Source organism: Tachyglossus aculeatus, chromosome 2 (genome assembly GCF_015852505.1).
Source record: "Tachyglossus aculeatus isolate mTacAcu1 chromosome 2, mTacAcu1.pri, whole genome shotgun sequence".
In the NCBI taxonomy this organism is placed as follows: Eukaryota; Metazoa; Chordata; class Mammalia; order Monotremata; family Tachyglossidae; genus Tachyglossus; species Tachyglossus aculeatus.
Window position 1 is genome coordinate 3,331,963 of NC_052067.1, and position 288,358 is coordinate 3,620,320.

Below are 288,358 nucleotides of genomic sequence, written 5' to 3' on the forward strand. Positions count from 1 at the left end.
GACCTCACCCACTCCAGAGGAGACCCCTGGTCGCCCCCTCCCCTCCCGGGCCTCTGGCGCCGGGGTTGGGGTGCGGGGGGGCGGGGGTACGTTCTGACCCGTTTGGGGAGGGGGCAGAGGGTCCCCATCCGCCCCCCACCAATGCCCTCCTGCCAATTCCTCCCGGGCCAGGAGACCCCCGAAGTTAGTCTGAGACACCGCGGCCTCAAAGTGGGGAGCCCACATGGGGGCTCTCTCTGTGTGTGTGTGTGTGTGTGTGACCGGGGGGACGGGGGGGGCGCGTTTGTGTAGATGTGTGTGTGTGTGTGTATACATGCGTGTGCCCAGCAGCTCTGGGTGAGTTAGTGCTTCGCACATAGTAAGCACTTAAACCAATGCTATTATAATTATTATTGTTATTATTCTACCTCTGTCCCTTTCCTTTACGCAAAACCTCCAGCCTTCCCTCCTCCAGCCCCCCAAGACTCCCCCCCCCCCAAATCCTGGCTCCCTCCTAACCCTTCCCCCTCCCGTCCTCCTCCAGCCTGTCCCTCCTCCTCCCTCCTCCCCTCCCTCCTCCCTCCCTCTCCCCTCCCTCTCCCTGGTTCTCTCTCTCCGTCCCTCTCTCTCTCTCTCCTCTCTCTCGGGGTGGTTCGGTTGTCCTGGAAGCCCGTGCCGGGCGAGGGGAGCCAACCATCCTCCTCCTCTCCCTCCTCCTCCTCCTCCTCCTCCTCCTCCACCGCCTCCCGGAGCCGAGCCCAGGAAGGAGGTCGATCCATCCATCCATCCATCCTTCCGTCCTGCGTCCCAGGCTCCAGCGACCCCCCTGCTCCCGCCCCAGGGGGAGGGAGGAAGGGGAGCCGGCCCGGCGGCCAACGCACCGCGCAGAGTGCCAGCAGCGCCCGGAGGAGAGAGCGAGCGGCGCAGAGCAGAGGACCAGCGCAGCGCCCAGGCCACCCCCTCCTCCTCCTCCTCACCGGACCCGGCGCCCCTGGATTAACTCCATTTTTTCCTGCTTTTCACCCCCCCCCCCAAAAAAAAACCCCTTCTTCCCCTCGAAACGATCCGCCCCCTCCTCTTTCTCCCCATCCTTCCCCTTCTCCAAGTGGCACTGTGGTCATGGGATCTATAATTTCATTTTTGTCTAGGCTGGAGAGGAGTCCGCTGGCTCTGTAAGGTGGATGTGGATGCCCGGGGGGCTTCTATGGTCCTGGGGGGACAGAGACTGAGCGGATCCCGGCGGGGAGGAAGTTTTTCCTGAGCGGGAGGATGCGGAGCGTCAGCTGCTGGCTTTTCCTGCTCTTCCTGCAGCCCGCCGCTGACCCGGTAGGTGACCGTCGGACCTGGGGCAGGTCCTGGGGCAGGGGGCTGCCACGGATCCCCCCTCCTCCATCCCGGAGGAGCCTCCCCCCTTCCTTGCAGCAACTTTGGGAAAAGGGGAAGGGGCTGCGGAGGGCCCCCCCCCCCGCGCCAACCCTCAGCTGGCAGTTGTGTGCGTTTCTGCGGGCGGTCAGCGCCTGCCCGGACTCGGCTTGGTTTTGGGGGAGGGGGGCGGTCCCGGGACTGTGGACCGGCCGATGGGGAGGGGGTCCTTCCACATCCCAGAAGGGCGGGAAGAGTTCTCCGTCCGGGAAATTGGGAGGGTGGGGAGGAGAAAGAAGGGGGAGCCCTCGCCCCTTGATTTTGATTTTGCAAGCGAGGGTTTTTTTGGGGGGGGGGAGTGGGTGGGTCCTGAGTGGTGGTGGGGGACAAGAGGATGGAGGGGGTAACTTTATCCCAATCGGATGGAGGCAGGGTCCCGGGATTCGGTGGAGGGGGGGCGGATTTTCTGTGGGGTCAGAGGACATCCGGGTGACCCCCACCCCCGGCTTTGTCCGTGATGCTTGACCGCCCCCCCCCCCACCACCCATCTCCCGGGGACCCAGGATTCCTGGTGGGGAGATCGGGGGTCCCTCAGTGCGGGCCGGGGGGGGATCCCCTTAGCCCGCCCCCGGCCCCCCGCCGCCTGGGGTCAGCCCCAGCCGCCCCCTCGGCCCGCGGCCCGAGCTGACCAGAGGCCAAGGATGGAAGCCAGCAGGGACCCGGTGGAGACCCCCCCCCCGCCCCCCAGGGAAGGAGCGGCAGATGGGGAGGAGAGAGGGGCTTCTCCCCCGTCCCCAGGTTGGCATGTGTGCGGTTGTGGGGTGGAGGGTCGGGCAGCAGAGGGCGCCCGGAGCCAGCCTGGCCTGCCCTGGACTCCCCTGGCATCCCCTGGCCTGGCCTGGACTCCCTTAGCCTGGCCTGGCCTCCCCTGGCCTCCACCGACTTCCCCTGGCTTTCCCTGGCCTGTCCTGGCCTCCCCTGGCTTTCCCTGGCCTGTCCTGGCCTCCCCTGACTTTCCCTGGCCTGTCCTGGCCTCCCCTGACTTTCTCTGGCCTGTCCTGGCCTCCCCTGACTTTCCCTGGCCTCCCTTGACCTCCCCTGGCCTCCACCGACTTCCCCTGGCTTCCCCTGGCCTGTCCTGGCCTCCCCTGGCTTTCCCTGGCCTGTCCTGGCCTCCCCTGACTTTCCCTGGCCTGTCCTGGCCTCCCCTGACTTTCTCTGGCCTGTCCTGGCCTCCCCTGACTTTCCCTGGCCTCCCTTGACCTCCCCTGGCCTCCCCTGACTTCTCCTGGCCTCCCCTGACTTCCCCTGGCCTCCCCTGACCTGTCCTGGCCTCCCCTGGCTTGACCTGACCTCCCCTGGCCCCGGGACGCCCTTCCCAGGCCAAGAGAGGCCAGTCCCGGTGCTCCGGCCCGGGGCCCGCCCTGCCGCCCGCCCTGCCTGTCTGTGAATGTCACACCCTGCCCCCCTGGTGCCCCCCGGTGCCCCCTCAGGTGCCCCCTCCGTGCCCCCCGCTCCCCCCGGTCCTCCTGCCAGAGAGACATCCACGGCCCAAGGTGTCTCTTCTCTCTCTCAATTGTCTCTTCCCTCTCCCCCCTCTCTCCCCCTGCCAACACACAGGCACACACACACACTCACACATCCTCAAGCACACTCAGGCGCACACACGCAGACGCACACACCCAAACACACACACACAGGCGCGCCCACACAGACTCACACACGCTCAAACACACAGAGACGCACACACTCAAGCGCACAAAGGCGCCCACCCAGCCTCACACACACTCAAAAATGGGGATGAAGACTGTGAGCCCCACGTGGGACAACCTGATCACCTTGTATTCCCCCCCTCCAGCGCTTAGAACAGTGCTTTGCACATAGTAAGCGCTTAACAAATGCCATCATCATCAAACACACACAGACGCACACCCTCAAGCGCACAAAGGCGGGCACACATCCACGCCCACAGACTCACACCCAGCGACACACAGGCACACTCACCCCCCGACACACACACAAATACACACCCTCCCCCGCTCCCCCACGTCCCCCCACACCCCTCGGGCCTCGGCTAACGCCCGGAGCGGACCGACTGGGGTCCAAAAGCGTGCGAGAATGGGTGGGTGTGTTGTGTGTCCGTCGCCTTCACCCCAGCGCTTAGCACAGTGCTCGGCACCTACTCGACGCTTTAACCAATACGTTATTGTTCTGGGAGGAGGGAGGGAGATGGACGGGACCGAAAGAGGAGAGTCCAAGGGGACGAAACCCTTGAAGGCCTAGAGTTTAGCTCCAAGACCCTTATAACGCCGCCGGGCATCTCCGATAACGCGACGGTCCAGGCTTTCCCCCCACGGCGCGGGACCCGGGGAGGGATTTCGATAGCGCGAAAAATCATCCGTCCCAAGCCGAAGTGGAGTCGATAGGTCTGGGGAAATCGTATAAGCGTTTGTTGGGTTCCCCCGTTTATTCCGGCGAGGGCACTGGATTTATTGTAAGGCACCGTTTTCCGAACAACAGGCGCATTAATTCTCCTTTAATTGTAAACTGGGAGCATTTGGAAACCGTTCCGTGGGCAAATTATGCCGATTCAATTACCGTTTAGTTACAGACTTCATTACCTGGCTGCCTCTTAGCCGGCACGGGGAAAGAGACAATTTTCCCCATTTCTCTTCCGACAATCCGGAATTGGAACAAAGCGAAGCTTTCCCCCGAGGCCACTTGGGAAGGGGCTGTTTGATTCGGGACCGTCTCTCTATGTTGCCGATTTGCACTTCCCAAGCGCTTAGTCCAGTGCTCTGCACACAGGAAGCGCCCAATAAATACGATTGAATGGATGAAGGAATGAATTCCGCGACCCCCGCAGCCCCCCATCATAAATTGTGTTGTTTGGGGGAATTTTCTTCAAAATTCTGGGGTTAGTGGAGAGAACCCGGTTTTGGGAGTCAGAGGTCGTGGGTTCTAATCCCGGCTCCGCCGCTGGTCAGCTGGGTGACTTTGGGCAAGTCCCTTCACTTCTCTGGGCCTCAGTTCCCTCCTCTGGAAAATGGGGATGAAGACTGTGAGCCCCGCGTGGGACAAACTCATCACCTTGTATCTACCTCAGCGCTTAGAGCAGTGCCCGGCACATAGTAAACGCTTAACAAATGCCATCATCATTATGATTTTACTTGTTTGATGTTTGGAAACTTCAAATCCCTCCGTTGTCTCCCGCGCAGTCCTGGCCCTCACCAGGGCCAAATCCTCGCCCCTTTTCCTAGCCCGGGACCGCGTTTTCCAGGGTTATTTTTTAAAAAAATTAATTTATTTTTAAGAAGTTGGAGCCGCACGTCGCGCAGTACTCGAGTGGGACCGATTTGTACTTCCCAAGCGCTTAGTACAGTGTTCTGCACCCAGGAAGCGCTCAATAAATACGATTGAAGGAATGAATGAGCGAAGAGGTGGGGGAAGAGGTCCCGAGCTCAGGGGATGGAGAAGAGAGGTGGGAAAATCTCGTTGGGGGACGGAAGAGAGCGGTGGAAAAATCTCGTTTGGGGATGGAGCAGAGCGGAGGAAAAATCTATTTTGGGGTGCAGACCGCCTCCTCTCCGGCCTCTCTCTCCCCCTTTTCGGGGGACCGACCCCCCGAATCGTTCCTGTGCCTTTGGGAGATGCCAGCCTGGGGTTCGGGCGGTCAGGAGCCTGGGTTCAGGTCCGGAGAGGGGATGAGACCTCTCCTTAGAGAAGCAGCGGGGCTCAGTAGAAAGATCCCAGGCTTGGGAGTCAGAGGTCATGGGTTCTAATCCCGACTCCGTCGCTTGTAAGCTGTGTGACCTTGGGCAGGTGACTTCACTTCTCTGGGCCTCATCTGCAAAATGGGGATGAAGGCTGGGAGACAACCTGATGACCTGGTATCTACCCCAGCGCTTAGAACGGTGCTTGGCACATACTAAGCGCTTAACAAATATTATAAGAAGCATTATTATTATTATGAATAGGAGAAAATGACTCGTTCAACCCGGAAGGTCCGGGGAAATTGCGGGCGAGGGGGTCTCCCCGACTCAGTTGCAAGGTCGCGCGGGTATTTGGTCGAAATCCACGCGAATGGGTAACCCCCTGCCCCTTCTCCACGCCGAAGCCTTAAGACCCCCGCCCACCTCCCACTGGGGAATGAATTGGTCGTGGGAATTTAGAGCTGGCTCTGCTTTCTTGCCCCCTCCCAAACCCCGGCTAAGACCCCTGGCTTGGCTCCGAACGACGCCGGCCTTTTCATTTCTTCATTCAGTCGTATTTACTGGAGCTCTTACTGTGTGCGGAGCACTGGACTAAGCGCTTGGGAGAGGCCAATACAGCAAGAAGGAGTGACCACAGAGAGCTCACAGACTTTTTGGGGCTAAAGACTTCTTGAGCCCGCCGGCCCAGCTGTTGGGATGAGGATTTTAGGGGGTCCTCTTCCCTGGGGAAGGATGAGGATTTAGGGGGTCGGGAGCCCCTCTTCTCTGGGGAGTCAGGCGGGACGAAGCGGTCCACGTCGAAGGGACCGTCTCTCTGGTGGAGGCCGGGGACGCCTGGGTCCCTCGGCCCCAGCCTCTTCCCCCTCTTCTTTCAACCCAGGAGGAGCGGGGCCTTTCTGGGGGGCCAAGGGGGGCGGGGAGGAGGCCTGACGTGGGTCCGAGCCCCCCACCCGGACCCCGCACTGCCCAGGACGCCGTTCTGGGGCTTGGTTTGGGGGGCGATCCGAGGACTCGTGTTCTTCCACACGGGAGGCGGATATTCGGCCGGCGCCGCTCTTCACCGGGGATTCAGCAAGGGCTTGCCTTGACAGACAGAGAGAAAGAGAGAGGGAGAAAGGGGGAGAAGAAGAGAGAGGGGGGAGGGAGAAAGAGAGATAAAGAGAGGGAGAAACAAAGGGAGAGAGCGAAAGAAAGAAAGAAAGGGAGAGAGAGAGAAAGAAAGGGAGAGAGAAAGAGAGGGGGGAAGAGGGAAAGAGGAGAAAGAAAGGAAAAGAGAGGGGGAAAGAGGGAGAAAGAGAGAGGGAGAAAGAGGGAAAGGGAGAAAGAAAGGGAGAGAGAGGGAAAGGGGGAAAAGATGGGGGAAAGAGGGAGAGAAAGAGAGAGGGAGAAAGAAAGGGAGAGAAAGAAAGGAGAGAAAGAGGGAGAGGGAAAAGAGGGAAAGAGAAAGGGACAGAAAGAAAGAGGAAAAGAGGAGATATAGAGAGGGAAAAAGAGAGACAAAGAAAGGGAGAGAGAGGGAAAGAGGGCGAAGAGGGAAAGAGAAAGAGAGGGAAAAGAGGGAAAGAGAAAGGGACAGAAAGAAAGAGGAAAAGAGGAGATATAGGGAGGGAAAAAGAGAGACAAAGAAAGGGAGAGAGAGGGAAAGGGGGAAGAGGGAAAGAGAGAGAGAAAGAGAGGGAGAAAGAAAGGGAGAGAGAAAGGGAAAGAGGGAAAGGGAGAGAAAGAGAGAGGGAGAAAGAAAGGGAGAGAGAAATAGGGAGAGGAAAAAGAGGGAAAGAGAAAGGGACAGAAAGAAAGAGAGGAAAAGAGAAGGAGATATAGAGAGGGAAAAAGAGAGACAAAAAGAGGGAGAAAGAGAGAAAGGTAGAGAGAGAGAGGGAGAGAGAGGGAGAAAGAGCGAGCGAGCGAGAGAGCCCATCGTGTGGTTGGAATTATCTAACAAGTAGTGGTAGTAATAGTATTTATTGAGCGTCCGCTGACTCTAAGGGCTTCTCTGGCCTCTCGTGGAAAGTTTCCCTGCTCTCTGGCCTCCCTGTAGCCCCCACGGAGATGGAGAGCCACGGGGAAGGAAACCCCGAAGGGAGAGGCAGGGGGCTGCCCGGGAAGGCCGGCCGCCGCCCCAGGGATGGGCACCCTCTCCTCCTGCAACTGGACAGTCTCCCCGTTTGGTGCTGGGGGGGGGGGGGGGGAACACGCCCCCAGACCCTTTAGGCCGTGACATCCATCCCGGCTCGGCCGGTTTCCCTTTACCGGGAGAGTTGAGGGCTGGGAAATAGGTTGGCTATTCTATTTTATTTTTATTTGTGTGTGTGTGTGTGTGTGTGTGTGTGATAGATGTCCTAGCTTTGCACGTGACGGGAGCTTTTGCTCTGCAGTCTGGAAATTGGACGGCATTGTCCGGTAATGACAACTGTCTACAATATTTTCAGAAGGGCGTTTGGGCGATGAAAGCATTTGGGTATGGCTTTTTTTTTCACGTAAGCGATTTTTCTGCTTCTGGTTCCTCTTGATTTCACCCCCTCCCCCTTTCCCGCACGCACACATACACACACACACACACACACACATAACACACAAACACACACACACCCCTCATTTTCCTTAAGAATGGGGAAAAGGGAGAGAGAGGGAGAGATTGGTGAAGGAGTTCATGAGAATGCGGATGGGCGAGTCTGGACAAACGGGTGTGAGCGAGTGTATAAAGGCGGTGACTTTGGGGAGTGGGGGAGACTCATTCGATCCTATTTATTGAGCGCTTACTGTGTGCAGAGCACTGGACTAAGCGCTTGGGAGAGGCCACTGCAACAGTCAACGGACACATTCCCGGCCCACAGCGAGCTCCCCAGTCTAGAGAAGGGGGAGACAGACGTCGATATAAATAAAAAGGCGTTAAGATAAATCAATAAAGGACAGCTCTGCGTGGCTTAGTGGCAAGAGCCCGGACTTGGGAGTCAGAGGACGTGGGTTCTAATCCCGGCTCCGCCACTTGTCTGCTGTGTGACCTTGGACAAGTCACTTCACTTCTCTATGCCTGTTACCTCAACTGTAAAATGGGGATTAAGAGTGTGAGCCCCAAGTGGCACAACGCGATAATATTGTATCTCCCCCAGCGCTTAGAGTAGTGCTTGGCACATAGTAAGGGCTTAACAAATGCCATCGTTATGGTTATTATCATTAATTATTTTTCTCTGGGCCTCAGTGACCTCATCTGTAAAATGGGGATGACGATTGTGAGCCCCATGTGGGACAACCTGATGACCTTGTAAAAATAATAATGATGGTATTTGTTAAGCGTTTGCTATGTGCGAAGCACTGTTCTAAGCGTTGACACTGTTCTAAGCGCTGAGAACAGGGCTTGGCACATAGTAAGTGCTTAACAAATACTATTATTATTATTATTACTGTCCCAGCGCAGTAACCTGATCACCTTGTTACCTCCCCAGCGCTTAGTACAGTGCTCTGCACACAGTAAGCTCTCAATAAATACGATTGAATTGAATGGTGGCATTTATTAAGCGCTTACTGTGTGCAAAGCACTGTTCAAAGCGCTGGAGAGGTAACAAGGTGATCAGGTTGTCCTACGGGGGGCTCACAGTCTTCGTCCCCATTTTCCAGACGAGGTAACTGAGGCCCAGAGAAGTGAAGTGACTTGCCCAAAGTCACACAGCTGTCAAGTGGCAGAGCCGGGATTAGAACCCAGGACCTCTGACTCCAAAGCCCGGGCTCTTTCCACTGAGCCACGCTGCTTCTCTGTGTTGCCGACTTGTACTTCCCGAGCGCTTAGTACAGTGCTCTGCACACAGGAAACGCTCAATAAATACGATTGAAAGAAATGAATGAATAGTAAGTAATAGTAATACGATTGAATGACTGGGAGAGTCAGGGGAGCTCAGGGTTTGGGTGGGAAGATAAGGAGCTCTGTTTTGGACGTGTTAAGTTCGAGGTGACCGGAGGACATCCAAGTAAGCCCGTTGTTGGGTAGGGACCGTCTCTATATGTTGCCGATTTGTACTTCCCAAGCGCTTAGTCCAGTACTCTGCACACAGTAAGCACTCAATAAATACGATCGAACGTGGCTCAGTGGAGAGAGCCCGGGCTTTGCAGTCAGAGGTCATGGGTTCAAATCCCAGCTCTTCCAATTGTCAGCTGTGTGACTTTGGGCAAGTCACTTCACTTCTATGTGCCTTAGTTACCTCAACTGTAAAATGGGGATTAATACTGTGGGCCTCCTGTGGGACAACCTGATCACCTTGTAACCTCTCCAGAGCTTAGAACAGTGCTTTGCACATAGCAAGCACTTAATAAATGCCATCATTATTATTATTATTAATAATGAATGAATACCGACGGTTGGAATGAACCCAAAGCATGAGAATGCCCATTCTCAATCAATCAATCAATCAATCGTATTTATTGAGCGCTTACTGTGTGCAGAGCACTGTACCAAGCGCTTGGGAAGTACAAGATGGCAACACATAGAGACAGTCACTACCCAACAGCGGGCTCACAATCTAAACGGGGGAGACAGAGGACAAAACCAAACATACTAACAAAATAAAATAAATAGAATAGATATGTACAAGTAAAATAAATAAATAAATAAATAGAGTAATAAATATGTACAGACATATATACATATATACAGGTGCTGTGGGGAAGGGAAGGAGGTAAGATGGGGGGGATGGAGAGGGGGACGAAGGGGAGAGGAAGGAAGGGGCTCAGTCTGGGAAGGCCTCCTGGAGGAGGTGAGCTCTCAGTGCTCGGGGGGGTCGCGTAACTAGTTAGCATGCCAGGGTCTCGTTCATTATCGGAATTAACCAGACAAATCGCTCCACCAACTAAGAACGGCCCGGGACCCTGCCCCCAAGGCCCTCTGTGACCCTCCCCCTCAGCCTGAGGTCACCCCCAAATAATAATAATAATAATGATGGCATTTATTAAGCGCTTACTATGTGCACAGCACTGTTCTAAGCGCTGGGGAGGTTACAAGGTGATCAGGTTGTCCCACGGAGGGCTCACAGTCTTCATCCCCATTTTACAGATGAAGTCACTGAGGCACAGCGAAGAAAGTAACGTGGCTCCGTGGAAAGAGCCCGGGCTTGGGAGTCAGAGGTCATGGATTCTAATCCCAGCTCTGCCACTTGTCAGCTGTGTGACTTTGGGCAAGTCACTTCACTTCTCTGTGCCTCAGTGACCTCATCTGTAAAAAGGGGATGAAGACTGTGAGCCCCATGTGGGACAACCTGATGACCTTGTATCTCCCCAAGCGCTTAGAACAGTGCTTGGCACATAGTAAGCGCTAAACAAATACCAACATTATTATTATTATTAAGTGACTTGCCCGAAGTCACACAGCTGACGATTTGAACCCATGACCTCTGACTCCAAAGCCCGGGCTCTTTCCACTGAGCCACACCCAAAGTCCTCTGTGAACCTGTCCCCATCCCGAAGTCACCCCCCCCCCCCACCCAAGGCTTTTAATAATAATAATAATAATGATGATGATGGCATTTATTAAGCGCTTACTATGTGCAAAGCACTGTTCTAAGCACTGGAGAGGTTACAGGGTGATCAGGTTGTCCCTCATGGGGCTCACAGTCTTAATCCCATTTTCCAGATGAGGTAACTGAGGCCCAGAGAAGTGAAGTGACTTGCCCAAGGTCACGCAGCTGACAAGTGGCGGAGCCGGGATTCGAACCCATGACCTCTGACTCCAAAGCCCGGGCTCTTTCAGCCTTCTCAGCCCCCACTGTGCCCCCCATCCCATCCTCTGGCCTCACCCCTCACCCCCTCTCTGACCCCTCCCCCGACGCCCCTTGACCCCCTGCCACCCCCCAGGCTGCTTCAAACCAGTTTTTGGATTTTTATTTATCCGCTCTGACTTGTCGTCGACTCCTCTGGCGGGCGAAACGCCAAGGCCTGGCCGGCCCTTCATCAAGAATAAAAAGGTTCCGCTTGTCGGGATGTCACTCCATTTATTGTGAAAAGTCGAATGAATTAGGTCTAATGAAAGCGCTCCCCAGATGACTATTACTAGCAATTTCCCCATTTGGCTCTGACAGGCCGATAGGAGATGGAGAAAAGTGGGGAGGGGGGCAGAAAAAGGGAACAAATTCTTCACCGCTGTCTCTTCTGTCGTCCTCTCCCAGGCGCTTAGTACAGTCCTTTGCACATAGTAAGCGCTCAATAAATGCGATTGAATAATGATAATAATAATGATGGTTGTTAAACGATTACTCTGTGCCAGGTGCTGTTCTAAGCATTGGGGGGGGGGGGGGATACAAACAAATCATCATCATCATCAATCGTATTTATTGAGCGCTTACTGTGTGCAGAGCAATGTACTAAGCGCTTGGGAAGTACAAGTTGGCAACATATAGAGACAGTCCTTACCCAACAGTGGGCTCACAGTCGGGGTGGACACAGTCCCTGTCCCACGTGGGGCTCACGGTCTCCATCCCCATTTGACAGATGAGGGAACTGAGGCCCAGAGAATAATAATACTAATAATTATGATGGCATTTGTTAAGCGCTTACTATGTGCAGAGCACTGTTCTAAGCGCTGGGGGGGGATACAAGGTGATCAGGTTGGCCCACGTGGGGCTCACAGTCTTAATCCCCATTTTACAGATGAGGTAACTGAGGCTCAGAGAAGTGAAGTGACTTGCCCAAAGCCACACAACAGACATGTGGCGGAGCAGGGATTCGAACCCATGACCTCTGACTCCAAAGCCCGTGCTCCTTCCACTGAGCCACGCTGCTTCTCTAAGGCCACCCAGCAGACGAGTGATGGAGTCGGTATTAGAACCCATGACCTTCTGATTCCCAGGCTCGGACTCTAGCCACGACGCCATACTGCTTCTTCAATAATGGCATTTGTTAAGCGCTTGCTCTGTGTCAAGCACTGTTCTAAGGACTGGGGTAGATATAAGGTAATCAGGTGGTATCACATGGGGCTCACAGTCTTAATCCCCATTTTGCAGATGAGGTTACTGAGGTACAGAGAAGCTAATAGGCTTGCCCAAGGTCACACAGCAGACAAGTGGTGGATCCGGGATTAGAACCCACGTCCTCTGACTCCCAAGTCCAGGCTTTTTCATTCATTCAATCGTATTTATTGAGCACTTACTGTGTGCAGAGCACTGTACTAAGCGCTTACAAGTTGGCAACATATAGAGAAGATTCCTACCCAACAGCGGGCCCACAGTCTAGAAGCTACTAAGCCATGAATGGAGACTCTTGGCAATGTTGGGGTGTGTAATAATAAAATAACAATAATAATAATAATAATAATAATAATAATATTTGTTAAGCGTTTATTATGTGCCAATCACTGTTCTAAGCACTGAGCACTGTTCGCCAGGGAGAAGTCTGAACCCCGAATAGATCTGTCTTTTTATTTATTTACACTGATGTCTGTTTATTTGTATCGATGCCTGTGTCCCCCTCCTTTAGATGGTGAGCTCGCTGTGGGCAGGGATTGTCACTCTTTGTTGTTGTATTGTCATTTCCCAAGCGCTTAGTACAGTGCTCTGCAAACAGTAATAATAATAATAACAATAACAATGGTATTTGTTAAGCGCTTACTATGTGCCAAGCATTCATTCATTCATTCATTCATTCAATCGTATTTATTGAGCGCTTACTGTATGCAGAGCACTGTACTAAGCGCTTGGGAAGTACAAGTTGGCAACACGTAGAGACGGTTCCTACCCAACAACGGGATCACAGTCTAGAGGGGGGAGACAGGCAACAAAACGAAACATGTGGACGGGTGTCAAGTCATCAGAATAAATAGAAGTAAAGCTAGATGAACAGCATTAACAAAATAAAATAAATAGAATAGTAAATATGTACAAGTAAAATAGAGTAATGAATCTGTACAAACAAATATGCAGGTGCTGTGGGGAAGGGAAGGAGGTAGGGTGGGGGGGGGGGTCTCTATATGTTGCCAATTTGTACTTCCCAAGCGCTTAGTACAGTGCTCTGCACATAGTAAGCGCTCAATAAATATGATTGATGATGATGATGATGGGGAGGGGGTAAGCGCTGGGGAATGAGGGAACTGAGGCCCAGAGAATAATAATAATAATAATTATGATGGCATTTGTACACAGTACAAATTGTGTACACAGTAAGCGCTCAATAAATACGATTGAATGAACGAAAGAGCCCGGACTTGGGTGTCAGCGGATGTGGGTTCTAATCCCGGATCCACCACTTGTCTGCTGTGTGACCTTGGGCAAGCCTATTAGCTTCTCTGTGCCTCAGTAACCTCATCTGCAGGTTATCAGGTTGTCCCACCTGGGGCTCACAGTCTTCACCCCCATTTTACAGATGAGGCAACTGAGGCCCAGAGAAGTGAAGTGACTTGCCTAAAGTCACTTAGCTGACAAGTGACGGAGTCGGGATTAGAACCCATGACCTCTGACTCCCAAACCCGGCCTCTTTCCACTGAGCCAGGCTGCTTCCCTAAGCACTCAGTAAATACGATTGAATGAGTGAATCCTCTTTGGAAAGTTGCTTCGGTGCTGGAGGAGGAGGAGGAGGAGGAGGGACGAAGAGAGGGGGGAATAGGGCCTTGGTTGATGAAGGAAGAGGGGTCAATCAATCAATCAATCAATCGTATTTATTGAGCACTTACTGTGTGCAGAGCACTGTACTAAGTGCTTGGGAAGTACAAGTTGGCAACATATCGAGATGGTCCCTACCCAACAGTGGGCTCACAGTCTAGAAGGTGATCAGGTTGTCCCACGGTGGCTCACAGTTTGAATCCCCATTTTCCAGATGAGGGAACTGAGGCCCAGAGAAGTGAAGCGACTTGCCCAAAGTCACACAGCCGATAATTGGCGGAGCTGGGGTTTGAACCCATGACCTCTGACTCCAAAGCCCAGGCTCTTTCCACTGAGCCACGTCGAGGTATTGGGCATTGGAGGAGGAAGGACAGGGGGGATGGGTGTTGGGAGGAAGGGGGGGTCTGATTCTTGCCGGTCGTTGCATCCACTCCCACCCCCAGGGAAAGCTAAAGCATAGCCCCCTAATAATAATAATAATAACAATGGCATTTATTAAGCACTTACTATGTGCAAAGCACTGTTCTAAGCCCTGGGGAGGTTACAAGGTGATCAGGTTGTCCCACGGGGGGCTCGCAGTCTTCATCCCCATTTTCCAGATGAGGTCACTGAGGCCCAGAGAAGTGAAGTGACTTGCCCAAATAATAATAATAATGATGGCATTGATTAAGCGCTTACTATGTGCAAAGCACTGTTCTAAGCGCTGGGGGAGATACAAGGTGATCAGGTTGTCCCACATGGGGCTCACAGTCTTCATCCCCATTTTCCAGATGAGGGAACTGAGGTCCAGAGAAGTGAAGTGACTTGCCCAAAGTCACACAGCTGACAATTGGCAGAGCCGGGATTTGAACCCATGACCTCTGCCTCCAAAGCCCGGGCTTTTTCCACTGAGCCATGCTACTTCGAGCATCCTTATGACGCTCGAAACCCGCCTTTTCCATCCTCACCCCCTCTCCATTCTCCCGTGAACAGATTCATTCATTCAATCGTATTTATTGAGCGCTTCCTGTGTGCAGAGCACTGGACTAAGCGCTTGGAGAGTACAATTCGGCCACAGATAGAGACAATCCCTACCCAACAACGGGCTCTCAGTCTAGAAGGGGGAGACAGACAACAAAACAAAACAAGTAGGCAGGCAGCAATAGCATCCTTTTTCAAAAAAAATAGCATTTATTAAGCGCTTACTATGTGTAAAGCACTGGTGTGGGACATCCTGATCACCTTGTAACCTCCCCAGCGCTTAGAACAGTGCTTTGCACATAGTAAGCGCTTAATAAATGCTATCATTATTATTATTATAAGCGCTGGGAAGGTTACAAGGTGATCAGGTTGTCCCACAGGGGGCTCACAGTCTTAATCCCCATTTTTCAGATGAGGTCACTGAGGCCCAGAGAAGTGAAGTGACTTGCTCAAAGTCACACAGCTGACAATTGGCAGAGCCGGGATTTGAACCCGTGACCTCTGACTCCAAAGCCCGGGCTCTTTCCTCTGAGCCACGCTGCTCCTCTAACCTGGATGATAATCATTCATTCATTCAATCAATCATATTTCTTGGGCGCTTATTGTGTGCAGAGCACTGTACTAAGCGCTTGGAATATACAATTCAGCAACAGAGACAATCCCGGCCCACAACAGGCTCACAATCTAGACGGGGGGGAGGGAGACACCAAAACAAGTCAACAGGCATCAATAGCACCAATAGGGTTTTCGTTAAGTGCTTACTAGGTGCCAGGCACTGTTTTAAGCGCCGGGGTAGACACAAGATAATCAGGTTGGACACACAGTCCCTGTTCCATGCGGGGCTCACAGCCTTCACCCCCAATTTCCAGATGAGGAAACTGAGGCCCAGAGAAGTGAAGCGACTTGGGTCAGGTCACCCCGCAGGCCAAAGTGGCAGAGTCGGGTTTAGAACCCATGACCTACTGACTCTCAGGCCCGGGCTCCTCTAGAGCCACGCTGCTTCTCCGGAGGAATTGCTTTCCAAGCGCTTAGTACAGTGCTCTGCACAAACAGTAGGCGCTGTAGCCCCCCAATCTAGTTAAATCTTCTGCTTCTTTTGAGAGTGAGCGTTTTCCCGCGTGAGCGGCTTTTCCGTTTTCCCCAGGGGAAGACAGGGGAAACAGAGAAGCAGCGTGGCTCAGTGGAAAGAGCCCGGGCTTTGGAGTCAGAGGTCATGGGTTCAAATCCCGGCTCTGCCAACTGTCAGCTGGGTGACTGGGGGCAAGTCACTTCGCTTCTCTGGGCCTCAGTTCCCCCCTTCTCGACTGTGAGCCCACTGTTGGGTAGGGACCATCTCTATATGTTGCCAACTTGTACTTCCCAAGTGCTTAGTACAGCGCTCTGCACACAGTAAGTGCTCAATAAATACGATTGATTGATTCTCTGTGCCTCAGTGATCTCATCTGTATATATGTTTGTACATATTTATTACTCTATTTATTTATTTATTTATTTTACTTGTACGTATCTATTCTATTTATTTTATTTTGTTAGTATGTTTGGTTTTGTTCTCTGTTTCCCCCTTTTAGACTGTGAGCCCACTGTTGGGTAGGGACTGTCTCTATATGTTGCCAACTTGTATTTCCCAAGCGCTTAGTATAGCGCTCTGCACTCAGTAAGCGCTCAATAAATACGATTGATTGATTCTCTGTGCCTCAGTGATCTCATCTGTATATATGTTTGTACATATTTATTACTCTATTTTACTTGTACATATCTATTCTATTTATTTTATTTTGTTAGTATGTTTGGTTTTGTTCTCTGTCTCCCCCTTTTAGATTGTGAGCCCACTGTTGGGTAGGGACCGTCTCTATATGTTGCCAACTTGTACTTCCCAAGCGCTTAGTACAGCACTCTGCACTCAGTAAGCGCTCAATAAATATGATTGATTGATTCTCTGTGCCTCAGTGATCTCATCTGTATATATGTTTGTACATATTTGTTACTCTATTTTACTTGTACATATCTATTCTATTTATTTTATTTTGTTAGTATGTTTGGTTTTGTTCTCTGTCTCCCCCTTTTAGACTGTGAGCCCACTGTTGGGTAGGGACCATCTCTACATGTTGCCAACTTGTATTTCCCAAGCGCTTAGTACAGCGCTTTGCACACAGGAAGCGCTCAATAAATAAGATTGATTGATTGATTCTCTGTGCCTCAGTGATCTCATCTGTATATATGTTTGTACATATTTATTACTCTATTTATTTATTTATTTTACTTGTACATATCTATTCTATTTATTTTATTTTGTTAGTATGTTTGGTTTTGTTCTCTGTCTCCCCCTTCTAGACTGTGAGCCCACTGTTGGGTAGGGACCGTCTCTATATGTTGCCAACTTGTACTTCCCAAGTGCTTAGTACAGTGCTCTGCACACAGTAAGCACTCAATAAATATGATTGATTGATTGATTGATCTGTAAAATAGGGATGGAGACTGTGAGCCCCGCGTGGGACAACCTGATCACCCTGTAACCTCCCCAGTGCTTTGCACATAGTAAGCGCTTAATAAATGCCATTATTACTATTACTATTATTAGAGAGGGTTTCCTTAGAAACAGGCGCACAGGGCCTCCCCTGGGGAGCCGATGGTCTCCCCCTCCCCACATAGTTCTTTCCTTTCCCCCTTCTCGACCCTCCCTCGTCTGAATCCCTTCGTGGCTAAGTGGGAAAAGCCCGGGCTTTGGAGTCAGAGGTCATGGGTTCAAATCCCGGCTTCGCCACTTGTCAGCTGGGTGACTTTGGACGAGTCACTTCTCTGGGCCTCAGTTACCTCATCTGGAAAATGAGGATTAAGACTGTGAGCCGCCCCCGTAGAACAACTGGATCACCTTGTAACCTCCCCAGTGTTTAGAACAGTGCTCTGCACATAGTAAGCGCTTAATAAATGCCATTATTATTATTATTATTATTATTATTATTCCACGCTGACCTGTCCGAGACCCCGGCGGTCAGCACGGAGGGGATGTCACCTCTACCGAGAAGTCACCTCGCTGCAAGGATGCGACTGTCTGGGGGTTTTGGGGAGAGGGGCACGCAGAGAAAAAGGGGAAGAAAAGAAAATCCACCCCTCGTCCTCATCCCCTTTGACCCTCCAGTCTATTTTCAGAACATAAGGCCCGGGTAAGGTCAGCGGTGTGGGCAAGCGAAGGCCTTAACCCATAAATAAAATCGTATTTATTGAGCGCTTACTGTGTGCAGAGCACTGTACTAAGCGCTTGGAAAGTACAATTCGGCAACAGATACAGTCCCTACCCAACAACGGGCTTACAGTCTAGAATTGGGGAGACGGACAGCAAAACAATAATAAAATCAATCAATCGTATTTATTGAGCGCTTACCGCGTGCAGAGCACTGTACTAAGCGCTTGGGAAGTACAAGTCGGCAACACATAGAGACAGTCCCTACCCAACAGCGGGCTCACAGTCTAGAAGATAATGAAGATAGATCTTCGTAGATCTATCAAGATCGAGATAGATCTAGAAGATAATGATGATGTATTTGTCGAGCGCTTACTATGTGCTAAGCGCTGTTCTAAGCGCTGGGGGATACAGGGTGATCAGGCTGTCCCACGTGGGGCTCACAGTCTTCATCCCCATTTTCCAGATGAGGGAACTGAGGCCCAGAGAAGCGAAGTGACTTGCCCAAAGTCACACAGCTTATTGGCGGAGTCGGGATTTGAACCCACGACCTCTGACTCCAAAGCCCGGGCTCTTTCCACTGCGCCACGCTGCTCCCCCAAAACAAAACAAGTAGCCACTTGTCAGCTGTGTGACCTTGGGCAAGTCACTTAACTTCTCTGTGCCTCAGTTATCTCATCTGTAAAATGGGGATTAAGACTGTGAGCCCCCCATGGGACAACCTGATTACCTTGTAACTTCCCCAGCGCTTAGAACAGTGCTTTGCACATAGTAAGCACTTAATAAATGCCATCATTATTATTATTATTAAATACCATTGACTGATCGATCATCCTTAGGCAGTGAGAGCATACAGAAGTCATTAAGTGCTTAATAAATGCTATCATTATTATTATTATTAAGTAGACAGGCAATCAGGGAGCCAACCCTGATTCTCTGTCAGTGGGAATAATAATAATAATAATAATAATAATGATAATGCTGGTGGTATTTGTTAAGCGCTTACTAGGTGCCAGGCACACACACACACACCTGGGCGAGGGCTATGTATGTGTGTGTTGGTAGGCGTATTCATTCATTCATTCAATCATATTTATTGAACGCTTACTGTGTGCAGAGCACTGTGCTAAGCGCTTGGGAAATGCAAATCGGCAACACATAGAGACGGTCCCTACCCAACAACGGGCATTACACACACACACACACACACACACACAAATTTGGGCGAGGGCCGTGTGTGTGTGTAGGTAGGAGTAATGCACACAACAAACACACACACACATCTGGGCGAGGGCTGTGTGTGTGTGTGTTTATGTAGGCATATTACACACACACCTGGGCGAGGGCCATGTGTGTGTGTGTGTGTATGTACGTAGGAGTATTACACACACACACACACACACACGTGGGCGAGAGCTATGTATGTCTGTAGGTAGGCGTATTGCGCGCACACACACACACACACCTGGGCGAGGGCCATGTGTGAGTGCAGCTAGGAGTATTACACACACACACACACCTGGTCGAGGACCGTGTGTGTGTGTGTGTGTGCGTGTGTAGGTAAGAGTATTACACACACACCTGGGTGAGAACCGTGTGTGTGTGTGTGTGTGTGTGTAGGTAAGAGTATTACACACACACACCTGGGCGAGACCATGTGTGTGTGTAGGTAGGAGTATTGCACACACAACACACACCTGGGCGAGAACCGTGTGTGTGTGTGTGTGTGTGTGTGTGTGTATAGGTAGGAGTAACACCCACACCCCCCTCCACACACACACAGACGACGCACACACACAGACACACAGACAGCCACACAGACACAGACACAGACACACACACACACACACACACACACGGACGGACGGACGGACGGACAGCGCCCCCTCCCGGGGGGCTTCTGCAACACCGCACACAGCGCCCCCTCGCGGCGGACTTCTGCAGCACCGCACACAGCGCCCCCTCGCGGCGGGCTTCTGCAGCACCGCACACAGCGCCCTCGCCCTCCCCAGAATAGCGCGGACAGCGCCCCCTGGGGGACTCCTGCGGCACCGCACACAGCGCCCTCGCCCTCCCCAGAATAGCGCGGACAGCGCCCCCCGGGGGACACCTGCAGTACCGCACACAGCGCCCTCCCCTCTCCCTCCCCACAGTACCTGTCGATTGGTACAGATGTATTTATTACTCTATTTGTTTTACTTGTACATATTCTATTTCTTTTATTTTGTTAATATGTTTGGTTTTGTTCTCTGTCTCCCCCTTCTAGACTGTGAGCCCGCTGTTGGGTGGGGACCGTCTCTATAGGTTGCCAACTTGGACTTCCCAAGCGCTTAGTACAGTGCTCTGCACACAGTAAGCGCTCAATAAAGACGATTGATTGATTGATTGATTATGGTCTAGAGGAGGAGACGGACATTATGGAAAATTACAGATATATACACAAATGTTGTGTTCCAATAAGATTATAAATTCCTTGTGGGCAGAAACAGACTGAGCCCCTCCCCACCCCGCCTTACCTCCTTCCCCTCCCCACAGCACCTGTATATATGTTTGGACAGATTTATTACTCTATTTATTTTACTTGTACCTATTTACTATTCTATTTATTTTATTTTGTTACTATGTTTTGTTGTCTGTCTCCCCCTTCTAGACTGTGAGCCCGCTGTTGGGTAGGGACCGTCTCTAGATGTTGCCAATTTGTACTTATTTATTTTAATTTGTTAATATGTTTTGTTTTGTTCTCTGTCTCCCCCTTCTAGACTGTGAGCCCACTGCTGGGTAGGGTTTGTACTATTTATTTTATTTTGTTAATATGTTTTGTTTTGTTCTCTGTCTCCCCCTTCTAGACTGTGAGACCACTGTTGGGTAGGGACCATCTCTCTAGGTTGCCAACTTGGACTTCCCAAGCGCTTAGTACAGTGCTCTGCACACAGTAAGCGCTCAATAAAGACGATTGAATGAATGAATGAATGAAATACTTCCCAAGCGCTTAGTCCAGTGCTCTGCACACAGTAAGCGCTCAATAAATACGATTGAATGAATGAATGAATGAATGTCTGTCTCCCCCTTCTAGACTGTGAGCCCACTGTTGGGTAGGGACCGTCTCTATATGTTGCCAACTTGGATTTCCCAAGCGCTTAGTACAGTGCTCTGCCCACAGTAAGCGCTCAATAAATACGATTGAATACGATGAATGAGAAGCAGCATGGCTCAGTGGAAAGAGCCCGGGCTTTGGAGTCAGAGGTCATGGGTTCAAATCGCAGCTCCACCGCTTGTCAGCTGTGTGACTTATATGTATATATGTATATACATACGCATATATATATATATATATACTTATATGTATATATGTTTGTACGTATTTATTACTCTATTTTACTTGTACATATTTATTCTACTTATTTTATTTTGTTAATATGTTTTGTTTTGTTGTTTGCCTCCCCCTTCTAGACTGTGAGCCCACTGTTGGGTAGGGACCGTCTCTAGATGTTGCCAACTTGGACTTCCCAAGCTCTTAGTCCAGTGTTCTGCACACAGTAAGTGCTCAATAAATACGATTGAATGAATGAATGACTTTGGGCAAGTCACCTAACTTCTCTGTGCCTCAATTCCCTCATCTGTAAAATGGGGATTAAGACTGTGAGCCCCACGTGGGACAACCTGATCACCTTGTAACCTCCCCAGTGCTTAGGACAGTGCTTTGCACATAGTAAGTGCTTAATAAATGCCATTATTATTATTATTATGATTCATTTCTATTCGTGTCTGTCTCCCCCCTCCCCCGGCTGTCAACTCCTTGTGGGCAGGGAAGGTGAATGTGTCTGTCACCCTAGTGTACTATCCCAAGCGTTTAGTACAGTGTTTCAGCATGGTTTAGAGGTTAGTGCATAGGCCTGAAAGTCAGAAGGTTGTGGGTTCTAATTCCAGCTCCATCACTTGTCTGCTGTGTGACCTTGGACAAGTTACTTCACTTCTCTGGGTCTCAGTTACCTCATCTGGAAAATGGGGATGGAGAATGTGAGCCCCGTGTGGGACAGGGACTGTGCCCAACCCATTTGCTGGTATAATAATCATGGTATTTGTTAAGCTTTTACTAGGTGCCAAGCGCTGTTCTAAGCGCTGAGGGAGGTACTAGGTAATCAGGTTGTCCCACGGGGGGCTCGCAGTCTTAATCCCCATTTGACAGATGAGGGAACTGAAATGACAGCGAAATCTATCTATCTATCTATCTATCTATCTATCTATCTATCTATCTCTATTTATCATCTATCATCTATCATCTATCTATCTATCATCTATCTATCTATCTATCTATCATCTATCTATCTAAATAATTAAATAGATAAATATAAATAAATAAATGTGCATGTTTACATACAAATACATAAAATGACAGATAATATATCTATCTATCTATCTATCTAAATAAACAGATAAATATAAATAAATAAATTGGCATATTTACATACAAATGCATAAAATGACAGATAAATATATCTATCTAAATATAAATAAATAAATATGCCAATTTATTTATTTATAATTATCTATTTATTTAGATAGATAGATATATTTATCTGTCATTCTATTTATTTGTATTGCTATTTATTTATATTGATGTCAGTCTCCCCGCTTCTAGACTGCGAGGTCGTTGTGGGTAGGGATTGTCACTCTTTTTTTGTTGTAGTGTAATAATAATAATAATAATAATAATAATGGTGTTTGTTAAGCGCTTACTATGTGCAAAGCACTGTTCTAAGCGCTGGGGAGGTTACAAGGTGATCAGGTTGTCCCATGGGGGGCTCACAGTTTTAATCCCCATTTTCCAGATGAGGTAACTGAGGCCCAGAGAAGTGAAGTGACTTGCCCAAAGTCACACAGCTGACAGTTGGTGGAGCAGGGATTTGAACCCATGACCTCTGACTCCAAAGCCCGGGCTCTTTCTACTGAGCCACGCTGCTTCTCCCCAGCACTTAGTACAGTGCTCTGCACACAGTGAGCGCTCAATAAATATGATTGAATGAATGAATATATATTTCTCTATATTTATTTATTTTATTTATCTATTTATTTAGATATATATATATATATACATATTTATCTGTCATTTTATTTATTTGTGTTGCTATTTATTTATATTGATGTCGGTCTCCCCGCCTCTAGACTGCGAGGTTGTTGTGGATAGGGATTGTCACTCTTTTTTTGTTGTATTGTACTTTGTTGTATTGTACTTTCCCAAGCACTTAGTACAGTGCTCTGCACACAGAGAACGCTCAATAAATACAATTGAATGGATATATATTTCTCTATATTCATTTATTTATATTTATCTATTTATTTATATATATATATTTATCTGTCATTTTATTTATTTGTATTGCCATTTATTTATATTGATGTCTGTCTCCCTGCCTCTAGACTGTGAGGTCATTGTGGATAGGGATTGTCACTATTTTTTTTGTTATATTGTACTTTCCCAAACAGTACAGTGCTCTGCACACAGTGAGTGCTCAGTAAATGCAATTGAATGAATGAATGAATGAATGAATATATATTTCTCTATATTTATTTATATTTATCTATTTAGAGATATATATGTATATATACATTTATCTGTCATTTTATTTATTTGTATTGCTATTTATTTATACTGATGTCTGTCTCCCCAACTCTAGACTGCGAGGTCATTGTGGGTAGGGATTGTCGCTCTTTTTTGTTATATTGTACTTTCCCAAGCACTTAGTACAGTGCTCTGCACACAGTGAGCACTCAATAAATTCGAATGAATGAATGAATGCGTGACGGCCTACTGTTTTCTGACAGGCTGGGCGAGGGCCCAGAGGCGTCTCTTCTTGTTAAAGTCTCAGGAAGTTTCCATTCTGTGCCCGAGAAACCCCTCAATTTGCCCTCACCATTCAAGGGCTCACCCAGCACATTGCAATCTCCTTGTTTTCCCCCTTAATTTAATTTTAATGATGGTATTTGTTAAGCGCTTACCATGTGCCAAGCACTGTTCTACGTGCTGGGGTAGGTACAGGGTAATCAGGTTGTCCCACATGGGGCTCACAGTCTTCATCCCCATTTTCCAGATGAGGGAACTGAGGCACAGAGAAGTTACGTGACTCGCCCAAAGTCACACAGCTAAGTGGTGGAGCCGGGATTAGAACCCACGACCTCTGACTCCCAAACCTGTGCTCTTTCCATTGAACCAGGCTGCTTCTCGAAACATTTTCTCCGCATCTGAGTCCTCTAGCCCGTCGGCCCATCTTGGGCAGTGAATGTGTCCATTTATTTCTCTGTTGTCCTCACCCAAGCGCTTAGGACAGTGCCCTGCACTCAGTAAGGGCTCGATAAATATGATCAAATGAATGGATGGGTGAACTGAATGAGCCAGAGGGCCCCTTAGCAACTTGGTCCAGGTTAGGGACCTTCAGATATTGGACCAGAAACTGAGGCGATCTATCAGCCGGGATTGGCAGGGGGTATTGGGTCAGTGCCACCGTCCACCCGGCTTAAGGTTCTGTTTCTGATAAGGACGCCCAATATGCTTGGAGGAAGTAGCTGCCCTCCCGGACAGCTACACGCATGGTTAGGGATGGACCGGACAATACACTTACCTTTCCCCCTTCCATCTTGGCCAGTTCCTCTCCATCTCGGACAATTCGCTCCTGATTCCCCTCCATCTCGGACAATTCGCTCCTGATTCCCCTCCACCTTGGACAATTCGCTCCTGATTCCCCTCCATCTCTGACTCCGGCATGGAATATCCAACACCCCTGACTGTCCCCCAGTGACCCAGCACTGACTCTCCCCTCTCCTTCCCTGACTCTCCCCAGTGACCCAACATGGGATATCCAACACCCCTGGCTCTCCCCCCATCATCATCATCATCATCATCATCAATCGTATTTATTGAGCGCTTACTGTGTGCAGAGCACTGTACTAAGCGCTTGGGAAGTCCAAGTTGGCAACATATAGAGACAGTCCCTACCCAACAGTGGGCTCACAGTCTAAAAGGGGGAGACAGAGAACAAAACCAAACATACTAACAAAATAAAATAAATAGAATAGATATGTACAAGTAAAATAAATAAATAAATAGAGTAACAAATATGTACAAACATATATACATATATACAGGTGCTGTGGGGAAGGGAAGGAGGTAAGATGGGGGGGATGGAGAGGGGCAGGAGGGAGAGAGGAAGGAAGGGGCTCAGTCTGGGAAGGCCTCCTGGAGACCTAGACCTAGCATGGACTACCCAACTCCCTCCGACTCTCCCCTCTCCCACCCTGACTCTCCCCCCGTGACCCAGCACGGACCGTTCAACTCCCCCCGACTCTCCCCTCTCCCACCCTGACTCTCTCCCAGTGACCATCCACCATCCCTGTCATGTCTCACAATCTTCTCCAGACCTCTCCCCCTTGAATAATAATAATAATAATACTTGTATTTGTTAAGTGCTTACTATGTGCGAATCACCGTTCTAAGCGCTGAGGGGATACAAGGTGATCAGGCTGGCCCCCATGGGGCTCACAATCTTAACCCCCATTTTACAGATGAGGTAATGAGGCCCAGAGAAGTGAAGTGACTTGCCCAAAGTCACGCAGCCGATAAGTGGCAGAGCCGGGATTTGAACCCATGACCTCTGACTCCCAAACCCGGGCTCTTTCCACTGAGCCATGCTGCTTCTCCATCTTTGGATCTCTCCAAATGCTCCTCAAGCCTTTTAATACTACTACTACTACTACTACTAATGGTATTTATTGAGCGCTTACTACGTGCAAAGCACTGTTCTAAGCGCTGAGGAGGTTACAAGGTGATCAGGTTGTCCCACGGGGGGCTCACAGTCTTAATCCCCATTTTCCAGATGAGGTAACTGAGGCCCAGAGAGGCGAAGTGACTTTCCCAGAGTCACACAGCTGACAATTGGCGGAGCCGGGATTTTGATTCCGCGACCTCTGACTGCAGATCCCGGGCTCTTTCCACTGAGCCATGCTGCTTCTCTTAAATAGAATCATAGGTTCATCCATTTGATCGTATTTATTCATAATAATGGTTTTTAACATCCCTTCCACACGCCTAGCTTTTCCTCTTGTGTTTTGGGGAGCTAAGATACCCGTCTCCATGATCCCATCCCGTGGAATTATGCTGTCTCTCCAAATGCCCTATTGGGATCCTGTCTGGGGCCTAAACAATCCAGCCAGCCCCTCTCCTTTTCTGCTTGTTATAGAATATTCAGACTGCTCTGCTCTGAAATTTCTTCCCCACTGGAGCTCTAATTACCCGCAAGAGGAAGAACCATGGCTTGATTTAGGAGCCTTCCGCAGCCGTACGAGAAGAACCGCAAAGCCACGCACCTTCGGTAGCCCGGACGGAAAGCCTGAAAGCTGGGCACGGATTGCGGGTTTGTTCATTCACTCGTTCGTTCCTTCAGTTGTATTTATTGAGTGCCTACTGTATGTAAAGCAGTGGAAAGAGCACGGGCTTTGGAGTCAGAGGTCATGGGTTCAAATCCTCTCCCCCTCGTCCCCCTCTCCATCCCCCCCATCTTACCTCCTTCCCTTCCCCACAGCACCTGTATATATGTATAGATGTTTGTACATATTTATTACTCTATTTATTTTACTTGTACATATCTATTCTATTTATTTTATTTTGTTAGTATGTTTGGTTTTGTTCTCTGTCTCCCCCTTTTAGACTGTGAGCCCACTGTTGGGTAGGGACTGTCTCTATATGTTGCCAATTTGTACTTCCCAAGCGCTTAGTACAGTGCTCTGCACATAGTCAGCGCTCAATAAATATGATTGATGATGACGATGATGTTGACCCCGCCAGCTGTCAGCTGTGTGACCTTGGGCAAGTCACTTAGCTTCTCAGAGCCTCAGTTACCTCATCTGTAAAATGGGGATGATGACTGTGAGCCCCGTGCGGGACAACCTGATCGCCTTGTATCCCCCCAGCGCTTAGAACAGTGCTTTGCACATAGTAAGCGCTTAACAAATGGCATTATTATTATTATTAACAAATACCATGATGATGATGATGATGATGAAGGGTCCCTGGGCCTCAGTTACCTCATCTGTAAAATGGGGGTTAAGATTGCGAGCCCCACGGGGGACAGCCTGATCACCTTGTATCCCTTCAGTGCTCAGAACGGTGGTTTGCACATAGTAAGCGCTTAACAAATACTATCATTATCATTATTATTATTATTATTCAAGGGGGAGAGGTCTGGGGAAGATTGTGAGACATGACAGGGACGGCGGATGGTCACTGGGAGAGAGTCAGGGTTGGAGAGGGGAGAGTCGGGGGGAGTTGAACGGTCCGTGCTGGATCACGGGGGGGGAGTCAGGAATAGTATATGTCATGACCCGGCTTGCCCTCCGAGTCCCCCCCGTCTCCTCACTGTGACCCCACTCCCTCCTCTGCATCTGAAGATTAGAGCAGACATTATAGACATTATAGCATTATAGACATTATAGCAGACATTATAGATTATAGCACGGCGTAGTAGCGGGACCCCTGTCTTGGGAGTCAGAAGGTCATGGGTTCTAATCCCTGCTCCGCCACTTGTCTTCTGTGTGACCTCGTGCAGGTCACTTCGCATCTCTGTGCCTCAGTTACTCATCTGGAAAATGGGGGTGGAAACAGCCTCATGCGGGACAGGAACCGTGTCCAACTCGATTATCTTGTATCCACCCCAGCACTTAGTACAGTGCCTGGCACGTAGTAAGCACTTAACAAATACCACTATTATTATTATTATTATTATTATTCTTGCATGTATATATGTTTGTGCATATTTATTACTCTATTTATTTTACTTGTTACATATCTATTCTATTTATTTTATTTTGTTAATATGTTGGGTTTTGTTCTCTGTCTCCCCCTTCTAGACTGTGAGCCCACTGTTGGGTAGGGACTGTCTCTATGTGTTGCCAACTTGTACTTGCCAAGCGCTTAGTACAGTGCTCTGCACACAGTAAGCGCTCAATAAATATGATTGATTGATTGATTATTATTGTTATTATTATTATTATATAGTACCAGCTGTGGAGTAATGCTGAAAACTATTCCAGCTCACTGTGGGCAGGGAATGTCACTGTATTGTACTTTCCCAAGTGCTTAGTATAGTGCTCTGCACACAGTAAGCGCTCAATAAAGTCAGTTGACTGACTGACTGACTGACTGTAAGCTCTTTGAAAGCAGGGATCATAGCGACAAATTCTGTTGTACTCTTTTTTTTTATGATGGTGTCTGTTAAGCATCTTCCGTGTGCCAGGCACTTTACTAAGCAGTGGGGTAGAGACAAGCTAATCAGGTTGGACGCATACCCGGTCCCACAGGGGGCTCACAGTCTTCATCCCCATTTTCCAGATGAGTAACTGAGGCCCAGAGAAGTGAAGTGACTTACAAGAGGTCACATAGCGGGCAAGTGGTAGAGCCAGGATTAGACCTCAGGTTCCTCTGATTCTCAGGCCCAGGCTCTTTCTGCTAGAACATACTGCTACTAGGGCAAGCGCTTAGTACAGTGCTCTTTACATAGACTGTCAGCTCCTGGAGGGGAAGGAACTGTGTCAACTTACTGTATTGTTCTCTCCCAAGCACTTAATACAGTGTTCTGCACAATGTAGACCATAAATTCCTTGAAGGCAGGGATCGTATCAACTCACGCTATTGGATTTTCCCAAGGGCTAAGGCACAGCGCTCTGCCCAAAGTAGATTGTAAACTCCTTGATGACAGGAACTATATTCACTAACTTTCTTTCTTTCTTTCTTTCTTTTTCTTTCTTTCTTTCTTTCTTTCTTTCTTTCTTTCTCTCTCTCTTTCTCTCTCTTTCTCTCTTTCTCTCTCTCTTTCTCTCTTTCTCTCTCTCTCTCTTTCTTTCTCTTTCTTTCTCTCTCTTTCTTTCTTTCTCTTTTCCTTCCTTCCTTCCTTCCTTCCTTCCTTCTTCCTTCCTCTTTTTTCCTTCCTTCCTCTTTCTTCCTTCCTTCCTTCCTTCCTTCCTTCCTTCCTTCCTTCCTTCCTTCCTTCCTTCCTTCCTTCCTTCTTCCTTCCTCTTTTTTCCTTCCTTCCTCTTTCTTCCTTCCTTCCTTCCTTCCTCTTTCTTTCTTTCTTTCTTTCTTTCTTTCTTTCTTTCTTTCCTTCTTTCCTTCTTTCTTTCCTTCTTTCCTTCTTTCCTTCTTTCCTTCTTTCTTTCCTTCTTTCCTTCTTTCCTTCTTTCCTTCTTTCTTTCTTTCTTTCTTCCTTTCTTCCTTTCTTCCTTTCTTCCTTTCTTCCTTTCTTTCTCTCTCTCTCTCTCTTCCTTCCTTCCTTCCTTCCTTCCTTCCTTCCTTCCTTCCTTCCTTCCTTCCTTCCTTCCTTCCCCTCTCTCTCTTTCTTTCTCTCCCCTATTTCTTCCTATTTTTCCTTCTCTCCCTTCTTTCTTCCTATTTTTCCTTCTCTACATTCTTTCTTTCTTCCTTTCTTTCTTTCTTTCTTTCTTTCTTCCTTTCTTTCTTTCTTTCTTTCTTTCTTTCTTTCTTTCTTTCTTTCTTTCTTTCTCTCTTTCTTTCTTTCTTTCTTTCTTTCTTTCTTTCTTTCTTTCTTTCTTTCTTTCTTTCTTTCTTTCCTTCTTTCCTTCCTTCTTTCTTTCCTTCTTTCCTTCTTTCCTTCTTTCTTTCTTTCTTTCTTTCTTCCTTTCTTCCTTTCTTCCTTTCTTTCTGTCTCTCCCTTCCTTCCTTCCTTCCTTCCTTCCTTCCTTCCTTCCTTCCTTCCTTCCTTCCTTCCTTCCTTCCTTCCTTCCTTCCCCTCTCTCTCTTTCTTTCTCTCCCCTATTTCTTCCTATTTTTCCTTCTCTCCCTTCTTTCTTCCTATTTTTCCTTCTCTACATTCTTTCTTTCTTCCTTTCTTCCTTTCTTTCTTTCTTTCTTCCTTTCTTTCTTTCTTTCTTTCTTCCTTTCTTTCTTTCTTTCTTTCTTCCTTTCTTTCTTTCTTTCTTTCTTTCTTCCTTCCTTTCTTTCTTTCTTTCTTTCTTTCTTTCTTTCTTTCTTTCTTTCTTTCTTTCTTCCTTTCTTTCTTTCTTTTCTTTCTTTCTTTCTTCTTTCATGACAATTTAATAATTATTTAATATTAATAATATTTAATATTATTGTTTATTATAAATTATTAAAGGCTCGTGAGACCAAAGGTCTCTTCTTGAGACCCAAAGAGGAGCTTGGCTTGCAAGAGAACACCCGTGAAGACTGATTAACTGATGATACACATGAATTATAATCCTATTTTCCAAGTGTTTACTCCCTGGCCAAGTGCTGCGGTCTACGCTGGTATAGGTACGATCAACCAATGAGTGGTATTTATTGAGTGCTTACTGGGTGTGGAGCATTAAATACTTGGTAGACACGTTCCCTGCCTACAGTGAGCTTACGATCTAGAGGGGAACGACAGACAAGAAGAGAAATAAGTGATGGATATGGACATCAGTGCTGTGGGGCTGAGGGAGGTGGTTAAAGGAAGCAAATCCAAGTACAAAGGTGACACAGAAGGGAGTGGGAGAATAGGAAATGAGGACTTAGGGGAGGCCTCTTGGAGGAGATGTGATTTTAATATTTATTGCTGAATTGTAGTTTCCAAGCGCTTAGTACAGCACTCTGCATACAGGAAGTGAATACAATTGAATGAATCGATGAATATGGCTTTGAAAGTGGGGAGAATGATTGTCTGAAGAAAATGAGGGCAGAGGGATGACGTGCGTTAGGTGTTGGTGGTGAGATAGATGAGACTGAGTTACAATGAGCAGATTGGCATTAGAGGAGCAAAATGTGTGGGCTGGGTTGGAATAGGAGAGCAGCGAGGTGAGGTAGGAGGGGGCAACCTGATGGACGGCTTTAAAGCCAACGGCGAGGAGTTTCTGTTTGATAAGGAGGTGGCTGAGCAGCCACTGGAGGGTCTTGAGGAGGTGGGAAACACCGACTGAACATTTTTTGAGAGAAATGATCTGGCTGCAGAGCGAAGTTTGGAGCGACGTGGGGAGAGACAGGAGGCTGGTAGGTCAGCAAGAAGGTTGATGCAGTAATCGAGGCAGGATAGGATAAATGCTTGGATTAAGGGGATAGAAGTTTGAATGGGGAAGACGAGGGGATTTTAGCGACGTTGTGGAAGTGGGACGGACAGGATATGGTGATGGATTTAATATGTGGGTTGAATGAGAAAGATGAGAAAGTTCTTATGAAAATAATAATAATGGTATTTGTTAAATGCTTACTATGTGCAAAGCACTGTTCTAAGCACTGGGGGTATACAGGGTGATCAGGTTGTCCCACGTGGGGCTCACAATTTTAAACCCCATTTTACTGATGAGGTAACAGAGGCACAGAGAAGTTAAGTGACTTGCCCAATGTCATACAGCTGACAAGCAGCGGAACCGGAATTTGAACCCATGACCTCTGACTTCAAAGCCCGGGCTCTTTCCACTGAGCCCCGCTGGTTCTCTAATAATGCCAAGGGAGTGGGTTTGTGAGGCAGGGAGGATGATAGTGCTGTCTACAGTGATGGGAAAGTCAGGGAGAGGACAGGGTTTGGGTGGGAAGATGAGGAATTCTGTTTTAGACATGTTAAGTTTGAGGTGACGGCGGGACATCCAAGTAGAGATGTTCTGAAGGCAGGAGGAGATGCGGATTGCTGAGAGAGATCTGGGGCTGGAGATGGAGAGTTGAGTGTCATCTGCAAAGAGGTGGGAGTTGGAGCCATGGGAGTGAATGAGTTCCCCATCATCATCATCATCATCATCAATCGTATTTATTGAGCGCTTACTATGTGCAGAGCACTGTACTAAGCACTTGGGAAGTACAAATTGGCAACATATAGAGACAGTCCCTACCCAACAGTGGGCTCAGAGTCTAAAAGGGGGAGACAGAGAACAAAACCAAACATACTAACAAAATAAAATAAATAGAATAGATATGTACAAGTAAAATAAATAAATAAATAGAGTAATAAATATGTACAAACATCTATACATATATACAATCAATCAATCAATCAATCAATCAATCATATTTATTGAGCGCTTACTATGTGCAGAGCACTGTACTAAGCGCTTGGGAAGTACAAATTGGCATCACATAGAGACAGTCCCTACCCAACAGTGGGCTCACAGTCTAAAAGGGGGAGACCGAGAACAGAACCAAACATACCAACAAAATAAAATAAGTAGGATAGAAATGTACAAGTAAAATAAATAAATAAATAAATAAATAAATAGAGTAATAAATATATACAGGTGCTGTGGGGAAGGGAAGGAGGTAAGATGGGGGGGATGGAGAGGGGGACGAGGGGGAGAGGAAGGAAGGGGCTCAGTCTGGGCCCCAAGGGAGTGGGGGGAGATAGAGAAGAGAAGGGGACCCAGAATTGAACCTTGAGGGACCCCCACAGTTAGGGGGTGGGAGGCAGAGGAGGAGCCCGCGAAAGAGACCGAGAATGAGGTGCAAAATAATCAGAACATATCCTGTCTCTGTCTCACTATCTAAGAGGGAGGGATGAGGAAACTGAGGCTCAGAGAGGTGAAGTGATTTGTCCAAGGGCACACAGCAGACCAGTGGCCGAGCCAGGACTAGAAGTCGACTCCTGTCTCATGCTCTTTGAACTAGGTCATCCTGCACTGTTGGTGTAAACCACTCTGTCTTTAAATGATGGTACATTTTTATGTCACATTTAGTTTTTTTTTCTCTTCTGTTGGCTTGTAATAGCATATTGGAACCTCTGCTTCTTCACTGAGTTCATCTCTTCTGTCTCACTGATCTTTAAAAGGCAGCATGGCATGGTGGATACACCACAGGCCTGGCAGTTAGAAGGTCATGGGTTCTAATCCTGGCTCTGCCACTTTTCTGGTATGTGGCTTTGGGCAAGTCACTTCACTTCTCTGGGCCTCAGTTACCTAACCTGTAAAGTGAGAAGCAGCGTGGCTTAGTGGAAAGAGCCCGGGCTTGGGAGTCAGAGGTCATGGGTTCTAATCTCGGCTCTTCCACTTGTCAGATGGCTGAGTTTGGGTAAATCACTTCACTTCTCTGTGCCTCTCTTCCCTCATCTGTAAAATGGGGATTAAGACTGTGAGCTCCCCGTGGGACAAACTGATTACCTTGTATCTACCTCAGTACATGGAAAAGTGCTTGGCACATTGTAAGCGCTTAACAAATACCATCATTATTAAAATGTGGATGGAGACTGTTAGCCTCACATGGGACACCCCAGCGCTCAATACAGTGCCTGGCTCATAGTAAGGGTTTAACATGTACCATCATAGCTAATAGTTGGGAACGTTCTTCCCCGTGCGTCAATCTGTTTAGGCAGAGCGTGAGGTTTTACTGTTCAAAGGACCTCAGGCTGGTTTTTGAGAGATGGTTAAGGACATAATAATAATAATAATAATAATGATGGCATTTGTTAAGCGTTTCCTAATGTGCCGAGCACTGTTCTAAGCACTGGGGTAGATACAAGGGAATCAGGTTGTCCCACGTGGGGCTCAGTCGTAATCCCAATTTTACAGATGAGGTAACTGAGGCACAGGGAAGTCAGGTGACTTGCTCAAAGTCACCCAGTTGATCAGTGGCGGAGCCGGGATTAGAACCCATAACCTCCGACTCCAAGCCTGGGCTCTTTCCACTATGCCACACACTGCATAGACCACAGCATGAGCTCCTTCCCTTAGCACGAGTCTGTCGGGGACACCAAAGATTTGAAAAATGTCTCTCTTTCACTTCATCCGGGCATCCAAACTCCTTGAAGGGGTTGTTTACTCCAGCTTCCTACACTTTCCCTCTTCCAACTTCCACCTTCCAACTGTCATCAGAGAAGCAGCGTGGTTCAGTGGAAAGAGCCCGGGCTTTGGAGTCAGAGGTCATGGGTTCAAATCCCAGCTCCGCCAAATGTCAGCCGTGTGACTTTGGGCAAGTCACTTAACTTCTCTGCGCCTCAGTTACCTCATCTGAAATTTGGAGATTAAAAACTGTGAGCCCCCAGTGGGACAACCTGATCACCTTGTAACCTTCCCAGTGCTTAGAACAGTGCTTTGCACATAGTAAGTGCTTAACAAATGCCACGATTATTATTATTAGCAGAGGTCTAGCCAGTCCCCAGCTAGCTTTCCACAGGCATCAGCCTCGACCGCCGTCTTCTCAGTTGTTGAAATCGCCGCGTAGCTTGCTTCCCATCTGGCCCTCGGGGCCCTGGGATTCTCTTTTTGCTCTAGAGAAGCAGTGTGGTCTAGTGGCTAGAGCCGGGGAGTCAGAAGGACCTGGGTTCTAATGCTGACCCTACCATTCGTCTGCTGTGTGACCCTGGGAGAGTCACTTCACTTCTTGGGCCCTCAGTTCCCTCATCTGGAAAATGGGGATTAAGAGTGCGAGCCCCATGTGGGACAAAGACTGGGTCCAACCTAATTAACTTGTATCTCCCCCAGTGCTTAGAACAGTGCTTGGCACATAGTAAGCACTTAACGAATACCGTAATGATGATCATCTACCCCAGCACTTAGAATGGTGCTTGACACATAGTGAGCGCTTAACAAATGCCATTATTATTATTATTATTATTATTACTATATAAGCAGTGTGGCGTAGTGAATACAGCACAGGTCTGGGAGTTAGAAGTTCATGGGTTCTAATCCCGGCTCTGCCACTTGTCTGCTGGGTGACCTTGGGCAAGTCACTTCACATCTCAAGTCACTTAACGTCTCTGTGCCTCAGTTACCTCATCTGTAAAATGGGGATGAAGACTGTGAGCCCCGCGTGGGACAACCTGATCACCTTGTAACCTCCCCAACGCTTAGAACAGTGCATTGCAATCAATCAATCAATCAGTCGTATTTATTGAGCGCTTACTGTGTGCAGAGCACTGTACTAAGTGCTTGGGAAGTACAAGTTGACAGCATATAGAGACAGTCCCTACCCAACAGTGGGCTCACAGTCTAGAAAGTAAGGGCTTAATAAATGCCATTATTATTATTATTATTAACTCGTGCCTCAGGCCCCTCATCTGTAAAATGGGGATTGAGACTGTGAACCTCACGTGGGACAGGGACTGTGTCCAACCTGATTTGCTTGTGTCCACCCCAGTGCTTAGTACAGTGCTTGGCATATAAGAAATGCTTAACAAATACCACAATTATTATTATTATTATTATTATGTTGCCAACTTGTACTTCCCAAGCGCTTAGTACAGTGCTGTGCACACAGTAAGCACTCAATAAATATGATTGAATGAATGAATATTAGGGGAGAGAGAGAGAGTCTCCCGGCTCTGTGGGATGCTGGGGATGGAGACAGCCCGGTTTCCTGGCTGCCTCATCCTTCACTTGACCTTGAGAGGGTTCAGTTTTGCCTCCAGGCAGAAGGATGAAGCGTGCCATCTTTCACCTTTACAGGATTTCAAAATGTAAATACAATGGCTCTGCGAGAATGTCAAGGCGAAGGTCGAAGAGCCGCCTTCTCCGCAAGAATTCCAAGGGCTCCCGACCGCCAACCGCTCCAGTGGGGTCCCTTTCCGGGCTAGTGATGTGGCTGGGGCTTTTATGGCCCGATATTTTGTTGTGCCTCATTCCTGGAAAGGAGGAATGGAAATGAAGCCTTAGCACGTCGGTGGAGGTTACATATGGGGTGCTCACTTGGGCAGAACCACCGTTAAACTTTCCGAAATGCGTCTTCGGCCTTGGAGAAATGGTTTGGGGGAGAATTTGCTCTGGAAAGATATTAGAGAGAGAGAGAGAGAGAGAGAGAGAGAGGGAGAGAGAGAGAGAGAGAGAGAGAGAGAGAGAGAGAGAGAGAGTGTGTGTGTGTGTGTGTGCGCGCTTATCTCTGCATATAATATATATATATATATATATATATATATATATTTTTTTTTAGACTATGAGCTCACTGTTGGGTAGGGACTGTCTCTATATGTTGCCAGTTTGTACTTCCCAAGCACTTAGTACAGTGCTCTGCACATAGTAAGCGCTCAACAAATACGATTCATGATGATGATACAGAGAGAGAGAGAGAGAGAGACTTTCAAATATTGAGACTTGAAGTAATGTGGCCTAGTGGAGAATGCCTGGGAGTCAGAAGGACCTGGGTTCTAATCCTGCCTCTGCCACTTGTCGGCTGGGTGACCTTGGGCAAGTCACTTCACTTCTCTTTTCCTCAGTTACCCCATCTGTAAAATGGGGATTAAAACTGTGAACCCAATGTGGTTCACAGGGACTGTGTCCAGTCTGATTTGCTTGTTTCCCCCCCAGTGCTTAGAACAGGGCCTCGTTCAGAGTAAGCTCTTAACAAATGCCACAATCATTATTATTATTCCTTTCTGCCGTCTCTTTTTGATCCTCGGACACCTCAGTCTTAATGAATTTCCACTTGAAACGATTGATGGCTATATAGTAGGGCACAAGTGAATATTTAGAACCTCTTTCCCTGCCTACCTCACCCCAATTAAGCATACTGTGTCATTAGGATAGAGTCCCAAGAACTCAGAACATTGCTTTGCGCACAATAAGTGCTCAATAAGTAGAGAAGCAGCATGGCTCAGTGGAAAGAACATGGGCTTTGGAGTCAGAGGTCATGGGTTCAAATCCCGGCTCCGCCAATTGTCAGCTATGTGACTTTGGGCAAGTCACTTAACTTCTCTGTGCCCCAGTGACCTCATCTGGAAAATGGGGATTAAGACTGTGATCAAGTGGGACAACCTGATCACCTTGTAACCTTCCCAGCGCTTAGAACAGTGCTTTGCACATAGTAAGCGCTTAATAAATGCCATTATTATTATTACCCCTGATTCTTTGACTGAAAGCAGGCACCCATTAGAGTACTCTGAACCCGATTGGTGCTCAGCACACTGGAGACATCCACTACAGTGTTCTGAATCTAGTGCATGCTCATTACAGTGCTCTGCATAGGTAGGTGCCCCTTAGGAGTTCAGAATCAATTGGTTAATAGTATTTTAATGTATGTATAGTATTCAGCAATATCATTAATAACATTATTGAGTGTCCACTAAGTGCGGTACACTGTATTAGGCGCTGGAGAATCAATCGATTAACTTGATTTAGTGCTTACTGTGTGCGGAGCACAGCACTGAATACTCTTTTAGGGTATTCGTTAAGTGCTTACTATATACCAGGCACTGTACTAAGCACTGGGGTAGATTCAAGCTCATCAGGTCAGACACAGTCCATGTCCCACATCAATCGATCAATCTTATTTAATGAGCGCTTACTGTGTGCAGAGCACTGTACTAAGCTTTTGGGAGAGTAGAATATAGCAATATAACAGACACAGTCCCTTCCCCAAGTGACAATGGGGCTCACAGTCTTCATCTCCATTTTTCAGTTGAGGTACTTGGAAGAGACCAGTACAGTAGGATTAGTAGACATGATTCATTCATTTAATCATATTTATTGAGCGCTTACTGTGTGCAGAGCACTGTATCTAGGAGTGTATAGTGTAAGGAGAAAGACAAATGGAAAAATACTTATAACTCTGTCAAAATAAATGGATAAATAAGTGGACAGAGCAGACACCCCATGAAATCCTCTGTCACTGAGTTTGCACTTGGGTCTGTCCTCTTCATTCACCCCTCCTTCAGCTCTGCAGCATTTATATCCATATCCAGAATTTATTTTAATGTCTGCCTTGCCCCCTAGACTGTAAGCTCCTTGTGGGCAGGGAATGTGTCTACCAACCCTGTTGTAGTCTCCCCGAGAAGCATCGTGGCCAAAAGGATAGAGCCCGGGCCTGGGAGTTAGAAGGACTTGAGTTCTAATTCTGTTTCTGCCACATATCTGATGTGTGATCTTGGGCAGTGGAAAGAGCCCAGGCCGGGAGTCAAAGGATCATGGGATCTAATCCCAGCTCCACCATTTGTCTATTGTGTGGCCTAGGACAAGTCACTTAACTTCCCTCTGCCTCAGTTACTTCATCTGGAAAATGGTGATTAAGACTGGGGGCCCAATGTCTGAAGGTCATAGGTTCTAAGCCTGGCTCCGCCACTTATAATAATAATAATAGTGATGACATTTATTAAGTGCTTACTATGTGCAAAGCGTTGTTCTAAGCACTGGGGAGGTTACAAGGTGATCAGGTTGTCCCATGGGGAGCTCACAGTCTTAATCCCTATTTTACAGATGAGGTAACTGAGGCACAGAGAAGTTAAGTGACTTGCCCAAAGTCACACAGCTGACAGTTGGTGGAGCTGGGATTTGAACTTATGGCCTCTGACTCCAAAGCCCGGGCTCTTTCCACTGAGCCACACTGCTCCTCTATACACTATATTATACACTTATCTATAGTGTAGACTTGGGCAAGTCACTTAACATCCCTGTGCCTCAGTGATCTCATCTGTAAAATGGGAATTAAGACTGTGAGCCCCATGTGGGACATGGACTGGGTCCAACCTGATTTGGTTATATCCACCCCAAGGTCACACAGCAGACAAGCAGCAGAGCTGGGATTAGAACCCACGTCCTCTGACTCGCAAGCCCATGTCCTTGCCATCGGCACTAAAACCCTCTCCGGGCAGAAGACTACGACCGAACATTTTCCAGTTTCTTGTTTTAGAATTCGGGTGGCGGGGAAGAGATCCCCTTCCTGGCTCCCTCCTTTAAAAACCGTGATTACAAGGAGAATATTTCCCCCTTCACTGAGCAGGGTAATTGACAGGAGCTTCTGTCTTCTCGGTTTAGTCACTGCTAGCTGCGGTTGTTTCCCGGGGATGAGCTCAGCTGGGGAATGTGGAGATTTCCGAAAGGAAGTGGGCTCCAGGAGAGTCTTTCAAAGCCCTACTCCCTTCAAAGCCCTACCTGAGAGCTTCCCTCCTCCAAGAGGCCTTCCCAGACTGAGCCTCCTTTTCCCTCTCCTCCTCCCCATCCCCTCTTCCTTCCCCTCCCCACAGCACATGTATATATATTTGTACAGATTTATTACTCTAATGATTTTACTTGTACGTATTTACTATTCTATTTATTTTGTTAATGATGTGCATCTAGCTTTAATTCTATTTGTTCTGACGATTTTGACACCTCCCTTCTGACTCCCAGGCTGCTTCTGCTGCTACTTCATTCATTCAATCAAATTTATTGAGCACTTACTGTGTGCAGAGCACTGTGCTAAGCGCTTCATACTATTCCTTTTGGGTCTGTGACCTTTGGCACTAGGTATTCACCTCACCCTGAGCCCCACAGCTCTTACGTACATATCCATCATTTATTTAATCGTCTATCTCCCCCTCTGTAAGCTCCTTGTGGACAGGGAACATATCTACCAGCTCTGTTGCATTGTACTCTCCCAAATGCTTAGTATAGTGCTCTGCACTTAGTAGGTGCTCAGTAAATATTATGGATTAATTGAATTGTTGCTGGTTGCCTAGACAACAGTGCCTAGATTGTCCCGCATTCCTGACCCTCCCCCTGTGATCCAGCATGGACCATCCAACACCCCTAACTCTCCCCCAGTGATTCATCACCACACCCCCTGACTCTCCCCCAGTGACCCAGCCTGGGTCAGCCAACCTCTCTGCCTCTGCCCTCTCCATCCCTGACTCTCCCTAGTGATCTAGCACGGACCATCCCACACTCTTGCTGTGCAAATGGATTAGCCCAGGACAGGGCAGTTGTTTTGGACCCTTACGGTAGAACAAACTTCTGGTTGAAATGTTGTGTATTGGAGTTCATTGTCCTCAGCAATCTCTAATATCCAAGACAGCTTGCCCCATTTTCTTCTCCTTTACTTTACCTCCCCTTGCATCTCCTCCTCCTTTTCCTCTTTGCCTCCATCCTCTTTCTTCTTCTCCTCCTCCTCCTCCTTCTCCTCCTCTCTTCTCCTTCTCCTTTCTTCTTCTCCTCCTTCTCTCTTCTTCTTCTCCTTCTCCGTTCTTCTTCTCCTCCTTCTCTCTTCTTCTTCTCCTTCTCTCTTCTTCTTCTTCTCCTTTCTTCTTCTCCTCCTCTCTTCTTCTCCTTTCTTCTTCTTCTCCTCCTTCTCTCTTCTTCTTCTCCTCCTTCTCTCTTCTTCTTCATCTTCTCCTTTCTTCTCCTCCATCTCTCTTCTACTTCTTCTTCTCTGTCTCTCTTCTTCTTCTTCTTCTTCTTCTTCTTCTTCTCCCTCTCTCTTCTTCTCCTTTCCCCTCCTCCTCATCCTCCTCCTCGTCCTCCTCGTCTTCGTCCTCCTCATCCCCCTCCTTACTTTACTTTACCTCCCCTTGCATCTCCTCCTCCTTTTCCTCTTCTCCTCCATCCTCTTTCTTCTTCTCCTCCTCCTCCTTCTCCTTCTCTCTTCTCCTTCTCCTTTCTTCTCCTCCTCCTTCTCTCTTCTTCTCCTTCTCTCTTCTTCTTCTTCTCCCTTCTTCTTCTCTTCCTCTCTTCTTCTTCTCCTTTCTTCTTCTTCTCCTCCTCTCTTCTTCTTCTCCTTTCTTCTTCTCCTCCTCCTTCTCTCTTCTTCTTCTCGTTTCTTCTTTCTTCTTCTCCTACTCCTTCTCTCTTCTTCTTCATCTTCTCCTTTCTTCTCCTCCATCTCTCTTCTACTTCTTCTTCTTCTTCTCCGTCTCTCTTCTTCTTCTTCTTCTCCATCTCTCTTCTTCTCCTTTCCCCTCCTCCTCATCCTCCTCCTCGTCCTCCTCCTCGTCCTCGTCCTCCTCCTCCTCATCCTTATCCTCCTTGTCCTCCTCGTCGTCATTGACGTCGTCGTCGTCGTTGTCGTCGTCGTCGTCGTCGTCGTCGTCGTCGTCGTCCTCCTCCTCCTCCTCCTCCTCCTCCTCCTCCTCCTTCTTCTTCTTCTTCTTCTTCTTCTTCTTCTTCTTCTTCTTCTTCTTCTTCTTCTTCTTCTTCTTCTTCTTCTTCTTCTTCTTTTTCTCCTCCTCCTCCTCCTTTTTCTTCTTCTCCCCTCCTTCTTCTTTTTCTTCTCCTCCCCTCCTTCTTCTTTTTCTCCTCCTCCTTCTTCTTTTTCTTCTCCTCCTCCTCCTTCTTTTTCTTCTCCTCCTTCTCCTCCTTATCCCCTTCCCTTCTTCATCCTCCTCCTCCTCTACCTCCTTCTTCTCCTTTCTTCTCCTTCTTCCTTCTTTCTTCTTCTTCTCTCCAGCTCGTCCTTTCTCCCTTTATTTCTCTCCCTTTTATCCCTCTCTTCTTCTTTCTCTCCTTCTCTGTCCCTCTTTCTGGCTCTCCCCCTCCCCTTTCCATTTTTCCTTTATCCCTTTCTTCTTCTCTGCTCCTATTTCCTGTCCTCTCCCCTCCACTCAGCTCTGTTTTAAAGCAAATTATAGACATAATGCCACGTATCCTCAAAACATTGCTAATAACAATAGCAGCAGTATTTGTATCAGCACTATGTGCTTACTATGTGCCAAACACCGTGCTAAGTGCTGGGGTAGATTATAAAATAATCAGGTTGGGTATGGTCCCAATCTCAAATTGGGGGGGGTCACAGTCTAAGGGGGAGGGAGGACAGATATTTAATCCCCATTTTACATGTGAGGAAACTGAGGCACAGAAAAGTTAAGTCACTTGCCTAAGGTCTCATAGCTGGCCAGTAGCAGAGCTGAGATCAGAACCTAGGTCTCCTGATTCCCCTCACTAGGCCCACTGTGAAGTGGAGACCGATATTATTATCCCCATTTCCCAGACCAGAATAATGGGTGTCAAGAGGTTATAACTATCATTCCCAAAGTCACAGGTTTTTTTTTAATGGTATTTGTTAGCACTTACTTTGTTCCAAGCACTTGTACTAAGCACTGGGGTAGTTACCAGACAGGTTGGACACAATAATTTATTTCTATTAATGCCTGTCTTTCCCTCTAGACTGTAAGCTCATTGTGGGCAGGGAATGTGTCTGCTTATTGTTGTAGTGCCCTCTCCCAAGTGCTTAGGACAGTGCTCTGCACGCGGGAAGCGCTCAGTAAATATGATTGAATGAATCACATTCTAAGAGAGCCCCAGAGTTACCGGTAGGAATGGGACAAGGACCCAGGAGATCTGCCACCCAGAGCATTGCTCTTTGAACAAATTCCCACCCAGCCCGCCTGCCCTAACAAAAAATTCCAAGTGCCCTTCGGAGCCCCTCCAGATTTTGTGTTGTTTTGTTGTCTTTCTCCCCACTTCTAGATTGTGAGCCCGTTCTTGGATAGGGATTGTTTTTATCTGTTGCCAAAGTGTACTTTCCAAGCGCTTAGTACAGTGCTCTGCACACAGTCGCTGCTCAATAAATACAATTGAATGAATGAATGAATTTGGAGCCCACTGCTGCTCTCCGGAATAACTAGTGGGGGGAATCAGGAGACCTGGGTTCTAATCTCAGGTCTGCCACTGGCCAGCTATGAGACCTTAGGCAAGTGACTTAACTTTCCTGCGCCTCAGTTTCCTCACCTGTAAAATGGGGATTAAATTCCTGTCTTCCCTCCCCCTTAGGGACTGTTACCCTGACCTGAGACTGAGACCATGTCCAACCTGATCTTGTTTCTAAGATTTTCGAGGCCCAAGCAAAGAAAGTCATCAAGTCTTTTCTGTATATATGTTTGTACATATTTATTACTCTATTTATTTATTTATTTTACTTGTACATATCTATTCTATTTATTTTATTTTGTTAGTATGTTTGGTTTTGTTCTCTGTCTCCCCCTTTTAGACTGTGAGCCCACTGTTGGGTAGGGACTGTCTCTATATGTTGCCAACTTGCACTTCCCAAGTGCTTAGTACAGTGCTCTGCACACAGTAAGCGCTCAATAAATACGATTGATTGATTGATTTTCTCTTCAGTAGATGTGGGCCTTTTCATCATCCCTGGATGCTCAGATGGTTGCTCAGATAGGGAAGCAGCGTGGCTCAGTGGAAAGAGCCCGGGCTTTGGAGTCAGAGTTCATGGGCTCAAATCCCGGCTCTGCCAATTGTCAGCTGTGTGACTTTGGGCAAGTCACTTCACTTCTCTGTGCCTCAGCTACCTCATCTGTAAAATGGGGATTAAGATTATGAGCCCCCTGTAGGACAACCTGATCACCTTGTAACCTCCCCAGAACTTGGAACAGTGCTTTGCACATAGTAAGCACTTAATAAATGCCGTCATTATTATTTTTACTATGGTTGACCTAGTGGCCCCCAGCCCTGGGTTCTAATCTCAGCCCCATCGCTGGCATGCTGTGTGTCCTCAGGCCGGTCACGCCACCTCTCTGGGCCCTGTTTTCCAGGCTAAAATTGGCGGAGGCGGATAGTAGCTGCCTTCCTCTACTATGTGGCGGGGATGGGAGGGCAAAACAAACCCTAAATGTTTTGCAGCGCCGTGGTGTTTTTAGTAGCAACGAGCGAGGCGAGGAAGCGGTTTTCCGGAGTGGATGTTCTGGAGGCGGATTTGTCTCGAGGCAGTGAGCCAACTCTCTGGAATCAAACAGAGGGTGTCGGGAACTTAGGTCTTGGCCGAGCTGGTATTTGCTCAGCGTGGGATAAAATGTGTGGAATAGATACCTAAGTTTCAGGGAAACAGAGATCTCATCGGGAAGGCAGTTGCTTCCTCTGTTTCCCCACTTCTCCCCCTGCCTTTCTCCAGATCTGGACATCAATACATCCTCTGACAGAGGACTTGGATGGACGTGACCGGCTGAACTTTCTCTGGCCGGTTTGAGGTTCCTCAGCATAGCCGCATGGCCTAGTGGTTAGAGCCCAGGCCTGGCAGTAAGGAGGTCGTGGGTTCTAATCCCGACTCCACCACTTATCAGCTGTGTGACTTTGGGCAAGTCACATAACTCTTCTGTGCCTCATCTGTAAAAGGGGGATTAAGTCTGTGAGCCCCACGTGGGACAGCCTGATTACCTTGTATCTACCCCAGCGCTTAGAACAGTGCCTGGCTCATCGTAAGTGCTTAACAAATGTCATTATTATTAATAATAAATAACATACTTTTATCATTATTATTATGATTATTACCAATAATCACATTTTAGACTGGGAGCCCACTGTTGGGTAGGGACTGTCTCTATATGTTGCCAATTTGTACTTCCCATGCGCTTAGTACAGTGCTCTGCACATAGTAAGCGCTCAATAAATGCGATTGATGATGATTACCAATGAGCGAGGAGAGGAAGCGGTTTTCCAGAGTGGGTGATTATTATTAATAATAAATAACATACTTTTATCATTATTATTATGATTATTACCAATAATCACATTTTAGACTGGGAGCCCACTGTTGGGTAGGGACTGTCTCTATATGTTGCCAATTTGTACTTCCCAAGCGCTTAGTACAGTGCTCTGCACATAGTAAGCGCTCAATAAATGCGATTGATGATGATTACCAATGAGCGAGGAGAGGAAGCGGTTTTCCAGAGTGGGTGATTATTATTAATAATAAATAACATACTTTTATCATTATTATTATGATTATTACCAATAATCACATTTTAGACTGGGAGCCCACTGTTGGGTAGGGACTGTCTCTATATGTTGCCAATTTGTACTTCCCAAGCGCTTAGTACAGTGCTCTGCACATAGTAAGCGCTCAATAAATGCGATTGATGATGATTACCAACGAGCGAGGAGAGGAAGCGGTTTTCCAGAGTGGGTGATCTGGAGTTGGATTTTTCTTGAGTTTGTTGTGGGCAGGAATGTGTCTGTTTGTGGTTCTATTGTACTCTCCCAAGTGCTTAGTACAGTGCTCTGCAGACAGGAAGCACTCAATAAATACGATCGAATGAGCCAGCTCTCTGGAATTAATCAGAGGGTTTTGGGCCTTTAGGTCCGGCCCAAGCTGATGTTTACTCAGTGTGGGATAAAATGGGTGGAATAGATTTTTGTGGTTCAGGAAAACAGAGTTCTTTAATGGAGAGACTGCTGCTTCCTCTGTTTCCCCACCCCTCCCCCTGCTCCCTCTTCTTCCCTGTCCAATGGCAAAGGACAGTGTGGCTTAGTGGATAGAGCCCGGGCCTGGGAGACAAGAGGACCTGGGTTCTAATTCCGTCTCCATCACATGTCTGCTGTGTGACGTTGGGCAAGTCACTTCCCTTCTCCGTGCCTCAGTTACCTCATCTGTAAAATGGGGATTAAGAACCCCATGTAGGACAGGGACTGTGTCCAACCCGATTTGCTTGTATCCATCCCAGCGCTTAGTACAGTGTTTGGCGCAGAGTAAGTACCTAACAAGTACCATAATTATTATTTATTGTATTTTGGATGTCACCAACTGAACTTTGGCTGGTTTGAAGTTCCTTAGAGAAGCAGCAAGGCCTAGTGGATAGACCCCAGGCCTGGAATCAATCAACCAATCAATCAATCAATCGTATTTATTGAGCGCTTACTGTGTGCAGAGCGCTGTACTAAGCGCTTGGGAAGTACAAGTTGGCAACACATAGAGACGGTCCCTACCCAACAGTGGGCTCAGTGGGAAGAGCATGGGCTTTGGAGTCAGAGGTCATGGGTTCAAATCCCGGCTCTGCCAACTGTCAGCTGTGTGACTTTGGGCAAGTCACTTAACTTCTCTGTGCCTGTTACCTCATCTGGAAAATGGGGATTAAAACTGTGTGCCCCCCGTGGGACAACCTGATCACCTTGTAACCTCCCCAGTGCTTAGCACAGTGCTTTGCACACAGTAAGCGCTTAACAAATACCATCATTATAGAGAAGCAGCGTGGCTCAGTGGAAAGAGCACGGGCTTTGGAGTCAGAGGTTTTGGGTTCAAATCCCGGCTCCGCCACTTGTCAGCTGTGTGACTTTGGGCAAGTCACTTCACTTCTCTGTGCCTCAGTTACCTCATCTGGAAATTGGGGATAAAGACTGTGAGCCCCATGTGGGACAACCTGATCACCTTGTATGATGATGGCTTAACAAATGCCATCATTATTTAATTTGAGAAGGAGTGTGGCTCAGTGGAAAGAGCACGGGCTTTGGAGTCAGAGGTCATGGGTTCAAATCCCAGCTCCGCCATTTGGTCATCTGTGTGACTTTGGGCAAGTCACTTCACTTCTCTGTGCCTCAGTTACCTCATCTGTAAAATGGGGATTAAAACTGTGAGCCCCCCATGGGACAACCTGATCACCTTGTAACCTCCCCAGCGCTTAGAACAGTGCTTTGCACATAGTAAGCACTTAATAAATGCCGTTATTATTATTATTGTTATTATTGACTAAGCCCTACTTTCCTCTTTTCCCACTCCCTTCTGCATCACCCGGACTTGCTCCCTTTATTCCTCCCCCCTCTCAGCCCCACACCGCCTAAGTCTACATCTGTCATTTTATTTATTTCTATTCATGTCTGTCCCCCCCGTCTAGGCTGTAAGCTCCTTGTGGGCAGGAAATGTGTCCATTTATTGTTATACTGTCCTCTCCCAAGCACTTAGTATAGTGCTCTGCCCACAGTAAGCACTCAATAAATATGATTGAGTGACATAATAATCAATTCACCGCTAGTGAATTATTATGTCATTTCATTCATTCATTCATTCATTCAATTGTATTTTTTGAGTGTTTACTGTGTGCAGAGCACTGTACTAAGCGCTTGGAAAGTATAATTCAGCAACAGATATAGACAATCCCTACCCAACAACAGGCTCATTTGTTCAGAGCTCCTCCATTCCTCCATTCATATGCAAACACCACAGACAGCTGTTGTTGGTGAATTCCAGGCATTAGGGCCTAGAAGTCAGAAGGATCTGGGTTCTAATCCCGACTTTACCTCCTGTCTCCTGTGTGATCTTGGGCAAATCACTTCTCTGGGCCTCAGTTCTCTCAGCTGGAAAACGGGGATTAAGACCGTGCGCCCCACGTGGGACAGGGACTGCATCCGTCCTGATAAGCTTGTGTCTACCCAGTGCTTAGTACAGCACCTGGCACATTGTAAGCGCTGCACAACTACCACACAAAACAAAAACCACATTCATATCGAATCCAGCTTCTAGATGGTAAACTCGTTCAGCTAGATTGTCAAATCCTCCTCTAGACTTGCACGGGAGAGAATGGGGAAGGAGCCGATTCCAGGACATCTGGCAGACAGATGGGATGGAGGCCGTGACATGGCCAGGCTGCTCGCTGACTTTCTAACTTGCTTCATTAATTCTCCGAAGAGCAGCAGGCCGCTGACGGAGCTGGCGGATGAAATCCCCCTAGTTGGTCTTCACGCGGAACTTGCCCGCCCGCTCTGCAAACTCAACTCTAGATCGTAAACTCCTTGTGGGCAGGGAATGTGTCTGTTTAATAATAATAATAGTAATAATAGCATTTATTAAGCGCTTGTTATTTGCAAAGCACTGTTCTAAGCGCTGGGGAGATTACAAGGTAATCAGGGTGTCCCACGGCGGGGGCTCACAGTCTTAATCCCCATTTTACAGGTGAGGCAACTGCAGCACAGAGAAGTTAAGTGACTTGCCCAAAGTCACACAGTTGACAGTTGGTGGAGCTGGGATTTGAACCCGTGACCTATAGTGTACTCTCCCCAGGGCTTAGCACAGCGTTTTGCACACAGTTAGTGCTCAATAAATACGATGGAATGAATGAGAGAATGAACCAGATGATCAGAGCCATCTAGTAGTTAGTAGACTAGACTGTCAGGTCCTTAATGGGTCTGATGGGCAAAGCCCAGGGTTGGGCATCAGAAGGACCTGTATTCTAATTCCAGCTCCACCACTTGTCTGCTGTGAGACCTTGGGCAAGTCACCTTACTTCTCTGGGCCTCGGTTGCTTCATCTGAAAAATGGGGATTGAGACTGTGAGCCCCATGTGGGACAGGGACTGGGTCCAATCCAATTTTCCTGTGCTTAGTACAGTCTCTGGCACATAGTAAGTGCTTAACAAATACCATTATTATTATTATTAATTAAGGACACGTTCTGTATCCTATTCATTCATTCATTCATTCAATCGTATTTATTGAGCACTTACTGTGTGCAGAGCACTGTACTAAGCACTTGGGAAGTACAAGTTGGTAACATACAGAGACAGTCCCTACCCAACAGCAGGCTCACAGTCTAGAAGGGGGAGACAGACAACAAAACAAAACATATTAACAAAACAAAATAAATAGAATAAATATGTACAATATGTATGTACTATTCTTTAAGGGTAACATAAGGAAAAGCAAACCAGGGGATCTTATCAGCTGAGGAGGTCAGAACAAGTGTTTTTAAAGAATCAGAATACAGAAAGTCAGAAGAACGCTTAGTATTCAATTATAAGGCAAAAAGGCAGAGAGGAGATTTGCATGTAGTTGACATTTTGGAAATTTAGGTGGATCAAAGTAAGGGCACATCTGTCATAACAAGCCCTGAAACTAGACAGATTTTTCCTAGAAAGGAGGAAAAAAAAATCCAGTTTTTATCAAAAGTTTGGGTGAATTCCATATGCTTTTTGGGGATGCTGCAGTGAGCTCCAGTGCAGCATGGAAAACTCCAAAGTTTGGGCTTGGCGAGTTTTCTCATGCTAGAGGCTGCCTTTGGCTTTAGGAAGATGCAGTCTATTACACAATTAATGGCTCTTTATTGGACTCCAACTGAATGCTAAACACGGGGAGGACTACACTAGGAGGGAAACACTTGTTCCTTGCAGGGAGTTCACCCCTCTCTGCCCCTCTAGACTGTAAGCTCGTCGCGGGAAGGGAGTGTGTCTGTTTATTTTTCTGTTGTACTCTCCCAGTACTAATTGTATCTGTTAGGTGCTTACTATGTGCCAGGCACTGTACTAAGCATTGGCAGGGGGTGAGGGGAATACAAGAAATCGGGTTGGGCACAGTCCCTGTCCCACATAATAATAATAATAATGATGATGATGGCATTTGTTAAGCGCTTACTAGAAGCAGCTTGGCTCAGTGGAAAGAGCCCAGGCTTTGGAGTCAGAGGTCATGGGTTCGAATCCCGGCTCCACCACACGTCTGCTGTGTGACCTTGGGCAAGTCACTTAACTTCTCTGAGCCTCACTTACCTCATCTGTAAAACGGGGATTAAGACTGTGAGCCCCACGTGGGACAACCTGATCACTTTGTATCCCCCAAGTGCTTAGAACAGTGCTTTGCACATAGTAAGCGCTTAACAAATGCCAACATTATTATTATTCTTATTCTTATTATTATTACGTACAAAGCACTGTTCTAAGCGCTGGGGAGGAGACAAGGTAACCAGGTTGTCCCACGTGGGGTTCACAGTCTTAATCCCCACTTTACAGATGAGGGATCTGAGGCACAGAGAAGTGAAGTGACTTGCCCAAAGTCACACAGCTGACAAGTGGCAGAGCCGGAATTCGAACCCATGACCAAGGCTCTACCCACTAGGCCACGGTCCTCCTATGAACACTTCTAGGCTGTGAGCCCGTCGTTGGGTAGGGACCGTCTCTATCTGTTGCCGAATTGTACTTTCCAAGCGCTCAGTACAGTGCTCTGCACACAGTAAGTGCTCAATAAATGATTGAATGAATGAACACTGGAGGGATGACCGGGATAAATGGGCATGATAACGTTCACTGTGGTCTTTGTTAAGGGCTTACTATATGCCAAGCACTGTACTAAGTATCACCATGATATTTATTCATTGAGCACCTACTATGTACCAAACACTATGCTAAGCCCTGGGATACATGCCAGGGAATCAGATCAGACACTGTCCCTGGCCCCCATGAAGCTCACAGTTTGAATAGGAGGGGGAACAAGAATTGAATCCCCATTTTACAGATGAGGTAACTGAGGCACGGAGAAGTGAAGTCACTTGCCCAAGGTCACACTGCAGAAAAGGGGCAGAGCCGGGTTTCGAACCCAGGTCCTCGGACTCCCAAACCGGTGTTCTTTCCATTAGGCCACGCTGCTTAAATCTGGGAGGTCGGGGTGGGGAGGGCGGGGGGAACTGGGAGTGGAAGGAACCAGTTAGGCTTGTAAACTGGACTCTATGGGACCAGTGGGGACACGGCTCACATTTATCCATTGATGGTGTGTTTAGTGAGCACCTCCTGGGAACCCGATGTGTGCAGAGTGCTGTACTGGATGCCTACTGTCTGGAGAGTGCTGTATTGGATGCCTGCTATGTGCAGAGCACTGCAGTGGATGCTGGCTGTGCGTAGAACTCTGTACTGGACACCTGCTACGTCGAACTCTGTACAGGATGCTTGCTGTATGTAGAACTCTGGAGTGAACACCTGCGGTATGTAGAACTCTTTACTGGATGCCTGCCGTGGGCAGAGTGCTGTAATAATAGTAATAATGATAATTAGGGTATTAAGCGCTCACTCTGTGCCTTTAGACCGTGAGCCCACTGTTGGGTAAGGACTGTCTCTATATGTTGCCAACTTGTACTTCCCAAGCGCTTAGTACAGTGCTCTGCACACAGTAAGCGCTCAATAAATACGATTGATGATGATGCCTAATGCTGTTCTAAGTGCTGGGGTAGATAACAAGTTAATCAGGTTGGACACAGTCCCCGTCCCACATGGCGCTCACAGTCTTCATCCTCGTGTTCAAGATGAGGGAACTGAGGCCCAGAGAAGTGAAGTGATTTTTTCCCAAGGTTTTGTCGTCTGTCTCCCCCTTCTACACCGTGAACTTGTTGTTGGGTAGGGACCGTCTCTATATGTTGCCAACCTGTACTTCCCAAGCGCTTAGCACAGTGCAGTAAGCGCTCAATAAATACGATCGATTGAATGAATGAATGAATTCGACAAACGAGTGGTAGTGCAGGGATTAGAACTCGTGACCTCCTGACTCTCAAGCCCATGTTAACCATTATCATCATCATCATCATCGATCGCATTTATTGAGCGCTTACTATGTGCAGAGCACTGTACTAAGCGCTTGGGAAGTACAAATTGGCAACATATAGAGACAGTCCCTACCCAACAGTGGGCTCACAGTCTGAACCAGCTCCTGCGCTCTCTCCCCCGGAGCCCCATCGCACCTCCACCCCGCAAGTGTTCAGTACAGCGCCCTGCAGAGACAAAGCGCTCAGTCCCTGCCCCTGCTCCATCGGTCAGCAGCAGGGCTTCTCCCCCGTTGGCTTTGGCGGTCAAACTCACCGGCCTTGGCCTCCGGCCAGCCGTCGCTCTCACGGCGCTTGGCCACGCCACGCTGCGGACCGTCTTCTCTGAGTCGCGGACAGATGGCTTCGGCTCTTCCCGGCCCGCGTTTCTGACTGGATTGCAAAACCGGCCTCGGAAAAAGGGGAAAGAGGCGTTCTTCCTCATCGCCGGCCTGCCCAAATGGTTGGCCGTGAAGGGCGTGGAGGAATGAGGGGAGGCAGGAGCACGAGACTGGAAAAAAAATCTGCTGCGGAGAGTTAGGAATGTTAGCTACCCACTGCCTTGACCCAAAGCCCGTCTCCCACTCAATCAATCGATCAATCGTACTTATTGAGCGCTTACTGTTTGCAGAGCACTGTACTAAGTGCTTGGAAAGTACAAGTTGGCAACATATAGAGACAGTCCCTACCCAACAGTGGGCTCACAGTCTGAAAGGGGGAGACAGAGAACAATACCAAACATACTAACAAAATAAAATAAATAGAATAGATATGTACAGGTAAAATAAATAAATAAATAGAGTAATAAATATGTACAAATATATATACATATATACACTCGACTACGTTTCCACCATCGATCCCCGGAAACAAATTAAATGGGGGAAACGGCCTCCTCCTTCCCCCAACTACTGGGTTACCTGAATGCCCAAGCCTTTCAGATGCCTCCTCCCCCTCCCCACAGCACCTGCATATATGTATATATGTTTGTATGTATTTATTACTCTATTTATTTATTTTATTTGTACATATTTATTCTATTTATTTTATTTTGTTAATATGTTTTGTTTTGTTCTCTGTCTCCCCCCCTTCTAGACTGTGAGCCCACTGTTGGGTAGGGACCGTCTCTATATGTTGCCAACTTGGACTTCCCAAGCGCTTAGTACAGTGCTCTGCACACAATAAACGCTCAATAAATACGATTGAATGAATGAATGAGATGGTTCTAGAATCAGGATGGGCTAAAGAAGCAGCATAGCCTAGTGGGTAGAGCTCGGGCCTGGGAGCCAGAAGGACCTGGGTTCTAATCCTGGCTCTGCCAGCTGTCTGCTGGGTGACCTTGGGCAACTCGCTTCACTTCTCTGGGCCTCATCTGTAAAATGGGGATTGAGACTGTGAGCCCCAGATGGGACAGGGACCTTGTCCAACCTGATTATCTTGCATCATCAATCATCATCATCAATCGTATTTATTGAGCGCTTACTGTGTGCAGAGCACTGTACTAAGCGCTTGGGAAGTACAAGTTGGCAACATATAGAGACAGTCCCTACCCAACAGTGGGCTCACAGTCTAAAACATCTACCTCAGTGCTTAGTACAGTGCTTGGCACATAGTAAGCCCTTAACGAATACCTTTTTTAAAAATGGCCTAATGACTAGGATAATTTTGGCATTTGTTAAGCCCTTAATAAGTGCCAAGCACTGTACTAAACACTGGGGTAAACACAAAATTGTCAGTTCGGACACAGAGCCCTGTACTACGTGGGCTCACAGCCTAAGGCTGGGGAGAACAGATGAGTAGCATCTTAACATAGTAAGTGCTTAATAATAATAATAGTAATAATACTTGTTAAGCACTTATTATATACTAAGCACCTTTCTAAGCACTAGGGTAGATACAAGCACTGCCCAACATGGGGCTCACAGTCTTATCCCCATTTTTTACAGATAAGGTAACTGAAGCCCAGAGAAGCGAAGTGACTTGCCCAAGGTCACTCAGCAGACATGTGGCAGAGCCAGAATTAGAACTCAGATCCTTAGGACTCCCGGGCCCGGGTTCTAGCTATGCCACGCTGTTTAACAAATACCACAAAGAAAAAAGAAAGAGGGAGAACAGGTACTGAACCTCCACGGTACAGATGAGGAAAACAAAGGCCTGGAGAAGTGAAGTGACTCGACCAAGGCCCTACAGCGGGCGGAGCAGGGATTAGAACCCAGGTCCTTCTGACTGCTCTTTCCACTGTCAGGCTGCTTTTCTGTTTTCCAGGGCTTCTCACCCAATGAAGCTCTGATTTTCCACCAGTCCCGGGCTCGGAACGGAAGCCATCCAATATCCCCCCCGTATAGAGAAGCAGCGTGGCTCAATGGAAAGAGCTCGGGCTTTGGAGTCAGAGGTCATGGGTTCAAATTCCGGCTCCGCCACTTCATCATCATCATCAATCGTATTTACTGAGCGCTTTCTGTGTGCAGAGCACTGTACTAAGCGCTTGGGAAGTACAAGTTGGCAACATACAGAGACAGTCCCTACCCAACAGTGGGCTCACAGTCTAAAAGGGGGAGACAGAGAACAAAACCAAACATACTAACAAAATAAAATAAATAGAATAGATATGTACAAGTAAAATAAATAGAGTAACAAATATGTACAAACATATATACAGATATACAGGTGCTGTGGGGAAGGGAAGGAGGTAAGATGGGGGGGATGGAGAGGGGTTGTCAGCTGTGTGACTCTGGGCAAGTCACTTCACTTCTCTGGGCCTCGGTGACCTCATCTGGAAAACAGATTAAGACTGTGAGCCCCACGTGGCACAACCTGATCACCTTGTAGCCTCCCCAGTGCTTAGAACAGTGCTTTGCACATAGTAAGCGCTTAAGAAATGCCATTATTACTATCCCCATTTGTTTTCCCAGGAGCGCGTCCCGATCCCATTCGGCGGGCCAAATTTTCCTCGGCTTCAGTGGCTCCGACCGGATAAAGTACTGTTCTTTCTTCCTGTCCCCTTTTAGTTTACGATAGGAATCAATGAGGACCGAAGCGCTCCACAACCATCTATAAAATGCAATTACTGAATACAACACACACAGTAAAACTCGGGTGGTGGATAGATGTTGGGACATAATTTATGCCACTTACCTCCAGAAAGGTATCGATCCTTGCTCCTCGGTAAACGCCTCCTCCACCTCTCCGGCTGGAGAAAATCGAACCACCGGGGTTGATCTATAATCGGATTAATAGCAACCCCTTTCTTCAACTTCCCGCCTTCCTCCCCTGCTCGAGGTGTTAGAATAGTTTCCCTTCCGCCTCCCGCCTTCTAGACTGTGAGCCCCTTGTGGGCAGGGATTGTCGAATTGTCCTTTCCAAGCGCTTAGCACAGCGCTCCGCACACAGTACGTGCTCAATAAATAAGATCGAATGATAGAATAGCTAGGCCTAGTCTAGGCTGGAAGCTCGCCGTCGTGGGCGGGGAACGTGACCCGGTTGTACTGGGCTCTCGCAAGCGCTTAGTACAGTGCTCTGCACCTGGTAAGCGCTCGGTAAATTGAAGCGGCCCAGCATCGTGGACAGAGCCCCAGCCTGGGAGTCGGAAGGAAGCTGAGTTCTAATGCCGATGCCGTCGCTTGTCTGCTGTGTGACCTTGGGCAAGGCGCTTGACTTCTCTGGGCCTCAGTTCCCTCATCTGGAAAATGGAGATGAAGACTGTGAGCCCCATGTGGGACAGGGACTGTGTCCAATACAATCTGCTTGTACCTACCTCCAGAGTTTAGTACAGTGCCTTGCTCATGGTAAGAGCTTAAAAAATACCACAATTATTATTATTATTATTATTAATAAATACAATTGAAGCAATTAGTACAGTGCCTGGCATCTGGGCCTCAGTTACTGCATTTGTAAAATGGGGATTAAGACTGTGAGCCCCCCCATGGGACAACCTGATCACCTTGTAACCTCCCCAGTGCTTAGTACAGTGCTTTGCACATAGTAATTGCTTAATAAATACCACAATTATTATTATTATTAATAATAAATACAATTCGGCACTTAGAACAGTGCTTTGCACATAGTGAATGCTTAACAAATACCATTATTATTATTATTATTATTATTCTTAATTGAAGCACTTAGTAGGTGCCTGGCACGTAGTAAGCACTTAACAAATACCACAATTATTATTATTATTATTAATAATAATAAATACAAGTGAAGCACTTAGTACAGTGCCTGGCACGTAGTAAGCACTTAATAAATACCACAATTATTATTATTAATAATAATAAATACAAGTGAAGCACTTAGTACAGTGCCTGGCATGTAGTAAGCACTTAACAAATGCCACAATTATTATTATTAATAATAAATGCAATTGAAGCACTTAGTTCAGTGCCTGGCACATAGTAAGCGCTTAACAAATACCACAATTATTATTATTATTATTAATAATAAATGCAATTGAAGCACTTAGTTCAGTGCCTGGCACATAGTAAGCACTTAACAAGTACCACAGTTATTATTATTATTATTAATACATACAACAGATTGATTGATTAGTGTGCTTGCTCTGGTTTTAGCTGCCCCTGGGAGTTGCCAGAGGGAAAGAGCCCTGGGCGGGGAGACAAGAGAACTGGGTTCTAGTTCCAGCTTTGCTCTGTGCCAACTGGGTGACCTTGGGTGAGTCATTTCCTCTCTCTGGGCCTCTGTTTCCTCATGTGTAAAATGAGGAAAAGATCCTTGCTCTCTTTCCCTCTTAGAGGGAGTCCCTTGGGGGTTACCTTGTCTTTGCAGAGAAGGAGAGTGTCCTAATGGGTGGAGCACAGACCTGGGTTTTAATCCTTGCTCTGCCACTTCTCTGCTGTGTGACCTTGAGCAAGTCATTTCACTTCTCTGGGCCTCAGTTACCTCATCTGGAAAATGGGGATTAAGACTGTGAGCCCCAGGTGGGACAGGGACTGAGTCCAACCTGATGATCTCGTATTGGTGCAGTGCCTCCTCCCCCTCCCCATGCCCCTGCCTTACCTCCTTCCCCTCCCCACAGCACCTGTATATATGTATATATGTTTGTAAGTATTTATTACTCTATTTATTTTATTTGTACATATTTATTCTATTTTATTTTGTTAATATATTTGGTTTTGTTCCCTGTCTCCCCCTTCGAGACTGTGAGCCCACTGTTGGGTAGGGACCGTCTCTATATGTTGCCAACTTGTACTTCCCAAGCGCTTAGTACAGTGCTCTGCACACAGTAAGCGCTCAATAAATACGATTGAATGAATGAATGAATGAAAGTCACTTTACTTCTCTGGGTCTCGATTCCCCCTCTGTAAAATGGGGATTAAGAGAGTGAGCCCCACGTGGAACAGGGACTGTGTCCAACCTGATCAACTTGAATCTATCCCAGTGCTTAAAACAGTGCTTTGCTCATATCTGGGCTTAACAAATACAATGATAATAACAATAATGATAATGATACTACTTATCATCATCATTAGTATTATGGTACTTGTTACTGGTAGTATTTATAACTACTACCAATAATAATACTTATAGAAGCAGTGTGGCCTAATGAAAAGAGCGCGGGCCTGGGAATCAGAAGGACCAGGGTTCTAATTCTGGTTTTGCCACTTTTTTTGCTGTGTGAACTTGGGAAATTTGCTTCACTTTTCTGGGCCTCAGTAATTCATTTGTATAGTGCGGATAGTGAGCCCTGTGTGGGACAGGGACTGTGTCCAACCTAATTAGCTTGGATCTACCTCAATGCTTAGAAGAGTGCATGGCACATAGTAAGACAATGACTCTCCCCCCCTTCAAAGCCTTATTGAAGGCCCATCTCCTCCAAGAGGCCTTCCCTGACTAAGCTCTCCTTTCCTTGTCTCCCTTCTGCATCACCCTGACTTACTCCCTTTCTTCATCCCCCATCCCAGCCCCACAACACTTATGTCCATATTGGTCATTTATTGACTTCTAGACTCTAGATTGTAAACTTGTTGTGGGGAAGGAATGTGTCTATTATATTGTTCTATTGTAATAATAATAGTGACTGTTCTAAGCACAGGGGTAGATACAAGTTAATCAGGGCGACCCCGGGCAAGTCACTTCACTTTTCTGGGCCTCAGTTCCCTCATCTGGAAAATGGGGATTCATTCAGTCGTATTTATTGAGAGCTTACTGTCTGCAGAGCAATGAACCAAGCCCTTGGGAAAATAAAACACAACAATAAACAGTGACATTCCCTGCCCACAATGAGCTCACAGTCTAGAGAGGGGGAGACAGGTGTAAATATAAGCAAATACAATGACAACTATGGTCATAAGTGGTGTGGGGCTGGGAGGGGGGAAGAGCAAAGGGAGCAAGTGACGCAGAAGGGAGGGGGAGAAGAGGAAAAGCGGGGTTTAGTCTGGGAAGGCCTCTTGGAGGTGATGGGCCTTCAGTAAGGCTTTGAATGGGGGGAAAGTCATTGTCCGTGGGATTTGAGGAGGGAGGGCCGGGCCAGAAGCAGGACGGGGGTCAGGGGTCGGTGGTGACACAGGCAAGCTGGATGAAGGCCCAGTGAGAAGGTTAACCTCACCAGATGAGCACATTTTGCAGGCTGGATTGGAGAAGGAGAGAAGCGAGATGAAGTAGGAGGGGGCAAGGTGGTGGACTGCCTTAAAGCCCCTGGCGAGGAATTTTTGTTCAACACGGAGATGGATTGGCAACCGCTGGAGTTTTTTGAGGAGGGGGGGTGACATGTCCTGAACATTTTACTGTGTGCCGAACCCTGGACTAAACGCTTGAGCATTGGAATCTGTGCCAGGATTTTCCGCATCTGACAAGCCAACACCGGCTTCAGAGAACCCATACCGATTTCACAGGAGACATGAGCAGATGTCTGTCCAGGCGCCAGCCGGATTTAGTCTCCCTGCTTTAAGACTCTATCTCATGCGAGATCTCATTTGCATTTGAAGAGCTGTGTTCCTTTTAAACATATGTCCTGCTTTCGTGTTTTCAGAGGGAAGGAGCAAGTGTTTCAAAATAAAGAAGCGTAGGGTTTTTTTTTTTTCGGGAGATGAGATGGAAAATAAGAACCTGGAGAGCAGGGATGGCATCTTTTCCAACTATGATCGTTTTCCACGTGATCAGGGCAGTGATCTGCGCTCAGGAGGAGCTCAGTACGTGGTCTGTGCTCAAGAGGAGCTCAGTACGTGCTCTGCATCTGGTAGTGTATGTGGCTATAATTCTATTTATATTGATGCTACTGATGCCTTTTTACTTGTTTTGATGTCTGGCTCCCCCCTTCTAGACTGTGAGCCCGTTGTTGGGTAGGGATTGTCTTTATTTGCGCTGAATTGTAATAATAATATGGTATTTGCTCAATCATATAGCACTGTGCTAAGCGCTTGGAAAGTACAGTTCAGGGACAAATAGGGACAATCCCTACAGCAAATGTATGGCAAACCCAGATTGTGAGTACTTACTTATCTGTTAGGCGTTTACTATGTGCCAAGCATTGTTCTAAATGCTGTGGTAGATACAAAGTAATCAGGTTGTACCACGTGGGGCTCGCAGTCTCAATCCCCATTTTACAAATGAGGTAACTGAGGCCCAGAGAAGGGAAGTGACTTGCCCAGAGTCACTTAGCTGACAAGTGGCGGAGCCAGGATTAGAACCCACGACCTCTGACTCCCAAGCCCGGGTTCTTTCCACTAAACCACGCTGCTTCCGCTTAGTACAGTGCTCCGCACACAGTAAGCACTCAATAGATTTGATTGAATGAATGAAATCGGGGTTGTTTCTACTAATTCTATTGAACTCTTTAGACTTCTATTCTAGTGCTCTGCACATGGTAGACTGTCAGTTCCTCCAGGGCAGGGATTGTGTCTGCTACCTCAGTTGTCCTCCCCCAAGCACTTAGTACAGTGGCCTGTATACGGTAGACTGTAAACTTCTTGAGAGCAGCGAACACGTCTTCGGTAGACTGTAAGCTTCTTAAGGTCCGGGAATCATGTGTATTAATTCTATTGTACTCTCCAAACTTCTACTCCAGTGCTCTGAACATAGTAGAATGTCAGCTCTTTGAGGGCAGGGATCATTTCTAAATAATAATAATAATAATAATAATAATGATGGTATTTGTTAAGCACTTACTATGTGCCAGGCACTGTTTTAAGCACTGGGGTAGATACAAGACAATTGATTCAGACAGAGTCCCTTTTCCAGATGGGGCTCACAGTTTTAATCCCCATTTTGAAGGTGAGGGAACTGAAAGCCCAGAGAAGTGAAGTGATTTGCTCAAGGTCGCAAAGCAGCATTCATTCATTCATTCAATCATATTTACTGAGTGCTTACTGTGTGCGGAGCACTGCACTGAGCGCTTGGAAAGTACAATTCAACAACAAACATCCAACATTTGGGAGTCAGAGGATGTGGGTTCTAATCCTGGCTCCGCTACTTATCTGCTGTGTGACCTTAGGCAAGTCATTTAACTTCTCTGTGCTTCAGTTTGCTCAACTTTAAAATGGGGATTAAGATTGTGAGCTCCAAGTGGGACAATCTGATTACCTTGTATCTACCTCAGTGCTTAGAACAGTGCTTGGCACAAAGTAAGCGCTTAACAAATACCATAATCATTATTATTATTATTATTGTCCTTCCCTCTTTCCCATTTCTATCCCTCTCCCTATCTCTTTCTCTCTGTCTCCTTCTCCCATCTCCTCTCCCTCTCTCTCCTCTTCTCATCTCTCTCTTTCTCTTCTCTCTTCTTTCCTCTCTTTCTCTACTTCTCCCTCTCCCATCTCTCTCTTTTCTATCCTTTCCCTTTCCCTCTCTCCTTTCTTCTCCCCCTCTCTCTCTTTTCCTCTCCCTCTCCCTTTTTAAATTTTTTTAAGCAGTTACTATGTGCCAGGAACTGTACTAAACTCTGGAGTAGATACAAGATACAAACCCTGTGTCTGACTTTATTAACTTGTTGGGTAGGGACCGTCTATATATGTTGCCGACTTGTACTTCCCAAGTGCTTAGTACAGTGCTTTGCACACAGTAAGCGCTCAATAAATACGATTGAATATATGAATGAATGAATCTACCGCAGTGCCTAAAAGGGCACTTGACACATAGCAAATGCTTAACAACTACCATAATAATAATAATGACAAAAATGATTACCGCATAGCTTTTTGAATGGAAGTCAAGTTGCCACTTACATTTTGATTGAGTATAGTTACGTGGGTCTAAAGGGAATTGATCTTCCTGAATTTGGGAAAGACCATAAATCCTTTATAGTATGCAATTAAGACGCATGTCCAATTAACTAAAAGAGTGAGCCCCTGGCACATGCAGAATCTTCACCTTGTCCTCTTTGTCCTCTTTGCAGACTTGCATCTATTATGGCCTCTAGGAATTTCATGCATCGGAAGTTGCATTTTTTAGGAAAAAAAATTAGCCCTGTTAGAGGCTCAGGTTAATGGAATACCCTTCAGGAGAGCTTCTGATGAAGGAGTGGTCTGGAAACTGGATCCCGACAGAAAGCCTCACCTCTCTACTCTCCTACTCCAACCCAGTCTGCACACTGTGCTCCTCTAATGTTAAACCTCTCACTGGGCCTCCAACTCTTAATAATAATAATTATAATAATGGCATTTATTAAGTGCTTACTAGGTGCAAAGCACTGTTCTAAGCTCTGGGGAGGTTACAAGGTGACCAGGTTGTCCCACGGGGGGCTCACAGTCTTCATCCCCATTTTACAGATGAGGTAACTGAGGCCCAGAGAAGTTAAGTGATTTGCCTGAAGTCACACAGCTGAGAATTGGCGGAGTGGGATTTGAACCCATGACCTCTGACTCCAAAGCCCTGTCTCTTTCCACTGAGCCACGCTGCTTCTCTATCTCACCGCCGGCCTCTCACCCATGTCTTGCCTCTGGCCTGAAATGCCTTCCCTCCTGACAGACAATCACTCACACCCTTTTCAATTCAATTCAATTCAATCATATTTATTGAGCGCTTACTGTGTGCAGAGCACTGTACTAAGTGCTTGGGAAGTGCAAGTTGGCAACATATAGAGACGGTCCCTACCCAACAGTGGGCTCTAGAAGGGGGAGACAGAGAACAAAACAAAACATATTAACAAAATAAAATAAATAGAATAAATATGTACAAGTAAAATAAATAGAGTAATAAATCCATACAAACATATATACATATATACAGGTGCTGTGGGGAAGGGAAGGAGGTAAGGTGGGGGGATGGAGAGGAGGAGGAGGGGGAGAGGAAGGAGGGTGCTCAGTCTGGGAAGGCCTCCTAAGCTTTATGGGAGGCCCACCTCCTCCAAGAAGCCTTCCCTGACTGCGCCCTCCTTTCCTCTTCTCCCACTCCCTTCTGCTTCGCCTTGACTTGCTCTCTTTATTCATCCCCTCTCCCAGCCCCACAGTACTTATGTCCAGATCTGGAATTTTGTTCATTTTTATTAATGTCTGTGTCCCCCTCTAGACTGTAAGCTCACATGAGGTAATAAATCTGTTTATTTTTCTATTGTCCTCTCCCAGGTGCTTGTACAGTGCTTTGCACACAGTAAGCGCTCAATAAATACCATTGAATGAATGAATGAAGCATTCTAGTGGACACACTTCAGGAGTAAATGTAAGGAAGGAACTTGGTCGAAAATTGAAACTTTGCCCATACAGTTAGGAATGACTGTAAGTTCCCTGAGGGCAGGGAACTTGTCTATTGTATTGTGCTCTCCCAATTTTTTAGTGCAGTGCTCTGCACACAGTAAGTGCTCAATAAATGTGATTGATTGAGTGATTAGTAGGGGTCACCTCTGCCGAGAAGCAGCGTAGCTTAGTGGAAAGAGCTCGGGCTTGGGAGTCAGAGGTCATGAGTTCTAATCCCCACTCCATCACTTATCAGTTGTGTGATTTTGGGCAAGTCTCGTAGGTTCTCTGTGCCTCAGTTACCTCATCTGTAAAATGGGGATTAAGACTGTGAGCCCCATGTGGGACAACCTGATTACCTTTTATCTACCCCAGCGCTTAGAACAGTGGTTGGCACATAGTAAGTGCTTAACAAATACCACTTAAAAAAAAAACTCTATTGTACTGCACTCTCCCAAGCACTCGTTCATTCATTCAGTCATATTTATTGAGCGCTTACTGGGTGCAGAGCACTGTACAAAGCGCTCAGTACATTGCCCTACACACATTGAACTTTAAGTTCCTTGAAGGCTGGGATCATGTCTACCAAGACCGCAGCACAGTGCTCTGAACATGGTGAGCTGTAAACTCATAGAGGGCAGGAATCGTGTCTGCCAACTGTATTGTATTGTGCTCTGGGGCAGCAGCAGGGCTAGGGAACAGAGCCCGGGCCTCGGAGTCAGAAGGACCTGGGTTCTAATCCCAGCCCCTCCACTTGTCTGCTGGGTGACCTTGGGCAAGTCACTTCACTTCTCGGTGCCTCAGTTACCTCATCTGTAAAATGGGAATTGAGACTGTGAGCCTCATGGGGGACAGGGACTGTGTCTACTGTGTCTAACCAGAGAAGCAGCCTGGCTCAGTGGGAAGAGCCTGCGCTTGGGAGTCAGAGGTCATGGGTTCGAATCCCTGCTCAGCCACTTGTCAGCTGTGTGACCTTGGGCAAGTCACTTCACTTCTCGGTGCCTCAGTTACCTCATCTGGAAAATGGGGATTAAGACTGAGAGCCCCACATGGGACAACCTGATCACCTTGTATCCCCCCAGTGCTTAGAACAGTGCTTTGTACATCATTATTATTATTATTATTTGCTTTTATCCATCATTATTATTTGCTTTTATCCATCCCAGTGCCTAGTAAAGTGCCCGGCACACAATAAGTGCTTAATAAATACTGTAATTGTTAGTTATTATTATTACTAGACAGTTAATACTAGACTGTAAGCTTGTTGTGGGCAGGGAATGTGTCTGCTTATTATCGTCTTGTATTCTCCCCAGCACTTAGGACAGTGCTCTGCACACAGTAAGCACTCAATAAATACGATTGAATGAATGAATGAATGAATACTACTACTAATACTATCATTCCTGTTGCTAATACTACTACTTTTATTATCACTGCTACTACTGCTGTTGCTAATAATGCTACTACTACTACCACTAATCAACCAATCAATTAATCAATGGTATTTATTCAGCACATACTATGTGCAGAGCACTCTACTAGGCACTTAGGAGAGTAAAATAGAACAGAATTAGCAGACGTTCTCTGCCCCAACGAGCTTACAGTCTAGAGGTAGAAAGATATTAATATGAATCAATAAGCAATAATCGATACTACTATTCATTCAATCATATTTATTGAGCGCTTACTGTGTGCAGAGCACTGTACTAAGTGCTTGGGAAGTACAAGTTGGCAACATATAGAGAATGTCCCTACCCAACAATCAATCAATCAATCAATCAATCAATCAATTGTATTTATTGAGCACTTATTGTGTGCAGAGCACTGTACTAAGTGCTTGGGAAGTACAAGTTGGCAACATATAGAGACAGTCCCTACCCAACAGTGGGCTTAGAGTCTAGAAGACTACTACTACCACTAATAATAATCGGTAAACAATAATACTGCTACTCAGATGCTTCTAAGCTTTAGCAAACTGATCGTAGGTTGGAATTTCCTTTCTGGCAAGGGCCTGTGACTCTCAACTTCCACATTTGTATTTGTTTGCTGATTTCAGCAGATTTATTTTTTGAAAATCTTGTACTGGTGTGCAGCCATCTATACAGGGCATGACAAGCCTCTCGCTGCTCTCCTACTCCAACACGGCCCTATCACTTCTAATGCCAACATTCTCGCCATACCTCCGTTTCATCTCTCTCGCCGCCAACATCCTGCCTCTGGATGCCCTCCCTCCTCATTTTCGATGGACAATGATTCTCCCCCCATTCGAAGCCTTGTTGCAAGCCATCTCCTCCAAGAGGCCTTCCCTGACTAAGCCCCCCTTTCCTCTTCTCCCACTTCTTTCTGCATCACCCTGACTTGCTCCCTTCATTCATCCCCCCGTCCCAGCCCCGCACCACTTATGTCCGTAGCTGTCATGTATTTATTTCTACTTAGGTCTGTCTCCCCCTCTAGTCTGTGAACTCCTTAATAATGACAATAATGTTGGTATTTGTTAAGTGCTTGCTATGTGCCAAGCACTGTTCTAATCACTGGGGTATATACAGTGTAATCAGGTTGTCCCACATGGGGCTTACGGTCTTAATTCCCATTTTACAGATGAGGTAACTGAGACACAGAGAAGTGAAGTGACTTGTCCAAGGTCACACAGCTGACAAGTGGCAGAGCCGGGATTAGAACCCACGACCTCTGACTCCCAAGCCCGGGCTCTTTCCACTAAGGCACGCTGCTTCTCCTTATGGGCAGAGAACATATCAACTGACTCTAGTCTATTGTCCCCTCCCAAGCACATAGGATAGTGCTCTGCACACAGTAGGACTCAATAAATAGGATTGATTTATTGATGGATTGATGAAAAACCCAGCAGCAGACTCAAATCTCTCCATAGAATCCCAAGCAGGCTTGGCTTTAGTTCTTCTGCACAATTGGCTCAGCTGCTGCAGCTATTACATGCACGGTGGCATCCTTCCTAAGCCGCTGTCAAACCTCGAGGAATGATGCATTATTTCAAGAAAGTGATCCGCTTTGGGGAAGACTCTGGACTTCATTCATTCATTCATTCATACAATCGTATTTATTGAGCACTTACTGTATGCAGAGCACCGTACTAAGCGCTTGGAAGAGTACGGAACAACAATAAACAGACATATTCTCTGCCCACAGTGAGATTACAGTCTAGAGTGGGGGAAACAGACGTGACTAGAAATCAAGAAATGACAAATGCAGACATAAGTGGTGTGGAGCTGGGAGCTGGAGAAGAGGAAAGGAGAGCTTAATCAGGGAAGGCTTCTTGGGGGAGATGGGCCTTCAATAGGGCTTTGAAGCGGGGAGAGTCATTGCCTGTTGGAGTTTACAGTTTAGAGGCAGTGTGGCCTGGTGGAAACAGCATGGGTCTGGGGGCTGGGGAGTTTGGGTTCTAGCCCCAGCTGGGTGACCTTGGACAAGTCACTTCCCTTCTCTGGGCTTCAGTTACCTCCTCTGTAAAACGGAGATACGATATCACCTCTCTTCTTCGATTGTGAGCCCTGTGTGGGACAGAAATCAATCAGTCAATCAATCGGTGGTATTTATTGAGCGCTTACTGTTTGCAGAGCACCGGACTAAGTGCTTGGTAGAGAACAATCAATCAATCAATCGTATTTATTGAGCACTTACTGCGTGCAGAGCACTGTACTAAGAGCTTGGGAAGTACAAGTTGGCAACATATAGAGACGGTCCCTACCCAACAATATAACAATGTAATTATCTAGTAGTCATCTCAACGTCGAGCATCTAGCAGACACTTTATAAATGCCGTTATTATCCTTCAGAAACTGAAAGTGGGTACGTTCTTTGAAAACAAAAGAGTAGAGTGGGGAAAAGGGTTTAAGAAGTTAGGGTCTCTTTTGTCCTTCTGTCCTGCATATTATAAAGCAGTAGAGACTTGAATGATTTAGTTTCGATGGACCGGTCTGGAGTTTGAATCCGTATCAGTTCCTGTTGTGGCTACTTTGTTCTCTCAGCTTTGCTCTGTCTTGTATTTCTTAAAAAGGCGGGAGTTGTTTTCCTCGGGGTAAACAAATCAGTGTATTTTCAAGGCAAGGAGTGTTCATTAATATTGCAACTTCCCCTGAAGTTAATCATCTCCCCTGATGTTAATCAGAATTACAGTCCTTGTGGAGAGGCAAGGAGGGGGAACTAGTAGAAAGAGCCCAGGGCTGGGTGTTGGGAGACCTGGGTTCTAGTCTCAGCTCTGTCCCTGGTCTGCTGAGTGACCTTGGGCTAATCACTCAACCTCTCTGGGCTTCAGTTGTATGTGCCTCAGTGCTTGGCACCATGACACAGTGGCTAGAGCCCGGGCCTGGGACTCAGAAGGTCATGGGTTCTAATCTGGGCTCCTCCACTTGTCTGCTGTGTGGCCTTGGGCAAGGCACTTCACTTCTCTGGGCCTCAGTTATCTCATCTGTAAAATGGGGATGGAGACTGTGAGCCCCATGTGGGACAGGGACTTGGTCCAACCCGATTTGCTTGTATCCGCCCCGGCGCTTAGTACGGTGCCTGGCACTTGGTTAACAAATGCCATAATAATAAATATTATTATATTATTAAGCGCCTGGGAAAGTCCAGTAGAGCAATATAACGGACACATTCCCTGCCCTCAACGAGCTAAGAATCTCAGGACACCAGATGCCAGGGTTCCCAGCCTGAGGCGGATGAAAGGAGACCTCACCACCGCTAATTGGTTTGAGCTTGAAAAGGAAGTTGGCTTTCCTGACATAGGATAGATACGGCCTGAAAACCCAAAGGGCCACTGCTGAGTTTGTTTGAGACATAATAATAATAATAATAATAATGATAATAACTGTGGCATTTGTTCCATGCCTACTGTGTGCCAAGCACCGATCTAAGCTCTGAGGTAGACACAAGGTAATCAGGTTGGACACGGTCCCTGTCCCCCATGGGGCTCACAGTCTTCATCCCCATTTCACAGATGAGGGAATGGAGGCCTAGAGAAGGGAAGTGACTTGCCTAAGGTCACCCAGCAGACAGGTGGCAGAACCGGGTTTAGAACCCAGGTCTTCTGACTTTCAGGCTTGTGCTCTTTAATAATAATAATGATGGCATTTATTAAGCGCTTACTATGTGCAAAGCACTCTTTCCGTTAGGCCTCGCTGCTTCTCTGAGAGCTGGAGGTTAAAGTTCAGAGCTAATGCCAACGCTGATGGACTAGAGTGAGAAGCTCTGGGGGAGCTTCATTTTTGGCTTCTGAATGTTCTGATTTTTCATCTCCCATTGCCCGTAGGCTTGAAGAATCAGGATGGAAACACTAGAGCTACAGGCTCCTCAATCTAGTAGAGTCAGTCAGTCAGTCAATTGTACTTATTGAGCGCCTACTGTGTGCAGAGCACTGTACTAAGCCCTTGGGAGAGCACAAGAGAACAACAGAACAGACATTTCCCGCCCACAGGGAGCTCATGCATATTGAGAAGCAGCGTGGCTCAGTGGAAAGAACACGGGCTTTGGCGTCAGAGGTCATGGGTTCAAATTCTGGCTCTGCCACTTGTTAGCTGTGTGACTTTGGGCCAGTTACTAAACTTCTCTGTGCCTCAGTTACCTCATCTGTAAAATGGGGATGAAGACTGTGAGTCCCCCGTGGGACAACCTGATCACCTTGTAACCTCCCCAGCACTTAGAACAGTGCTTTGCTCATAGTAAGTGATTAATAAATGCCATTATTATTATTATTATAGTCTAGAGGGGGAGAGACATGAATAGAAATAAATAAAATGACAGATCTATACATAAATGGTGTGGGGCTTGGGGGGGGATGAAGAAAGGGAGCAAGTCGGGGAGACACAGAAGGGAATGGGAGAAGAGGAAAAGGGGGCTTAGTCAGGGAAGACTTCTTGGAGGAGATGGGCCTTTGCTAGGCTTTGAAGTGGGGGAGAAGGCTTTGAAGGTGAGGAGACCTAGTGACTCCCAGTGGGCAGAGAACGAGGCTCTCCCAAGTGCTTAGTATAGTGTTCTGCACACAATAAGCCCTCAATAAATACCACTGATTGATTGTGGGCTGGGAATATGTCTACCAACTCTGTCGTATTGGACTCTAGTGTTAGTGATGATTCCTGCTGGGTTCATCGGGGAGAAGTTTGGGATGGAGAGGGGAGAATCAGGTGGGTGGGATGGTTCATGCTGGGTCACTGGAGGAGAGTCAGGGATGGAGAGGGGAGAGCCGGGGGGTTGGATGGTCTGTGCTGGATCACTGGGGGAGAATCAGGAATGAAGAAAGTGCCTCTGTTTGATATGATCCAACCCCTGTCTCCTCCCACCATTTTTCTGGTCTTGTCAACATGCTTTAACTTCTCCCTCTGGGGACCCTTGGGGTGAAGCAAATGTGTTTTGTGTGACCATTCCGATTCAAAGGAAGCAAACCCACCCACCAGTGGGAATTATAATAATAATAATAATTATGGAATTTATTAAGTGCTTACTACGTGCCAGGCACTCTACTGTTCACACAAGCAAATCAGGTTGGATGCAGTCCCTGTCCCACGTGGGGCTCACGGTCCCAATCTCCATTTTACAGACGAGGGAACTGAGGCACAGGGAAGTGAAGTGACTTACCCAAGGTCACCCAGCAGACAAGTGTCAGGGTCAGGATTAGAAACCATGATCTTCTGACATACAGGCCCAGGCTCTAGTGTCCAGGAGTAGTAATGGCCCATTCCATAGATTTTAATCCCCCACCTCCACCACTCCGTGTCACCTCAACTTGCTCCCTCTGCTCTTCCCCATCCCAGTCCCACAGCACTTATGTATATATCTATAATTCTATTTATTTATATCGAGGCCCACCTTGTTTTGCTGTCTGTCTGTCGCCCCCACCCCCATTCATTCATTCATTCAATGGAATTTATTGAGTGCTTACTGGGTGCAGAGCACTGTACTAAGCACTTAACCATTGTGGGCAGGGATTGTCTGTATTTATTGCTGCATTGTACTTTCCAAGCACTTAGTACAGTGCTCTGGACACAGTAAGCACTAACCGCCGACCTCTTGCCCACATCCTGCGTCTGGCCTGGAACGCCTTCCCTCCTCATATCTGAAAGATAATTGCTCTCCCCTGCTTCAAAACCTTTTCGAAGGCCCATCTCCTCCAAGAAGCCTTCTCTGACTATGCCCTTATCTCCTCTCCTCCCCTCCTTTCTGTGCCATTCTTACTTGCTCCTTCATTCATCTTCCCTCCCAGTCTCACAGCCCTTATGTATATATCTGTATATATTCGTCATCTATTTATTTATTTATGCATTTATTTATATATTGATTTATTTATATTGATGTCTGTCTCCCCCGCTGGGCTGTGAGCTCATTATGTATAGATTGTATTTGTTTGTTGTTATGTCATCCTCTCCCAAGCACTTAGTACAGTGTTTTGCACACAGTAAGTGCTCAGTAAATATGATTGAATGAATGAACGAATGCCAACGTGACCTTAGTCTTTTTCCAACACCCCCCTAACCAAAGAGGAGGTGAATAGACTAGTCCCATTTTATAGAGGATGGTCCAGTGAACTGCACAGAATGGACACCCCATCAATGGTTATTCACTCCATTGCATTTATTGAGCGCTTATTGTGTGCAAAGCACTGTACTATCAATCAATCAATCAATCAATCGTATTTATTGAGCGCTTACTATGTGCAGAGCACTGTACTAAGAGCTTGGGAAGTACAAATTGGCATCACATAGAGACAGTCCCTACCCAACAGTGGGCTCACAGTCTAAAAGGGGGAGACAGAGAACAGAACCAAACATACCAACAAAATAAAATAAGTAGGATAGAAATGTACAAGTAAAATAAATAAATAAATAAATAAATAGAGTAATAAATATGTACAACCATATATACATATATACAGGTGCTGTGGGGAAGGGAAGGAGGTAAGACGGTACTAAGTGCTAAGTGCTTGGGAGAGTATAACATACAATACAGTACTTAGAATACAACAACAATGGGAGGATGATGCTGATGACATTGGAACCTTAATAATTCATAATAATTAACTCAATTCCTATTTATTGAGTGCTTACTGTGTGCAGAGCACTGTACTAAGTGCTTGGAAGAGTATGATATAGCAATAAACATATATGTTCCGTGTCCACAATGAGCTTAGAGTCTAGAGGTAAATGAATGATGATAATAATAATTAGGGTTTCTGTTAAAAGTGCTTACTATGTGCTGAGCCCTGAACTAAATGTTGGAATAGATACAAGGTCATCAGATCCTACACAGAGCTCACATTCTAAGCAGGCGGGAGAACAGGGATTGAATCCTCATTCCACAGTTGAGGGAACTGAGGTACAGAGAGGTTAGGTGACTTGCCCAAGGTCACACTGTGGACAAGCAGCAGAGCCAGGATTCGAATGCAGCTCCTCTGACTCCCAAGCTTTTGCTCTGTCCACTGGGCACCTTCCCCCTTCTCATAACTCCAGAGCTGAAAATAATCCTATTTCTTCTTTCCTCCCTCTCTCTGTCCCCCTTCATTTCCCCCTCCATCTCTTCTGCCACCCTCATTCATTCCATCATATTTATTGAGGTCTCTCCCCACTTCACTCTATACTTCACGCTGCTGCCCGAATCATCTTTGTGCAGAAACGCTCTGGGCATGTTACTCCCCTCCTCAAAAATCTCCAATGGCTAACAGTCAACCTATGCATCAAGCAAAAACTCCTTACTCTCAGCGTCAAGGCTGTCCATCCCCTCGCCCCCTCCTACCACACCTCCCTTTTGTCCTTCTCCAGCCCAGCCCACACCCTCCGCTCCTCTGCCACTGCTAACCTCCTCACTGGGCCTCGTTCTCGCCTGTCCCGCCATCGACCCCCGGCCCACGTCCTCCCCCTGGCCTGGAATGCCCTCCCTCCGCACAGCCGCCAAGCTAGCTCTCTTCCTCCCTTCAAAGCCCTACTGAAAGATCACCTCCTCCAGGAGGCCTTCCCAGATTGAGCCCCCTTTATCCTCTCCTCCTCCCCATCGCCCCCCTGCCCATCCTCCTTCTCCTTCCCACACCACTTGTATGTATTTGTACAGGTTTATTACTCTATGTATTTTACTTGTACATATTTGCTATTCTATTTATTTTGTCAATGATGTGCATATAGCTATATAATTCCATTTGTTCTGATGATTTTGACACCTGTTTTGTTTTGTTGTCTTTCTCCCCTTTCTAGACTGTGAGCCCATTGTTGGGTAGGGACCGTCCCTATATGTTGCCAACTTGCACTTCCCAAGCTCTTGGTACAGTGCTCTGCACACAGTAAGTGCTCCATTAATACGATTGAATGAATGAATGAATTGAGCACTTACTGTGTGCAGAGCATTGTACTAAGCGCTTGGGAATGTATAATACAACAATAAACAGTGACATTCCCTGCCCATAATAAGCTCGCAGTCTAGAGGCAGGGAGACAGGCATATATATAAATAAAGAAAATTACAGATCTGGACATAAGTGGAGTGGGGCTGGGAGTGGGGAAGAGCAAAAAAGCAAATCAGGGTGACGCAGAAGGGAGCAGGAGATGAAGAAAGTGGGGCTTGGTCTGGGAAGGCCTCTTGGAGGAGTTGGGCCTTCAATAAGGCTTTATCCTCGCCTCATTACTGCGCGCTCTCTCTCTCCCTTACTAAAAACTTCCTAACAGTCTCCCTCTAGACTGGAAGCTCTTTGTGGGCAGGGAATGTGTCTGTTTCATTGTTATGTTGTACTCTCCCAAGGGTCCAGTGCTCTGTGCACAGTAAGCACTCAATAAATACGACTGAGTGACTCTGGAGCCTGGATAATGGGGTTATTAATGGGATCCCTCCTCTCTTTGCCGTGAACCTTCTCTCCAAGTGGCTGAGACCCTCCCTCCCACAACGGAGGGGCAGGTATCCAAGCCCAGGCCCGGTGATGGAGAGTACCCCCCAACCCTACCCCCAGCCCCCAAAATTGCCAAGTGATTGCCAAGGCAACAGAGAATGTGCCCCCCGCTCCCCGCCCTTCCCCACATAATCTCCAGTCAAACGGGCCTGAATTAATTGCAAAACAAGAAGTAAATATTTTTTAACCAGTGTAGCAATAAATTAATTTCATGCCTCCCCTAAGTGGGCATGATTGGTGACAGCAGACATCCCTGCGTCTCCAGGGATTGATTTTTCATTTTCCCGACTCCCTCGGAGTCTGAATGGACGACGCGGGGGTGGGGGCGGGGGTCCATCCTTGAATCAGCAGTCTCACGCCAGGTTCTTCTGTGCCTGGAAAGTCCGAGTTTCCACCTTCAGAACAACCCATCGTCCGTGAACTTTGCGGTGGGACCCAGATCCAGGGTTGATTCATTAATAATAATAATAATAATAATAATAATAATAATGGCATTTGTTAAGTGCTTACTATGTGCAAAGCACTGTTCTAAGCGCTGTGGGATGCAGGGTGATCAGGTTGCCATGTGGGGCTCACAGACTTCATCCCCATTTTACAGATGAGGTAACTGAGGTACAGAGAAGTTAAGTGGCTTGCCCAAGGTCACACAAAAGACAAGTGGTGGAGCCGGGATTTGAACCCTTAACCTTTGACTCCCAAGCCCATGCTCTTTCCACTGAGCCACGCTGCTTCTCTAATGCCGGGCCCGGGAGTCAGAAGGTCATGGGTTCTAATCCCGGCTCTGCCGCTTGTCTGCTGGATGACCTTGGGGAAGTCCTGTCACTTCTCTGGGCCTCGGTTGCTTCATCTGTAAAAAAGGGATTGAGACTGTGAGCCCCACGTGGGGCAGGGACTGTATCCAAACTGATTTGCTTGTATTCACCCCAGCACTTAGTACAGTGCCTGGCACATAGTAAGCGCTTAACAAATACCGCGATTATTATTCATTCATTTGGTGGTATTTGTGGAGCGCTTACTGTGTGCACAGCACTGTTCTAAGAGTTCGGAAGAGTAAAATAGCACAGTAATACAGCAGCACAACCCAGAGATCATTATCATCATCAATCGTATTTATTGAGCGCTTACTATGTGCAGAGCACTGTACTAAGTGCTTGGGAAGTACAAATTGGCAACATATAGAGACAGTCCCTACCCAACAGTGGGCTCACAGTCTAAAAGGGGGAGACAGAGAACAAAAACAAAACCAAACATACTAACAAAATAAAATAAATAGAATAGATATGTACAAGTAAAATAAATAAATAAATAAATAGAGTAATAAATATGTACAAACATATATACAGAGATGACCATCAGGGTTGAAAATATTTCCAGGTCTTCTATGGTCTGCGCTTCGAATTCCCCGAGACCATCCCTGACCCCTTCACTTTTGGGAGAAGTGCAATGCAGAATCCATCGAGTCAATGGAAATTAATGGCCTTAAGTGGTTCAAAGATTCATCATGGAGGGAATTTCTCAATACAAGTTTCCTGTGTGGTTGTAATCTTGATGAAACAGCGTAATTTAGTGGCTAGAGTCCGGGCCTGGAGTCAGAAGGACCTGAGTCCTAATTCCGGCTCTGCCCCATGTCTGCTGTGGGGCCTTGGGTAAGTCACTGAACTCCTCTGTGCCACACGGGGCTCACAGTCTTAATCCCCATTTTACAGATGAGGAAACTGAGGCCCAGAGAAGTGGAGTGACTCACCCAAAGTCACACAGCGGACAAGTGGCAGAGCTGGGATTAGAACCCACGACCTTCTGAATCCCAGGCCCGGGCTCTATCCATAGTCCACGCTGCTTCCCCCCTCTAGATTATCAGCTTGTTGTGAGCAGGGAATGTCTATTGTTGTATTGTCCTCTCCCAAGCGCTTAATACAGTGCTCTGCACACAGTAAGCACTCACTAAATACGATTGACTGACTGACTTCCCATCTGGTGTTACCGTAATGTCATTTTCAGACTCGAAAGATAAAAAAAACCTCCTTGAATAAGTCTTCTGTAGCAGGCAGAAATGTTAAGTGTTAATGAATCAGAAACTGATCATTGGGTTTTACTTGAAGGAGACAAAATTACCATAAGGGAAAATTCGACTGCGAGCTTCATCCATCCCTTCAGGTGCTTTGTTAGCATTGATGTGGGTGGGGGATGCGTCTAATAATAATAACTGTGACATTTGTTAAGCGTTTACTCTGTGCCAAGCACTGTACAAAGCACTGGGGTGGATATAAGCAAATCAGGTTGGACACGGTCTACCATATTTGTTGTATTATACTCTCCCAAGCGCTTAGTACAGTGCTCTGCACACAGTGAGTGCTCAAGAAATACCATGAATTGATTGACTGAGTCCCAGAGGTGAGTCAAGTTTGTGAGAGGCAGGGTAAACAGTAGCGATAGTTGGAGAAATTTTACTAGACTGAAAGTCAAATGGATTTTCCCATTTATATTGTCCGGGTTTCTGATATTAAAGCCATATGCTTTCTACATTGAGGATGCTGTATCTGTTTTTGATCTTCTAATTTGGCCATAAAACATATTCCCACGATGACTTTTTACTCAATATCCCAACCTTCCAATACATTTCTCTTTTGCCCAGTTTAACACAAATAAATCACAGTGGTTCTCTTTCTTTTTAGTGACACAGGGGGAAAAAAACCCAACAAAAACCAAAACAAAGCTAGAAGATATCCTCCTTGAGATTCTTCCATTTTTACACTTCTGTAACAAAAACGTCTTTTCTCTACTTTAAATAAAAGATGTCAGGTCATTAATCTTTAATGCAGATTAGTACCTCCGGGTATTTTGGGAGAAAGCTCATTAAAATTATTTTGTTTTATATGGAACTATTCTAGTAGAATGTTGGAGTTCACGTTGGAATTTGTCAACATTAATACAAAGCCAGAACACTCCTTTGAAGTGAATTTAAGGTATTGATTTGGACTAACTCACTTTTTAACAATGTCTGTCCATTCTTAATGGCTACTTACCTCCGTATCTCCTCCTGAGAGTGAACAATTCAGTTCAACCCAATGAGTTTCACCTGAACTGGATTTTCTAACTAAAAATGAAATTCAGAGGATCAATTTGCTCTTCCCTATGCTCTTCCCTATTCTCCAAGGCCCAGGGAAGTGAAGTGACTTACCCAAGGTCACACAGCAGACAAGAGGGGTAGCTGGAATTAGAACCCAGGTCTTTCTGACTCATTCATTCATTCATTCAATCGTATTTATTGAGTGCTTCCTGTGTGCAGAGCATTGTACTAAGCACTTGGGGAGTCAGAAGGTCAAAGATTCTAATTTTGGCTCCATCGCTGGACTATTGTGTGACCTTGGGCAAGTCACTTCACTTCTCTGGGCCTCAGTTATTTCATCTGTAAAATGGGGATGGAGATTGTGAGCCCCACTTGGGACAGGGACCGTGTCCAACCCAGTTAGCTTGTATCCACCCCAGCGCTTAGTACGGTGCCTGGCACAGAGTAAGTGCTTAACAAATACCACAATTATTATTATATGAACTAATCAGATGAGACAAAGTCCAGGTCCCACGTGGGACTCAGTCTTAATCCCCATTTTACAGATGAGGTCACTGCAGCACAGAGAAGTGAAGTGACTTGCCCAAGGTCACCCAGCAGACAAGTGGTGGAGGAGGAGATCAGAAGACAAGAGTGAAAGCAGAGAGAGGGAGAGAGGAGAAAAGAAGGGAAGGAGAGAAGAGGGAGAAAAGAAAAGCAGCATTCCACAGTGGCTAGAGCTCAGGCCTGGGAGTAAGAATGACCTGGGTTCTAATCCCGGCTTCACCACTTAATAATAATGGTATTTATTAAGCGCTTACTCTGTGCAAAGCACTGTTCTAAGCACTGAGGAGGTTACAAGCTGATCAGGTTGTCCCATGTGGGGCTCACAGTCTTAATCCGCATTTTCCAGATGAGGTAACCGAGGCACAGAGAAGTGAAGTGACTTGCCCAAAGTCACACAGCTGGCAATTGGCGGAGCCGGGATTTGAACCCGTGACCTCTGACTCCAAAGCCCGGGCTCTTTCCACTGAGCCACGCTGCTTCTCTTGTCTGCTGAGTGACCATGGGCAGGTCACTTTGCTCCTCTGGGCCTCAGTTACTTCATCTGTAAAATGGGCATTAAGATTTTTAACCCTGTGGGGGACAGGGATTGTGTCTAACCTGATCAGCTTGTATCAATCCCGGCTCGTAGTAAATGCTTTATGAAAACCATAGAGGAGAAAAAAAAAGAGCAAAATAGGGAGGGAGAAAAGCAGAGGCAGAAAGAATGAGCCAAAGACAAGAAAGAAGAAGTGGGGGAAGGGGGAGAAAACAGGGAGCGAGTTTATCTGGGACTTAGCTTTGAACTGATATTCTTTGCAAACTTTTTTCCTCAGAACTTTGGGACTCAGAATAATAAATGGAGCTTGACACAGTTATTCCTGCATTCAGAGGTCCTAGTGGGGGAGGAGAGAAACCCACAATCCCCTGGAAATTGAAAACAGCTACAGATTCGCCCAAGGATCATGAGATTTTTTTTTTTTTTAGTTTTTACTGTTGTTTTTCTTTATGGAAGTACATCAGAAGAAAGGAGATGCCATGGCATCTGCCCAGAAAGACTCTTCGTAGTCTAGAAGTCGGTCAATCCGCCCTGAGATAGAGAGGGAAGCAGAGTAAGAAGCAGCGTACCGTTATTATTATTATTATTAGTGGAAAAATTATTGGGCCTGGAAGGAAGAGGACATGGGTTCTAATTCTGGCTTTGCCACGTGTCTGCTGTGTGACCTCGGGCAAGTCAATCAATCAATCAATCAATCATATTTATTGAGCGCTTACTGTGTGCAGAGCACTGTATTAAGCGCTTGGGAAGTACAAGTTGGCAACATATAGAGACGGTCCCTATCCAACAGTGGGCTCACAATCTAGAAGGGGGAGACAGAGAACAAAACAAAACATATTAACAAAATAAAATAAATAGAATATGTACAAGTAAAATAAATAAATAGAGTAATAAATACGTACAAACATATATACATATATACAGGTGCTGTGGGGAAGGGAAGGAGGTAAGGCGAAGGGAATGGAGAGGGGGATGAGGGGGAGAGAAAAGAGGGGGCTCAATCTGGGAAGGCCTCCTGGAGGAGGTGAGCTCGCAGTAGGGCCTTGAAGGGAGGAAGAGAGCTCTCCAGGTCTCTGTTACCTCATCTGGAAAATGGGAGTAAAGACTGTGAGCCCCACATGGGACAGGGACTGCGTCCAACCTGATTAGCTCGTATCTACCCCAGTGCTTAAAACAGTGCTTGGCACAGAGAAGCAGCGTGGCTTAGTGGAAAGAGCAAGGGCTTGGGAGTCAGAGGACGTGGGTTCCAATCCCAGCTCCGCCACTTGTCTGCTGTATGGCCTTGGGCAAGTCATTTTACTTCTCCGTGCCTCAGTTCCCGCATCTGTAAAAGGGGAATTAAAACTGTGAGCCCCACGTGGGACGACCTGATTACCCTGTACCTACCCCAGTGCTTAGAACAGTGCTTGGCACATTGAAAGTGCTTAGCAAATACCAGAATCATTATAACCGTAATAATAATTATTATAAGCAGAAAGAGCAGAGGTCAGGGCGTCAGAGGACTTGGGTTCTAATCCAGACATGGCTCTGCCCCTTGCCTGCGGTGTGCGCTGTGTCTCCGTTTCCTCATCTGTCAAATGGGGATTCATTCATTCAATCGTATTTATTGAGTGCTTACTGTGTGCAGAGCACTGTACTAAGCACTTACAAGGCGATCAGGTTGTCTCATGTGGGGCTCACAGTCATAATCCCCATTTTACAGATGAGGTCACTGAGGCTCAGAGAAGTTAAGTGACTTGCCCAAAGTTACACAGCAGACATGTAGCAGAGCTGGGATTCGAACCCATGACCTCTGACTCCAAAGCCCGTGCTCTTTCCACTGAGCCACGCTGCTCCTGTGATTCAATACTCATTCTCCCTCTTCCTTAGACTAGGAACCCCTTATGGGACAGGGACTATCCAACCTGACTACTGATTTTTGGCTGGTAGGGAGCACTTAATAATTACCTCAGTTACCATTATGAATGATTATAGAGGTGCTCAACAATTGAATGAATGAATGAACCACTTCTTCTCTTCTTAGACAAGCCGTGTGGCTCAGTGGAAAGAGCCTGGGCTTGGGAGTCAGAAGTCATGGGTTCTAATCCACTTTTCAGCTGTATGACTTTTGGCAAGCCACTTAACTTCTCTTTGCCTCAGTTACCTCATCTGGAAACTGGGGATTAAGACTGTGAGCCCCATGTGGGACAATCTGATTACCTTGTATCCCCCCAGCACTTAGAACAGTGCTTTGCACATAGTAAGTGCTTAATAAATGCCATTATTATTGTTATTATTCTCAAGAAGCAGCATGGCATAGTGGACAGAGCCCGGATCTGGGTGTTAGAAGATCAAGGTTCCTAATCCTGGCTCCGCCACTTGTCTGCTCTGTGTCCTTGGGCAAGTCACTTCACTTCTCTGGGCCTCAGTTCCCTCATCTGGAAAATGGGTAAGGAGACTGTGAGCCCCACGTGGGACAGAGACTATATCCAACCCGATTTGCTTGTATCCACCCCAGAGCTTAGTATGGTGCCCGGCACATAGTAAGCACCTAACAAATACCATAATTATTATTATTACGCTCTCCACCCAAGTTGCTTTCTGCTTCTTCTTCGGTCCCTTTTTTAATTTATTCTTTATTTTCTTTTTAGAATAAGGAGGAAAGAGACAAGTTATGTCTATGACTCGGCTTCCTGGGGCCAAGTCCTGCTAATTAAATTCTTTCCAAAGTGTTTACTGTCTCCCTGCCAGGTAAGGTAAAATGGTCTAATGTCTGACTCTTGGCAGGCGAACTGGACATGATTAAATTTTTTGGATTGGTATCACTTTGTCAGCACATCCTGCTATTCGGTCACTAGACAACCATTTTCCCTCTAGACTAGAAGCTCGTCCTGGGTAGGGAGAATTCTAATTCTGTTGCCTTGTCCTCTCCTAGGCGATTCTGGGGAAAGAGACTGTGAGCCCACGTGGGACAGGGACTGTGACCAACCTGGTTTATTTGTAATAATGATAATAATAATAATGATGGTATTTATTAAGCACTTATTATGTGCCAAGCACTGTTCCAAGTGCTGGGGGGGATACAAGGTATGGGGACCATCTCTATATGTTGCCAACTTGTACTTCCCAAGCGTTTAGTACAGTGCTCTGCACACAGTAAGCGCTCAATAAATACGATTGATTAAATACGATTGATTGGTTGTCCCACGTGGGGCTCAGTCAACCCCCATTTTACAGATGAGGCAACTGAGGCACAGAGAAGTGAAGTGGTTTGCCCAAAGTCACACAGCTGACAAGTGGGCGGAGCCAGGATTAGAACCCACGACCTCTGACTCTCAAGCCCTGGCTCTTGCCACTAAGCCACGCTGCTTCTGTATCCACCCAGCCCTTAGTACAGTGCCTGGCACACAGTAAGGGCTTAACAAATAACACAGTCAATTCATTCGATCCTATTCATTGTGCATACTATGTGCAGGGCACTGTATTAAGCGCTTAGACTGTAAGATCATTGCAGACAGGGAACACATCTGCTAATTCTCTTATATTGGACTCTCCCAAGTGAAGAACAGTGCTCTGCACATAGTGAGCACTCAATCGATACCATCGATTGGCTGATTGCTCCTCACTTAATTAGCCCTCAATAAATACCAGCGATTGTTCGATAGGATGTCTGCCAAACTCACTGCTCAGGGATTTGTCAAAATGGGCCGTCTAATGGTGTTACTTATTGAATGGTTGGGGGATGTTGAAATCTCTTCATTTTTCTCCACTCTCAGCCCCACAGAACTTATGTCCACATCTGTCATTTATTAATTTCTATTCCTGTCTCCACCCTATAGACTGTAAACCCATTGTGGACAGGGAATGTGTCGCTTATTGTTCTACTGTACTCTCAATCAATCAATCCATCAATCAATCATATTTATTGAGCACTTACTGTGTGCAGAGCACTGTACTAAGCGCTTGGGAAGTACAAGTTGGCAACATATAGAGACAGTCCCTACCCAACAGTGGGCTCACAGTCTAGAAGGGGGAGACAGAGAAAAAACCAAACATACTAACAAAATAAAATAAATAGAATTGATATGTACAAGTAAAATAAATAAATAAATAGAGTAATAAATATGTACAAACATACATACAGGTGCTGTGGGGAAGGGAAGGAGGTAAGATGGGGGGATGGAGGGGGGGCGAGGGGGAGAGGAAGGAAGCGCTTAGTACAGTGCTCAGCACACAGTAAGCGCTCAATAAATACGATGGAAGGAATGAACTGATGGTCCCATCAGCTCCTCGCTTGGATGATTTCCCATGGGTCTTGCTCTCGAGTTTTCTGTTTGAGAGGCTGCTGCTTCATCACCAAATTTTCTTTTTTTCTTTTTTTAGTGTTTTTTTTATGGTATTTGTTCAGTGTTTGCTACATGTCAGGCACTATACTAAGCATTGGAGTAGATACAAGGTCATCAGGTTGGACACAGTCCCTGTCCTCATGGGGCTCACAGTCTTCATCCCCATTTTATAGTTTTCATCACATTGTCTTCTTTTCTTTTAATGGTATTTTGTTTTCTGGTATTTGTTCGGTGCTGATTTTGTGCTAGGCACGGTACTAAGTGCTGGGGTAGATACTAGGTCATCACTGTCCCATGCCAAGCTCACAGTCTCCAGCCCCATTTTACAGATGAAGAAACTGAGGCCCAGAGAAGTGAAGTGAGTTGCCCAAGGTCTCAAAGGAGGCAAGTGGCGGAGCCGGGATGAGAACCCAGGTCCTCTGACTCCCGGCTTGTGCTCTTTCCATTAGGCAACTCTGCTTCCATCCTGGGGGCAGAGCACTGTACTAAGTGCTTGAGAGTTTCCTCCCCTCCACCATGTCTGGTTCTTTGCCAGTGGCCCTTGACTTGGTGGGTAGAGCCCGAGCCTGGGAATCAGAAAGTCATGGGTTCTAATCCCCACTCTGCCACTTGTCAGCTGTGTGACCTTGTGCAAGCGCTTAGTCCAGTGCTCTGCACACAGTAAGCGCTCAATTAATACAATTGAAAGAATGAATGAATGAAGTCACTTCCCTTCTCAATACCTCAGTTCCCTCATCTGTAAAATGGGGATGAAGACTGTGAGCCCCATGTGGGACAGGGACTGCGTCCAACTCAGTGAGCTTGCATCCACCCCAGGGCCTGGCACATAGTAAGCGCTTAAGCAATACCACAATTATTATTATTGTCATTTCAGGCACCTGCAACCTTTTCCCTCTCCAGCCACCAAAGATTTACCCACTTGACAGATTCCTTCTTCCCGGTCTGCCTTTGAAGGGCAAAACTCCACCCTCACCGGACGCTCTGCTGTCGCTTCTTCTCTTACCACCCCAAACTCCTTTTCTGTGCTTATGAAAGACGGTGTGGGCACCTCAAATCAAGCACACAGGAGCTCTGGCAATTATTTTTAGTTGATGTCAATCTCGGAGCGTTCTGGGAGATCCAGGCAGACTGCCAATGCCGACAGTTCCTAAGACTCTCTTTGGCAACTCCACATTTTTTATCTGCGACCAACGATCCCCCTGAGGAAACTATCTATTATCCTTTTACATTTTCCTGGTCAGAAGCTGGAATGGGCAGTTGACTTATGCCTCTCTCTCTCTCCAGTCCGACTGTAAGTCCCTTGAGGGGCTGTTTCTGTTGTTCTATCCTACTCTCCTAAGTGCTCAGTACAGCATTCTTTCTCACGCACAAGGGGCGTTCAATAAACCCAAACAATCAGTTGGTGGATCAAAGCTTTTTCACACTTTGCACACTTGACTTTAAAGCCCTTGTTCTTGCACAGTCGTAATTTAATTTATTTATTTCTGTTAATGTCTTTCTCCCCTCTAGACCGTAAGTTCACCGTGGGCAGGGAATGTGTCTAACAATTCTATTCTATTGTACTCTCCTAAGCGCTTAATACAGTGCTCTGTAGAGAAGCAGCGTGGCTCAGTGGAAAGAGCCCGGACTTTGGAGTCAGAGGTCATGGGTTCAAATCCCTGCTCCGCCAACTGTCAGCTGTGTGACTTTGGGCAAGTCACTTAACTTCTCTGTGCCTCAGTTACCTCATCTGTAAAATTGGGATTAAAACTGTGAGCCCCCCCGGGACAACCTGATCACCTTGTAACCTCCCCAGTGCTTAGAACAGTGCTTTGCACATAGTAAGCGCTTAACAAATACCATCATTAATATTATTATTATGGTAAGAGCTCAGTAAACAATCGATTCATTGATTTATGAGTGGCAACAGAGGTTGGCAGAATTGCATCTTGGTTGGAACGAGGAAATAGCTCTTGCCGTCATGTTTTTCCTGAAAATATCTGCATCATGGCCTTGTGTCTCCATTGTGACCTTTACTCTAAGTAAGTCAGGTCACTTCATGGCTGGTCAAATACTGAATAGTTTTCCAGATCGAAAGCAGGGGAATGGAGGGTATTGGTCAGGTTAGTAATAATAATAATTATGATATTTGTTAAGCAGTTGCTGTGTGTCCGGCATTGTACTCAGCACTGGGGTGGATGCAAGCATATTGGGTAGGACCCAATCTGTGTCCCCTATGGGGCTCACAGTCTCAATCCCCATTTTCCAGGTGAGGTAACCGAGGCCTAGAGAAGTGAAGTGACTTGCCCAGGGTCACACAGCAGACAAATGATGGAGCGGGGATTAGAACCCATGACCTTCTGATTCCCAGGCTCTATCCACTAGGCCATAGCAATCAATCCAGCCAACCACGGTATTTATTGAGTGCTTTCTGTGTGCAGAGCCCTGTTCTAAGCACTTGGGAGAGGACGATGCAGGATACTTGGTAGATACCTTCCTTGCCCACAAAGAGCTTACAGTCTAGTGGGTAGACCACAAGCCTGGGAGTCAGAAGATCATGGGTTCTAATCCTGCCTCTGCCACTTGTCTCCTGTGTGACCTTTCGCAAGTCACTTCACTTCTCTGTGCCTCAGTTACCTCATCTGTAAATGGGGATTGCGACCGTGAGCCCCACGTGGGACAGGGACTGTGTCCAATTTGATTTGCTTGGATCCACCCCAGTGGGGCAGGTACAGTGCCTGTCTACCATTATTATTATTATTAGACATAGTATTCATTCATTCATTCAATCATATTTATTGAGCGCTTACTGTGTGCAGAGCACTGTACTAAGCACTTGGGAAGTACAAGTTGGCAACATATAGAGACGGTCCCTACCCAACAACGGGCTCACAGTCTAGAAAGGGGAGACAGACAACAAAACAAAACATGTGGTCAGGTGTCAAATCATCAGAATAAATAGAAGTAAAACTAGATGCACATCATTGACAAAATAAATGGAATAGTAAATACTTACAAGTAAAACAAATAGAGTAATAAATCTGTACAAACATATATACAGGTGCTGTGGGGAGGGGTAGGTGGTAGGATGGGGGGGATGGGGAGGGGGAGTGGAAAAAGGGGGCTCAGTTTGCTAAATGTAAGCTCTCTGGGAGAGCAAGAATCTTGAATGCTATTGAATGCTCCCAAATGCTCAGTATAGTGCTTTGTAATCAGTAATAGTACAGTGCTCTGCACATAGTAAGCGCTCAGTAGATACAATTGAGTGAAAGTAATAGTAATAATAACGATGGTATTTGTTAAGCACTTACTATGTGCCAGGCTCTGTTCTAAGTGCTGGGGTTGTTGTTGTTGTTTTATGCTGTCGAGCCGTGTCCGACCCATAGCAACGCCATAGACACATCTCTCCCAGGATGTCCCGCTTCCACCTGCAGTCGTTCTGGTATTCGATCCAGAGAGTTTTCTTGGTAAAAATACAAAAGTGGTTGATCATTGTCCCCTTTCGAAGTGCTGGGGTAGTTACAAGGGTTGTCCCATGTGGGGCTCCCAGTTTTAATCCCCATTTTACCTCCCCCATCTTACCTCCTTCCCTTCCCCACAGCACCTATATATATGTATATATGGTTGTACATATTTATTACTCTATTTATTTATTTATTTATTTATTTTACTTGTACATTTCTATCCTATTTATTTTATTTTGTTGGTATGTTTGGTTCTGTTCTCTGTCTCCCCCTTTTAGACTGTGAGCCCACTGTTGGGTAGGGACTGTCTCTATGTGTTGCCAGTTTGTACTTCCCAAGCGCTTAGTACAGTGCTCTGCACATAGTAAGCGCTCAATAAATACGATTGATTGATTGATTGATTGATTTTACAGATGAGGTAACTGAGTCACAGAGAAATTGAAGTGACTTGCCCAAAGACACACAGCTGATAGGTGGAGAAGCCGGGATTAGAACCCGTGGCCTCCGACTCCCAAGCTCGGGCTCTTTCCACGGAGCCGTGCTGTTGAGATGGTAAGCTCCTTTAGGGCAGGGATTGTGTCTACTAACTCCGTTGAACAGTGCTCTCGGGACAGTGCTCTGCATTCAGTAGACTGAGAGCTCCTTGAGGAGCTTAGCATATGAAGCTTAGTATCAAGCGCTTAGCACAGTACTCTGCCCACAATCGGCTCTCAATCCATATCATTGCTCGATTGGTGGTTGCATGGACACAACTTGGAAATGAATCCGGGAAGTCTTCCTGGAGGAAGTGTGATTTCAGTGCTTTCAATGTGATTTCACGGGAAGCAGCATGGCTCAGTGGAAAGATCACGGGCTTTGGAGTCAGAGGTCAGGGGTTCAAGTCCCGGCTCCACCAATTGTCAGCTGTGTGACTTTGGGCAAGTCATTTAACTTCTCTGTGCCTCAGTTACCTCATCTGTAAAATGGGGGTTAAGACTGTGAGCCCCACATGGGACAACCCGATCACCTTGAATCCACCCCCAGAACTTAGAACAGTGCTTCACACATAGTAAGCACTTAGCAAATGCCATCATTATTATTATTATTAATGTGACTGTCGATGGGAAGGGCGGATTTGAGTGGCTGGGAATCAGGGGAAAAATAATTCTCCGGATTGCCCAAGGACCGAGAGCATTGTAGTAGAGGGGTCGGGAAGGGAAAGAAAATATTCCACGATTCCACGATTCCATCGCAATCCTCCCAGAGTCTGTGGGGGGAACTTTTCAATGGATCAGTTGTACTGATTGAGCACTCATTGTGTGGAGAGCACTGTACTAAGCGCTTGGGAAGAGTACGAAAAAACGATAGACACGTTCCCTGCCCATAAGGAGCTTACAGTCTGGAGGGGGAGACAGACATTTATATAAGTAAATAAATAATAAATAATGAGACAATAAATGACTGTTATGTAGACAGGGCACGTATCCACCACCTGTGCTGTATTGGACTCTCCCAAGCGCTTGGTATAGCGCTCTGCACACTGTAAGCACTCCATAAATAAGATCGATTGCTGGATTGGATATTTAAATTCAAGGCTGAAATAGAGATTCTGGGAGGGAAAGGAAAACACCAATTAGAGCTTAAAGGGCAAAGACTCCTCCTATTATGGAATTCTTATCAGATTCAGGAATCTCAGAGGAATGGTTGTGGGCAGGGAACGTGTCTTCCAGCTCTGTACTCTCTCAAGTGCTTAGTCCAGTGTTCTGCACACAGGACGTGCTCCAAAAGTATGACTGATTGATCGATTGAATATTAAAATTCAAGGCTGAAATAGAGAATCTGGAAGGGAAAGGAAAACACTAGTTAGAGTTTAAAGGGCAAAGCGTTGTCTCAGTCGGAAGCCAGGGACTTATGAAAAATGTTGATTCTCTCAGAGGCCCTAAGCAGCTTGGCTCAGTGGAAAGAGCCCAGGCTTGGGAGCCAGAGGTCATGGGTTCTAATCCCGGCTCTGCCACTTGTCAGCTGTGTGACTTTGGGCAAGTCACTTCACTTCTCTGGGCCTCAGTTACTTCATCTGTAAAATGAGGATTAAGACTGTGAGCCCCATGTGGGACAACCTGATCACGTTGTATACCCCCAGCACTTAGAACAGTGCTTGGAACATAGTAAGTGCTTAACAAATGCTATTAATATTATTATTATTATTATTATTATTATTATTATCTGGAACAGGAGAAGTGATTTTTACTTCCTAAGTAATTACTGTTAAGGCTTAGTCTTTGTGGAATAGCTTTGGACTCTGGGGCCAATCACTTAGAAACAGCAGCAGACAGCGTAGTGGGTAGATCCCGGGCCTGGATTTCAGAAGGTTGTGGGTTCTAATCCCAGCTCTGCCACGTCCGCTGTGTGGCCTTGGGCAAATCACTTCATTTCTCTGGGCCTCCGTTACCTCATCTGGAAAATGGGGATTAAGGCTGTGAGCCCCATGTGGGACGGGGACTGTGTCCAACCCGATTTGCTTCTATCCACCCACGTGCTTAGAACAGTGCCTGCCTCGTCGTAAGTGCTTAACAAATACCATCATCATTATTATTGTTATTATTATTAGAATTCCCCAACTTTCCATCTACACGTTTTCGATCGTCCCCCTTAATGTTGTATTTATTTGGTGAAGGTGGGGATTTGTCAAGATGAAAGTCTTTCATTCATTGTCGCATTTACTGAGCACTTACTGTGTGCAGAGAACTGTACTAAGCGTTTGGAAGAGTACAACACAACAATAAACAGACACATGCCCTGCCCACAACGAGCTTACAGTCTAGAGGAGCTTATAGTTTAGCCCTTCCTCTCAGTCCGTGATAATCTTGTACCTACCCCAGCATTTAGAACAGTGTTTGGCACATAAGCGCTCAACCAATATCATTCTTCTTATTATTGTTGTTATCTTTTGGGCACCCCCTCTAGACTGCAAGCTCGTCGTGGGCAGGGAATGTGTCTGTTATATTGCTACGCTGTAATCTCCCAAGTGTTTAGTACAGTGACCTGCACACATAAACGCTCAATAAATATGAATGATCTGTCCGTAAGCGCTCAATAAATACGATCTATGAGACCGTAAGCTCCTCAAGTGCAGGGATTGTGCTTCTTACCTTTACTACATACTCCTGAGCACTTAATACAGTGCTCCCCCAACAGCAAATGGAACAGACTGGTTAATCTTCCAGGAACCACACCCGGAAGTTCTTGTTTCCCCAATTTTTCTGCTCCTCTATTTCCCAGAGCCCAACTCTGGAATTTTAAAAGTCAGACGCGGTTGACGTCATCGGGGCAGAAAGAAGGATGGAGAGCGAGTTTGGGGCGGGATGAAGCTTGCTCTCTTTCATACCTAAATAATTCCGTCGTCAATAGGAGACTTCTTCTTCTGAATCATCTTTGCCTTCGGGCTGGAGAAAGAGGGCCGAGATAATGAATAATCCAAGCCCAGGGTGTTTGGGAAAGTTAGTCGAAAGAGGAGAGAGGATGCAGAGATCTCAGGGGGGGCTCTCTGGGGGCCAGCTGGTTCACTCCTTGCCGTCAGATTGCACTTAAGGTTGCCGAGGAAGTGACCCTTTGTTTTATTTTTAAAAAACCTCCAGCGAAGGAGATTCTGCATCTTCCAGAGAAGGAACAGCTTGGCCTAGTGGAAAGAGCCTAGGAAATCCCAAAATTTGGGCAAGTCACTTAACTTTTCTGGGCCACAGTTCCCTCAACTGCCAAATGGGGATTAAATAATAATAATGATGGTCTCTGCTCTCAAAGGGCTTGTGGTCTAGTGACTGTACTCATCTGTATGTTTTAATACGTAAATTACGTGCATATCTGTAATTTTATTTATTTGTTTTGATGTCTATCTCCCCCCGCTCCAGACTGTGAGCTCATTGTGGGCAGGGGATGTCACTGTTTATTGTTGTGTTGTAATAATAACAATAATAATAATAATAATGATAATAATAATAATAATAGCATTTATTAAGCGCTTACTATGTGCAAAGCACTGCTCTAAGCGCTGGGAAGGTTACAAGGTGATCAGGTTGTCCCACGAGGGGCTCACAGTCAATCCCCATTTTACAGATGTGGGAACTGAGGCACAGAGAAGTTAAGTGACTTGCCCAAAGTCACACAGCTGACAGGCGGTGGAGCCTGTCCCATTTGAACCCATGACCTCTGACTCCAAAGCCCAGGCTCTTTCCACTGAGCCACGCTGCTGTACTTTCCCAAGTGCTTAGTGCAGTGCTCGGCACATAATAAGCACTCAATAAATGCAATTGAATAAATGAATGGTATTTATTGAGCACTTACTATGTGCCAGGCACTGGACTAAGTGCTGCCTGGGTGGACTTTAGGTCCCTGGGCCTCCGGTCCAGGTGTATCGTGGGAGGCGGCTTTAGCCCTGTGGCAAGAGCATGAATTCCCGGGAATCAGGTGTTGTGGGTTCTAATCTCCAGCCAGTAATAATAGTAATAATAATAATGGTATTTGTTAGGTGCTTACTATGTGCAAAGCACTGTTCTAAACACTGGGGAGGTTACAAGGTGATCAGGTTGTCCCACGGGGGGCTCACAGTTTTAATCCCCATTTTACAGATGAGGTAACTGAGTCACAGAGAAGTGAAGTGACTTGCCCAAAGTCACACAGCTGACAGTTGGTGGAGCCAGGATTTGAACCGATGACCTCTGACTTCAAAGCCCAGGCTCTTTCCACTGAGCCACGCTGCTTCTCCTGCTTCACAGTAGCCTGCTGTGTGACCTCAGGCATGTGTCACACCTTCTCTGGGGCCTCCACTTCCTCATCTGTAAAACCGGCAAAATAAGCCAAATCTGAGAATCCTGAGGTCAAACAGAATATAATGATATTAATAATGATGGCATTTGTTAAGCGCTTACAATGTGCCAAGGACTATACTAAACGCTGGGGTGGATTCAAGCAAATTGGGTTGGACACAGTCCCTGTCCCTAACGGGGCTCACAGTCTTCATCCTCATTTTACAGATGAGATAACTGAGGCAGAGAGAAGTGAAGAGTCTTGCCCAAGGCCACACAAGAGACTAGTGGCAGAGTCAGGATTAGAACCCATGACCTTCTGTCTCCCAGGCCCGGGATCTAGCCACTTCGCCATCCCTTTTAGGCTGCACATTCCTTATGGATTAGGAACGTGTCTACCAACTCTGTTGTATTGGACTCTTCAAAATGCTTAGTATAGATGCCTGAATGCTCTGAATGCAGTAAGCACCCAATAAATATCCTTCTTGTCCATCTTCTTGTCATCAAATCTATCGGGTGCCCCAGCAGGTAACAGTGAAGTCATTTGATGCTTATTTTAAAATAATAATAATAATAAATAATAATAATGGCATTTATTAAGCGCTTACTATGTGCAAAGCACTGTTCTAAGCGATGGGAAGGTTACAAGGTGATCAGGTTGTCCCACGGAGGGCTCACAGTCTTCATCCCCAATTTACAGATGAGGGAACTGAGGCCCAGAGAAGTTAAGTGACTTGCCCAGAGTCACATAGCTGACAAGTGGCGGAAGCGGGATTTAAACCCATGACCCCTAAATAAAATACATAATTATTTTATTTATTCGCTATCTGACAAGCACTATGTGAAGTGCCAGATTAGAGCAAAGATAATAATGAATAATGATAATAATAATGATAATTTTGGCATTTGTTAAGCACTTACTATGTACCAAGCATTGTTCTAAGCACTAGGGTAGATTCATTCAATTATATTTATGGAGCAAAGCACTTTTACTGTGTCCAAAGCACTTTACTAAGCACTTGGAAGAGGACAATGCAACAAAAAACAGTGTCATTCCCTGCCCACAGTAACCTTACAGTCTAGCAGGGGAGACAGACATCAGGACAAATAAATCAAATGTCAGCTGGGAAGGGGGAAGAGCAAAGGGAGAAAATCAAGATGACACAGAAGAGAGTGGGAAAAGCCCCACTTTTCCTCATCTCCCACTCCCTTCTGTGTCGTTTAGTCTGGGAAGTCCTCTTGGAGGAGGTGGGCCTTCAGTAAGGCTTTGAAGTGGGGGGGAGAGCCATTGTCTGTGGGATCTGAGAAGGGAGGGCATTCCAGTTGTGCGGGGCTGGGAAGGGGGAAGAGCAAAGGGAGAAAATCAAGATGACACAGAAGAGAGTGGGAAAAGCCCCACTTTTCCTCATCTCCCACTCCCTTCTGTGTCGTTTAGTCTGGGAAGGCCTCTTGGAGGAGGTGGGCCTTCAGTAAGGCTTTGAAGTGGGGGGGAGAGCCATTGTCTGTGGGATCTGAGAAGGGAGGGCATTCCAGTTGTGTGGGGCTGGGAAGGGGGAAGAGCAAAGGGAGAAAATCAAGATGACACAGAAGAGAGTGGGAAAAGCCCCACTTTTCCTCATCTCCCACTCCCTTCTGTGTCATTTAGTCTGGGAAGGCCTCTTGGAGGAGGTGGGCCTTCAGTAAAGCTTTGAAGTGGGGGGGAGAGCCATTGCCTGTGGGATCTGAGAAGGGAGGGCATTCCAGTTGTGCGGGGCTGGGAAGGGGGAAGAGCAAAGGGAGAAAATCAAGATGACACAGAAGAGAGTGGGAAAAGCCCCACTTTTCCTCATCTCCCACTCCCTTCTGTGTCGTTTAGTCTGGGAAGGCCTCTTGGAGGAGGTGGGCCTTCAGTAAGGCTTTGAAGTGGGGGGGAGAGCCATTGTCTGTGGGATCTGAGAAGGGAGGGCATTCCAGTTGTGTGGGGCTGGGAAGGGGGAAGAGCAAAGGGAGAAAATCAAGATGACACAGAAGAGAGTGGGAAAAGCCCCACTTTTCCTCATCTCCCACTCCCTTCTGTGTCATTTAGTCTGGGAAGGCCTCTTGGAGGAGGTGGGCCTTCAGTAAAGCTTTGAAGTGGGGGGGGAGAGCCATTGTCTGTGGGATCTGAGAAGGGAGGGCGTTCCAGGCCAGAGGCAGGACGTGGGCCGAGGGTTGGCATGGAGACAGGTGAGCCGGAGGCCCAGTGAGAAGCTTAGCAGCACCAGAGGAGCAGAGTGTGAGGGCTGGGCTGGAGAAGGAGAGTAATGAGGTGAGGTGGGAAGGGACAAGGTGATTGAGGACTTTAAAGCCAATGGTAAGAGTTTTTGTTTGATGCGGAGGTGGATGGGCAACCACTGGAGTTATTTTGAGAAGCGGGGTGACGTGTCCTGAACGTTTCTGTAGAAAACTAATCCGGGCAGCCTAGTGAAGTGTGGATTGGAGTGAGGAGAAACAGGAGGCAGGGAGGTCAGCAAGGGAGCTGGTGCAGTTTTCCAGGTGGGATAGGATGAGTGATTGGATTAAAATGCAACGTGTCATTCCCATTTGGGCAAATGGGGCAAGTGTGAAGAGCTTCTCCAAATTCCTTCCTTCATTCATTCAATCTTATTTATTGAGCGCTTACTGTGTGCAGAGCACTGTACTAAGCGCTTGGGAAGTACAGGTCGGCAACATATAGAGACGGTCCCTACTCAACTATGAGGGAGCCAAATTTTTTTTTTCCTGTAATGCACTTGAAAATGGCAGTCTCTGAATAACTCTCATTGTTAAGGATCTTTGCTAGCGGGTTACTGATAGGGTTTGGTTGCAAAACTATCCTCTAGTCCAAACCAAAATGTAATAAAGGTTTGCATGTCTCTCTGCCCTATAAGAGAAGCAGTGTGGTCTACTGGATAGACCATGTACCTGAGAGTCAAAAGGACCTGGGTTTTAATCCTGGTTCCACCATGTACATGAGGAGTGACCTTGAGCAAGTCTCTTTGTTTCTCCGGGCCTATTACCTCATTTGGAAAATGGGGATTAAGACCGAGAGCCCTATATGGTGCAGTGACCGTGTGCAACCCGATTATTTTGTATCTATCCCAGCGCTTAGTACAGTGCCTGGCACATAGTAAGTGCTTAACAGATACCATTAAAAAGGTTCGTTGTTCATTTCATTCAGTCACATTTACTGAGCAGTTACTGTGTGTAGAGCACTGGACTAAGCACTTGGAAAGTACAGTGGAGAAGTTACGTGTGTGTTTGTCTTTTTTCTTTTATTTAATGGTATTTGTTAAGCGCTTCCTATGTGCCAGGCACTGTACTAAGCCCCAGAGTAAATACAGGCTGATCAGTAAGCTCACCATTGGCAGGGAATGTGTCTGTTTATTGTTCTATTGTACTCTGCCAAGCGCTTAGCACAGTGCTTTGCACACAGTAAGCACTCAGTGAATGAACTAATGAAGGTCGGCCATCCGACGTATAATTTTTTTCCCCAAGTACAATACATCATTCCCAGCAGGTGCACAAGAAATACCATGACTGATAATAAATTATAAGTAATAACTAATAATAATAATAAATACCCTGAATAATAAATACCATTGGGTTTCAGCGAGCTCACAGGGCCTAAGGCTTGTGATTCACCCTGATATTTTCCTTCCTTGAAGGAGCATTACGGTTTAGACCAACCTGGGAGTACTGAAATGGTTTTAGAGACGACACACTCCCGTCTTTATGGCTCCCCATTTTGAGATCAATTATAAACCGCCATTGAATGTCGCCACGAGATCGTTCAATTATTTTCTCTCAGCATCTAAACAGCCATCTCCGAAGAGATGATCAGGAAGGAGTGGGGTGAATATTAAGGGATCCTCAGGAAATCAGAATCCCCGGAGGCTCCTCTGGAGGTTTCTCTGCTCTCCATCTTTTCATTCTGCTTGTGACAGGGTTGTGAGAAGCAGGGTGGCCTGGTGATGGTGATGATGATGATGATGGTATTTGCTAAATGCTTACTACGACCCATTTCTTCAACTTTCCGCCTTCCTCCCCTGCTCTAGGTGTTAGAACAGTCTCCCTTCTGTCTTCCCCCTAGACTGTGAGCCCGTTGTGGACAGGGATTGTCTCTGTAGCCAAACTGTACTTTTCAAGCACTTAGTACAGTGTTCTGCACACAGTAAGTGCTCAATAAATACGAATGAATGAATCAATGTGCCAGGCATCGTACTAAGCACTTGGGTGGACACAAGCTAATCAGGTTGGATGTAGTCCCCGTCCCACACAGGTTTGTACGTATTTATTACTCGATTTATTTTACTTGTACATATTCTGTTTATTTTGTTTACACGTTTTATTTTGTTGTCTGTTTCCCCCTTCTAGACTGTGAACCCGCTGTTGGGTAGGGACCGTCTCTATATGTTGCCAACTTGTACTTCCCAAGCGCTTAGTACAGTGCTCTGCACACAGTAAGTGCTCAATAAATACGATTGAATGAATGAATGAATGAAAGAGCGCAGGTCCTGGGAGTCAGAGGACTTGGGTTTGCATCCCTTCTTCATCCCTTACCAGCTGCGTGACCTTGGGCAAGTCGCTTGGCTTCTCTGGACCTCATCTGGAAAATGGGGATTAAGACCATGAGCCCCGTGGGGGCCAGGGACTGCGTCCAACCTGATTAGCTCCTATCTACCTCAGGGCTTAGGACAGTGCCTGGCCCATAGTAAGCGCTTACCAAATACCACAATTAATATTATTATTGGTTTGTCGAGGACTGGTGGAAAGGGGACTGTGTGTATGTGTGTGGTGTGTGTTTGTGTGGGATGGGTGAATTTTGGCTCCTCAGAATGCCAGTTGGGAAACAGCAAAAGCTAATACTCAACAGATGGTTAAGTCTTAAAACCCATAATAATGACTGCAGTTATTGTCATTACTGTCATTCTATGGCACATACAATCGTGTGAAAAAGCTTGAACTGGGAAATCACTTTAAGTATGCTCAAAGGGGCCAGCTGTATTTCAAACAATCAGGAGGGTGATGGATTCTCAGCCTGAGTGCCATTTCCCCCACCCTCACACACATTCCAAGCACATTTGCGGCTGGCGATGAAAAGCAACATTTACTTGACACGGAGAAGGGTTCCATTTCCCTCTTTCGGGAATAATGAGGAACAAGAAAAATTGACATCTGTTTTAACACAGACGAATTATTTCGCCTCCTTTGTGATTGTGCGGGTCGTTATTATGTATATAAATTTAGTTTGCAGATGCTCGGAATCAGAGATCAAAATAGCAATTTCACCCACAAAGGAATTGCGATGATACCAAATACCTTAAACGTTTTTTTTTTTTCCTTTTGCAAAATCGACTCCAAGCGGAGAGCCCGCCGGCTCCTAGACAGGAAATGAACATCCTTTCGGGAGAAAAGCATTGGACGGGAGGCTTGGGGTGGGGAGAGGGAAGAGGGAAGAGGTAGTTGTTGAATTTTTTACTGCAGGGCCCAGCGCTTAATACCATGCCCAGCACTTAGTACTGGCACATAGTAAGTGCTTAATAAATCCCATAATTATTATAATTAGCCCCAACAAGGAATTTTTCCATTACACTTTTCCATTCTGCGGGAAACAAGAGCGGTCCTCTCCGGTCGTGGCCGGAGAGATGATCTTTTGAGAAAAATCGATTAGTTTGTGTTTGAATTCCTATTTCTTCCCTATGGTGAAACTATGTAAAAATGGTTCTTTGCCACCTAAGAGTTTGGGCTTGATTCTCTCTTCTCCCCCACCGCAAGACCCAGTAAAAAACTTAATATCATAAAGGGACCATTTTTGGAACTTATCACCTCTGCATTCCATGTTATTATTCTTGTTATTATCATTGTACTTGTTAAGCACTTACTATGTACTAAGCACTGTTCTAGGCTCTGGAGTAGATACAAACTAATCAAGTTGGACACAGCTCCTGTCCTGCATGGGGCTCACAGTCTAAGTAGGAGGGAGGAGGATTTAATCTCCATTATTATGATTATTATTATTAGGTTGGAGGGAGGTGATCAGGTGGAGAAGGAAGAAAGGGAGGCAGAAATACAGGGACTGGAATCGAAATGAATCAATTGAGGGTAACGATTGAGTGCTTATTCATTCATTCATTCAATCGTATTTATTGAGTGCTTACTGTGTGCAGAGCACTGTACTAAGCCTTTGGGAAGTACAAATAGACAACATAAAGAGATGGTCCCTGCCCAACAATGGGCTCACAGTCTAGAAGGGGGAAACAGGCAAAAAATAAACAAACAAAAAAACAAGCATTATACTAAACACTTAGGAGAGCTCAGTACAACAGAGTTGGGAAACACGTTCCCAGTCCTCAACATGCTGACAGTTTAGAAGACCTGAGATAATAATAATACTATAATAATTATGGTATTTGTTAAGCGCTTACTATGTGCCAAGTACTGTTCTAAGTGCTGGGGTAAATGCACGGTAATCAGGTTGTCCCGCGTGGGCCTCACAGTCTCATTCCCCATTTTCCAGATGAGGTAACTGAGGCACAGGGAAGTGAAGTGACTTGCCCAAGGTCACACAGCTGACAAGTGGTGGAGCCGGGATTGGCACCCATGACCTCTGAGTCCCAAGCGGGCTCTTGCCACTAGGCCCTGCTGCTTCTCTGAGATCCAGTCCCGGGTGTGCCGTTGGCTTGCTGTGGGGCCTGGAGCAAATCGCTGAACCTCTCTGGGCCTCAACTTCCTCATCTAGAAAACGGGAACACTAATCCCTCCCTCTTCCAACCTCCCAGAGATGTTGCGAGGATGTTACAGTCCTCTGGACTGTAAGTTCCTCCATTAGATCATATGCTCCTTGTGGGCAGGGAATGTTTCTGTTATATTGTTATAGTGTACCCTCCCAAACGCTTAGGACAGTGCTCTGTACCCAGTAAGCCCCTAATAAATACCACGATTAAGTCAGGACAGAAGTGAGCTGAGGTGGGTGAAAATGAAAAAAGAAAATAAAAATGAGAGGCACTCTATACAACTCAAGTACTTGTTTTGATGCCTGTCTCCCTTCTTCCAGACCGTGAGCCCGCTGTGGGCAGAGATTGTCTCTATTTGTTGCTAATTGTACTTTCCGAGCACTTTGTACAGTGCTCTGCACACAGTAAGCGCTCAATAAATACTATTGAATGAATGAATGAATTAATTATTTGGAAAGAGTAGTTGGTATCAGTAATAGCTTAACAAATGATGAATTTTTTTTGTGTGTGTGCGTGCGTGTGTTACTTTTATCTGGAAAGAGTGCTCGGTTGGTATCAATAGCAACTTAACAATTGAATAAGAGTTTTATTTATGTTGTGTGTGTGTGTAATAATAGTAGTAATAATAATAATGGTATTTGTTAAGTGCTTACTATGTGCCAAGCACTGTTCTAAATGCTGGGGGGGGGGGGTACAAGGTAATCAGGTTGTCCCACATGGGGCTCACAGTCTTATGATAGCATTTTTTATGATAGCATTTATTAAGTGCTTACTATGTGCAAAGCACTGTTCTAAGCTCTGGGGAGGTTACAAGGTGATCAGATTGTCCCAAGGGGGGCTCACAATCTTAATCCCCATTTTACAGATGAGGTAACTGAGGTCCAGAGAAGTTAAGTGACTTGCCTAAAGTCACACAGCTGGCAACTGGCAGAGCTGGGATTTGTACCCATGACCTCTGCTCTTAGTAGAAGCAGCGTGACTTAGTGGTAAGAGCCCGGGCTTGGGAGTCAGAGGTTGTGGGTTCTAATCCCTGCTCTGCCACTTGGCAGCTGGGTGACTTTGGGCAAGTCACTTCACTTCTCTGGGCCTCAGTTCCCTCACCTGTAAAATGGGGATTAAGTCTGTGAGCCCCACGTGGGACAACCCGATTACCTTTGTATCCACCCCAGCACTTAGAACAGTGCTCAGCACGTAGTAAGCACTTAACAAATACCACCATTATTATTAGTAGAACCTTGAAACATTCAAAGGGTCAGTTTGAATAAACACCCACATCCTTGCTCTCTCCATTCTCTCTAGGCTCTTTTTAAGCTTGAGAAATTGGACTCCCAATGTAGAGAGGTAGAAGTTTCCGCTAGAACCTGTATTTAGTCAGGCCGACTGCTCAGCAAGGATATCTTTCAGTGGGCGATGGCTCGCTCATCTTTGTTTCTCATCTGATCTGCTGTTGGCTGACCACGTGTTCTTGGCACATAGTAAGCACTGAACCAGCACCATCATTATTATAATAATAACCACCACCACCATCAACATCACAATAATAATAATAATGGCATTTATTAAGCCCTTACTCTGTGCAAAGCACTGTTCTAAATACTGGGGAGGTTACAAGGTGATCAGGTTGTCCCTTGTGGGGCTCACAGTTTTAATCCCCATTTTACAGATGAGGTAACTGAGGCACAGAGAAGTGAAGTGACTTGCCCAAAGTCACACAGCTGACAATTGGCGGAGCTGGGATTTGAACCCATGACCTCTGACTCCAAAGCCTGTGCTCTTTCCACTGAGCCACGTCATGGTGTTTGTTGAAGTGTGGGCTAGTGGATAGAGCAAGTTCCTGGGAGTCAGAAGAACCTGGGATCTAATCCAGGGTCCCCCACTTATCTCCTGGGTGACCTTGGGCAAGTCACTTCACTTCTCTGGGCCTCAGTGCCCTCATCTGGAAAATGGGGATGAAGAGGGTGAGCCCCACGTGAGACAGAGACTGTGTCCAATCATTATCTTGTATCTACCTCAGCGCTTAGAACAGTGCCTGGAACAAAACGAGGGCTTAACAAACACTATCATCATTATTATTTTTGCCATTATAATAATAATAATGATGGTATTTGTTAAGTGCTTACTATGTGCAAAGCACTGTTCTCAGTGCTGGGGAGCTTACAAGGTGATCAGGTCATCCCACAGGGGGCTCACAGTTTTAATCCCCACTTTCCAGATGAGGTAACAAGCACAGAGAAGTGAAGTGACTTGCCCAAAGTCACACAGCTGACAGTTGGCGGAGCCAGGATTTGAACCCATGACCTCTGACTCCAAAGCCCGTACTCTTTCCACTGAGCCACGCTGCTATTACGTGCCACGCAGTGTGATAGATAAAATGCATTTATGTCAGTTACAATCCCAGTCCCACATGGGGCTCTCAGTCTAAGTGGGAGGGAGAAAGGGGATCGAATCCTCATTTTACAGATGAAGAAACTGAGGCTCAGAGAGGTGAAATGACTTGCCTAAGGTCACACAGCAGGCAAGAAACGGAGCAGGGATTGGATGCCATGTCCCCCAACTCCCAGGACCCGGGCCCTTTCCGAGCCAGGGCCAAAGGAATGAGGTCGTCAGAGTTTGGGCTGCTTCTCATATTCCTTGGAAAACCACTGTGGTTCCTTTGCATTCCCACCGGTTTGCCTAGTCTTAAAATACAGGTGCTTAAATAAGTTGGAGTTAGCGATTTCACCTTTAATTCTCTGGATGATTTCTGTGTCAGGAAGCGAATTAAACACGGATACAATTCTGGCAAGATCGAGTATCCCTTTTGCGTTGTCCTGACTTCATCCCTTAGCTCTTCCCCCCTCCCAGCCCCACATCACTTACGTCCACATCTGTCATTTTATTTATTTCTACGCGTTCACTTATTTCTAGACTGTAAACTTGTTGTGGACAGGGAATGGGACTGTTTATAGTTGTATCGTATGCTCCCAAGCGCTTAGTAGGGTGCCCTGCACACAGTAAGTGCTCAATAAATACGATTAAATGAATGAATGAGCATCCTGGTCATAGGAGTCAATTCGTCATTCTGAGGGTGGAGTGACAAAGGGTTAGTGATTTCAGGGTAGGTGAAGAAGAGAAAGGAGAAGTCTTCACAAAGCCTAAGCAGGCAGCGGGACCTCGTGGATACAGCATGGGCTTGGGAGACAGAGGACCTGGGTTCTAATTCCACTCTACCCCTGTCTACTGTGTGACCTTGGACAAGTCACTTCACTCTATGCCTCATTCTCCTCATCTGACAAATGGGGATTAAGACTATGAGCCCCACCTTGCACAGGGACTGTGTCCAACCTGATCTGTTTGTATCGATCCCAGCACTTAGTACAGTGCCTGGCACATAGTAAGCGCTTAACAAATACCACCGTTATTATTCTCGGTGCCTCAGTTTCTTCATCTATAAAATGGGGATTCAATACCCGCTCTCCCTCGGTTTAGAATGTGAGCCCCACATGGGGCAGAGTCTGTGTCTGACCCAATTATCTGGTGAGCACAACAGTGCTGGCGACATAGTAAGTGCTTATCAAGTACCCTTATTATTATTATTCTTATTTTGAGAGTAGGCGGGCCAGACAGCCGCCATTTGGGATCTTCCTTCCTTCCTTCCTTCCTTCCTTCCTTCCTTCCTTCCTTCCTTCCTTCCTTCCTTCCTTCCTTCCTTCCTTCCTTCCTTCCTTCCTTCCTCCCTCCCTCCCTCCCTCCCTCCCTCCCTTCCTCCCTTCCTTCCTTCCTTCCCTCCCTTCCTCCCTCCCTCCCTTCCTCCCTTCCTTCCTTCCCTCCCTCCTTCCCTCCCTCCTTCCTTCCTTCCATCCCTCCCTTCCCTCCCTTTCTCCCTCCCGTCCCTCCCTCCCTTCCTTCCTTCCCTCCCTCCTTCCCTCCCTCCTTCCTTCCTTCCATCCCTCCCTTCCCTCCCTTTCTCCCTCCCGTCCCTCCCTTCCCTCCCTCCATGTGAGCCTTTCGTTTTTAATCAGTCAATTAATGGTCTTTATTGAGCACTGACTGTGTTCAGAGCACTGTACTAGGCACTTTGGAGAGTTCAGTACAACAGAGTAAGCAGAGTTCCCTGCCCACGAGATGCTTAGTTCTGAATGACTTCATCAGAGTATAAGATCCTTGTGAATAGGGAACCTGTCTTGTACTTCTAAGCACTTAGTACAGAGCATAGTGACTTATGGGCACTCAGTAAATACTATCAGTCCTACTACTTCCCATATAACAGGTCTTTATGAATCCAATTGACTTTCCCTTCCAATTCTTGGGGAAAATGGGAAATATTTTTCATCAGCAGTTTCCAATTCTCAACCCCGTCTCAGACTTCTATCCAATTTAAAATGAAATCTTTTCATTTCTTCTCGGTTCAAGTAAAGTTTCTCTAGTTGTAAAGGAATTACAAACGTGATTATTTTCCCCGCTCGTTTTCCCCAACCCTCCGCAAAAGAAGCTGTTGCATTATTAAAATTTACTTATTTGATTTAGACCCATTGCTGTTGAACATGGCGATCGGTCTGAACTTTAATTCTGATTTATTTGCTCGCTGCAGAGATATTTATAAAGAATTCATAAACGTATTATTTTAAATAAAAGATTTCCAACAGGAATAACTGCGCTTCAAACCTTTTTCTGAAATATTTTTTGTTGCCATTTAGTATTTGGGTCAGACCATTAAGAAAGAAAATTCTAATTAAGCCAAGCAAATACCATTTTCCTTTTAAATAGCCAAACAAGCTGGAGATTGTAATCGTTTTCCATTTGTAACAGCTTGAATCACACAGGGAAGGAGCCGAGAAAACGCCAGGAAAGGAAACCTTCCTGGATTGTTTTTGCTTTAGATTGTGAGCTGCTTGTGGGCAGGGAATGTGTCTGAGACGCAGCGTTGTGGCTAGAGCCCGGTCCTGGGAGTCAGAGGGACCTGGGTTCTAATCCCGGCTCCGCCACTTGTCCGCTGTGTGGCCTTGGACAAGTCACTTCACTTCTCTGTGGCCCAGTTCCCTCATCTGGAAAATGGCAATGGAGACTGTGAGCCCCAAGTGGGACAGGGACTGTGTCCAAATTGATTTGCTTGTATCTATCCCAGCGCTTAGTACAGTGTCTGGCACATAATGAGCACTTTACAAATACCACAGTTATTATTCATTCATTCAGTCAGTCATATTTATTGAGCACTTACTGTGTGCAGAGCACTGTACTAAGTTGTACTCTGCCAAACAATGCACACAATAAGCGTTCAAATCTGTAAGCTCATTGTGGGCAGGGAATGTGTCTGTTATGATGTTGTCCAGTACTCTCCTAAGTGCTTAATACAGTACCCTGCACACAGTAAGTGCTCAATAAATACAATCGATTGATCGATAGTATATACCATTGATTGTTCTGTAGAGTCAGCTATTTCATAAATTTGCCTCTAGACTATAAACTCACTATTGGAAGAGAACGTGTCCGCCATCTCTGTTGTATTGTACTCTCCCAAATGTTTAGTTCGGTGCTCTGTATACGGTAAGCACTCAAAAAATACCATTACTTACCTATTACGGCTCAGTGGAAAGAGCCCGGGCTTTGGAGTCAAAGTCATGGGTTCAAATCCCAGCTCCACCAATTGTCAGCTGTGTAACTTTGGACAAGTCACTTCACTTCTCTGGGCCTCAGTTCCCTCATCTGGAAAATGGGGATTAAGACTGTGAGCCCCCTGTGTGACAACCTGATCACCTTGTAACCTCCCCAGTGCTTTGCACATAGTAAGTGCTTAATAAATGCCATTATTATTATTCTTCCTCTTGCTCCCAGTATTTGTAAATCATTTTTGCATGTCTCCCCCATTAGACTGTGAGCTTTTTGAGGAATTCCAAGATCTTAGTACAGCATTAGCACTCAGAGGGTAGTCAGTAAATACCACTGATCAATCGATTGTTTTTCCACATTCACTCAGTTCTCCACAAATATGGGGTTAATTAATCAACCAATGGCATTTATTGAGCTCTTACTGTGTGCAGATCCTTCTATTAGTCAGGAGAGTAAAATACAATAGTAGTAATAGCATTTATTAAGCGCTTACTGCATGCAGAGCACTGTATTGAGCATTGGAAGAAGATACACGGGGGAAGTTAGACCCCTCAGGGAGCATATAATCTAAGAATGTAAAAGGGAAGGAGGGAATTCCCTGTACCTCAGTTTCCTCATCTGTAAAATGGAGACAGTAATACCTGCCTTATCTCTCTATCTCACAGAGTTGTTGTGAGGGTCAAAGTGAACCAATCAATGTAAGAGTGCTTTGGTAATAAAAGCTCTTTAGAATATCAAGTTATTATTACTGGAGAACAGAATGGCGAAATGGATAGAGCCTGTGCATGGGAGTCAGAAAGTCATGGGTTCTAATCCTGGCTCTGCCACTTGTCTGCTGTGTGACCTTGGGCAAGTCATTTCACTTCTCTGTGCCTCAGTTTCCTCATCTGTAGAAGGGGGATCAAGACTGAGCTCCATATGGGACAGGGACCATGTCCAATTCATTCATTCAATCATATTTATTGAGCGCTTACTGTGTGCTGAGCACTGTACTAAGTGCTTGGAAAGTACAAGTCGGCAACATATAGAGACAGTCCGCACCCAACAACGGGCTCACAGTCTAGAAGGGGGAGACAGACAACAAAACAAAACATGGAGACAGGTGTCAAAACCGTCAGAATAAATAGAATTATAGCTATATACACATCATTAACAAAATAAATAGAATAGTAAATATGGACAAGTAAAATAAATAGAGTGATAAATCTGTACAAATGTATGCAAGTGCTGTGGGGAGGGGAAGGAGGTAGGGCAGGGGGAGGAGGAGAGGATAAAGGGGCTGAGTGTGGGAAGGCCTCCTGGAGGAGGTGAGCTCTCAGTAGGGCTTTGAAGGGAGGAAGAGAGCGAGCTTGGCGGATGTGCGGAGGGAGGGCATTCCGGGCCAGGGGAAGGACGTGGGCCGGGGTCGATGGCGGGACAGGGGAGAACAAGGCCCAGTGAGGAGGTTAGCGGCTGCAGAGGAGTGGAGGGAGCGCCTACTGTGTGGAGAGCACTGGATTGGAAGGGGGGCATTAGGCTTAGTGGCTAGAACATGGGCCTGGAAGTTAAGAGTTCCAATCCGGGCTCCACCACTTATCTGCTGTGTGACCATGGGCAAGTCACTTAACTTCTCTGGGCTTCAGATCCCTCATCTGTACAGTCTGAGCTCACTGTGGGCAGGGAATGTGGCTGTTTGTTGTTCTCTTGTACTCTCCCAAGTGCTTAGTACAATGCTCTGCACACCTTCTAGACTGTAAGCTCATTGTGTTCAGGGAATGTGTCTGTTATGTTGTTGTACTGTACTCTCCCAAGTGCTTAGTACAGTGCTCTGCACACCTTCTAGACCGTAAGATCATGTGGGCAGGGAATGTGTCTGTTTATTCTTTATTGCACACCCTCTAGACTGTAAGCTCATTGTGGTCAGGGAATGTGTCTGTTATGTTGTTGCAGTGTACTCTCCATGAGCGTAGTACAGTGGTCTGCACACCCTCTAGACAGTAAGCTCGCTGTGGGCAGAAGATGTATCTTTTGTATTGTACTCTCCCAAGCACTTAGTACAGTGATCAGCACACAGTTAGCCCCGAGCTCTCTCTCTCTCTCTCTCTCTCTCTCTCTCTCTCTCTGTCTCCCTCTCTTTCTCTCTATCTCTCTCTCTGCCTGACAGCTCACCTCCTCCAGGAGGCCTTCCCAGACTGAGCCCCCTCCTTCCCCCTCCTCCCCATCCCTCCTGCCTTACCTCCTTCCCCTCCCCACAGCACCTGTATATATGTATATATGTTTGTATAGATTTAGTACACTATTTATTTTACTTGTACATATTTATTCTATTTATTTTATTTTGTTATTATGTTTTGTTTTATTGTCTGTCTCCCCCTTCTAGACTGTGAGCCGGCTGTTGGGTAGGGACCATCTCTCTATGTTGCCGACTTGGACTTCCCAAGTGCTTAGTACAGTGCCCTGCACACAGTAAGCGCTCAATAAATACAATTGAATGAATGAATGAATGAATCATAATGACTGACTACAATCGAATGAACAGTAAGTGCTCAATCAGTACGAAGGACTGACTGATTGCCTGATTACTGGATGGAGAATGCTACCCGAGGGCCAGATTGCTTGTAGTGGGTGTCTACTAGGTACAGAGCACTGCTTTGGACATCTTCTGGGGGCAGAATACTGTACTAGACACTTGGGAAGGAGCAATAGAAGTTGCCTTTGAGGAGCATCGGTCTCAGTCAGAGAGACTGGCAGATAATAATAATGATGGCATTTATTAAGCATTGTTCTAAGTGCTGGATAATAATGATGGCATTTGTTAAGCACTTACTATGTGCAAAGCACTGTTCTAAGTGCTGGGGGGGGGTACAAGGTGATCAGGTTGTCCCACGTGGGGCTCACAGTCTAAATCCCCATTTTACAGATGAGGTAACTGAGGCTCAGAGAAGTTAAGTGACTCGCCCAAGGTCACACAGCAGACATGTGGTGGATCTGGGATTCGAACCCATGACCTCTGACTCTAAAGCCCGGGCTCTTTCCACTGAGCCAAGCTGCTTCTTCGTTGCAGGAGAAAATCACACGACTGGTATTCTTGAGCGTGGGTTCACGGGTTCGAGGTGAATGAAATTTCCAAGACGCTGTTCATACAGCTCTGACCCCTGATATTACAGTGCTGTTTATATAAATTCTCCATTTTCCAATGCTATTTTCCCATTCATTCATCATTCATTCATCCATCCTATTTTAAGCCTGAATTTTTCACCCCTGCTTAAAAAAACAAAAATACGATGCTGGAATTCCAGTGGCTTATAAACCAGGGCTTGAGTGAACTGGTTCTGCTGGTCATAATAATAATAATGATGGCATTTGTTAAGAGCTTATTATGTGCAAAGCACTGTTCTAAGTACTGGGGAGGATACAAGGTGATCAGGTTGTCCCACGTGGGGCTCACAGTTTTAATCCCCATTTTACAGATGAGGTAGCTGAGGCACAGAGAAGTTAAGTGACTTGCCCAAGGTCACTTAGCTGGCATTTGGCAGAGCTGGGATTTGAACCCATGACCTCTGACTCCCAAACCCAGGCTCTTTTTCCATTGAGCCACGCTGCTTCTCCAGCAATATAGCAAAATAGCAAAATACCGTACCATTGTCATCTTTGCTGTTGTCCAGTGTGTTGCTCAATCAGTCAATCGTATTTCTGTGCACAGAACACTGTACTAACCACTTGAGAGAAGACCATACAACAGAGCGGATAGACACATTCCCTGCCTACAAGGAGTTTACCTTCTAAAGGCAGAGACTGACGTTAATATAATAAATAAATTATGGATATGGACATGAGTGCTGTGGGGTTGAGGGTGGGGTGAATGAAGGGAACAAATCCAAGAGCAAGGGTGATGCAGAAAGGAGGGGTAGAAGAGGAAATCAGGCCTTAATCGGGAAAAACCTCTTGAGAAGCCGCATGGCTCAGTGGAATGAGCACAGGCTTTGGAGTCAGAGGTCATGGGTTCAAATCCTGGCTCCGCCCATGTCAGCTGTGTGACTTTGGGCAAGTCACTTCACTTCTCTGGTCCTCAGTGACCTCATCTGGAAAATGGAGATGAAGACTGTGAGCCCCAAGTGGGACAACTTGATCACCTTGGAACTTCCCCAATGCTTAAAACAGTGCTTTGCACATAGTAAGTGCTTAGTAAATGCCATTTTATTATGGATTTTAATAAGGCGATATGATTTTAATATGGCTGAAAAGTGGGAAGAGTGGGAGGTCTGTTGGATATGAAGAGGGAGGGAAGGTGTTCCAAGACAGAGGCGGGATGAAGGCGAGGGGTTGGCGGCGAGAGAGATGAGATGGAGGGAGGGTGAGTAGGATGGAATTAGAGGAGGTAATGGCTGGGTTGGAGGAGGAATTCAGCGAGGTGAGATAGGAGAGGGCGAGGGGATTGAATGGCAACAATACCCAGCGCTTAGAACAGTGCTTTGCACATAGTAAGCACTTAATACAGGCCATTATTATTATTATAATGCAATGCCTGTTACAGGGCTCTGGGCACTTGGGAACACAGAATTCATTCATTCATTCATCCATTCATTCAATCGTATTAATTGAGCGCTTACTGTGGGCAGAGAACTGTACTAAGCACTTGGAAAGTACAATTTGGCAACAAATAGAGACACTCCCTATCCAACAACGGGCTCACAGTCTAGAAAGGGGGAGACAGACAACAAAACAAAACAAATAGACAGGATTCAAAAGCATCAATATAAGTAAGAGGAGAAGCAGCGTGGCTCAGTGGAAAGAGTACAGGCTTTGGAGTCAGAGGTCATGGGTTCAAATCCTGGCTCTGCCAACTGTCAGCTGTGTGACTTTGGGCAAGTTACTTAACTTCTTTGTGCCTCAGTTACCTCATCTGGACAATGGGGATTAAAACTGTGAGCCCCCCGTGGGACAACCTGATCACCTTGTCACTTCCCCAGCGCTTAGAACAGTGCTGTGCACATAGTAAGCACTAAACAAATGCCATTATTATTATTATTAAATTAATAGAATTATAGCTATATACACATCACTAATAAAATAAATAGAATTATGAAAAGAAGGAAAAAATGGAATTGAAATTGAATTGAATAATAATGAATAGTAATTGTGGTTGCTTAGCTTACTTAAGCACTGTACTAAGCACTGGGGCAGATAGGAGCTAATCAGCTGGGACACAGTCCCTGTCCCACATGGGGTTCACAATCAAAGTAGGAAGGAATGGGATTGAATCCCCACTTTACAGAGGAGGAAATGGAGGCCCAGAGACGTGAAGTGACTTGCCCAAGGTCACACATCGGGCAAGAGGCAAAGGTAGAATTGGAACCCAGATTCTCTAGGCCACGCTGCTTCATGCTGTGAAGAAGACAAGTGTCGGGAGGTTTGCAATGTAGGGGGAAGACGAACATAAGAAAATGAATGATTTCATTCATTCAGTCGTATTTATTGAGCGCTTACCGTGTGCAGAGCACTGTACTAAGTGCTTGGGAAGTACAATTTGGCAACAGATAGAGATGGTCCCTACCCAACAACGGGCTCACAGTCTAGAAGAGGGGGACAGACAACAAAACAAAACATATAGACCGGTGTCAAAACCATCAGAATAAATAGAATTATAGCTCTATGCACATCATTAACAAAATAAATAGAATAGTAAATATGTACAAGTAAAATAAATAGAGTAATAAATCTGTAAAAATATATACAAGTGCTGTGGGGAGGGGAAGGAGGTAGGGCAGGGGGAGGAGGAGAGGAAAAAGGGGGCTCAGTGTGGGAAGGCCTCCTGGAGGAGGTGAGCTCTCAGTAGGGCTTTGAAGGGAAGAAGAGAGGTAGTTTGGTGAATGTGTGGAGGGAGGGCATTCTGGGCCAGGGGAAGGATGTGGGCCGGGGGTCGATGACGGGACAGGCAAGAACGAGGCCCAGTGAGGAGATTAACGGCAGAGGAGCGGAGGGTGCGGGCTGGGCTGGAGAAGGAGAGAAGGGAGGGGAGGTAGGATGGGATAAGGGGATGGACAGCCTTGAAGCTGAGAGTGAAGAGGTTTCACAGGACTCTTTTAGACTGTGAGCCCACTGTTGGGTAGGGACTGTCTCTATATGTTGCCAACTTGTACTTCCCAAGCGCTTAGTACAGTGCTCTGCACACAGTAAGCGCTCAATAAATACGATTGATGATGATGATGACTCATCTAAACTATTAAACCCACACACCTCGGCAAGATCTTTCCGAGTAGAACATTGATTCTCCCACTTTCTCCTTCCTCCTTCCCCTTCCCACCCTGGTCTACTAAACTGGAAAATTCCCCCAAATCGGTCCTGAACCTTACTGTGTTCAGCATTTAGCACAGGGGCTTGGTATGGTAAACACTTAATAAACAACGACATTTATTAATATTACCAATCCATCGATGAATGGCATTCATTGAGCGCTTATTGTGTGGAGAATACAATACAATGTCAGTCTCCCCACCTCTAGACTGTGAGCTCATTGTGGGCAGGGATCGTCTCTTTATTAATTTACTGTACTTTCCCAAGCACTGCACACAGTAAGCACTCGATAATTACAATTGAATGAATGAATGTTTAGCACATTCCCTGCCCGCAAGGAGCTCACAGTATTACTATTATTGTTTTTGGCACAAACCGATTTTTTAAATTTTCCTTCCCTAATTAACGCACGCTGATCTTCTCCTCACCATTTCCATATCCTTACAGCATTTTACCAAGAGACGGATTTTATCCGACATGGTTCCTGATGACCCAAAGATTTGATTTTATTTGTCACATCAGGACCATTGTTTATGGTCATCAACCCCATCTAACCGTTTGAAATCTCTGACGACGGTCAGAATTTTCTCAAGTGGTGTTTTTAACAGAGAGGATGTCTATGTTGAAGCAATTGGCAGACATCTGGAGGAAAATCATGCGATAATTAATGGGTTCATCAAAAACAAATCATACCAAACTAAGTTAATTCTTTTCTTTGATTTCCTAACGAGTGCAGGGGGAAGCCAGTGGGTAGGGAGGAATTCCAGAGAGATCTGAAATGATTCTGCCGCACATCTTTAAGAAAGAATTGAGAAAAATGCAGAGTAGGTGGAATTACCCCTAGATACATTGCTGTCTCCAAAAAGAAAAAAAAAATTCTGAGATTAATTATTCACAGTGCAATGTCATAGGGAGGAAATGTTGAATGAGTTTCATTCTTCAATGTGTCACTGCATTGTTAATGCCATAGCTCTGATTATTATTCTTTTCCATTACTTTGCATAATTGTTTTTTAATGATCTACTGTTTTTGGGTGTCTGGGTTGTGGGGATTAGGCGATTTTTGCTGCTTGAAGAAGATTTTATTCTAAGAAACAAGACCGACTGGGCTGTATTTTCATCAGTTATGAGAACAGCGTTCACTTGTTGGAAGTAAAGCTTCCTCCCTAAATTCAGTGGTGTCAATCAATCAAACCATAGTATTAATTACATGCTTATTCTACCCAGAGCACTGAGCTAAGAACTTGGAGGAGTTCAATAGAGTTAAAAAACATGATCAGTCTATCAGTAGTATTTATGGGTTCGAATGGGTTTGAATCCTGGCTCTGCCAATTGTCAGCTGTGCGACTTTGGGCAAGTCACTTAACTTCTCTGTGCCTCAGTTCCCTCATCTGTAAAATGGGGATGAAGACTGTGAGGCCCCCGTGGGACAACCTGATCTTTTTGTAACCTCCCCAGTGCTTAGAACAGTGCTTTGCCCATAGTAAGCGCTTAATAAACGTTATTTTTATTATCATTATTATTATTATTGAGCTTTTGTTGTGTGCAGAGCATTGAATAAAAAAACAACTCTTGGAAGAATACAATAAAGTTAGAAAACTCTGCCAAAATGATCAATCGATAGTATTTATTGAGCATCTACCATGTGCAAGGCGTTGGATAAAATGGTCGGGAGAATATAATAGAGTAGGAAGACATGGCCAACTGATTGTATTTATTGAGCACCTGCTTGTGCCAAGCACTGTGTTAAGTTCCTGGAAGAGTTCTCATCCTGGCTCCACAGCCTGCCTGCTTGTGTGACCTTGGGCAAGTCATTTCACTTCTCTCTCAGTGACCTCATCTGTGAAATTGGGATGAAGACTGTGAGCTCCATGAAGGGCATGGACTGTGTCCAACCTGATAATAATAATAATAATAATAATAATAATAATGATAGCATTCATTCATTCATTCATTCATTCAATTGCATTATTGAGCACTTACTGTGTGCAGAGCACTGTATTAAGCACTTGGGAAGTACAAGTTGGCAACATATATATATATATTTATATATATTTATTAAGTGCTCACTATGTGCAAAGCACTGTTCTAAGCGCTGGGGAGGTTACAAAGTGATCAGGCTGTCCCTCCGGGGGCTCACAGTCTTAATCCCCATTTTACAGATGTGGTAACTGAGGCACAGAGAAGTTAAGTGACTTGCCCAAAGTCACACAGCTGGCAACTGGCAGAGCCAGGATTGGAACCCATGACCTTTGACTCCAAAGCCTGGGCTCTTTCCACTGAGCCATGCTGCTTAGCTTTGATCTTTTAGACTGTGAGCCCACTGTTGGGTAGGGACTGTCTCTATATGTTGCCAACTTGTACTTCCCAAGCGCTTAGTACAGTGCTCTGCACACAGTAAGCGCTCAATAAATACGATTGATGATGATGATGATGATCTACCCCAATGCTTAGAACAGTGCCTAGCCCATAGTAAGTGCAAAGCAAATACCACGAAAAACAAAAAAAGAAGTAAAATAGAGGTAGAAGTTACAACCAATCAACCACTTAATCAATCATTCATTCATTCAATCATATTTATTGAGCGCTTACTGTGTGCAGAGCACTGTACTAAGCGCATAGGAAGTACAAGAGATCAGTACAATGTATTGAGTGCCTACTCTGTGCAAAGCATTGCGCTAAACATCTGGGAGAGTAGACTGGAGTTCAAAGAGTTCAATCCTTGTCCACGCATGCTTACAGTTTGACAGGGGAGACAGACGGAAAATTATTTAAACAAAGGAAAAGAGAAAGGAAAAATAGATATTCTCCGGAAAGTGCATTTCAACACTATTGTCTGTCTCCAAAGTATTTTAGGAGGCTACATTTCATTATGTAAACTGATAAGGATGAAAGTCTCCCAGGGAATAATTTTAAATAGTCTTTTCTCACATTTCTCACCAAAGACATTGCAAAAGGATAGTGTCAGCTTTGTGACAGTCATTGTTCTTAATGGAATTTCTGAAATAAAAATTGTTCTCTGCCCCACGGTGACAAAGAGAAGCAGCGTGGCTTAGTGGAAAGAACCCAGGCTTGGGAGTCAGAGGTCGTGGGTTCTAATCCCGACTCTGCCACTTATCAGCTGTGTGACTTTGGGCAAGTCACTTCACTTCTCTGGGCCTCAGTTATCTCATCTGGAAAATGGGGATTAAAACTGTGAACCCCACGTGGGACAACTTAATCACCTTGTATCAACCCCAGTGCTTAGAATAGCGCTTTGCACATGGTAAGCGCTTAACAAATACCATAATTATTATTCCAAAGCACTCCCTTAGACAAACCAAAGTCTCTCAATTCTGTTATATTGAACTCTCCCAAGTGCTTAGTGCAGGGCTCTGCACACAGTAAGCGCTCAATACCTACGATCGACTGATTTATTTGGGCAGAGAAGATTATCGATTCTGCTCTGGACATCCTGGAGCAAATACTTTGTGGTCAGCATTGAAGTAATCCTTATCTCGACCTGGCTTGGTGGACGGTACGTGAGGGGAGAATGGACAAGAGGTGTAGTCGAATGGTCAGCTGGAAAGGGAAATGCCAAAAAACTTTGGTGTTCTTCCTTGGCTTAAGAAGTTTGATGGGTAGATACTGACAGTCTCCCAATGGATGCGCAAATCTTCTGGATTCCATTTTCTAATTACGGGCATTACGGAGTAGTGCCACTGCCAAGGTAGCGGAATCAGCCGACAGCCAGTCAAGCAACCAGTGGTATTCATTGAGCCCCTATCTGATACAGGGCACTGTTCTGGGCCCTTTGGACAATATAATATAGTAGATGTTAGCCCTTGCCCTTAAGGAGTTTCACCATAAAGGGGTCTGTCTCTATATGTTGCCAATTTGTACTTCCCAAGCGCTTAGTACAGTGCTCTGCACATAGTAAGTGCTCAATAAATACGATTGATGATGATGATGATGATGACTTGATAAAGAGCAATACAGCTGGTAGACACGCTCTCTGCCCTCGAGGAGCTTACGGCTTGATGTTTGTGGAGTGCTTTAGTGAACATTTGGGGGAGGACAGTCGAGTTGGTAGACACAATCCCTGCCCTAAAGGAGCTTCCAATCTAACTTGTGAGGAAAATACTACCAAGTCAATCCTACTTTGTGGACGGTGGCCTGCATATTTGGAGAATTCCCCAACGATTGGCCATTTTGCTTTACAAAGCCCTCATTCCCCCTCCTCCCTCTCCCTTCTGCATGATCCAAGCACTTAGGTCTGTATCCTTTGTTCACCCCTCCCTAGCCCCACACCACTTTTAGTTCCCTCTCCGCGATTCATTTTAATATCTGCCTCCAGCTTTAGACTCTAAGCTCCTCGTGGGCAGGGAGAAGCAGTGTAGCCTAGTGGATAGAGCCCGGGTTTGGGAGTCAGAAGGACCTGGGTTCCAATCCCACCTGTCTGCTGTGTGACCTTAGGCAAGTCACTTCACTTCTCTGGGCCTCAGTTACCTCATCTGGAAAATTCATTCAGTCGTATTTACTGAGTGCTTACTGTGTGCAGAGCACTGGGGATTAAGACTCTGATCCCTATGTCAAACGGGGACTGTGTCCAACCCTAATACCTTGTAATCTACCCCAGCAGTCTGTAGAGTGCCTGGCATATAGTAAGCACTTAGTTTATACAATTATACCTATTAGCACATCTAGCACATCTAGAGAAGCAGTGTGGCTCAGTGGAAAGAGCACAGGCTTTGGAGTCAGAGGTCATGGGTTCAAATCCCGGCTCCATAAATTGTCAGCTTTGTGACTTTGGGCAAGTCACTTCACTTCTCTGTGCCTCAGTTACCTCATCTGTGAAATGGGGATTAAGACTGTGAGTCCCATGTGGGACAACCTGATCACCTTGTAACCTCCCCAGCGCTTAGAACAGTGCTTTGCACATAGTAAGCGCTTAATAAATGCCATCATTATTATTATTACAATTATACCTATTAGCACATCTAGAGAAGCAGCATGGCTCAGTAGAAAGAGCACGGGCTTTGGAGTCAGAGGTCATGGGTTCAAGTCCCGGCTCTCCAAATTGTCAGCTGTGTGACTTTGGGCAAGTCACTTCATTTCTCTGTGCCTCAGTTACCTCATCTGTAAAATGGGGATTAAGACTGTGAGCCCCCTGTGGGACAACCTGATCACCTTGTAACTTCCCCAGTGCTTGGAACAGTGCTTTACATATAAGCGCTTAATAATGCCATTATTATTGTTTACTAACAAATCTGGTCCATGGCACCCTCCCAAGAGCTTAGTACAGTAGCTTAGTACAGTAGCTTAGTAGAGAAGCAGCATGGCTCAGTGGAAAGAGCCCGGGCTTTGGAGTCAGAGCTCCTGGGTTCAAATCCCGGCTCTGCCAATTGTCAGCTGGGCAAGTCACTTAACTTCTCTGGGCCTCAGTTCCCTCATCTGTAAAATGGGGATTAATGTGAGCCCACCATGGGACAACCTGCTCACCTTGTAACCTCCCCAGCGCTTAGAACAGTGCTTGGCACATAGTAAGCGCTTAATAAATGTCATTATTATTATTACTATTATTATTATTATTATTATTATTACAGTGCTTGGCACACAGTAAACTTCAATGAATGTAACTGATTCATTGATCACTTACCAAATGGTATTTTTTTAGTGCTTACTGTGAACATTCAGGAGAAGACAATACAATAGAGTTGGTAGAACTGATCCCTGCCTTCAGAAACTACAGTCTAGCAAATGACTGAATCGCAGATCTCCTAAAAAGGTTAGCTCCCGGTTAGAACTCTCCTCATTCCTTTCAACTTCACCGTGTCCTGCGCCTCAGAACATTTTCCAGACTCTGGAGAGTTAGCTGGATCCAGCCCAGTTCTCTTGCACAAAAGCCCTCGCGTCTTTTGTTCTCACAAAAATAGACCAAAAAAACCCCAAAAGCGAAATCCTCCTCACGATTCAGGTATCAACTCTTTCCCCATAATCAATGTCGAGCTCGAGCGGAGCATGTTGGCAACGGTGAAGTGTCACAGCATCCCAGAATCCCGGTGTTGAGGAGGGGTGGAGGTTTCAAAAGGAATTTTCACCTAGCTTGGCCGGTCCTCTTATTTCACTTCAGCGTGACTTCCCCCAACTTGTGTCTAGACCGTAAGCTCCTCCTCTAATAATAATGGCATTTTGTTAAGCACTTACTATGTGCAAAGTATTGTTCTAAGCGCCGGGGAGGTTACAAAGTGATCAGGTCGTCCCACGGGGGGCTCACCGTCTTAATCCCCATTTTACAGATGAGGTAACTGAGGCCCAGAGAAGTGAAGTGACGCCCAAAGTCACACAGCTGGCAATTGGCGGAGACAGGATTTGAACCCATGACCTCTGACTCCAAAGCCCATGCTCTTTCCACTGAGCCATGCTGCTCTAGACTGTAAGATCCTCGTGGGCCAGGAACAAGCCTACCAACTCTGTTATAGTGACTACAGCCCAGGCCTGGGAGTCGGAAGGTCAGGGGTTCGAATTCTGGCTCTGCCACTCGTCTGCTGGGTGACCTTGGGCAAGTCGCTTCACCTCTCTAGGCCTCAGTTACCTCAGCTGTAAAATGGGGATTAAGACGGTGAGCCCCAAGTGGGACAGGGACTGTGTCCAACCTGAGTACCTTGTATCTATCTACTCCAGTGCTTAGTTCAGTGCCTGGCACATAATAAGTGCATAAAAAATACGTACATATATGTAATTTATTTATTTCTATTAATTTCTATCTCCCCCCAACTGTAAGTGCATTGCGGGCAGGGAATGTGTCTGTTTATTGTTCTACTATAATCTCCTAAGCACTTAGTACAGTGCTCTGCACACAATAATCTCCTCCTCCTTCCCAACCCCCCCACCTTACCTCCTTCCCCTCTCCACAGTACCGGTATATATGTATATATGTTTGTACGTATTTATTACTCTATTTATTTATTTATTTATTTGTACGTATTTATTCTATTTATTTTATTTCGTTAATATGCTTTGTTTTGTTCTCTGTCTCCCCCTTTTAGACTGTGAGCCCACTGTTGGGTAGGGACCGTCCCTATATGTTGCCAACTTGTACTTCCCAAGCGCTTAGTACAGTGCTCTGCACACAGTAAGCGCTCAATAAATACGATTGAATGAATGAATGAACAATAAGCACTCAATAAATGGGGTGGCCTTGAATGGTTGAATGAAATACCATAAAAAAAAAATCCTGGATGCAGGTCCTCTTTGTTGACTATGCTGCCTGAAGTCGAAGATGTTTTAGAGATGGTGTCAGTGAGAATATTCAATTTTTTAATGGTATTTATTGAGCGCCTACTACGTGAGAAGCAGCCTGGCTCAGTGGAAAGAGCCCGGGCTTTGGAGTCAGAGGTCATGGGTTCAGATCCTGGTTCCGCCAATTGTCAGCTGGGTGACTTTGGGTGTCACTTCACTTCTTCTTTTAGACTGTGAGCCCACTGTTGGGTAGGGCCTGTCTCTATATGTTGCCAATCTGTACTTCCCAAGCACTTAGTACAGTGCTCTGCACATAGTAAGCGCTCAATAAATACGATTGATTGATTGATTGATTGATTCTCTGGGCCTCAGTGACCCCATCTGTAAAATGGGGATGAAGACTGTGAGCTCCCCCCGTGGAACAACCTGATCACCTTGTAACCTCCCCAGCGCTTAGAACAGTGCTTTGTACATAGTAAGCGCTTAATAAATGCCATTATTATATTATTCAGAGCATTGAACTAAATGCTTAGGAAAGTACAGTAGAAAAGAGTTGGTTAATGCGATCCCTGCCAATACAAGGAGCTGGTTTTGGAGAAGCCTGTATGTTCCGGTGGAGTTTCATGCTGCCTAGGCATAGAAAAGTTGGGCCAGATCTGTGGATCCATTTTAGTGTGTTGTCTGATGTCCTGATGTTGCCATCTTAGTCTCCCAAATAATGCACTGCCTTCCTTCATTTTGTTTTTTGTGTTTTTGTCTATCATTGTGCACTGAATCTGCGTTGGTAAGGATTGTCACTGTCAGGCAACCCACCCAAGTCTCAGAAGGGTACTACCGAAAAGCGGCATGGTGTAGTGGCTAGAGCCCGGGCCTCGGAATCAGAAAGACCTCGGCTCTAATCCCGGTTCCTCCACCTGTCCGCCGCGTGACCTTGGGTGAGTCATTTCAATCCTCTCGGCCTCAGCTCCCTCATCTGTAAAATGGGGATGAAGAGCGTGAGCCCCGTGTGGGGCGGAGACTGTGCCCAACCTGGTCAATTCGTATCTACCCCAGTGCTTAGAACAGTTCTTGGCACATAGTAAGCACTTAGCAAGTGCTTAGGGGAAGCAGCGTGGCTCAGCGCAAAGAGCCTGGGCTTTGGAGTCAGAGGTCGTGGGTTCGAATCTCAGCTCCATCACTTGTCAGCTGTGTGATTCTGAGCAAGTCACTTAACTTCTATTTATTTTACTTGTATATATTTACTTTTCTAATTATTTTGTTAATGATTGAATGCTTACTGTGTGCAGAGCACTGTACTAAGCGCTTGGGAAGTACAAGCTGGCAACATATAGAGATGGTCCCTACCCAACAACAGGCTCACAGTCTAGAAGGGGGAGACAGACAACAAGGCAAAACACGTGGACGGGTGTCAAAATCATCAGAACAAACAGAATTATAGCTATATGCTATTCTATTTATTTGGTTAATGATGTGCATATAGCTATTATAGCTATATGCTATTCTATTTATTTTGTTAATGATGTGCATATAGCTATAATTCTGTTTGTTCTGACGATTTCGACACCCGTCCACGTGTTTTGTCTTGTTGTCTGTCTCCCCCTTCTAGACTGTGAGCCCGTTGTTGGGTAGGGACCATCTCTATACGTTGCCAACTTGTACTTCCCAAGTGCTTAGTACAGTGCTCTGCACACAGTAAGAGCTCAATAAATACGATTGAATGAATAAATGAATGCCTCAGTGACCTCATCTGTAAAATGGGGATTGAGACTGTGAGCCCCACGTGGGACAACCTCATCACCTTGTAACCTCCCCAGCGCTTAGAACAGTCCTTTGCACATAGTAAATGCTTAATAAATGCCATTATTATTATAAGTACCATAATCATTATTATTAATAATGACCACTGATACTGAATCAGTCAATCAGTGGTATTTATTGAGAACATACTATGTGTAGAGCACCATACTAAATGCTTGGGAGGGACCAGTAGAATCGGTAAATGCCATTGTTTTGTTGTCTTTCTCCCCCTTCTAGACTGTGAGCCCGTTGTTGCGTAGGGACCGTCTCTATATGTTGCCGACCTGTACTTCCGAAGCGCTTAGTACAGTGCTCTGCACACAGTAAGCACTCAATAAATTCGGCTGAATGAATGAATGATTGAATGAGATCACAACGCAGTAGGGGAAGGGGTGATAAATTTGGCTAGGGCATTTATTAAGTGCTTTCTCTGCACCAAGCACTGTGCTAAGCCCTGAGATAGATGGAAGATATTGAAAATAAGGCTCTGGGGCCCATCCCTCAAGAGCTCACAGTCTAAGATGGAGGAAGTCTGTTTTGTAGAAGAAACGGCCATATCACTGTGGTAGACTTCGCCGGCTTCTCGACAAGTCGCGTTTGATGTTTGCACTGGGCGAAGGAGACCCATCTGAAAGAAAATCCTCTAAGAGGGATTTGTTGAGGAAAAAGAACCATTCCAAGAACACGAGGAGCTCAAGTTGGTCCACTCCGATCACATTAGCGCTGCTCAGATTTGCCCTGTTCTCTTTTATTTTTGTAAAGCAGGTAGTGAAAAAAACCCCGAAACAAAACAAAATGCCTCTCCTAGTTCTCTAGAGAACTTAAAAGCACATTAGTTGTAGAAAAGGACTTTGAGATCTTTGGGTGAAAAGTGCTGCATTGACCTAGAATATCGTTCTCGAGATGCGGGGATAAGCGAATCGAGACGGGTAAGGAGAGGATTGAAGAATTGCTTCCTAGAGAATGATTGCTGCTGCAGAAATGGGGGCGTGCTAATGGACAGTGAAAAAGTTGGGGTGCTTAGATACGAATATATACAGTGCCTGGCACATAGTAAGTGCTTAACAAATGCCATAATTATTAATTATTATCGTTATTATTTCCCCCTAAAAGTCCAGGATGGGCCTCTTAACCACGTCCTCCTGATTTCGGCTAGTCAATGCTCTGCACATGCAAGCCCTTAATAAATTCTATTATCTGTATCAATATCAGTCAGTCAGTTGCATTTATTGAACGCTTAGTACTGTACTAAGCTCTTTAGAGAGTCCAATAGAACAGTAAACTCATTCCCTGCCCACAGTGAGTCACAGTCTACAAGGGGAGACAGACATTAATAGAAATCAATAAATGACCGATGTGGACATAAGTGGTGTGGGGCTGGGAGGGGGGATGAATCAAGGGAGCGAAACAGGGTGACGCAGAAGGTAGTGGGAGAAGAGGAAAGGAGGGCGCATTCATTCATTCAATCGTATTTATTGAGCGCTTACTGTGTGCAGAGCACTGGACTAAGCGCTTGGGAAGTACAAGTTGGCAACATTTAGAGACGGTCCCTACCTAACAGTGGGCTCACAGTCTAGAAGGGGGAGAAAAGTCAGGGAAGGCCTCTTGGAGGAGGTGGGCCTGCAATAAGGCTTTGAAGTGGGGGAGAGTCATTGTCCGTGGGATCTGAGAAGGGAGGGCGTTCCAGGTCAGAGGCAGGATGTGGGCGGGAAGTTGGCAGTGAGATAGAGGAGATGGAGGCCCAGTGAGAAGGTTGGCAGTAGAGGAGTCAAGTGTGAGGGCTGGGTTGGAGTAAGAGAGTAACGAGGTGAGGTAGGAGGGGGCGAGGGGATGGATGGCTTTAGCAATCAATCAATCAATGGTATTTATTGAGCACTTACGGTGTGCAGAGCACTGTACTAAACTAATTTAGCACCATTACTGAGGAGTTTCTGTTTGATGCAGAGGTGGATGGGCAACCACCGGGGGTTCTTGTCTTTTCTCGTCTTATGCCATAAGTCGTCTCCTACCCGTAGCGATGCCAAGGACACAACTCTCTCAGAATGCCCCGCTCTCCATCTGCCATCGTTCTGGTAATGGATCCACAGAGTTTTCTCGGTCAAAATCTGGAAGCGGTTGACCATCGCCGCCTTCCGTGCAGTCAACTCGAGTCTCCATCCTCGACGCTGTCCCGTGCTGCTCCTGCCCAGTGCAGGGGTGTTTAGACTTCTAGACTGTGAGCCCACTGTTGGGTAGGGACTGTCTCTATGTGTTGCCAACTTGTACTTCCCAAGCGCTTAGTACAGTGCTCTGCACACAATAAACGCTCAGTAAATACGATTGATTGATTGTAGCTGATGGCCTATCACTCGCTTCCCGCCACCCGAGCTCGCAATGGAATGGATAGGCCTCGGCTTCACTCTCCCTCCCGTAGCCGAGACTCGCAGAGGGCTGGAAACTCTCCGGGGGTGATCCGGAGAGAGGGCAGGTTTTGAGGAGTGGGGAAACATGGCCTGAATGTTTTTGTGGAAAAATGATCCAGGCAGCAGAATGAATTCTGGACTGGAGTGGGGAGAGACAGGAGGCTGGGAGGTCAGTGAGGAGGCTGGTACAGTAATCAAGGTGGGATAGGATGAGTGATTGGATTTATGGGGTAGCAGTTTGGATGGAGAGGAAAGGGCAGACTTTAGAGATGTGGTGAAGGTCAAACTGAAAGGATGTAGTGATGGACTGAATATGTGGGTTGAAGGACAGAGGATAATGCCAAGGTAATGGGCTTGTGATACAGGAAGGATGAGAAGCAGTGTGGGCTAGTGGATAGAGCCTAGTCCTGGAAGTCAGAGGGATGTGGGTTCTAATCCTGGCTCCACCACTTGTCCTTGGTGTAAACTTGGACAAGTCACTTCACTTCTCTATGCTTCAGTTACTGCATCTGGAAAATGGGGATTAATGCTGAGGGACATGGGCTGGGTCCAACACGATCGTCTTGTATCTACTCCAGCACTCAGTACAGTGCCTGGCACATAGTAAACACTTATACACCATAAAAAAAACCAGTACACTAGACTCTCCCTCTTAGACTGTAAGCTTCTTGAGGGCAGGGATCATCTCTACAACTGAATTAGACCGTCCCAAGCGTTAAGAAGCAGCGTGGTTCAGTGGAAAGAGCACGGGCTTGGGAGTCAGAGGTCATGGGTTCTAATCCCGGCTCCTCTACTTGTCAACTGTGTGACTTTGGGCGAGTCACTTCTCTGGGCCTCAGTTACCTCATCTGTAAAATGGGGATTAAGACTGTGAGCCCCACGTGGGACCTGATTGGCTTGTCGCCCCCCCCAGCGCTTAGAACAGTGCTTAGCACATATTAAGCGCTTAACAAATGCCATTATTATTTAGTACAGTGCTCTGCACAATGTTAAGCGCTCCATAAATACGGTTGATTGATTGGCAGAGTCCATATTCTTATTCTCCACTAGGGGGAGACATATTTCCTTTGTTCTTGCTGCGCCGCTCATTCATTCATTCAATCGTATTTATTGAGCGCTTACTGTGTGCAGAGCACTGTACTAAGCGCTTGGGAAGTCCAAGTTGGCAACATCTAGAGACGGTCCCTACCCAACAGCGGGCTCACAGTCTAGAAGGGGGAGACCGACACCAAAACAATAGTAACAAAATGAAATAAATAGACTAGTAAATATGTACAGAAAACCCCAAGCCCCAATATAAATTCACCAGCTGAATCAATCAATCGTATTTATTGAGCGCTTACTGTGTGCAGAGCACTGTACTAAGCGCTTGGGAAGTACAAGTTGGCAACATATACAGTCCCTACCCAACAGTGGGCTCACAGTCTAAAACCTGAAGTGTCATCCCCATTAGTGGTATTTATTGAGCGTTTACTAAGTTCAGAGCACTGTACTAAGCACTTGGGAAAGTACAACAGCACTGTGAAGCAGTGCGTCTTAGTGGCTTCAGCCCGGGCCCCGGAGTCAAAAGAACCTGGGTTTTAATCTCAGCCACTTGACTTCTGTGTGACATTGGAGAAGTCACTTCAATTCTCTGAGCCTCAGTTCCCTCATCTGTAAAATGGGGATGAAGGTTGTGAGCCCCATTTGGGGACGGGGACACTGTCCAGCCTGATGAACTAGTAATAATGACAATAATAATAATTTTGGTATTTGTTAAGTGCTTAGAATGTGCAAAGCACTATTCTAAGTGCTGGGGAGGTTACAAGGTGATCAGGTTGTCCCATGTGGGGCTCACAATACTAATCCCCATTTTACAGATGAGGCACAGAGAAGTTAATAATAATAATAATGACATTTATTAAGCACTTACTATGTGCAAAGCACTGTTCTAAGCACTGGGGAGGTTACAAGGTGATCAGGTTGTCCCACAGGGGGCTCACAGTCTTAATCCCCATTTTCCAGACAAGGTAACTAAGGCACAGAGAAGTGAAGTGACTTGCCCAAAGTCACACAGCTGATAAGCGGCAGAACCGGAATTTGAACCCGTGACCTCTTTCCACTGAGTAGTATCTACCCCAGCACTTAGAACAGCGCTTGGCACATAGTAAGTGCTTAACAAGTACCAGAGCTGTTAGACACGCTCCCTGCCCACAACAAGCAATGAAAAATTCTCCAGAATGTATCGAGTACTCACTTGGCGCAGAGCACTGTACTAAGAGTTGAGGAGAGGCAACTAGAGTTATTAAATTTGATCCCTACCCTCAAAGAGCTCTCAGTCTAGTGGAGAAGCTTACATTTTAGACCGTGTCAAACTCGATCTGTTGTATCCACTCCAGCGCTTATTAAAGTGCCTGGCATATAGTAAGTGCTGAACAAATACCAAATATTATTATTTTAGTGGACAGGAGATGGGAATTGAAGTAGAAAGTTGATTTGCAGAAATCCAACCACCGCACCTCCAAGGGGGTGGCGTACTTAGAGACTGGAAAATCCAAAATATTAAGCCATTCATTCATTCAGTCGCATTTATTGAGCGCTTACTGTGTGCAGAGCACTGTACTAAGTGCTTGGGAAGTACAAATCCACAACATATAAGTACAAATCGGCAACAAAGCAAGGAAGTGACCCACCTCTACCCTCAATAATAATAATAATAATAATGATGATGGCATTTGTTAAGCGCTTACTATGTGCAAAGCACTGTTCTAAGCGCTGGGAAGGCTACAAGGTGATCAGGTTGTCCCACAGGGGGCTCACAGTCTTCATCCCCATTTTACAGATGAGGTAACTGAGGCCCAGAGAAGTGAAGTGACTTGCCCAGAGTCACACAGCTGACAATTGGTGGAGCCGGGATTCGAACCCATGATCTCTGACTCCAAAGCCCGGGCTCTTTCCACCGAGCCACGCTGCTTCTCCAAAAGCTTACACTCTGATGCAGAGAACAGACATAAAAATAATTATGGATAGAACAAAGGTAAATACCCGAATATAAAACTAGATAAATAAGCAGTGTGGTCCAATGGAAAGAGCACAGATCTGAGAGTCAGGGGACCTGGGTTCTAATTCTGGCTCTGCTACTTGCCTACTGGGTGACCTTGGGCAGTCACTTAACTCTTTTGTGCCTCAGTTTCCTCATCTGCAAAATGGAGACGAAACACTTGTTCTCTCCCCTCTGCGACTCTGAATCCCAAGTGGGATAGGACTGCAAGCTCGTGGGCAGGGAATGTGTCTGTTTATTCATTCAATCGTATTTATTGAGCGCTTACTGTGTGCAGAGCGCTGTGCTAAGCGCCTGGGAAGTACAAGTTGGCAACGTATAGAGACGGTCCCTACCCAACAGTGGGCTCACAGTCTAGAAGTTAATACGTACTCTCTCAAGCGCTTAGTACAGTGCTTTGCATGCAGTAAACGCTCAATAAATACGATTGAGTGAATGAATGAATGAACTGCTGGGCACAACCTGATTATCTGATATCTACCTCAGCAGAGTGGCCTAGTGGAAAGGGGACCTGAGTTCTAGTCTCAGTTCTGTCACCTGTCTGCTGTGTGTGACCTTGGACAAGTCACTTTCTCTGGGCCTCAGTTCCCTCACCTGTAAAATGAGGATTCAGTACATGTTCTCCCTCCTTAGACGCTGAGCCTCCCGTGGGACCCGGTTATCAATAATAATAATAATAATAATGGTATTTGTTAAGCACTTACTATGTGTGAAGCACTGTTCTAAGCACTGGGGGGGATACAAGGTGATCAGGTTGTCCCACATGGGGCTCACAGTCTTCATCCCCATTTTACAGATGAGGTCACTGAGGCACAGAGAAGTTAAGTGGCTTGCCCAGGGTCACACAGCTAAGTGGCAGAGCCAGGATTCGAGCCCATGACCTCTGACTCCCAAGCCCGTGCTCTTTCCACTGAGCCACGCTGCTTCTCTTCTAACTACCGCTTAGTACAGTGCTTTGCACTTAGTAAGCGCTTAACAAATACCACAATTGTTTCTGTTCCATTGCTTTTCTCTTAGTAAGCACTTAATAGCTACAACAGTTGTTATTGTTAGAGTGCTTGGCAGATAGTAAACACTTAACAAATGCTGCCATTATTACTATAATTGTTTTTACGCACCTGGTGGTGAGGATGTTTTTGGATAAGTATTTTATGCAAAGTCGGCTCTGCAGATCCTTGTCAAAAAGACTCAAGCCCGTCTGTTGAGTTGTCAGTGCTAAAGCTTTATTTAAAAGAAAGGTCGGGCCAACAAACACCTTGGGACAAAGAACAAGAGATGTGACCCAAATCCAACTTTAGACTTCTTTTTTTTTTTCCGTGGTACTTGTTAAACACTTACTACATGCTGGGCACTATACTAAGCGCCGGGGTAATAATAATAATAATGATGATGGCATTTATTAAGCACTTACTATGTGCAAAGCACTTTTCTAAGCACTAGGGAAGGTTACAAGGTGATCAGGTTGTCCCACGGGGGGGTCACAGTCTTAATCCCCATTTTACAGATGAGCTAACTGGGGCCCAGAGAAGTTAAGTGAGTTGCCCAAAGTCACACAGCTGACAAGTGGCAGAGCCGGGATTTGAACCCGTGATCTCTGACTCCAAAGCTCGTTGCTCTTTCCACTGAGCCACACTGCTTCTCCCTAAACTAATCTGCTAGGTGGGTACAAACTAATCTGATAGGACACAGTCCCAAATGGAGTTTACAGTCTTAATCCTCATTTTGCAGATGAGGTCATTGAGGCCCAGAGAAGCGAAGTGACTTGCCCAAGGTCACCCAGCAGACAAGCGGATGAGCCGGGATTAGAACCCAGGTCCTTCCAGCTCCCAGGGCTGGGCTCTAGCCGCTAGGCCACGTTCCTTCTCCAGAACTGCAGGCACCTCCGTGAGAGGGAGCGAGGGGAAAGGGAGGTCATTTGTTCTTGGGAAAACCGCAGCCTCAGCGCGTTCCCTTGGAAGAGACAGAGGAGAAAGGAAAAAATGGAAAGACAAAACCAAAACTTGCTAGCATTTTTCAGCACAGATTGTCCCAAAACACTCCTTCGTGCCCATTGAAATAAGCATTTACTCAGCACGAGCTCTAGGACTTCAGATTTCTCTGAATGGGAAAATTATCTTCAGATGTTTGAGGAAGATTGTTGTACTGAGTTGTAGACAATCTGAGTTTCCAATACTTCATATGGGGGCTTTCGGGCTTTTTTTTTTTTCGTTTCAAAATGGACTTCTCATCCTCTTCAGTGACCAATCAATCAATCACTAGACTGAATGTTTCTTCTGTGCAAAAGATACAGTAAGCACTTGCCAGATTGTAGTAGAGAATAATAATAACAATAATAATATAATAATAATAATAATAATGATAGCATTTATTAAGCACTTACTATGTGCAAAGCACTGTTCTAAGCGCTGGGGAGGTTAACAAGGTCATCAGGTTGTCCCACGGGGGGGGCCTCACAGTCTTCATCCCCATTTTACAGATGAGGTAACAGAGGCCCAGAGAAGTTAAGTGACTTGTCCAAAGTCAGCTGATAAGTGGTGGAGGCGGAATTTGAACCCATGACCTCTGACTCCAAAGCCCGGGCTCTTTCCACTGGGCCACGCTGCTTCTCCATGTATAGTAGAGAAGCAGTATGGCCTAATAGAGTCTGGGCCTGGGATTCAGAGATCCTGGGTTCTAATCCCAGCTCCGCCACTTGTCTCCTGGGTCACCTTGTATATGCAATCCCTCAAGGAGCTCGCAGTGAAGCGGGGAAGAGGAACGTTAAAATAAATTAGAGGAAGGGGGAAGCAATAAAGCTTAAAGGGTGGATAGAGCCCCAGCATGGGAGTCAGAAGGACCTGGATTCTAATTCCGGCTCCACCACTTGTCTGTGTGACCTTGGAAAAGTCATTTTGCTTCTCTGGGCCTCAGCTCCCTCATCTGTAAAATGGGGATTAAGACTGTAAATCCCAAGTAAGACAGGGACTGTGTAAAATCCAATAAGCTTGTATCCACCCCAGATCTTATTATTATTATTATTATTAATAATAATAATAATGGCATTTATTAAATGCTTACTATGTGCAAAGTACTGTTCTAAGCATTGGCACTGTATTAATGTCTGTCTTCCAACTCTAGACTGTAAGAATAATAATAATGATGGTATTTGTTAAGCACTTACTTTGTGCCAAGCACTGTTCTAAGTGCTGCGGTAGATACAAGGTTATCAGGTTGTCCTATGTGGGGCTCACTGTCTTAATCCCCATTTTACAGATGAGGTCACTGAGGCACCAAAAAGTGAAGTGACTTGCCCAAAGTCACACAGCTGATCCCACTTTTGGGTAGGGACTGTCTCTATATGTTGCCAACTTGTACTTCCCAAGCGCTTAGTACAGTGCTCTGCACACAGTAAGCACTCAATAAATACGACTGATTGATTGATAAGTGCCGTGGAGCCGGGATTAGAACCCATGATCTCTGATTCCCAAGCCCAGGCTCTTTCCACTAAGCCATGCTGCTTTTCTATGACTGCAAACTTGTTGAGGGCAGGGAATGTGTCTGTTATATTTCTCTATTGTACTCTCCCAAGCTCTCAGGATAGTGCTCTGCACAGAGTAAGCGCTCAGTAAATTTGATTGACTGGCACATAGTAAGCACTTAACAAATACCGCACAAAAAAGGGCCTCCGCCACTTGTTTGCTGTGCGACCTTGGGCAAATCACTTCACTTCTCTGAGCCTCAGTTACTACATCGATAAAATGGGAATTGAGATTGTGAGCCTCACGTGGGACAGGGACCGTGTCCAACCCGATTTTCTTGAATTAGTGCAGTGCCTTAGTAAGCACTTAACTAATCCTTTAGGCTGTAAACTCACTGTGGACAGGGAATGTGTCTACTTACTGTTCTATTGTACTCTCCCAAGTACAGAACGCTCTGCACACAGTAAGTGCTCAATAAATACGATCGAATGAATGAACAAACTCCCAGAAAGGATTTCATTCTCCTCCGGTTGTTGGCTGTCAGGGTCACCGGGCTCTGGTCAGAGGCCTGGCATAAATATCCCTCCTCATGCCAACGAGCCGCTTACCATCCTATTGACACAACTCGGACTGGAGCAGGGCCAATCTGTGTCCAAACAGACAAAGCAAATCCAAACAATGTCCTTGATCCAAACGGACGATCTGAACAACCCACTGCAAATCTGCACAAATCCTTACTTTCTCCTCAACACCGAGGTCGGCTTTTATTTCTTTTAGGGGCTGTATTTGAATAATATTCATTCGTTCATCCTTTCAATCATATTTATTGAATGCTTACTGTGGACAGTGCACTGTGCTAAGCACTTGGGAGAGGACAGTATAACAATAAACGGACACATTCCCTGCTGACAATGAGCTAACAGTCTAAAGGGGAGACAGACATTAATAGAAACAAATAAATGTTGGAAATCAGTGCTGTGGGGCTGGGAGGGGAGATGAATAAAGAGAGCAAGCTCACCAGGTAGAGGGGAAGACAGATATTAATATACATACATAAATACTAATAATGATGATATTTCTGGTACTTTTTAAGCACTTCCAATTGCCAAGCACTGCTGTAAGTGCTGCGGTAGATATAAGTTGATCTGGTTGGGTACAGTATTTTCTGGATAGCTGCTCAATCCTTTTTTTTTTTTTTACTGGTATTTGTTAATACCACGGGAAGCAGCGTGGCTCAGTGGAAAGAGCATGGGCTTTGGAATCAAAGGTCATGTGTTCGAATTCCAGCTCCGCCACATGTCTGCTGTGTGACCTTGGACAAGTCACTTAACTTCTCGAAGCCTCAGTTCCCTCATCTGTAAAATGGGGATGAAGACTGTGAGCCCCACGTGGGACAACCTGATCACCTTGTATCCCCCCCAGCGCTTAGAACAGTGCTTTGCACATAGTAAGTGCTTAACAAATGCCATTATTATTATTATTATTATTAAGCACTTAATTTGTGTCAGGCATTGTACTAAACACTGGGATAGATTCAAGGTAGGTTAGACAGTCCCTGTCCCACATGTCCGCCACTTATCTGCTGTGTGACCTTGGGCAAGTCACTTAACTTCCCTGTGCCTCACTGTCATTCATTCAATCGTATTTATTGAGTGCTTACTGTGTGCAGAGCACTGTACTAAGTGCTTGGGAAGACTGTGAGCCCCACGTGGGACAGGGACTGTGTCCAACCTAATTTGCTTGTATTCACCCCAGTGCTTAGTGCGGTGCTTGGCACATAGTAAGCGCACAACAAATTCCAAAATTATTATGGAGCTCACAGTCTTAATCCCCATTTTACAAATGAGGTCACGGAGGCTTATAGAAGTGAAGCGACTTGCCCAGGTCCTCTGACTCCCAGGACCGAGGTCTATCAAGTAGGCCACACTGATTCCTAAAAGGGATCTATCCAACCATGATCAGCTTTTTAAATAACCACATATTACAGGAACTAAAAAAGTAAACGGTGTGGTTACTTAGGTCTCTCGCTGATTAATAAAACAGAAATACCATAAAATGTTCCTTTGAATTGTTCTCTACTTCAGTGGGTTGCTCTTTGTAATGTTTAGGGGATTGGTGTATTTATTCATTCTGTCATATTTATGAGAAGCAGTGTGGCTATGAGAAGCAGTGTGGCTCAATGAAAAGAGCCCGGGCTTGGGAGTCAGAGGTCATGGGTTCAAATCCCGACTCTGCTAATTCATTCAATTGTATTTATTGAGCACTTTCTGTAGGCAGAGCACTGTACTAAGAACTAATTATCAGCTGTGTGACCTTGGGCAAGTCACTTAACTTCTCTGGGCCTCAGTGACCTCATCTGTAAAATGGGGATTAAGACTGTGAGCCCCACACGGGACAATCTGATCACCTTGTATCTACCCCAGCACTTAGAACAGTGCTTTGCACATAGTGAGCACTGAACAAATGCCATTATTATTATTATTGAGCACTTACTGTGTGCAGAGCACTGTACTAAGTATTTGGGAGAGTACAATAGAGCAATAAATGGACACATTCCCCGCCCACAATGAGGTTACAGTCTAGAGGGAGAGACAGACATTAATATAAATAAATAAATGACAGATATGGACGTAAATGGGGTGGGGGTGGGAGGGGAGAATAAATGAAAGGAACAAGTCAGGGAGATGCAGAAGGGAGCGGGAGAAGAGGAAAGGAGGGCTTAGTCAGGGAAGGCCTCTTGGAGGAGATGGGCCTTCAGTAAGGCTTTGAAGAGGAGAAGAGGAATTGTCTGTATGATATGCAGAGGGAGGGCTTTCCAGGCCAGAGGTGGGACTTGGGCCAGGAGTTGGTGGTGAAATAAATAAGATTGAGGTGTAGCGAGAAGGTTAGCGTTAGAGGAGTGAATATGCAGGCTGGGTTGGAGTAAGAGAGTATCGAAGTGAGGTAGCCAATGGTGAAGAGTTTCTGTTTGGTGTGGAGATGGATGGACAACCTCCAGAGGATCTTGAGGAGAGGGGAAATGTTCAGGCCACCTTCCGTAGAAAAATGATCTGGGCGGCAGAGTGAAGTCTGGACTGGAGTGGGGAGAAGCAGGAGGTTGGGAGGTCAGCAAGGAGGCCGTAATCCAGGCTGGATAGGATGAGTGGTTGTAGTAACGTGGCAGCAGTTTGGACGGAGAGGAAAGGGTGGATTTTAGCGATGTCACGACGGTGGAACTGACAGGACTTAGTGATGGATTGAATATGTGGGTTGAATGAGAGAGAGGAACCGAGGATACGGCCAAGGTTACGGATTTGTGAGGCAGGAAGGATGGTGGTGCCGTCTGGGTTCTAATCCTGGCAGCGTGGCTCAGTGGAAAGAGCCCGGGCTTGGGAGTCAGAGGTCATGGGTTTGAATCCTAGCTCTGCCACTTGTCAGCTGAGTGACCGTGGGCAAGTCACTTCACTTTTCTGGGCCTCAGTTCCCTCATCTGTAAAATGGGGATGAAGACTGTGAGCCCCACGTGGGACAACCTGATCACCTTCTATCCCCCCCAGTGCTTAGAACAGTGCTTCTCACAAAGTAAGCACTTAACAAATACTACTACAAATACAATACTATTGTTAATACTATTAACAAATCACTATTATTATTATTATTATTACAGTAAGTAGAAAGTCGAGCGAAGGACAGGGTTTGTGTGGGAAGATAAGGACTTCTCCTTTAGACAGGTTAAGTTTGAGGTGACTGGAGGATATCCAAATAGAGTAGCAGCATGGCACAGTGGATAGAGCACGAGTCTGGAAGTCAGAAGGTCATGGGTTCTAATCCTGACTCTGCCACTTGTCTCCTGTGTGACCTTGGGCAAGTCACTCTACTTCTCTGTGCTTCAGTTCCCTTGTCTGTAAAATGGGGATTGGAACTGTGAGCCCCTTGAGGGACAGGAACTGTGTCCAATGTGATTTGCTTGTATCCAACCCAGCACTTAGTACGCTGCCTGGCACATAGTAAGCGCTTAACAAATACCACTATTATTATGATGATTATTATTATTAAGTCAGGAAGAGAAGTGAGACTGGATAGAGGGAGTGAGATCAGGGCTGGAGATGTAGATGTGGGAATCATCCGCATAGAGATAGTAGTCAAAGCCATGGGAGCGAATGAGTTCTCCAAGGGAGTGGGGGTAGATGGAGAGTAGAAGGGGGCCCAGAACTGAACCTGGAGGGACCCCCACAGTTAGGGGGTGGGAGGCAGAGGAGGAGCCCGCGAAAGAGACTCAGTGGCCAGAAAGGTAAGAGGAGAACCAAGAGAGGACCGTGTCTGTGAAGTTGGATAATGGTTGGATAACGTTTCCAGGGAGAAGGGGGTGGTCCACAGTAGTCCACAGTGTGGAAGGTAAGTTGTCCAGTTCACTGGGTAAAACAGAATTAAGTGCTTAGTACAGCGCTCTGCACACAGTAAGTCCTCAACAAATACGATTGAATGAATGAATCAACACCTGACAGATGCTCTGTGCCTCACCTGTTCTTTGTTTGCTTATTAAGATTTAAGCTAAAGCATTAGTTTGCCATTTGCACTGGGTAGTAAGACAATAAATGGTATTTACTGAGCGCTTAGTGTGTGCAGAGTAATGAACTAAGGGTTTGGGAGAGTAAAATACAACAGAGTCGGTCGAAACGTTCCCTGCCCATGAGGAGCTTTCAGTCTACATGTACAGTCTGGTCTCCTAGAGCGAGATGAAGATTGGATTCCCTGTAGACAGGAAGACAGAGTACGAAACTTCAGTCTGCTCTGGACTAATAGGTGAAGAGAGAGGCCGCTTCTTCAGATTTTTGTTCTAGAGGCAGAAGTCAATTTTCGAAGCTTGAAAGGTCGATTTAGATGTCGCTGGAGATAATCATTTGAGCGGCTGGATTTACTTCTGTTGTCAAGGAAGCTTTCGGGCCTAAAGGGAATTTTAAACAAACAGGTCATGATGGAGGTCTCAGGCTGTTCCTGACCAGAGGAGTCCAGGCTGGCCTGGTGGGTAAAGCACAGGCTTGGGAGTCAGGAGGATCTGGGTTCTAATTCTGTCTCTGCCACAGGTCAGCTGTGTGACCTTGGACAAGTCATTTCATTTCTTTGTGCCTTAGTTACCTCATCTGCAAAATGGGGATGAAGACAGTGAGTCCCATGTGGGATATGGACTGCATCCAACCAGCTTGTATCTGGATAGTGTCTGGCACAGAGTAAGCTCTTGACAAATACCCACTTCACTTCTAATACTATACTTCAAATACTATACTTCACGCTGCTGCCCGGATCATCTTTGCGCAGAAACGCTCTGGGCATGTTATTCCCCTCCTCAAAAATCTCCAGCAGCTACCAGTCAACCTACGCATCAGGCAAAAACTCCTCACTCTCGGCTTCAAGGCTGTCCATCATCTTGCCCCCTCCTACCTCACCTCCCTTCTCTCCTTCTCCAGCCCACCCCGCACCCTCCGCTCCTCTGCCCCCGCTAACCTCCTCACTGGGCCTCGTTCTCACCTGTCTCACCATCGACCCCGGCCCATGTCCTCCCCCTGGCCCGGAATGCCCTCCCTCCACACATCCACTAAGCTAGCTCTCTTCCTCCCTTCAAAGCCCTACTGAGAGCTCACTTCCTCCAGGATGCCTTCCCACACTGAGCCCCCTCCTTCCTCTCCCCCTCCCCATCCCCTCCCGCCCTACCTCCTTCCCCTCCCCACAGCCCCTGCATATATGTTTGTACAGATTTATCACTCTATTTATTTTACTAGTACATACTTACTATTCTATTTATTTTGCCAGTGATGTGCGTCTAGCTTTATTTCTATTTATTCTGATGATTTGACACCTGGCCACATGTTTTTTTTTTGTTGTCTGTCTCCCCCTCCTAGACCGTGAGCCCGTTGTTGGGTAGGGACCGTTTCTATACGTTGCCAACTTGTACTTCCCAAGTGCTTGGAACAGTGCTCTGTACACAGTAAGTGCTCAATAAATATGACTGACTGAATGAATGAATGAAATACCCACCCCAAAATAAAAAATTGCTCATACTTTTTGGTCCCGGCCTGCCTTGTTTCTGCTAGGGGCTGGAACACAATGAGTGAGTGGGTGAACAGGCAGGGGTGAGGCACTTTGAAGCCCTCAATCCCCTCGCCCCCTTCTCCCTCACCTCGGTGCTCTCGTACTCCAACCCAGCCCCCACACTTCACTCTAATGCTAATCTTCTCACTGTCCCTCCATCTTGTCTATCTCACTCTTGCCCACATCCTGCCTCTGGCCTGGAATGTCCTCCCTCTTCATATCCAACAGATGATTACTCTTCCTGCTTTCCAAGCCTTACTGAAGGCCCATTTCCTTCAAGAAGCCTTCCCTGACTGCGCCCTCCTTTCCTCTTCTCCCACTCCCTTCTGCATCACCCTGACTCACTCCCTTTATTCATCTCCCCTCCCAGCCCCACACCACTTATGTCCACATCCGTCATTTTATTTAATTGTATTCATGTCTGTCTCCCCCTCTAAACTGTCAGCTCGCTGTGGGCAGGCAATGAGTCCATTTATTATTCTATTGTCCTCTCCCAAGCACTTAGTACAGTGCTCTGCACACAGTAAGAGCTCAGTAATTAAGATTGATTGACCGACTGACCAACTGACTGCCAACACTGGGTTGGAACCCAGCTGCCGGTTGCCTTGGAAACCGCTGTGGTCTTGGCGACTGGTGATCCAAATTCATTCATTCATTCATTCAATCGTATTTATTGAGTGCTTACTGTGTGCAGAGCACCGTACTAAACTTGGGAAGTTGGCAACATATAGAGATGGTCCCTACCCAACAACGGGCTCACAGTCTAGAATTTTTCAGGATTCCAGGAAAACAAGCAGAGACATCAGTCCATCAATCAGTTGTATATATTGAGAGCTCACTGTGGGCAGGGCACTGTACTAAGTGCTTGAGGGAGAACAACACAATATTACAGACACTTTTCTTGTCTTATGCTGTCGAGTCGTTTCCAATCCTTAGCAAGTCCATGGACACATCTCTCCCAGAACGCCCCACCTCCATCTGCAATCTTCAATCTTGCTGGTAGCGCATCCATAGAGTTTTCTTGGTAAAAAATCTGGAAGTGGTTTACCATTGCTGCTTTCCATGCAGGAAACTTGAGTCTCCTCCCATATCGCTGCATGAATGAATAAATGAATTGTATTTTTCGAGCTCAACAGAGCTCAGCTGAGCAAGCAAAGAGGCACACAATGGCTCTGGAAATCAAAACGACAGCAAAATGACACCAGGAGGAATGATTTCCATTCTCTTTCAGGCTTCTTGGAGGAGATGGGCCTTCAGAAAGTCTTTGAATGGGGGAGAGTCATTGTCCGTCTGGTATGAGGAGGGAGGGTGTTTCAGGCCTGAGGGAGGATGTGGGCGAGGGGTCGGTGGGGAGATGGTGGAGATGGAGGTTCAGTGGGAAGGGGAGCATTACAGGAGCGAAGTTTGCGGGCTGGGTTGGAGTAGGAGAGTTGGGAGGTGAGGTAGGAGAGGGCAAGGGGATGGATTGCTTTAAAGCCAATGGTGAGGAGTTTCCGTTGGGGTGCGGAGCTGGATGCACAACCACTGGAGGTTCTTGAGGAGTGAGGAATCATGGCCTGAGCATTTCCGTAGAAAAATGATCCGGATGGCAGAGTGAAGTATGGACTGGAGTGGGGAGAGACAGGAGGCAGGGAGGTGAGCAATGCGGTAACCAAGGATAGGATAATAATAATGGCATTTATTAAGTGCTTACTATGTGCAAAGCACTGTTTTAAGCACTGCAGAGCTTACAAGGTGATCAGGTTGTCCCACGTGGGGCTCACAGTCTTAATCCCCATTTTACAGATGAGGTAACTGAGGCACAGAGAAGTTAAGTGACTTGCCCAAAGTCACACAGCTAAGTGGCAGAGCAGGGATTTGAACCCATAACCTCTAACTCCAAAGCCCGTGCTCTTTCCACTGAGCCACGAGCAATTTGGATGGAGAGGAGAGGGAGGATTTTAGCAGTGTTGTGAACGTTGAACCGACAGGATCTGTACATGGTAAATGCTCAATAAATACCATTGATTGATTGATTATTTTGGATCTAGCCCAGCGCTTAGCACAGTGCTTGGCATCTAGCACTCCAAAAGCATTTGCCTTCATCATCTAGGGTTCAGTGCTTTCCATCTCACCAGTGCCCTCGCATCTCGATACATTGTTTATGTCGATTTCTCAGAGCAGTCGGTGATTAATTTCAACATGTTTCAAGTTGCTGGATCGTACAGGAATTTGCTGGAATTTTGAAACTCTTGTCCTTAATGATTCATATCACCACTGTAAAGTTGAAATTGAAGTTGCTTTATATCATAATAATTAATCATTATGGTACTTGTTAAGCACTTACTATACGCCTGGAACTGTTCTAAGCCCTGGGGTAGATACAAGTCACTGAGGTTGGACACAGTCCCTGTCCCACATGGTCTTAATCCCCATTTTACAGATGAGGTCACCGAGGCCCAAAGAAGTGAAGCGCTTAGTACAGTGCTCTGCACACAGTAAGCACTCAATAAATACGATTGAATGAATGAATGAAATGAAGTGACTTATCCAAGGTCACACAGCAGATATGTGGCCACGCTGCTTCTCTCAAGTATTTAGTAGAGTGAGGGGCACACATTAAGCACTCAATTACTATGATTGATTGAGGGGGCCCCAATATAAGAATGCTCACTTTACCTCTCACACACTCGCACATGCTGCCACCTTATGGATCCGGCTTTTTTCAAAAAGTGCAAAGTACAAATTGGGAATTCCTGGAATTCTAGGCAAATTATCTGGGAGGGGCAAGATAATAATAATGTTGGCATTTGTTAAGTGCTTAATATGTGCAAAGCACTGTTCTAAGCACTGGGGGGGGATACAAGGTGATCAGGTTGTCCCACATGGGGCTCACAGTCTTAATCCCCATTTTACAGATGAGGTAACTGAGGCTCAGATGACCCATGACCCCTGAGCCATGACATCTCCTCATTTTTCCCTTTTTTTTTATCCAATAGTATTTGTTAAGCACTTACTATGTGCCAGGCACTGTTCTAAGCACTGGGGTAGATGCAAGCTAATAAGATTCGACACAGTCCCTGTCCCACATGGGGCTCACAGTCTTCACCCCCATTTTACAGATGAGGGAACTGAGGCTCAGAGAAGTGAAGTGACTTGCCCAAGGTCACACAGCAGACACGTGGCAGAGCCGGGGTTAGAACCTTCTGACCCCAGGCCTGTGCTCTTTTCACTTCATCACGCTGCTTCTCATTACTATTTTGGTGCTCCACACCCAAAAGGTGCTCAGTAAATGCAGATGATAATGATGAAAGATGCTAATCGAGTGAAAAAAGTATCCCCCAATAAATAACAGATTGCTAGGAATTAAATACTAATCTTTCCGGGAAATTTCAGGTGAACAAGAGAACGAGGCTGGTGATCAAAAAAAAATCTATTTTTTTTTGGCATTTTTGCATAGGAAATGCAAATTCGAGATGAAGTGGGCAGGAATGAAATCATCCACTGGAAAAGAACGCCTTTTCAGTATTAACAATGGAAGGTTTCTTTGGCAAGAGAATGCCGGGAAAATGCATATACATTGTGGGACGAGGACCAGATGCAAGAGAAAGATTAGTGACACGAACAGGATGAGGACCAGCCAATATTCTAGTCAGGCTCGTGGGAAGCAGTGAAGCAGCTCTAGAGAAGCAGCATGGTTCAGTGGAAAAAGCATGTGCTTTGGAGCCAGAGGTCATGGGTTCGAATCCCAGCCCCACCACATGTCTGCTGTGTGACCTTGGGCAAGTCACTTAACTTCCCGGAGCCTCAGTTACCTCATCTGTAAAATGGGGATCAGGACTGTGAGCCTCATGTGGGACAACCTGATCACCTTGTATCCCCCCCAAAGCACTTAGAAAAGTGCTTTGCACATAGTAAACACTTAACAAATGCCATCATTATTATTATTTATTAAATGGCCGAACCCAGTGGTAGTTGAAGCTACCACCCAATGTCTGAGGAAATATTAAAATCTTGAATGAAAAATTCAGGAGAAGCCAGCGATTACAGAGAAAATCAGAAAGCCTAATTGCTATATCAGCCTGTCCCTAGTTGCTGAAAAAAAACAGCTTTCGTCATTCTCCCCAGCCTGAGAGAGAATTATCTTTCCACAGGTTATCACTTTAGATTAAAAAGAGTTCCCATGGTGTGGAAATGCTATCATTATTATAACAAGGGGATCAAACTTGTGTATATGATAATGATGGCATTTGTTAAGCGCTTACTATGTGCCAAACACTGTTCTAAGCCCTTGGGTAGATACATGGTAATCAGGTTGTCCCACAGGGGGCTCACAGTCTTAATCCCCATTTTCCAGATGAGGTAACTGAGGCACAGAGAAGTTAAGCGACTTGCCCAAGGTCACAGAGTAGTCATGTGGCAGAGCTGGGATTAGAAGCCACATCCTCTGATTCCCATGTCCGGGCTCTTTCCACTGAACCACGCTGCTTCTCATCTGTATGAGAAGCATAATAAGCATGTAAATAAATGAATGCATTAAAATGTACATATTTATTATTCTATTTCTTTTATTAATGATGTGTATATATCTCTAATTCTATTTATTTATATTGATGCTACTCATGCCTGTTTACCTGTTTTGACGTCTGTTTCCCCTCTTCTAGACTGTGAGCCCGTTGTTGGGTAGGGATTGTCTATTTGTTGCCGAATTGTACTTTCCAAGATCTTAGTACAGTGCTCTGCACACAGTAAGCGCTCAATAAATACGACTGACTGACTGATTGACTGATTGAATGAATGAATGAATCGAACCCACCTCAAAATCATCACCAAATTGTCAGTAGTCATTGCAGGAGACTGTAAGCTCATTTTGTGGGCAGGGAATCTGTTATGTTTTTGTAGTGTACTCTCCCAAACGCTTAGTTCAGTGCTTTGCACACCGTAAGCACTCAATCAATACTATTAAATGAATGACTGAGGCGCCGTCTTTGACTGCTCAGCTGTTGGCATCTGTCAACGTCCGCAGGGGTGACAACCAGAATGATTTTTCGGAAATTGGAAACCCATCTTCTTTCCATGGAGAAACTTGGGTCAACCCGCGGCCTAGTTGAAAGAACCCGGTTCCGGGAGTTGGAGGACTTGGGTCCTAATCCCGGTTCCGCCCTTTGCTTGCAGTGTGACCTTGAGCGAGTCACTTCACTTTTCAGGGCCTCAGTTTCCCCATCTCTAAAATGGGGATTCAATGCCTGATCTCCCTCCTCCTTAGACCGAGAGCTCATCACCATCAGCCTCATCATCATCATCATCGTCATTATCGTCACTCTCCCCTCCACTGATGGTATTTATTGAGCACTTACTGCATGCAGAGCACTGTACTAGGCACCTGGTAAAATAATACAGTCCAGCTCTTAGAACAGTGCTTGGCACATAGTAAGCACTTAACAAATGCCATCGTTATTATTATTATTATTAGATGAGCACTGTGGGACAGAGATTGGGTCTCATCTGACCATATTGTACCTGTCCTAGTGCTTAGGAGAATGTATTGCACATAGTGAGATCTTAATTAGTACCACAATTACTTTGAGGATTCGTCGATGGAGACCGTTGGGTTGAAGAAGGGGGCTGGTTTCCTGAGTGACCATTTATGAGGCCCAGAGAAGTGATTCTTAACTTCTTGGATAACAACCTTGGATTCACAGTTTGGATTCTGAACCACCCAATCCAGATTTAACAAATCGATCCAACCCTCCATCAATCAATCAATGGTATTTACTGAGCACTCATTTTGTGCAGAGGACTGTACTAAACACTTGGGAGAGAATGATAAAACAGACTCAGCCAGACCCGTTCTCTGCTCGTAACGAAGCAGCACACGGAGGGGCTAGAGCCCGGGCTTGGGAGTCAGAAGTTCATGGGTTCATATAATAATAATAATAATAATAATAATAATAATAGCATTTATTAAGTGCTCACTATGTGCAAAGCACTGTTCTAAGTGCTGGGAGGTTACAAGGTGATCAGGTTGTCCCACGTGGGGCTCACAGTCTTAATCCCCATTTTCCAGATGAGGGAACTGAGGCCCAGAGAAGTGAAGTGACTTGCCCAAAGCCACACAGCTGACAAGTGGTGGAGCCGGGATTTGAACCCATGACCTCTGACTCCAAAGCCCATGCTCTTTCCACTGAGCCAGGGTACTTCTTCATATCCCAGGTCTGCCACTTGTCTGCTGTGTGACCTTGGGCAAGCCACTTCAGTTCTCTGTGACTCAGTTACCTCACCTGGAAAATGGGGATTAAGACTGTGAGCCCCACGTGGGACAACCTGATCACCTTGTATGCCCCCCCAGCGATTAGAACAGTGCTTTGCACATAGTAAGTGCTTAACAAATACCATCATCATCATCACACATGGCTCTGAAAACAAAGCGAGAGCAAAATGGCACCTGGAGAAATGACTTCACTTCCAACGAAGGCGAAAGGCGCGAACAGGAGCGGGGATGGATATGGCGATTAGTTCCCGTATTCGGGCGGGGGGGTTGCTTTGTTATCAGCGAAGTGCCCATTGGCTTCCCCGAATGACAGGAAACTTTATCGACCTTCCTAACCGCATGGATATTAAAATGAGCTATTAGCAAATTGGGGCATAATGAGACACCGCGTCTGACAGCCTCCTGTAAAAATCCATCCCCGATCCCGAGGGTGGCCTTGGGAAGGTGGAGGATGACTGTCACAAAGGAATAGCAATTAAGGGAATAAAAATAACCCGTTGAAATACAGCCCAAATTTGAATCTTTTTCAGATGTGTCCCAGGAGGGCTTTGGCTTCATAAATGCTGAGGAATTGGGGGAGGGAGGCCTGCTGAAAGCCTTCATTTAACTTCTCCCTGGCTCTGTCTGACTTCCAGCGCCTAGTACAGTGTCTGGCAGACAGTAAGCGCTCAACAAATACCAGAATGACTATTATTATTCTACCACTCCATCCTCTCTGGCTTTGAGGAAGATCGATCCAACAGTCAATGGTATTTTTTGAGTGCTTACCTTGCGCAGAGCACTGTACTTTGCTGTTGGGAGAACACAATCCGACAGGATTAGCAGACTTAATCCATGCCCCCAATCAATCAATAGATGATATTGATTGCCCATAAGCTCTGGGCAAATCTAAGTCTGAACTTCAGACGTCTATGAATTTCATCCCACCCCATGAAATATTATCATATCAATGATAATATTGATGACTCAATATTTAATGAGTGCTTACTCTGTGCAGAGCACTGTATTAATTGCTTGGGAGGAAAGTTTCCTCATCTGGAAAATGAGGATTAAGACTGTGAGCACCACGTGGGGCAACCTGATAACTTTGTATCTACCCCAGCGCTTAGAACGGTGCCTGGCATGTAGAAAGCACTTCACAAATACTACCATTAGTATTATTATTATCAATAAAAAAAATGGGGAGCATCTTTACAAAGACTAGTCATTCCCTGTCCAGGATGTAGAATGGAGTGTCTGTCAAACTTGAGCCCTTTGAGACACATCTTCACAACTCCCCCTTCTAGACTGTGAGCCCATTGTTGGGTAGGAACCATCTCTAGATGTTGCCAACTTGTACTTCCCAAGCGCTTAGTACAGTGCTCTGCACACAGTAGGTGCTCAATAAATACGATTGATTGAATGAATGAATAAAAGAGCGTCTCTGCCTGTAGTGACATGTTTAAAGATTGGTAGGGTGCCCTCGGCTTTCTCTCTGTCTCTGTCTCTGTCTGTCCCCCTCTGCCCTCTTTGTATGCTCATAATCATAGTTACTGAATGAGATGAACATTGATTTTGGAAAAGAGCCTAAACTCTAAAGAAAGGCGGTAAATGCTAAAAGGAAAGGTCATTCAAAATGAAAACACGTGGTTTGTCCTTCAAAGCGAGGCATTCTGTAACTCATCTGGATGTTTCCAACTTGGAAGGTTTGTTATTCCATAATTCCTTAGGTGTTTTGAGAAGGACAACATATGCACAATAAATATGATTTCAGGGGGTGGGATGAAATTTGTAGATGTCTAAAGTTCAGACTTAGAATTGCCCAAAGCTTAATTTGGATTAATTTGGTAGGTATAATTTTTCATTTGTATTTTTGAGCACCTTCTAGTAGAGAGGCAGCATGGCCTAGTGGCAAGAAGCCAGGCCAGAGTCAGAGGACATGGGTTCTAATCCCGGCTCTGGCACTTGCCTGCTGTGTGACCTTGGGTAAGCCACCTAACTTCTCTATGCCTCAGTTACCTCATTTGTAAAAAATGGGGATAAAGAGTGTGAGACCCATTTGGAATAGGCACTGAATCCAACCTGATTAACTTATATTCATTCATTCAATCATATTTATTGAGCACTTACTGTGTGCAGAGCACTGTACTAAGCGCTTGGGAAGTACAAGTTGGCAACATATAGAGACGGTCCCTACCCAACAACGGGCTCACAGTCTCCCAATGCTTAGAACCATGCATGGCACGTAGTAAGCACTTAACAAGTATCATTATCATTTATTATTGTTATTATTATGGTATTTGTTAAGTGCTTATTACTGTTCTAAGCACTGGGGCTCACAGTTTTAATCCCCATTTTCATTTTCATTCATTCATTCAATCGTATTTATTGAGCGCTTACTGTGTGCAGAGCACTGTACTAAGCGCTTGGGAAGTCCAAGTCGGCAACATATAGAGACGGTCCCTACCCAACAGCGGGCTCACAGTCTAGAAGGGGGAGACAGACAACAAAACAAAACATATTAACAAAATCAAATAAATAGAATAGTAAATATGTACGAGTAAAATAGAGTGATAAATCTGTACAAACATATATACAGGTACTGTGGGGAGGGGAAGGAGTTACGGCAGGGGGGATGGGGAGGGGGAGGAGGAGGAGAGGAAGGAGGGGGCTCAGTCTGGGAGGAGGGGGCTCAGTTTTGAGATGAGACAACTGAGGCACAGAGAAGTTAAGTGGCCTGCTCAAGGTCACCCAGCAGACAAGTGGCAGAGCTGAGATTAGAACCCACGTCCTCTGAATCCCAAGTCCGGGCTCTTTGCACTAAGCCATGCTGCTTCTCTATTATTTATTTATCCATTTATTATTATAGGGTGTATGTAAATATATATACATACATATATATTTATATATCCATTTTTTGTATATTGGTGCATGCTCTCTCACAAATAGTCCGTAGCAAACTTTGAAGAATCTCTAACCCAATGAGACCTTTCAGCTGCAGTTGCCAAAGGATTAATCACCAACGAATCCGTGAGAAGTGAGACTTTGAGACAATAGGTGAGGCTTCCTAATTAGGAGAACCAGACAGGCTCTGCTAGGGTTTGATTCTCTTGACTTAAAACAAAAAAGGAATATCGGTTCATTTTCCGGGAGCTGGGTATCATTTAGAGACAGAGAGCATCCCTGTGAAATTCCCTTGGCTCTCCTACAACTAGGGTGTTGTGTACTTGCAAGAGTCTTGTGTTAAGGAAGACACAGGCTGATGTTGATGAATTGTACTCTCCAAGCGCTTAGTACAGTGCTCTGCACACAGTGAGCGCTCAGTAAATATAATTGAATGACTGAATGACTGAATGTATTACATGTGTGACGCTTTGGGCTGTTGTGAAACTGTTTCTCTCGACATGCCCCCCTGCCATCAGTTTGGTATCTTCCTGGAATCGTTAATTAACTTCCAAGGTAATAATAATAATAATAATTGTGGTATTTGTTAAGTGCTTACTACATGCCAAGCACTGTAATAAGCTCAAGGGCCAATACAAGCAAATTGGATTGAACACTCCCCTGTCCCACGTGGGCCTCACAGTTTCGAACTCCATTTTACAGATGAGGTAACTGAGGCCCAGAGACGATAAGTGACTTGCCCAAGGTCACACAGTAGACAAGTGGTGGAGTCAGAATTAGAACCCATGACTTTCTGGCTCCCAGGCCTGGGTTCTATCCACTAGACCATGATGCTTCAAGGTAGGGAACAGTATGGCAGGTAGAACCCAATCTCTTGAGTTTACAGTCCTTCTAGATTGTAAACTCATTGTGGGTAGGGGATGTATCTTTTAGATGTGAGCCCACTGTTGGGTAGGGACTGTCTCTATATGTTGCCAACTTGTACTTCCCAAGCGCTTAGTACAGTGCTCTGCACAAAGTAAGCACTCAATAAATACAATTGATTGATTGATTGATTGTTGTATCTGTGTATTGTTCTATTATACTCTCCCAAGTGCTTAGTACAGTGCTCTGCACACAATAAGCCCTCAATAATGATTATCGATTGATTGTGGTTTGCCTATCTGCTAGAATAATAATAATAATGATAATAATGGCATTTATTAATCACTTAACTATGTGCCAAGCGCTGTTCTAAGCACTGGGGAGGTTACAAGGTGATCAGGCTGTCCCACGGGGGGCTCACAGTCTTAATCTCCATTTGACAGATGAGGTAACTGAGGCACAGAGAAGTGAAGTGACTTGCCCAAAGTCACACAGCTGACAAGTGGCGGAGTGGGATTTGAACCCATGACCTCTGACTCCAAAGCCCGGGCTCTTTCACTGAGCCATGCTGCTTCCCTAGCATGGTAACTGCGGTGTCTGTTAACTGTGTGCTATGTGCCAGGCACTTTTCTTAGCCCTGGGGTAGATACAAGATAATAGGGTCAGACACAGTCCCTGTCCTACATGAAGCTGACAGTCTTAATCCCCGTTTTACAGATGAGAGAACTGAGGCACAGGGAAGTTAAGTGACTTGCCCAAAGCCACCCAGAGGAGAGGTGGCGGAGGAGGGATTAGAACCCAGGACCTCGTGTCTCCCAACACTACCATATTGTACACTTTCAAGTGCTCAGCGCAGTGATCTGGGCCTCCGCGTGGCTCAGTGGGAAGTGCACGGGCTTTGGAGTCATAGGTCGTGGGTTCAAATCCCGGCTCCACCAAGTGTCGGCTGTGTGACTTGGGCAAGTCACTTCACTTCTCTGTGCCTCAGTTACCTCATCTGTAAAATGGGGATTAAGACTGTGAGCCCCATGTGGGACAACCTGATCATCTTGTAACCTCCCCAGCGCTTAGAACACTGCTTTGCACATAGTAAGCGCTTAATAAATGCCATCATTATTAATAAATACCGGCGATTGATTCCAGGCAGGACAAGGTGTGAATTCTCAGAGCAAGAGACATGGGAGAGTTCCTGAGGGCGAGCCAGGAAATAGTAGATGAAAAGAGCCGCTATGTAAGAAGGGGAGAGGAACGAGGAGGAGGGAACCGCGATTTATCGACCGGAGTTGTAGATGCTGGATCTGTGATGTGCTCCGATGTTCACAAAAAGGATGGGAGACAGATGCCAGGAGCAAACACGGATTTCTCCAGAGACGGAGGCGGAGGCAAGCAGGATGGGACTGAAACAGATGATCAAGGTGTTGGAATGTTTAGAGGCTGTCACAATTTTTGGTGCCAGATGGAATCCATCCCATAATTCCAAAACGGAGGTGGGAAGGGGGGTAGGAGGACTTGGGAAAACCTCCAGGAGCGCGTTTGTTTACCTAGAAAGCAGGACCTGATGAAGTCAAACTCTTAAGGAGGACCGGGGAAAGCGACCCGATGATTTCAGCTTGGGGGAAGCGAACTTTACCCCTAACAAACTGTTGTTTTTTTTCCCAAATTGCGGGTGAATTTGGGCCTGCCCTCTATCCGCAAAGGAGTGGCGGGTGGCAACAGTTCTGTGGAGCTCGTTTAGGAAAGCGATTGGGTGGAGTTAGTCCAGGGAGGAACTTGATCCAAGCAAGGGTAGATGAAGCGTCTATTGACCTGAGGGAAGAGTGGCTCCCATTAACCTAAAAGTTAACCTATAACCTAAAAAAACTAAAACCAAGTAGGGCTGCCTTGAAGACAGGGGATTCAAGGAGGGGTTGGGTTTTTCTGACGTGTTGTAGAGGGTGAGGAGGATGACAGCGTTGGGTGCCAACTTTCCATAGGGAGCTTGAGGGTAGAAAGAGATATGAATGGACTGGAGAGCCGCCATTTTGGATTCATTCAGTTTCTTCATTCAGTCATATTTAAAGACTGAACTCCTTATCTTCCCTCCCAAACCCTGCCCTCTCCCTGACTTTCCCATCCCTGTTGACGGCACTACCATCCTTCCCGTCTCACAAGCCCGCAACCTGGGTGTCGTCCTCGACTCCGCTCTCTCGTTCACCCCTCACATCCAAATCCTGTCCTCCCTGTGACAGGATTGCAGTAGATGGCTCCACCATCCTTCTTGTTTCACAAGCCCTAAAGCTTAGTGTTACACATGACTCCTTGCTCTCATTCTATCCACATATTCAATCCATCACTAAATTCTGTCACTTCTGCCTTGACAACATGGCTAAAATCCACCCTTTCTTCATTCATTCATTCAATCGTATTTATTCATTCATTCATTCAATCGTATTTATTGAGCGCTTACTGTGGGCAGAGCACTGTACTAAGTGCTTGGGAGGTACAAGTTGGCAAAATATAAAGACGGTCCCTACCCAACTGTGGGCTCACAGTCTAGAAGGGGGAGACAGACAGTGCTCTGCACACAGTAAGCGCTCAATAAATATGATTGATGATGACAACAAAATGAAGCATATTAACAAAATAAAATAAATAGAATAGTAAACACATACAAGTAAAATAAATAGAGTAATAAATATGTACAAACATATATACAGGTGCTGTGGGGAGGGGAAGGAGGTAGGGCTCAGTCTGGGAAGGCCTCCTGGAGGAGGTGAGCTCTTAGTAGGGCTTTGAAGGGAGAAAGAGAACTAGCTTGGCGGATGTGCGGAGGGAAGGAGGGCATTCCAGGTCAGGGGGAGGACGTGGGCCGGGGGTCGATGGTGGGACAAGCAAGAATGAGGCCCAGTGAGGAGGTTAGCAGCAGAGGAGTGGAGGTTGCGGGCTGGGCTGGAGAAGGAGAAAAGGGAGGTGAGGTAGGAGGGGGCGAGGGGATGGACAGCCTTGAAACAGAGAGTGAGGAGTTTTTGCTTGATGCGTAGGTTGATTGATAGCCACTGGAGATTTTTGAGGAGGGGAGTAACATGCCCAGAGTGTTTCTGCACAAAGATGATCCAGGCAGCAGCGTGAAGTATGGATTGAAGTGGGGAGAGACAGGAGGATGGGAGATCAGAGAGGAGGCTGATGCAATAATCCAGTCGGGATAGGATGAGCGATTGAACCAGCAGGGTAGCAGTTTGGATGGAGAGGAAAGGGCGGATCTTGGCAATGTTGCGGAGCTGAGACCGGCAGGTTTTGGTGACAGATTGGATGTGAGGGGTGAAGAAGTTCAGTTTTAGCCACATGAAGTTTGAGGTGACGGGGAGGACATCCAAGTAGAGATGTCCTGGAGGCAGGAGGAAATGTGAGACTGCGGAGAAGGAGAGAGATCTGGGCTGGAGATGGAGATTTGGGAATCATCAGCTTAGAAGGTAGGAGTTGAAGCCGTGGGAGCGAATGAGTTCTCCAAGAGATTGGGTGTAGATGGAGAATGGAAAGGGATCCAGAACTGAACCTTGTGGGGACCCCCACAGTTAAGGGGTGGGAGGCAGGGGAGGAGCCCGCGAAAGAGACTGAGAATGAGCAGCCAGAGAGATCAGAGGAGAACCAGGAGAGGAAAGTGTCAGTGAAGCTGAGGTTGGATAATGTTTCCAGAAGGGGTTTGTCCACAGTGTCGAAAGCAGCTGAGAGTTCGTTGAGGATTAGGATGGAGTAGTGGCTGTTGGATATGGCAAAAAGGAGTTCATCTGTGACCTTTGACAGGGTTTCTGTGTAATAATAATAACAATGTTGGTATTTGTTAAGTGCTTACTATGTGCCAAGCACTGTTCTAAGCGCTGGGACAGATACAAGGTAATCGGGTTGTCCCACGTGGGGCTCACGGACTTAATCCCCATTTTATAGGTGAGGTAACTGAGGCCCAGAGAAGTCAAGTGACTTGCCCAAAGTCACACAGTTGATAAGTGGTGGAGTTGGGATTAGAAAAACGACCTCTGACTCCTAAACCCGGGCTCTATCCACTAAGCCACCAAGCGCTTAGTCCAGGGTTTTGTGCACAGCAAGTGCTCAATAAAGTCAGTTAATTGATTGATTCATTCATTCAATCGTATTTATTGAAGGCTTATTGTGTGCGGAACACTGTACCAAGCTCTTGGGAAGTACAAGTTGGCAACATATAGAGACGGTCCCTACCCAACAGCAGGCTCACAGTCTAGAAGAATTTATTATGTGAAGTGCTTGGATCTGAGCAGTAGCAGTTTGGGTGGAGAGGAAAGGGCAGATTTTAGCAATTTGGGGAAGGCAGAACCGGCAGGATTTGGTGTCTGAATATGTGGGGTGCATGAGATAAATCAACTGGGTGACTTTGGGCAAGTCACTTCACTTCTCTGTGCCTCAGTTCCTTCATCTGTAAAATGGGGATGAAGACTGTGAGCCCCACAGGGGATTGCCTTGTATCTGCCCCAGTGCTTAGAACAGTGTTTGGCACATGGTAAGCATTTAACAAATACCATTACTATTATTATTAGTAGTAGTAATGCCAAGCTTATGGACTCGTGAGGCAGGGAGAATAGTGGTGTTAACTACAGTTTTGAAAAGACATGGAGAGGACAGGGTTTGGGCAGGAAAATGAGTTCATAATAATTACTATTCTCATTATTTTTATTATTATTATGAGCTCTTCAAGGACAGAGATCGCTTCTAATTCTACTGTATTTTGCCAACTGCTTAGCACACGTGTTCTAGATGGACTGATTATTTGATTGGTTGTCTGAATTCCAGAAAATTGCCCTTCAGGGTAACTTTCCATGCACGCAGGAAATATGGTTCCTTCTGCCATTTTATCGGTGAATTTTCTTGCTAATTTTCTCCAGTCCTCACAGACCTTTATCTTCCCCTCATCCCTTTATTGATGTTGGTTTAATTTGTTTTCTTTGGCTAGGAACCAACGTCTCCTAGACAAGTTAATGTTGTTTAGATCCTTGACTCTTTTAGGTCAAAAACTAAGCTTGGGAGTCTTCGTTCCCAAATGTCACAATGCCTGGGTGCCAGATTCAATTGAGGCACGTAAATAAACCGGAGCTCAGTCTGACAGTAATCATTAGGAATATGGTCTTAATTTAACACTTTGGATCGGATGCTGAACTAAGTAAGCATTGGGAGTACATGATAGCGATGATGACGATGCTAGCCTTCTCGCTGTTCCTCGCTCTCGCCTGTTTGGCCGTTGACCCCTGGTCCACGTCCTGCCTCTGTCCTGGAGTGCCCTCTCTCCTCAATCATCATCATCAATCGTATTTATTGAGCGCTTACTATGTGCAGAACACTGTACTAAGCGCTTGGGAAGTACAAATTGGCAACATATAGAGACAGTCCCTACCCAACAGTGGGCTCCTCAATGACTCTCCCCCTCTCCTCCAGGAAGCCTTCCCAGACTAAGCCCCACTTTTCCTCCTCTCCCACTCCCTTTTGGTCATCCTGACTTGTTCCCTTTGCCCTCGCAGCCCCACACCACTTATGTACTTATCCACAATTTTATTTATTTGTATTAATAATAATAATAATAATAATAATGATGATGATGGTATTTGTTGCACTGTTCTAAGCGCTGGGGGTAGATACAAGGTAATCAGCTTGTCCCATGTGGGGCTTACAGTCTTAATCCCCATTTTACAGATGATGCAACTGAGATCCAGAGAATGATGGCATTTATTAAGCACTTACTACCAATCAATCAATCAATCATATTTATTGAGCGCTTACTGTGTGCAGAGCACTGTACTAAGCGCTTGGGAAGTACAAGTTGGCAACATATAGAGACAGTCCCTACCCAACAGTGGGCTCACAGTCTAAAAGCTATGTGCAAAGCACTGTTCTAAGTGCTGGGGAAGTTACAAAGCGATCACGTTGTCCCACGGGGGGGCTCCCGGTCTTAATCCCCATTTTACAGATGAGGGAACTGAGGCCCAGAGAAGTTAAGTGACTTGCCCAAAGTCACACAGCTGACAGTTGACAGAGCTGGGATTTGAACCCATGACCTCTGATTCCAAAGCCCGTCGTGCTCTTTTCCACTGAGCCATGCTGTTTCTTTGATATGATATTGTTATTGATATGTGTCTCTCTCCCTCTAGACGGTGAGCTCGTTGTGGGCAGGGAAAGTTATTGTTTATTTTCCCAAGCATTTAGTCCAGTGCTCTGAACCCAGTAAGCGCTCGTTAAATACTATTGAATGAATGAAGGACGATGGAGTCTCCTGTTACATACTATGGATCAACTTTCAGGAGCGTGGCCTAATGGATAATAATAATAATAATAATTATTATTATTATTATGGTATTTATTAAGTGCTTACCATGTGTCAGACACTGTACTAAGCGCGGGGGTGGATACGAGCAAATGGGATTGAACACAGCCCGTGCCCCACAGGGGGCTCAAAGTTTCAATCCCCTTTTTTCAGATGAGGTCACTGAGGCCCAGAGAAGTGAAATGAACTTGCCCAAGGTCACCCAGCAGACAGGTGGAAGAGCTGGAATTAGAACCCATGACCCTCTTGCTCCCAGGCCATGCTCTATCCACTACACCATGCTGCTTCCTGCAAGGCAGAGGATCTGGGTTCTAATCTTGCCTCTGCCACTTACCTGCTGGGTGACCTTGGGCAAGCCACTTCACTTCTCCATTTCCTCATCTGCAAAATAGGGATTTAACACCTGTTATAATAATAATAATAATAATGGCATTTATTAAGCGCTTACTATGTGCAAAGCACTGTTCTAAGCGCTGGGGAGGTTACAAGGTGATCAGGTTGTCCCACCTGGGGCTCACAGTCTTAATCCCCATTTTACAGATGAGGTCACTGAGGCACAGAGAAGTCAAGCGGCTTGCCCGAAGTCACACAGCTGACAAGTGGAGGAGCCGGGATATGAACCCATGACCTCTGACTCCAAAGCTCGTGCTCTTTCCACTGGGCTACGCTGCTTCTCTATCCCTCCTGCTTATCCCTCCTGCTTAGACTGTGAGCCCCATGTGGGACAGGGAACCCCTCCTGTGTGCAGAACGCTACCAAGCATTTGGGAGGGTACAAAAATATCAAAATATACAAATATATACAAAAAATAGGGTACCCTATCCATCAGTGATATTTATTGAGCACTTACTGTATACAGAGCACTGTGTAAGCACTTGGAAGAGATTTATTACTCTATTTATTTTACTTGTACATATTTACTATTCTATTTATTTTGTTAAGGATGTGCATCTAGCTTTACTTCTATTTATTCAGACGAATTGACACCTGTCCACGTGTTTTGTTCTGTGCTTCTAGGCTGTGAACCCACTGTTGGGTAGGGACCGTCTTCTATATGTTGCCAACTTGTACTTCCCAAGCGCTTAGTACAGTGCTCTGCACACAGTAAGCGCTCAATAAATACGATTGATTGATTGATTGACCTGGTTGATTTGTATCTACCCCAGTGCTTAGAATAGTGCTTGACCCATAGTAAGTGTTTAACAACTACCATTAAAAAAAAGCCATCAATCAGTGGTATTTATTAAGGTTTACTGTGTGCTGAGCAGTGTCTTCAGAGCTTCGGAGGGTACATTTCAAGAGAGTAGGTAGACACGATTCCTGCCCTCAAGGAGTTTCCAGTCTATGAGGAGAAGCAGTGTGGCCTAGTAGGTAGAGTCAGAAGGACCCAGGGATCTAATATTGGCTCTGCCACGTGTCTGCTGTGTGTCTTTGAGGAAGGCACTTAACTTCTCTGGATGTCAGTTAACCTCATTCATTCATTCATTCAGTCGTATTTATTGAGCGCTTACTGTGTGCAGAGCACTGTACTAAGCGCTTGGGAAGTACAAGCTGGCAACACATAGAGACGGTCGCTACCCAACAGCGGGTTCACAGTCTACCTGTAAAATGGGGATTAAAAGTCTGTGTGCTCCATGTGGGATGTGGATTGGGTCCGATCTGATTAGCTTGTATCTGCCCCAGTGTTTAGTACAGCGCTCGGCACCTAGTAAGTACTTAACAAGCACCATTCCTGGGGAAGATTTACATTAAAATTCAAGCGCTTAGTACAGTGCTCTGCACACAGTAAGCGCTCAATAAATACGATTGATTAAAATTCATTACAGATAGGGGAAGTGTCACATTCATTCACGCATTCAATCGTATCTATTGAGCGCTTACTGTGTGCAGAGCACTGTGCTAAGTGTTTGGGAAGTACAACAAATAGAGACAATCCCTGATATGTGTTTGAGTGGAGTATCAGATCCAAGGAATAATAATAATAATTATTATTATTATGGCATTTGTTAAGCACTTACTATGTGCCAGGCACTGTTCTAAGTGCTGGGGTGGATACAAGCAGATGGAGTTGGACACAGTCCCTGTCCCACGTGGGGCTCACAGTCTCAATTCCCAGTTTACAGATGGGGTCAATGAGGCCCAGAGAAGTGAAGTGACTTGTCCAAGGTCACACAGCAGACAAGAGGCGGAGTTGGGATTACAACCCGTAAATTCCCAAGATCCAGACGTAGACCTAGACCACAGTCCCTCTAGACTGTGAGCTAGTTGTGGGCAGGAATTGTCTCTATTGCTATATCGTACTTTCCCAAGCGCTTAGTACAGTGCTCTGTGCACACTAAGCACTCAATAAATACGACTGAATGAGCGAATGAACGGACAAATCCGACATCTCTCCAGATTCACTCCCCTTCACCAAACTTGTCCTGGAAAGCCACAAAATGTTCTTTTTGCTGCCAGTGATTTATCTTATCAAGTACCCTGACATTATCATTCTACAGAAGAATAGCTGAGAGGTGAATTAACCTGGCAGTAATTCTCTGGAAGAAAGCAATTTCGAACGAATCGGACAGGTTTGTGAACTGGAGTTCTGGAACCCTCACGCTGGTATTTGTTCTTGCCATTGCCCGATTCCTCTGGGATGCTGAAACTGCCGCCGAGGAAAATATCCAGAATTTCTCTTTTTAATTACAAGGAATGACTCTCGACAACAAAGTAACAAGGGATGAGCATCTCGACAATAAATACGATTGATTGACTGACACCTTTCGGGACGCTCTATCAACCAGTCAACGAATAGATTGTAGTTATTGAGCACTTACTGTGTTCAGAGCACTGTACTAAGGCTTGGGGATGATTAATTCATTTAACTTATGGTATTTGTAAAGTACTTACTATGGGCCGGACACTGTACTAAGCATTGGGGTAGATACAAGATTATTAGGTCGGATACGGGTCCATGTCCCACATGGTGGTTGCATTCACTGTAAGCTCATCGTGGGCAGGGAATGTGTCTGCTGTATTTATTCAATCGTATTTATTGAGCACTTACTATGTGCAGAGCACTGTAATGAGCTCAGTGAGAAGCAGCGTGGCTTAGTGGAAAGAGCCCGGGCTTGGGAGTCAGAGATTGTGGGTTCTAATCCCGACTCCGCTACTTGTCAGCTGTGGGACTTTGGGCAAGTCCCTTAAGTTCTCTGTGCCTCAGTTACCTCCTGTGTAAAATGGGGATCAAGACTGTGAGCCCCAATCAATCAATCAATCAATCGTATTTATTGAGCGCTTACTATGTGCAGAGCACTGTACTAAGCGCTTGGGAAGTACAAATTGGCATCACATAGAGACAGTCCCTACCCAACAGTGGGCTCACAGTCTAAAAGGGGGAGACAGAGAACAGAACCAAACATACCAACAAAATAAAATAAGTAGGATAGAAATGTACAAGTAAAATAAATAAATAAATAAATAGAGTAATAAATATGTGCAACCATATATACATATATACAGGTGCTGTGGGGAAGGGAAGGAGGTAAGACGGGGGGATGGAGAGGGGGACGAGGGGGAGAGGAAAGAAGGGGCTCAGTCTGGGAAGGCCTCCTGGAGGAGGTGAGCTCTCAGCAGGGCCTTGAAGGGAGGAAGAGAGCTAGCTTGGCGGATGGGCAGAGGGAGGGCATTCCAGGCCCGGGGGATGACGTGGGCCGGGGGTCGATGGCGGGACAGGCGAGAGCGAGGTACAGTGAGGAGATTAGTGGTGGAGGAGCGGAGGGTGCGGGCTGGGCAGTAGAAGGAGAGAAGGGAGGTGAGGTAGGAGGGGGCGAGGTGATGGAGAGCCTTGAAGTCCAGGGTGAGGAGTTTCTGCTTGATGCGCAGATTGATCGGTAGCCATTGGAGGTTTTTGAGGAGGGGAGTAATATGTCCAGAGCGTTTCTGGACAAAGATAATCCGGGCAGCAGCATGAAGTATGGATTGAAGTGGAGAGAGACACGAGGATGGGAGATCAGAGAGAAGGCTGGTGCAGTAGTCCAGACGGGATAGGATGAGAGCTTGAATTAGCAGGGTAGCGGTTTGGATGGAGAGGAAAGGGCGGATCTTGGCAATGTTGCGGAGCTGAGACCGGCAGGTTTTGGTGACGGCTTGGATGTGAGGGGTGAATGAGAGAGCGGAGTCGAGGATGACACCAAGGTTGCGGGCTTGTGAGACGGGAAGGATGGTAGTGCCGTCAACAGAGATGGGAAAGTCAGGGAGAGGACAAGGTTTGGGAGGGAAGACAAGGAGCTCAGTCTTGGACATGTTGAGCTTTAGGTGGCGGGCGGACATCCAGATGGAGATGTCCTGAAGGCAGGAGGAGATGCGAGCCTGGAGGGAGGGGGAGAGAGCAGGGGCAGAGATGGAGATCTGGGTGTCATCAGCGTAGAGATGATAGTTGAAGCCGTGGGAGCGAATGAGGTCACCAAGGGAGTGAGTGTAGATTGAGAACAGAAGGGGACCAAGCACTGAACCTTGGGGAACCCCCACAGTAAGAGGATGGGAGGGGGAGGAGGAGCCTGCAAAAGAGACTGAGAAAGAACGACCGGAGAGATAAGAGGAGAACCAGGAGAGGACGGAGTCTGTGAAGCCAAGGTCAGATAACGTGTTGAGGAGAAGGGGGTGGTCCACAGTGTCAAAGGCAGCTGAGAGGTCGAGGAGGATTAGGACAGAGTATGAGCCGTTGGATTTGGCAAGCAGGAGGTCATTGGTGACCTTTGAGAGCGCAGTTTCCGTGGAATGAAGGGGACGGAAGCCAGACTGGAGGGGGTCGAGGAGAGAGTTGTTGTTGAGGAATTCTAGGCAGTGCATGTAGACAACTCGTTCAAGGAGTTTGGAAAGGAATGGTAGGAGGGATATGGGACGATAACTAGAAGGTGAGGTGGGGTCAAGAGAGGGTTTTTTTAGGATGGGAGAGACATGGGCATGTTTGAAGGCAGAGGGGAAGGAACCAGTGGAGAGTGAGCGGTTGAAGTGGGACAACCTAATAACCTTGTATCTATCCCAGTGCTTAGAACAGTGCTTGACACATAATAAGCGCTTAACAAACACCAACATTATTATTATTATTACTAAGCACTTGGAAAGTACAATTCAGCAATATCCCTGCCCACACCGGGCTTATCATCATCATCATCAATCGTATTTATTGAGCGCTTACTATGTGCAGAGCACTGTACTAAGCACTTGGGAAGTACAAATTGGCAACATATAGAGACAGTCCCTACCCAACAGTGGGCTCACAGTCTAAAAGCTTATTGTTTTTAGCTTATTGCTTATTGTTATACTGTACTCTCCCAAGCGCTCAGTACAGGTCTCTGCACACAATAAGCACTCAATAATAAGATGGACTGACTAAAATGACTGAATTCATCTCCATTTTACAGAGGAGGTAACTGAGGTGCAGAGAATTGAAATAATAATAATAATAATAATAATAATGATGGCATTTATTAAGCGCTTACTATGTGCAAAGCACTGTTCTAAGCGCTGGGGCGTGATTGCCCAAGGCCACACAACATTCATTCATTCATTCAATCGTATTTATTGAGCGCTTACTGTGTGCAGAGCACTGTACTAAGTACTTAGACAAGTAACAGAGCTCGGATTAGAACCCGGGTCCTCCTCACTGCTAGGCCCGTGCTGTGTTCACCATCGAACCCTTACTGTGTGCAGAGCACTGTTCTAAGCACTTGGGAGAGTACAATATCACCGACTGTGGACAATTCCTGCCCACAAGGAGTTTACGGTCTAGAGTGGGAGACAGATATGAAAATAAATTACCGACATGGGTGTAAGTGCTGTGAGACTGAGTGGTGGGCGGTGTCTCAGCACCCCTGAGAAGACCCGAAAAGATGACTTTGAATCCTTCAAAAGCCCCGTCCTGCTCGGATCTGCTTCGATGTCGGGATCTGGCCGAGAATTAAGGATTGATTTTAACATTTCGCTCTACCGCAAGGCCGAGACAAAGGCCCTTCCCATCTTGGCCAGACTTCTTAATCTTCACACGGCATCTTGCTCTTCCAAGTGATTTGTGTCTGAAGTCGAGGGCGGGGGGGGGCGAGCTACTTACTGAATTGAAGAGAGAAAAGTAATTAATTACTCTGTCCACAGCGACTATCTCCTCGGAATCAAATTACCGGGCAGGGGACATATTTTATTGGTTCAAAACCCAGGGTGAAATGTAGGGACTCTGTCTCCCGTCGGATCGGTGGCAGAACAGGAGGAGGAATTTTGCTTTTCATGACTGAGGAAGGGAGAGACGAGGTTTTACATCGCCGACACACGTGTCTCTGACCCGTTCGTCTAAGAGAGTGAGAAAGCAGTGTGGTCCGGTGGTTAGAGCCCAAGCCTGGAAGTCAGGAGGACCCGGGTTCTAATCCCAGCCCTGCCACTCGTCTGCCGTGTGGCCTTGGGCAAGTCGCTTCACTTCTCTGGGTCTGAGTGACCTCATCTGCAAATGATAAGCAATTAAGCACCTACTATGTGCAAAGCACTGTTCTAAGCGCTGGGGGGATACAAGGTCATGAGGTTGTCCCACGTGGGGCTCACAGTCTTCATCCCCATTTTACAGATGAGGGAACTGAGGCCCAGAGAAGTGAAGTGACTTGCCCAAAGTCACACAGCTGACAAGTGGCGGAGCTGGGCTTTCAACCCATGACCTCTGACTCCAAAGCCCGGGCTCTTTAAGACTGTGAGTTCCACGTGGAACAGGGACTGTGTCCATTCTGTTCATTCATTCATTCATTCAGTCGTATTTATTGAACGCTTACTGTGTGCAGAGCACTGCACTAAGCGCTTGGGAAGTTTTCCTTGTTTCTACCCCAGCACTTAGCCTGGTACACAGTAAGTGCTTAACAAATATCTTAAAAGAGAGAAAAGAAAAGAGATACTTGGGGAAAAGCTGTTCTCCCCACAACCATGATGTTTTATCGGTCTTTTCTTCATTGTCCCCCCCATTCCCCCTTCTTTCCTCTCCCCCTCGTCCCCCTCTCCACCCCCCCGTCTTACCTCCTTCCCTTCCCCACAGCACCTGTATATATGTATATATGGTTGTACATATTTATTACTCTATTTATTTATTTATGTATTTATTTATTTTACTTGTACATTTCTATCCTACTTATTTTATTTTGTTGGTATGTTTGGTTCTGTTCTCTGTCTCCCCCTTTTAGACTGTGAGCCCACTGTTGGGTAGGGACTGTCTCTATGTGATGCCAATTTGTACTTCCCAAGCGCTTAGTACAGTGCTCTGCACATAGTAAGCGCTCAATAAATACGATTGATTGATTGATTGATTGATTGATTCCACTTACTGAAAAACATCGTGTCACCTTACCCTTGTCTGGTATGCAAGGTTCTGTTTCATTTACCATTTGAGAAGCCGTGAGGCCTAGTGGAAAGAGCTCAGACTCAGAGGATCTGGCTTCTCATCCTGGCTCCACTCTTTATCCGCTGTGTGACCTTGGGCAAGTCACTTCACTTCTCTGTGCTTCAGATTCCTCATCTGTAAAATGGGGATTAAGACTGTGAGCCCATGTGGGTCAGCGACTGTGTCCAACCCCATTCATTCATTCATTCAAGTCACTTAACTTCTTCTTTTAGACTGTGAGCCCACTGTTGGGTAGGGACTGTCTCTATATGTTGCCAACTTGTACTTCCCAAGCGCTTAGTACAGTGCTCTGCACACAGTAAGCGCTCAATAAATACGATTGATTGATTGATTGATTCAATGGTATTTATTGAGCACTTACAGTGTGCAGAGCACCGTACTGAGCTCTTGGGAGAGTACAATAGAACAATAAACATATACATTCCCAGCCCACAATGAGCTGACAGTCTAGAGATTATCTTGTTTCTACCTGATTAAATCTACCCGATTATCTTGTATCTACCCAAGCACTTAGTACAGTGCCTGGCATATAGTAAAGACTTAAATGCAATTGTTATCCATGTTTGACTCTCTGCAGAGTGCTATACTAAGTGTTTGGGAGAGGACAATACAACAGAATTAGCAGTTATGTTGCCTGCTCATAATGAGTTTACAGTCTATAGAGGGGAGAAAGACATTAATAGGATATAAAAAAAGTAATTTATAATATATAATTTAAAGATATGTACATAAATGCTGTGGGGTTAAGGGACAGATATCAAATGTGATATGTGACATCAAATGTGATGATGATAACAATAGTATACTTACAAACTAGACTGTGAGCTGGTTGTGGGCAGGGATTGATGCTCTTTATTGTTGTAGCATGCTTTCCCAAGCGCTTAGTACAGTGCTCTGCACTCAGTAAGCGCTTGATAAATACGATTGAATGAACACAATCAGAGAAGCAGCGTGGCTCAGTGGAAAGGGTAACGGGCTTTGGAGTCAGAGGTCATGGGTTCAAATCCCCGCTCCGCCAACTGTCAGCTGTGTGACTTAGGGAAAGTCACTTCACTTCTCTGGGCCTCAGTTCCCTCATCTGTAAAATGGGGATTAAGACTGTGAGCCCCCTGTGGGACAACCAGATCACCTTGTAACCTCCCCAGCGCTTAGAACACTGCTTTGCACATAGTAAGCGCTTAATAAATGCCATCAAAAAAAAACAACAAAAAAAAACCACAAGCATGGCTGTCGTAACCCATCTGACATTTGCAATTTCATCTACACCCCCATTGCCTAAAGTGATTAACAAATCAATGGTATTAATGGAGCGCTTACTGCGTGCAGAGCATCGTACTAAGCGCTCGGGAGAGTCCAGTGCAACAGAGTTGGTGGACATGTACTCTGCCTGCAACGAGCTTCCGGTCAAGAGGGGGATGTAAATCTCTAACTGACGAAGCCCCATTCCTTTTCCAAGCACGGAAATCCATCCCTGGCCTTCCCAAATCGTTTCCCTCTACGCCCGTACAGACGAGGAAGTTCTGAACTAACAGAAAGCACATCTATCTCCCCTCAGCAGGCAGAACAACAGCCAACTTCCCTGCCTCGGGAAGCCACCGAGCCCAATGTGGAGGCCGGATCATTTCCATGACCCCTAATGAGATGTGCGCTTTTACACACGGAGAGCAAGGGTAATCAAATCTTCTGCTTCGGGGCATAAATTAATCACGGCAGGAGTCAGGAGAGAATCTCCCGAAAGCTTGAGTGGAATTGAATAATTAGGCAGTTCAGGTAGTGATAGTTTCTCCTTCCCTGGTCTGAGGCGTCGGTTTGAAGACCGGTTTTCGGGCTTCGCGAGGCTCTGGAGCCTTTGATTAGAAAGCTACGGGTTTGTTCTTCTCGCCCCGGACAGGTTAGACGTCTTCGTGGTATCACACTGTTCGACTTGATTTTCATTAGAAGCGTTAAGGGCCACTGAGATAATTTTTTCCGGCTGGAACTGTACACTGGTGAGCCTGCTTCTCTCTGGAATTCTTAAGGAGGCTCTCATCCTCTAAAGAACCCGGCCATCAGACGTTTATCGGCTCTGAAATACGTGGAGTCGGAAAAGGTGACGTTAGGAGACTAAACCACGAGTCCTTTATATATATATATATATATATATATATATATATATATATATATATATATATATATATATATTTATAATTGCATTTATTAAGCACTTACTATGTGCAAAGCACTGTTCTAAGTGCTGGGGAGGTTACAAGGTGAACAGGTTGTCCCACGTGCGGCTCAAAGTCTTCATCCCCATTTTACAGATGAGGTAACTGAGGCACAGAGAATTTATATATTATAGATTACTTCTTTATATCCTATTAATGTCTTTCTCCCCCCTATAGACTGTAAGCTCATTATGGGCAGGCAACATAACTGCTAATTCTGTTGTATTGTCCTCTCCCAAACACTTAGTATAGCACTCTGCAGAGAGTCAAACATGGATAACAATTGCATTTAGGTGTTTACTATGTGCCAGGAACTGTACTAAGCGCTCGGGTAGATACAAGATAATCGGGTAGATTTAATCAGGTAAAAACAAGATGATCTCTAGAAGATTATCAGAGAAGTGTGACTTGCCCAAAGTCACACAGCTGACATGCGGCGGAGCCAGGATTCGAACCCATGACCTCTGATTCCAAAACCCGGGCTCTTTCCACTGAGTCACGCAATGAGCCACTGAGCCAATGTTCATTTAAGGGTCAAGAGATGTAATGGGAAGCAACTCTCCCTCTAATAATAATAACGATGATGGTATTCATTAAGGACTTACTATGTGCCAAGCACTGTTTCTAAGTACTGGGGTAGATACAAGGTAATCAGGTTGTCCCTCGTGGGGCTCACAGGCTTAATCCCCATTTTACAGATGAGGGAACTGAGGCACAAAGAAATTAAATGACTTATCCTAAGTCACACAGCTGACAATAGAATAATAATGATGGTATTTGTTAAGCGCTTACTATGTGCCAAGCACTGGTTCTAAGCACTGGGGTAGATGCAAGGTTATCAGGTTGTTCCACAAGGGGCTCACAGTCTTAGTCCCCATTTTAAAGATGAGGTCACTGAGGCACGGAAAATTTAAGTGACTTGCCCAAAGTCGCACAGCTGACAAGTGGCAGAGCCGGGATTCGAACCCATGACCTCTGACTCCCAAGCCCCAGTGGGCTCTTTCTACTAAGCTATCCTGCTTCTTGGAGCTGGGATTAGAGCCCACGACCTCTGATTCCCAAGCTTGTGCTTTTTCCACTAGGTCACACTACTTCTCTAGACTGTAAGCTCCTCGTGGGCAGGGAGTGAGTCCATTAACTCTGTCATATAATACTCTCCCAAACCCTCAGTACAGTGCGTGCTCGAGAAGAGAAGCGGCGTGGCCTAGTGGATGGAGCCCGGGACCGGGAATCAGAAGGACTTGGTTTCTAATCCCAGCTCCGCCACTTTTCCACTCAGTGACCTTGGGCAAATCACTTCCCTGCCACGGTCCTCAGTAAATGGATGAAAACACTGAAAAGTCAGACAGTCAGTCAGTTGTATTTATTGAGCGCTTACATCATCATCATCATCATCATCAATCGTATTTATTGAGTGCTTACTATGTGCAGAGCACTTACAGGGTGCAGAGAATGAAAACACTGAAAAGTCAGACAGCCAGTCAGTTGTATTTATTGAGCGCTTACAGGGTGCAGAGAATGAAAGCACTGAAAAGTCAGACAGCTAGTCAGTTGTATTTATTGAGCGCTTACAATCAATCAATCAATCATATTTATTGAGCTCTTACTATGTGCAGAGCACTGTACTAAGTGCTTGGGAAGTTGGCAACATATAGAGACGGTCCCTATCCAATAGTGGGCTCACAGTCTAGAAGGAGGGTGCAGAGAAACAGCGTGGCTCAGTGGAAAGAGCACAGGCTTGGGAGTCAGAGGTAATGGGTTCAAATCCTGGCTCCACCGCTTGTCAGCTGTGTGACTTTGGGCAAGTCACTTAACTTCTCTGTGCCTCGGTTACCTCAACTGTAAAATGGGGATTAAGACTGTGAGCCCCATGTGGGACAACCTGATCGCCTTGTATCCTCCCCAGTGCTTAGAACAGTGCTTTGCACGTAGTAAGTGCTTAACAAATGCCATCATCATCATCATCACTCTGCTAAGTGCTTGGGAGAGGACAGTAGAATGGACACGTTCCCTGCCTACAGTGAGCTTACAGTCTAGAGGGGCAGACAGAAATGAGGGAGGATAAATGAAGGGAGTGGGTAGGGGCGACGCAGAAGGGAGTGGGAGAAGAGGAAAGGAGGGCTTAGTCAGGGAAGGCCTCTTGGAGGAGATGGGCCTTCAGTAAGGCTTTGAAGGCCAGAGAGAGTCATTGTCTGTTGGATTTGAGGAGGGAGGGCGTTTCAGGCTAGGGACAGGATGTGGGCGAGAGGTTGGAGGAGCCAAGTGTGTGGGCTGGCTTGGAGTGGAAGAGAAGTGAGGTGAGGTAGGAGGGGGCGAGGGGATTGAGGGCTTTAAAGCACTGTCTTCATCATCATCATCAATCATATTTATTGAGCGCTTACTGTGTGCAGAGCACTGTACTAAGCACTTGGGAAGTACAAGTTGGCAACATATAGAGACAGTCCCTACCCAACAGTGGGCTCACAGTCTAAAAGGGGGAGACAGAGAACAAAACCAAACATACTAACAAAATAAAATAAATAGAATAGATATGTACAAGTAAAATAAATAAATAAATAAATAGAGTAATAAATACGTACAAACATGTATACATATATACAGGTGCTATGGGGAAGGGAAGGAGGTAAGATGGTGGGGATGGAGTGGGGATGAGGGGAAGAGGAAGGAAGGGGCTCAGTGTGGGAAGGCCTCCTGGAGGAGGTGAGCTCTCAGTAGGGCCTTGAAGGGAGGAAGAGAGCTAGCTTGGCGAATGGGCAGAGGGAGGGCATTCCAGGCCCGGGGGATTACGTGGGCCGGGGGTCGATGGCGGGACAGGTGAGAATGAGGTATGGTGAGGTGATTAGCAGCAGAGGAGCGGAGGGTGCGGGCTGGGCTGTAGAAGGAGAGAAGGGAGGTGAGGTAGGAGGGGGCGAGGGGATGGACAGCCTTGAAGCCCAGGGTGAGGAGTTTCTGCCTGATGCGCAGATTGATTGGTAGCCACTGGAGATTTTTGAGGAGGGGAGTAACATGCCCAGAGCGTTTCTGGACAAAGACAATCCAGGCAGCAGCATGAAGTATGGATTGAAGTGGGGAGAGACACGAGGATGGGAGATCAGAGAGAAGGCTGATGCAGTAGTCCAGATGGGATAGGATGAGAGCTTGAACGAACAGGGTAGCGGTTTGGATGGAGAGGAAAGGGTCGATCTTGGCAATGTTGCGGAGCTGAGCTGCTTGTGTCTTAAGCACAATATAACAGTAGAATAGACTGGTAGACACATTTCTAGACTTTGAGCCTGTTGTGGGTAGGGATTGTCTCTATTTGTCTCAGAGAAGCAGAGTGGCCTCGTGGAAAGCGTCCGGGTTTGGGAGTCAGAGGTCGTGGGTTCTAGTCCCGGCTCCGCCACTTATCAGCTGTGTGACTTGCTCAAAGCAAGTCACTTGAGACTTTGAGCAAGTCACTTAACTTCTTTGGGCCTCAGTGACCTCATCTGTAAAATGGGCATTAAAGACTGTGAGCCCCAAGTGGGACCACCTGATTGCCTTGTCTCTTCCCCAGCACTTAGAGCAGTGCTTGGCACATTGTAAGCACTTAACAAATACCATCATTATAATTGTTGCTGAATTGTACTTTGCAAGCGTTTAGTTCAGTGCTCGGCACACAGTAAGCACTCACTAAATACGATTGAATGAATTAATTCCTTGCCCACAATATTATTATTGTTATAATAATATATTATATATGTATTATATAAATTGTATATTCATATATATAATATTATCCCTCCTCCTTAGACTGTCAGCCCCTGTGGGATAAGGACTGTGTCCGATCTGATTGTATTTTATCTACCCCAGTGCTCAACACAGTGTTTGGGACGGAATAAGCGTCCAACAGATATCACAGTGATTTTCACTGTTTTCCTTAAGAGTGACCGGGAGAGTGTAAGTTGATTTCCCTGATGTGTTTCAACATGTCGGCAACAGTTTGCACCTCACCTTGTCTCCTTCGCTTTCTGTATTGGTGGATGGATTGACTGATCGTTCCTAGACGCGAGGGGGCTGGCGGATTCAAATCAACTAGGCGCCCCCGTGAATTTCTGCCTCCCGGGCAGAGTGGATAACCCAGCTGGAAATAGAATGTGTTTTGCTCTGCTAACCTGCATCTCGAAGAGCTTTCCACTTCATTTTTTTCCCGTTTGAGTGACGGCACCCAAGTTTTTAAAGGGTTGTTTTCTTGAAGGCAATATCCGTTAAGCATCCTTTGCAGTCCATCCATCTTCCCAGTGCCCCCGGCTGATTTCATTTCATCAAACGGCATTCTGCAACCCCTCCTCTCCTCTCAAAATCGGGCAAAGCCAATAACTCAGCCGGAGGAATGGAATTTTTCCAGGAGGGATACAGAAAAGCGAACCAGGGTGACTCCCTTTTCGGTGGAAGGGGCAGTGGGGGAGAGGTACAATTTAGGTCTAGACCGTTTGTTTAGAAGCGAAGAGGCAGTCGATCGTAACAATAATCATAATAACGATGGTATTTGTTAGGCGCTTACATGTGCCGGGCACTGTACTAAGCGCTGGGGTGAATACAAGCAAATCTAGTTGGGCAAAGTTCCTGTCCCATGTGGGACTCACAGTCTCAATCGCCATTGTCCAGGTGAGGTCACTGAGGCACAGAGAATAATAATAATAATAATATTAATTCTGGTACTTGTTATGAGAAGCAGCGTGGCTCAGTGGAAAGAGCCCGGGCTTGGGAGTCAGAGGATGTGGGTTCTAATCCTGGCTCTGCCCCTTGTCTGCTGGATGACCCTGGTCGACCTATTTGACTTCTCGGTGCCTCCGTTGCCCCGTCTGCAAAATGGGGATTAAGACCGTGAGCCCCACATGGGACAAACTGATTACCTTGTATCTACCCCAGTGCTTAGAACAGTGCTCAGAACATAGTAAGCACTTAACAAATACTGTAATTATTATTATTATTATTATTATTATTAAGTTCTCACTATATACCCAGCACTGTTCTAAGTGCCGGGGTAGATAGTGGTGAAGCCGTGATTAGCTTATGATTAGATTTTTCCTCCTCCTCTTCTTTCTCCTCCTTCTCCTTCTCCTTCTCTTCCTCCTCCTCCTTCTCCTACCAGTCACCCTCAGAGTAGCAACTTCATGAGTTCATGAATTTAAACTTGGCGGTGTAAAGATGCATTTCCTTGCTTGAGATTTTCTGTTATGTTTTGCTCCTCTTTCAATCAATCAGTGGTATTCATTAAGCACTAATTATATGCAGAGCATGGTGTTAAGTGCTTGGAAGAGTCCAATAGATGCGTTCCCTGCCCACAAGGAGCTTAAAATCCAGAGGGGGAGGTAGACATTAATAGAAATAAATAAATGATGAATAAGTACAAAATACTGAGAGGCAGAGGGAGGGGTGACTAAGGAGTGTAAATCCGGACCAACATCAACCATTTGGAAATTGAATAGCTCCAATTAATAATAATAATAATAATTGGCATTTGTTAAGCACTTACTCTGTGCAAAGCACTGTTCTAAGCGCTGGGGAGGATGCAGGCTGATCAGGTTGTCCCATGTGGGGCTCACAGTCTTAATCCCCATTTTACAGATGAGGTAACTGAGGCCCAGAGAAGTTAAGTGACTTGCCCAAGATCACACAGCACATATGTGGCAGAGTAAGGATTCGAACCCCTGACCTCTGACTCCAAAGCCCGTGCTCTTTCCACCGAGCCACGCTGCTTCTCTGTAATTAATGATATTGTATCTCTGAAGCAATGTTTCTTTGTTCATTCAATTTACTAGCCAGAGCTCCGCAGATTCATTCATTCATTCGATCATATTTATCGAGCGCTTACTGTGTGCAAAGCACTGTACTAAGCACTTGGGAGAGGACAATATAACAACAAACAGACACATTGCTGGGTTTGGTTATTAGTCTCTAGACTGCGAGCTCCTTTTCATTCATTCATTCATTCATTCATTCAATCGTATTTATTGAGCACTTACTGTGTGCGGAGCACTGTACTAAGCGCTTGGGAAGTACAAGTTGGCAACAGAGACGGTCCCTACCCAACAATGGGCTCACAGTCTAGAAGCCTTCCTTGTGGGCAGGGAACGTGTCTACCAACTCTGTTATAGTGTATTCTCCTGAGCACTGCGCACAGTGCTCTGCCCACAGTAAGCGTTCAATAAATACGATTGATCGATCAGCTCCCAATAATCCCCACCCTGTGGATGTTCTCTGCCGCTGGTCGTGCTTTTGTGTTGGTTGTTCATTTGTTGGATTCCTTCATTCATTCATTCAATTGTATTTATTGAGTGCTCACTGTGTGCAGAGCACTGTACTAAGCGCTTATATTTATTGCACCCTTACTGTGTGCAGAGCACTGTACTAAGCACTTGGGAAGTACAATTCAGCAACAAATAGAGGCAATCCCTGCCCACCACGGGCTCCTCTCTCTGGCCTCTCACTGCTCTGATTCTTTATTTCACAGTAAGGGTGCTCGCTACCTGTCCACCTTGATTTTGCACCTGTCATTGTGTGTGTGTGTGTGTGTGTGTGTGTGTGTGTGTGGTGTGTGTGGTGTGTGTGTGGTGTGTGTGTGTGTGTTTGTGGATATTCATGGTTATTAATTCAATAATTCATTCATTCACTCGCCTTTATTGAATGCTTATTGTGTGCAAAGTTGGAAGCACTTGGGAGAGTTTGATATAACAATAAACAGACACATTCCCTGCCCACAACCAGCTTACAGTCAAGAGGGGAGTTTACAGGCTAGAGGGATAATAATAATAATAATGATAATAATAATAATAATAATAATAATAATAATAATAATAATAATAATAGTACAAAACACTGTTCTAAGTACTGGGGAGGTTACAAGGTGATCCGGTTGCCCCAGGTGGGGCTCACAGTCTAAAAGATGAGGTAACTGAGGCCCAGAGAAGTGAAGTGACTTGCCCAAAGTCACACAGCTGACAATTGGCAGACCCGGGATTTGACCCCATGACCTCTGACTCCAAAGCCCGGGCTCTTCCCACTGAGCCACGCTGCTTCTGAGCGCTTATTATACGCCAAGCACTGGGATGGATTCGAGGTAAACGGGTCGGACATAGGCTCCATTCCACATACTACTGACCAACTCAGAGGGTGTGAACATGCATATCTCCTCCCCATTTTACAGATGAGGAAACTGAGATCCAGAGAGGTGAAATGACTGGACTGAGGTCACATGGCAAACTGGAGGCAGACATAGGATCAGACCCATGCTGATACCTGGTAATAATAATTGTGGCATTTGTTAAATGCTTACACTGTGCCAAGCACTGGGGTGAGAATTATAATAATAATGCTATTTGTTAAGTGCTTACTATGTGCCAGGTGCTGTAGTGAGCGCTAGGAAGGTACAAGATGATCAGGTGTAACTCAGTCCCTGTCCCACAGGTAGCTCATAGTCTAAGGGGAGGGAGTCCAGGCCTTAGTGAAGCAAAGTGCCTTGCCCTTTGTGGCAAATGGTGGAGAGAGAATATCCTCTCTCCATTAGTCAATCAATCATATTTATTGAGCGCTTACTGTGTGCAGAGCACTGTACTAAGCATTTGGGAATGTACAATATAACAGACACCTTTCCTCCCCGCAACGAGCTTTCAGCCTAGAGGCGGAGGCAGACGTTTATAGAAATAAATTACAGTTATGAACATTAGGCTGTTTGGCCTCAGGTTTTCATGCTTACAGAATCAATCAATCAATCGTATTTATTGAGCGCTTACTGTGTGCAGAGCACTGTACTAAGCATTTGGGAATGTACAATATAACAGACACGTTTCCTCCCCGCAACGAGCTTTCAGCCTAGAGGCGGAGGCAGACATTAATAGAAATAAATTACAGTTATGAACATTAGGCCGTTTGGCCTCAGGTTTTCATACTTACAGAATCAATCAATCAATCGTATTTATTGAGCGCTTACTGTGTGCAGAGCACTGTACTGTACAGAAAACACCAATTGTTTTTATGGTATTAAGTGCTTGCTATGTGCCAGGCACTGTACTAAGCGCTGGGGGAGATACTAGCTAATCAAGTTGGACCCAGTCCCTGTCCCACATGGGACTCAGTCTTCATTCAAACAATCAATCAGTCAATCAATCAACTGTATTTATTGAGTGCTTACTGTGTGCAGAGCACTGTACTAAGCACTTCGGAAGTACAAGTTGGCAACATATGTTGCCAATTTGTACTTCCCAAGCGCTTAGTACAGTGCTCTGCACATAGTAAGCGCTCAATAAATACGATTGATGATGATATAGAGACGGTCCCTACCCAACAGTGGGCTCACAGTCTAGAACTTCCCATTTTACAGATGAGGGAACTGAGGTCCAGAGAAGTGAAATGATAATAATAATAATGATGGCATTTGGTAAGCGCTTACTGTGTGCCGAGCACTCTTCTAAGCGCTGGGGTGGATACAAGGTAATTAGGTTGTCCCATGTGGCGCTCACAGTCTTAATCCCGATTTTACAGATGAGATAACTGAGGCCCAGAGAAATGAAGTGACTTAACCAAAGTCATGCAGCAGACAGGTGGCAGAGCCAGGATTAGAACCCATGTCCTGCGACTCCAGGCCTGGGCTCTGTCCACTGCTGTTTCACCAGTGATGGTGGAGTTTCATCCCTGAGTGCGTGAAAGACTAAAAAAGCCATGGTGGGACCTATGGACGAGACCCCGTTATGGCCATATGGAGGCTGATCGTTTCCAAACAGAAGACGTGTGTTTCTCTAGCCCTGTTTATGTTCCTCAGCGCTCAGTACAGTGCTCTGTCCACAGTAAACACTCAATAAATATGATTGAATGAACGAATGAATTATAATTTTTGAGAACTAGCGTGGTGTAGTGGATCGAACCTGGGCATGAGAATCAGAAGGTCATGAGTTCTAATCCCGACTCCACCACTTGTCCGCTGTGTGATCTTGGGCAAGTCACTTCTCGGTGCCTCAGTTACTTCATCTGTAAAATGGGGATTGAGACTGTGAGCCCCACCTGGAACAGGGACTACTTCCAACCCGATAATAATAATAATAATGGCATTTATTAAGCGCTTACTATGTGCAGAGCACTGTTCTAAGCGCTGGGGAATTTACAAAGTGATCAGGTTGTCCCATGTGGGGCTCACAGTCTTCATCCCCATTTTACAGATGAGGGAACTAAGGCCCAGAGAAGTTAAGTGACTTGCCCAAAGTCACACAGTTGACAAGTGGCGGAGCCGGAGTTTGAACTCATGACCTCTGACTCCAAAGCCCGTGCTTTTTCCACTGAGCCACGCTGCTTCTCCAACCCGATGTGCTTGTATCCACCCTAGCGCTTAGTACAGTGCTTGGCACATAGTAAACGCTTAACAAACACCACAATAATAATAATAATAATGGTATTTGTTAATAATAATGGCATTTATTAAGCACTTACTATATGTCAAGCACTGTTCTAAGCACTGGGGAGGTTACAAGGTGATCAGGTTGTCCCACGGAGGGGCTCACAGTTTTAATCCCCATTTTACAGATGAGGTATAATAATATTCTTTAGAATATGTTCATCTCCCCATGCATCCTAGCCCTCTCCTGCCACCCTAGACTAGGACACTTAAGCAGTCATATTTTCACACAATTTCAAGTGTGCTATGCGAAGCAGGCTTGAGTTCAGGTTTTGATTAAAATGAAGTCCTATCCGGGCTTCCCACTCAACTTCTGAGTTACTTGAAATTCCACTCCTCCCATCAGCGGCCAACGGCAAGCCAATATTAATAAAACAAGGCTTACAGTAGGGTTGATGAGAGCAGCGGGTTTTTGACAAAAGTTATTTACCTAACAAGAGTTTCATTTCCAAGTTAACGAGACTCCGCTACTTGAATAAAGAAGTCTTCTTATAACTCGGTTAGACATTTTTAACCTAATTGAATTCATCTGCTGAGGGTTTAATTCCCCCACCGGACGGCACGGGTGTGAATTTTCCAGAGTTGTAATCCACTGAAGTGAACACTCTTTAATGACATCATAGGCAGCGAGCCTCCGGAGTTGAGTTCAAAATCTATCTTAAAAAAGAGTTAATAGGCTATTTCATCGAGTTAAATTTCCAAATCTCTTGGCAAACTTGTGACTTTATCGTGAAAGCCATGTAGAGTGACGTGAGCCTGTTGTTGGGTAGGGACTGTCCCTATCGGTTCCCGAATTGTACTTTCCACGTCATCATCATCATCAATCGTATTTATTGAGCGCTTACTATGTGCAGAGCACTGTACTAAGCGCTTGGGAAGTACAAATTGGCAATATATAGAGACAGTCCCTACCCAACAGTGGGCTCACAGTCTAAAAGGGGGAGACAGAGAACAAAACCAAACATACTAACAAAATAAAATAAATAGAATAGATATGTACAAATAAAATAAATAAATAAATAAATAGAGAATAATTAAATAGAGTGCTTCCACATGCTTAGTACAGTGTTCTGCACACAGTAAGCGCTCAATAAATACGATTGATTGAATGAATGAATACATGAATGCATTTGCTCCCATACTTTGAAAAACAAAAAAGCTGAAAATTGAACCTCCCGCCCCCTTCCCCAGCCCAAGTCTTTCCGACTACTTTTAAGTAATTAATTCAGACATTTGACATTATATTCCCTGGACTCAGATGGGAAAAGGTGGCAGAGTGTAGGCACAAAGCTTTCAATCCACCTGTCTAATTGGACTAATGAGAAAGAATCAATACACGTCACCCGTGGCAGATTTTCCAATCTGAAGTCATCTACAGAGTCGGTTTTCTATCTCGGTTAAAAAAGTAGGACTGAAGTAATAATAATAATAATGTTGGGATTTGTTAAGCACTTACTATGTGCAAAGCACTGTTCTAAGCGCTGGGGGGAATACAAGGAGATGAGGTTGTCCCACATGGGGCTCACAGTCTCAATCCCCATTTTCCAGATGAGGGAACTGAGGCCCAGAGAAGTGAAGTGGCTTGCCCAAGGTCACACAGCAGATATGTGGGGGAGGTGGGATTCGAACCCATGACCTCTGACTCCCAAGCCCGCGCTCTTTCTACTGAGCCACGCTGCTTCTCTAGATTTCCCAGAACCTTAGATGTGAAAATTGGACTACTTGTAGTAGGGGTACTCATTAATAATAATAATAATGGCATTTGTTAAGCATTTACTATGTGCAAAGCACTGTTCTAAGCACTGGGGAGAATATAAGGTCATCAGGTTGTCCCACATGGGGCTCACAGTCTTAATCCCCGTTTTACAGATGAGGGAACTGAGGCCCAGAGAAGTGAAGTGACTTGCCCAAAGTCACATGGCTGACAATTGAAGGAGCCGGAATTAGAACCCATGACCTCTGACTCCCAAGCCCGGGCTCTTTCCACTGAGCCAAGCTGCTTCTCCTTGTGGGCAAGAAATGTGTACTTTTATTTTGGTATTGTACTCTCCCAAGTGCTTAGTACAGTACTCTGCACACGGTAGGTGCTCAACAAATATGATTGAATGAATAATAATAATGATAAAAATAATGATAATGGTATTTGTTAAGTGCTTACTATGTGCCAAACACTGTACCAAGCACTGAAGTAGATGAGAAGCAGCGTGGCTCAATGGAAAGAGCCCGGGCTTTGAAGTCAGAGGTCATGGGTTCAAATCCCAGCTCTGCCAATTGTCAGCTGTGTGACTTTGGGCAAGTCACTTCACTTCTCTGTGCCTCAGTTACCTCATCTTGAAAATGGGGATGAAGACTGTGAGCCCCCCGAGGGACAACATGATCTCCTTGTAACCTCCTCAAGCGCTTAGAACAGTGCTTTGCACATAGTAAGTGCTTTATAAATGCCATTATTATTATTATTATTATACCAGATAGTCAAGGCCCACATGGGGCTCACATTCTAAGTAGGAGAGGGTACAGGTATCGAATCCCCATTTTGCAGATGAGGGTACTGAGGCACAGAGAAGTGAAGTGACTTGCCCAAGGTCACACACCAGGTAAGTGATGGAGCTGGGATTAGAACCCAGTTCTTCCCAAGCCCTTGCTCTTTCAGTGGTAGTAGTAGTAATGGAGTCCCTGTAGACTGTAAGCTTCTCCCGTAGATGGTAAGATCGTTGTAGGGAGAGGACGTGTCTACCCACTCTGTTGCACCATAGATTCCCAAGCGCTTAGTACAGTTCTCTGCCCATAATAAGTGCTCACTGAATACCATTGTTTGCTTGATAGTAGGGATGGTAAAGGTAGCATTTATTGAGCATCACTTGAGTCCAGTAGCCTGTACTAGGTACTTGGTAATAATTATAATAATGGCATTTGTTAAGCGGTTACTATGTGCCAAGCACTGTTCATTCATTCATTCATTCAATCGTATTTATTGAGCACTTACTGTGTGCAGAACACTGTACTAAGCGCTTGGGAAGTACAAGTTGGCAACATATAGAGACGGTCCCTACCCAACAGCAGGTTCACAGTTTAGAAGTGTTCTAAGCACTGGGGTAGATACAAGGTAATCAGGCTGTCCCACGTGGAGCTCACAGTCCTAATCCCAGTGAGGGAACTGAGACACAGAGAAGCTAAGCAGCTTGCCCAAGGTCACCCAGCAGATAAGTGGCAGACACGGGATTAGAACCCACATCCCCTGACTCCCAAGACCGGGCTCTTTCTGCTAAGCCATGCTGCTTCTATGCTAAGCTAAGCAGCAGGGTGCAGTGGCTAGAACACCAGCTTGAGAATCAGAAGGTCACGGGTTCTAATCCCAGCTCCACCACTTGTCAGCTGTGTGACCTTGGGCAAGCCACTTCACTTCTCTGGGCCTCAGTGACCTCATCTGTAAAATGGGGATGAAGACTGTGAGCCCCAAGTGGGACAACCTGCTCACCTTGTATCCCCCCAGGGCTTAGAACGGTGCTTTGCACATAGTAAGCGCTTAACAAATACCACCATTATTATTATTATTATTATCTGTGGTGTGACCTTGGGCAAATCACTTCACTTCTCTGGGCCTCAGTTACCTCATCTTGAAAATGGGGTTTAAGACCGCAAGCCCCACCTGGGACTGTGTCCAACTTGATTGGCTCGTACAGTGCCTGGCACAGAGTAAGCGCTTAACAAACACCACAATTATTACTATTAGTATGGAATTCTCTATCTGTTGCCAAATTGTACTTTCCAAGTGCTTAGTGCTCTGCACACAGTAAGCACTCAATAAATGCGATTGAATGAATGAATGAATGAATGAATGATGTCCGGATACGTATTCTATTTATTTTATTTTGTTAGTATGTTTGGTTTTGTTCTCTGTCTCCCCCTTTTAGACTGTGAGCCCACTGTTGGGTAGGGACTGTCTCTATATGTTGCCGACTTGTACTATCCAAGTGCTTAGTACAGTGCTCTGCACACAGTAAGCACTCAATAAATACTATTGATTGATTGATTGAATAAAGAAGGGACATGGTTTCTGCCCACCGTTTACCCTCGAAAGGGAGAGGCATTGACAACAAAAACATTTATATGCAGAGTAGTCAAAACAGACGATTGAGCGCAGGAGTGTTTGGGAGTGCTTTAAAGCACTCAATCCCCTTGATACTTTCTAACTCACCTCACTGCTCTCCGACTCCAGCCCAGCCCGCACACTTGGCTCCTCTTAATGCTAATCTTCTCACTGGGCTTCCATTTCATCTATCATCATCATCATCATCATCATCAATCGTATTTATTGAGCGCTTACTATGTGCAGAGCACTGTACTAAGCACTTGGGAAGTACAAATTGGCAACATATAGAGACAGTCCCTACCCAACAGTGGGCTCACAGTCTAAAAGGGGGAGACAGAGAACAAAGCCAAACATACTAACAAAATAAAATAAATAGAATAGATATGTACAAGTAAAATAAATAAATAAATAAATCAATAGAGTAATAAATATGTACAAACATATATACATATATACAGGTGCTGTGGGGAAGGGAAGGAGGTAAGATGGGGGGGATGGAGAGAGGGACGAGGGGGAGAGGAAGGAAGGGGCTCAGTCTGGGAAGGCCTCCTGGAGGAGGTGAGCTCTCAGCAGGGCCTTGAAGGGAGGAAGAGAGTTAGCTTGGCGGATGGGCAGAGGGACTGGGGGCATTCCAGGCCCGGGGGATGACGTGGGCCGGGGGTCGATGGCGGGACAGGCGAGAGCGAGGTACGGTGAGGAGATTGGCGGTGGAGGAGCGGATCATCGCCACCAACCTCTCGCCCACATCCTGACTCTGTCCCAGGACGCCCTCCCTCCTCACATCCCACACACAATCACTCTCCCCCGCTCCTTCAAAGCCTTATTGAAGGCCCATCTCCTCCAAGAAGCCTTCCCTGACTAAGCCCCCGTTTTCCCACTCCCTTCTGCGTCTCCCTGACTTGCTCCCTTTCTTCATCCCCTCTCGCATCCCCGTGACACTTATTTACATAATCTGTAATTTCTATTACAGCCTCCCTCCCCACCTCTAGACTGTGAACTTGCCGAGGGCAGGGAATGGGTCTGTTATATTGTTCGGCTGTCCTCTCTCAAGTGTTTAGCATTGTATTCTGGACACAGTAAATGCTCAACAAATAGGATTGATTGATTGGAAGAGTTTGGAAAAACAGGAGGGAGGAGAGACAATAACTGCCAAATTTTTGAAAGAAAGGTTTTAAAAGCACTTAAAAGAAGCAAAGTATTGATTCTTTAAAAATGTAATTATTCATCTGGCAAACTACTGTGTGTCAACTGGGTAGTTAGAGTCTGCTTGCCTCAGATTGTGGACTTAATGCACGGTAAGGTGAGCCCCATTAGGGACAAAGGACCATGTTTTATTCTCACCTGTGTATACACTCTCGGCGCTCAGCACAGTTCTCTGTGTATGTTAAGGGCTTAATAAATACTATTGCTATTCCTACTGCTACTACTACTGAATCTCCCCCTCTAGACTGCGAGCTCGCTGTGGGCAGGGAATGTGTCCGTGTAGAGTTATATTGTTCTATTGTCCTCTCTCAAGTGCTTAGTACAGTGTTCTGCACACAGTAGGTGCTAGCGTGGCTCAGCGGAAAGAGCCTGGGCTTTGGAGTCAGAGTTCATGGGTTCGAATCCCGGCTCTGACAGTTGTCAGCTGTGTGACTTTGGGCAAGTCACTTAACTTCTCTGGGCCTCAGTGACCTCATCTGTAAAATGATTAAGACTGTGAGCCCCCTGTGGGACAACCTGATCACCTTGATGAGGGAATTAATAATAATAATGGCATTTATTAAGTGCTTACTATGTGCAAAGCACTGTTCTAAGTCTCTTCCCCAGCACTTAGAACAGTACTTTGCACATAGTAAGCACTTAATAAATGCCATTATTATTATTAATAATAAATGCGATTGACTGACTACAGTGATAGCTTCGTGTTCTGCAACGTGGCTCAGTGGAAAGAGCATGGGCTTGGGAGCCAGAGGCCACAGGTTCTAATCCCAACTCTGCCACGTGTCAGCTGTGTGACTTTGGGCAAGTCACTTAACTTCTCTGGGGCTCAGTTACCTCATCTGTAAAGTGGGGATGAAGACTGTAAGCCCCATGTGGGACAAACTGACCACCCTGTATCTCCCCCCAGCACTTAGAACAGTGCTTCGCATGTAGTAAGCGCTTAACAAATGCCATTTTTATTATTATTATTATTATTATTATTATTATTATTATTATTATTATTATTATTCTGCATCAGGGCCCTTAGAGAGACACCATGGGTCATTGTTCTGAGAACTGTAAGGGCCTGGAGGCAATAGGGGTAATAATAATAATAATAATTGTGATATTTGTTAGCACTGACCGAGCACTGAGTGCACCGAGCACTGTAATAATAATTAGGGTATGTGTTAAGCTCTTACTATGTGCCAAGCACTGTTCTGAGCTGGACTAAGCATAGGAGTATTTACAAGGTAATCAATCAATCAATCAATCAATCCATCCATCGTATTCATTTACGAGCGCGGCTCAGTGGAAAGAGCACGGGCTTGGGAGTCAGAGGTCATGGGTTCAAAGCCTGGCTCCACCAACTGTCAGCTGTGTGACTTTGGGCAAGTCACTTAACTTCTCTGGGCCTCAGTTCCCTCATCTGTATAATGGGGATTAAGACTGTGAGCCCCTCGTGGGATAACCTGATCACTTTGTAATCTCCCCAGTGCTTAGGACAGTGCTTTGCACATAGTAAGCGCTTAATAAATGCCATTATTATTATTATTGCTTAGTACAGTGCTCAAGCGCTTAGTACAGTGCTCTGCACATAGTAAGCACTCAATAAATACGATTGATGATTATTGTTATTATTTATTGAGCACTTACCATGTGTGTGCAGGGCACTGAACTAAGCACTTGGGAGAGAACAACATGGCAATCAACAGGCACATTCCCTGCCCACGGTGAGCTTACAGTCTAGAGGGGGAGACAGAGATGAATAGAAATAAGTAAATTATGGATATAGTCAAAAGTGCTGTGGGGCTGATGAATAAAGGGAGGAAACAGAAGGGAGAGGAAGAAAAGGAAAATTAAAAAATGAGGATTTAGTATAAGGGGAAGGGAGAACAGATATTGACGCCCCATTTTAAAGATGAGGAAACCAAGGTCCAGAGAAGTGAAGTGACTTTACTTCCCCTAGCCTTCCAAGCCTTACTGAAAGCCCATCTCAATCAATCAATCAATCAATCGTATTTATTGAGCGCTTACTATGTGCAGAGCACTGTACTAAGCGCTTGGGAAGTACAAATTGGCATCACATAGAGACAGTCCCTACCCGATAGTGGGCTCACAGTCCAAAAGGGGGAGACAGAGAACAGAACCAAACATACCAACAAAATAAAATAAGTAGGATAGAAATGTACAAGTAAAATAAATAAATAAATAAATAAATAAACAGAGTAATAAATATGTACAACCATATATACATATATACAGGTGCTGTGGGGAGGGGAAGGCGGTAAGGCGGGGGGATGGAGAGGGGGACGAGGGGGAGAGGAAAGAAGGGGCTCAATCTGGGAAGGCCTCCTGGAGGAGGTGAGCTCTCAGCAGGGCCTTGAAGGGAGGAAGAGAGCTAGCTTGGCGGATGGGCAGAGGGAGGGCATTCCAGGCCCGGGGGATGACGTGGGCCGGGGGTCGATGGCGGGACAGGCGAGAGCGAGGTACAGTGAGGAGATTAGTGGTGGAGGAGCGGAGGGTGCGGGCTGGGCTGGAGAAGGAGAGAAGGGAGGTGAGGTAGGAGGGGGCGAGGTGATGGAGAGCCTTGAAGCCCAGGGTGAGGAGTTTCTGCCTGATGCGCAGATTGATCGGTAGCCATTGGAGGTTTTTGAGGAGGGGAGTGATATGTCCAGAGCGTTTCTGGACAAAGATAATCCGGGCAGCAGCATGAAGTATGGATTGAAGTGGAGAGAGACACGAGGATGGGAGATCAGAGAGAAGGCTAGTGCAGTAGTCCAGACGGGATAGGATGAGAGCTTGAATTAGCAGGGTAGCGGTTTGGATGGAGAGGAAAGAGCGGATCTTGGCAATGTTGCGGAGCTGAGACCGGCAGGTTTTGGTGACGGCTTGGATGTGAGGGGTGAATGAGAGAGCGGAGTCGAGGATGACACCAAGGTTGCGGGCTTGTGAGACGGGAAGGATGGTAGTGCCGTCAACAGAGATGGGAAAGTCAGGGAGAGGACAAGGTTTGGGAGGGAAGACAAGGAGCTCAGTCTTCGACATGTTGAGCTTTAGGTGGCGGGCGGACATCCAGATGGAGATGTCCTGAAGGCAGGAGGAGATGCGAGCCTGGAGGGAGGGGGAGAGAGCAGGGGCAGAGATGTAGATCTGGGTGTCATCAGCGTAGAGGTGATAGTTGAAGCCGTGGGAGCGAATGAGGTCACCAAGGGAGTGAGTGTAGATTGAGAACAGAAGGGGACCAAGCACTGAACCTTGGGGAACTCCCACAGTAAGAGGATGGGAGGGGGAGGAGGAGCCTGCAAAAGAGACTGAGAAAGAACGACCGGAGAGATAAGAGGAGAACCAGGAGAGGACGGAGTCTGTGAAGCCAAGGTCAGATAACGTGTTGAGGAGAAGGGGGTGGTCCACAGTGTCAAAGGCAGCTGAGAGGTCGAGGAGGATTAGGACAGAGTATGAGCCGTTGGATTTGGCAAGCAGGAGGTCATTGGTGACCTTTGAGAGCGCAGTTTCCGTGGAATGAAGGGGACGGAAGCCAGACTGGAGGGGGTCGAGGAGAGAGTTGTTGTTGAGGAATTCTAGGCAGCGCATGTAGACAACTCGTTCAAGGAGTTTGGAAAGGAATGGTAGGAGGGATATGGGACGATAACTAGAAGGTGAGGTGGGGTCAAGAGAGGGTTTTTTTAGGATGGGAGAGACATGGGCATGTTTGAAGGCAGAGGGGAAGGAACCAGTGGAGAGTGAGCGGTTGAAGATGGAAGTTAAGGAGGGGAGAAGGGATGGAGCGAGAGATTTCATAAGATGAGAGGGAATGGGGTCAGAAGCACAGGTGGCCGGAGTAGCACTTGAGAGGAGGGAGGAGAGTTCCTCTGAGGATACCACTGGGAAGGATGGGAGAGTAGCAGAGAATGTTGAGAGCCGGGGGGTTGGAGAAAGGGGGGAAGAGACTTTGGGGAGGTCGGACCTGATGGATTTAATTTTGTTAATGAAGTAGGAGGCCAGATCGTTGGGGGTGAGGGAAGGAGGAGGGGGAGGAACCGGGGGCCTGAGAAGGGAGTTGAATGTACGGAAGAGCTGGCGGGGGTGATGGGCATGGGTGTCAATAAGGGAGGAGAAATAGTTTTGTCTGGCAGAAGAGAGGGCTGAGTTAAGGCAGGAAAGGATAAACTTGAAGTGAACGAGGTTGGCATGGTGTTTAGACTTTCGCCAGCAGCGTTCGGCAGCTCGAGCATAAGAGCGAAGGAGGCGGACAGTGGCAGTGATCCAGGGCTGTGGGTTAGTGGTGCGAGAGCGGCGAAGGGAAAGGGGAGCGAGCGAGTCTAGCTGAGTAGAAAGGGTAGAGTTGAGAGCAGTAATCTGATCATCAAGACTGGGTAGAGAGGAGAGGGCGGCGAGGTGGGGTGTGAGGCGTTCCGAAAGATGGGTGGGGTCCAGAGAGCGGAGATCTCTGTGAGGGAGTAATACGGGAGTAATCTCCTCCAAGAGGCCTTCCTGGACTAAGCTCCATCTTTCCTCCTCTCCCACTCCCTTCTGCATCACCCTGACTTGCTCTTGTTGCTCTCCCTGCCCTCCCTCCAGCCCCACACCACTTATGTCCACATCTGTCATTTTATTTGTATTGATGTCCGTCTCCCCGCCGTCCATTCATTCATTCAATCATATTTATTGGTGCTTACTGTGTGCAGAGCACTGTACTAAGCGCTTGGGAAGTACAAATCGGCAACATCTAGAGATGGTCCCTACCCAACAACGGGCTCACAGTCTAGAAGGGGGAGACAGACAACAAAACAAAACAAGTGGACAGGTGTCAGTGCCATCAGAATAAATAGAATTATAGCTATATACACATCATTAATAATAATAATAATGATGGCATTTATTAAGCACTTACTATGTGCAAAGCACTGTTCTAAGCGCTGGGGAAGGTTACAAGGTGATCAGGTTGTCCCACGGGGGGGCTCATAGTCTTAATCCCCATTTTACAGATGAGGTAACTGAGGCACAGAGAAGTGAAGTGACTTGCCCAAAATCACACAGCTGACAAGTGGTGGAACCTGGATTTGAACCTGGATTTGAACCCATTTGAACCCATGACCTCTGACTCCAAAGCCCATGCTCTTTCCACCATGCCGGGCTGCTTCTCTAATAAATTAAAAAATAAAATAGAGTAGTATTTTAAATAAATAAAAATAAATATAATAAATATAATATACATATATATAAATAAAAAAAAATAAATATAATAAATAAAATAGAGTAGTAATAAAATAGAGTAGTAAATATGTACCGATATAATAGAGTAATAAATATGTAGAAATGTATACAAGTGCTGTGGGGAGGGGAAGAGGGTAGGGCAGAGGGAGGGAGGGGGGTGATGGGGAGGAAGAGGAGGAGGAGAGGAAAAGGGGGGCTCAATCTGGGAAGGCCTCCTGAAGGAGGTGAGCTCTCAGTAGGGCTTTGAAGGGAGGAAGAGAGCGAGCTTGGTGGATGTGTGGAGTCTAGACTGTGAGCTTGTTGTGGGCAGGGATTGTCTTTCTTTATTGCTGCATTGTACTTTCCCAAGTGATCAGGACAGTGCTCTGCACACAGTAAACATTCAATAAATACGATTGATTGATTGATTGATTGATTGATTTGCCCGTGACACAGCAGGCAGCTAGCAGAGCCAGATTAGAACCCAGACCCCCTGCCTCCTTCCATTGGGTCACATGGCTTTTCTTTCTCTCTCTCACCCTCTCTCTCTCTTTGGTATTTAGTAATGATAATAATAATGGCATTTATTAAGCACTTACTATGTGAAAAGCACTGTTCTAAGCACTGGGATTTGTTAAGTACCTACTGGGTGCCAGGCACTGTACTTAGCGCTGGGGTAGATACAAGGTTGGACACAGTCCCTGTCATTCATTCATTCAATCGTATTTATTGAGCACTTACTGTGTGCAGAGCACTGTACTAAGCGCTTGGGAAGTACAATTTGGCAACATATAGAGAGGGTCCCTACCCTACGTGGGGCTCACGTTCTTAATCCCCATTTGACAGATGAGGGAACTGGGGCCCAGGGAAGTGAAGTGACTTGTCCAAGGTCACACAGCAGACAAGTGGCGGAGCCAGGATTAGAACCCAGGGCCCCCTGACTTCCAGGCTTAGGCTCTATCCATTAGGCCATGCTGTTTCCTCTTCTGCTAACTCTTTTGTCTTCTCCCAAGCCCTTAATCCAGTGCATATTTATTCTATTTATTTTATTTTGTTAATAGGTTTTGTTTTGTTCTCTGTCTCCCCCTTCTAGACTGTGAGCCCGCTGTTGAGTAGGGACCGTCTCTATATGTTGCCAACTTGTACTTCCCAAACTCTTAGTACAGTGCTCTGCACACAGTGAGCGCTCAATAAATACGATTGAATGAATGAATGCTCTGCACACAATAGATTGTGAACTTTTTGAGAACAGAGAACAGGAATGGTGCCAGCTAACTCCATTGTACTCTCCAAAGTGTTTATTACAGTGCTCCGCACTCGGTAAAATTGTAAGATCCTCATGGGCAGGGATCATCTCTATTTATTCTATTGTACTCTCCCAAGCGTTCAGCACAGTGCCCTGCGCCAGTACATGATAAACTCCTTGAGGGCAAAGATTGTGTCTACTAACTCTGCCACATTCTCCCAAAGGCTAAGCATATGGGAGAGTGCTTTGATCAGTGTTTTGCACACAGTAGACTGATTGTCAACGTCTTGAAGGCAGGGATTATGTCTACTTGAAGCAGCCTGGCTCAGGGGGAAGAGCCCAGGCTTGGGAGTCAGAGGCTGTGGGTTCTAATCCCGGCTCCGCCACTTGTCTGCTGTGTGACCTTGGACAAGTCACTTCACTTCTCTGTGCCTCAGTTACCGCACCTGTAAAATGGAGATTAAGACTGTAAGCCCCACGTGGGACAACCTGCTCACCTTGTATCTACTCGAGTGCTTAGAACAGTGCTTGGCACATAGTAAGTGCTTAACAAATAACATCATTATTATTACTTATTTTGTAGTCCCAAGCACTTAGTCAATGCTTGATATTTGTTTTTCATCTCACTCTCAGCCACACAGCCTTTATATATTATAAATTCTTTATATTCAAGTTTGTCTTCCCCTCTAGATTGTAAGCTGGTTGTGGGCATTCATTCATTCATTCATTCAGTCATATTTATTGAGCACTGACTGTGTGCAGAGCACTGTACTAAGCACTTGGGAAGTCCAAGTTGGCAACATATAGAGACGGTCCCTACCCAACAACGGGCTCACAGTCTAGAAGGGGGAGACAGACAACAAAACAAAACATAGTAACAAAATAAAATAAATAGAATAGTAAATATGTACAAGTAAAATGAATAGAGTAATAAATCAGTACAAACATATATACAGGTGCTGTGGGGAGGGGAAGGAGGTAGGGCGGAGGGGTGGGGAGGGGGAGAGGAAGGAGGGGGCTCAGTCTGGGAAGGTCTCCTGGAGGAGGTGAGCTCTCAGTAGGGCTTCGAAGGGAGGAAGAGAGCTAGCTTGGCGGATGGGCAGAAGGAGGCCATTCCAGGCCAGGGGGAGGACGTGGGCCGGGGGTCGATGGTGGGACAGGTAAGAATGAGGCCCAGTGAGGCGGTTAGCGGCAGAGGAGTGGAGGGTGTGGGCTGGGCTGGAGAAGGAAAGAAGGGAGGTGAGGTAGGAGGGGGTGGGGTGATGGACAGCCTTGAAGCTGAGAGTGAGGAGTTTTTGCCTGATGCGTAGGTTGACGTAGCCACTGGAGATTTTTGAGGAGGGGAGTAACATGCCCAGAGCGTTTCCTCACAAAGATGATCTGGGCAGCAGAGTGAAGTATAGGCTGAAGTTGGGAGAGACAGGAGGATAGGAGATCAGAGAGGACGCTGATGCAGTAATCCAGTCGGGATAGGATGAGAGATTGAACCAGCAGGGTAGCGGTCTGGATGGAGAGGAAAGGGCGGATCTTGTGGAGGTGAGACTGGCAGGTTTTGGTGATGGATTGGATGTGAGGGGTGAATGAGAGAGCGGAGTGGAGGATTACACCAAGGTTGCGGGCTTGTGAGACGGGAAGGATGGTAGTGCCGTCAACAGTGATGGGAAAGTCAGGGAGAGGGCAGGGTTTGGGAGGGAAGATAAGGAATTCAGTCTTGGACATATTGAGTTTTAGATGGCGGGCAGACATCCAGATGGAGATGTCTTGAAGGCAGGAGGATGAGCCTGAAGGGAGGGAGAGAGAGCAGGGGCAGAGATGTAGATTTGGGTGTCATCAGCGTAGAGACGATAGCTGAAGCCGTGGGAGCGAATGAGTTCACCAAGGGAGTGAGTGTAGATAGAGGACAGAAGGGGACCAAGAACTGACCCTTGAGGAACTCCTACAGTAAGGAGATGGGAGGGGGAGGAGCCCGCAAAGGAGACTGACAGTGAACGGCCGGAGAGATGAGGAGAACCAGGAGAGGACGGAGTCTGTGAAGCCAAGGTTGGATAGTGTGTTGAGGAGAAGGGGGTGGTCCACAGTGTCAAAGGCAGCTGAGAGGTTGAGGGGGATTAGGATAGAGTAGGAACAGGGAACATGTCTTCCAACTCTGCTGTATTGTACCCTCTCAATCACTAATTAGGGTGCTTCACACACAGCACTCAATAAATAGCACTGATGATATGGTGGAGGTAACTCCACCCTTTAGGTCCCAGGGCAAAAAAAAAAATCATCTTCAAATATGTTATTTTAGCTCCCTGTGGGCAGAAATGGGTCTGTTGCTATATTGCACTCTTCCAGGAGCTTAGTACAGTGCTTTGTACACAGTAAGTGCTCCATAAATATGAATGAATGAATGAAATATTTTTATTTTTTGGGGGGCAAACAGGCCAGTTCATAGCTACCCACGATTCTCTCTCTCCAGTTACTGAGGAAATCCATAGCATTAGCACTTTTTTTTCAGCAGGGTTTGCGTTCTTGGTGTTAATGACGCTTCATACATTTATTACTAGAAGAATAATGTAAGTTTCACAGAGCATCCAGTGATAATATTTCGGGAGAACGGGTAAAATGGGCCATTGGCCTCTTTGGAATATTTCCATTACGTTGAGCAGAATTGCTTCCTCGGCTTGGGAACATCATTAAAAGGCGAGTCTGAGGGGGTGACTAATGAAGGAGAGAGGGAGGGAGATTGATGCGTTTGGATTTGTACTTTCCAATCGCTCAGTACAGTGCTCTGCAGACAGTAAGCTCTCAATAAATACGATCGAATGAATGAATGAATTTGCCCCCTTTATTCATCCCTCCCTCAGCCCTACAGCACTTAAATCCGCATCCGTCACTTCTTTAGTTACATTAATGTTTGTCTCCCCCTCTAGACTGTAAGCTCATTATGGGTAGGGAAAGTGTCTGCCAGATCTGTCATATCGTGCTCTCCCAAGCGCTTAGTACAGTGCAGGAGGGAGGTTGATGCACTTGGATTTAGACGCTTTATTCCCCTCATCCCAGCCCCACAGCACTTACGTCCGTATCTGTCGTTTATTCACTCATTCCATCGTATTTATTGAGCACTTACTGTGTGCGTAGCAGGGAAGCAGTGTGGCTCAGTGGAAAGAGCCCGGGCTTGGGAGTCAGAGGTCATGGGTTCTAATCCCGGCTCCACCAATTGCCAGATGTGTGACTTTGGGCAAGTCACTTCACTTCTCTGGGCCTCGGTTCCCTCTTCTGTAAAATGGGGATTAAGACTGTGAGCCCCCTGTGGGACAACCTGATCACCTTGTATCCCCCCAGTGCTTAGAACAGTGCTTGGCACATAGTAAGTGCTTAACAAATATCATTATTATTATTATTATTACTAAGTGTTTAGCACTTAATCATTTGTATGGATGTCTGTCTCCCCCTCTAGACTGTAAACTCACTGAGGTCAGGGAATGTGCTTACTTACTCCTGCTTCCAGTGCTTAGAACAGTGCTTGGCACATAGTAAGTGCTTAACAAATACCAACAATATTATTATTATTTTGTACTTTCCCAAGCGCTTAGAACCATGCTCTATGAACAGTAAGTGCTCAATAAATACAATTAATTGATTGATTGATGCAGTAGGATGGATCAAGGTCAGCCTGGGATTTTCACGGAGACTTTCAGGGAATCAGGGGAAAATAATATTTCCTGTTTTTCCTTTTACTCGTTTGCAGTTTTTTACCTGCTCTTTCCCCCCGTCTTCCCCCTCCCTGATCTCAGCAATGGATGAACCCACACTTTCATTTTTTTAGGCGATTCATGTCAAAAAGAATAGTTTTTGTTCTCCTTCCTACTTGCTTCAGTTCCTTATCGGACTTCAAAAGATAGTCTTCCAGATTTGTGAGGAAAGAAAATCACACTCTAGGCTCTAGATGACTCCTGAGTGAGAGTGTATCAGTTTAGACACCTCCCCGCTCCCAATCCACCTACCGCCATTTCATCTTTTTCAATTAATCGATCAGTTGTATTTATTGAGCGCTTACTATGTGCGGAGTTCTGATCAAAGCGCTTAGGAGAGTCCAGTACTGACTTAGCAGACATGTTGCCTGTCTGTAACCAGCTTACAATCTAGGGGAAGCAGCTGGGGGAGGGTGTGGGAGGAGCAATCCATCACGGCCTGGTCACTTAATACAGTACTTTGTACACAGTAAGCACTCAATAAATATGATTGAGTGAATGAATGAATAAATGAATAGGCAGGGAGTGGTAAGCTGTGACTAAAGTGACTCACTCAAGATCACACAGCAGGTATGTGGTGGAGCCGGGATTAGAATAATTCATTTAATTATTTAAAATAATTAGTTAATTACTATGTGCCAAGCACTGTTCTAAGCACTGGGGTAGATAGAAGTTAATTAGGTTGGACACAGCCCTGTCCCACATGGGGCTTAAACTCTTATCCCCATTTTGCAGATGAGAGAACTGAGGCCCAGAGAAGTGAAATGACTTGCCCAAGGTCACTCAGTAGACATGTGGTGGAGCTGGAATTAGACTAATTAATTAATTATGCTATTTGTTAAAGTGCTTACTAGGTGCCAAGCACTGTTCTAAGCACTGGGGTAGATAGAAGTTAATCAGGTTGGACCCAGTCCCTGTCCCCTGTGGGGCTCACAGTCTTATCCCCATTTTACAGATGAGGGAACCGAGGCCCAGAGAAGTGAAGTGACTTGCCTAAGGCCACACAGCAGAAATGGGATGGAGTCAGGATTAGAACCCAGGTCCCTCTAGGATTGTCTCTGTTGCCCAATTGTAATAGTAATAATAATAATGGCATTTATTAAGCGCTTACTATGTGCAAAGCACTGTACTAAGCATTGGGGAGGCTACAAGGTGATCAGGTTGTCCCACGGTGGGGTCACAGTCCTAATCCCCATTTACTGAGGCCTAGAGAAGTGAAGTGACTTGCCGAAAGTCACACAGCTGACAAGTGGCAGAGCCGGGATTTGAACCCATGACCTCTGACTCCAAAGCCTGGGCCGTTTCCACAGAGCCACGCTGCTTCTGTTATATTGTTCTATTGCCCTCTTCCAAGTGGCATCTACACTGCCATCTGTATGACCCCAAAATTGTCGTGCCCCTCCGGATCAGGATGGCGGGAGGAGTTAATCACACCCTGAAGATGAGTCCCTCTCATGTACTTCCCAAGCGCTTAGGACAGTGCTCTGCACACAGTAAGCGCTCAATAAATATGATTGATTGATTGATTGATTTTATAGATGAGGTAACTGAGGCTCAGAGAAGTTAAGTGACTTGCCCAAAGTCACACAGCTGACAAGTGGCAGAGCCGGGATTTGAACCCATGACATCTGACTCCAAAGCCCGGGCTCTTTCCATTGAGCCACACTGTACTTTCCAAGCATTTAGTACAGTGCTCTGCAGACAGTAAGCACTCAATGTGAGCCCGTCTTCTAGACTGTGAGCCCGTTGTTTGGTAGGGACCGTCTCTATATGTTGCCAACTTGTACTTCCCAAGCGCTTAGTACAGTGCTCTGCACACAATAAGTGCTCAATAAATACGACGGAATGAATGAATGAATGAACGGGGCTCAGCACATAGCAGGCACTCAACAACTACCATAATTATACTTTATTATTATGATTTATCATTATTGATGCCTGTCTTCTTGTGTTGTTTTGTTTTGTTGTCTGTCTCCTCCCTTCTAATAATAATTATGGTATTTGTTAAATGCTTCCTTTGTGCCAAGCACTGTTCTAAGCGCTGGGGTAGATACATGGTAATCAGGTTGTTCCACGTGAGGCTCACAGTCTTAATCCCTATTTTGCAAAAGAGGTAACTGAGGCCCAGAGAAGTGAAATAATAATAATAATAATAATGGCATTTATTAAGCGCTTACTATGTGCAAAGCACTATTCTAAGCGCTGGGGAGCTTACAAGGTGATCAAGTTGTCCCACAGGGGGCTCACAGTCTTAATCCCCATTTTACAGATGAGGGAACTGAGGCATAGAGAAGTTAAGTGACTCGCCCAAAGTCACACAGCTCACACAGTGGCGGAGCCGGGACTAGAACCCACAACCTCTGACTCCCAAGCGCAAGCTCTTTCCACTAGGCCCCGCTGCTTCTCTAGACTTCTAGACTGCGAGCCCACTGTTGGGTAGGGACTGTCCCTATCTGCTGCCGAATTGTAGTTTCCAAGCTGTCTGCGCACGGTAAGCGCTCAATAAATACGATCGAACGAACAGATGAACAAGCGAAGCGTCGTTCCCCCCCCCGTATTTGGCTCGGCGTGCGACGTGTGGGGGCTGCTCTTCTCCGTCCCCAGGAGAGTCAACGCCGTGTCCGTCTCACCGAGTCTGTCTCTCCTTCCTCTCCCCCTCGTCCCCCTCTCCATCCCCCTATCTTACCTCCTTCCCTTCCCCACAGCCCCTGTATATATGTATATATGTTTGTACATATTTATTACTCTATTTATTTATTTTACTTGTACCTATCTATTCTATTTATTTTATTTTGTTAGTATGTTTGGTTTTGTTCTCTGTCTCCCCCTTCTAGACTGTGAGCCCGCTGTTGGGTAGGGACCGTCTCTATATGTTGCTAGCCTGTACTTCCCAAGCGCTTAGTCCAGTGCTCTGCACACCGTAAGCGCTCAATAAATACGATCGATTGATTGATTGATTGATTGATCCCCTGCAGGTCACCTGCGCCAACCTAACGAATGGCGGCAAGTCGGAGGCCGGGAAGCCCGGGAACGCCAGGTCCACCCTGAAGCACATCTGGCCGGAGAGCAGCAAGGATCTCTCCATCAGCCGGCTCCTCTCCCAGACCTTCCGAGACAAGGAGAATGAGACGGATCTGGACCTCCACTACGACGCCCCCCAACCTTACTCGGAACAAGACCTGTGGGATTGGCTGAGGAACTCCTCCGACCCCCAGGAGCCCCGGCCCCGCTCCAAGAGGAGGCCCATCGTCAAGACGGGGAAGTTCAAGAAGATGTTCGGCTGGGGCGACTTCCACTCCAACATCAAAACGGTCAAGCTCAACCTGCTGATCACCGGCAAGATCGTCGACCACGGCAACGGCACCTTCAGCGTCTACTTCCGCCACAACTCCACCGGGCAGGGCAACGTGTCGGTCAGCCTGGTGCCGCCCACCAAGATCGTGGAGTTCGACGTGGCCCAGCAGTCGGTCATCGACGCCAAAGACTCCAAATCCTTCAACTGCCGCGTGGAGTACGAGAAGGTGGACAGGGCCACCAAGAATACCCTCTGCAACTATGACCCCTCCAAAACCTGCTACCAGGAGCAGACTCAAAGCCACGTTTCCTGGCTCTGCTCCAAGCCTTTCAAAGTCATCTGTATTTACATTTCCTTTTATAGCACAGATTACAAACTCGTTCAGAAAGTCTGCCCCGATTACAACTACCACAGCGACACGCCCTACTTTCCCTCGGGTTGAGGGGGGGACGCGCGGGGAAGGCCGGAGAGGGGGGACGCTTCTGGGGGGCGACGGGTCCCCGCTCCTTCCGCGGGCCCCCTCCGGCCTCCCGGACGGACGGTCCGGGCCTGCTCTCGCCCACCCCCGGGCTCTCGTCCGCCGACCTTTCCCTTGGAGGGAGTTGGGCGTCGGGGCCCGAGAGGACCCGTCGAGGAGCGGAGAGGATGAGGGGGACAGCGGAGGGGGATGCAGGGGCCCTGGCCCTCGCCGGCCTGGAGATCTCCTCGCCCGGCTGGAATTCGGCGGCCCCCGGCCTTGGGTGGCCGAAGCCCGAGGGAGCCTCGGTGGCCCCCTCAGCCCCGACCCCGTGGCCCACGGCGGGCCATGTTCGACGGCGGGCCCGGTTGGCTCTTCCCGTCGACGGAGGCAACCTCTTCCCCGTGAACGCGAGGCCACTTTTGGAACTTAGGTGCCGGCTGGCGTTGGAGTGACGCGTGTCGCTCCTGGCTGTTGATGTTGTAGAGTGATGATCAGCTGGGGCTCCTTAACACACACACACACACACCAAAACAAAACAAGATTCACACTCATACCCCAAAACAAAACATGCACACACACATACATACACGTACCACAAAACAAAGTAAAACTCACACACAAGCCCCCAAACAAAACAAAATGCACACACAGACACACACTCATTCACACACACACACACACACATACACACACATCCCAAAACAGACAAAACTAACGCACCCCCCCCAGAACAAAACTCACCTCCCCAAAACAAAGCAAAACTCACCGCCTCCAAAATAAAACAAAATTCACGCTCATACCACAAAACAAAACACACTCACAGGCACACACACATACACATACCCCAAAACAAAATAAAACTCACCCATAAGCCCCAAAACAAAACAAAACTCACACGCACACACCCCAAAACAAAACAAAATTCACTCACAGCCCAAAACCACACACACATACCCCCAAACAAAATAAAACTCACACACCCATGCCCCCAAACAAAAAAAGACATACACACAAACACATGCCCTAAAAAAACCTCACACACACTCCTCAAAATAAAATTCACATACACCCCAAAGCCAAACACAAACACACACACATATGCACCCCAAAACAAAGTAAAGCTCACACACCCAAGCCCCAAAACAAAACTCACACAAACATCCCCCCAAAACAAAACAAAACGCACATACACACCCCAAAACGAAACACAAGCTTACCCTAAAACAAAACAAAACTCATACACATACATACACACAGACAACCCACAACGAAAAAAATGCTCACACCTCAAAACAAAACACACACACATACACACACCCACACCCACACCCACACACCCCCCCAACACACCCCAAAAACAAAACAGAACTCTCTGATCGTTACACGAGAAGGAATCTGCCAGGTGAAAAACATGTGGGGTGTAAGCGGCCATCTTATCTTCACTATACATATTGTAACAAATTCAATATCCTAGTCTTCATTTGTATGAATGGTTTGTATTGTACATAGTTTAATCCGTGTTATTTGAGCCGCTTCTGAATAATAACTTGTTCCTGTCTCTGCCTGTTATTGGTTAAAAAAAGGAAATGAGGAATCCATTTTATCAATGTAGCCGTAAACTCCATTAGAATGACAGAATTATGTACAAAGCATTTATTCAGCTAAAGGTATCGTTGAAAGCTAGACATATACAACATTACAGTCTGTCTGTATTTAGATATTTTATTTCTGGACAAAAAAAAAGGAAATGTACATAAAAATAAAATACTTAAAGTTGAGTTTCAATACGTCCCGTGTACGATGGTGATTTTGGAGGCTTCGATGAGGAGCCTCAGCTGAAGCAGTTGGGATTTCACTTTGGGTCTTTAATCGATCTGAATCGCTCCGCATTGCACAGTCGGACGAGTTACACTCTCTGGCTTCGTGAGAGTCCACAAATGCCCGGATCTGCGAGTTTCCGATTTCTGCCCTGTGGAATACCAAAACAAAGAGCCCTTGGGAGGCTAATCATCGGCTTTCCCCCTTCAGTGCCCTTGCCGCCTGTCTGAGTTTAATGGGGGACGTGGAAGAACAGCATCTTCTTCAAAGACAAAACACTCGCCGACAGCCTCGACCGTCTTTGGGCGCCGATTCGGATATTTTCACTTGAACAAAGAGCAGGTCGGAGAGGAAGAAACCCATTGAGGGCCGATAACTCTTCTCAATGGAGCCAGCCCGCGTCGACTGAACTTAACTGACCGACACGCTCGCTTTTGCATTTTTCTCGCTTCTCGCAAGGCCATTCTGGGTGACAAAACCCGGAAAACGGGTTGTGATGTCATCGATCTGGATGAAAACTGCTTTAGATTGGGGAGATTTCATTGTCCGGGCAGAAACGGGCAAGTGGAGATGGCCACTCCATCCTTGAAGTATCCCACGATGCCCTGGGATCACCGTGGCGAACGAAGCGGGAGAGATGCTTATCCAAGAGCCTGAGGGAGATTTGGGGAGTTTGTAGCAGGGATTCCATGGAATTTTACTTCGGAGTTGAAGAAGGACAATTCCTTTGATCCTCCAATCGATCTGGAGCCACGGTTTATTTAATCGATGAAATGGAAGTTTAGATGCATAGTTCGGAACAAGCCTGTTAGACCCAAGTAATCTCCTTGAAGACGGGGCGTGCGTCACTTTGGTATTTCCCAAGCGCTTAGTACAGAGCACTGAATCCACTGGGCGCTCAATAAATGCTACCACTATGACTTCACCGATTGCTACTACTGCTACTGTGACTAATATTTCTGTTACCTGCACTGATTGGTTTTGCTTCAAAAGCACAACACTGTAACGCAATGCATAGCACACAAGCCCTAGATGACTGAGTTTAATAATAATACTAATACTGCTACTACTAACAGTAACTGTGGCATTAGTTAAGCGCTTACTATGTGCCAGGCACTATACTAAACCCTGGAGTGGATTCCAGCAAATCAGGTTGGACACAGTCCTTGTGTCACAGGGGAATCAATCCATCAGCGGTATTTACTGAGCACTTATTGTGTGAATAGCAATAATTTTTATAATAATGATAATAATAATAATTGTGTATTTGTTAAGTGTTTACTGTGTGTCAAGCACTTATTGGGGATTAATAATAATGATAATGATAATAATTATCATATTTGTTAAGCGCTTACTATGTGCCATGCACTGTTTTAAGCACTGAGGCAGATACAAGGCAATCAGGTTGTCACAGTCTTAATCCCCATTTTACAGATGAGGTAACCGGGCACAGAGAAAAAAATAATAATGATGGCATTTATTAAGCGCTTACTATGTGCAAATCACTGTTCTAAACGCTGGGGAGGGTACAAGGTGATCAGGTTGTCCCACGGGGAGTTCACAGTCTTGATCCCCATTTTGCAGATGAGGGAACTGAGGCACAGAGAAGTGAAATGACTTGCCCAAAGTCACACTGCTGATAAATGGTGGAGCCAGAATTAGAACATGCAACCTCTGATTCCTAAGCCCAGGATCTTGCCACTAAGCCATGCTGCTTGGAACAAGGACCGTTTCCATTCTGATTAGCTTGCATCTACCCCAGCGCTTAGTACAGTGCCCGGCACATAGTAAGCGCTTAACAAATATCATACAAAATAAAGAAAACCGCCGGACTAAGTGCTGGGGTAAACACAAGATTCCAGTTTGGCCACTTGTCTGCTGTGTGATCATGGGCAAGTCACTCCACTTCTCTGGACCTCAGTTGCCTCATCTGGAAAATGGGGATGGAGACTGTGAGCCCCATGTGGGACAACCTGATCACCTTGTAACCTCCCCAGTGCTTAGAACAGTTATTTCTAAGCAGTTAGGTGTCCAACACACTTTGCTTTTATCCACCCTAATGGTTAGTACAGTGAGAAGCAACCTGGCTCAGTGGAAACAGCCTGGGCTTTGGAGTCAGAGGTCATGGGTTCAAATCCCGGCTCTGCCAATTGTTAGCTGTGTAACTTTGGGCAAGTCACTTCACTTCTCTGCACCTGAGTTCCCTCATCTGTAAAATGGGGATTAAGACTGTGAAGCCACCGTGGGACAACCTGATCTCTTTGTAACCTCCCCAGTGCTTAGAACAGTGATTTGCACATAGTAAGTGCTTAATAAATGCCATTATTATTATAATTACAGTGCCTGGCACACAGTAAGTGCTTAACAAATACCACAATTATTATATTATTATTATAATCAGGTCCCATATTGGACTTCCAGTCTAAGTAAGAGAGAGAACAGGCACTGAATCCCCATTTTGTAGATGAGGGAACTGCCCAAATCGCACAGCAGACAAATGGGGGAGCTAGGATTAGAACCCAGGTCTTCTGACTCTCGGGCCCTTCCTCTTTCCGCTCAGTCTCGCTGCTTCTCGTTGATTGCTCTCGAAGAGCACTGTACCAAGTGCTTATGAGCAGTTACTCCTTTACCTTCCAGACATCAGGAAGAACAGTAAAGGAAATTGAAGGAACTTGAGAGGCATTGCCACAGGAATTCTCCTTGGAACTGCGGAGTGAATCCAGGAGACTGAACTTGGAAGAAGCTGGACTTTCCAGGAAGAAGCAGAATAAGGATTGACAGCAAAGACGGTAACTGTTCCTAGAAAGTATCTGGGAATGAAACGTTGAGTTGTTGCTGGGAAGCGGCGTGGCATAATGGAGAGAGCATGGTCCTGAGAGTCAGAAGGTCATGGGTTCTAATCTAGGCTTCGCCACACCTGTCCGCTTTGCGACCGTGGGCACTTCACTTCTCTGGGCCTCAGTTCTCTTATCTGTGAAATGGGGTTGAGACTGTGAGCCCCCAGTGGGACAGGGCCTGTGTCCGACCCGATTTTCTCCGTATCCACCCAGAGCTTAGTACAGTGCCTGGCACATGGTAAGTGCTTAACAAATACCCTACTATAATTCTTATTATTATCTACTATTCTATGGAGGAGTCATTAGTCAAGAGGCATCATCAGGAGAGCGGTGCAATTCAGCTACAATTGTGAAAACCTTATGATCATCCCGTGCGTGGCCTAGTGGAAAAAGCCCGAGCCGGGGAATCAGAAGATCTGGGTTCTAATCCTGGCTCTCCTGAAAGCTTGTTGCGTGCCCTTGGACATGTCACTTCACTTCTCTGGGCCTCAGTCACCTCATCTATAATGGGGGGATGGAGACGATGAGCCCTACGTGGGACACGGACTGTGACTAATCTGATCAGCTTGTACGGTGGCTGATACACGGTAAGTGCTTAGTAAATAAGATGAAAAAAATGTCAACATTGTTATCGGCCCGCGGAGGTAGCATATAAACTGGGCAATTGCTTCCTTCGCAAACACCTTATCCGCTTGGAAAGTTAAAGCCGTCCGTGGTCATGACTGTCGGCATCCAATAATTTGGTAGGGGATCGCTTCCTGGCCAAGGGCAGATTAAAAAAAAAACACACACAGAAAAATCCCTCAGAAGCCCAGCAAGATATTTATTCACCGCTTCACCTCCGAGAAGCAGCTTAAGCAGTCATTTGACAAAACCATTTGTGTCGGGATGGGGAATCTTTTGCTCTCCTTTGAGATTTTTTTTTCAATATTTATCACTCCCACGGATAAGGTGACATGAAGAAGACTTGGGTCAAAAAACTTTAAGCCACCTGTCCCTGGAGTTCCCGACTACATTAAGAACTTCCTAGCTGCTGAGCTCGGAAGGAGACACAGGAGAGAAAGTGACAGAGGCAGTGAGAAATTGATACGGCGGCTGGTTTTTTCACTTCTGGCTCGTGAGTCGCCCGAATTGACCAAATGAATGATCTTTCTCCACATTTCGGTTGGGTCCGATTAGGCGGGTTGTCTCCGAGCTGGAAGGGGCCATCAATCTTTCTCAGAGATCCTAGTCCAACCTTTCTGGGGTTCGCTCATCAGAAAGAAGGAAGATTCTCAAATTACACACCGAGTTTTATTTTCTGCAATGTTGGACATTTTTCCGTCCAAATCTGTGGTATCTATGGGGTAAGGAACCCTGTAAAGCATCTGTAGAAGTGCCACGGGAACTTAATAATTGCGGTACCTATTTAGCGCTTCGCTCTGTGTCAAGCACTGTTTGAAGCACTGGGGTAGATATGAGACAATCAGGTCAGATATTGATTTAGCCTGTCGATGTCTTGATAATAATAATAAGGGGAATTGTGGTACTTCTTAATGTTTCTTATGAGGGAGGGAGAGCAGGGAGTTTATTCCTATTCTGCAGAGGAAAAATCTGAGACAGGATAAATGATTTGCCATTTTTTCTGGTATTTGTTAAGCACTTACTACTTACTAGAGAAGCAGCATGGCTCAGTGGAAAAGAGCACGGGCCTTGAAGTCAGAGGTCATGGGTTCAAATCCTGGCTCCACCGATTGTCAGCTGTGTGACTTTGGGCAAGTCACTTAACTTCTTTTTGCTTTAGTTACCTCATCTGTAAAATGGGGATTAAGACTGTGAACCCCCAGTGGGACAACCTGATCACCTTATAACCTCCCCAGTGCTTAGAACAGTGCTTTGCACATAGTGAGCACTTACTGTCATCATTATTATTATTATTACATGCCAGGCACTGTACTAAGCGCTGGGGTAGACATAAGCTAATCAGGTTGGACACAGTACCTGGCCCACATAGAGCTCACATTCTTAATCCCCATGTTACACAACAGACAACTGGTGGAGATGGAATTAGAACCCAGGTCCTAGAGAAGCAGCGTGGCTCACTGGAAAGAGCATGGGCTTTGGAGTCACAGGTCATGGGTTCAAATCCCGGCTCTGCCACTTGTCAGCTGTGTGACTTTGGGCAAGTCACTTAACTTCTCTGGGCCTCATTTCCCTCATCTGTAAGATGGGGATTAAGACTGTCAGCCCCCTTGGGACAACCTGATCACCTTGTAACCTCCCCAGTGCTTAGAACAGTGCTTTCCACATAGTAAGCATTTAATAAATGCCATTATTATTATTATTATTATTATTGTTCTAACTCCCAGGCCCATGCTCTATCCACTATACCAGGCTGTTTCTCTAAATGCCAAGCACTGTGCTAAGTGCTGGGGAGGCACAAGATAATCAGGTTGGCCACAGTCTTTATCCCACGTGGGGCTCAGGGTCTAAATAGGAGGGAGAAGAGGTATTTTACACCCATTTTACAGACAAGGAAACTGAAGCACAGAGCGGGCAAAGCGGCAGATTCAGGGTTAGAATCCAGGACTCCTGACTCCCAGAATCCGTTTGTTTCTATGCTATTCTATAGCTCATCCCAACACCCACACTGTGCTCTTTAGTTTATTAATTCACACACTCCTAGTATTCACTTATCTCATTTCTCCCGGGTCTGTATTTCTCACCTACGTCAGACTCCTCTTGAATTATCAGAAGCTCCTCAAGGGCGGGGACTGGGGCTTTTCACTGTTAGTGCTCTCATCATCATCATCAATCGTATTTATTGAGCGCTTACTATGTGCAGAGCACTGTACTAAGCACTTGGGAAGTACAAATTGGCAACATATAGAGACAGTCCCTACCCAACAGTGGGCTCACAGTCTAAAAGGGGGAGACAGAGAACAAAACCAAACATACTAACAAAATAAAATAAATAGAATAGATATGTACAAGTAAAATAAATAAATAAATAGAGTAATAAATATGTGCAAAAATATATCCATATATACAGCTGCTGTGGGGAAGGGAAGGAGGTAGGATGGGGGGGATGGAGAGGGGGACGAGGGGGAGAGGAAGGAAGGGGCTCAGTCTGGGAAGTCTGCTCTCTCCCAAGTAGCTGGCCAGTGCTCGGCAGAAAGTCAGCACCTACTAGAATGAATGAGGGAAGGCTAAATCTTTCATAACCTGAGGCGTTGAAGAGTTCCCTTCTCACTTCCAATGGAATCTAGCTCTCAGAGGAGTGGTTAGACAGTCAGTCAGTCATATTTATTGGGCAGTTACTGTGTGCAGACCACTATACTAAGTGCTAGGGAGAAGACAATAGAACAATAAACAGACACATTACCTTCTCACAGAGAGTTTCCAGTCTAAAGAGGGAGATAGACCTGAATTTAAATAAATAAATTACGGATGTGTATGGAAGTGGTGTGGGGCTGGGAGGGGGGAATGAATAAAAGGAGCAAGTCAGGGCGATGCAGAAGGGAGTGGGAAAAGTGGAAAGGTGGGCTTAGTCAGGGAAGGCCTCTTGGAGGAGATGGGCCTTCAATTGGCTTTGAAGCGGGGGAGAGTCAGCGTCTGTCGAATTTGAGGAGGGAGGGCTTTCCAGGCTAGAGGCAGGACATGGGCGAGAGGTTGGCAGCGAGTTACTGGAGATGGAGGTACAGTGAGAAGGTTGGCAGGAGAGGAGCAGGGCACTCGGGCTGGGTTGGAGTAGGAGAGTAGTGATGTGAGTTAGGTAGGGGAGCACATCCGTTTTTTATGAAAGGGTCCAGCACTTAGAACAGTGCTTGGCACATAGTAAGTGCTTAACAAATGCCGATATTAGTATTATTAATACTTTTAGTCTTTTAGACTGTGAGCCCACTGTTGGGTAGGGACTGTCTCTATATGTTGCCAACTTGTACTTCCCAAGTGCTTAGTACAGTGCTCTGCACAAAGTAAGAGCTCAATCAGGCAGAAACTCCTCACCCTGGGCTTCAAGGCTGTCCATCCCGTCGCCCCCTCCTACCTCACCTCCCTTCTCTCCTTCTCCAGCCCAGCCCACACCCTCCACTCCTCTGCCGCTAATCTCCTCACCATACCTCGTTCTCGCCTGTCCCGCCATCGACCCCCGGCCCACGTCAACCCCCGGGCCTGGAATGCCCTCCCTCTGCCCATCTGCCAAACTAGCTCTCTTCCTCCCTTCAAGGCCCTACTGAGAGCTCACCTCCTCCAGGAGGCCTTCCCAGACTGAGCCCCTTCCTTCCTCTCCCCCTCATCCCCCATCCATCCCCCTCATCTTACCTTCTTCCCTTCCCCACAGCACCTGTATATATGTATATATGTTTGTGCATATTTATTACTCTATTTATTTATTTATTTTACTTGTACACATATGTTCTATTTATTTTATTTTGTTAGTATGTTTGGTTTTGTTCTCTGTCTCCCCATTTTAGACTGTGAGCCCACTGTTGCGTAGGGACTGTCTCAATATGTTGCCAACTTGTACTTCCCAAGAGCTTAGTACAGTGCTCTGCACACAGTAAGTGCTCAATAAATACGATTGATTGATTGATTGATTGATTGATATTGTTATTAAGGATAATGAAGTTGGGCATTGAACGCTGCTGAAATTCACCAATCACATTTATTGAGCACTTAATGTGTGCAGAGCATTGTATAATAAGCCCTTGGGAGAGTACAATATTCATTCATTCAATCATATTAATTGAGCGCATACTGTGTGCAGAGCACTGTACTAAGCACTTGGGAAGTACAAGTCGGCAACATCTAGAGACAGTCCCTACCCAACTAAGGGCTCATAGTCTATAATGGGGAGACAGACAACAAAACAAGACACGTAGACAGGTGAATAGAATGAACATTACTCCTGCCCACGGAAAGCTTACAGTATAGAAGAGCAGACAGATATTATTCATTCTTTCATTTATTCATTCATTCAAAATATTAAGTGCTTGTTTTGTGCAGAGCACTGTACTAAGCGCTTGTACAGTACAACAATAAAGAGTGACAATTCCTGCCCACAATGAGCTCACGGTCTAGAGGAGGGGAGACAGACAGCACTACAAATAAACAGACATCGATACAAATAAATAAAATGACAGATATGGACATAATTACTTTGTTGCTGGGAAGGGGGGACGAGAAAAGGGAGCAAGTCAGGGCAACGCAGAAGGGAATGGGAGATGAGGAAAAGGGGGTGCTTAGTCTGGGAAGGCCTCTTAGAGTAAATGGGCCTTCTGTAAGGCTTTGAAGAGGGTGGTACACTAGTACACATAAATAAATTACTGCTATAATAATAATAATAATGGCATTTATTAAGCGCTTACTATGTGCAAAGCACTTTTCTAAGTGCTGGGGAGGTTATAAGGTTATCAGGTTGTCCCACGTGGGAGCTCACTGTCATAAGCCCCATTTTCCAGATGAGGGAACTGAGGCCCAGAGAAGTTAAGTGACTTGCCCAAAGTCACACAGCTGACAAGTGGCAGAGGCAGGATTTGAACCCATGCCTTCTAGACTGTGAGCCCACTGTTGGGTAGGGACTCTTTCTATATGTTGCCAACTTGTACTTCCCAAGTGCTTAGTACAGTGCTCTGCACACAGTAAGTGCTCAATAAATACGATTGATTGATTGATTGATTGATTGATGCCCTCTGACTCCAAAGCCCAGGCTCTTTCCACTGAGCCAAGCTGCTTCTCTAAGACAAAGTCTTGTGGGGCTGAGGGTGTATGTGGGGTGAATTACAACCAGATTTCTTTGTATCTACCCCAGTGCTTCGTACAGTGCCTGGCACGTAGGAAGCGCTTAACAAATGCCATTATTATTATTATGATTATTATTATTATTATTATGAATAAAGAAAAATCAACCTTTTTTTTCTGGAGTAACAGAAGACTCCATGAATTGAACAGTGATGGCTGCCTATCAGCGTGGAAAAAGCAGGCATTTATCAGAATGAAACATTATCCGACCCTACCGAGAAAGATCAGGAGCGAAGCAGAAAAGGAAATTTTATCGGCGTTTTCCCTGCAGGAGGATGAGAGGCAGAGGGAGGCTTACAGCAGTTCAAAGGGCGTGGATCATGATCTCTAGGTAGAATAGTTCTGTCCTTCTCTTGATCTGACAGAAGCCCAGCAGCTCAGATCCCATTTTCTTTGGCTCCAAGACCCCTCTCCGTCCTCCTAGACAGTGCCCTAGAAACCAGGAACTAGAAATAACAATGATAATAATAATTGTATTATTACCCATCAATCATATATACTGAGCACTTAATAATAATAATTATGGTATTCGTTAAGCGCTTGCAATATGCCAAGCACTGTTCTACACTCTGGGGTAGATGCAAGGTAATCAGATTGTCCCACTTGGGGCTCACAGTCTTAATTCCCATTTTACAGATGAGGGAACTGAGGCACAGAGAAGTGAAGTGACTTGCCCAAGGTCACACAACAGACAAGTGGCGGAGCCCACACCCTCTGATTCCTAAGCCCAAGCTCTTGCCACTAAGCCAGACTTGCTTACTGCATGCAGAGCACTATACTAAATGCTGGGGAGTCAGTCAATCAATTGTATTTATTGAGCACTTACAGTGTGCAGAGCGCTGGACTAAGCGCTTGGGAGAGGACAATAGAACTATATAACAGACACATTCCCTGTCCACAACAAGCTTACTGTCTAGAGGACAATAGGACAATATAACGGAATTGGAAGGCACATGCTATTTATTGATTGAGGGGCCGTGGGCCCTAGTGCTTAGTACAGTGCTCTGCACACAGTAAGCGCTCAATAAATATGATTGACTATCCGACATAACCAGATGGGTCACAGTCTCTCCCAGGGGACTCACAGGTATCGAGGTTCTAAGACTATTTCCTGACTCTGTGGTGGGCTGGCTCAATCAATCAATGGTATTTATTGGGCGCTTACCGTGTACAGTGCACTGTACTGAGCATTTGGGAGAGTACAGTAGAACAATAGAACAATGGAACAGAGATACAATAGAATAGAGAAGCAGCGTGGCTCAGTGGAAAGAGCCTGGGCTTTGGAGTCAGAGGTCATGGGTTCAAATCCCAGCTCTGCCAATTGTCAGCTGTGTGACTTTGGGCAAGTTACTTAACTTCTCTGGGCCTCAGTTACCCTATCTGTAAAACGGGGACTAAGACTGTGAGCCCCAAGTGGGACAATCTGCTCACCTTGTAACCTCCCCAGCGCTTAGAACAGTGCTTTGCACACAGTAAGTGCTAAATAAATGCCATCATTATTAACAGAGCTTAGTACAGTGCCTCCGTGCTCAATACAGTGACTGGCACAGAGTAAGTGCTTGGCAAATACCATTATTGTTATTTTTATTAATAACAGAGTGGGTAGGTAATGTTCCCTGCCCACAGCCGTGCTGGAGGATGCAGCGAGAAACCTGAAAGCAGGTATTAGAATGTGCTTTCATCCCTCGACAGACTTCCAACTTCCAACAATCATTCAACCTCCGGAAACAGGCCCATTTCTCCCCACTTCGGTCCATACTTCATCCTGCTGCCAAGATCATTTTTTTACAAAAACGTTCAGTTCATGTTTCCCCACTCCTCAAGAGTCTCCGGTGGTTGCCCATCCACCTCGGATCAAGCAGAAACTTGATGCAGAAGTAGATTCCCCGGCAGACAAGTGGCGGAGCCGGGATTAGAACCCAGTACCTTCTGACTCCCGAGCCCGAGCTCTATCCATAAGGCTTCTCTTCTCACACAACCAAAGATTCATATTGGTAAAACAGAGCTAAACATGGACATGGTTCTGTTACTTACGGTAAAACAATAATAATAATAATGATGGTATTTGTTGAGCGCTTACTATATGCCAGGCACTGTTCTAAGCACTGGGGTTGATACGAGGTCATCGGGTTGGACACAGTCCCTGTCCCACATGGGGCTCAGTCTCCATCCCCATTTTACAGACGAGGGAACTGAGGCACAGAAAAGTGAACAGATTTGCCCAAGGTCACATGGCCGTGTGGCCTAGTAGAGAGAGCCCGGGCGTGGGAGCCAGAAGGTCATGGATTCTAATCCGGCTCTGCCACTTGCCTGCTGTTTGGCCTTGGGCAAGTCACCTCACTTCTCTGGGCCTCAGTTCCCCCATCTGGAAAATGGGGATTGAAACTGTGAGCTCCACACGGAACAGGGACTGTATCCAACTCAATTTGCTTGTCTCTATTGCAGCGCTTAGTACAGTGCCTGGCACATACTAAGCACTTAACAAATACCACTATTATCATCATTCTCCCACCGAGTTGTCCACTTATGTCGGCTGCCTTCACATCCTCTCCACTCTCTGCTTCACCCCAGGATCTGGATTTTTGCTCTCCTCATCCCTGAGACCAAACTCTAGACTGTGAGCTCGCTGTGGGCAGGGAATGTGTCTGTTTCCTGTCACAATTGTCCTCTCCCAAGCCCTTAGTACAGTGCTTTGCACAACGGTAAGCACTCAATAAATACGATTAGATGAATGAATGAAACTCCCGGACGTCCTTAGGAGTGGAGAGAACCGTGCCATCCTTTGGACTGTGAAAGAGAGACGTGCCGCTAAAGTGGAAGATCCGGAGTGGAAGCTCCCTGTGGGCGACTCTACCAACTCATTTACGCTGGACTTTCCCAGGTGGTTAATACTGTGCTCTGTATACAGTAAGCACCCGATCAATACCATTAATGGATTGATAAAATCCCTGTCCTCCAGGATCTTCCAATCAACGGCAGAGACGACCTGAAGTAAGATATTGAGGACAGAGTAGCTGTTGAGCTGACAGGAAAAGGATCCACAAGCCGGATGGGTGGTCATCCCGTAATGTACAAGGAAAAGTGGAAAGAGGATGAGGCCCGTGGCGATAGCTAACCCAAGAGGACCATCGTCCCTCTTTAATGAGTCCTGGAAGCTCCTGGAGAGGAAGGGACGTCGGAAGCAGTGAAATTTCATCTGGGAAAGACAACAGCAAGAGAAAAGGAGAAACAGGCTCTTGAGAGATCAGGAACGAGCGCTGCTGGGAAATCCGGGGGCTCTGAGGCCTCTGGATGATAATGTGAAAAGAACGGGGAAGATGAAGAAAAGCTATTAGTGACTCCACAGGCTAAGGTCATGCTAAGGGCACGCAAAGGGCGTTGTAATCCATTTGACGTACTCAGAACGGCCGTTAAAAATAGCGGGGGGAGCGTATTTGTATTTTACTGAGAGCCAAAGCGATTTTAAAGTGGAATTTGGCTGTGCGGGCCCAGTGGCGATTGGCTGCTCACGTTTGCATCGGCGGATAATTAAATTTTGATGGACCATTTCCGGGCTAATTGCGTTCTTCGAAGAGGTCCCACTCCCACTCCGTTCTCTGGCCGGTTTCTCAGTTTCTTCGGACGTCACGCAGGCGAATGTCTTTTGAAAATCTGAAATCTTTCGGGAAGAAGCAGGGCAGGAAAGCACTCTGCTGCTTGTGGAGAGGTTATGAAGCTACTGGAGCCCGGTACTGGGAGTCAGAAAGGTCATGGGTTCCAGTTCCGGCTCCGCCGCTTGTCTGCTGTGTGACCTTGGACAAGTCTCATCACTTCTCTGGGCCTCAGTTCCCTCATCTGGAAAATGGGGATTGAGACTGTGAGCCCCATATGGGACAGGTTCCAACCCGACTAGCTTGTATCTACCCCAGTGCTTAGTACAGTGCCTGGCACACAGTAGGGATTTAACAAATACCATAAGTATTATTAAGAGAAGCAGCATGGCTCAGTGGAAAGAGCACGGGCTTTGGAGTCAGAGGTCATGGGTTCAAATCCCGGCTCTACCAATTGCCAGCTGTGTGACTTTGGGCAAGTCACTTCACTTCTCTGGGCCTCAGTTCCCTCATCTGTAAAGTGGGGATGAAGACTGTGAGCCCCCCGTGGGACAAACTGATCACCTTGTAACCTCCCCAGTGCTTAGAACAGTGCTTTGCATACAGTAAGTGCTTAATAAATGCTATCATTATTACTAACATTAATCTTGGCACTGCCAATTCCTTGCTATGTGACTCTGGGCAAGTCACTTAAATTCTGTGCCTCAGTTTCGTCGTCTTTAAAATGGAGATTCAATACCTGTTCTCCCTCCTGCTTAGACTGTGAGCCCCATGTGAGACAGAGACCAAGCCCAAACTGATTAACTGTTATCTACGCCATTCCTTAGAACAGTGCTTGACGCGTAGCAAATGTTTAACTTTAATAATAGTAATATATTTCTGTCTCCGGTTTCATCGATGCAAAACTGTATGTGGCAATGTGAGTGAATGGAAAGAGCGCAGGGCTGGGAATCAGGAGACCAGCTATGCCCCTGGCCTGCTCTGTGACCTTAGGCAAGTCACTCAACCTCTCCGGGCCTCAGTTTCTTCATCTCTAAAATGGGAAAATGTGACTTACCCTGCTCCATTTTACACTCTGGGTCTCGCCCGGGTTTGGAGGTAACTGCATCCAACCTGGTGATCTCGTATCTACCCCTGCACTTAGCATAATGCTTAGCACATAATAAGTACTTAAATCCCATCATTATGGCTGGGCCAGAAAATTTCCAGAGATTAAGAAAACTTGTGGATCTGGGTCTTCAAAACAAGACAAATCGTGCAAATGAATGATTCATCAATCAGTGATATTTAGTGAGCATTTACTTTGTCCACAACACCATACTAAGCACTCGGGAGAGTCACGTTTACTGCCTACTTCGAGGTACAATCTAGAGGATGAGTAAAAGATTCTTCAAATGGGAACTTCATCATAATGACATTCTTCAAGCGTCTCTGTAGGGCTGAGTGTGATAGATGCCAGACATAGCCTCTCAATCAATCAGTGGTATTTATTGAGCGCTTATTATGTGCGGTGCACCAGACTAATCCCCACATAACATATGTATTTGTCTGTAATTTATTCATTTATTTATTTACGTATATTAATGACTGTCTCCCCCTCTAGACTGTGAACTCACGTGGGCAGGGAATGGGTCTGTTATTGTATCGTCCTCTCCCAATCGCTTAGTACAGTGCTTTGCCCACAGTAAGTGCTCAGTAAATGCGACTGAATGAATGAATGAATGACTAAGCGCTTGGGAGAGGACGATACGACGGAATTAGCAGACACATCCCCTGCCCACAATGAGCTCACAGTCTAGAGGGGGAGACAGATATTAAGATGAATATTGTCACGCCTCCCACAAGAAGTTTACGACCAAGTCGGGTGAAGAGACAGACACAATTTTTACACTTAATGAGAGCAGGGTATAACCAATAGGAGTATTGATTGTACCGGGGTATCATCTCTGAATAATTGAATATACAAATGAAGACGCACATGAAAAGGATCGTAGGGATGAAGTCCAATATTTTTCATGGGTTTCTGATTCTGCCACTAATCAGCTCATATGTGGTTGTTATCGAGTGGCTGCATTGTTCGGCCTAGAATGGAGTAGTGGGTAGAGCCTAGGCCTGGGAATCAGAAGGACCTGGGTGCTAATCCTGGCTCTGCCACGTGTCGGCTGTGTGACCTTGGACAAGTCACTTTACTTCTCTGGGCCTCAGCTGCCTCATCTGTAAAATGGAGATCAAGACTGTGAGCCCCATGTGGGACGGGAACTATGTCCAGCCTGATTAACTTGTGTCTACACCAGCGCTTAGTACAGTGCCTGTCTCCCCCTTCTAGACTGTGAGCCCGTTGTTGGGTAGGGACCGTCTCTATATGTCTCCAGCTTGTACTTCCCAAGCGCTTAGTACAGTGCTCTGCACACAGTAAGCACTCAGTAAATACCATTGAATGAATGAATGAATGAAAGTGCTTAAGAAATACCACAAAACAAAAAACTGACCGTACATCCTGGCCCTGGTGGAGCTGTCCTGGATTTTTGAAGGCAATCTCGGGTCATTTCTGAGAAATTCCTGAATAAGATGCTCCACCTATCTTAATAGCAATAACTGTGCTATTTGTTAAGTGCTTACTAGATGCCAGGCACTGTACTAAGCACTGGGGTGGGTACAGGGAAATCGTGTTGGACAGTCCCTGCCCCATGTGGGGCTCACAGTCTCAGTCCCCATTTACCAGATGAGGGAACTGAGGCCCAGAGGTGTGAAGTGACTTATCCAAGGTCACCCAGCAGGCGAGCGGTTGAGCTGGGACAAGAACTCATGACCTTCTGACTCCCCAGCTCTGGCTCAATCCACTAAGCCACCCGTCATGGAGCTCCAGCTGCCCGATGTCATTTGGAATGGTTGGACTTCTTATGTTTGACCTTGAGCGAGCCCAATTTACACTCATCTTAGGCCCCAAATCATTCCGGGATTGACATGCTAGACATCCCAAAATAGAAGAAGCGAGGCTTATGGAAAGAGCCTGGGCCTGCAAGTTAGACAATCCAGGTTCTAATCCTGACTCATATTTCCCTTCGCCACTCTCGTACCACTAACCCACAGCCTTGGATAACTTCCACTGTTCGCCTCCTTCCCTCTTATGCTCGAGCTGCTGAACGCTGCTGGCGAAAGTCTAAACACCAAGCCAACCTCGTTCACTTCAAGTTTATCCTTTTCTGCCTTAACTCTGCCCTCTCCTCTGCCAGGCAAAACTATTTCTCCTCCCTTATTGACACCCGTGCCCATCATCCCCATCAGCTCTTCTGTACATTGAACTCCCTTCTCAGGCCCCCTGTTCCTCCACCTCCTCCATCCCTCACCCCCAACGATCTGGCCTCCTATTTCATTAGTGAAATTAACTCCATCAGGTCTGAGCTCCCCAAAATCACTCCTCCCCCTTCTCCACCCCCCTGCTCTCAACCCTCTCCACTACTCTCCCATCCTTCCCAGCAGTATCTTCAGACGAGATCTCCTCCCTCCTCTCAAGTGCTACTCCAGTCACCTGTGCTTCTGACCCCATTCCCTCTCTTCTCATGAAATCTCTTGCCCCTTCCCTCCTCCCCTCCTTAACTTCCATCTTCAACCGTTCACTCTCCACTGGTTCCTTCCCCTCTGCCTTCGAACACGCCCACGTCTCCCCCATCCTAAAAAAACCCTCTCTTGACCCAACTTCCCCTTCTAGTTATTGCCCCATCTCCCTCCTACCCTTCCTTTCCAAACTCCTAGAATGAGTCATCTACACCCACTGCCTCGAATTCCTCAACGCCAACTCTCCCCTCGACCCCCTCCAATCTGGCTTCCGTCCCCTACACTCCACTGAAACTACCCTCTCAAAGGTCACCAACGACCTCCCTCTTGCCAAATCCAATGGCTCATATTCTATCTTCATCTTCCTCAACCTCTCAGCTGCCTTCGACACTGTGGATCACCCCCTTCTCCTCAACACGCTATCCAACCTTGCCTTCACAGATTCCATCTTCTTCTGGTTCTCCTCATCTCTCCGGGCGTTCCTTTTCAGTCTCCCTTGCGGGCTTTTCCTCCCTCTCCCATCCCCTTACTGTAGGAGTTCCTCAAGGGTCAGTTCTTGGTCCCGTTCTGTTCTCTATCTACACTCACTCTCTTGGTGAACTCATTCACTCTCACGGCTTCAGCTGTCATCCCTACGCTGATGACACCCAAATCTACATCTCCGCCCCTGCTCTCTCTCCCTCCCTCCAGGCTCGTATCTCCTCCTGCCTTCAGGACACCTCCATCTGGATGTCTGCTCGCCATCTAAAACTGAATATGTCCAAGACTGAACTCCTTATCTTCCCTCCCAAACCCTGCCCTGTCCCTGACTTTCCCGTCACTGTAGACGGCACTACCATCCTTCCTGTCTCACAAACCCACAACCTTGGTGTCATCCTCGACTCCACTCTCTCGTTCACCCCACACCTCCAATCTGTCACCAAAACATGTCAGTCTCACCTCCACAACATTGCCAAGATCCGCCCTTTCCTCTCCATCCAAACTGCTGCCTTGATGGTTCAATCTCTCATCCTATCCCGACTGGATTACTGCATCAGCCTCCTCTCTGATCTCCCATACTGCTGTCTCTCCCAACTTCAGTCTATACTTCACCCTGCTGCCCAGAGTATCTTTGTGCAGAAACGCTCTGGGCATGTTACTCCCCTCCTCAAAAATCTCCAGTGGCTTCCTGTCAACCTAAGAATCAAGCAAAAACTCTTCACTCTCGGCTTCAAGGCTGTCCATCACCTCACCCTCTCCTACCTCACCTCCCTTCTCTCCTTCTCCAGCCCACCCCGCACCCTCCGCTCCTCTGCCACCTCTAACCTCCTCACTGTACCTCGTTCTCGCCTGTCCTGCTGCTGACCACCGGCCCACGTCCTTCCCCTGGCCTGGAATGGCCTCCCTCCACACATCCGCCAAGCTCGCTCTCTTCCTACCTTCAAAGCCCTACTGAGAGCTCACCTCCTCCAGGAGGCCTTCTCAGACTGAGCCCCCTTTTTCCTCTCCTCTTCCCCATCCCCTCCTTTCCTCCCCAAAGCACTTGTATATATTTATACAGATTTATTACTCTATTGATTTTACTTGTACATAGTTACTATTCTATTTATTTTGTTAATGATGTGCATATAGCTTTAATTCTATTCGTTCTGATGATTTTGACACCTGTCTCCATGTTTTGTTTTGTTTTCTGTCTCCCCCTTCTAGACTGTGAGCCCATTGTTAGGTAGGGGCCATCTCTATATGTTGCTGACTTGTACTTCCCAAGCGCTTAGTTCAGTGCTCTGCACACAGTAGGTGCTCAATAAATACGATTGAATGAATGAATGAATGAATGAATGAATGACTCTGCCAATTTGCTTGCTGTGTGACCTTGGGTAAGTCACTTAAACCCTCAGGGCCTCAGTTCCCGCATCTCTAAAATGGGGCTTCACTACCTGTTCTCCCTCCTACTTGGGCTGGGAGCTCCATGTAGAATGTGCTTACCTTGCACCTAACACAGCGCTTAGTACAGTGCTTAGCACAGAGTAACAGATATTGCAGTTATTATTAACCCTTCACATCGATCTATCATCGGTATTTTATTGAGCGCTTACTGTTTGCGGAGGACTGTACCAAGGACTTGGGTGCGTTATGATACAACACAGTTGGTGGACACATTCCCCGACTTCTCTCTCATGCTCCAGTTGAGGGCAAGAAGAGGAAGGCACACAGATTCAGGAGGATGCTTTTCAACAAAACAACCATCATCCCTATGCATAGGTTTTTTTTCTCCTTCTCAAAACGTGAACATTTTCCGAACGCTTCACTCACTCGGCCAGTTGACTTCGGTTCTTTTCTCCCGCAGCTGAAATCAATGACTGAGGGGCCGAAGAAATGAATGTAGGTCATCAATTTCTAATTACTTTAAAGAATAATCCTTAAAAAAGGACACTCCAGCCAGTTTCCCGGCGGAACCAAAGCAACTGTTCACTACGATGTCAATCTTAATTAATCACATCCACAAAAACAAGTGAATGAGTAAGTGAGGTTGAAATCCTGAGGTGAACGAAGCCAGGAGAAATTCAAAATGGAGTCCAGCAAATTGTACTTATTGAGCACTTTCTGGGTGCAGAGAGCTGTGCTAAGCGCTTGGGAAAGTACAGTATAACAACAAACAGACACATTCCCTGCCCACAATGAGCTTACAGTCTAGTGGGAGAGACAGACATTAATATAAATAAATGAATTACAGATATGGACATAAATGCTGTGGGGCTATTATCCAGCCTGGTTAATAACTAGGACTTCACAGTGATAATAATAATAATAATAATAATAATAATAATAATAATAATAATAATGATTGTGTCATCTGTTAAGTGCTTACTGTGTGCCAGGCACTGTACTAAGTGCTGGGGTGGATACAAGCAAATCGGGTTGGATATAGTCCCTGTCCCATATGGGGCTCATAGTCTCAATTTCCCTGATAATAGTAATGATGGCATTTGTTGAGCACTTACTATGTGCAAAGCACTGTTCTAAGCACTTGGGGGGGATGCAAGGTGATCAGGTTGTCCCACGTGGGGCTCACAGTCTTAATCCCCATTTTACAGGTGAGGTAACTGAGGCTCAGAGAAGTTAAGTGACTTGCCCAAGGTCACACAGCAGACATATGGTGGAGGCGGTATTTGAACCCAGGACCTCTGACTCCAAAGCCCGAGCTCTTTCCACTGAGCCAAGCTGCTTCTCATTCTTGATGGCAACAAGAATACAACACAATGGTATCCGTATTGCATGAGCTTGTTGGGGGTGGGGAATGTGTCTGTTTATTGTTGCACCGTACTCTCCCAAGCGCTTAGTACAGTGCGCTGCACACTGTAAGCATTCAGTAAATACAATTTAACGAATTACTAAGGACCAAGACTGTGTCTTCAACAGAGGCACCTGGGGGGCTCAGATGAACGGTGAGACAGTTGCCAACCTCAACATCTGTTCTCAAGGTTAGAGGCCGAACACTAAATATTCCCGATTTAATCTCTTGAGAACGCTATCTTTCCCCTGACTCACCCCTTAAGGATTACTTTTGTCCATGAATTTATCGGTCGACTCATGGAGAGATCCCAGGCCTGGGAGTAAAAGGACCTGAGTTCTAATTCCGGCTCTGCCACTTATCTGCTGTGTGATCTTTCACAAGTCATTCAACTTCTCTGGGCCTCAGTTACAGCATCTGGAAAATGGGGATTAAATCTGACTCCCTCTCACTTAGACTGTGAGTCTCATGTGGGACAGGGCCTATGTCCAACCTGATTATCTTGAATCTATAGTGCTCGGCACACAGTAAGTGCTTAATACCAATATTGTCCTGCCTCTGGCCAGGATCTGATGGATGATTACTCTTTCCACCAGGCAACGCTGCCCTTTTGCAGTGCTTAGAACAATTCCCAGCACAAAGTAAGAACTTAACAAATACTATTTAAAAGAGAGAGAGAGAGAAAGAGAAAAGGAGGGAGAGGAGAAGGAGAGGGAGGGAAAGAGGAGGAGAGGGAGAAGGAGATGGAAAAGGAGAGTGAAAAAGAAGGAGAATGCTTGGCGAATCAGAGAGTTAAAAGATTAAAATTCCCAGAAGAATGTTCCCTGCTGATTTGTGGAGCGGAAGGAATTTCAGAATGGATCTTGCCACGGTTGCCAGTTGAACGGAGTTTTCTGAAAAATTTGAGCATCCTTTTCCTAGACATGAAATACTCATCTGAAGAGCTCTTCAATTCATCGTCTACTCTCTTGGCTATCGACTCATTTTGATCCCAACTGAAAGCGTCCCATCTGAGTAGAGTCACAGCAATCCATTGGATTGATGGAAAAGTTTACTTTGTTCGAAAAAATCTCAAACTTATGGGTATGACCCTCTGCGTCTATTCTCCACTGAATGTTATCTACAGAGAGGATATCTGAGTTCATTTCACACTGCGTTAATTGTGTAACACGCTGTAGCCATGACTTTTGCCAACCACAATTGCTCTTCTAATGAAAACTGATGAATTCAACAAGAAATTATTAGATCCATTTGATCTGAGGATGAACAAGTGGTTGATGGGAGATGCTTGCTAATGAATCTGCCATTTCCATGAGTCACTCCCCAGATTGATAATTGAATTACAGTGCTCCATTTAGGCAGAAACTAAAATGCATCACAAGTGCTTGACAAATACCACACAAAAGCACAATTATTATCATTCTTATTACTATTGGTACTTACTGGCCACCTACCTCTTCTTCCACTCCCTTCTGCGTTGCCCTGACTTGCTCCCTTTATTCATCACCCCCTCCCAGCCCCACAGCAGTTATAGTCATATCTTCTTTCATTTATTTATTTCTATTAATGTCTGATTTCCCCTCACCCTCAGAATGTAAGCTCATTGTGGGCATTATTGTTTATTGTTATATTGTACTTTCCCGAGCGCTTAGTACAGTGCTCTGCACACAGTAAGTGCAAGATAAACATGACTGAATACTAACTGCTTGGGAAACTACAGCCATAGCAAAACACGTGTTTCCTGCTCTCAAGGAGCTTGCAGTTTAGTAAGCAGGAAAAAGAATAATTGTGTTATTTGTTCAGCTCTCACTTTGTGCCAAGCACTGGGTAGACGCAAGGTGATGAGGTCAGAAAAGATTCCCGGCTCACACCGTGTTCACAGTCTATGTAGGAGGGAGAACAGTTGTTTCATCTTTCTTTAACAGAGGAGGAAACTGAGGCACAGGAAGATTTGGACATCAACACTCCCTGCCATTTGTCTTTAGAATATTATGCTCAGGTCAGTGAAATATGAGACCGGCCTGAACTGTTGCATTGCAGTAGTTTGGGACTTAGTGTCCTTTCTTACTAATAATGAATAATTATGGTATTTGTTAAGCACTTGCTATGTGCCAGGAACTATATGACAAACTCCTTGACCCAATCAACCAATCAGTCGATCAATTGATCAATGGTATTTTTTGAGAGCTTAGTATGTGCAGAGCACTGTACTAAGCTCTTGGCAGCATCTAATGCAAATAATGAATAATTATAATATTTGTTATTGCAGTAGTTTGGGACTTAGTGTCCTTTCTTACTAATAATGAATAATTATGGTATTATGGTATTTGTTAAGCACTTGCTATGTGCCAGGAACTATATGACAAATTCCTTGGCCCAATCAACCAATCAGTCAATCAATTGATCAATGGCATTTTTTGAGAGCTTAGTATATGCAGAGCACTGTACTAAGCTCTTGGGAGCATCTAATACAAAGGAATTAGCAGATGTGTTCCCTTCCCATAATAAGGTTATGGTACCTCTGAGGATCCAGAGTCTTTAATACCCCTCAAATTCCTCTTGGTTCGTTCACATCGTTCCCCCACACTCTTCCCACCCCAATTTTAAATGCCGTTAACTGAATCCCCACTTTTACCTCAACACTGTCTGAGGCCGTGTGACCTTGGGTAAGTCATTTCACTTCTCTGTGCCCCAGTTACCTCATTTGAAAATGGGGATTAAGGATGTGAGCCCCACGTGGGACTGGGATTGGGTCCAAACTGATTAGCTTGTGTCTACCTCATCGCTTATGTGCCATCTCCTCGCCCTCTCCTACCTCACCTCTCTACTCTCCTACTCCAACTCAGTCAGCAAACTTTGCTCCTCTAATGCCAACTTTCTCACTGTCCCTCTATCTCATCTATCTCACTGCCAACTCCTCATTCGCGTCCTGTCTCAGACCTGGAATGCCCTCCTTCCTCATATCCGACAGACAAAAACTCTCCCTCCCTTCAAAGCCTCAGTGAAGGCCATCTCCTCCAAGAGGCCTTCTCTGACTGAGCCCTTCTTTCCTCTTCTCCCACTCCCTTCTGTGTCGCCTTGACTCACTCCCTTTATTCGTCTTCCCTCCCAGCCCCACACCACTTATGTCCGGATCTGTCATCTATTTATTTCTATTTACATGTATCTCTCCCTCTAGAGTGTAAACTGATTGTGGGCAGGGAATGTGTCTGTTAATATTGTACTGTCCCAAGTACTTAGTACAGTTCTATGCACACAGTAAGCGCTCAATAAATACGATTGAATGAATGAATGAAGGAATGAAGTGCCCGGCACATAGTATGTACTTAACAAATACCATAAAGAAAAAAAAAAGGAGCTGTCCTAGGGGGTAGGAGGGCAAAGGGTTTGGGGCTGGGGTCATTCCACCATAGAAGCAGTGTGGTCTAGTGGTTAGACCTGGGCCCTGGGTGCCAGAAGGACTTGGGATCTAATCCCGGTTCCTCCACTTGTCCACTGTGTGACCCTGAGCAAGTCACTTCACTTCTCTTTTCCTCAGTTCCCTCATCTGTAAAAGCAGGATTGACTCTGAGCCCCATGTTGGACAGGGACTGTGGCCAAAGTGAATACCTTGCGTCCACCCCAAAGCTTAGTGCAGTGCTTGACACATAGTAAGAGCATCACAAATACCATAAAAAAGACACAAATGGTACCCACCGCCTCTTGGCGTGAATGCCTTTCACGTTTTACCTCCCCAACTGAGCCGGTCGTCTTGTACCGAGCACCGTGGCAGGGCCTGTAATCAGCACAGGTCTTGACACATGAGATTTGATTATTATCTCAGCTGCGGAGCTACAAATGTTATTATTGGGCATGAAATCACTCATCCTCCTTTTTAGATCCAGCTTCGGTAGTTGACTCTGTGACCTCTTGAGTTGAATGAATTCAGCAGACTGATTTATTACACTCCGTGGAGGAAGCTGCCTCTCTTTCCTTTGATTTAAATTAACCCATCATTAATTTAATCAAACATTGTCCCCCCTCTGAGCCAAAAATCACTTTTTTTCTTTTAACTAGACCCTTCAGATCAGCGGATAACAAAGCCCTTCAGGATGATTCGTCAGGTTGCAGGGAGACACAGAGCGACCGGGTGGAGGAAATGAGAGCCGATGACTCAGTTTCTGCATCCATAAAATGGGGATGAAATACCTTGTTTCTCCCTCCTCCTGTTGGACTGTTTCTTCCTCCTGGCACAGGGATGGTGTCTGATTTGATGACCTTGTATCATTCATTCAATTATATTTCATTCGCTAGTTTTACTGAGCACTTACTGTGAGCAGAGCACTGCACTAAGCTTTTGAGAGAGTACAATAATAATAATAATAATAATGATGGCTCAGTGGAAAGAACCCAGGCTTTGGAGTCAGAAGTCATGGGTTCAAATCCCAGCTCTGCCAATTGTCAGCTGTGTGACTTTTAGACTGTGAGCCCACTGTTGGGTAGGGACTGTCTCTATGTGTTGCCAACTTGTACTTCCCAAGTGCTTAGTACAGTGCTCTGCACACAGTAAGCGCTCAATAAATATGATTGATTGATTGATTGATTGAAGTCACTTCACTGCTCTGTGCCTCAGTTACCTCATCTGTAAAATGGGGATGAAGACTGTGAGCCCCCCCGTGGGACAAGCTGATCACCTTGTAACCTCCCCAGCGCTTAGAACAGTGCTTTGCATGTAATAAGCACTTAATAAATACCATTATTATTATTATTATCATTATTAAGCACTTACTATGTGCAAAGCACTGTTCTAAGCGCTGGGGAGGTTATGAAGTGATCAGGTTGTCCCACGGGGGGCTCACAGTCTTCACCCCCATTTTACAGATGAGGTAACTGAGGCCCAGAGAAGTGAAGTGACTTGCCCAAAGTCACACAGCTGACAGTTGGTGGAGCTGGAATTTGAATCCCTGACCTCTGATTCCAAAGCCTGGGATCTTTCCACTGAGCCACACTGCTTCCCCAATAGAACAATCAACGTGCAATATAATAATAAACAATAGCAAGAAACAATCACCGTCCCAGGGAATAATTCAGTGCTTGGCACAGAGTAAGCGCTTAGCAAACTCAATGGTAATCATTACAATCCTGCTCTCCCTCTTATAAACGACTCAGCGTGGCCGAGTGGCTAGAGCCTGGGCCTGGGATCAGAAGGTCATGAGTTCTAATCACAGCTCTGTCCCGTGTCTGCTGTGTGACCTTGGACAGTCGCTTCTTCGGGTGTTAGTTCCCTCATCTGTCAAATGGGGATGGAGACTGTGAGCCCCATGTGGGACAGGGACTGCATCCAACCCGATTGGCTAGTATCCACCTCGGTGCTTAGTACAGTCCCTGGCACATAATAAGTGCTTAACAAATGCCATAATAATTATCATCATGATTAAATCAGTTCTTACATCCCCCTACTATGACATCTCCAGCCCAACCCACCCAAATAGGTCCTTCACTGTTACCTTTTACTTCCATCAAGGCAGATCAAAAACTCCTTGCTGCTGACCAATTGGCCTGAAGGGTTTGTTTTTTTTAAATATGGCATTTGTTAAGTGCTTACTATATGCCAGGGACTGTACTAAGCATTGGCGTAGATGTAAACTAATCAGGCTGGACACAATCCATGTCCCACATTTTCAGTCATCCCCATTTTACAGTTGAGGTAATTGAAGCATGGAGAATAATAATAAAAAACAATTATAATAATTCAAATATACTAATAATTTATTATTAACAATACTTATAACATAATAACTCATATTAACTCATTATCAAACATAATTATTATATAATAATCATTAAATGATAATATAATAAATTATTAAATTTAATGAGTATAAATATAATAATTATCCTATTTTGCAGTTTTATAATTAATAATATAATATATTAATTATATACATATAATATATATATATATATATAATGGTAATGGTACTTGTTAAGCACTTACTATGTGCCAAGCCCTGCTCTAAGCACTGGGGTAGATACAAGTGATTCAGGTTGGATACCATCCCTCTCCTACACGGGGCTCACACTCATAAATTTGTGAAGTGTTCCATATTTTTATACCTATAACTCCATTTATATTGATGCTACTGATGCCTGTCTACTTGTATTGTTTTGTTTTGTTGCCTGTCTCCCCCTTTCTAGAGAGAGAAGCAGCTTGGCTCAGTGGAAAGAGCACAGGCTTGGGAGTCAGAGATCATGGGTTCTAATCCCGGCTTTGCCACTTGCCAACCATGTGACTTTGGGCAAGTCACTTAAATTCTTTGTGCCTCAGTTCCCTCATCTGTAAAATAGGGATGAAGACTGAGCCCCACGTGGGGCAATCTGATTACCTTGTATCTACCCTAGCGCTTAGAACAGTGCTTGACACATAGTAGGTGCTTAAATACCATCATCTTCTATAATTATTACTAGACTGTGAACCCGTTGTTGGGTAGGGACTGTCTTTATTTGTTGCCAAATTGTACTTTCCAAGCGCTTAGTCCAGTGCTCTGCGCACAGTAAGCGCTCGATAAATACGATTGGATGAATGAATGAATAATCCCCATTTTCCAGCTGAGGCAACTGAGGCCCAGGAAGGAGAAGTGACTTGCCCAAGGTCACCCAGCAGTCGAGTGGCGGAGCCGGGATTAGAACCCAGATCCTCCTGACTCCAGGCCTGGGGTTCTACCCACTAGGCTACAGGGTCCTGATTTTCTTTATGCTGCCATCGTGAGTTGCCCCCAGAACCAAAATGATCTGGAATTCAGGTCCCCTGGACTTTAGGATTAGACTAAAGAGGCTTGGCGTCTTTGCACAGACTTGAAATGTCAAATTCCTGTATAATGGAAACCTCATTCTATACTTGGGTTCCTTCTTCATTAGGATGGTATTTATTTAGCTTAAAGGACGAGAGACAGATAAACCAAAGCCTGCTCATATCCCTTATCACGTCGGTCTGAATTACGGTGCCTCAAACCCCTCAATAAATGAGAGAAATACCGGGGAGATGGACATCTCCGATAAGATAATGATCCCATCAGTAATATTAAAATGGTCCCTCTGAATGGGAGCAAGAATTTGCCTGGCTATCTTTAATTGATCTGCTTGAAAGGGAGAGTGCAAATGGAGAGGGGTGCGGCAAAGCATTATTAAATCAAAGAAATGCAATAAAATAAGGCAATAAAACAAAATAAAACGTTTAACCCACCCCCACAGGCCTGGTAGGGACACTCTGATCTTTAGCTTAATTCACGAGAGATCTTGGGAGGAAGCAAATTCAGTGGGTTGGCTTGATGGGGAAATTGGAACAGAAGGAGCTTTCAGAGTATTGCTCCCTGTTCTGTCTGGGAGGCGAGGTAGCGGGTTTTTGGTGGGGATTTTTTTATTTGAAAATCTTCAAAGCCTTAATAAAAGCACATCTCCTCCAAGAGGCCTTCCCTGACTAAGCTCTCATTTCCTTTTCTCCCATTCCCTTCTGCGTCGACCTTGCGCTTGGATTTGCTCCTTTTATTCACCCCACTCTCACCCCCATAACACTTATACCTGCATCCGTCATTTATTTATTTATATTAATGATCATCTCCTCTTCCAGACTGTAAGCTCATTGTGGGCAGGGAACGTGTCTACCGACTCTTATATTGTACACTCCCCCAAGTGCTTAGCACAGTGCTCTTCACAGTGTACGTGATCAATCGAAACAGTTGACTGAATGATTGGAGAAATTTCCTCGATGCTCCAGAGAGGAGAAACATGGCTTGAGCAGAAGCCCTCGGAAGGATTGTGACGGGCCAGGAGTTGAAAGCAACGTTGGCATCAGGCGTGGCAAACTGCGCAAAGGGGGGACATTCTGGGTGCGTGTTTGTGTGTCCGTGTGTGTGTGTATCCACGTATACTCATGTTAGCTTGTTTGACAACAGGGGAAAACCCTTCCCAGCTGTTAGAATTGGGCACTCGGAAGTTTTAGAATGAGGCCTTCGCAGTCGTGGGAAGACTTCCTGGTGGGAAATTAATTCATTCATTCATATTTATTGAGCGCTTACTGTGTGCAGAGCTCTGTACTAAGCGCTTGGGAAGTACAAGTTGGCCACATATAGAGACGGTCCCTACCCAACAACGGGCTCACAGTCTAGAAGGGAAGAATGGCATTTATTAAATGCTTACTATGTGCAAAGCCCTGTTCTAAGCGCTGGGGAGGTTACAAGGCGATCAGATTTTCCCATGGCGGGGCTCACATTCTTAATCCCCATTTTACAGTTGAGGTGACTGAGGCACAGAGAAGTAAAGTGACTTGCCCAAAGTCACACAGCTGACAATTGGTGGAGCTGGGAATTGAACCCATGACCGCTGACTCCAAAGCCTGCGCTCTTTCCACTGAGCCATGCTGCTTCTTCAAATGATTAGGATTATCATCATTAATAATGATAATGATCAGTGTATATTAATAATGATCATCATTATTCATCATGACAGTAAAAATTATGGCATCATGCCAATAATCAATGTTATTATTATTAATAATGGCAGTGATTATTATATAATGATTATTATCATCATTAATGATGACAATAATGACAATTGTGGTATTTAGAGAAGCAGTGTGCTTAGTGGAAAGATCCCGGGCTTGGGAGTCAGAGGTCGTGGGTTCTAATTCCGCCTCCTCCACTTGGCAGCTGTGTGACTTTGAGCAAGTCCCTCCTTCTAGATTGTGAGCCTGTTGTTGGGTAGGGAGTGTCTCTGTTGCCAAATTGTACTTTCCAAGCGCTTAGTACAGTGCTCTGCACACATTAAGTGCTCAATAAATACGATTGAATGAATGAAGTCACAACTTCTCTGTGCCTCAGTGACCTCATCTGTAAAACGGGGATGAAGCCTGTGAGCCCCACGTGGGACTACCTGATTACCTTGTATCTACCCCAGCTCTTAGAATAGTGCTTGGCACATAGTAAGCGCTTAACAAATACTATCTTTATTATTATTGTTATTTGTTAAGCGCTTACTATGCGTCAAGCACTGAACTAAACGCGGGGGTAGGACAAAGTAAACAGGTTCCAGGTCTAAGGAGGAGGGATCATCATCATCATCATCAACAATCGTATTTATTGAGCGCTTACTGTGTGCAGAGCACTGTACTAAGCGCTTGGGAAGTACAAATTGGCAACACATAGAGACAGTCCCTACCCAACAGTGGGCTCACAGTCTAAAAGGGGGAGACAGAGAACAAAACCAAACATACTAACAAAATAAAATAAATAGGATAGATAGAGGGATGCGACAAAACTCCGTTTTGCAGTTGAGGGAAGTGAAGCACAGTGCAGTGAAGTGATCTCCCCGAACGGACAAGTAGCGTAGCCGGAATTAGAGACAGGTCCTCTGACTTCAGGGTCTGTGCTCTAGCCATTAGGCCTCCCTGCTTCTCTAGGGTGTGACGGGAATCAATGCTCTCTCTCGCCCTAATCTTGCCCCGATCTCACCCTGGTTCAGGTGGGTCATCGTAGGGGGAGACTCAGGTCTGATAAGTACCCCGGTTTGCACGTCTGGGCTGAGGGGGAAGAGAAGGGAAGAGATGAATAGAGCTGTCTGCGGCCAGTATAGCTGGATTAACAGTGTGGACTAGTGGCTAGAACCCAGGCCTGGGAGCGAGAAGGACCTGGGTTCTAATCTCAGTTCTGCCACCTGTCTGCTGTGTGACCTTGGGCAAGTCGCTTCACTTCTCTGGGCCTCAGGACCCTCATATGGGAAATGGGGATGAAGACTGTGAGCCCCATGTGGGACAGGGACTGTGTCCAACCTGATTAGCTTGCATCCAGCCTAGTTTTTAGAACAGTGCTTGGCACATAGGAAGCACTTAACAAACATTATTATTATTAACATTATTATAATGATGATTATTCATTCATTCATTCAATCGTATTTATTGAGCGCTTACTGTGTGCAGAGCACTGGACTAAGCGCTTGGGAAGTACAAGTTGGCAACATACAGAGACGGTCCCTACCCAACAACGGGCTCACAATCTAGAAGGGGGAGACAGACGGCAAAACAAAGCATAATTATTCCCCATCTCTCCCAGCCTCCCAATTTTCCCAAAGAAGCAGCGTGGCTCAGTGGAAAGAGCCCGGGCTTGGGAGTCAGAGGACATGGGTTCTAATCCCAGCTCCTCCGCTTCTGCTGCATGACATACGGCAAGCTGCTGAACTTCTCTGTGCCTCAGTAACCTCATCTGTAAAATGGGGATGGAGACTGTGAGCCCCACGTGGAACAACCTGATTACCTTGTATCTACCCCAGCACTTAGAACAGTGCTTGGCACATAGTAAGCACTTAAAAAATACCATCACTATTATTATTATCTTTTCCCACTGCCACCTCTTTCTATTCCTTGGGTCTCCCCAACCTCCATCTCTCCTCTTCCCTCTGGGTCTCTCCACTTCTTGTATCTCTCCACAACTGTCTTTCCTTGATCCCATGGACAAACAGATGCAGTTCAGCTCAGGCGAATGGGTCGGAAATTCATTCATGAAAATAAACTTTGCGTTCTGCTAGATTTTAATTGTTTCTATTAAGTGCTTACTAGATGCCAGACACTGTACTAAGCACTGGGGTAGACACAAGCTAATCGGATTGGACGCAGTCCCTGTCCCATGTGGGTCTTAGGGTCTCAATCCCCAAGTTGATGTAATAATAATAATAATAATAATAATAATGACATTTGTTAAGCGCTTACTATGTGCAAAGCACTGTTCTAAGTGCTGGGGGGTACAAGGTGATCAGATTGTCCCACGTGGGGCTCACAGTCTTCATCCCCATTTTACAGATGAGGTAACTGAGGCCCAGAGAAGTTAAGTGACTTGCCCGAAGTCACATAGCTGAGAATTGGCAGAGCCGGGATTTGAACCATGACCTCTGACTCCCAAACCCGTGCTCTGTCCACTGAGCCACGCTGATGTGATGCAGAGGGGATTGAGAGAAGAGGAAAGGAGGGTTTAGTCAGGGAAGGCCTACTGGAGGAGGTGGGCCTTCAATAAGGCATTGAAGGGGAGAGAGTCATCGTCTGTGGGATTTGAGGAGGGAGGGCATCCCGGGCCGGAGGCAAGACGTGGGCGAGAGGTCAGCGGCCTCATAGATGAGATGGAGGTACAGCGGGAAGATAAGCCCTAGGCCACACTACTTCTCTTTTTATCAGTTTGCTCGATCAGTGGTATTTACTGAGCGCTTACTGTAGCAGAAGGCTGTACTACTCTCTTTGGAGACAGCACGCCAAGTTTGGTAGATGTGTTGAGTTATTCTTGTCTTCTTCTTCTGCCTGTTAAACAAGACCCCCTTATGAAACAAGGCCCCAAGTCTCAAAGTGATTACGATTTGTCTACTCTATATAGCATGACACTCGGCATGAAATAAGCACCTAAGAAATGCCATAATAATAACGTTGCGGAAGACGGGAACCTACTTCACCTTGCCTCCGCCATCAGCTGGTCCTCGACCATCCCGAATCGTTGAGACTCCAGGCGGGGCCAGACAGGGAAAGGAGAGAATGAGATCGTTAGGGTTAGGTCCTTCAATCAGCCGCTCTCATCCTCCGACCCGGACGATTTTCTCTAACTATTCAATCACACCTTCTCGCGCCTGGGCGCCTCTTCGCCTCTTGGAATCTTGAATTGTTTTGCATGATTTATAGCATCCAAAGGCTCCCGTCTTTATAGGAAGTGCTACCTCTTTTTCCTCCAAAGTAATTTGCTTTTTACCTGTGGGTTGCCCCGCCCTTTTTCATTTCTCCAGTCAACTCTCTTTCGTCGCTCAGTGGAAAGAGCCCGGTCTTTGGAGTCAGAGGTAATGGGTTCAAATCCCGCCTCCACCAATTGTCAGCTGTGTGACTTTGGACAAGTCATTGAACTTCTCTGTGCCTCTGTTACCTCATCTGTAAAATGGGGATTAAAACTGTGAGCCCCCCTTGGGACAACCTGATCACCTTGTAACCTCCCCAGTGCTTAGAACAGTGCTTTGCACATAGTAAGTGTGTAATAAATGCCATTATTATTATTATTATTATTCTCTCAATTTTGCTCTCTCTCCCTCTCTCTCTCTCTCTCTCTCTCTCTCTCTCTCTCTCTCTCTCTCCTCAAGAGGCATCATCGAAACTGGGAAGGGAGGAAAATACCGAGATCTGAACAAAGCTGCATAAGCAAATTGAAATAATTAGAGATAAAAAAGGCTTTATCCCCCCTGTGCGGATTGAACAGGTCTTTGAGGATAGCTCATCTCTGAGAGAGCGCATTTGAAAATTAGTGAATGACACTCCGATCTGAAGCCGTTAAAAAAAGCAGAAATACGGCGATTCATTCCTTCATTCATTCAATCGTATTTATTAAGGGCTTACTGCGTGCAGAGCACTGTACTAAGTGCTTGGGAAAGTATGACACAACAATAAACAGTGACAATCTCTGCCCTCAACGAGCTCACAGTCTAGAGTGATGATAATAAGAACAATGATAATCATAATGATGATAATAATAAACCGGGCCTGAGAGTCAGAGGTCGTGGGTTCTAAACCTGGCTCCACTGCTTATCTACTGTGTGATCCTGGGCAAGTCATTTCACTTCTCTGTGCCTCAGTTACCTCATCTGTAAAATGGGAATTAAGACTGTGAGCCCCAAGTGGGACAACCTGATCACCTTGTATCCCCCCAGCGCTTAGAACAGTGCTTTGCACATAGTAAGAGCTTAACAAATGCCATTATTATTATTATTATTATTATTATTATTATTATGTGGAACAGGGACTGTATCCAACCCGATTGCTTGTATTTACCCCAGCACTTAGTACAGTGCCTGGCACATAGTAAGCGCTTAACAAATACCACAATCATTAGCATTAATAAACCCTTGAAAAGTAAAATTAAATTCACACAAAGCTAAATGAGAAGGTAGAACCTAGGGCCCTGAGAAAAGTTCACTATACCTTTGTTTTTTTAAAATGGTATTTGCTAAGCGCTTACTAGTGGCTAGGCTCTGTACTAAGCACTGAAGTAGATACAAGTTAATCAGGTTGGACCCAGTCCCTAACCCACATGAGGCTCATGGTTTGCATGCCCATTTTACAGACGAGGGAAATGAGGCACAGAGAAGTGAAGTGACTTGCCTAAGGTCACGCAGCAGACAAGTGGCAGAGCCGGAATTAGGACCTACTAATCCCGTTCCTACTGAATCCCAGGGCCGGGCTTTAGCCACTAGGCCTCGCTACTTTCTCTAATAATCTGCTGAAATTCCCCGACTCCACAGCACCTAGAAAAGCACTGTTGTCTTGTGGCTAGAGACTGCGAGCTCATTGGGGGCAGGAATGTGTCTGTTTGTCTCTACATCGTAATCTCCCAAGTGTTTAGTCCAGTGCTCTGCACGCAGTAAGCGCTCAATAAATACGATTGGAAGGATGAATGAATGAATCCAGAGTGCAGGCAACTTTAGGCGGGATTTCTAGCTCTAGGAAGTTGAAAATTGAGAAAACTCGGCTACCTCGCAACACACGTATTTCGGATACCTGGGAATCAGGGTTGTTCAGTAAGGAGCGCGGGGACGGAAGAAAAATTTGTGTATGCATGTGTGTGGTGGAGGGAGAGGTGTGTGTATTGTGACACACATTTTCTTTAAGGAAGGCTTGGCTCAATCCCCATGTTCAGGAGAACTGAGTGTGCTGGTTTTGAAAATTGTTTAGAGGAAGTGCTTAGCAATGGGCTATCTTTGCAATCAGAAAAAAAGATGTAAGTCACTTAATATCTGCCAGAAATTTCTCAACGTGATGTTGACATTAGGCACCTGTTCTAAAAGAGTATTCCTAGCCCAGAGGTCTGCTTTACTTCCTGAAGCCCCCTTGATATTTTTTTCTGCTGGAGGAAGCCTTCTGCTTTACATTAGCAATTATTTCCTTGGCTAATTCTCAAGAAGGGCAGAAAATTACTTATAAATTAGTGACCTTAAGTGTGTCATTCCCCTTCCCCCCAGACCAGTTTCATACTAGATGACATTTCAGTGGCGTTCTATATTTATGACCCCTTTTGATTTTAAGTTTTTGGCTATATAGTATTTTAAGTTTAATCAAAAGTCAACTTAGAAAGGTCATTTAGCCTAAGGGATATTTTTCCATTAAGTATTATGACATATTGGTGGCCTTGAGGGATTATTGGGTTTTGAAGAAATATTAACAGCTGGAAATTTGCATTTTAATACAGTTCTCCTCAGCTACTCAAGCAATTTTATTTTTAAGACCTATGACAAGCTTCAAAGCGCTAGTTCTAAAGCAATCTCCTGAAGTAGTAGCTAACACAATTTTATTACAAATGACTAAGTTTTCTAATACCCCTCAAAAAAAAAATTAGTTTGAGATGTCTGTGAAATCAACACCCAAACTTTGTAATCTGCACTAAAACTAGACTTGCTAATTGGACTGAGTGAAGAAGGATTTTTTTCTAAGCCTCTGTTCTCCGAAATTGAGAAAGAAGATAATAGCATATCTAATTTGGGTGCTCTGATGAGTATTTAAAAATGAAGCCAATTCCAAATAACTCCGAATGACATCTATAATGGACATTTGAGTTTCTCGGGACACAAAGAGGAGAAGAGAAAGGGGTCACGGTGATTGGAGGCTGGAATCTGGTTCATCCTGTCCTGTCCCCCAAAACTTCCGAAGCCCTCTTTTATTTGGGGTTCTTAACAAATAAAAATGATGCCAGTACCAAAAGTGTGAGCCAGCACTTGGCTTGACTCTGGGGAATGTTCGTTCATTCATTCATTCATTCATTCATTCATTCATGAGCTTTTTGTGCGCAAAGCACTGTACTGAGCACTTGGGAAAGTCCAATACAACAATAAACAGACGTGTTCCCTGCTCACAACAAGCTCACAGTCTAGCTTCATCCCTGGTTCCATGAAAAATCAATTAATCCATCGATGGTATTTGCTGAGCACTTACTGTGTGCAGAGCACTGTACTAAGCCTTTGAGAGAGTACAATACAACAATAAACAGAAACATTCCCTGTCCACAACAAGCTCACATTCGAGTGCTTCCCTGGTTCCATGAAAAATCAATCAATTAACTCATCGATGGTATTTGCTGAGTGCTTACCGTGTGCAGAGCACTGTACTAAATGCTTGGGAGGGTACAGTACAACAATAAACAGACACGTTCCCGGCCCACAACAAGCTCACAGTCTAGCTTCTTCCCTGGTTTCATGAAAAATCAATTAATCCATTGATGGCATTTGCTGAGCGCTTACTGAGAGCTTGGGAGAGTACAGTATAACACCAAACAAGCACATTCCCTGCCCACAAAGAGCTCACAGTCTAGACGGGGAGACAGACATGAAAAGAAATCAATAAATGACAGATATGGACAAAAGTGCTGTATGGACCTCAGGGCTTGCTGCACGGTCCCGGAATGCATTACAGAGGGCCTCCCATCTCCCAGCTACCCTGAGGAGAATGCCATTTTGACCATTCCCAGAGAGATTCCTGATCACCCTGCATTCGGAGAAAGAGCCATGCACAGGACCAGCAATTCCATGTGAATTCACACGGGACCACGCGTTGGGTTTTCAGATACATGCATGTCCTTCCCTGACACCACAGACAGAGAGGGAAGCCTGGAGAGGGAGACCAGCTAAAAGAACATCCAGAATCCACAGACCCAACCCCACCAAGCTCGCACAAACCAGCATCTATTCATCTCTCTTGTGGGAGAAGCAGCGTGGTTCAGTGGAAAGCGCATGGGCTTTGGAGTCAGAGTTCATGGGTTCAAATCCCGCCTCCGCCAATTGTCAATTGTGTGACTTTGGGCAAGTCGCTTAACTTCTCTGGGCCTCAGTTACCTCATCTGTAAAATGGGGATTAAGACTATGAGCCCCCCCCCGTGACAACCTGATTACCTTGTAACCTCCCCAGTGCTTAGAACAGCACATAGTAAGCGCTTAATAAATGCCATTATTATTATTAGTAATGATAACGATAATAACTGTGGTATGTGTTAAGCGGTTACTATGTGCCAGGCACTGTACTAAGCGCTGGGGTAGAGACAAGGTAATTGGGTGGGACACAGTCCCTGTCCCACACAGGGCTCACACCCCATGATGAGGTAACTGAGGCCCAGAGAAGTGAAGCGACTTGCCCAAGACCACACAGCAGACATGTGACAGAGCGGGGATTAGAACTCAGGTCCTTCTCACTCCAGTCCCATGCTCTATCCACTAAACCACACTGCTTCTCTGGTTGCACCAGAATGGAAGTTCCAACTTCTTGAAAATCCTAAATGCCTAGACTACCTCCTTCTCAAACCTCCTTCATGCATTCTCAGTCAGTCAGTCAGCCAATGGTATTTATTGAGCGCTTACTACGTGCAAAGCACTGTACTTAGGCACTTGGGAGAGGTCAATAGGACAATAAACAGATGCATTCCCTGCCCACAGTGACCTCACAGTCTAGAGAGTGATTTCAGACACTTCTCTGTTGACAGGCCGTGGTGGGGGGAAAGCAAATCTCTTTTAGCCCTGGAGAGAAGAAAGACCATCTTGGTGAGGGAAGGCAGATCCTCTTTTCACGTAGTTTTTTTTTCTGGAGCTTCGTCTGTCCGACTCTGAAGACGCGCAGGCTTCCCTGGGGAGCCAGCGGGCTTCCGATTCTGCTTTGTAAGCTGCCGAGACCGTCTCTGTTGCGCTCTGAGGTTCTGGGATGTTGTGACAGCAGGAAACCAATTAAAAAAATCCCCCGGGAATTGAAGGAGGAGGACAGATGATGATTTTCCCCGGGTGAACTCACTGGAAAGAAGCTGCTTTGGGCCGAGTTATCTGAATAATAACTCCAGTTGTTGGGTAGGGATTGTCTCTATCTGTTGCCGAATTGTATTTTCCAATTGCTTAGTACAGTGCTCTGCAAACAGTAAGCGCTCAATAAATACGATTGAACCATTATCTGTTGCCGAATTGTACTTTCCAATTGCTTAGTACAGTGCTCTGCACACAGTAAGCGCTCAATAAATACGATTGAACTATTGGCTTTTCTCTGAGTTGGGCGATCTAAGCAGAGGAAAGACCCGGAGGATTGTAGAGGTGACAGGGAAGAGAAAAAATTCCTTTAACATTTGCCCCTTTTCATGGAAGATGAGCCTTTCCTTTAATTCCCAGTGCCCCAGATCAATCGGGGAATCGATCAGTCAATGGGATTTATTAAGCACTTACTGGGTGTAAAACACTGTGCTGAGAGCTTGGGAGAAGACAATAGAAAGGAGCTGGTAGACATAATCCATGCCCAAAAGGAACTTACAGTCCACCGTAGATGTGATCCCTTCTGTCAAGAAGTTTCTAGTCAACAGTGTACAGGGCACTGTACTAAGCGCTTGGGAGAATATGATATAGTAGACGCTATCCCTGCCCTCAAGGAGCTGACAAGTCTACTGTTTGAAGAGCCCTGTGCTGACTGCTCTGGAGAGGACAATGGAGTTAGTAGATACGTTCCCTGACTACAACGAAGACTGTATTGTTATCACTTTGTGGTATTTATTGAATACTGATCATGTGCACAGAACTGTACTAAGCGCTTGGGAGAGTACATTCCAACAGAGGTGGTAGACACATTCCCTGGCCACAATGAATTCACAGCAAAGCGGGATTCATACACCTTTCTGCCTCAGCTGTGTTGCAAAGACTTGCATCTTTGTTTCTAATATCTTGAAGCGTTCAGAAATGACAGACATTCAGTTAATAATAATAATGATGGTATTTGTTAAGCGCTTACTACGTGCCAAGCACTGTTCTAAGCGCCTGGGTAGATACAAGGTAATCAGGTTGTCCCACGTGGAGCTCGTAGCCTTAATCCGCATTTTACAGATGATGCAACTGAGGCATAGAGAAGCGAAATGGCTTGCCCAAGGTCATACAGCAGACAAGTGGAGGAGTCAGGATTAGAATCCACATCCTCTGACTCCCAAGCCTGTGTTCTTTCCACAAAGCCATGCTGATTCTCTTCTCCCACAAAGCACGTTTTCACCACACAGTTTGGATCAAATGCTGTCGGAGGATCAGGGAATATTCTTCAGCCAGCGTGCATCCTTCGAGATAGGTCAAGGTGTTGGAAGAAACGGTTGTGTGCAAGCAAGCCATAGAACTGAATCAGAAGACCCGGGTTCTAATCCTGGCTCCTCCGCTTGTCTGCTGGGTGAACTTGGGCAAGTCACTTCACGCCTCGGTGCCTCAGTTCCTTCATCAGTAAAATGGAGATTAAGACTGTGAGCCCCATGTGGGACAGGGACCATGTCCAACCCGATTAACTTGTATCTTCAAGAAGCAGCGTGGCTCAGTGGAAAGAGGCCGGGCATTGGAGTCAGAGGTCATGGGTTCAAATTCCAGCTCCACCAATTGTCAGCTGTGTGACTTTGGGCAAGTCACTTTGGGCAAGTCACATATATACTGTATATATGTTTGTACATATTTATTACTCTATTTATTTATTTATTTATTTTACCTGTACATATCTATTCTATTTATTTTATTTTGTTAGTATGTTTGGTTTTGTTCTCTGTCTCCCCCTTTTAGAGTGTGAGCCCACTGTTGGGTAGGGACTGTCTCTATGTGTTGCCAACTTGTACTTCCCAAGCGCTTAGTACAGTGCTCTGCACACAGTAAGCACTCAATAAATACGATTGATTGATTGAAGTTCTCTGGGCCTCAGTTACCTCATCTGTAAAATGGGGATTAAGACTGTGAGCCCCCCGTGGGACAACCTGATCACTTTGTAACCTCCCCGGTGCTTAGAACAGGGCTTTGCACATAGTAAGCACTTAATAAATGCCATCATTATTATTATCTACCCCAGCGCTTACTACAGAGCCTGGCACATAGTAAACACTTAACAGATGCCATTTTTTTTAAACAGACCACATGTACTGGTAATGTATATCAGTGTGTCTCCTCCACTATATTGTAAACTTTTAGAGGGAGGTGCTGTGTCTTCTTTTGTGAACGCTATTGTACTCTCCCAAATGCTTGATACAATGATCTGAACCCATTAGGCACTCAATAAATACTTCCTGTCGATCTGCTAGACTGCAAATTCCTTGAGGACAGGGATCTAGTCTTTGTCTGCTGTGTGACTTTGGGCAAATCACTTAACTTCTCTTTGCTCCAGTTACCTCATCTGTAAAATGGGGACTAAGACTGTGAGCCCCACGTGGGACAATCTGATTGCCTTGTATTTACCCCAGCGCTTAGAACAGTGTTTGGCACATAGTAAGCTCTTAACAAATAACATCACTATGACTATTATTATTATTACTACTCTCCCAAGCACTTAGTGCAGTGATCTGTGCAAAGTAAGTTGTAAGTTTCTTGAAGACAGGGATTAGGTCTACTTACTCTATTTTATTTTCCCAAGTGCTTAGTACAGTGCTCTTCACAGAGTAGATTGTAAATTTCTTGAGGGCAGGGATTAGGTCTACTTTATTTTATTTTCCCAAGTGCTTTGTACAGTACTCCGCACACAGTAGAGTGTAAGCTCCTTGAGAGCAGGAATCATGTCTATTTACTCTAGTGTACTCTCCCAAGTGCTTAGTACAGTGCTCTGCACACAGTAAGTGCTCAGTAAATACGATTGAATGAATGAATGAATGAATGAAATACAGTGCTCTGCACACAGTAAGTGCTAAATAAATACCACTGATAGACTGGAGTCTACTTCGAAAGCCCAAAGCGGGTGAGAGACTCAGTATGTGAATCTACCATTTTTCACTGATCACCTTCAGCCAGTAAGTATGAATGATTCATTGCAATTTTTGTTCCATGACAGTTTCATTATTAAAAGTTTATTTAATTATCAATATTACGCCCTTCTCCATTAAGAGCATCATATTTCATATTGACTTACTTGTGAATGGAGCTATCACTGTCATTCAAACCACTTGAAAACTCAACCATCTGTTCCATTAAGCTGATGGGGTCGGGCTATTGACATGTTGAGGGTAGTATAGTTATCACGGACCGGGGAATCTCCTCCCCTATTCCAGAGTTCTGGACATCACCGGGAGTCATAAAACCGGGATTCGTGGTTCCTGTTGTTATCTCCACGGTTCTGGAGGGCTGAAAAATCCAACCACAGTGTCCACTCCATCCCTCTTTTAAGATTGATTTACTTGGTTGCCATTTTCATGATAAATGCATGACCAGAAACTCAATGAGTGTGGGCTGGGCATTAGATGGGGATGCCTAGTCTAAACCACATTTATTATCCTCCTTTAAAGCTACTCGTTTCCAGTTTGCCTAAGTACATTAAAAAATATTATGATATTATGCCAACGCTAAAATTAACATATTTTAATCCCGCGTCTACTTGGGCGTATTCCGTCGTGATCAAAATCCATCGCCAAGATTGATGTTTTCTTCCTCTTGTGCTGGAAATTGAATTCTGTGTTCGAATAGGTGGGAAATATTCAAATGAGAAAATTAGAATTCTTTCAAATCGGAGGAGGGGATTGTTTTCTAGTTAACTTTGCCGTCACACTCAAATGGTGTTTTCTGCTCTGTTTTTGTTTCCAGTTGTTTTTGTACTGGAGATTGTTGACTTATAATAAGTCACAGAAGCTAATAAAGTCCTGCCTTCCTAAACTGAATGGCAGAAAACCTTTCATCTCTTCCTGCTTTGCTTGGCCAAAAGCCTCCCTCTCTCAGCAGAGATGAGGATCCTTCGACTGGACACTTGAATTTCTGTCTTATCTTTCAATTACATATTATAATAATAATGACAATAATTATGGTATTTCTTAAGCGCTTACTCTGTGCCAGGCACTGTAGTGAGCGTTGGGGTGGATACAAGCAAAATGGGTTGGACACAGTCCCTGTCTCACGTGGGGATCACAGTCTCAATCTCCATTTTACAGATGAGGTAACTGAGGCCCAGAGAGGTGAAATGACTTGCCTAAGGTGACACGGTTGACAAGTGATTGCCTGGGATTAGAACCCATGACCTTCTGACCCACAGGCCCGTGCTCTATTCACTAAACCATTCTGCTTCCCAATGACTTATTAATGACTTATTTAATTATAGTAGTGCTGATATTTTTTAAGCATTTACTATGTGTCAAGGAGCTGACAGCCTACTGCATCCTAAACACTGTACTAAGCGTTTGGATGAGTACGATAAAATAAGGAGACACAATCTCTACCCTCAAGGAGCTTACCGTTTTCTGTGGGCAGAGTACTGTACTAAGTGTTTGGGAGAGGATGATCAAATAAGGAGATAGTATCCTTCCCTTTTAGGAGGGGAGACAGTAATTAAAATAAATTACAGGGAGGGAAAGCAAGAGAGTAAAAGAATCTGTACTTAAATACTCAAGAGCAGGAATGAGCCCCTAAGGACTCAAATGCATAGGTGATACAGAAGGGAGGGTAAATAGTCTATCAGTTGATCAATCAGTGGTATTTATTGAGCACTTACTATGTGCAGAGCACTGTACTAAGCTCTTGGAAGAGTACAACAGAATTGTGGCTCCACTCTTTTCCCAGAATAAGCTTACGGTCTAGAGAGGGCAATGGACATAAATAACAATAATTCATTTATGATACATAATTTAAAGATGTGAACATAAGCGCTGTGGGGTTGAGGGTCGGATGACTGTCAGATGCTCAGAGGTCACAAATCCAAGTGTGGAGACAACGGAGAAGGGAGAATGAGCTGGCGAAAAGAGGGCTTCATCATGGAAGTCCTCTTGGAGGAGATGAAACCTTGAGTAGTGTGGAGTGATGAGGAATAAGTGCTTAGTACAGTGCTCTGCACTCAGAAAGTGCTCAATAATAATAGTAATAATTGTGGTATTGGTTAATCACTTATTATTTGCCAGGCACTGTTCTAAGCAATGGGGGAAAAACAAGTTAATCGGGTTGGGCGGGGGCTCACAGTCTTCATCCCCATTTTACAGATGAGGGAAATGAGGCACAGAGAAAGTGAAATGACTTGCCCAAGGTCACACGCTTTGGACTCCCAGGCCCGGGCTGTATCCACTAAGCCAGGCGATCGACTGACCGAAATAAAAAATCCATTTTATTTCACATCCTTGTTCTTAGCAATCAACCAGCGAGGACCTAGCTCAATTCGCCTCACACAACCGTCTAAACGTGGGTAGATGGCTAAATGGTACAGATTATCGACTTTATTCCGATCAACAGTTTCCTGGTCTTTTTATGTTTAGGAGAGCCATCAGCTCTGCTAAGGAGCTGCTTTTATGGGTTGTGGGGTTCCTATGGGAATAGGGAGAAATCCGCCTTTCGGAATTGGATTCCGTCCTGCGCTTTGCTTATTCGGCAGCGGGAGGGAGAGCTAACTAAATGTTTTGCTCCACTACATTTATCCTTATTAAAGCTCCATTTGTGGTAGAGAGCCTTTTGTGATTAATGTTGCCGTTTCTATTCGACGGCATCGCCCGAAGGTTCTAACTGTTTTTGCAGAACGAAATGCAGTTTGATCTTGTTAGATCGATCAATTCCCACCTCGGATCGTCATAAAATTTACAAACAACTTTTAATCTGGAAGTTACATAATCGTAATAGATTTGGATCGGTCCCTTAGCATAATTTATGCTAATCGACCACCCAGGCCTCTCCGGAAGAATTTATATTTGAAAGGGTTGGGATTCAAAAAACGATCTCGTCGCAGAGAGCGCATTGGTAACAGCCTGAGGGTGGGTTAAAACATCTTTGAGAATTGGGAGCCGCCTTTCCGGAACTGTGATTTCAGGAATATTTTTCCACACCCCGGAATTAGCGTATCCTTTCCTGGTATGATATTATGGTACTCTCTCCAACGCTTAGTGCAGTCCTCTACATGTAGTAAGTGCTCAATAAATAATCGATAAATAGTAAGCTCTCAATTAGAGAAGCAGCCTGGCTTTGTGGCAAGGCCCAGGCTTAGGAATCAGAAGGTCATGGGTTCTAATCCCGGCTCCGCCAATCATCTGCTGTGTAACCTGGGGCAAGTCACTTGGCCTGTCTGGGCCTCAGTCACCTCATCTGTAAAATGGGGATTGAGACTGTGAGCCCCATGTGAGACGGGGACTGTGTACAACCATACAACCTTGTCTCTACTCCATTGCTTAATACAGTGCCTGATACATAATAAGTGTGCAAGAAATACTTCTTCTCTTCTCTTCTCCCACTTCCTCTGCTCCACTCTTATTTGCTCCTTCATTTATCCTCCTTCCCAGCCCCACAGCACATACGTATATATCTCTATACATCTGTAATATATTAATCATTTATCTATTTATTGATTTATATTAACGTCCATCTCCCCCTTTAGACTGTGAGTTCACTTTGGGCAGGGAATGTGTCTGTTTGTTCTTATATTGCATTCTCCCAAGTGCTTAGTTCAGGGCTTTGCCCACAGTAAGTGCTCAGTAAATACAATTGAATGAATGAATGAATCAATCAATCGTATTTATTGAGCACTTACTGTGTGCAGAGCACTGTACTAAGCGCTTGGGAAGTACAAGTTGGATGAATGAATGAACCATGAAAAAAATTAACATTGATTGATTGATTGATATGCTGTGCGTAGATGTTCACCCTGCCCCAGTCAGATGCAAAGATCCTGGGTCTGAGGGTCAGAATAATAATAATAATAATAATAATAATAATAATAATAATAATAATAATAATAATAATAATACTTGTTAAGAGTTTACTATGTGCCAAGCGCTGTTCTAAGCACTGGGGTATTTACAAAGTAGTCACGTTGGACACAGTCCCTGCCCCACATAGGGCTCACACTCTTCATCCCCGTTTTCCAGATGAGATAACCGAGGCCCAGAGAAGTGAAGGGATTTCTCCAAGGTCACACAGCAGACAAGCGGCAGAGCCGGGATTGGAACCCATGACCTTTTAACTCCCAGGCCCAGTCTCTATCCATTAAACCACTCTGCTTCTCTGGGTTCTAATATCGGCTCTTCCTGAACATTTTGGGGTCCCATGGAGGGGGAATGGGGGCAATACCCCCAACATCCCTCCTCTCCCTCCCTCCCTCCGTGCACTGTACTGGGTGGCAGGACGCTGGACACTGGGAATGATGATAGCATGCAGAAAGACAACCACGGCCACTATGAATGGGGGAGAAAAGCAGACCATCCATCAATGCTGTCTATTGAGGACTCACTGCAGACAGAGCCCCCTCCTTCCCCATACCCTTTCGAGCCCCTTATCAGCTGATCCCAGGCGTCCTGGAGCCCCCAGGAGTTACCTCTATGGAAACAGGGAAGGTATCAGGAGAGAGAGGCCTTAGTGAATCGGGCTGGGGTTCTGCGCTTATCTCTGCCGTTCAGACTTCATTAAAGGAGAATGGAAATCAGCAGGCTGACTGTGGTAGGGAGAATTCATTTCTTTGTTTGCATCCACTGCCTCTTTCCTCTTGGAAATGTCCCCTCTTTGAGGAAACTGTGCACAGGCCCTGGGATTGGGTGGGGATCAGTGCTTTAGCTTGTCCTCTGGACTGTAAACTCCTCCTCTAGACTGTAAGCTCCTCCTCTAGCCTGCAAACTCCTCTTCCAGACTGTAAGGTCCTCTTCTAGACTGTAAGCTCCTCCTCAAGAATGTAAACTCATCCTCTATTTATTTTCTATTTATTTTATTTTGTTACTATGTTTTGTTTTGTTGTCTGTCTCCCCCTTCTAGACTGTAAGCCCGGTTTGGACAGGGATTGTCTCTATTGCTGAATTGTACTTTCCAAGCACTTAGTACAGTGCTCTGCGCACAGTAAGCGCTCAATAAATACGATTGAATTGAATCTTCTAGATTGTAAACTCTTCCTCTAGACTGTAAACGCCTCTTCTAGGCTGAAAGTTCCACCTCTAGGCTGTAAGCTCCTCCTCTAGGCTGTAAGTTTCCTCTAATAATAATGGCATTTGTTAAGCGCTTACTATGTGCAAAGCACTTTTCTAAGCACTGGGGAGGGGAATACAAGGTGATCAGGTTGTCCCACATGGGGCTCACAGTCTTAATCCCCATTTTACAGATGTGGTAACTGAGGCCCAGAGAAGTTAAGTGACTTGCCCAAAGTCACACAGCTGACAAGGGGCGGACCGGGATTAGAACCCACGGCCTCTGGCTCCCAAACCCGGGCTATTTCCACTGAGCCACGCTGCTTCTCTGATCGTAAGCTCCTCCTTTAGATTGTAAACTCCTCCTTCTTTAGACTGTAAGGTCCTCCTCTTCTAGACTGTAATCTTGCCCTCTAGCCTTTAAGATCCTCCTCTGGACTGAAAACTCCTGCTCTAGACTGTAAGATCCCCTCTAGATTGGAAGTTGGTTCTCGATTACAAGCTCGTCCTTTAAACTGTAAGCTTCTCCTTTAGACTGTAAACTTCTCTAGACATGGGAAGCAGGATGGTGTAGTGGATACAGCACGTGCCTGGGAGTCCGAAGGTTATGAGTTCTAATCCAGACTCTGCCACTTATCTGCGAGGTGACCTTGGGAAAGTCACTTCAGTTCTGTGGACCTCAGTTCCCTCATCTGTAAAATGGGGACTGAGACTGTGAGCCCCATGTGGGACAGGTACCGTGTCTGACTCGATTTGCTTGTATCCACCCAAGTGCTTAGTACAGTGCCTGACACGTAGTAAGCGCTTAACAAATGCCATAATTATTATTATTACTAGACAGTAAGCTCCTCCTCTAGACTGTAAACTTGTCCTCAGGACTGTAAACTCCTAATCTAGACTGCCAACTCTGTTATAGCGTACTCTCCCAAGCACTTAGTACAGCGTGGCTCAGTGGAAAGACCATGGGCTTTGGAGTTAGAGGTCATGGGTTCAAATCCCGCCTCTGCCACTTGTCAGCTGTGTGACTTTGGGCAAGTCACTTCACTTCTCTGGGCCTCAGTTCCCTCATCTGTAAAATGGGGATGAAGACTGTGAGCCCCGCATGGGACAACCTGATCACCTTGTAACCTCCCCAGTGCTTAGAACAGTGCTTTGTACATAGTAAGCACTTAATAAATGTCATTATTATTATTATTATTATTACTGCCCTCTGCACACAGGAAATGCTCAATAAATATGACTGAATTGAACGAATGATTCAAGGAATACTATTTTTATATTAGGACAGAGGGGTGAAATCAGCAACCTTTAACCGCTGCTGCCCAAGATAACAGTAACAGTTCTTAATATCAGCGTCCTGGGAGCAGGCTGGTCACTGCTCATTGGAGTTCCCTTGGATCAAGTGAATAATAGGATTAATACAGTTGCGGGTTGTGATAGGTCAGATGGCAATAGATCAATCCCAAAGGCACAGCACATTAAAAGGATTATAGATTAGCAATTAGATGGCCTTTTCACGAGTGAGAAATAATTCCCCGGGCTTTGCCAAAGGTCAGCGGCGAGAGGATGTCAATTTTTCCCGTTTATAATCCAGTAAAGATGTTCTTGAGAGGGGAGTTACAGGATCTGGGGGGATGATAAGGGTTGACACAAACCAACTAAACACATCTTCGGATATCGGTGGCCAGATTTCCAAGAGCATGGCCTTGTGGAGGGACCCCAGGCCTGGAAGTCAGAAGGTCATGGGTTCTAATCCCGGCTCTGTCATGTGTCAGCTGTGTGACCTTCGGCAAGTCACTTCACTTCTCTGGGCCTCAGTTTCCTCATCTGTAAAATTGGGGATTAAAACCATGATGGTTATTGAGTCGTACTGAGCGTGGAGCACGGTACTGTGAGAAGTTGCATGGTCTAGTGTTAAGAGCCCGGGCTTGGGATTCAGAGGCTGTGGGTTCGAATCCTAGCTCCACCACTTGTCAGCTGTGTGACTTCAGACAAGTCACTTCGCTGCTCTTTACCTCAGTTATCTCATCTGTAAAATGAGGTTGAAGACTGCGAGCCCCACGTGGAACAACCTGATGACTTTGTTTCTACCCCAGCGCTTAGAACAGTGTTTGACAAGTAGTAAATACTTCACAAATAACATAATTATTATTTCCTTTATCACTAAGCTCTTGGGAGAGTAAAATATAACCGAGTCAGTAGACACGTTCCCTGCCCATGATGACAATTCTGGGTTTTTTTGAAGGCCGTAGAAATAATAATAAAAAAAGCACATCTTCAGGAAGCCTTCTCTTACTCATTTCTCACACTGTTTCCTTTCCTACTGATTTTCCCCCTAAGCATTTAAGTCATTTATTCATTCGTTCTTTCCTTCAACTGTATTTTTTGAGACCCCAGTCAGACAGTCAATCCTATTTATTGAGCGTTTACTGTGTGCAGAGCACCGTACTAAGCACTTGAGAAAGTACAATAGAACAGTATAACAGACACATTCCCTGCCCCACAACAAGTTACATTTTATTCAGTCACTCCCATTACCTGTCATTTATTTGATTGTCTGTCTCCCCCGCTAGACTGAAAGCTCCTTGAAAGTAGATTCCATATCTGCTATGCATTCTGTACATTCCCAAACAACTTAGAACAGTGCTCTGCACACAGTAAGCACTCTATAACCTCACTTATGTACGTATCTGTAATATTATTTATTTGTATTGATGTCTGTCTCCCTCCCTCTAAACTCACAGAATGTCACTGTTTATTGTTGTATTGTACTTTCCCAAGTGCTTAGTACAGTGCCCTGCACACAATAAGCGCTCAATGAATATGATTGAATGAATGAATGATAAACACTATTGTTTGATAATTATAGTAATGGTATGTGTCAGACACTGTACTAAGTGCTGGGGTAGAATCAAGGTGGGAACAGTCCATGTCCTATGTGGGGCTCACAGTCTTAATTCCCATTTTACTGATGAAGCAAAATGCACAGCGTCAGTACAGTTCCCTGTAATAATAATAATGATGATGGCATTTATTAAGCACTTACTATGTGCAAAGCACTGTTCTAAGCATTGGAGAGGTTACAAAGTGATCGGGTTGTCCCACAGGGGGCTCACAGTCTTCGTCCCCATTTTACAGATGAGGTTACTGAGGCCCAGAGAAGTTAAGTGACTTGCTCAAAGCCACACAGCTGACAAGTGAAGAAGCTGGGATTTGAACCTATGACTTCTGACTCCAAAGCCAGGGCTATTTCCACTGAGCCATGCTGCTTACTCTATGGGCGTTCAGTAAATGCTACTCCTCTTCCTCCTCCTCCTCCTTCTCCTCTTCCTCCTTCTCCTCCTTCTTCTCCTCCTCCTACCATCAACTGTAAGTTCCTTGTGGGCAAGGAGCATGTCTACCAACTTTGTTGTATTGCCCTCTTGCAAGCACTTAGTACCGTGCTCTGCAATTGATCAATTAATTGTATTTATTGAGCGCTTACTGTGGACAGAATACTGTACTGAGTGCATGGGAGAGAACAATGTAACAACAAAGCAGACTGGATAGATCTCTTCATTGCCCACAATCAATCAATCAATCAATCAATCGTATTTATTGAGCGCTTACTATGTGCAGAGCACTGTACTAAGCGCTTGGGAAGTACAAATTGGCAACACATAGAGACAGTCCCTACCCAACAGTGGGCTCACAGTCTAAAAGGGGGAGACAGAGAACAGAACCAAACATACCAACAAAATAAAATAGGATAGAAATGTACAAGTAAAATAAATAAAAAAATAAATAAATAGAGTAATAAATATGTACAACCATATATACATATATACAGGTGCTATGGGGAAGGGAAGGAGGTAAGATGGGGGGATGGAGAGGGGGACGAGGGGGAGAGGAAGGAAGGGGCTCAGTCTGGGAAGGCCTCCTGGAGGAGGTGAGCTCTCAGCAGGGCCTTGAAGGGAGGAAGAGAGCTAGCTTGGCGGAGGGGCAGAGGGAGGGCATTCCAGGCCCGGGGAATGACGTGGGCCGGGGGTCGACGGCGGGACAAGCGAGAACGAGGTACAGTGAGAAGATTAGCGGTGGAGGAGCGGAGGGTGCGGGCTGGGCAGTAGAAGGAGAGAAGGGAGGTGAGGTAGGAGGGGGCGAGGTGATGGACAGCCTTGAAGCCCAGGGTGAGGAGTTTCTGCCTGATGCGCAGATTGATCGGTAGCCACTGGAGATTTTTGAGGAGGGGAGTAATATGCCCAGAGCGTTTCTGGACAAAGATAATCCGGGCAGCAGCATGAAGTATGGATTGAAGTGGAGAGAGACACAAGGATGGGAGATCAGAGAGAAGGCTGGTGCAGTAGTCCAGACGGGATAGGATGAGAGCTTGAATGAGCAGGGTAGCGGTTTGGATGGAGAGGAAAGGGCGGATCTTGGCAATGTTGCGGAGCTGAGACCGGCAGGTTTTGGTGACGGCTTGGATGTGAGGGGTGAATGAGAGAGCGGAATCGAGGATGACACCAAGTTTGCGGGCTTGTGAGACGGGAAGGATGGTAGTGCCGTCAACAGAGATGGGAAAGTCAGGGAGAGGACAAGGTTTGGGAGGGAAGACAAGGAGCTCAGTCTTGGACATGTTGAGCTTTAGGTGGCGGGCGGACATCCAGATGGAGATGTCCTGAAGGCAGGAGGAGATGCGAGCCTGGAGGGAGGGGGAGAGAGCAGGGGCAGAGATGTAGATCTGGGTGTCATCAGCGTAGAGATGATAGTTGAAGCCGTGGGAGCGAATGAGGTCACCAAGGGAGTGAGTGTAGATTGAGAACAGAAGGGGACCAAGCGCTGAACCTTGGCTGTTTTGAGTTGTTTTGAGCTCACAATGAGCTCACAGTCTAGAAAGGGAGACAGACATTAATAGAAATAAATAAATGACAGGCATGGACATAAATGATTTGGGGCTGAGGGAGGGGTGAATAAAGAGAGCCACTCCAAGTGGTAGGGTGGCAGAGAAGGGATTGGGAGAAGAGGAAATACCAATATTATTATCATTATTTTAGAGATTTTTCTGTGGTCCTTCATAAATGTGAGTAGAATTGGGATACCATTATTGTTCCTGTTCTTGTTCTCCTCATTTATGTTTTCTGGGTTTATTAGGTAGCCTGCACTGTAAAGTGCTGGGGTACAAAGCATTGCACCTCAAGGGCACTCAATTCAAAATACTGTTTTCCACGTCACCCAATTGGACCTTACTCATCATCCCACCATTTAAATCATAAGGATCTGTGTTCTAATGCCTGCTCTACCACATGCTGGTTGTATTACCTTGGGCAAGTCACTTTACTTTTCTGTGCCTCTGTTAACTCATCTATAAAATGGGGATTAATCAATCAATCGTATTTATTGAGCACTTACTGTGTGCAGAGCACTGTACTAAGCGGATTAAGACCGTTAGCCCTATGTGGGACAGGGACTGTATCTGCCCTGATTAGCTTATATCTACCCCGATGCTTAATTCAGTGTCTGGCATGAAGTAAGTGCTTAACCAATACCATAAAGAAAAAATAAATATCATAGATTGATTAAAGGAGTTACAAATCTACATAACCATTTTTTAACCATTTTTCCTTTCTCGTCTTTCTCTAATTTATTTTAGCATCTGTTTCTCCCAGCAGATAGTAAGCTATCTGAAGGCAGGGATCGTATCATCTAATTCTACTGGGCTCTCTCAGGTGTTCAGTACAATGTCCTCTCGACATTCCCTGCTCAGAAAATACTTTCACTTGATTGACTGATGGATCAAAATACCATTTTCCAAGTCACCCAACTGGACTTTACTCATCATCCCACCATTTAAATATACCAAGGTGGGGTAAGGGAGAGACTTGAATTTTCAGTGAAAACTCCGTTCATTTTCCAGCTTGGATTTCTGACTGATATCTATATAATTACTGGCTTGACTTGCCCAAGAACACAGGAAACTCCATAAAGCGAGGATACTTAAAATGCAAAATTGTGACATCTGTTTGGACTCTGACAGACAAGCCACGCGGTGTTTTCCACCGAAGATGACAGGGAGGGCTGTGACGTTAATTGCATCTTTTGTGCTTCAGCACAACCTTGTAGAGAGAACCCGGGTACCTGGCTGTCTCTTCATCTATTAGACTTTGCATCCGAACTTGGAAATATTGGCACTCATTTCGTCCTCCTCAGTAGTTTGATGATTGCCTATTTGAGCTGAGAGCCCTAACAGTGTCAGCAGAGATGTCAATTAAGTAGAAAGTTCCATCCTGTTGAACACATGTCATTTTATCTGCCATTCTGGTGTCTTTGGCATCATTTTTGCGCTTGGGTCTGTACCCCATAAACCCTTGATACCCTCCCCATTCCTTGTCCTAATGATAACAATAATAATAATAACATTTGTAAAGTGCTTACTAGGTGCCAACCACTGTTCCAAATTCTGGGGTGGATACAAAAGTAATCGGGTTCATTCGTTTATTCATTCAGTGGTATTTATTAAGTGTTGATTGTGTACAGAGCTCTGTATTAAGTGCTTGGGAGAGTGCAATATAACACACAACAGCACAGAGCAACACTATAACGGACACGTTCTCTGCCCACAGTGAGCTCACAGATTAGAGGGGAAGAAAGACAGTAATTTGAGTAAATAAATGACAGATCTGGACATAAGTGGTGTGGGGCTGAGAGGGGGGATGAATAAGGGGAGCAAGTCAGGGTGACACAGAAGGGAGTGGGAGAGGAGGAAAGGGGGGCTTAGTCAGGGAAGACCTCTTGGAGGAGATGGGCCTTCAGTAAGGCTTTGAAGGAGGGGAGAGTCATTTTCTGTTGGATTTGAGGAGGGAGGGCATTCCAGGCCAGAGGCGGAATGTGGGCCAGGGATTGGCAATGAGATAGATGAGATGGTGGCCCAGTGAGAAGGTTAGAGGCACTTGAGGAACAAAGTGTGCGGGCTGGGCTGGAGTAGGAGACTGGCGAGGTGAGGACGGAGAGGGTATGGGGATTGAGGGCTTTAAAACCAGTGGTGAGGAGTTTTTGTTTGAAGCAGAGGTGGATGGAGTTTTTTGAAGAATGCAGAGACATGTCGTGGCTCCGTGGAAAGAGCATGCACTTTGAAGTCAAAGGTCATATGTTCAAATCCCTGCTCCACCAATTGTCAGCTGTGTGACTTTGGGCAAGTCACTTAACTTCTCTGTGCCTCAGTTAGCTCATCTGTAAAATGGGGATTAAGACTGGGAGCCCCACGCGGGACAGCCTGATCACCTTGTAACCTCTCCAGTGCTTACAACAGAGCTTTGCACATAGTAAGCGCTTAATAAATGCTATCATTATTATTATCATTACGTCCTGAATGTTTTTGTAGAAAAATGATCCGGGCAGCAGCCTGAAGTATGGACTGGAGTGGGGAGAGAGAGGAGGCTGGGAGGGCAGCAAGGAGGATGAGGCAGGAATCTAGGTGGGATAGGATGAGTGATTGTATTAACATGGTAGCTGTTTGGATGGAGAGGAAAGGGCGGATTTTAGTGGTGCTGTGAAGGTGGAACCGACAGGATTTAGTGGTGGATAGACTATGGGAGTTGAAAGAGAGAGCGAGGAGTCAAGGGTAACGCCCACGTTATGAGCTTGTGAGACAGAAAGGATGGTACAGTGATCCTTGGGAGAATATAATATAGCAGAGTTGGCAGACATGTTCCTTTCCCAGAACCAGCTTACAGTCCTGAAAGGGAGGCAGACATAATAAATAAAATTAATAAATAGCACTTTGTCCTGCCTACAGTAGTGATGCTTTCTTCCGCATCCCCAGTGTGATGGCAACTAAAATGGGGATTGGTCATTTTCTCCATCCCACTCAATCCCCCATCCCAAGGCTGAGGGTACGGGAGGAAATCAAGCAGTACAGCCTGGTGCCAAGAGCACCGTCTTGGGAGTCCGAGGACACGGGTTCTAATCCCGGCTTTGCCGCCTGTCTGCTGTGTGACTTTGGGCAAGTCGCTTCACTTCTCTGGGTCAGTTCCCCCTTCTGTATAATGGGGACTAATAATAATGATAGCATTTATTAAGCACTTACTATGTGCAAAACACTGTTCTAAGCGCTGGGGAGGTTACAAAGTGATCAGGTTGTCCCACGTGGGGCTCACAGTCTTCATCCCCATTTTACAGATTGTAGAGACTGCTCTCTGCACACAGAAGTACACTATCCTGCACACAATAGGAACTCAGTACAGTGTTCTGCACACAGTATTCATTCATTCATTAATTCATTCAATCAATCATTTTTATTGAGCGTTTACTGTGTGCAAAGCACTGTACTAAGTAAGCACTTGGGAGAGTACAGTACAACAGCAAACAGACACATTCCTGCCCACAGTGAGCTCACAGTCTAGAGGGGGAGACAGATATTAATGTAGATCAATAGATAAATAAATTAAAGATATATACAGATATATACCAGTGTGCTGTGCGGGTGAGAGGGAGGATGAATGAAGGTGTAAGTATTAATGTCTTCTTTCATCGTTTCCCAAGCACATAGTACCTTGCCCTCCATGTAGAGGGCATTAAATTAAAAAAAAAATGCTGATTCTAATCATTCTTACTGAACAGCCAGAACAAACTTTCATCCTAATGTCCTTGCGAGAGCTTTAGTGAAATGACTTGCATTTTCAAAAAAGAAATGTTATGTGAAGATACACCTGTCTATGTTACACCTGTCTACATGTTTTGACACCTGTCTACATGTTTTACACCTGTCTGCGTGTTTTGTTTTGTTGTCTGTCTCCCCCTTCTAGATTGTGAGCCCGTTGTTGGGTAGGGACCATCTCTATATGTTGCCGACTTGGACTTCCCAAGCGCTTAGTACAGTGCTCTGCACACAGTAAGCGCTCAATAAATATGAATGAATGAATGAATGAATAAGGAGCAAGTAAGAGCAGCGCAGATGGGAGTGGGAGAAGAGGGAGCAGTCAGGGAAGGCTGCTTGGAGGAGATGGGCCTTCAATAAGGCAGCGTAATAGTACAGTAGTATAATGTCCACACAGTAATCTAATGTAGTGAGAAGCAGTGTGGCTCAGAGGAAAGAGCCTGCGCTTGGGAGTCAGAGTTTGTGGGTTCTAATCCCAGCCCCACCACTTGTCAGCTGTGTGACTCTGGGCAAGTCACTTCACTTCTCTGTGCGTCAGTTCCTTCATCTGTAAAATGGGGATTAAGACTGTGAGCCCCACATGGGACAACCTGATCACCTTGTATCCCCCCCCCCCCAGCTCTTAGAACAGTGCTTTGCACATAGTAAGTGCTTAATAAATGCCATTATTATTATTATTATGTAGGAGGTTGTAGATTTGCTTTGACAAACATACCATAATAACAAATGAAGAAATGAACGTTTCAGCCTTTATCTCTACCCAAAGGATATGCTCCCTCCCTCCCCGAATTACTGCCTAATGAATGTGCAAGAAGAACTGGGTTGTCATAAAATAAATATTTCTCACTGACTTTTCAGTGGTGACCACCCGACTTTTCGTTTGCGAAACATCTTTCACTCGGGTGAAATATTAAAATCTGTCCCCGTGAGGCAAATTCCGCGACTCCCAGAGGATTTTTTTTTAAATTAGCTGTCACCCACTTAACAGTTATATGCAAATGAGTTAATAAGTGACTGCAAAGCATGGTACAAGGACTCCGTGCTTAATAAACACCATGCGGTTTCTCTAATCGCTAGATTCTCCCCCCGATCTTCAGTTGTGTTCCCTGGGGGAAGCATGAAGGGAAAGTGGCTGAGTGAACACAAGGAATATTGGGGACAAAGAGAGAGAGGGAACTGGGTAATCCAATCCCTTTCTACGTCCTCACAACTTCTTGCTCCTTACTGTTTGGCGTTAAAACACTCAGTCTTCTCCACTCCCACCTCACTTCACTACTCTCTTACTCCAACTCGGCCACTCACTCTGTCTCCATCTCCTCTATTTCGCCTCCGACCTCTCAACCACATAACACCCTCCCTCCTCAAATCCGACAGACAACGATTCTCTCTCAGGTTCAAAGGCTTATTGAAGGCCCATCTCCTCCAAGAAGCCTTCCCTAGCTAAGCCCTCCTTTCTTCTACTCTCGCTCCCTTCTGCACCACGTATGAACTTGAGTCTGTACCGTTTGTATATCTACCCCTCTCTGTTCCCACAGGATTTATGTTCACATCTGTAATTTATTTTAATGTCTGTCTCCCCTTCTAGCCTGTAAGCTCCTAGTGGGCAGGGAATATAATAATAATAATTATGGCATCTGTTAAGAGCTTATTATGTGCCAGCAATGGGGTGGATACAAAGCAAATCGGGTTGGGCGCAGTCCCTGTCCCACGTAGGGCTCAAAGTCTCAATCCCCATTTTACAGATGAGGGATCGGAGGCGCAGAGAAGTGAAGTGACTTACCCAAGGTCACTCAGCAGACAGGCAGTGGAGCTAGGATTAGAACCCATGACCTTCTAACTCCTAGGCCCGGGCTCTAGCCATTATGCCATGCTGGAAATTCATTGCCTGGCGACGCTTTCTTCCACATCCCCCGGGGCGATGGCAACTGAGATGGGTATTGGTCATTTTCTCTGTCCCACTCAATCCCCCATCCCCAGGCTGAGGGTACGGGAGGAAACCAAGCAGTACAGCCTAGTGCTAAGAACATCGGCTTGGGAGTCCTAGGACGTGGGTTCTAATCCCGGCTCTGCTGCCTGTCTGCTGTGTGACTTTGGGCAAGTCGCTTCACTTCCCTTGGCCTCAGTTCCCCACTCTTTATAATGGGGATTAATAATAATGATCACATTTATTAAGCATTTACTATGTGCGAAGCACTGTTCTAAGTGCTGGGGAGGTTACAAGGTGATCAGGTTGTCCCATGGGGGACTTACAGTCCTCATCCCCCTTTTACAGATGAGGTAACTGAGGCACAGAGAAGTTAAGAGAAGCAGCGTGGCTCAGTGGAAAGATCCCAGGCTTGGGAGTCAGAGGTCATGGGTTCTAATGTCGGCTCCACCACATGTCGGCTGTGTGACTTTGGGCAAGTCACTTAACTTCTCTGAGCCTCAGTTACCTCATCTGTAAAATGGGGATTAAGACTGTGAGTCCCCCGTGGGACAACCCGATCACCTTGTATCCCCCCCAGTGCTTAGAACAGTGCTTTGCACATAGTAAGCGTTTAAAAATGCCTTATTATTATTATTATTATTAAGTGACTTGCCCAAAGTCACACAGCTGGCAATTGGTGGAGGTGGGATTTGAACCCATGACCTCTGACTCTAAAGCCTGTGCTCTTTCCACTGAGCCACACTGCTTCTAAGGCTGTGAGTCCCATGTGGGCTAGGGTCTGTGTTCAACCCAATTACCTTTATCTACCCCGGTGCTTAGAACAGTGTTTGGCACACAGTAAGTGCTTAACAAATACCATTATTATTATTAAATCAAGGAAAGCCCAGAAATAGTGCCTTCTCTCTTACGCCAAAAGGAACAAAGCTTTGTGGTGAGGGAACCGCAGTGGGTGGAGGAAGGGAGAACGCAGTTATCAAACGCAGCATGGGAGACCATCTGAAACGGGATTTCATCAATCAGATTAACTACTTTCCGAGATGAAGGCAGAAGACGCACAGTGTGAGGCTGAACAGATATTTATCAAAAGCCATATTAATAACCACTCTCTGCCTTCTCCTGACAGTTTCATCTTAGCTTCCATGTTTAACATTTGAGTATCATATGTTTTTGTCACGATGAGGCTGTTAAGGACATCAATTAATTAATTCCTTTGAAGTGTGGTTTGGAAAGGTAATGAAGTAGCGTTCCCTCGGGCCAATTTCAGTAATGGCGTTGGAGAGACAGGCTGGTTTTCCGATTTTGGAAACGAATGAAAGAAAAAAAATAGTAATAGATTCCCATTGTACACATGAGAATGTGTTTGGTTTTACTATGGTTGACGGTCTGACCAAAATTATTATTATTATTGATATTATCATTCTTAACAGATACCATAATTATTATTGCTAGTATTATTATTATTATTATTGTTATCTCTAGACTGTAAGCTTGTTGTGGGCAGGGGAATGCCTCTACAATTCTGTTGTATTGGACTCTCTCAAGTACTTAATAAGAAGCAGCGTGGCTCAGTGGAAAGAGCACGGGCTTTGGAGTCAGAGTTCATGGGTTCAAATCCCGGCTCTGCCAATTGTCAGCTGTGTGACTTTGGGCAAGTCACTTCACTTCTCGGTACCTCAGTGGCCTCATCTGTAAAGTGGGGATTAAGATTGTGAGCCCCCTGTGGGACAACCTGATCACTTTATAACCTTCCTAGTGCTTAGAACAGTGCTTTGGACATAGTAAGTGCTTAATAAATGCCATTATAATTATTAATACAGTGCTCTGCACACAGTAAGAACTCAATACATACCACTGATTATTATCATTACTATCAATAATAATAATAATTCTCATGAGATCAAACCTTCTGCTGAATTCTCTCTCTCTCATCAGGAAGGAAGGGAGCAAAATTGAAGAGAAACTTATTAAAATGACATCTCCACCAAGAGGTCTTCCCCAACTATTTCCTCTTCTCCCACTCCAAATCTCCTTCTGCAGCCCTGACCCCTCTCCTGCTTTGCAGTTCTGTCTTTCCTCCTGCCTCCGGGACATCTCTATCTGGGTGTTCCGCGGACATCTCGAACTTAACATATCTAAAACATGTCATCTTCACAGCCAAACGCCGTCCTCCCCGTGACTTTCCCATCACTGTAGATAGGACCACCATCCTCCCTGCCTCACACGCTTGCAATCTTACCATTATCCTTCCCTCATCTCTCTCCTTAAACCCATTCATTCAATCTGTCACCAAATCCTGTCAGTTCAACCTTCACACCTTTGCTAAAATCAGCCCTACCTCTCCATCCAAATGGCTACTGTGTTAATCCAAACACTTAACCTATCATTCATTCATTCAATCGTATTTATTGAGTGCTTACTGTACTAAGCACTAAGCTCACTAAGCTTGAACTAAGCTTGTACTAAGCTTGTACTAAGCTTGGAAAGTACAATTCAGCAACAGATAGAGACAATCCCTGCCCACAACTAGCTCACAGTCTAAAAGGGGAATAATAATTACAGCATTTGTTAAGCATTTACTATGTGCCATGCACTGTTCTAAGCCCTGGGGTAGATACAAGGTAATCACAGTCTTCATCCCCATTTTATGGATGAGGGAGTTGAAGCACTGAGAAGTGAAGTGACAATAATAATAATAATGGTATTTGTTAAGTGCTTACTATGTGCCAAGCACTGTTCTAAGTGCTGGAGGAGATACAAGGTGATCAGGTTGTCCCACATGGGGCTCACAGTCTTAATCCCCATTTTACAGATGAGGTCACTGAGGCACCGAGAAGTGAAATGACTTGCCCAAGGTCACACAGCAGACACACGGCAGAGCTGGGATTAGAACCCACGTCCTCTGGCTCCCAAACCCGGGTTCTTGCCACTCAGCCATGATATTTCCCTACTATCCCATCTAGACTATTGAATCAGCCTTCTTGTTGACCTCCCTGCCTCCTGTCTCTCCCCACTCCAGTCCATAGTTCACCCAGAAGGTCATGAGTTGAGCCCACTGTTGGGTAGGGACCGTCTCTATATGTTGCCAACTTGAACTTCCCAAGCGCTTAGTGCAGTGCTCTGCACACAGTAAGTGCTCAATAAATGCGATTGAATGAATGAATGAATGAATGAGTTCCCATCCCGGCTCCACCGCTTCTCCGCTGCGTGAACTGGGGCAAGTCACTTCACTTCTCCGTGCCTCAGTTATCTCATCCGTAAAAGGGGGATCGGGACTGAGAGCCCCACATGGGACAGAGACTGTCCAGCATGATTTACTTGTATCCACCCCAGTGCTTAGTACAATGCCTGCCACATAGTAAGCGCTTAACTAATACCATAATTATTATTCGCTCCACTGCCCAGAGCATTTTTCTACAAAATGATCGCTTTTCTACAGAAGTGTTCAGTCCGTGTTTCCCCACTCCCCGTCCACTTCTGCATCAAATAAAAACTTTTCACCATCGACTTCAAAGTGCTCAATCACCTCGGCCGCCCCCCCCCCTCCCCCCACCTCACCTGGCTGTTCTCCTACTCCGACCCAGCCCAAACACTTCATTCCTCTAATTCATTCATTCATTCATCCATTCAGTCATATTTATTGAGCACTTACTGTGTGCAGAGCACTGTACTAAGCTCTTGGGAAGTCCAAGTTGGCAACATATGGAGACGGTCCCTACCCAGCAGCAGGCTCACAGTCTAGAAGGGGGAGACAGACAACAAAACAAAACATATTAACAAAATAAAATAAATAGACTAGTATGCCAACCTTCTCACTGTATCTCAATCTCATCTATCTCTCCATTGACTCCCCCCTCACCCAAACCTACTCCTGGTTTGGAATTCCCTCCCCCTTCAAATCCAAGAGATCATCAAGCCCTCCACTTCCAAAACCATTCTAATACTCTGTTTCCTCCCGGACGCCTTCCCTGACTCAGCCCTCGTTTCCCAGACTCCCTCTCCCTTCTGCATTACCCTTGAACTTGGAGCAATCTCCTATAATACTACTTATACTTATGGTATTTGTTAAAAGCCTACTATGTGCCAGACACTGTACTAAGCACCGGGGTGGATGTGTGAATATGAGGTTGGATGCGGTCCCTGTCCCATATGGGGCTCACAATCTCAATCCCTATTTGACAGACGAGGTAACCGAGGCCCCCGAGAAGTGACGTGACTTGCCCAAGGTTACATAGCAGACAAGTGGCCGAGCCGGGATTTGAACCCACGACCTTCTGACTCCCGGGCCCGTGGTCTATCTACTAGCCATGCTTGTTTTGTTGTTTGTCTCCCACTTCTAGACTGTGAGCCCATTGTTGGGTAGGGATTGTCTCTTTCTGTTGCCGAATTGTACTTTCCGAGTGCTTAGTACAGTGCTCTGCACACAGTAAGCACTCAATAAATACAATTGAATGAATGAATGAGTGAATGCTCCATAAGCACTTCTTTTAGCCCTTGATTTTCACTCCACCCTCAGCCTTACAGCACTTACATGCCTATCTGAAAATTATTTTAATGTTGGACTCCATGTCTACCAACTGTTTATATGGCTCTCTCTCAGGTGCTTAGTACAGAGCCCTGGACACACCAAGTGCTCATTTCTAGACTATGAGCCTGTTGTTGGGTAGGGATTGTCTCTATCTGTCGCCGAATTGTACTTTCCAAATGCTTAGTCCAGTGCTCTGCACACAGTAAGCACTCAATAAATATGACTGACTGAATGAATGAATGAATCTCTAGACTGTAAGCTCCAAGTGGGCAGGGATCATATGTCATATCCGTTTATTTTTCCATCTTAGTACAGCGCTCTGCACACAGCAAGCTCTCAATAAATACAACTGAATGAAAGAATGAACAACTATAATTCAATGATTGAACGATTCCGCTGTTCGCCCCTTATGCCCAATTCGAGTTTATGGAAACAGGCTAATTATTGCCATCTTTCTGGGCACTAGTTAAGTGACCGACTGTGCGGTTTACAAAGATAAATCCTTTAAAGTAATTGTTTTCTATCCAATCTGATGCTGCAGAGAAGGAATTTATTGGCGGTTTGCCCGAGGGTTACTCAGGGGTTGGTATTAGATAAGAAGGGATGTTTTTTTTTTGGCCCACAGTAATTAGAGAAACAGGCCAGTCTCCTTGGCCGCCTATTTTTCCTCTCACAGTGTTTGTTGTTTTGTCTTTTTTTGTATCCTAAGGAAAATAGTTATTTCCAGGCACAATGTGATCATGACTTCTGCCAAGCAAGGAAGAAAAAATCCCTCCTACAATCCTTTTCCCTCCCCCATCCCCGCACTAAGGACTCAATTTCAGGAGTATCGGCAACATTTCTCTGATCATCTCTGCCATGGTAACTTCATGCCTTGTGCTTCTTTCTCCCACTTCTCTGGATAAGAAAAATAAATCAATGTAATAGGTGGCCTTTGGGGAACAAAATTATATCGGAATTACAGGAAAATGTTTTGTTTGGAGCCAACAATGGAAGAGCCCCCCTTGGCTAGGTCGGCAGTTTATGAAAATTTAGCACAAATCCGGGGTGTGTCGATGGCTTCAATTCTTTTGATCCAAAAAATCTTTTTTTTTTTGCCTTTTCATTTTCAATTCACTTGTATTTAAAGTATTCAAAGTATTTAGCAACCCATCTTTTGTGGGTTTTTTTTGGCAGGATCAGGCCCTCATGGTCTAGTTGATACAGCACGGATCTGGGAGTGTCACAATGACCTGGGTTCTAATCACGCCTCTGCCACTTGCCTGCTGTGTGACCTTGGGCAAGCCACTTCACTTCTCTGGGCCTCAGTTACCTCATCTGTAAAATGGGGATGAAGACTGTGAGCCCCAAGTGGGACAGAGACTGTGTCCAACCTGATTAACCCGTATCTACCCCAGTGTTTAGAACAGTGTTTTGCACATTGTAAGCCTTTAACAAGTACCATAATTATTAGTTACCTCATCTGTAAAACTGGGATTATAACTGTGAGCCCCACATTTGGGACATGGACTGTGTCCAACCTGATTAACTTTTATCTACCCCAGCGCTTAGTACAGTGCCTGGCACATAGTAAGAGCTTCACAAATACCACAATTAGGGGAAGCAGCGTGGCTCAGTGGAAAGAGCACGGGCTTGGGAGTCAGAGGTCACGGGTTCGAATCCCGACTCCACCACATGTCTGCTTTGTGACCTTGGGCCAGTCACTTAACTTCTCTGAGCCTCAGTTACCTCATCTGTAAAATGGGGATTAAGACTGTGAGCCCCACGTGGGACAACTTGATCACCTTGTATCCCCTCCAGTGCTTAGAACAGTGCTCTGCACATAGTAAGCACTTAACAAATGCCATCATCATTATTATTATTATTAATAAAGGGAGAGAGTCAGGGTGACACAGAAGGGAGGGGGAGAGGAGGAAAAGAGGGTTTAGTCTGGAAAGACCTCTGGGAGGAGATGGGCCTTCATTAAGGCTTCAAAGTGGGGGAGAGTCAGTCAGATCCAGGGAGATTAAAGGCTCTTCCATCTTCACAACTGGCAGATCACACCATTCCCCTTATGGAAATCACATCTTCTTCAGGAATCCTTCTGTGATAGCCTCTCACATGCCCACCCTACTTCCCCTCCCCAATGAGTCCCTCACGATCAGGGGTCTCTACCCTCTGAGCGCTGTGTTAGCTCCCCGACCCCCACAGCGCGTGATCCAGAAAGGAGCCGCCTTTTGAACAGAGGTGCCAAGGGGATAGCGGGGTGAGGAGGCATGAGAGAAAAAATACCCACTGAATGCACAAAAAGCAAAGGCGATAGGACGATGGCGGACTCTGCATGTGAGTATGTGTTGGCCTGTGTGTCTGTCTGGGTGGTCAGTGCTTATTCGAATGTGTCTACCAACTCCGTTACGTTGGACTCTCCCTAGCACTTAGGACAGAGGCAGGGTAGAGGAGAGAGAGGTACTTAATAATTGTAGTATTTAATAACTGCGGTATTTTTAAGCACTCACTATGGGCCTGGTACTGTTCTAAGTGCTGGGGCGGACATAAGCAAATCAGATTGGACACAGTCCCCGTCCCACCTGATGCTCCAAGTCTCAATCCCCATTTTACAGATGGGGTAACTGAGGCCCAGAGAAGGGAAGGTCACACAGCAGACAAGTGGTGGAGGCAGGTTTAGAACCCATGACCTCCTAACTCTCAGGCCCGGGCTGTAGGCACTACATCGTGCTGCTTCTCAGCATGGGAGGGAGAGGGGGTATCTGGAATCAATAAATCGATTAATGATATTTACCAAGTGCTTAGTGTGTGCAGAGCACTGTACTAAGCACTTTGGAGAGCACAATACACTGCAGATGGTAGACATGATCCCTGCCCTCCTGCACCTTACAGTGTGGCTTAGTGGCTAGAGCCTGGACCTAGGAGTTAGAAGGTTGTGAGTTCTAATTCTGACTCCGCCAACTGTCGGCTGTGTGACTTTGGGCAAGTCACTGAACTTTTCAGTGCCTTAGTTACCTCATCTGTAAAATGGGGATAAAGACTGTGAGCCCCAGTGGGACAACCTAATTACCTTGTATCTATCCACTCAGAACAGTACTTGGCACATAGTAAGTGCTTAACAAATACTATAATCAGTATTATTATTATTACTTCACTTCTCTGGGCCTCAGTTCCCTCATCTGTAAAACGAGGATTAAGACTGCGAGCCCCATGTGGGGCAGGGACTGTGTCCAACCTGATTATCCTGTATCTTCCCCAGGGATTAGAACAGTGCCTGGCACATCATCATCAATCGTATTTATTGAGCGCTTACTGTGTGCAGAGCACTGTACTAAGCGCTTGGGAAGTCCAAGTTGGCAACATATAGAGACAGTCCCTACCCAACAGTGGGCTCACAGTCTAAAAGGGGGAGACAGAAAAGAAAACCAAACATGCTAACAAAATAAAATAAATAGAATAGATATGTACAAGTAAAATAAATAAATAAATAAATAGCAAAATAAATAGCAAAATAAATAAATAAATAAATAGCACGTAACAAATACCATCATTATTATTATTACTTTACAGTCTCTTGGATGGAGAACACTGTACTGAGTGCTTCTGAGAATACACAGAAGCACGTAGATAGACATAATCCTTTCCTTTAAGCGGTTTACAGTCTACTGTGTGAAGAGCACTGTACTGAGCGATTGGGAGAGTACAGAAGAGTTAGCAAACACGATCTCTGCCCTGGAGAAACTTTCAGTTTAGTAGGGGATTCAGGAGCTGAGGATTCTTCAACAAGACTTGGGTCTCAGAATGGAAGGGGAAGGGGGAGTGTATTACACCTTCCCTAGAGTTTTGGGGGAATTTTCAATGTATTTGTTAAGTGCTTTCTCTGTGCCAGGCACTGTGCTAAGCGCTGGGGTAGACACAAAATAATCGGTTGGACACAGTCCCTGTCCCACATGGGGTTTACTGTCTTAGTCCCCAAGAGAAGCAGCATGATGTAATAGATAGAGCACAGAACCGGGAATCAGAAGGTCATGGGTTCAAATCCCAGTTCTAATCTGCCACATGTCTGTTGTATGGCCTTGGGCAACTATTTATTTATTTATTTCTATTTATTTATTTACTATTTATTTATTTATCTATCTATCTATCTATTTATTTATTTTTTTTTCTTGTACATATCTATTCTATTTATTTTATTTTGTTAGTATGTTTGGTTTTGTTCTCTGTCTCCCCCTTTTAGACTGCGAGCCCACTGTTGGGTAGGGACTGTCTCTATATGTTGCCAACTTGTACTTCCCAAGCGCTTAGTACAGTGCTCTGCATACAGTAAGCGCTCAATAAATACGATTGATGATGATGATGAAGTCACTTCACTTCTCTGGGCCTCAGTTACCTCATCTGTAATATGGGGATTAGGACTGTGATCCCCATGTGGGACAACCAGATTACCTTGTATCTACCCCAGCTCTTAGAGCAGTGCTTGGCACATAGTAAGTGCTTAACAAATGCCATCATTATTCATTGTTATTATTATTTTACAGATGAGGGAACCGAGGCCCAGAGACGTGAAGTGACTCTCCCAAGGCCTCCCAGAAAACAAATGGGGGAGCCGGGATTAGAACCCAAGTCCTTCTGACTCCCCTGCCTGTGCTCTATCCACCAGTCACACTGTTTCTCAGCAAGTTTAGCGCGCAGTGACACGGAGGCAGTGCGGATCGGGACTTCGCTAGCCAACTTGGGAAAATTGTCGGCCTTTTGACTGGTTTATCAGGGGGCACGTCCATCAGCGATAAGACGAGAGGAAAAGCAAAATAACGGAGAAATTTGGTCTTAATGACTCAAGTAGGGTTGGATATCCTGGCTTCTTGTGAAAGCCGCCCTAATTCCAAAGGTAATCAATTTAAATCACGGCACCATTGTACTTTTCTTTAAAACCTTTCATCTTGTTGACAGGTAGTCAACCAAGCAGCTAACCATGATTCAGAAGACTTGGAGTTTAGTCAACATCCTCATCAACTGTTATTTATGAGTAGTGTTACGCGCGAAGACACCGTCTTGGTCCTCTTCGGGACACAAACCTTCTACCGGTTCCACCTCAGGGCCCTCTTTTTTCTTTACGGTATTCATTAAGCGCTTACTGAGGTCGTGGGTTCCAATCCCGGCTCTGCCACTTGTCTGCTGTGTGACCTTGGGCAAGTCACTACGCTTCTCTGGGCCTCACTTGCCCCATTCGTAAAATGGGGATTGAGACCTTGAGCCTCCCGTGGGACAGGGGCTGCATCCAACCTTGTTGGATTATATCCACCCCAGCACTTAGTACAGTGCCTGGCACATAGTAAGCACTTAATAAATACCACTATTATTATTATTATTATTATTATTATTATTATTATTATTATTATTATTATTATTATGTATCAGGCACTGTACTAAGCACCGCGTTAGATACAAGCTAGTCAGGTTGGACACATTCCATGTTCTATATAAGGCTCAAAGTCTTCAACCTCATTTTCCAGATGAGGTAACTGAGGCACAGAGTAGCAAAGTGACCTGCCCAAGGTCACACAGCAGACAAGTGGTAGAGTCAGGATTAGAACCCAGGTCCTTTTCACTCCCGGACCTGTACCCGTCCACTTAAGTCATGCTGCTTCCCTCTCGTTTCAGAGATTCCTGGTGTTAAACTGGGATACTGATTGTGGAATTTGTTAAGCGCTTAGTATGTGCCAAGCACTGTACTAAGAACTGGGGCAGATATGCAGCGAAGCAGCGTGGCTCAGTGGAAAGAGCCCGGGATTTGGAGTCAGAGGTCATGGGTTCAAATCTCGGCTCCCCACTTGCCAGCTGTGTGACTTTGGGCAAGTCACTTCACTTCTCTGGGCCTCAGTTACCTCATCTGTAAAATGAGAATTAAGACTGTGAGCCCCTGTGGGACAACCTGATCACCTTGTAACCTCCCCAGCGCTTAGAACAGTGCTTTGCACATAGTAAGTGCTTAATAAATGCCATCATCATCATCATCATCATATGAGATAATCAGGATAGACACAGTCCCTGCCCCACGTGGGGTTCGCTGTCTAAGGAGGGGGAAGAACAGGTATTGTTTCATCCTCATTTTAGAGATGAATGGGGATTAAGTCTATATGTATATATGGTTATACGTATTTATTACTCTATTTATTTATTTTATTTGTACATATTTATTCTATTTATTTTATTTTGCTAATACGTTTTGTTTTGTTGTCTGTCTCCCCATTCTAGACTGTGAGCCCAGTGTTGGGTAGGGACCATCTCCATATGCTGCCAACTTGTACTTCCCAAGCGCTTAGTACTGTGCTCTGCACACAGTAAGTGCTCAGTGAATACGATTGAATGAATTGTCTGTAAGCCCCATGTGGGACAACTTGATCAATCAATCAATCAATCAATCGTATTTATTGAGCGCTTACTGTGTGCAGAGCACTGTACTAAGTGCTTGGGAAGTACAAGTTGGCAGCATATAGAGACAGTCCCCACCCAACAGTGGGCTCACAGTCTAAAAGGTGATCACCTTGTATCCCCCCCAGTGCATAGAACAGTGCTTTGCACATAGTAAGTGCTTAACAAATGCCATCACTATTATTATTATTATGAAGAAATTGAGGCACAGAGAAGTTAAGTGAATTTTTCGTGGACTTACTGCAGCGTGACCTAGTGGAAAGAGCCTGGGCCTGGGCGTTGCAGGCCTCGGTTCTAGTCCCACCTCTGCCAATTGCCTGCTGTGTGACTTTGGGCAAGTCACTTAACTTCTCTGTGCCTCAGTTCCTCTCTGAGCCCCATGTGGGACAGGTACTGTGTCCACCTTATGCCTAACCTAGCTCTTAGAATGGTGTTTGACACATAGTAAGGACTTTACAAATACCACAAAAACATGAAAAACAAACAAGTGGCAAGGCAAGTCAGGATTATAACCCAGGTCTTCTGACTTTCATTCATTCATTCATTCATTCAATCATATTTATTGAGCGCTTACTGTGTGCAGAGCACTGTACTAAGCTCTTGGGAACTACAAGTAGGCAACATCCAGAGATGGTCTCTATCCAACGGCAGGCTCACAGTCTAGAAGACTTCCAGCCCTATGACCTTACTACTAGGTCATTGTGGGATCTAATTGAAGAGAAGCAGCGTGGCTTAGTGGAAAGACCACGGGCTTGGGAGTCAGAGGTCATGGGTTCTAATCCTGGCTCTGCCACTTGTCAGTGGGGTGACTTCGGGCAAGTCACTTAACTTCTCTGGGCCTCAGTTACCTCATCTGTAAAATGTGGATAAGACCGTGAGCCCCATGTGTGACAACCTGATTACCTTGTATCTACCCCAGCGCTTCGAACAGTGCTTGGCACATAGTAAGCGCTTAACGAATACCATCATTATTATTATAATTGCACTTACATTTGCTATTCACCCCATCTCCGGTCCCTCAGCACTGATGTCTGGGTCTGTAATTTATTTTAATATCATCATCATCATCATCAATCGTATTTATTGAGCGCTTACTATGTGCAGAGCACTGTACTAAGCGCTTGGGAAATACAAATTGGCAGCACATAGAGACAGTCCCTACCCAACAGTGGGCTCACAGTATAAAAGGGATATGTACAAGTAAAATAAATAAATAAATGAATAAATAAATAAATAAATAGAGTAACAAATATGTACAAACATATATGCATATATACAGGTATACATATATACAGGTAGACATGGATGTGGGGAGGGAGGGCATTCCAGGCCAGGGGGAGGATGTTGGCCGGGGGTCGATAATATCTGTCTCCATCTCTCTAGACTGTAAGCTCCTTGTGGGCAGAGAATGGGCCACCAGCTCTGTTGAATTGCACTCTCCATAGCTGTTAGTCCAGTGTTGAATTGTACTTTCCAAGCGCTTAGTACAGTGCTTTGCACACAGTAAGCGTTCAATCAATTCCACGTTGGGGAAGCAGCGTGGCTCAGTGGAAAGAGCCCAGGCTTTGGAGTCAGAGGTCATCGGTTCAAATCCTGGCTCTGCCACTTGTCAGCTGTGTGACTTTGAGCAAGTCACTTCACTTCTCTGGGCCTCAGTTCCCTCCTCTGTAAAATGGGGATTAAGACTGTGAGCCCCCCGTGGGACAACCTGGTCACCTTGTAAACTCCCCAGTGCTTAGAACAGTGCTTTGCACATAGTAAGCGCTTAATAAATGCCATCAAAAAAATAAATAAATACGATTGAATGAATGAATGAATGAACGTTCTGCATACAATAAAGGGTTCAATAAATACCATCAATTTATTCATTGATGAAACCACAATCCTTCCCTATTATTCAATATTTTATCAATGGTATTTACTGAGTGCTTACTATATGTGGAGCACTGTAATAAGCTCTTGGGAGAGTACGATACCACAGAAGTAGCATACTTGCTCCTTGCCCAGAAAGAACTTGCAGACTTAGTGTAGCCTAAGGGCTAGAACCCAGGACTGGAAGTCAGAAAGACCTGGGTTCTAATCCTGGCTCTGCCACTTGTCCACTGTGTGACCTTGGGCAAGTCACTTAACTTCTCTGGGCCTCAGTTCCCTCATCTGTAAAAGGGGGATTAAGACTGTGAGCCCCATGGGGGGCAGGGACTGTGACCAACCCGATTAGCTTGTATCTACTCCCAGCACTTAGAACAGTGCTTGACAAGTAGCAAGCACTTAACAAATACCCTCATTATTATTATATTTGACCAGAAATAGTATTGTAGAATATCTTCCAAGAACAAAATGCTTAAACAATTCTTGTAGAATAAAAATAGAGGCAGTACTCCACTTCCATTATCTTACAATTTCATGCATTTAATTTAGCATCTCTCGAGCCAAGCCGAGAATGTGTTCCTCATCTCGATTTCCATTGGACGTTTACATCTAATTCCCAGTAGAATTTGTTTCTGTATACCCTTGGAAAAAAAACCCTACAGGTTTGGTCCTTTTTCTAACCGGACAGCTGTAAATTCACCTGAGAGAGGAAAGCGCTAATGACAGAAATGCTCACATTATCATTTGGAGCCAGAAAACTCAATTCTGTTATCATCAATCACGTTTATTGAGTGTCTTCCGTCTGCAGGGCACTGTGCTAAGCAATTGGGAGAGTTCAAAGGAGTTTGAACACACAATCCCTGCCCTTGAGAAGCTTGCAATCTAGTTAAAGTTAAGGAAACATGCTAATAATAATAATAACAATTATAATGACAATAATTGCAGTATTAAGTGGTTACTATGCTCCAGCCACTGGACAAAGAAGCTGGGGGTAGATACAAGCAAATTGGGTTCCTCTCCCATGTGGGGCTCACAGTCTCCATCCCCATTTTACAGAGGAGGTAACTGAGGCACGGAGAAGTGAAATGACTTGCCCAAGGTCACACAGTAGAAAAGTGGGAGAGCCGGGATTAGAGCTCAGGTCTTTCTGACTCATTCATTCATTCAACTGTATTTATTTAGCGCTTACTGCGTGCAGAGCACTGGACTAAGCACTTGGAAAGTACAATTTGGCAACAGAGACAATCATCATCATCATCATCATCAATCGTATTTATTGAGCATTTACTGTGTGCAGAACACTGTACTAAGCGCTTGGGAAGTCCAAGTTGGCAACATATAGAGACAGTCCCTACCCAACAGTGAGCTCACAGTCTAAAAGGGGGAGACAGAGAACAAAACCAAACATACTAACAAAATAAAATAAATAGAATAGATATGTACAAGTAAAATAAATAAATAAATAAATAGAGTAACAAATACGTACAAACAATCCCTACCCAACAACAGGCTCACAGTCTAGAAGGGGGTGACAGACAACAAAACAAAACTAGTGGACAGGCATCTATAGAATCAAAATAGATAAATAGAATTATAGATACATACACATCATTAATAAAATATATAGAATAATAAATATGTACAAATATACACAAATGCTGTGGGGGGAAAGGGGGTAGGGCAGAAGGAGGGAGATGGGATTCTGAGGCCTGTCCTCAATCCACTACCTGATGCTGCTTCTCAATCAATGATATTTATGGACTGCTTACTGTGTGCGGAGCACTGTACTAAGCGCTTGGAAGAGGCCTCCATGAAGTCTCACTGAGCCCTACCGAGAAATCCGGTGGAGAAGAAGGCACTTCCACATCAATGGATTCTCGCTGGAAAATTCAGTGTTAGCAAAGAATTAGCTCAGAGCTTAACAGGTCACTCTATCTTGTGTCCTGTTCTGTGTTATTGTATCTTGTGCCTCTGGTCATCGCGAAGTCAAAAGGAAATTCCAAGTGGTCGCTTTCGCCTGAAAGTGGTGTGCAGGATGCTGAGACACACAGCTCCGATGCTGTTTCATTTGCTCAGAAAAGCAATGGGGAAAAAAAATACCATCCATGAGGAAAGGACATTTGAAACCTTGAGTATATGTTTGCCAGGGCTGCTGCCAATCAGCTGGGTGAAAAAACCAGCAAAACCTAATTAAACACTTATTTCAGGGGGACATTTGCATGCGAATAGGTTTAGGAAAGTGTGAATGGAGGAGATACACTCTTCTAGATCCGTTTAGGGGCTGAAAATCTCCAAGCACTCGAATGTCGAAGCTACCCTTCAAAACAGTGCTCAGCGAAAGGGCCCAGCAATGGTCTTCTGAAAAAGAAACTGGTCTCCGAACAATGAGAGCCCTGACCACTCTGGCAAGAGCTGAGCTCCTCAGCTGGCCGCTGCTTGGAGACGTGATTTTTGTTATTCACAAAGTGAAGAGGACATCAGCAAGTTCGATGGGGAACAACCATCAGGTCGGGCCCACCTTTGAGGATAGTCAGGAGGACCTGGGTTCTAATCCCGGCTCTGCCACATGTGCTGTGTGACCTTGGGCAAGTCGCTTTGGTTCTCTGGACCTCAGTTTCCTCATCTGTAAAATGGGGACTAAGACTGCGAGTCCCATGTGGGACAGGGACTGTGTCCGACCCGATTATCTTGTCTCTACCACAGCGCTTAGAACAGTGCCTGGCGCTGGTAACAAAGTGCTTAACAAAATATCATAATTATTAGTAATTATTACTATGTGGGACATGTGAGTCTGTTGTTGGGCAGGGATTGTCTTTTTTTGTAGCTAAATTGTACTTTTCAAGTGCTTAGTACAGTGCTCTGCACCCAGTAAGTGCTCAGTAAACACCATTGAATGAATGAATGACTGTGTCCAACCTAAGTTGTATCTACCCTAGGACTTAGAACAGTGCTTGGCACATAGTAAGTACCGTAATTATTATTATTATTTCACTGGGATACGTGGGCCTGGGTTCTAATCCCAGCTCCACCACTTACCTGCTGTGTGGCTTTGGATAAGTTGCTTCACTTCTCTGGGCCTCAGTTCCCTTATCTGGAAAATGGGGATTCAATCGCTGTTCTCCCTCTTACTTAGATTGTGAGCCCCATGCGAGACGGGGACAGTGTCTGACCTAATCACCTTGTATTTACCCCAGTGCGTAGTACAGCGCTTGACACGTAGTAAACCCTTAATAAATACCATAAATAAATGAAAAAGAAAATAGTACTGGTCTCCCAAGGCAATATATTTCAATTCAGTGTCAATACATCTGTGAGCAGCATGCAAATGAGTGCATTTTTCATCCTCGCATACATTTCATTTGACATAATTTTTCCGGCATAATTTATGGAGAGCTCCAATAATCTTTCACTCCTTCACACCGACTCTAACGAGGTTTTGACCCAAATCCTCATACGTCTCACATCGTTTCCTCCTGGAGATTAGGAGACCCTGTTGAAGACGAAGTGAGATGTAAGGTCAAGAGATCCTTACTGGGAAACAACCGCCGAAATCCTGGTGGTCTTCTAGATTGCCTCTTTCTATTACACCTTAATCACCATTTGACAAATCCTCTTCAGAGTTTCATAAATTAATGTGAGTTATGTTAATTAAGGCAATGGATCACCCCACTAAGAGAACATTAAAATACACGGTTGGAAAATAACGCTGCCTTGAAGAGGCCTCCTGGGACCCAAGTAAGTTATGTAGACGGCCTCCCGCTTGGCTTTAAATCTTGTCTCAGTCTATCAATCAATCAGTGGTATTTATTGAGTGCTTTCTGCATGCCCCGTCCTAAGCGTTTGGGAGAATACAATGCAACAGAATTGGTAGACACATTCCTGGCCCACTAGGAACTTGCAATCTAGAAGGGGAGATGGACGCTAAAATAATAATGATAATGATGGCATTTATTAAGCACTTCCTATGTGCAAAGCATTGTTCTAAACTCTGGGGAGGTTACAAGGAGATCAGATTGTCCCACAGGGGGCTCACAGTCTTAATCCCCATTTCACAGATGGGGGAACTGAGGCACAGAGAAGTTAAGTGACTTGCCCAAAGTCACCCAGCTGACAATTGGCAGAGCTGGGATTCGAACCCATGATCCCTGACTCCAAAGCCCGTGCTCTTTCCACCGAGCCACGCTGCTTCTCTAATTATGGCTAGAGAAAATAGTAGAGTATAACGATATTTACACAGGTGCCATGGAACTGGGAAAAGCATATCAGCATGCTTAAGAGGAACCCAGCCAAGTGCAGAGTTAATAATAATAATGAGAAGAATAATAATGGTATTTGTTTAACGCTTCCTTTGTGCCAAGCACTGTACTAAGCGCCGGGGTGGATACAAGCAAATCGGGTCGGACACAGTCCTTGTCCTTTGTGGGGCTCAAAGTCTCAATCCCCATTTTACAATCGAGGGAACTGAGGCCCAGAGAAGTGAAATGACTCACCCCAGGTCACACGGCAGACAGGTGGAGGAGTCAGGATTGGAACTCATGACCAAGGCTCTGTTCACTCCGCCATGCTGCTTCTCTTGTTAGTTGATGGAGAGGGGAGGGCAGAGAGGGGATTTTGAAGGTTTATTTCCTTCAAGGGAAGGCCTCTTGAAGGAGATGGGATTTTAGGAGGGTTTTGAAGGTGGTGAGACCAGTAGACTAGTGGATAGGAAGGGGGACAGAGTTCCAGGTGAAAGAGAGTTTGTGGGCGACATGTCGGTGGCGAGATAGTTGAAATGGAGTTACAGTGATCAGGTTGGCATTAGAAAAGCAAACTGGGCAGGAAGAGCCTGGGGTCTGCAAGTCAGAAGGACCTGGATTCTAATCCCGGCTCCATTACTTGTCTGCTGTATGACCTTGGGTGAGTCACTTCACTTCTCTGGGCCTCAGTTCCCTCATCTGTAAAATGGGGATCAGTGTGTGAGCCCCAAAGTGGACAGGGACCGTATCCAACCTGTTTAGCTTCCATTCAGGCACAGTGCTTTGAACAGTGCCTGGCACATAGTAAGCATTTAACAAATACCATTAAATAAAAGGGAGAATAGCGAGGTGAGGTAGGAGGGGGTAAGGTGATGGAGTGCATTGAAGCTGATGGTAAGGAGTTCCTGTTTGATGCAGAGGTGGGTGGGTAATTTCTGGAGGTTTTTGAGGAGTAAGGAAACATGGACTGAATCATTTTTCAGAAAAATGATTTCGGCAGCAGAGTGAAGTTTGGCTTGGAGTGGGGAGAGACAGGAGGCTTGGAGGTCAGCGAGGAAGCTGATGCAGTAATCCAGGTAGGATAATAATGATGGCATATGTCAAGATGTGCCAAGCACTGTTCTAAGTGCTGGGGTAGATACAAGGTCATCAGGCTGTCCCACGTGGGGCTCACAGTCCTAATCCCCATTTTAAAGATGAGGTAACTGAGGCACAGAGAAGTTCAGTGGCTTGCCCAAGGTCACCCAACAGACAAGTGGCGGAGCCAGGATTAGAACCCGTGTCCTCTGGCTCCCAAGCCAGTGCTCTTTCCACTAAGCAACGCTGTTTCTTTGGACAAGGGCTCGGATCCGTGTGGCAACAGTTGGGACATACAGGAAAGATTGGAGTCTAGAGAAGTCATATGATGTTATGAAGTCACGAGAAGTCAGAGCTGACAGGATTTGGTGACAGAACGAATGTGTGGGTTGAATGAGAGAGATGAGTCGAGGATAACACCAAGGTGACGGGCGTGCGAGACAGAGAGGATGGTGGTACTGTCTACAGTGGTGAGAAAGTCAGAGGGTGGATCATCATCATCATCATCAATCGTATTTATTGAGCACTTACTGTGTGCAGAGCACTGTACTAAGCGCTTGGGAAGTACAAATTGGCAACATATAGAGACAGTCCCTACCCAACAGTGGGCTCACAGTCTAAAAGGGGGAGACAAAACCAAACATACTAACAAAATAAAATAAATAGAATAGATATGTACAAATAAAATAAATAAATAGAGTAATAAATATGTACAAACATATATACATATATACAGGTATGTATATGATGGATGATGTTTGGTGGATGATGTTTGGATGGGAAAAACGTACATTAGAGGTGTCAGCGGGACATCCAAGTAGAGATGATCCGAAGGCAGGAGAAATGCGAGACAGCAGAGAAGGAGAGAGATCAGGGTTGGAGAGGGAGATTTGGCAATCACCCAGGTGGCGATGGTGGTTGTTGGTAGTTAACTGAGAGTTTTATTCCATTTAAAGTGGATTCGATCGGAAACTGATTTCTAAAGTATTTGCTCCCTTTGAAGTGAAACGCATCGACTTTAATGACCGATGAGAACCTAGGTAATCTGAGAAATCTAGTTACAAAGTTATGATTCGATATTTTTCCGGGAGAAAGACCCTTCACGTCCGATATCAACAAAAGGATTCTGATTCATGGACGCTCATCTCAATGTTATTTTGTAGGTAAAAGGAAATAATCACTTTATTAACTCTGGGGATGCGAGACTACTTTATCTTTTCACATAGGAGGAAATGTATTTATGGCCTCCTTTTCCAAAAGCATCCACAAGTTGCTACTTTCAAAGCTATTACCCAATAAACTTTGTGTTTTATTTGGTTTCACATTTTCCCCAAATGAGCCATTACTAACTCTCCATTAAATAAACTTGAACATGAGACCATCTCTCCTGCGTTCGTCGTGCAAAAATCGGAAATATTCTCTCACTGGTAATTTAAGGCACAATTAAAAGGATTATGATTTGGATCACGCCTCCATTTCAAGATGAATGAAACATTCTGAGACAGAAATGTGGTCGGCTCACAATCGATATCTTTTAATACAAGTCAGCATGTAAACCGCAACGAGATTGTGAAATATCCCCACTGACAATAGAAAATGATATCAGTTTTCATTAAATATTGATAAAAAGTTAAAGATTTGTCTGCGTTAAACATCAGAGCGTGCGGGAGTTGAGATCCGGGGTCCGGGGGGTAGAAATCAGAAGATGATTTAAATGAATAAACTTTGTGCATCAAAATTCAGAGTGGTGGTATTTATTAAATCAATCCATCAATCATATTTATTGAGCGCTTACGATGCAACTGAATTGATCTCATTGTAGGCAGGGATTGTCTCTCTTTATCGCTACATTATACTTTCCCAAGTGCTTGCTACAGTGCTCTGTACACAGAAAGAACTCAATAAATATGATTGAAAGAATGAATGAATGAATTGGCAGACATCTTCCCTGCCCAAAATGAGCTTATAGTCTATAAACTGTAAGGTTACTCTAGGAAAAGCAGTGTAGTAAGTGCTGTGACCATAGATTGTAATGATAATAATAACTATGGCATTTGTTAAGCACTTACTATATGCCAGGCACTATAATAATAATAATGATGGTATTTTTAAGCACTTACTATATGCAAAGCACTGTTCTAAGTTCTGGGTGGATGCAAGGTGATCAGGTTGTCCCACGTGGGGCTCACAGTCTTAATACCCATTTTACAGATGAGGTAACTGAAGGCACAGAGAAGTTAAGTGACTTGCCCAAAGTCACACAGCTGAGAAGTAGCGGAGCCGGGATTAGAACCCATGACCTTTGAGTCCCAGGCCCAGGCTCTTTCCACTGAGCCATGCTGCTTCTCACTATACTAAACTCTGGGTTGGAAACAAGAAATGGGGTTGGATACAGTCCCTTTCCCTACATGGGGCTCACAGTCTCAACCCCCATTTTCCAGATGAGGTAACTGAGGCTCAGAGAAGAGAAGTGACTTGGCCAAGGTCATACAGCAGACAAGTAGCAGGGCTGGGATTAGAACCCATGGCCTTTGGACTCCCAGGCCCGTGCTCTAGCCACTAGGCCGTGTGAAAATTAGCTTCGACAGAGCCGAACCGTATTCTGACTTTAGTTTTGACTTGCAAAGGCTAGTGTTCATTTTCCTCGAAGACCAGGGGAAAAACAGCTGGGCAGAAATATGCGGTTATAACGATCTCGATAAACCCTCCTTCCCCTGTCCATTCTTATATTTTGAAAATGGTACTTGTGAAGTGCTCCCTATGCACCGGGCACTGTAGTAAGCGCTGGGGTAGATACAACCTGATCAGGTTGGACACAAACCATGTCGCGCATGGGGCTCACACTCTTAATCTGCATTTTGCCATCGAGGAAACAGAGGCCCTGAGAATGGAAGGGATTTACCAAAGTCATGCAGCAGGCAAGTGGAGGAGACAGGATTAGAACTCAGGTCCCTCAGGCTCCTAGGCCCTTACCATTAGGCCACACTGCTTCACGCAGAAGCAGCGTGGCTCAGTGGAAAGAGCCCGGGCTTGGGAGTCAGAGGTCATGAGTTCTAATCCCGGCTCTGCCACGTGTCTGCTGTGTGACCTTGGGGAAGTCACTTAACTTCTCTGAGCCTCAGTTCCCTCATCTGTAAAATGGGGATGAAGACTGTGAGCCCCACGTGGGACAACCTGATCACCTTGTATCCCCCCCAGTGCTTTGCACATAGTAAGATCTTAACAAATGCTATTATTATTATTATTATTATTATTATTATTCTCTCTCTTCTCCTCTACAAGTTCTGAAAGGAGCTACTTTCACCAGGTGTGTTCTCTCGACAAAGAGCTAACAGCACCAAAGTCAACAATAATATGCTTTAGCACAATGCCTGACACACTGTAGGCGCTTAACAAATACCACAATTATTATTATTATTGTACCTCCACCTCTCCTTACAGTTTGAAGCAGCAACCTTGACAACCTCCGAACCCCGATTCCCTCTTCTCGACTGAGCATTAAAACTAAAATAATCAGAGGGACAGAGTGCTGAGAGTGAGCATAATTGAAGCCCCTTCTTAGTCCAGATTAGAAAACTAGTTCCTCTCTTCATCTCCAGGAATGGGAAAGGCAAATCTGAAACTCAAAAACCTGGGAGGCTTCATCTTCCATTCAGAAACTTTTCTCCCCCACCGGCAACCTGAAAAGGGATTTTATTGGAAACTACCAAGTCTAAACTACCTCATCAGCCCGTTCATTCCCCTTGTCTTCCGTGTCTTCTTCTCCCTCACAGGTGATGCGAAGCAAGTCTTTAAATTAGAGGGGAAATTGCTTTTCCATTTGGCCTTGAGAATTCTCTATCGGACAAGACTTTTATCACTTTCTGAGATCAACAAAGAGCCGATTCGATAGGAAGTTTGGAAACGCCGAAAACTTTTGGGCAGATTTTTAATTCCTGGTAAATCCCTGGATATTATCAAAGCCTCGAAGATGTTAGCTTTGCTTTTATTCAGTGCTTCTGGCCAGATAGGACAAGGCACTGCATTGAACCTACATGTCGGCTCAGAAGGAGAGGGAGGGAGAGGGAGGGGTGAAAGGTTTCCAATTTCCTGTTCTGTTCAGTCAAACGAAGCTGAAGAACGTAGAAGGAGTTGCCGTGTTTTTTGTGGTATTTGTTAACCGCTTAATTTGTGCCAGCACTGTACTAAGTGCTGGGGTAGCTACAAGCTAATCCGGTTGGACACAGTCCCTGTCCAACATGGGGCTCACGGTCTTCATCCCTATTTTACAGATGAGGGAACTGAGGCACAGAGAAGTGAAGCGACTTGTCCGAGGTCACACAACAGACAAGTGGTGGAGTGGGATTAGAACCCAGGTCCTTCTGAATCCCAGCCCATGTCTTATCCATTAGGCCATGCTACTTCTTGAATGGGGGTAACTGGTCAGTTGAAAGCCCCCAGTAAGCGCTCCATTAATACAATTGAGGGAATGAATGAATGAATAGATCTCCAGAAAGAAGCAGCTGTTTTGAACCATCACAGCTCTCAATCAATCAATGGTATTTAATAATAATAATCATAATGATGGCATTTATTAAGTGCTCACTATGTGTAAAACACTGTTCTAAGTGCTGGGGAGATTACAAGGTGATCAGGTTGTCCCACGAGGGGCTCACAGTCTTAATCCCCATTTTTACAGATGAGGTAACTAAGGCACAGAGAAGTTAAGTGACTTCCCCAAAGTCACATAGCTGACAATTGGCAGAGCTGGGATTTGAACCCAAGGCCTCTGACTCCAAAGCCCGGGCTCTTTCCACTGAGCCACGGGTATTTATTGAGGGCTCACTGTGGGCAGAGCATTTACTAAGCAACTAGGAGAGTGCATAGCTCAGTGGAAAGAGCACGAGCTTTGGAATCAGAGGTCATGGGTTCAAATCCCGCTCCACCAATTATCAGCTGTGTGACTTTGGGCAAGACACTTAACTTCTCTGTGCCTCAGTTACCTCATCTGTAAAATGGGGATTAAGACTGTGAGCCCCCCATGGAACAACCTGATCAACTTGTAACCTCCCCAGTGCTTAGAACAGTGCTTTCCATAAAGTAAGTGCTTAATAAATGCCATTATTATTATTATTATTATTATTATGTCATCTACCATGCTGAAAAGTGGCATTGCCTAGTGGAAAGGGCTCTGGCCTGGGAATCAGAAGACCTGGGTTTTAATTCTGGCTTTGCCACCTACCTGCTGGGTGACCTTGGTCAAGTCACTATACCTCTTGTTGCCTCAGTTTTTTCATCCTTCTAATGAGGATTAAGTGACCAGTTCTCCCTCCTGGTTAGGTTGTGTGATCCTTGTGAGAGAGGGACTGTGTCTACCCTGATTAAATTGTTTCTACCCCAGTGCTTAGAACAGTGCTTGAGACCTAATAAGCGCATATATCATTTTTATAATTATTATTACCCTAGCACCCCGCTCGAAAGGAGCTTACATTCTAATGGAGGAGAAAAACATAAAAATGCTCACCAGTAAAATGTAAGCTCCTTGAAGGTAGGGAATATGTCTACTAACTCTACTGTAGATTCCCACAGTGGTCAGTACAGTGCTCTTCACAAAGTAGATTGTAATCTCCTTGAGAGCAGGAATCACGTCTAATAACTCTATTGTACTCTCCGGAGCACTCAATACAGTCCTCTGCACACAGTAGACTGGAAGCTCCTAGAAAGCAGAGATCAAGCTGAGCAATTCTAGTCTATTCTCCCAGATGCTCAGTTCAGTGTCCTGCCCCCAGTAGGTGCTCAATAAATACTACTGATTGATTGCTTCCTGCATTCACAGCCATTTCAGGGAAAACCCCATTAAACTTGAAAGAATCGCTTGAAAATGGAAGTAAAAAGGTGGTTAGGGAAGAAAATCCCCATTTAATTAAATGTTTGTGCAAAGAGACATCTGGTCTGCTTAATCCGAGTCAGCGTAATATCTTTCCATTCCCCCTTAGAGGATAGGGACTAAGAGAAACCCTAGGGTGTGAGAAACTCAGGTAATCTGTGTTTTAACTCAAAAGATGATATTTGAGGAGAAAGGTGAAAGGACAAACAAAAAGTAGAATGATAATATGAATCATCCACAAGTCCGAAGAGCAAAAAGATGGCGGCGGGTGGTTCTCTTCAATGGTTAAAGCAGGCGGCACCCTCCTACCTCACCTTGTTATTTTCTTCCTCTAACCCGGTTGGCACACTTTGCTCTTCAAATGCCAACCGTACTTCCCAAGCGCTTAGTACAGTGCTCTGCACAAAGTAAGCGCTCAATAAATATGATTGATTGATTGATTGATTGATTCTTACTGGGCCTCCATCTCGTCTCTCTCATCCACGTCCCACCTCTGGCCTAAAACGCCCTCCCTCCTCAGATCTGACAGACGATCGCTCTCCCCACCTTTGAAGCCTTATCAAAATAATAATAATAATAATAGTGGCATTTATTAAGCGCTTACTATGTGTAAAGCACTGCTCTAAATGCTGGGGAGGTTACAAGGTGATCAGGTTGCCCCACGGGGGGCTCACAGTCTTAATCCCCATTTTACAGATGAGGTAACTGAGGGCCAGAGAAGTTAAGTGACTTGCCCAATGTCACACAGCTGACAATTGGTGGAGCTGGGATTTGAACCCATGACTTCTGACTCCAAAGCCCGCGCTCTTTCCACTGAGCTATGCTGCTCAAATCACAGCTTCTCCAATGAGCTGGTGGTTTAATAGTCATAAAAATATTAATGATGGCAACTGTTAAGCACTTACTATGTACAAAGCACTGTTCTAAGCGCCAGGGAAGATAAAAGGTGAGTAGGTTGCCCCACGTGGGGCTTAGTCTTAATCCCTATTTTACAGATGAGGGAACTGAGGCACAGAGAAGTGAAGTGACTTGCCCAAAGTCACACAGCTGACAATTGGCGGAGCCGGGATTTGAACCCACCACTTCTGACTCCCAAGCCCGTGCTCTTTCCACTGGGCCATGCTGCTTCTCTAAAAAAAAAAAAGGTTGTCCCACGTGGGGCTCACAGTCTTAATCCCCATTTTACAAATGAGGTGAGGCACAGAGAAGTGAAGTGACTTGCCTAGGGTCATACAGCAGACAAGTGGTGGAGCCAGGATTAGAACCCACGACCTTTGACTCCCAAGCCTGGGTTCTTTCCTCTGAGCCATGCTCTAGAGACTGTATCATTATCAATTAATCAGTGGTGTTTATTGAGTGCTTACCATGTGCAGGGCACTGGTCTGAACGCTTAGGAGAGGACAATACAACTGAGTTGAAGACTGTGAACCCGTTGTTGGGTAGGGATTGTCTCTATTTCTGAATTGTATCTTTCATTCATTCAATCGTATTTATTGAGTGTTTACTGTTTGCAAAGCACTGTACTAAGCGCTTGGGAAGTACAAGTGGGTAACATATAGAGACGGTCCCTACCCAACAGTGGGCTCACAGTCTAGAAGGGGGAGACAGACAACAAAACAAAACATGCAGACAGGTGTCAAAATCCTTTGAATAAATAGAATTATAGCTATAGGCACATCATTAACAAAATAAATAGAATAGTAAATATGTACAAGTAAAATAAATAGAGTAATAAATCTGTACAAATATATGCAAGTGGGGAGGGGAAGGAGGTAGGGCGGGGGAATGGGGAGGGTGAGGAGGGAGAGAGGAAAGAGGGGGCTCAGTGTGGGAAGGCCTCCTGGAGGAGGTGAGCTCTCTGTAGGGCTTTGAAAGGAATAATAATAATAATAATAATAATAATAATAATAATAATAATAATAATGATAATGGCATTTAAGAGAGGTAGCTTGGTGGATGTATGGAGGGAGGGCATTCCGGGCCAGGGGAAGGACGTGGGCAGGGGTTCGACGGCGGGACAGGTGAGAACGAGGCCCAGTGAGGAGGTTAGCGGTGGCAGAGGAGCGGAGGGTGCGGGCTGGACTGGAGAACTTGTTGCCAACTTGTACTTCCCAAGCGCTTAGTACAGTGCTCTGCACACAGTAAGCGCTCAATAAATACGATTGATTGATTGATTGATTGATTGAGAAGGACAGAAGCGAGGTGAGGTAAGAGGGGGCGAGGGGATGGAGAGTCTTGAAGCCCAGAGTGGGGAGTTTTTGCTTGATGCATAGGTTGACAGGCAGCCACTGGAGATTTTTGAGGAGGGGAGTGACATGCCCAGAGCGTTTCTGCACAAAGATAATCCGGGCAGCAGAGTGAAGTGTAGACTGAAGCAGGGAGAGACAAGAGGATGGGAGATCCGAGAGAAGGCTGATGCAGTAATCCAGTGCTTAGTCCATTGCTCCGCACACAGTAAGCGCTCAATAAATACGATCGAATGAATGAATGAAGACACATTCCCTGCCCACCATGAGCTTACAATATCCCAAGCTTTGCACTCAGTAAGCACTCAGTAAATATGATTGAATGCATGGAGGCTGTACTGTTGTCGATCGGATAATCAATCAATGTTATTCATTGAGGGCCGTGTGCTGTACTATTTGGGAGAGTACAATAAAACCGAGTTGGAGGAAGCATTCTGTACCCAAAATAAACTGGGATGAGAATGTAAAGCTTAGTGATAGAGCCCGGACCTGGAGTCAGATCATGTGTTCTAATCCCGGCTCCACCACATGTCTGCTGTGTGACCTTGGGCAAGTCATTTCACTTCTCTGGGCCTCAGTGCCCTCATCTGTAAAATCGAATTAATGGCTGTTCCCCCTCCTTCTTTGATTGTGAGTCCTATATGAGACAGAGATTGTGTCCAACGTGATCACCTTCTATCTACCCCAGGATTTAGTACAATCCATAACTATTTGCTGCTAGAGAAGCAGCATGGCATAGTGGCTAGAGCCCAGGCCTGAGAGTCAGAAGGTCATGGGTTCTAATCCTGGCTCTGCCACTTGTCTGCTGGGTGATCTTGGGCAAGTCACTTGACTGCTCTGTGCCTCAGTTCCCTCATCTGGAAAATGGGGTTCGAGACAGTGAGCCCCACGAGGGACTGTGTCCAACACGATTTGCTTGTATTCACCCCAGTGCTTAGTACAGTGCCTTGCACACAGTAAGCACTTAACAAATACCACAATTACTATAGTCCATAGCACATAGTAGACATGGACTCCTACTAGGCTAATCCTCTAGATTGGGAACTTCTCCTCTAGATTGTAAACTCCTTATAATAATAATAATAATAATAATAATTATGGCATTTGTTAAGCGCTTACTATGTGCAAAGCACTGTTCTAAGCGCTGGGGGGGGGGGATACAATGTGATCAAGTTGTCCCACGTGGGTCTCACAGTCTTAATCCCCATTTTTACAGATGAGGTAACTGAGGCTCAGAGAAGTTAAGTGACTTGCCCAAGGTCATACAGCAGACTTGCGGTGGAGCTGGGATTCGAACCCATGACCTCTGACTCCAAAGCCCGGGCTCTTTCCACTGAGCCACGCTGCTTTATAGGCAGGGAATGCATATACCAACTCTGATTTATCATCTGCTACTGCTGTGTGACCTTGGGTGAGTCACTTAACTTCTTTGAGTCTCAGTTACTTCATCTGTAAAATGGGGATTAAGATTGTGAACCTCATGTGGGACAGAGACTGTGTCCAACCTGATTGGCTTGTGTTCATTCATTCATTCAATAGTATTTATTGAGCATTTACTGTGTGCACAGCACTGTACTAAGCGCTTGGGAAGTACAAGTTTGCAACAGATAGAGACAGTCCCTACCCAACAGCGGGCTTGTATCCACTCCAGTGCTTAGAACAGTGCCTGACACATAGTGAGCACTTAACAAATACCACAATTATTATTGATGATAATTATCATTCTTCCTTGATTGGTACAATGCTCTGCACATGGTAAGTGCTCAAAAATATGATTATTGATAACAAGTGCTCAACAAATTGCAGAACTGTCATTATTAAAGAATGGGGCACTTACTATGTGCAGAGGACTGTACTAAGTGCTTAGCACCCTGGAGAGTTCATGAGCTACCCTGTGACCTCTCTTCATTCTTTCCACCAACAGTTTCACGTCTCGTTTAAATAGTTGAGACTCCAAGCAGAGAAAAGAGGAAGAGAGGAGATGAAGGTTAGAATCATCTCCCAAATACAATCTGAAGTTCTCCATGTTCATATTTTTCACAAATAAATTGAACATACGAGAGCAAAAACAGAGAAATGTAAGATGATGTACCCGAACTTCACGGAGAAAGAATTACAGTGCAATTCCCCGTCACAAAATTGATTTGATCTCCTTATCTGGGGAAGAAATTGGACGCCGAGATATTATCAACAGTCTCTCCTGCCAATCTGATTATTGTTATAATCCTGACAGTGATTGATTCTGGGTAATTATCCTAGGAGAAGAATTAGATTAAAAAACAATATTCCAGATTAGAGAGGAGTCCAATCCCACATTTGTAATTAGTTCCCTTTTAGATCTCATGATACTATCGCAGCTGAATAACTTAGAGGGAATTATTCACATGCGGACGATTTGACTTGACTGGGGAGGGAAATCAGATCAACAAGGGAGCCAATTTTCCAAAGAAGCCGGGTTGGGGGTGACGAGACCTGATGCGCCTGAAATGGCCAAGCTGTGGGGGGAACAAAAGAGGGAAAGTGGCAACAGCAAATGGAAAAAAAAAAAAATCAGAAAGCTGTGGAGAAATTGTTCATTCAGCTGCATTCGAGTGAATTCTGATTTCTCCATCTCAAATCGTTGCCACATCTTTCTCCAGTGGAACTCAGAGAGTTCTAATAATGAGATTATTTATTAGGAGTAGGTTGTGGGCTAAGATCTGTGCTAAGTGCTGAAGTAGACTGAAGATAATCAGGCCGGACGCAATCCCTCTCCCATACGGGGCTCACGAGCTAAGATGGAGAGAGAAGATGCCTCAACAGCACTTGCAGAAGAAGAAATTGAAACCCATCGAAGGTCACCTTGTAAGCATGGGTGTTTTTAGGATAGAAACAAGTGAATCCCGAGTCCCAGTTCTGGACTCCTTATGAAGCAGTGTGGCCTAATGGCTAGAGCCAACGCCTGGGTGTCAGAGGACCTGGGTTCTAATCCTGGCTCCTCCACTTGCTTGCTGTGTGACCTTAGGGAAGTCACTTCACTTCTCTGAGCCTCAGTCCTCTCATCTGGAAAGTGTGAGCCCTGTGTGGGCCAGGAACTGGGTCCTACCTGATTATTTTTATTATAATAATAATAATAATAATTCTGGCATGTTTAAACTCTTTCTGTGTGCCAGGCACTGTACTAAGCACTGGGGTGCAGCACAGGGAAGCAGCGTGGCTTAGTGGAAAGAGCCTGGGCTTGGGAGTCAGAGGTCGTGGGTTCAAATCCCGGCTCCACCAATTGTGTGACTTTGGGCAAGTCACTTGACTTCTCTGGGCCTCAGTTACCTCATCTGGAAAATGGGGATTAAGACTGTGAGCCCCATGTGGGACAACCTGATTACCTTGTATCTGCCCCAGCACTTAGAACAGTGCTTGGCACCTAGTAAGCACTTAACAAATGCCATCATTTTCTTTTAGACTGTAAGCCCAATGTTGGGTAGGGACTGTCTCTATATGTTGCCAATTTGTACTTCCCAAGCGCTTAGTACAGTGCTCTGCACATAGTAAGCGCTCAATAAATATGATTGATTGATTGATTGATTGATTGGGGTGGATACAGGCAAATCAGGTTGGACACAGTCCCTGTCCCACGTGGGGCTCACAGTCTCAATCCCCAATTTACAGATGAGAAAATTGAGGCCCAGAGAAGTGTCTAAGATCACACAGCAGACACATGGAGGAGCCAGGATTAGAACCCACAACCTTCAAACTCCCAGGCCCGGGCTCTATCCACTTTGCCATGATTAATTTGCATCTACCCCAGTGCTTAGTGTAGTACCTGAAACATAGTAAGTGCTTAACAACTGCCATTAAAAACAAAAATTGACTTCTTTTGTGTTTCCTTCCAGTCACGGTCTCCCTCCCTAACTGGTTTCACTTTTTCACCCTTCCCATTCTTGGATGATCTACACTTTCCCATCTCACCTTGACTGCCACTGATCCATCATTCCTCTAATGACTGAGTTTCCTTATTTATAGAAAACTCTCCTTCATAAATAAACCCACTTATTATCTGTGAGCTGTATGCCTCCGTTCCAGGAATAGACAGGCCTTTCCATTTTTTTTTTTCAGCACATAATTATATTCACTAATTATCCCTCAAACTGCTTTAACATCTTTCCAGGCAGAAGTTTTATCTCTTTCTTCTCAAAGCCAGAGACTGTTTGTTCCTGACAAGTTTGGCGGAGTTCACGGTGACTCTGGGGAAGCGCAGAGTTGAAGTTTATAGGAATGTGATTTGGGAATATTATTTGGTGGCCTTTCTTTCTAGCCTTATACTGAACATGGCTACCTAGGTCTACAGTGCTCGCTCCATCCTGGTTTGGAAGAATCGAAGCTTTTCCAAAATGACTTGCCGAGAACTATCTGGATGTGTGTTCTGATCTCGGGCCCGTAACCTGTCTGCTGTGTGACCTTGGGCTGGTCACTTCACTTCTCTGGGCCTCAGTTCCCTCATCTCCAAAATGGGGATTAATAATTGTAGTATTTGTTAAGCACTTACTATGTGCTAATTAAGACTGTGAGCCCCATGTGGTACAACCTGATTACCTTGTATCTACCCCAGAGTTCAGAACAGTACTCGGCAGATAGTAAATGCTTAACAAATACTGTTATTATTATTAGTATTATTTTTATAAAGATAAGTGGCTATGGTGGGAAGACTTATACTTGGCTCCTGCACTGCCTGAGATGTATTCCCTGCTGGAATGTAAACTCCTTGAGGGCAGGGACTATGTCTGCTTATTTTATTTTACTCTTCAGAGCGTTTAGTATAGTGCTCTGTGAAAACTAGATTGTAAGCCCTTGAGAGAGAGCAAAGAGTTTACCTCTTAAGCTCCACTCTAGAGTGTAAGCTCCTTGTGGGCAGGAAACACGTCTACCAGCTCTGTTATTCTGAACTCTCCCAAGCGTTTAGTACAGTGCTCTGCATATAGTAAGTGCTCAATTCATTCATTCAATCATATTAGTTGAGCACTTACTATGTGCAGAGCACTGTACTAAGCGCTTGGGAAGTACAAGCCGACAACATATAGAGACGGTTCCTACCCAACAATGGGCTCACAGTCTAGAAGACTCAGTAAATATCATTGATAGATTGACTGATTATGTCTGTCTCACTCTCTAGACCGTGAGCTTATAGTGGACAGGGAATGCTTCTGCTAATTCTGCTGTACTGTACTCTCCCAAGCGCTTAGTACAGTGCTCTGCACACAGGAAGTGCTCAATGCAACTGATTGATAGACTGATTGATAGTGTCAGTCTCTCCCTCTAGACAGTAAGCTAGTTGTGGACAGGGAATGTTTTTACCAAACTCTGTCACATTGTATTCTCCCAAGCGCGTAATATAGTGCTTTGCATACAGTAAGTACTCAATAAATACCACTGACTGATTGACTGACAATGTCTGTCTCTCCCTTTAGACCAGGAACTCTTTTTGGGCAGGGAATATGTCCGTTTATTGTTGTTTTGTTCTCTCCGAAGTGCAAGTGCTCAATAAATAGGACCCAATGAGTGAATGAATGAATGAATGAATTGGTTTGTATCCACCCCAGAGCTTAGCATAGTGCCTGGCACATAGTAAGTGCTTAACAAATGCCACAATTATTATTATTAGCAGTAGTAGTATTAGCAATCCCCTCTTAGGATGGCACCTGGGGAGTTTCCAGTCCTCAACCAGTCTCAGCTATGGGAGGGAGAGTCAAGCTGAGGCCTGTCCAGTCCGTTCCCAGTTTGGGCAGTGGTTAGCGAGTGACAGGCCGTCTGCTACAGGTCAAAACTCCCCCGTGCTGGGCAGCAGCAGCACGGGAGAGAGTTGAGGGCAGAGACTGCACAGAAGGAGGCAATGGTCAAATGCTTCTTGATTTTTCCCAAGAAAACTCTGTGGGTCCACTACCAGAACGATTGCAGATGGAGAGCAGGGTGTTCCGGGGGAGATTCATTCATTCAGTCATATTTATTGAGCACTTACTGTGTGCACAGCACTGTACTAAGCGCTTGGGAAGTACAAGTTGGCAACATATAGAGACGGTCCCTTCCCAACAACGGGCTCCCTGGTGTCTCTGTGGGTCAGAGACAACTTGACGGCATGAGACAAGTATTAGCAATGGTAGTAATAGTAGCGATAGTTATGTTGCCAACTTGTACTTCCCAAGCGCTTAGTACAGTGCTCTGCACACAGTAAGTGCTCAGTAAATACGTTTGAATGAATGAATGATAGTAGTAGTCGCATCTCTTTTGCTTCACCCAATACACTTTCCAGTGTAGATGATGAATAGTGATGATATTATTATTATTATTATTGAAGAGAGCAATGTGGAGCTCGGAGAATTGACGACATTATGCACACAGAATAGTTGCTCCTTGTTGTATTACATGCTTAATATTTGCAGTACCTGGCACTGTTTTCTCTTTTATCTCCATATCACTTATTTCTTATGGTGCTTTAGTCAGTCAGTCCATAATAATAATAATAATAATAATAATAATAATAATAATAATAATAATAAGTATGGTATTTGTTAAGCGCTTACTATGTGCCAAGCACCGTTCTAAGCACTGGGGTAGATACAAGCTAATCAGGTTGGACCCAATCCATGTCCCTGACGGGGCTCACGGTATTAATCACCATTTTACAGATGAGGTAACTGAGGCACAGAGAAGTGAAGTGGCTTGCCCAAGATCACACAGCAGACAAGTGGCGGAGCCGGGATTAGAATCCATGTCCTCTGACTTCCAAGCCCGCGCTCTTTCCACTAAACCTTGCTCCTTCTCTATTGAACTTATTGAGCACTAGCCTTGTGCAGAGCACTGTACTAAGCGCTTGGGAGGGTAAGATGGAACGATAACCAGACACATTCCCTGCTTTACTCTGGATCCTTTCCCTCTCTGATGACAGTGCACGCAATGTCTCTCCTCAGCAACGGACTCCCACTTTTCAGCTGAGGTACTGCATTGCCTGAGGTTTTACACATTGTTGTTAACATCTTGGGAAAACACAACGCAAAAAATGACGTAGTCCCTGCTCACAAGGGGCTTACCCTCAAATGAGAGAGGGAGGATATAAAATCATTTCCAAATTACAGTCATCTAAATAAATCATTGACGGGCTAGTAAATAAGTCTGCATATATAAAATGCTGTGGATGGGTGCAAATAATTATCACAACGTTATGAAATCAGGGATCTCTAAAAAAAAAAATTAGGTTTTCCCGGGGAATGACAAGTGAAATATTTGAGTCACTTTTTTGTTTCATAAGCTGGCTCATTCGAATGCCCGGAAAACGCAAAACAAAATTTACACCCGTTTAAACATGTAGGTAGAATAATTTTCTCAAATTTATTGGTTGATCTGCCTCTATTATCTCCAATAAAACCGGACTCTAAATCATCGGGTAATAGTGTAACCGAACTCATCAAAATCTTTTATCCTTCTACAAAAGTAATTTTCTTATCCTGCATCCATTCATCTTGATTAATACGGTGAAACACGCTCACCCTCTCTTAAATGATTTACTTTCTGCCAGCCCACAGGTGACGAAACTCAGAACGCTTTCATTTGGAAAGCAAAAGGACTCCCAAGAACTCACCTCGGGCGCGGGAGTAATATTTGTTACGATCAAACCATTTAAGTTATCTTCCGATCCAGGGGAGAGGGTTTTCTCCCAGCTTCAGAGACAGCCTTACAACGGGAGACTGTTCAAGGATAGAGCACTCTCCATGCATCACAATTTCTTCCATGTTGCTGCACTTTCTGATATACTTAGGTGATGCATTCATCCTCATTTACCAGCAATCTTCCTTATGGCAGGTTATTGTGGACAATCAACCGGACAAGTCCCTTTCCTGGGAAGGAAAAATCAAAAACAAATCCAAACTCCCTTCTTTCTGGCCATCCTGACCCTTCTTCTCAAGGCCTTCAATTGTTTCCATCCTCTGCCACGGCTGAGGATTTCTTATTTAGTTTCTGCACACAGTAAGGGCTCAATAAATACGACTGAATGAATGAATGGATGGTTCTTTCCTGGCCGAAGCGCTTAATGAATTAGGAAGAGGGTAAATTCTGTAAAATGCCCCTTGAAGCCACCTAATCCATAACACTGGCCTCTTTCTCATTTCATCAGATTGGTTTCCTGCACTGGTGAAAATGCTCCCTTCAAGAATTACTAAGCTCCAACAAGGGAGGGAATACCCTCTCAGGGTGGCATCTGGAGAGTTTCCAGTTTTCTACAAGTCTCGATTGTGGAAGGGAGAGTCAAACCAAGGCCTGCCCGTTCCAGTAGTAGCTTGGGCAGTGGCTAGCGAGTGGCAGGCCATCTGCTATAAGTCAAGACTCCCCTGTGCTGAACAGCAGCGGCCTGGGAGCGAGTCAAGGGAGGAGATTGGAGAGGACTGCGGGGAAGGAGGCCCCGGTAAACCGCTTCCGGATTTTTCCCAAGAAAACTCTCTGGATCCACTACCACAACGATTGCAGACGGAGGTGGGGTGTCCTGGGAAAGATGTATCCCTGGTGTTGCTATGGGTCAGAGAGAATTTAGCGTAAGAAGTGGGGAATCTCTCTCTCTCTCTCCATCTCTTTCTCTCCATCTCTCTCTATAGAGAGATATTTGCACATATTTATATGTCTTTCTAGACTGTGAGCCCGTTGTTGGGTAGGGATTGTCTCTATTTGTTGCCGAATTGTACTTTCCAAATGCTTAGTACAGAGCTCTGCACACAGTAAGTGCTCAATAAATATGATTGAATGAATGAATCTATCTGTAATTTATCTATCTATCTATCTATATCTATCTAACTATTTCTACTAATGTTTGTCTCCACCTCTAGACTGTGAGCTCATTGTGATCAGGGAATGTGCCTGATGTTATATTGTACTCTCCCTGGCTCTTCGTACAGTGCTCTGCCCACAGTAAGTGCTCAATAAATACAACTGAATGAATGAATCTATCTATAATTTATCCATCATCTATCTATCTATCTATCTAACTATTTATATTAATTTCTGTCTCACCCTCTAGACTGTGAGCTCATTGTGATCAGGGAATGTGTCTGATGTTATATTATACTCTCCCTGGTGCTTAGTACAGTGCTCTGCCCACAGTAAGTGCTCAATAAATACAATTGAATGAATGAATCTATCTATAATTTATCTATCATCTATCTATCTATCTATCTATATCTATTTATATTAATGTCTGTCTCTCCCTCTAGACTGTGAGCTCATTGTGGTCAGAGAATGTGTCTGATGCTATATTGTACTCTCCCTGGTGCTTAGTACAGTGCTCTGCCCACAGTAAGTGCTCAATAAATATGATTGAATGAATGAATCTATCTGTAATTTATCTATCTATCTATATGTATCTATTTATATTAATGTCTATCTCCCCCTCTAGACTGTGAGCTCATTGTGGTCAGGGAATGTGTCTGATGTTGTATTATACTCTCCCTGGCGCTTAGTACAGTGCTCTGCCCCCAGTAAGTACTCAATAAATGCGATTGAATGAATGAATCTATCTGTAATTTATCTATCATCTATCTAGCTATCTATTTATATTAATGTCTGTCTCCCCGTCTAGACTGTGAGCTCATTGTGGTCAGGGAATGTGTCCGATCTTATATTGTACTCTCCCTGGCTCTTAGTACAGTGCTTTCCACGCTGTAAGTGCTCAATGAATACGAATGAATGGGTGCTTTTGTTGGCTACAAAAACTCAGCTTTTGATCATCGAGATTATAAGCTCGTTGTGGGCAGAAAACTTGTCTACCAGCAATGTTCTATTGTACTGTCCCATGCGTTTAGTACAGCGCGTGGCACACAGAAAGCACTCAATAAATACCATTGATGACGATGATCTTTAGACTGTAAACTCGTGGGCAGGGAACATTTTTACCAACTCTGTTATACTGTACTCTCCCAAGCGTTTAGTAGAGCAGTATGGCCTAGTGGCTAGAGCCCGAACCTGGGGAATCAGAAGGACCTGGGTTCTAGTCCCAGCTCTGTCCCTTGTCTGCTGTGTGACCTTGGGCAAATCACTTCTCTGTGACTCAGTTGCCTCGTCTGTACAATGGGGATTAATACCGTGAGCCCTGTGTATAGGCGTCTCTATGGGTTGGATATGACTCGATGGCATCAGACAACAACAACAACAGAATGAAACACAAGGGGCGATTGCATCTGAAAACCTTTAAAGGTGTCGCATACCGAATCTGGGGACAGAAAGCCAAACGAAAAAGTGGAAATTCTCCAAACCGTGAAGAACCCTCGACCGGCTCCGTATCAGTTGTGGAAGATTTTGCACCTCGCTCGATACCTTCCTTTTAATTAGACGCCCGATATTTGAGAATCTCCTAAAGTGAATTTGCAATTCCAAGGGGGTTTAGGATAAAAGCTCAAAACTCCACTTCAAACCAGACCTTTTTCCTTCCAACGATCCCTATAGCACAGCTAACTGTTTGATTGCTAAACAATCTTAACATAATTCTAATCGTTTGGCTAACGTCAGCTACCGTTCATGACCCAATTTTCTTCTTTAGAAGAAACCTCGATCGAGGTTTCATCTGCTATTCAAACAGCGGAGAGCTGAGGGTTTTCTCTGATTCATTTCTGAGTCCATGGGCCCTGTGCCTGAGGGACCTTTGATAAATACATTTTGATTTGATTAATTGTTTTTTCATGGATGAGTGGTCTATGACAGTTACTGTAGGGAAAGTTAGGAAAGTAGAGGGGATATTAGAAATGCAATTTGGTTGACCTCTCGCCCACATCCTGCCTCTGGCCTGGAACACTCTCCCACCTCAAATCAGATAGAGGATGACTCTCCCCCACTTCAAAACCTTATTGAAGGCCCACCTCCCCCAAGAGGCCTTCCCAGACTAATCCCCATTTTTCCTCATCTCCCACTCCCTTCTGTGTCACCACCCGACATCCTCTCTTTCCCCTTCCCCGCACCCAGCCCCACAGAACTTACGTCCATATCCGTCATTTGACTTATTTGTACTGATTTCTGTCTCCCCCATCTCTAATAATAACAATGATGATGGCATTTGTTAAGCGCTTACTACGTGCAAAGCACTGTTCTAAGCGCTGCGGAGAATACAAGGTGACCAGATTGTCCCACGTGGGGCTCACAGTCTTAATCCCCGTTTTTACAGATGAGGTAACTGAGGCACAGAGAAGCTAAGTGACTTGCCCAAGGTCACACAGCTGACAATTGGCGGAGCCAGGATTTGAACCCATGGCCTCTGACTCCAAAGCCTGTGCTCTTTTCATTGAGCCACGCTGCTTCTCAGCTGCTTCTCTAGACTGTAAACTCATTGCAGGTAGGGAATGTCACTGTCTGTTGTTATATTGTAATAATAATAATAATAATAATAATGATGGCATTTATTAAGCACTTACTATGTGCAAAGCACTGTTCTAAGCGCTGGGGAGGTTACAAGGTGACCAGGTTGTCCCACGGGGGGCTCACAGTCTGAATCCCCATTTTCCAGATGAGGTAACTGAGGCACAGAGAAATTAAGTGACTTGCCCAAGATCACACAGCAGGCATGGGGGAGCGGGGATTTGAACCCATGACCTCTGACTCCAAAGCCCATGATCTTTCCACTGAGCCACGCATTGTACTTTTTCAAGTGCTTTGGACAGTGCTTCACATACTGTAAGCACTCAATAAATACGATTGAATGAAGGAATGGTGAGAATAGTATTTATTGAGCACCAAATGTTGGACTCTGTACTAAATACTTAGAAAGAGGAACTGAAACTGAAGATCCATCCCTACTCACAAGGAACTTCTGGTGTAATGGGAGAGAAAGAATTTGCATTTTCCCAAACAGTGAAATCAGAGTAAATGAAACATAATATTCTTTTTTTATGATATTTGTTAAGTGCTTAGTAGGTGCCAGGCACTGTACTAAGCACTGGGGTAGATACAAGCTAATCAGGTTGGACACAGTCCCTGTCCCACATGGGGCCCACAGTCTTAATCCCCATTTTGCAGATGAGGGAACTGAGGCACAAAGCAGTGAAGTGACTTGCCCAAGGTCATACAGCAGACATGTTGGGGAGCCGGGATGAGAACCCAGGACCTTCTGACTTTCAGGCCCGGGCTCTACCCACTGAGCCATGCTGCTTCTCATTCTATATTCAATTCATATTCGCTCAATTCGCTCAATAAATACGATTGATGATGATGATATACCTATTATATACAATTATATGCATTCATACCTAATGACATACACAAATTATATGCAATGCCTTATATTACATATCAAATTATTATATATAATAATAATAATAATGGCATTTATTAAGCGCTTACTATGTGCAAAGCACTGTTCTAAGCGCTGGGGAGGTTACAAGGTGATCAGGTTGTCCCACGTGGGGCTCACAGTCTTAATCCCCATTTTACAGGTGAGGTAACTAGAGGCACAGAGAAGTGAAGTGACTTGCCCAAAGTCACACAGCTGATAATTGGTGGAGCCAGGATTTGAACCCATGACCTCTGACTCCAAAGCCTGTGCTCTTTCCACTGAGCCATGCTGTTTTTCTATGCATATATATGCATAAATATATACACACATGAGTGTACTAGATTGTAAGCTCATCGTGGGCAGGGAACTTATTTTTGTACTGGACTCTTCCAAGTATTTAGTAGAGTGCTCTGCACACAGTATGTGCTCAATAAATACCACTGAAGATGATGTGCTGAGGATGGACATAAATAAATGAATAGTTCAGAGGTAGAGTGGTCCAGTGGAAAGAGCCCAGTACTGAATGCCAGGAGACCTGGGTTCGAGTCCTGCCTCCAGCAATTGCCTGCTCTGTGACCTTAGGGAAGTCGCTTGCCCTCTCTGTGCCTCAGTTTCCTCGTGTGTAAAATTGGCATAAGATAATAATGATAATGGCATTTATTAAGCGCTTACTATGTGCAGAGCACTGTTCTAAGCGCTGGGGAATTTACAAGGTGATCAGGTTGTCCCTTGTGGGGCTCACAGTCTTCATCCCCATTTTACAGATGAGGGAACTGAGGCCCAGAGAAGTGAAGTGACTTGCCCAAAGTCACACAGCTGACAAGTGGTGGAGCCGGGATTTGAACCCATGACCTCTGACTCCAAAGCCTGTGCTTTTTCCACTGAGCCACGCTGCTTCTATAAGATCCCTTGTCTCCCTCGCTCCCTTGTCTGAGTGGGACAGGGATTGTGTCTGATCCGATTTTCTATTCAGTCGCATTTATCGAGTGCTTGCTATGTACAGAGCATTGTATTAAGCACTTGGGAAAGTAATAATAATAATAATAATAATAATAATAATAATAATAATAATAATAATGATAGCATTTGTTAAGTGTTTACTATGAGCCAAGCACTGTTCTAAGTGCTGGAGGGGGATACAAGGCGATCAGGTTGTACCACGTGGGGCTCACAGTCTTAATCCCCATTTTACAGATGAGGGCACTGAGGCTCAGAGAAGTGAAGCGACTTGCCCAAAGTCACACAGCTGACAAGTGGCAGAGCTGAGATTAGAACCCAAGACCTCTGATTCCCAAGCCCGGGCTCTCGCCACTGAGCCACGCAAGAGACAATGCCATTCCCTGCTCTACTCCAGCTCTGAGCTTTGGCATAAAGTAAATACCATCATTGATATTATCATCAGAAACTTTCACACTCTAGTGTACGGAGCCCAGGCTTGGGAATCAGAAGGACATGGGTTCTAATCCCGGCTCTGCCACTTGTCTGCTGTGAGACCTTGGACAAGTCACTTGGCTTCTCTGGGACCTCAGTTCCCTCCTCTGTAAAATGGGGATTAAGACTATGAGCCCCATGTGGGACAGGGACTGTGTCCGACCTGATTAGTTCGTATCTACCTCAACGCTTAGCACGGCGTCTGGTACATATAGCAGACATATCATCATCCTCATCATCATCATCAATCGTATTTATTGAGCGCTTACTACGTGCAGAGCACTGTACTAAGCGCTTGGGAAGTACAAATTGGCAACATATAGAGACAGTCCCTACCCAACAGTGGGCTCACAGTCTAAAAGGGGGAGACAGAGAACAAAACCAAACATACTAACAAAACAAAATAAATAGAATAGATATGTACAAATAAATTAAATAAATAAATAGAGTAAAAAAAATAAAAAATAACATATAGCAGACATATGTTATAAAAATAGCCTGAAATAGAATAATAAAATAAATAAAGTGCTTACCGGGTGCAGAGCATTGTGCTATGTGCTGGGAAAGAAGATAAGGGTAGGAATTAGACGAGTTCCCCATCCCTCCGGGCTGAGGGGTCGTGGGGAGTTCCCTGTTGGAAACATTCCGTGCTTTTCCTCTCTGTGATATTTGCTCTGGGCAAATCCATTGATTTCATTTCTAAAGGATTTCTTACAAGCCGAAGATCACACGGAACATGTGTCTTTATTCATCATTTTCATTGATATGAGTGTTTGTTGGAGAAATAGATTTCACCTTTTCTTTGGTTTCTGTCTCTCTTGCTCTCTCCATATGGTACAGAGAGAGAGAAAAGAGAAGCAGCATGGCTTAGAGGAAAGACCCCGGGTTTGGGAGTCAGAGGAGGTGGGTTCTAATCCCAATTCTGCCACTTGTCTGCTCTGTGACCTTGGGCACACATAACTTCTCTGTGCCTCAGTCACCTCATGTGTAAAATGGGGATTAATAATAATAATGATGGCATTTATTAAGAGCTTACTATGTGCAAAGCACTGTTCTAAGAGCTGAGGAGGTTACAAGGTGATCAGGTTGTCCCACAGGGGGCTCACAGTCTTAATCCCCATTTTCCAGATGAGGTAACTGAGGCCCAGAGAAGTGAAGCAACTTGCCCAAAGTCACACAGCTGACAATTGGCAGAGCTGGGATTTGAACCCATGACCTCTGACTCTAAAGCCTGTGCTCTATTCACTGAGCCACGCTGCTCCTCTATTAAGACGGTCATTAAAACCGGATTAAGGATTAAGACTGTGAGCCCCACGTGGGGCAACTTGATTACCTTGTATCTATTCCAGCACTTAGAACAGTGCTCAGCACATAGTAAGCACTTAACAAATACCATATTTATTATTATTATTATTGTTAATAAAAAGAGAGAGCCACAAATACATTCATATGAAGGACAACTGCAACAGGTGAGTAACGTGGCTTAGTGGAAGAAGCACAGGCCTGGGATTCAAAGGTCCTGGGTTCTAATCCCGGCTCTGCCATTTGTCTGCTGTGTGACCTTGGGCAAGCCACTCCCCAGGCCCAAGCTCTATCCACTAGTCAGTCAGGCAGTCAATCATTCTTAGTGAGCGCTTTCTGTGTGTAGAGCACTGTACTAAGTGCTGTGGAGAGTACAAAATTACAATATAACAGGCACATTCAATGCCTATAATGAGCTTACAGTCTACAGGGGGAGACAGACATGAATAGAAATAGTGAAGGCACCCAGAAAATAAGTGGAGGAACCAGGATTAGAACTCAGGTCCTTCTGACTCCCATATCTGTGGTCTATCCACGAGGCCAGGCTGCTTGGCCCTCCATTAAATATGGTCTCTGATGGCTAAGAATAGTAATAATGATCATTGTGGTATTTGTTAAGTGCCTACTATGTGTCAGGCACTGTATTAAGCGCTGGGGTGGATACAAGCAAATTGGGTTGGACATTCATTCATCCATTCAATCGTATTTATTGAGCGCTTACTGTGTGCAGAGCACTGTACTAAGCGCTTGGGAAGTACAAGTTGGCAACATATAGAGAGGGTCCCACGTGGGGCTCAATCCCGAGTTTACAGATAAGGTAACTGAGGCCCCAAGAAGTTAATAGTAATTAAGAATAATGGTGGTATTTGTTAAGTGCTTACTATGTGTCAGGTACTGCACGAAGTGCTGGAGTGGAGACGAGCAAATCAGGTCGGACGCACTCCCCTTCTCAGGGGGCTCACAGTCTCCTCTAGACTTGAGCTCGTTGTGGGCAGGGAATGTCATTTATTATTGTATTGTACTTTCCCAAGCACTTAGTACAGTGCTGTGCACACAGTAAGCCCTTAATAAATATGACTGAATGAATGAATGAATTTTATAGATCAGGTAACTGAGGCCCAGAGAAGTGAAGCAACTTGCCCAAGATCACACAGCAGACGAGTGGCAGATCCAGGATTATAATAATAATAATAATGATAATAATAATGGTATTTGTTAAGCACTATGTGCCAAGCACTATTCTAAGCACTGGGGAGATACAAGGTAATGAGGTTGTCCCAAGTGGGGCTCACAGTCCTAATCCCCATTTTAAAGATGTGGTCACTGAGGCACAGAGAAGTGAAGTGACTTGCCCCAAGTCACACAGCTGATAAGTGGCAGAGCCGGGATTAGAACCCACGACCTCCCAAGTCCCAGACCTGACCTCTATCTGCTAGGCTGTACTGTTCGTCAGAACAGAGCACGTCCCGTTCAATCATCGGAAGGAAAAATCCCTCCCCTCGGAAATGGTGTGGTGGAAGCTGAGTCCATCTGCCTGTGTGTGGCAAAATGGCAGGAGGGTAGAAGACCCCCCCAGCCTGCTCTGACCTGCTAGGAAATGAAGCCAATTAATAGCTGTCTGGCAGAGGTTTGTCAGGGATTAATTCTTTGTCTCTGGAACGGGTTCGAGATCCAAGGCCTGGTGAAAAGGGTTGCTTTGTAAAAGGCCTCTCATTAATCGAGCTCGTGGAGAGGATTTCGAAGGGGTGAAGTGTTAGGATCGCTCACCCAGTTGGACTGCATTCAAGAGGCTTTAGGACCAATGCCTGCATCTCCCTTAGGAAGACATCATCAGGTCACAAATCCTTAATAAATTAGTAATGATAATAATAATAATAATAATAATGGCATTTATTAAGCGCTTACTATGTGCAAAGCACTGTTCTAAGTGCTGGGGAGGTTACAAGGTGATCAGGTTGTCCCGCAGGGGCTCACAATCTTAATCCCCATTTTACAGATGAGGTAACTGAGGCACAGAGAAGTTAAGTGACTTGCCCAAAGTCATACAGCTGACAATTGGCGGAGCTGGGATACAAACCCATGAACTCTGACTCCAAAGCCCGTGCTCTTTCCACTGAGCCACGCTGCTTCCACAATAATAATGACTGTAGCATTTGTTAAGCACGTACTATATGCCAGGCACTGTACTAAGCGCTGGGGTGGATACAACCAAATCAATCAATCAATCAATCGTATTTATTGAGCACTTACTATGTGCAGAGCACTGTACTAAGCGCTTGGGAAGTACAAATTGGCAACATATAGAGACAGTCCCTACCCAACAGTGGGCTCACAGTCTAAAAGGGGGAGACAGAGAACAAAACCAAAGATACTAAGAAAATAAAATAAATAGAATAGATATGTACAAGTAAAATAAATAAATAAAAAAATAAATAGAGTAATAAATATGTACAAACATATATACATATATATAGGTGCTGTGGGGAAGGGAAGGAGGTAAGATGGGGGGATGGAGAGGGGGACGAGGGGGAGAGGAAGGAAGGGGCTCAGTCTGGGAAGGCCTCTTGGAGGAGGTGAGCTCTCGGCAGGGCCTTGAAGGGAAGAAGAGAGCTAGCTTGGCGGATGGGCAGAGGGAGGCCATTCCAGGCCCGGGGGATGACGTGGGCCGGGGGTCGATGGCGGGACAGGCGAGAACGAGGTACGGTGAGGAGATTAGCGGCGGAGGAGCAGAGGGTGCGGGCTGGGCTGGAGAAGGAGAGGAGGGAGGTGAGGTAGGAGGGGGCGAGGGGATGGACAGCCTTGAAGCCCAGGGTGAGGAGTTTCTGGGTGAATGAGAGAGCGGAGTCGAGGATGACACCAAGGTTGCGGGCTTGTGAGACGGGAAGGATGGTAGTGCCGTCAACAGAGATGGGAAAGTCAGGGAGAGGGCAAGGTTTGGGAGGGAAGACAACAACCAAATCAGTTGGACCCGATCCCTGTCCCACATGGGACTCCCACTTTCAATCCCCACTTTACAAGTGAGGGAACTGAGGCACAGAGAAGTGAAGTGACTTACCCAAGGTCACACAGCAGACAAGTGGTGAGGGGAAGAGTCAACAGTGCTCTGCACACAGTAAACACTCAATAAATACAATTGAATGAATGAATGAACTGGAAATATCAGGCGCAGGGGCCACAGGGAGCGGTGGGAAAGGGAGGGATTGTGGGGAGGTGGGCTGTGGAAAATCAGTCAGTCAATCATATTTATTGAGTGTTTACTATGTGCAGAGCACTGTACTAAGCTCTTGGGAGAGGAGAATAAAATTCATTCATTCATTCAATCGTATTTATTGAGCGCTTACTGTGTGCAGAGCACTGTACTAAGCGCTTGGGAAGTACAAGTGGGCAACATAATGATAAATGATCAATGGACATATGCCCTGCCCACAACAGTCTAGAGGGGGAGACGGACATGAATGTAAACGAATAATTGAGAGATATGGAAATAAGCGGTGTGGGCTGGGATGGGGAGGAATAAAGGGAGTGGGAAAAGAGGAAAGAGGGCTTAGTAAGGGAAGACCTCTTGGAGGTGATGGGCCTTAACTGAGGCTTTGAGGAGGGGAAGAGTCAGTGTCTGTGGGATATGAGGAGGAAGGGCGTTTCAGGCCAGAGGCAGGATGTAGGATGTGTGTGGCGAGATAGATGAGATGGAGGAACAGTGAAAAGATTGGCATTAGAGGAGTAAAGTGTGCAGTCTGGGTTTTAGTAGGAGAGTAGCCAGGTGAGGTGGGAGGGGGCAAGGCGATTGACGGCTTTTAAGCCAATTGTAAGGAGTTTCTGTCCGATGTGGACAGAGCCACAACCACTGAGGCAAGTGGTTCAGAATAGAACCACTGGAGGTTGTTGAGGAGTTGGGAATTATGGGCTGAACATTTTTGGAGAAAAATGTTCCGAGTAGCAGTGTGAAGTACGGACTAGGGTGGGAAGAGACGGGAGGCAGGGAGTTCAGCAAGGAAGCTGATGATACAGTAATCCAGGTGGGATAAGATAAGACATTGGATTAACATGGTGGCAGCTTGGATGGAGAGGAAAGGATGGATTTTGCCGATGTTGTGGAAGTTGAACTGACAGCATTTAGTGATAGATTCAGTATGTGGCTTGAATGAGAGTGAGAAATCAAGGATACCACTAAGGTTACAGGTTTGTGAGACAGGAAGGTTGGTGGTGTCATCTACAGCGATGGGAACGTCAGGGGAAGGGCGGGGTTTGGGTGGGAAGTTAAGGAGTTCCGTTTTTGACATGCGAGGTTTCAGGTGACGGGAGGACATCCAAGCAGAGATGTCTTGAAGGCAGGAGAAAATGCCAGACTGCAGAAAGGGGGAGAGATCAGGGCTGGAGATGAAGATTTGGGAATCATCCTCATAGAGGTGGTAGTTAGAGTCATGTGAGCGAATGGGTTCTCCAAGGGAATGGGTGTAGATGGAGTTTAGAAGGGGACTCAGAACTGAACCTGGAGGGACCCCCACAGTTAAGGGGGTGGGAGGCAGAGGAGGAGCCCCTGAAAGAGACTTGAGAATGAGTGGCCACTGAGCTAAGAGGAGAACCAGGAGAAAACAGTGTCAGTGAAGCTGAAGGTGGATAATGTCTCCAGGAGAAGCGGATTGTTCACAGTGCCAAAGGTAGTTGAGAGGTCGAGGAGGATCAGGACGGAGTAGAGGCCGTTGGATTTGACAGAATGCCTCATGAAAAAGCAGAAACGAAGCACCAAACCAGCGATGGGTGATATTCTTGTTTATGGATGATATTTATGGTCTCTGTGTTCTCTTTGTGTGCTTCTAAGTCAATTGAAATGCGAACACTAATGAAACTTTACCATAACACACTCCTTTCCTCCTCCCCCAATGAGTCTACAAGATGTAAATGACTTACATATATCTCCCGCTCAGGTTTTATTGTTTTAGGTTAATTTATTCTCTGTAATATTCTTAATGAAAGTAATGACTCTTAGACTAGTTTGTATATTCATATACTACAGTTTTATTAAATCAAGCTGTGAAAGTGCACTCGATATGCCCTAAAATATTCCTGAAGTTTCAGGTTTGGTTTTAATATAGAAAAGCAAGCTGCTAACGGATGATCAGCACGGAATATTGATAACCTTTTCCTTGCTGGTTGCTCAGCACAGTTTTCAGGGTGTGGGGGTTCAGTGGGAATCAGAGAAGAAGCATGGAATAGTGGATAGAGCCCGGGCCTCAGTGGGAATCACAGAAGCAGCCTGGAATAGTGGCTAGAGCCCAGGCTTGGGAGTCAGAGGGTCATGAGTTCTAATCTCGGCTCTGTCACTTGTCTGCTGTGTGACCTTGGGAAAATCATTTTACTTCACTGAGCCGCAGTTACCTCATCTGTAAAATGGGGATTGAGACTCTGAGCCCTACGTGAGCCAGGGACTGGGTCCAATCTGATTTGGCCGTGCTTGTGCTTAATACAGTGCCTAGCACACAGTAAGCATTTAACAAATGCCATAATTATTATTATTATTATCATTTAATTACTAGGACTTTCTGTGAATTTTACAAAATCACAAGTGGGGATTGATAAGTGAATCCTCCTCTCTTTCCTCCTCCTCCCTTTATGAGTTTTTCCTTTCTTCCTCCTCTGCCACCTATGCCTTCTCCTCCTCTCCCTCCTCTTCCTGTCTGAAATCTTAGACATAAAAGTGTCCAGTTCGATATCGATTCTGGACAAGAGACAGGGCAGCTGGAAACCAGGCTTTCTAGTAGAAAAATAGACATCAGGTCACCGTAGTTTTGACAAGTCCACGTGAGACGAGAGAGAGAGAGAGAGAGAGAGAGAGAGAGAGAGAGAGAGAGAGAGAGAGGCTGGAAAAAGCCCGGGCTTTGGAGTCACAGGTCATGGGTTCAAATCCCGGCTCTACCAACTGTCAGCTGTGTGACTTTGGGCAAGTCACTTCACTTCTCTGGGCCCCAGTTACCTCATCTGTAAAATGGGGATTAAGATTGTGAGCCCCCTGTGGGACAACCTGATCACCTTGTAACCTCCCCAGAGCTTAGAACAGTGCTTTGCACATAGTAAGCGCATAATACATGTTA

General features: G+C 45.7%; 1 protein-coding gene across 1 annotated transcript; it reads left to right on the top strand.

Annotated features, from left to right (window-relative positions):
- The first annotated feature begins 643 nt into the window (after positions 1-643).
- On the top strand, positions 644-184,785 carry NXPH1 (neurexophilin 1). The gene is made up of 2 exons (XM_038770135.1): positions 644-1,305; positions 183,998-184,785. Exons 1-2 carry the CDS (start codon positions 1,249-1,251, stop codon positions 184,757-184,759), a joined length of 819 nt encoding a protein of 272 aa, XP_038626063.1. The 5' UTR covers positions 644-1,248; the 3' UTR covers positions 184,760-184,785.
- The last annotated feature ends 103,573 nt before the right edge of the window (positions 184,786-288,358 follow it).

Excerpts from the sequence above, each read along its gene's own strand:
- NXPH1 (XM_038770135.1), top strand. The coding sequence starts at position 1,249 with ATGCGGAGCGTCAGCTGCTGGCTTTTCCTGCTCTTCCTGCAGCCCGCC. Across the intron at positions 1,306-183,997 it reads TGCAGCCCGCCGCTGACCCG|GTCACCTGCGCCAACCTAAC; the intron begins GTAGGTGACCGT and ends GATCCCCTGCAG.